Source organism: Schistocerca americana, chromosome 2, assembly GCF_021461395.2.
Source record: "Schistocerca americana isolate TAMUIC-IGC-003095 chromosome 2, iqSchAmer2.1, whole genome shotgun sequence".
NCBI classification, from domain to species: Eukaryota; Metazoa; Arthropoda; class Insecta; order Orthoptera; family Acrididae; genus Schistocerca; species Schistocerca americana.
This window is the reverse complement of record NC_060120.1, coordinates 610,773,260-611,061,617: the sequence shown is the minus strand read 5'-3', so window position 1 is coordinate 611,061,617 and position 288,358 is coordinate 610,773,260. Positions and strand designations below refer to the sequence as shown.

Genomic DNA, 288,358 nt, shown 5'->3' with positions numbered 1-288,358 from the left:
GCCGCAGTCGCAGCGGGTGTATCGATCGGCGGCGTACGCCGGCGGCAAGACGCGGGCCCGCCTGGCGCCGACACCATTAGCCCACCTGCCGCGAGGGACACCGCTCTGACTGCTTCGCCTCCCTGTCCGCAATGCAAACAAACTGGGCGGCGAGCTGCGGCTACAGCGGCAACGCGCTAGCTGCGCACAGACGTGAAGCGAGAGGGCTGCAATAACCAACAGAGCATCTCGCCACCTTTGAGTCGTCGAAGGCGGGGCACTAGCTCATCGAGGGAGTTTATACGGGGGAAGGTGCGGCGTGACCAGTTTCAAGTTACAAAGAAGGCTCCGTCTCGATCATTTTATATATTTATTTGGATTACCAGCTCCGTCGTTTGTTACAGCTCATCCTAATCTAATACAAGAAGAGAATGGGGACTACAGTACCAAGCTAGTCGTAATGTTATGCAGAGTGTCCGGAGATTCCCGTCACAAAGTACTAAGACTTGTAGACGGGAGACAGTACATAATTTTTTTGAATAGGAACCCGTGTCCAGAAGTGCACCGTTTCCGTTCTACAACGGGTTGAAGTAACATATTTAACGCATCCACTTTTGCTTGAGGAAATAAATTAGGCGTGACACAGTATAGTTACTGGTAACGAACCGAAAGGAAACGTAACGAAACATTCATTTATCGCTTAAGCACATTTGTTTGAATTAACACTTAATCATTACGTGTTTGCATTATTCCAAACCAAAGAAGGACCCACCTTACCGTACGTACAGAACAGTACTGACGCGTTACAACTGCGGATCGATGTGGCGACCCACAGACATTGTACCTTCGATTTATGTTCTGTTACATACTCTCCGTCCCACCTGGTGTCTCTTCAGTTTATAGTGCAGTGGCGAGAACTCGTGCCAACAGATCTTTGTCTGTCTCTACAGGAATCTCATAAATTAAACTTTGCAAGACAGACTTTGCAGGTGACCGACTGACGGAGTGCACGTCATCCCGTCTACTATATTGCATATCAGGACAAGCAACTCTGTGACTTTTATTTCCCTCAGCAGACGTGGAGTCGTTACACATCTGAATTGCAACCGTCGTAAAACGGAAACGGTACGTTTCGGACAAGGGTTCCTGTTCAAAATGTTATATACTCCCTCCCCCCTACAAGTCCTAGAAGTTTTTAACGGGAATTCCCAAACACCTTGTATAAAAATGCAAACGGTTTCAGCCTAGAAATAAAAGGTAAATAAAAAAAATGGTTCAAATGGCTCTGAGCACTATGGGACTTAACATCTGAGGTCGTAAGTCCCCTAGAACTTAGAACTACTTAAACCTAACTAACCTAAGGACATCACACACATCCATGCCCGAGGCGGGATTCGAACCTGCGACCGTAGCGGTCGCGCAGTTCCAGACTGTAGCGCCTAGAACCGCTCGGCCACCCCGGCCGGCGGTAAATATAACTTCCCGAAGCAGTTCATTCTTTCAAAAATGAATTTTAACACTGTAGCTGAGTGTACGCTGATCTGAGAGCTTTGGGCGCAAAACGCAACGTTCCCAGGTTCCTGTTTTTGTCCAACACGTAGTTTTAATTTACCAGGAATTTTAAAATCATTGCTAATTACTGAGAATCGCAGCTTGTCATCAAGGCGAAGCTTGCGATAAAATTATGGCAGTAGTGCGTATGGAGCTGTAACTAAAAGTATGGTTCAAAAACGTCTCTGACCACTATGGGACTTAACATCTGAGGTCATCAGTCCCCTAGACTTAGAACTACTTAAATATAACTAACCTAAGGACATCACACACATCCATGCCCGAGGCAGGATTCGAACCTGCGACCGTAGCGGTAGCTCGGGTCCAGGCTGAAGCGCCTAGAACCGCTCGGCCACACCAGCCGGCAGTAAAAGTATGGACACATTGTCACGCGGCTAACAACATAGTCTGTAAAAGTAAACACCTTCCACAGACCTCGGCGGGGAGGGATGGGGTGGGGGCGCTTCGGTACAGACCGACCATCGTGTCATCCTGTGCTAGCGGCGTAATTGGGTGCAGTATGGAGGGGCATGTGGTCAGCACACCACTCTCTCGGTCGTTGACAGTCTTCATGACTTGGAGCCACTACTAACCGCTCAAGTAGCTCCTCAACTGCCATCAGGAGGCTGAATGCATCTTGCTCTAATCCTCCCACCAAGGAAAAATCCCTGGCAGTACCCACAATCGTACCAACGTCTTCCGCATGGCTTTCAGACAGCATACTACAGCGCCCTCAGATAATAAAAGCCACCTTCATAAGAAGTAAGTATTGCTAAAGTAAAAGTATTGAACGTAAGTATGCTCACAATACCACAATTAATGCACGAATTATTACATGAAATGGTAAACTGTAGGAGTTTACGGGAGAAACAAATGAAAGAATTGACAACAGGGCACCACCTGTACTAGGTTGAGCGGTGAATGAGCTACTCGTGTGTGTTTATGACCGATGCAGTCTGCTGGCAGCGTAGACCACGTAACAGATAGGCATATGTGCAACCAACTTAGGGCTGGCACATTGTTTCGGCGAGATTTTTTTTTCTTTTTGGAAATTTACAAGTACTTGATTAAATTGCAGCTAGACATTTCTGAAAAAGTCCCAAAAAACCCTCAATCGAACAAAAAAGCCTACCATTTCCCTACCTGGGCTGTTCGCTACGACGTTGAGTTTATCTGTTGGTATAATGCTAGATTCGTATTCGAGAAGAAGACTGTTCGGTTTCTAAAATCACTTCTCACGAAAACTGCAAATAAGAAGCGCCTTAAATGAGGATACGGATCATTTCCCTTCCATCCCCAGCCATTTGGTCTGGTGTACCGCCTCTGATAACCTCAACTTCGATGAAGCGTTAAGCACTAAGCTTTATTTACCTGGAACCATGTCTGAGTCGAGAAAAACTGAAGTTCGAGGAAACTATGCGCTCCTGTCTCTCTTATGGATGAAAGTAATGGTTACTCGACTTTACTGGAAAAGTTCCCTCGATTTCTCGACCAAACAAAATTTATCGAAACGCTGCAGCAGCTATCGGTGCTCTACAAGCTGCTACCGTAGGTCGCATTTTCTCTTAATTTGCGTAGATTCAATTCTAATATTATCTAATTTTTGTTATTTAGAAATAAAGCATGTAGATGAAATCCCTATGTATGTAAAAAGCTGTGAAACATACAGTAAAGAAATAATTACAAGAATCGCTTTTGCATCTTCAACGCAAAACAGTATTGAATAAGCTCCTGGGACCAAATAGCCCCAAGCACTCACAATGCAAGAGCCTGACTGATCAATAAGCAAGAGACTGCCATGACAGAAATACTCCATCATTCTAAATGGAGGCATCAAAACGAAGAAATCGTATGCCACTGCTCGACTGTTAATAACCTTTCCAGATCTAAAATGTGATAAAGCATGAAGAAAACCGTTTGTTCCACGGAGCACGTGTGAGTGGAATAAGAGGGTGTCAACTGCGTTTAACGCTTGATACACTTCCTCCAAATATCTTGCCTAGCATAAACTTCGATACTCTACCGAAAGTAAACTGCCATTTTAGGTGTTGCGTTTGTTGAAATATCAGACAATGAACCTGGCGAAAGGAATATTATTACAGGTGAAAAAATGAATCTTCACATTCCAGATAACGCGATTGTGAAAGAAAAAATTAAACAGCACATCATATTCCAATCATGCATTACATTATATACTGTTCGTCTCCCATTCTGATACTCCATTGAGTTCTCGATTACCTGAAACTGTACAAGTATCTAACATGAGAAGGAAATTTGTATCGTGTCTTTTTGTAGTGTTAATCAATGTGTATGTATGCAGCTCATATTCCTCGTCTCCAATGTGATCTACGCGTTGATGATATGAGTAACAGCATTTAGGGTACCCCTATTTCCCCTTCATCTTTCCTCCGAGTCACCTATGGTCACTCACATGTTATAATTGCAAGAATATCTGTGCACATATTTTAGCTTTATTTCAAGTTTCCATACACTGCACTGTTCATGGATATCAAATTATTAGCAGCATCGTCTATACCACATTCTAGTTAAATGTAACATCGAAATACAGAAAATTAAAATGTTATACCACATCACGTCTGCAATGACCAGTCACATTTTTGCTAATAAAATTATGTTAATAACAATCTAGGGCTCAACCAAATAAAAGTTCATGATATGGTCGCAAGTCACATGACGCATTTCGACTGCAAGTTGTCATCTTCGGGTTAAAATATACAAGAGTCTTTAAAAAAGAGTTAATATTTTAAAAACGCAATAAAAGAAAAGCATTAAAACTGTCACATTAAACTGACGCCGCCTTACGTTACATGCAGTCCTCTTCATATTCTGCCGGAACCTGAACATAAGAGACTGCTCTCGAAACGTCTCGTAAGACTTGTGATGTTATCTTAAATTTTATGTGGTTGAGACTAAACTGTAATGATTTACAAATAGTCCACAACTACGATTTCGCCTCTACGTGAAAAGAACATTTCTTAAAGCTATTAGTATTGGTTTGGTGGTTTCCAGCAGCTGTTATTTTTATTATGTTAGCGAAAATTTCAAAGGAATGATCTGGAGCTACAAGTACATACAAAACAATGACAGATTTTGGAGGACTCGAGGTGATAGCTCAACCACCTGAATATCTTGCCAGTTAACTCTTACAGTAGGAAAAATACAGTATCAATCAAGTCAATATAGCCCCGATATAAATAAAAATAAAATTAGTCACGTGCTTCTGATAAAATAGCATACAGCTCCAGATAAAAAGCACGCACCCCATTGAAACATCTTGAGGTTTCGTTAGGTGACAATCGATTAAGCAGAGAGAAAGTTTGACACCAAAATCTAACGTTGGAACAAGTAAAAAACTGTAACTCTTAACACCACTTTGTAATGTCATCTTCTGCCAGAATTCGAAAAATTAAGGCGACGATTAGCTAGGAATTATTCTAGGGCAGAAATCTGCGTACAGCTCTCCGTACGGCTGTGCCAGTCGGTACACTGTGCCGTGGCTGCGTGTCTCGCACGAAACGCAGATAACGACATGCAAAGCCCCTCGTGCGTGGTACAGTCTGTGTTTAATGTTCTCGTGTCGACGACCAGGCTTGTAGTACAAATACTCGACAACCCTAATGTGTATTCACTGGGATAAAAGTCTGGTGTAACAAATATGTGTTTCATTATAGTGATGTGTGTTGGGGCAAGGGTGACGAGGACTGCATTCACGGTTTAGAACAAACGTCGTGGCATGTTTGACGAACAAACATGTAAAGGAACTGTAATGCGTTATTCGATCTGTTATTATATTAATAAGATCATAATAACGTATAAATAGGCGAGGACAACCATTTTTGTGCGAATACATTACTGGTGAAGCCTCACTGTAAACAGTAACAGCCGCGAAATACCTAGGACTAAGCGTCCGTATCGACCAAAAGAGAAAAGACCATATGAAGCTAATTGTAGGTAAAGCAATTGCCAGGTTCAGATACACTGAAAGAACCTCAAGAAAAGTTAATTAGTACACCGTAACAGTGACTCGTAAAACACTTGTTGGACAGATTCTTAAGTATTGTTCATCAGTCTGGTACCATAACCAAAAGACAGCGAACCAACGAAGAGAGGCACTTTGTGTCATGCTATCGTTTAGTAGGCGCGAAAGCGTTACAGAGATGTACGACAAACCGTGTCACGGAGAGGGTGCTGTTGAAATTCCGAGATTTCGAGAGCGTATATACATATTGCTTCCTCTCACATACGCCTCACGAAATGACCTCCACCATAAAAGTAGGGGAATCAGAGTTCAGACACTCATATTCCCACGCACCATTCGCAAATGGAGGAGAGAGTTTGTGGAGTGTGTGTGTGTACCACACTGTGTGTGTGTACCATACTTCGGAGTGGCTTGTCGTCTAGAGATATGGGAGAAACTAGTGGTGAGCAGTAGTTATGTACGCGACAACAGACACTTGTTAACAATCTTCTGAACATGACAATCATGCTGATACAGACGAGCGTTTGGAATAGCTATAGCAGGACGTCCCGATGAACTGCGTTTACTAACATCCGCTTGTATGTATTTTAGGTTTATCTGTTTGTTGATTTTAAGACATGTAAAGCAAATGTCGCTCACGGTTGTTACTGATTACAAATTGTTATCGTTTTACGTCATAAACTTTGCGCTTTTGTACAATGACCGCTTTACTTAATGTGAAACATTGTGATGATTTTGAAACCATACATTGTGTTTCCATTATCTGAATACTACTTGTAAAAAAATCGAAATATTACCATTCCCTTCGTTATTTCAGTAATCCTAGAGGTAGAAGCTATCTTTTAAAAAAATTAAGGCACTTGTTTTCGAACGAGATGCCATACACAAACATGCTCATTCGATTGCTAACCGATATTACTGTATAAAATAAATCATTGAAGATTGACCATAAATGCAAGTTCATAGTCATGATAGACCGGAATACATACAATCGTTCAGATAACTGTTCAGTCAGACTTTTATGCCCTATTATTAAGCAATTTTCTACTGGTTCCTTACTTCAAATAATGTCAACTCCGTACAATTTGTCTGTAGGGCCTATATAGTGGCTTATACTACAACACCTCAACTCCCGTAAAGTACGTTTAACACTGAGAGTGAGGGACAAGCTGTGAAGTTTACATTAGAATCGGTTTAAAGATATGGGCTGCTATGCAGGCGAGATAAATGAAGTTTACACAATGATATGCATGATGAAATCATGCAGATCTGAGAAAATTAATGTTCGAAGTACTGTAATAAAACGAATAACAGTAATTTCATGTGTCATTAACTGGTGTCAGTTCAGGATGTATAATGATGTAACTGTAGAAGTGCCTAGGTCCCAACATGATTCTGTTTGTAAATGAGAATTTAGGGAACAGTGAAAGTACATGGCAGTTCACCTCTCTCTCTCTCCGCTCCACCACCTTCCACATTCCTAAGTCGACATACACACAGATGTCTTGTTGAGACATTCTCCTGATAGTCTTTGCTCTCCCGCTCGGTTTTCCAGTACAATAATAAGATGTGAATGGATGCCTGCTATATTACGCTCTTGCAGCTATGACTGTAATGGCCAGTAGTTCTGCTATCTTAAGCATACTCTCTGAGACTCCTCGGCAACAGCTCATCGTCTGCATATAGTTGATCCTGTAGCTCCAAATTATAGTAATGAGGATCTAGGACACTACGCATACAAGACACCACGATTATTCCGAACCACTGTTTTATGTTCGCACAACGACTACACTCATTCGAAAAAAATATGTCAGACCCACTAAGAGCTGCTGATGAAATAAACCTTGTTAAATACCAGTTTCGATAAAACTATGATCATACGGTATCATCAAATTATTTACATCAATATGTATGACCGCTATATTACTATGGTGTTAGAAATAAAATAAAAAATCGTTCTGCGTTTCTGAAACTGCCAGTCAATACATGGTTGTTGTTAGAACGGAAAGGTGTTTTTCGGGTGTCCTACACTTTGTCCAGAAGTTCATTTTTCGTTACAACCTTATTTTGGCGATACCAGCGAAGAGTATTACGTTTAATTCCGTACCTGTCAGCGCACTAGTTTTCGAGGTGAACCCTTCGCCGCAACCGTATCGACATTACAAAATTCAATATGACAGATGTAACCACTGCGTAAAGTTCCTCTACTTTTTCCTTCGTCCATTTCAGAATAACACTGACAACATATCTCATAATATCCGTTCTCGTAGTTCTTCCCGATAAATTTCATCTGTGGTATCTCACGTTTTCCGTCTTGATTTCGAGTCATTCTTCGGAAATACCATTTTTCATTTTTAGCCACGTAAGACGTTATTTCTTTTAACAATATCCTTTGGAATGCCATTTTCTACTTTGACTGTCGTGTTACTCGGGGGCTTTCTGCTTGCATTATAATTAAAGTAGGGGCACTAGGTTCCGTTGGTTGCATTACACTAAAATAAAATTTCTTACTAACGTAAAATTCTGTTAATTACGCAGTAAATAAGTAACAACTGCACATCATAGCAGAATCATTTTAGGATTTATTAATTGCATTCGTCATTGTATAAAAAATTATCGATTTTTTTGTATACATGTTTTCTCTACCCACTAATAATTTATTTATTTTACTGTTATGTACTGGTGGAGATGTATGAAAACATTCAGTTTCTCAGGAAATACTATTAATTCCGTGCAGTGGGGAAAAATTAGGTGCTTCGAAACATAATCAAATTTTCGAAGTTCGAATAACAGGCAGTTCTCTCAAAGTATGGAAGATCTGGACATTTTATTGTGAAAAAAGCCAATTTGTCCATCATAAAGGGATAACAAGATTTAGGATGAAATTCGCCTTTCTTTAATTTCTCGGATGACTGGAAAAGTTGATGGAATTAAATCCGAATCGAGTAAAGTATTGCTTCGATATTTGGCTATTAATTTTAATAAGTATGTGCTGGCTCTTGTGGCCAGACAGTAGCATCATTTGTTCACTGAACAAGAGCGAAGACTGCTGATAATTTGAGAAATTAAAGGGTAATTTAATGGAACGGCAGAGAATAAGAGTTATTCGGCCTGTTTACGAATCCAGCGTGCCATCTGCATGAGTGTGCGCTATTCTGGCATTTTACACTTATTGTCACATAGAGACAAAACCACAAAAAGCTACATTATCGCTTAAGAACCATTATCTACGGGATTTCTGTCGGTAGCCGTATGCACTCGCGCATGCGGAAACTATTTGCTATAGCGGCACCAACGAAGAAAATACGGATATCATCTTCATGACACAGATCTGAATGTGCTCGCATGAGAGTAATGAAGACCAGTATAATATAAGACGCAGCCATATTTAATCTGAAGAGCGATCCTTCTTGTACATTTCTACATAAAATTAAGTAAAATTGAAGAAAAAAGGTGTTGGGGAGATAACCAGTGTCACACAAAAATGTGAGAACGAGAGAAGAAGGGCCAATACGAGACAACCGTCACTGTAGCAAGTTTGACTTTCTTGACGAAACCACTGCCTCAGCTCTGGCTGGACCCCTTCATCGCTACCTAAGGGAAGTCCTTGAATGTGTTCTTTAAGTTTCGGACACAAACAGAAACCGGATGGCGCCAAGTTGGGACTGTATGGAGGTTTGGAGGATGATGGATGACACTGAACGCAAGGTGTCGGATTGTTGCAGGTGTCGCAGCGTTCGTGTGTGGTCTGGGATTGTCATGCTGAATGAGAAGGTTCTCCATGTGTGGACAAACTCTTCGAATGCGAAACGCGATTACAGCACACTTCTTTTCAAGCACCGATGTAGGTGCGTTACACGCCACCAAGTTATACGTTACAATTCGGCGCCCTCTAGTGGCAGAGGACTGCAGGTATGTAGAGCCGGCCGGTGTGGCCGAGCGGTTCTAGGCGCTTCATTCTGGAGCTGCGCGACCGCTACGGTCGCACGTTCGAATCCTGCCTCGGGCATGGATGTGTGTGATGTCCTTAGGTTAATTAGGTTTAAGTAGTTGTAAGTTCCAGGGGACTGATGACCTCAGATGTTAAGTCCCATAGTGCTCAGAGCCATTTGAAACATTTTTTAGATATGTAGACAAGAAGAAAAAAGACGCAGAATGTTAATAACTCACGTTTTATTTAAACATCATTAGGAGTTCCCATATACAAAATTTGGAGGAATTACTTTTCAGCAAGCCTTCGTATAAGCAAGGAAATGAGCTGTTCTAGCGGCGTGTTCACTGCAAAATCTGACTGGACTTCCAAAAGGGCCTGGTGCTATGTTCGCTTTTACATTTGAGGTAAAGTATTGGCAACTCTCATGCAATACATCCATTCTGTCTTAGAGTACTCAACAAACGGGAAATGCTTGTATAATATCTTGTAACGATACATTTTGCATCAGCAAGAGGCGGCAATGTTCCCGACCGTAAACTGCTGCAGACAGGAACAATAGCAACTCAGTAACAAAGCTGTAAGAGATCCAAACGACCTATCGAATTAAGACGTAAAGGTAATGCCGGCTACGCTCTCGCGATTGCCCTTACAATCGCGTAGTCTTTGCGAAGCACGTTCCCACCAGAGTCAAGTCTTGACGTTTACGCCTTCCGCAGTCGAGAGCTCTTGCGAAATAACGCGCACTCGAGGCTCGCTCCGCTGCCCCCGCTCTACATGTGTGTGTGTGTGTGTGTGTGTGTGTCAGACAGAGAGCGCACGCATTGTGCGTGAACCCTTCATCAGTCTCACTAATTCAGGCCCCCGGCCGAGGGGCGGCTGTGCGGTGCGGCGAGGGGAAGGCATTTCACCCTCGGTCGAAGCGGAATAATCGATGGCCGAGCAGATGCTAAAAGTCAACTCGTATTACGTGCAAACGATTAATTGTATCTTATGGAAGAGCGGGCGCGGCCCAGCGCGGTAACAATGGCCGCCGGCCACTACATATTCATACGGGCGAGCGTTTAATGGGCGGCGTCCACCGCCGACGCCCTCTGTGTCCCCGCCAGACACCCGCACCCATCCCACAGCAAGTACAGTGGTTAGGCAAAATAAAGCGAAACACTGCTACAAACACCCCCGCATTTAGATCAGCGATGAAGAAATTGCGGAAAAATTTCTTGCACACAATACTGAAGACAGCAAAGGCGGGTAGGTGCGAGAACTACCTCACAACCAGCCTAACAGATCACGAATCCAAGTACGTGAGAAGAATAAAATACAGAAAAATGGAAGAGAAAATTAAGTATCTGGTAGGTGAGTATCAGTTTGGCGCTAAACGGGCCGACTTGGAGCAGGAGAGGCACCACAGGACATTTTATTTTCTACTGTCTATAATTTTACAAATAAATTCATAAAACTTTGACAGCAATAGCAGGAAGGATTCAGGATTCACACTCATAGCAGTGGAAGTGCAAAAACATAACAAAATAAATTTTTTTAGATATGAAATTCCATCATTTCTAACTTACTGTTGGCTGCATTTGTTGCTATAGGTACATTTTTCTTCACGAGTAAGAGAGATTCTTTGCTGAATTTTGCACTGCATACAAACCATACTTACAGGTGTATGAAACTCTAGAATTTTCCAAATCTATTAATAACTGTGGTAAAAATTGAGATAATTAACTACAAAATTTGATTTTTTTAAACGTAAAGTTTAAAACATAACAGCTCAATCATTTTTTCATAAATTAAATAGATTCTAGAGTTTCAGACACCTGTAAGTATTTGTTTGTATCCTGTGCAAAATTCATCGAACAGTCTCTCTTACTTATGAAGAAAAGTGTACCTATAGCAACAAATGCAGCCAATAGTAAGTGAAAAAATGATGAAATTTCACATTTAAAAAAAATTTTTGTTATGTTTTTGAACTTCCGCTGCTACAAGAGTGAATCCTGAATCCTTCCTGGTCATGCTGACAAAGTTTTATGAATTTACTTGTAAAAGTATAGACAGTGGAAATTAAAATGTCTTGTGGTGCCTCTCCTGCTCCAAATCGGCCCGTTTGACGTCCTACACCCCTTAAGAAAAATCAAGAAAGTTTTATAAGATTTATCGACGTAGAAAAAGCGTCCGACAATAGAAAATGGAGTAATGCATTCGAAATTCTCAGACAAAATAAGAGTAATATGTAGTAAAAGAGTGGTCCTACAATTCGCAATCGGTATTCCAAAGAGGCAAAACCTCCGTGAATGGTGAGGCAATCATCCCACTGACTCGCGGGTTGGAGATACCCGTTACATGCTGTGCTGTGGTGCGATCGATATGGTTGAAAATGAAAACACATCGTACGCCGCGTTCGCACTGTAGACATTTTTACTGCTCTAAGATGACCGTTTTCAACAGTCTTACGCTGCCGTCGTCTCACCTTGTCGAACTTATTACAAAACTGCCACGTAACATTGCTTTGACCTATGTAACAGGACAATTTTATAACAAGTTCCATAAGATCAGAAGACGGCAGCATAAGACTGTTGAAACCGGCCATCCTGGAACAATAAAAGTGTCTGCACTGCGATCGTGGTGTACGAAGTGTCTTCATTTTCAAAATACCCGTTTGGGAAAACATTGTCCACTGGTGCATAGAGTAGTCCGTAACTGCCTGCTGCACACCCTCGTCCGACAGGAGTCGTCGACCCTTCAAGGCCTTTCTCAAAGAACTGAAGGCGTGATAATCGTATGGAGAGAGACCAGGACTATAGGACCGGTGCTCGAGAGCCCCCCGAATTGGCCTAGCTTGTGGGTTACAACATTTGCGATATGGGATCGACCGACTTCCTGTGGCGAATCGTTACCAGCACGGAACCTGGTGCACCATTCCGCAACAACGGTTTTCGACAGACATGCTGCTCCATACACTTTCTTCATTCTCTGACCGATGTCTACCGGCGTTTGTCCTCGGCAGACAAGATAAGCATAACAGCAAGTTAGTTCCGGTCAGAAGCATTTGGTAATAACGTCGCCATATCTCACTTTTCCGCATTTAGCGTACGCACTTCGGAAAAACCTGAATGCCACATTAATCCCTCGCTTACATGTCGATGCTTATATACCGGCATCGGAGGCCTGCTACGTTGCATATACGCTGCAAAAACGCCCACTAAGGGAAAATTTTTGATCGCCCCTTATACAATATATACAAGAACCAAGAGGGCCCAATGATGATGGAAGATCGATAAATATGGGGATCAGGACTGGGACTAAAATTCAGGGTGTGAGGACATCAAAGGTAAGAAATGCTAGTAACACTGCTGTCCTCAGCGAAAGTGAACAATTACGAGGTCTATTGAACAGGGTGAACAGTCTAGTGGGCACACACTACTGTTAGGAGTAAACTGAAGAAGGATTCAAGTAATGGGGAGTAGCAGAAAAGAGATTAGCGATAAACTTCACCTCAAAATTGGCAGCCACGAAGTAAACGAACTGAAGGAACTCTACTGCGTTTAAGCAAAATAAGAAGTGACGGGCAAAGCAAGAAGGACATAAAAAGCAGATCAGCAAGGTAATGAGGGATTTCCAGAGTACAAGAAGTCTACTGATAATATCAAATATCTACATCTACATCCATACTCCGCAAGCCACCCGACGATGTGTGGCGGAGGGCACCTTGAGTACCTCTATCGGTTCTCCCTTCAATTCCAGTCTCGTACTGTTCGTGGAAAGAAGGATTGTCGGTATGCCTCTGTGTGGGCTCTAATCTCTCTGTTTTTATCCTCATGGTCTCTTCGCGAGATATACGTAGGAGGGAGCAATATACTGCTTGACTCTTCGGTGGAAGGTATGTTCTCGAAACTTCAACAAAAGCCCGTACCGAGTTACTAAGCGTCTCTCCTGCAGAGTCTTCCACTGGAGTTTATCTATCATCTCCGTAACGCTATCGCGATTACTAAATGATCCTGTAACGAAGCGCGCTGCTCTCCGTTGGATCTTCTCTATCTCTTCTATCAACCCTATCCGGTACGGATCTCACACTGCTGAGCAGTATTCAAGCAGTGGGCGAACAAGCGTACTGTAACCTACTTCCTTTGTTTTCGGATTGCATTTCCTTAGGATTCTTCCAATGAATCTCAGTCTGGCATCTACCTTACCGACGATCAACTTTATATGATCGTTCCATTTTAAATCACTCCTAATGCGTACTCCCAGATAATTTATGGAATTAACTGCTTCCAGTTGCTGACCTGCTATATTGTAGCTTAATTTGAGGAAGAAACCTATCAGAATGTACGTTCGGAGACAGCTATGTAAGGAAGTTAACCATGGACTGTGAGCAATTCGGAAAATATAATAATTGAAGCGTCTGAGATGTGGTGCTACAAAAGGATGTTCCAATTAGATGGACGTTGTCCACAGAATCGGCAAGGAAAGGAACATATGGAGGACACTGACAAGAAGAAGGGACAGGATGATAAACGTTAAGACATCCGAGAATGATCACCGCGGTACTAAAGGGAACTGTAGATGGCAAAACTGTAAGAGAAGCCAAGGACTGAAGTATTTTCAACAGATGATTGAGGAAATGCTGAGATTAAGAGACTGGACAGGATGGGAAGTCGTGTCGGACTGCAACAAACAGGTCAGAAACGTTCGATTGAAAAAAAAAAAAAAATAAAAGGTTCAAATGGCTCTGAGCAGTATGGGACTTAACATCTGAGGTCATCAGTCCTCGAGAACTTAGAACTACTTAAACCTAACTAACCTAAGGACATCACACACATCCGTGCCCGAGGCAGGTTTCGAACCTGCGACCGTAGCAGTCGCGTGGTTTTGGACTGAAGCGCCTAGAACCGCTCGGCCAACGCGGCCGGCTGTTAGATTGCAGACGGGCAGAACATCTCCCACAGAAATGCGTACGAAGGCTGCAGACATCATTTCGTTGTTTCTCCTTATTGACCAAGTAAAGTGGCGTTTATTATGTCCACAGTATTGTGTAATGTGACTTAATTTTTAACGATTTGCCATCGACATTTGTTAGGTAATGATAGTCTCCTATTACGTTTACGTTGACTTCTGCCACGCCACTGTAAGCGGGACATCATACAGGAAGAACGCAAACTCTTGCAATAAGATTTAGGACGTTATTCAGGGATATTTCTGAGCGTTATGCATCGATCATTGCAGAGGTACATGTTGGGAATCACTAGGGGAGGTAAAAAGCACCCTACTAGGTCACCAGTTTTCAAAGGAAAACATAACTTTAACAAAAATGGGTGGGATATTTAGCGAGGTGAGTCATGGTAGGTGAACCAGGGGAGTTCTTTTCTTGATTCCAAGACACAGGAAAAGAATGAGACAAGGAGTTATAGAAGGTATCTACATGATCGCGAAAAATGTTCTGGCGCAAAGTGAAAACATATCACTGAAGACCAAAGTATTATTTGCCACTCGTGTGTGTGTGTGAGTGTGTGTGTGTGTGTGTGTGTGTGTGTGTGTGTGTGTGGAATGTTAACATATGATGCCATATTGACGTGCTGCTTTTTGTGCATATTATTATGTTTTCATCCTCTTTACTGTAATGTGGGAGTCATAAAAAAACAGAAAAACAACAGCACTCTAATATATTCCTGGTGACACACACACATCTGCCTGGCGAGACTTCACCGAAAATAAACGTATGAAATACAAAGAACAGCAGAAAGAAACGACATTAGTGCTGCAGAAGTGGGTTGCTGCTGTCATTAATGACACAGCTGTTTAAACACTTGCCGTTATAACAGTGACAATAATGGAAAACTACACCACAGTTGCCAACGCTGCAACCATAGTTTGATTTCGTAATACAATTGCGAAGCTATAGTCTTTGTTCGCTTTACTTTGCTAAAAGCTGATTTCCAAAAACATTCATCTGGGTTGGAGAAGGTCATGTTTTAAATTAATGAATAAACGTTCAATCGTAGTTGCAAGTGTTTTTGATAAGGATATGTAATACATGTTGGTTCCTGTCCCTTACAAAATAAACTGTTATGATATTCCTAAGATATGCATTAATTGGATCCCAGCTCTCATTTATCTCTAACGAACATGAGGTCTTATACCACAAACTTCCAAGTGTAACTTGCGCTTTTCAGTTTTCTTTTCAGTTAGTAAAAATTAAATTTGTGGTTCTGTATGGAATGAAAGAGTCGCAACATGTCTCCACTCCTGAAAAAAACGCTTAGCTATAACGATCCATAAAAGAAAATCAACTTCTTCCAGCGCTAGAAAACTCTTTAATAAAGTGTGTGCAGTCAGACAGTGTAATAGCTGCTACTCTGCTGTTTCATAGGGATATGAGTACCAACACTCAGGTATTTTATCACCACACAATAAAGTAGATTAAAGATGTATAATAATTTAGGGGTTCTGTTTTCGCAGTCTTTAAAAAATATCTATCAGTGTTTCACTCTATTTCAAAATAATTATAAAATATTTTTAGAAATACTGAGCAAATAAAACTGTCAAAAATCACATTAGTTATCACATAACTGTCTACTGCAACTGACTACATTTATAAACATCTTTTCCAGGCACATGTCAGCAAATATATAATGCAGGAAATGCGTAACACAAATGTTGACGTTAATGCAATTAATTTATCGACCGGTTTCAGCTGAGAGCCATATTCGCGATAATTATAAAATCAACATTACACACCATACATTTTTTGAAGTCCAAGGTACATAACTGAAATCAGGCGGACCTATTATAAACGCAATAACTATGTGAAATGCAGGACAAAATCACTGCAAATGAAGATATTAAACCAGCTCCATAGAACATTTTGTTCAGAATTCTTCTCCTTGACTTTAATTATGTAATTTTTGTTTCGGAAAATGTATGATGTGTTATGCTGGTTTTATAATTCCATATTTGACTACCGTGAACAAATCCTGGACTAAAAGCACTCGGTAAATAAATTGCATTTGAGTCAGAATTTCTGTAACGTATGTCGTAAATGCCACTTTTTTGCTTAGACTAAAAGCAACTGAGCAGTGAAGTAACCTGTGTTGATGTGACGGTAAAGTACACAATTCATATGTTCGAAAAAAATGGATGCAAAGATGGAAAACCAATCAAGATTAGAATAGCAGCATACGCTACAAAGGTTAATGGTCTTCATAGCAGTATAATGTGAGAACAACTGGACGATCTAATTGCTATTACATTGTACCGCATTCAGTACCATTATAATTTATAGACAATAACACACATCGCTGTGTCCCCTCACTTGACAGGTCTTACAAATAATAGCAAGGAAAGAGATCAAAAGAGATATTGGAAATGAAATATCAATTCAGTGTAATCAAAATCAGGTATACTGATATTTTTTTCTCATCATTTTTGCTGTTACTAAACAAACAAATGCTGACGCACAATACAATAACACTCACAGCAGTAATTGCAAACGAAAAAGGAGGGATGAAAGAGACAATAATGTAAAAGAAGAGCTAATCCCTGTTATGTCTATTTATATCCGTCTGTATCAACATAAATGATTGATTACTAGTTTCGTACTGAACAGCACGTCATCCAAATTCAGTTGCTGCTCATATAGTGCGTACCAAGATTTCAGTTTCAAGAATATGAAGTCGATCTAATATACGATACGAAAATAGTAATCAATCAGCTATGGTGATCTAGTTGGAAATAAATTTACCCTATTACATGGCTCACGGTTCCTCCATGAGATTGGCTACTTCTGTGATACACTTAATTCATTTAACACCAACATACAGGCGGAATACACTTCACTACTATCTTTTATAGTTATAATATAGCCGGATCTAACTTTTTTGGTCAATCAATCAATCAAATATATTTGTATTAATGATGGCATTTCCAATACTTCATATGCAGGATGAATCACTTAAAACCTGAACAGCAAATATTTCCACAGAATGAATTGATAGTCAGAGGCTCAAATTGTTCGCCTATCAACGGAGTATAATAATTTGATTTTATCCATATTTTTCAGCTGAAAATGTGACTGTGTTCAATTCAGTATGAATTAAAAAACGCATTCAGTCACAAATTTTCATGTTTTATTAAATACACGATGCATTTCGGACGACACATGATTTATTTTTGCTCTTGAATGAGGTGAAATGTATGTTAGAGCCATGCAATGGTTTGAACCTAGGTTATGATATTTTCTTTAGTCAAATGCGGAAAATAAATGCGAAATAGTGGAAAAAATGAACAGTATAAACTTACCACATAATCCAATAAACGCGTTTTTAACTTTTTATCACCGTCATACATTGGTTCTCTCCAGCCTGTTCATGCATATCATTCACTAAAGACGAACATTTGCATACACATTTTTGTAAACACTTCACAGACGTTGTACATGGTGTGATCAAAGATGCATTTATTCGTACTGCCAGAGACGTAATTATTAAACAATTGACATATGCATGGAATAACTTTCGAAATTTTTTTAAATTCAGTGAAATAACCGTGGCTTGCGAAATCTGTCTGTTCATTTAACATAGGTTCTGGTTTTTTGATTTTAGGGACCGTAGCGGTCACGCGGTTCCAGACTGAAGCGCCTAGAACAGCTCGGCCACAGTGGCCGGCAATAAATCATGTGTTAAGACAACTTACACCTGAGCGTGGACCCACAAGGTCCGAAATACATCGTGTGTTCAATAAAACACGAAAATTTGGGACTGAAGGCGTTTTTTAATCCATACTTCGAGAGTTTGTTAATATTTAGAAAGTGCATTTTTCTGCGAACTTACACTTTTTTTTAAATGGAACAATGACTCTTGACATTAACAGACTAAAAGTGGGGTAAATTAGAATGTCAGTGCGTTTGTTACAGGATTCTAGTGTGAGTCGTTTACGAGGTATCGCATTTTGAAAAGTTCCCACACATACACTTATTTGTGCCATTCAGCCAGCTTAGTTGCTAGGTATGATGTTGTTATGTTTGCTTGCAGTGTGCTTGCATGTTCTTTGAGTGCACTGCGACTTGCTTGTCAATTAGCGTGCGACAATCAAACAAAGGTCGTGAGTGGACGATGCTCGCTCGAGAATTCCATGAGTCTGTCGTACTGCTTCCTTGGCTGCGATCAACCTGACCGCCGTCCGTGACAGTATCGGTCGGGGTCTCGTAAACCAGGCTTTTCACACGTCCCGAAGACGAAGAAATCTGTAGTGTTGCGTCTAGTGCCCAAGCCGGCCGTGGAACAGTACCACCACGAGCAACCCATTGCCGTCCAGACTGTATTCAGTTTTGTTCCTAACATCGAGTGCAAAGTGTACCGACGTCCCGTCGTGTTGAAACCATATAAGCAGACCAGTTCTCAGCGACACGTCGTCTAGGAACTTTGCGTGGACACGTTGAAGAAGTGTTTTGTAGGGGACACCATTCAGTGTATCAGGAAGTAGATAAGGTCCAAACACAAAATCGTTGACAATACCAGTCCATATGTTCATAGCAATCGACACACAAGTGCATAAAGATTTTCGTCTTCCAGTACATGGCAATTCCTACTGTTTAACATGCCATCTCTATAAACAGGACTCTTCTGCAAATGAAACGCAAGCAGAAAAATTCGGGTTTCCTGTTCACTGCTGTAAGAATCAATTTTTAAACGCTACACGAAACGGGAAGTCCACTGGCTGTAATGATACCACCCGTGGATGATACGAGTCCAAACTTGAGGTCAACGAGATAAAGAGGGCATTACTGCTGTCAACAGCTTGTATCTTGAGCGAATGGAGAGAAGACCCACAGCGCATACCTTCCTCGTTTGCTCTGTTGTCCACTGATTGCAGTACAATATAGATACAAAGGTAACTGGGGCAAGAAACCAAACGAAAGGCCATAAATCTGTAACGAGCTGTCCAATGTATTCAGATGTCCCAGAGTAGCCTCTGAAGTTTGTCGGTGGAGTTCATGTTCGCCATGTACATTTTGTACCAACCTCTACTATCTGTTTAGGAATTTACAAAAATTAATACTGAGTTCCCTCATAAGCTGGGTAGTAAAGATGCTTGATGCTCAGAATACAACGAAAACAATGCGGTATTAACACCTGGTATTACAGAAAATTGAAAATGGCTTGTCCTCGAAAGATGACAAAGACAAAAATGAACCAGTAGCTTGTTATTTTTATCAGAGAAATCAGATGTCTCACAAAATCACCGACGTGAGGAGTTTTAATTCTTGCCCGACAATGATAATAGCGGATGTGACACTGCTGGGCGAGTGGTTTTGGCGACCTTTTCTGGAACCACAAACAACAAAACGAAAGAGAAAAGACACAGAAGCAAATCACACAGCACTGCAAGATAATAGACAGATTTTTTGTTAAGCTCATTAACCGCAGCTTTAGATGTGCTCACGACTGAAATACGTTGGCGAATGAGACAAGTGAATTACGCTACGCTGTTAACGCAGAAGCTTTTGGTAGCATAACACTTCACTGTAGCAGACAAGAAAAATCTGCGGTTTATAGCCAGAGGAAAACACACCGCCTGGGAAGAGAAGATGAGTGGACTGGCGAGAATCTCCGCATTTATAGGCAAGGTGTCCGGCGTCCAACCGGTAGAAAGTTGTGTCACGCTCACGCATAAAACTAACGACAAAATAAACATGTAATGCCACCCCGGCCTCTGAGACTCAGACAGGACGAGGAGAAATATTTTGTGGCTCAGAAATATGGTGCTGTCGGAACACGAGGAGTCCGCAGTACGTGTCTCATTCTCTCCATTTTAGTGTTACCACTACATGTTTACTGCCTGCATGTATAAGTCTCACAGTAGCATCTCATTTTCCACGCTCGATCCTGTACCACATCATTATGTTAGCTAAACAGCGATCTTCACACTGGACGATCTTCGAGTGTCTGCTTAACATTCTGGTACAGCCGTAAGAAAAACAGACGAAATTACGATAGCTAAACTTATAAATTAGTTAAGATGTAAGACCTGCACAGAATAAAGATCCACAGTTTTTAAGATAGCGCAAGAGGCAAGACTCAGAACTTCACCCAGTCGTTCATACTTAGCTTTCTCGAGCTCATATAAGATCGGTGCCAAAACGATTCATTCACTAATTATATAGGCGCTGCCTTACACTAGCCTTCGCTTCAAACAGGCTAGTCCTCCGTACCTATGATGCAACGTAAAACAGTCGTTCATATTTTTACTGTTTTACAGCAGGTAGCTGAACAACCTTGTGAACATGGAGCAACGTTATTTCTACATCGCCAAGGAATTACTGTATCCTTTGATTTCTGTCTGTAGATGGACTCGTTTACCGACACTTCTTCCAGCCAGACTTCAAGTAGTGTCCTTTCTCACATTATTTATAGACAAGTTGCTAGTTTAGTTTCAAATACTTGTTTCCAATCGTATTTTCAGGCATTTTTTCCTCAACTCATCTGTATGAATTGTAAAAATTTTTTTGTCGGTCGATAAGACTCCATCCGTTTGATAAGTTCTGCTCACTGACCTTGTCTTTCATATTTAAGATAACCAACTATTACCTTGCCATTGTATTGTGGATATAGCTATTTACTACGAAACTGAAGCTGTTTTCCTTCTCCGCGTCGCGCTGTTTCTGGTAAGACGATGTTCATGTACAAAACTGGTGCAAGCATCAAATTGATTTTTGATTCTGCATCCGGTGCATGTAGGCAGTATTCTCCCCAAGAAAACAGACGTGTAGCTGGTAGACCCACTTTATGTGGCGACACTGCTTGTGCAATAAGGCAGTCACGGAACTGTCAACTCAGAGCGGCTAGGCGGCGGTCTGAACAACGCTGTTACATGACACCCAGTTTCTTAACCACTTAACCACCTCACTTTTAAATCCCCACATAAATTAGCCTTAACAGTCAACAGTCTAGGGCAGCCTCTCTTGCCATCTACTGTTGTGAGTGTGTCAGCATAGATATGTGTAGATGTGGACGAACGATAACTATTCAGAGAATGTATTGACTACAGCCACCTGTTGGCATTTAAATAGGGAACCCTCTGTCTCTAATCCAAATACTTAAAACCAAAGGCAAAAGAGCTTTATAAAACTGTTTTTACATTCCAATCTGACAAATAAAGTACTCCAAACGAGAAATAGTACATATTAGAGAATGGATTGCGAACTGAAGATTACTTTTAAATTACTTTTGTGATGTACACTTCATTGTGCTACACAACAAACTAAGCAATTTTTTTGGTGGCATTTGTTTAGGAGTAGGTAACTGCATAATGCTGCACGTGCAAAAGCGGTTATGAAATGTTATGTAGTTCCTCATTTCTCAATTAGAAAGACAGATTGTAAACCAGTGACTTGCAGTTCCGCTAGTAATTTGAATATACTTTTTCGACTGCCAATGAATCTTTTCAGGTCATCAGTCGAGTAACAGATTTGGTTCTCATCGTATCTTCTGTTACCATACTGGACATGTTCTGAAACTGCTGCACAGACTATTTTTCTTCTGATATTATACTAAAACTCAAGCATTCAGGGGTTTATCACAAGAAACAATTTATTCTGACATAGTAGTTGCTGTACGTAGTAGTGTCTCCGATTAAACTAAACTAAACTAAACTCCTCCCGAGCAGGCCATGGAGGCCCAAAGGTACCGACCGGCCGTCGTGTCATCCTCAGACCACAGGCGTCACCGGATGCGGATATGGAGGGGCATGTGGTCAGCACACCGCTCTCCCGGCCGTATGTCAGTTTACGAGACCGGAGCCGCTACTTCTCAATCAAGTAGCTCCTTAGTTTGCCTCACAAGGGCTGAGTGTACCCCGCTTGCCAACAGCGCTCAGCAGGCCGGATGGTCACCCATCCAAGTGTAGCCCGGCCCGACAATGCTTAACTTCGGTGATATGACGGGATCCGGTGTTACCACTGCGGCAAGGGCGTTGGTGTGTCTCCGATAAACACTTCTAATTTCTTTATTCTTTTCAATTTGTACATGAAATGATTTATTCCAGAGATGAATATTAGAAGATTAGAACTTTTTAAGACGTTATATCTGGACAAAGCCATTGATTGGCCTATTAAGTCGAGAGTCTTTTGTTAACGAAATTCTCCAAGAAGGCCTGCTGTAGTGTGTGTATTCTACTTTCTATACCACGCAACTAGCCTTTTTCGTGGAATACCTTAAGGTACCTTTGGTCTGGAAACAGTAATGACGTGACTCGTAGCAAAGAGAGGAAGTTGTTTGACGAAATGAAAGTTTGCTTGGCACTATCACCGTAGGAAAAAGAAGGAAGAATCATACGAAACTGTTCGCTGGGAGACGCCGTGGAGTCGGTCCAGCCGCCTAATAGGAATCGATATTCTTCCTCCATGTACAATGGTCATTTTCCTCGTGGCGTGTAGCCGTTTTGTCTAAAGTACAGCTGTTGAGTGTAGGTGAAATGTGTGCATAGTGTGCTGTAACGCCGGCCGTTGTGGCCGAGCGGTTCTAGGCGCTTCAGTCTGGAACCGCGCGACCGCTACGGTCGCAGGTTCGAATCCTGCCTCGGGCATGGATGTGTGTGATGTCCTTAGGTTAGTTATGTTTAAGTAGTTCTAAGTTCTAGGGGACTGATGACCTCAGAAGTTAAGTCCCATAGTGCTCAGAGCCATTTGAACTATATACTGACCAGAAACCTTTAACCCATTAGCACTCGTCTACCTGCCGGCCAAATACTGACGTTGAAAATTTCTTCCATGACTGGGATTCTAACCACGAACGATTCCCACTCAGTTTTCACCTAACACATAGTACTGAATGCTTGGGAGTCGATTCTCTGAGTAAGTCTCAATCAAATAATTTTAGTGGTTGATGAGTAATTCAATTAAAACTGAAATGAATTGTTGCAAAATTTCTTGTCTAATTAGCATCTGGTCAAAATCGGAATAGGGGTTCTTATATTAAGTATGTCAAATAAAATATTGAAAATCAAGTAGTTTCTATTGAGGGCGCTGACATGCGGCTGGCTTTGAAGAAGCCCAAGTTGAATAGTTGTGCTGGACTCCAGGAAATAAGAATAGGATCTATTTAAGAAATAACTGAACGTTTACTGACTGGTTAAATTATTCAAATCATAAAAGGCATCAAATGAAAATCATAATCGCAAGAGAATGCTAGTGCCTGGTACGCATAGCGAAATACAGCGCGCACTTCATGAGTTATATCACAGCACGTCGAAACTCTGTAGGATAAGTAGAAGCAAAGACTCGTCAAAGCACACCCACACGCACGTACATACAAAGACTCCACAAAGAGAGAAGAATATAATCTATAACGATATTTATAGATGCCAAACTTATATGCATTGGGCCAGAGAGTAACTAATTTTATCGGTCATCCGCGTGATTGGTAACGCACATACAAATTACAAACTTCGAGAGCACCGTAAATACAAGACATTTTGAACAGAAGCAGTTTGGCACACGATATAGAATTCAAATTGGACAACTAACTTGAATACACCAACAACTATACGATTCAAAATGGTTCAAATGGCTCTGAGCACTATGGGACTTAACATCTGTGGCCATCAGTCCCCTAGAACTTAGAACTACTTAAACCTAACTAACCTAAGGACATCATACACATCCATGCCCGAGGCAAGATTCCAACCTGCGACCGTAGCAGTCGCGCGGTTCCGGACTGCGCGCCTAGAACCGCTAGACCACCGCGGCCGGCAACTATACGATTGAACAATTGAAACTTCCCCTTTGAACAATTATACATGACTGTGCATAAACTGACACACAATATTTTGTTAGCGCAACGCAATCTGACTTTCAAAATTCCCTACAAAAGAATGGCCCTGACTAACATTAAACTATACCTTTCACAAATCACTTACCTCACAAAAATCTTCGCTGCTCAAGCTACTGCAATACAGCGAGCGCCACTACTGCTAGCTAAATAAAAGATTCAAACTATGGAAGGCACTAACTACTGATAGGGATAGTTAGCAAATCAAAGATATTAATAGAGAACAAACAATGTATTTACCTTGATATCATCATATATAAATATAGCAGTTCATGACAAATTTCAAAACTCCAACATCTCTCCCCCCACATCCATCACTGCTGGCGGCTCACCTCTAACTGCGCAACGCTACGCGCTGTTCACAGCCAGCTGCCTAACACTACAATGGCGAGTATTACAACAATGCAAAGCAGCCACAGACTGCACACAGCACAGCCAGTGATTTTCATACAGAGGTGGAGTTACCAATAAAAAAACCTAAACAGCCTACTTACACAATAAACAACATATTTCGTAAATGTGCGTAAAAATAATTGCTCTCTCGATAAACACTACCAGAAGGAAAACAGTATTACGGAGAAGATGATCTTAATATTCAGAACAAACAAGAAGCGATTTTATTGTTTCGAGAGCTCACCATGGTTCGAGAACACACATGGTTTAATTCGTATAAGATACACAATGGGAAAAGACTGAACTTGCGAAAGAAATTGCAAGTAAATGAAATCACATTCATACGGAAGATTATTAAAAAGTCTACAACAAAAGAAAATGGATTACCAGTACCGAGGGCTCAGTACAAGACATGCGACATACGTGGGTGCTATCGCACAATCTTGCAGGCTATATGAAACACAAAACTCGCGAAGTGAAGTGAAATCGAACGATAGAAAAAATATTTAGCATGATCGTATAGAACACACACAACGCATTCACAGATAAAAGACACAAAGTAACTGAATGTTGGCATAGATTGATTAAAATACTCTCCCGCCACTAGGACAAAGGATCAAGCGAAAGAAACGGAATACTGATAAACATGATACCACTCTATAACTGGAATAAATTGTACGGCATTATTAGCAGTGATTACACCTGGGAACGCATTAATAGCTCAAACTAAACTCTTTCACACTTCAGATGCCTAACATACACTACTAGGGATGACCTAAAACACGTCCTCATTTACCAAAGCCCCAGAGTGCAGTGAACCCGCATGCTACCGAACCGAACTCCACAGGTAGCACAGGAAATGGTAAGAAAAACTACGTGCCAGCTACCTCAAAATTCATCGACAATATACGCGCCAGCTTCCTGAAGCAACTTACACAACAGCTGCTGACCACTGAAGAATAATGTCTCTTTGATCCAGTATAAATCTATTTAAATTGCGCAAAAGTTGCCTAAACCGCCACTATGACCCAAAAAACATGTGCCCGTGAACAAAAGCATTTTGAAGCATCGCCCACTAAACTCACACACACTCTCGAGTAGGCGAGGGAACGAGTAGAAAAGGGAGCACAGAAACATAGCCTGGATACATAATAACATAGTTACAGGGGCATATAAACACTTAGTCGACATACAGGTGGGTGAAACATTAACATTAACATTAACAGAAAAATCACTGAAATGCCGCTGTGATTGGCGAACAGAGTAGACTGCTGTTCATATTTCTCCCCAGTTCAAAGCACGGATGAAGCGACATTTAGAGGTGCCAAGAAATATCGGGAAGTCGAAGTCAGCTCAACAGAACCAATCGAACGGCTCACCTGGAGACGTTTAAACCGGTTACCTCTGAGTCGAACGCCAGCGCGCAGGCGTCCATCAGCGACCTGGGCTGCGGCGGCGAACAACACCGGAAGGATTGACTTTTAGTTACCGATCGAAGGAATAACGCTCGTGCGGAAGTTTTTCAGCTCGCCCATTGTAAGGGGGCGTCCGCCCCTCTTCACAGTAATCGCTGTGGGGAGGCGCTGAGGGCCTCTCTGCAGCCTTCGGTAAACAGCGGCCCACGGCTCGGGACTGACCGCTACTGCCCTCGCCACACACTTCCACCACAAGCCGCTTTTAAGAAAAGCTGCTAACGCTGCCACGCACCACGTAAGCCAACTGTGGCGGTACCTTTGCGCAAGTCTTGCCAGAGGTCGGTAGAACGCATGTGAGTCAGCCACGGCATCTGATGCATCACTGCAGTAACTTTATATTGTTATTTGACATCTTTAATGAATTTTGACAGGAAGAATTTGCTATCTGTTTCGGGTGTATGACGTAAATTTCATTAAAAGAAGGCAACGACAAAGGTGTTCTGGCTCTGCTCTTAGAAATGGAGCCGGCCGGGGTGGTTCAAAAAATGGTTCAGATGGCTCTGAGCACTATGGGACTTAACATCTATGGTCATCAGTCCCCTAGAACTTAGAAATACTTAAACCTAACTAACCTAAGGACATCACACGACACCCAGTCATCACGAGGCAGAGAAAATCCCTGACCCCGCCGGGAAACGAACCGGGAACCCGGGCACGGGAAGCGAGAACGCTACCGCACGACCACGAGCTCCGGACCGGCCGGGGTGGCCGAGCGGTTCTAGGCACTACAGTCTGGAACCGAGCGACCGCTACGGTCGCAGTTTCGAATCCTGCCTCGGGCATGGATGTGTGTGGTGTCCTTAGGTTAGTTAGGTTTAAGTAGTTCTAAGTTCTAGGGGACTGATGACCTCAGAAGTTAAGTCCCATAGTGCTCGGAGCCATTTGAACCATTTTTAGAAATGGAAGGGAAAACATGAAAGGTGAGATAAATTTGTAACTGTTGTGGATCCTCAGAAATCATTCGAATCTGAGAAGTAGAATAAACTGTTCAAAATCTTTCGATACAGGGTGTTTCTGTAAGAGCGCGCAAAAATTTAACAGGACACAGACGAGGCTCCACTGAACAATTTGAGATAGGGAACCTAGGGTCGGAGAAGCCAGCTTAAGGAGATAATAGGATTACAATCACATCACTGTGTACTTTTTTATGTACGTTGGTTACAGTTTACTACAAATACCATCACTGACACAATGAACGTACTATCTGTACTGTATCTTACAAAACGTGTTGAAACTGACGGCCATTAACCTCAATGCAAGCATGACATCGGCGAAAAAGTTTCTGATGTACCCTCGCAAATATATCTGGTGTATTTCGAATCACATCATAGGCAGCTACAATTCTGGCAAATTCCATATCTGTATCGACTGGGGTCTCTCACATAACGGACTTTAGATATCCCCATAGGAAATAATGAAGGGAATTCAAGTCAGGTGACCTCACAGGCCATGGAACTGGAACTCCCCTTCCAATCCAGCGACCAGGAAATACAGCACCGAGATGGTTACGAACATCCACACTGAAGTGAGGCTGTGCACCGCTATGTTGTATCCACATCCTCTCACAAACAGCCAAGGGTACGATCCAACAACTCAGATAGAGCTTTTTGCACGAACCTGAAGTACAGGTGGCCAATCAGGCGGCATCATTACTTCCCAGTAATCAGGCTCGTCCTCCTTGTTTCCTTGCAGGATTTCAGAAGACTATTGCCAGAAGATCTACAGAAAAATGAGCATCTCCCCAAGTTTCGATTGGCAATACGGGCCGTGATGTAGTTCCAGAGTGTACCAGCAGGGGACTGACGTCCTAAAGCATACACACAAATCGTCCACTCCATATTGTCCCATCATTTTGGTCCACGCCTGCAGATGTAGGCAAGCCAATGAACAATTTCCAAAGTGGGCTGTTGTCTGTGTGTACCCCTTGGCAGCAGCAGCAGCAGTGGCTTCACTGAATTGCATGGGTGTGTTTGCTGCGACACAAAAAGTGTCCATATTGACCACCTGTAACGTGAGTTAAGGGCTTGGAGAGATATTCTATACGTTTTATAGATTTTGTGCAGTTATTTCATGAAATTCCAGAGACACTTATGAATAGCCACATGTGGAGATGTGGAGTACGGAGAAAGAAATATGGTTCAAATGGCTCTGAGCACTGTGCAACTTAACTTCTGAGGTCATCAGTCGCCTAGAACTTAGAACCAATTAAACCTAACTAACCTAAGGACATCACACACATCCATGCCCGAGGCAGGATTCGAACCTGCGACGGTAGCGGTCGCCCGGCTCCAGACTGTAGCGCCTAGAACAGCTCGGCCACCCCGGCGGGCTTCTGTAAGTATAAATAGGATTAACCCGTCTATTTCTTCATAGATCAAAAATCATTTGGTTTCATTGGTGACGTACATAAGTTTCACCAATCTTCCCTAGCTTACACACGTCTTCCGTCCCATTTTCTTTTATTTCAGACTTCCACCGCTAAATACAAATACATCAACAACGACATAACTAACAACACCTTTATGTTATTTTTTACCTTTACCCATATATTTGCTGCACAGCTAAAGAGCGTTCGATAGTAACATCGTCTATGTTAAACGGTTCAAGAAAGAACAAATCGTCTCCTACTAATACATAATGATATATTCGTGAACGCCCACAAAGAGAATAAAAGTAGAAGTACGCTTGACCACGAGGATTTTTGTCGAAATTCTCCTAACGTATTAAAAAAAAAGAAAGAAAAATAGGAAGAAAATCTACAGCTAACTCATTCTGTTAAGGAGAGCGCAAAACTAACTGTATCGTACAGTTTTCAAGTGCCAGCTATCATAAGTAAAATAATTCGTTGTCATGGACAGAGTGAAAAGTCGTGTGTGCCTCCTGGACAGAGTTGTAGGTGCTAAGCCGCTGTAATTTTTTCACGTCTCCCATTTCTGCTTAGCTCAATGTCTCACGATTGTCCTTGGAGGGACAGAGTACTTACCTCACTGCTATCTCTCTTTTTCTTGTGGCAGAACGAATTATCTGATTTGCTACATCACTGATATAGCCCTGTATCCATGCTCTTGTAGTGCAACTGCAAATATGCTACTTCTCTGTGAATCTAGATCAGGGACTGCTGTTTTCCCCGGTCCATCGATCCATCTCTTCCTCAGCTGTTCATCACTCCCACATCCAAGTGCCCTCCGCCAAGTGAGGGGGAGCTGTAGGAAGCGATGTTCTTCCAGTCGTAAAATGTTTTAGCACCATCCATGTCAATCGTCTTCAGTTTTACCATTCCGACAAAGGTTTGGATTGTGGTCATTTATTAAGCGCTTTCGACTCATACATTACTGAAGAACAACAATGAAATGCTCAAATGGAGGAAGTAAGCAACAATTCACCCGCGGTCCCCCACTCCACGATTTCTCACACAAATTCAACGCTTAGTAGCAACGCCTCTCTAACAGTCAGACTCTGATATAACCACGGATATTTCCGTGAACATATTCACAGGCTGCACATCAAAGAGGCAACTTCCTGCTCTTGCGGAGAAGGAGAAGACGCAAATCACCTTTTCTTTGGGTGCCCCAGACTGCATGGAAGTAGGTCTGCTACAATCGTTTTGCAAGAACTTCTGCAGCTGGGTCATCCGTCGCCAAATAAAGTACACACATAATTACAGAGCACTGATTACAGAACACGTTGGACGACGCAGAAGAAGCGAATCGGCTGTGATGTTGTCGAGGATGTCTTCTCATCTTTGCTTAATTTACTTCAACTGAACATTCAGTTGAAGTAAACTAAGGAAAGACGAGTTTTGTTATTAGGGCAGCAAAATAAGTGACGATGGCAGAAGTAGAGAGGACATAAAATTTATACAGGTAATAACAAGAAAGCACAGTTCAGTGAGCACAGGCGTTGTCTTCAGTGCACACAGCGACTGTTGAAAATTAAGTTTTTTTGGATAGCGACAGGCCGCACTCTATGGATTTTATTGATCGGCTTCGCTCTCTAGTATTACTAGAGCATCGTCAGAATTTCTGGAATTTTAGTTGAATGCGGTTTGTGGCTGTCCTGAAATATAAAAGAAGGCGCTGCTGAATAAGAAAAATTTGTTAACATCAAACGTAACTTTAAGCATTAGGATGCTAATTCTGAAGGTATTTCTATGGAGTGTAGCCTTCTATGGGAGTGAAACGGGGACAATAAGCTGTCCAGAATAGAAAAAAATAGAGGGTTTTGATATGTGGTGCTAGAGAAGAGTGCTGTAAATTACAAGGGTAAATCGGATGACAAAGGAAGAGGTAGTGAATGGAATTGGGGAAACAAGGAATTTGTCGCACAATATGAGTAAAAAAAGAAGTCGGTTTTTAGGACACACCCTGAGGAATCAAGGAATGGTCAGTTTGGTTATGGAGGTAATGGCATCCAAAACGGCAGAGGCTGACCCAGGCACGAACGCAACACCCAGGTTCAAATGACAGTAGGACGAAGCAGTTACGTGCAGATGGAGAGGATTACCGAGCATCGCTTGGGGTGGACTGCTGCATCATACCAGCCTTCAGACTGAAGACCACAACGGTGACAGCAGTTTAAGGATGCCAAGATAAGCATAAGCCCTGGAACAAGAATTACACACTGTATGCTGTGATGGATTTGTCCTGATTTCCATTTCACACGCGATACTTGTGCAGGACTTAAACAGTAACGCCGTGTTTGAAACTCTCGATGCCCTAGACCTCACTCGCGCTCGCGCCCTGCAGATTAAGAACTTCAGCTGGATTCACGAACGATGGCGGTCGATTTCAGGCTTCTTCAGCGAATCTATATGACGCATTTTCCGACTGACAACGAGTGTTCAGAGGTGTTCTTAACTCTCTGCTGTGAACGTTGTCGCCGGTGCGGAGAATTAAAGTGATCGCAGCGAGCTATTTAGTGAATTTGTATTCCATTTTATGCGAGTTATCGCCGCTAGTAATCGCGATAAGCGACAAATCGGCAAATTCTACACAAGCAAGCGACAGACGAGGTTTGCAGGACACGCTCTTTCCTGAAGCGTGAAGCCCGTGCAAGCGCGTGCGTAACTGTCGCCTGGAACCGGCAACACTGCAGTCCCCGTCTGTGCCTCGACCTGCGCGAACCGTCATCGTTCGTGAATCGGACTATAACGACGCTATCTGGTCCAGGTGTCACTCGGAGGTTGAGCCCACGTGTGGCCGGACCGGGGGAAGTGGTGCGCCGGTGTCTCCCAGTGTGGGCTGCCCGCTGCGCGCGCCGCCGCCCCGCCCACCCCTGGTGCGTGTGGCGCCCCCAGTGTGGCCCGGCGGCTAATGGCCTTCCGCCGGCGCCTGTTGATGGCTAATCTACGGCTTACCAGGCCGCGGTCAGCCTCCCGCGCCAAACTGCTCGCCACTCCCTCCCTCACCTGCTAGCCTCTACACTCTTGACGCTCCGCAATCACCTCACTGACAGAGTCCTTTTCCGTTACAGTGGGTACACACTAGGCCAACGAACGACAGCCAGCCGCTCGTTGGACGATATTTGCTTTAGTGTGTACGGGCGGCCTTGGTTGCGCTTCGGAATGCTGGCGGTAATATCAAAGCGTTGGCTGTTAGTTGGCTTTCGGACGCCGCTTCTAATATGGTCGCCGGGTCGAACGTTCGTTCGTTCAGTAGCGATTGGCCGTGTCCCTAGAACGAGTGTCTATTTAAGATTTTCTGGTTAGAAGTCGCAATATGTTTTATTTACCGGTTTCGCTCTTTAATTAACAAGAGCTTCATGAGAAACTCTGGAATTTACAGTTTAAAATACAGTAGATAGTTGTTAAATTAAAGAGCGAAACCATTCAATAAAAGATACTGAGCGTGACTTGTGGCTGTCCTGAATAACTTAATTGATTGCGGTTGAAAATTTTTCTGATGATCAGCTTCTTGCTGTAAAATACGAGGGCTATTCGAGAAGTAAGGGTCCGATCGGTCACGACATAGAACCCAATGTAAAAATAAAAAAAAATGTTTATGTGGAACAGTTGGCTAAACCTTCCAGCTACTTCTCTACATACTTGCCGCTCCAACTTAGACATTTGTCATACGGTTGTGGCAACTTTCTAATACCCTCGTCATAGATGACAGCCGCCTGTTCATTCCGCCACTTCTCTACACTTGTCTCTAGCTTTTTAGCTGTGCCAAAGTGTTGTCTTCATTGCCAGCCGTTCTTGTGAGCAGAGATGAACACTTCCCATCGAACATGCGGCAGGAGCATCTTCATTGCCCCTGCAGAGTGCGGCCGAGAACTGTTATGAAGGAGAAAACGCTTGGAAGTTATGTTGCGTGGGCTGCATAGCTTGAGGCCATATCTCCCAGCCGACCCTTATAGCTGGAGAGGGACACTGTTGTTCTAGGCGCCTTTATGTGCTCTCTGTGCGCTCAGAACTGAAAACAGCGACGTGATACGATCGATGAGCGTACAAGAGAATCTGCCCAACACATCCGTGCAAAGCTTTGTCGGATTTTTACAGTGGTTTCCATTCGCGCCAGATCGGACCTATATTTCGGAATTGCCCACGTAAATGCTGCACATTCGACGACTTCTAAATCCTCTTCTTCCCTAATAATATGGTTAGCTGAAATTGTAATTGAAACACTACTTTATAGCAATAACAAAATGGGAGCAATGTTGGTAAGTTATCAGAGCCAACGGCAATCCCACATGGCCGAAACCCTAGACTCCAAACCCTTCGTTTGGTGAAGACGAGAAGCCGAACGTCAAGGTATTGGCAACCAAGTCGAGTCCAGTGTCTGTCGTTCATTGCCTTTCATTGGCCTAGTATGTAGGCGTCTTTATGCCATGACAGTCTTAGGAAGAGTCTTAAGAAAATGACATTCACAGATGAAAGATATGGTTTGAAAATGACGTGTTCGATCAATTCTTGAATATTTTTGAGGAATCTGGAAGCCTTACAAGTACGATCAGCAGAAGAGACAGGGAAGATCCAATGAAGAGCGGCGCGTTTCGTTACGGGATCGTTCAGTAAGCACAAGAGCGCCACGGAGATGCTCAACGAACTCCAGTGACAGTGGTTACAAGAAAGACATCATGTATCACGGATTAGATTACTACTGAAATCCCCAGAGCGTACTTTCGAATAACAGATGGGCGCTATATTACTTCCGCCCCATACGTCTCGCGAAGTGATTATGACGAAAAATCAGAGTAATTTGAACTCTTTTTCTCCTTCTTCTTATGCCTGTTCCCGTTTCCCTTCCTGACTCACTCTCTCCTCCTCGCCGCTCCCCTCTCTGGAGCGGAATCTGTGCATCCCGCCTGCCTCAGTCAAAAGTAAATCTCTGAAGAAGTCTGAGAAGTTTTCTGTTTGTGTAGAGTGTATTTGAGGGGAGACGTGGTTACCAAATAGGTATTTGGGTAATTAGTTGTGGGAAATCGCCTAAAAAATTGCATCGGACCGGGGCATGCTTGCCTACCCGTATCCCGGAAGTGGAACTTTAACCCTCACGGCTATCCGAACGGCTCATGTGGAAGCTTATTGACTGTCGTTTCTTCCCACGCACTATTCGCGAATGGAAGGGGAGAAATCATAGGGAGACCACAGGCAACATCCGCCACACAGCGTAAGGTGACCTATGATGTACGTAGATGTAGATGTAGCTGTAGGCAGGAGCAAGGAAGGCAGCCTCCAATCCGAACTATTCGGGGAACATTGTTCCCAGTCTCGTCGGTATCCTAATTCGATTTTAAGTAGAAAATATTGTTGCCACGTACACGAAGACTTCCACTTACCTTTGTGCTTGCCAGAAAAGACAGAATATATACTATAAGACGCATCTCGAAAGAATTATGCAAATTGTTCACAAGTTGTTGTTCATACAGGTATCGAAGGAAAATGTAAAGCTGTAAACTTTAGCGGCCGATGGCTGAATCTGCGACGCTGCATACCAATTTTACCGCGCAGCTGGCAAGGAAGTGATCAAGGGACAGTGTTCCCAAATTTTATTCCGTGTACTCAGTTGTACAGTAACAATGCGTCGCAGACAGGCGTGTGAATCACTGTCCGTTGATGTCAGTAGTTCAGAGAGTCGACGATCTTGGCACGAACTGGTGAACCATGGCCGTACACATGAGGAAGGCAGTGGTCGACGTACAGAGACGACAGAACTAGAGGACCGAGCAATCGTCAGAGAAACACTCAGAGCCCCGGATTCATCATTATCATCAATTCGGCGTGCAACTGGTGCTTCAGTGACCACATTGACCATTAATAGGTGGCTCAGAGAAAGGAGAATGAGCTCACGGTGCCCCTTACGCCGATTACCATTGACCTCCGTACACCAGCAAGCCCGTCTGTAGTGATATCACTTTCGACCTAGAATCTCATTGACTGGAGAAGAACTGTGTTCAGTGATAATCACAGCTTCGAATTGAGCTCCAATGACCAGCGAAGAAGAGAATGGGGACGGACCGGACAGCCGTGGGATACCAACCTGTCACCCACTACACGGCCCGACCACCAGGAGTGATGGTATGGGACGCCATTTCTTTTCGTAGCAGGACCCCTTTGACTGTCATTCGCGGCAACCTTACAGCACAGCGGTACGTTGACTACTGTACGTCCCGTTCCGTTGCCCTCCAGAGCAATACATCCTGGGACTACATTTCAGCAAGATGATGCCTGCAAGCACGAGGCGAGAGTTTCTACTGCCTGCTTCCGTGCTCGCAAAACCTTACATTGGCCAGCAAGGTTGCGGGATATCTCCCCAACTGCGAACGGTTGGAGCATTATGGGCAGGGCTATCCAACCAGCTCGCTATTTTTGCTATCTAACTGAAAAATTGGACAGAATTTGGCACGCTGTTCCTCAGAAGGACTTGCAACAACTCTATCAATAAATGCCAAGCCGAATAACTGCTTGCATAAGGGTCAGAGGTAGACCAATGCATTATTGACTTGCTCAATTTGTGAAGCTCTTGCTCTTGTATGAATCATCCAATTTTTTTCTGAAATTGTAATCATTTCTTTGTACATGTGCATCACATCTACCGTTTTCCGTCCCATTCGGATAATTCAAATGGCTATGAGCACTATGGGACTTAACATCTGAGGTCATCAGTCCCCTAGAACTTAGAACTACTTAAACCTAACTATCCTAAGGACATCACACACATCCATGCTCGAGGCAGGATTCGAACCTGCGACCGCAGCAGTCGCGCGTTTCCGGACTGAAGCGCCTATAACCGCTCGGCCACCAGGGCCGGCTCGGGAAACGTAATCACTCGTTCTGCCGAACCTGCACAATTGGGATGTAATCTAATGCGGCGCGAGCACGAAAGCTCTTGACAATTTTAACAAGTCATGAATGAATTTTTGTAAGCTTCACACCTGCAGTACACAACCACTTGATCATGTCACGGCTCCAAACGCCCAGAAAGGACGGTTTCCGCTACACAGTCCGAGTAACTTCCATATCCGGGCTACTTCATCGGCTCCTCTGTGTGCATTCGCCCCTATATCCCATATCAGAGATCAAATATCTGTCATAATCGCAACACAACGTCACACTTAACTAGTGTCGCATCTGTGCCCATCCCTAAAACAAAAACTTTCCCAAACTCATTCTCTGTTACTGCTCTCCGTCTCTGGTACAGGCCACCCTGCACTCTGCATGGAATTCAATGGCCAGTTACATTGAAGATAAAGCTGGAGCACTTTCTCTTGTCAACCTCATAACTTTTCCCAAAAAAATCAACACTTGCGGCCAGTTTGTCTCTGCGAAATTGTAAAACGAGGTGCTTCCATCTACTCCCAGTTATTCTTCTTCCTCTTCTCATTTCCCCATCAACCGAGCCATTGTTTGTCCGTCTCTTCTTACTTTATTTCCACCGTGTTCTTTCCCTCCATCTCCCTCTACCTTCCTTCACCACCATCGCTGCCGCTGTCCTTATTTTATACATGGCACTGTTGGCTGGGAAACCTCGAGTGGTACGTTAACCCGCCTAGTCGGAGAGAACTTTCTTCCACCGTGCACAATTCCTCGTAACCTCCTGATGTATGACAGTTGTGCGCCATGTGTAACTGTTGAGTGAAGATGGCTGTAATTGATCTGTTTATGGTGTGGTATTGTGTAATGAGAGAAGGGAGGGAATCAAACCCAGTGGCGCCACATAGGCAACCCATTCCATACCAAACGATCGGATCGCCGAATTGAAAGTTTAAATCATCGACCCTCACTCAATGAGACACCTCTGAGACGTTTATAATTTAATGCAGGACGTTGGCGTAAAGCATTGTCTGGTAATCATGACCTTTACGCCATCGCCTCTCGCTTGCTGGTCTAACACCGGCAGTAAATTTTCCTCCACGAAATGTGAACGACAGCGCACATCACGAGTTAGCGATCTCGACCACGCAGACAATTGGAAATAAAGAAGAAATTCCTGCGTTTTTGGACCACTATTTCTATAAATGCGATAAGGGAGTTCATGAGGCTTGTATTCATTGTCGAGTGGTCACCCCTCTATGTTTGAGTTATTTGCCGATTTAACTCCTTCTCATAGTCATCAGTTGCTTCTACCATAAAAAAGTGATTACAAACTTTTAATTTCGGGCACAGCTAGGTGCTTACTTTTAAGTAACTCATTCAGTTTTCCAAATGAATTCTAGGCGCCCGCATCTCGTGGTCGTGCGGTAGCGTTCTCGCTTCCCACGCCCGGGTTCCCGGGTTCGATTCCCGGCGGGGTCAGGGATTTTCTCTGCCTCGTGATGGCTGGGTGTTGTGTGCTGTCCTTAGGTTAGTTAGGTTTAAGTAGTTCTAAGTTCTAGGGGACTGATGACCATAGATGTTAAGTCCCATAGTGCTCAGAGCCATTTGAACCATTTTTTTTTTTAATTCTAGGCCATTATATTTTCCTATTTACTTCCTCCAGTGTCAACATCTTGGCGTTTTCAGTTAACCTAAGGACTGGTTCAACAACATTTCTATTGGAGATGGATTTTCTTTAAGCGCATTTGTTAAACGTTATTCTCGTCTTAGAGTGCGTGATTTTCAGATTCACTGCCAGATCCGTTCTGATGTTCTTCAGTAAAAGTAAACAAGCCATTTTCAGGTCATGTACCCCAGGTGATTGAAAGAGGATTCATGGAACCTGTTCCTCCTAAAACCTACAGCAGTGATTTCAAAAGATGCGTTAGCAGTAAACCTCTCGTGGGAATGGAGACTCTTTGCCATATCCTGTTATAATGAGATTTTCTCTCTGTCGATGTAGCGGGAATGAAACTGCCGCCTCTTGTCGCGTGATAAATTCAATATAAAGGACTTTTTTCCTTGTTTAGTTGATAACGAGTTAAAACTCTGTCAGAGATTTATTAATCCCCCTCCTCGTCTTGCTTACAACTTGAAAATGTTCCAACAGTTTATAATTACTTTTCAATCCTGTTTATGTCTTGCTCTATTTAACACCTACTGCTTGCTCTGAATAGTTAGCGATAATTTTGATAAAAAGTAGTTTTGCAACTGACGTAAAATTAGAGAGACAATAGTTTAATACACCTTTTCGCCTTTGTCTTCATATGTAACCTGTCTGTTACAGCGCTGTTGCAAATAACGAGCAACCCCTTTCCGTGTGGAATTGATACTGGTTCGTAATGTACTAAGAGAGACTACTGGTAACCTTAAATTATTATAAATGTATTTCCTTTTAGTTCGGGCGGAGAAAAGAAGTACGTCATACAGTGTAGGCTTTCTTTTTGCGCAGTTCCTCCAGACTAACAATAACTGAAGAAAAAGTTGCGTTCCCAACTGTTCGATTTCGTAAGTTGTGAATGAATCCTATCAGCGTTCTGGACACTTGTAAGGTCAATCATCTTTCCTCATTTTACTTCGTGACTGCTAGGACAAGTTACTATTGTGTTTCTGGTGTCGTCGATGTTACTGGAGAAGAATTAGAGGATGGGTAAAGTCTTGGGCTGACAGACACCTCTCCTCTCGAATGATACCAAGCGAACCTGTGAGGCTGACGTCCCCACCTGATCGAACGGTCCCGTTCGTCACAATTTAATACGTCCTCACTGCAAGAGAATTTATTTTGGGAGCTTCGGCTGGTGGTGGGGATCTCTACTCACTCTCCGTAGCCGGCCGGAGTGGCCCAGCGGTTCTGGGCGCTACAGTCTGGAACCACGCGACCGCTACGGTCGCAGGTTCGAATCCTGCCTCGAGCATGGATGGGTGTCATGTCCCTAGGTTAGTTAGTTTTAAGTAGTTCTAAGTTTTAGGGGACTGATGACCTTAGGAGTCCCATAGTGCTCAGAGCCATTTGAACCATTTGAGCCACTCTGTCACATGTACCTGAACGGGCTGCTTCATGGGCGACCACAACTGCATAAAGTGTGGTTATAACGGTCACAGAAAGGAGGCATCAAAACATATAGAGAAAATATATAAGAATATGCAGCCTACAGTTGCAGGTTAACTTCATCGTTTACCTGGGTTTCAACGTTAGTAATAACGTCTTCTTCAGAACATAAAATATTATTTAAATGTTTGCCTAAAACAGGCTTGTTTTATAGAAGTGACAAAACCTTATGGTTATGCATCAAGTTGACTTAGGACATGGCCTGTTTTAGGCAAACATTTAAATAATATCTTACGTTCTGAAGAAGACGTTATTGCTAATGTTGAAACCTAGGTAAACGATAAAGTTAACCTGCAACTGTACGCTGTATATTCTTATATAAACAATATCAGTTGCTGTCGCTGCATAAAAATGTTAAAAATTATATATAGAGAAAATCAAATAATCAGACTAGGTATCGCAGACGTAGTCAAAGCTTTTTACTCGTTTTGCTGTCGTGTGGTCTTCACTCAGAAGACCAGCTGACATAGTGCAGACCTCCTTGGTAGTCTACCGTGTTCAAGCCTGTTCACCTCTGCGAAGTTAGTGCACCTTATATGCTTATGAAAACGTTAAGACATACCTAGTCCTGAACTAAAAATATGGTCAGAAATTGAAGAGCTGACATTGCGTAACAACGAACTTGCTCCATCATAATTGTTTTGAAAGTACGTGTAGTGGCCCTGTGGAATGAATCATTGAACTACGATTAAAAAACCGCGCGTTTTATTTCCTGTTAAAGAAAAGAAAAAAAGCTATCAGAGCAAAGTGGAACAATCATCTTATTGCTCGTACGTATGCTGTTTGTGGAGAGAAAATTATTTCACCCGTTATGTCACTCAACATCCAGCTGTTCATAGAACGTTTTAATTACAATAGTAGAGCTCCTTAGCACGTATGCAGATATCAGCCATGGAGAAGTGTGATAGACAGACGGGAGCACAAAGGCGTGAATAGTACCGTGGATAATAAGCGTCCACAAGAAACAAGCAAGCAATCGGCCTGTATTAAAACTTTCTGCTGTGTAAGCGTGCTGCGCACACCGTGCTACCGTTCACCATGTGGCAGGTTGTCTTTGGCGGAGTGTCCAGTTACTTGCAAATCGGCTACGAATACATACCAGAAATACCTGCACAGTCACGTTAGGCGTGCCATTACGTTATCCTTTCAAAGTTGTACATTCTTCTAAGTACAAGGCTAATCGTATTTGCCACGAACACAACCCTGTTCAGCATGCAGAAACAATAACATGTTAGCAATCCTTAGCGAAGTCTATCAGAGGCATTATCGGTAGAACAACCTCAGCAATCTGCTTCGCCATGCAACACGAAGAGCGCTATTCTGTAATTCGTAACAACGTAAAACGAAGAAACTGTAGTCTTCCACTATACGTGTTCCCAAGATATCAATTTAACTGTGATAGAGTTCTATCAGTTAGAGAACAGACAGTGCTTCAAATAAAATTTCCAACGCTAATGACCTCCTCGTCCACGGGAAGTAAAAATCTAATTTTCCTTAATCTCCTGTAATAAATGCAGTTCTTCGTTTGAATTTCCTTTCCAAAATACTGACGAGAAATGAAACAGAATTCAAACATATCAATTACATCATCAACTTGTCAACGAATAAACTACGGGCAGATGTTGCCAGCCTCGCTGACAATCATGTTTTGTTCTCTCTACAGAATCAACCCACTGGGACCGTGGAGAAAGGAATTAGCTTAGCGTCGTATTCACAAAGTGACTTCATGATAATATGCGAAAACTCTCTACATGTGGAATTTTTCTAGCGATAATTTACTTAAATGTAATTTTTTTCAGTTTCTCTGAAGCCCTTGTGCAATCAGTAATTATTCTTGTGTATTAAATATTAATGAGGGAGATGAAACTGATCTGCATTCTGTCAGTTATACATTCATTTGCATATCTGGTACGAAATTCAGGAAGTTAGACTAAACAAACGATGTTGGAAAAACTGCGCAGAAATTGAGATGACATAGGCCTTGATAAATAGTAATTACGTAAAACCGAAATAATGTTAGGTGCTTGGGTGGACACAAAATTCACTCACATTTTCGTACATCCAGGGAATCCTCAGTACATGAACAAAGAGAGATACGGAGTTTATGAATGGTAGCCCCTGCTGATTCCTTGAGGACATTGCAGTTGTTGGCACAAAATAACAGGAAGGCTCTCCGCAAACATGAGATATATACTTAGCGAACAATATTTCTTCGATATTTGGGGCTACAGTGTCTCTCGAGTTTGCATCGGCATTTGTCTCTTGTAATATTTCCGATTCCCATTACAAGAACTAGACTAAAAGAAGTCTTCTTCGACTGTGCTATTGCATCGAAGGAATCAGTCCAAGTTCAGGGAGAAACTCCCTTCCTGCGGCTACAGCAGCGTTACACAGTCCTTCGCTAGGAACAAACACAGGGATTAAAATGAGTTGGGCTGGGCTGGAATCCGGAGGAACAAAAGATTACATAAAGTAACTTTACATTTTGCATAGCTTCACGTGCAAGCACTGCGATAGCTCTACTCCCTCCTCGTAGAATTTTAATTATTGAAAATAATTCACGACTGGGCACTAAAGCAAGTAATTTACAGCTCTTTTCGCCTTCATAGGCAACTCTAATATGAACTCACATGTTTGCCAGCTGGTTAGCCACGAATTTCTTTTCGGTTGATGCACGAGCGCATTAGCATTACTATATCGCCACGCAGTTTATGAACCGTATGCCACTGTGGGAGACAAAGCCACATAGCATAGTAACTGATGTTTCGGGTCACATAAGAAAATTCGCATTGTTCACACCATTCTTTCAGAAGTTTGTTAAATGCAAGGTGGGCATGCGTTCTTCAGACTAAATTTTGTGCAAAAGATGTATTTCATGACTGCGTCACAGTCTGATGGTGTTGATCAATGAGGACTGACTAATCAAGGCTCCGTTGAAGTGTTTGTAAAAGATGATTTCTCCTAATTACCTTTTTCAGCGAGTTGAAAGTTTTGCAACGCAGCTGTTCAAGCTCAGAGGCCCTCAACAACTCCCCTCTCTTGCCCTAAATGTGTCTACGAAATTAATGAATTGCCGTGTCAGCGGCTATCTTATCAGAAAGAAAAATGTTGACTGCTTTTTCTCTTTCAGGTAACACGGCGAATATTTATGACGTGATTAACGAAATCTGAGAGACTATAAGTTTCAAACAGATTAACAAGAAACCTACCAGGAAGTGCTCTCCATCACGCTCGCTGACGTACGTTGAATACATAAAGAGAAAGTCGTCTTGTTGTACTCCAATTTCCATTTACGGACCGCCGGTGCGAATTAATCGCTCCATCCCGTTTGAAGCAGAAACTAGACAGCGAACATCTATTAATATCAAACTAACTGAATAATAGATGCCGTACTCTCTCTCTCTCTCTCTTTGTCTCTCTCCTTCCCTCACCCCCCCCCCCCCTCTCTCTCTCTCTCTCTCTCTCTCTCTCTCTCTCTCTCTCTCTGTATGTATGTATGTATGTATGTATTTCTAAAAGGGGAGAGCGAACCGATACCGCATGAAATGTTATCCACAGTGTAATTTTGGCGTTATTATGGCCAATGGGTGTTGTTCTCATTGGCTAAAGCTTCACTTAATGGTAGGAAAACACTCCCATGCACATGTGAGGAAACGTCTAAAATCAGTGGCTCCCAACCTTTCTGAGACCAGTATCCATGAGTGCAATCAAATATTAGCTTTTAACCCCCACTTCCACCCTCGTTTACGCTTCCCCAGATCAGCAACATTAATGCCTAACTAAACGTTAAAATGAAACAGATTTTTTAAAGACTTCTATTTTTCAAATAATTCAAAGAAAATGATTTATAGATTTGTAGGTGTTTTGTTAACCACGAACCAATGAGCTCATGAGACAATTGGTTCTGTTTATTTCGAACCATCTTTTTTAGTAGAATGATGAAACTATTCTCAGTGCCTCATGAGTGCTACGTACAAGTTCTTCTCAGATAGAAAGCTAAGTATAGACATTGAGGGCAGACACTTGTTACAAAACATTTCTCCTCTGTACCACTCATCTCGATAGCGACACTTCCTTCATCTACACTGTGTACCCCCATTTAAAATCACCCAATTTTATATGTGTAGACCACACTTAGTTCGAAAGTCATTTGATTGCTGCACCTCTCACTTCTGAACTGGCAGATATTGGAAGACTTCTGGCTGCCAACCCCTTGTATTTCACGATTGTCACTAATAAAAATAATGATCCTAAAAATTAATAATAATATAGCAATCTAGTAGCCATTTCATAGTTACCGTTATGTTGTGCTGTCATTTAGTTCCGTTTATATGTTGCGATGTGAATAATAAAGAAATCTCTGATCCAATGCGGAAACTATCTACAACTAGGAGAAGACATTTTCATTAGATATTCAAGCAAATATCTCTCAATTTTACTGCCATAGATACAGGGAGAAAGCTACAAAATACGCAGAGATAAGAAAATCGCGACAACAAGAAGAAGTTGTGAAATAAATGAAAGTTGGTAGTCGTGTTTCTACGTCTGAAAGATGACGTCAAATTTCGCTCCATTTGCATAAGAGTGGCGCTAGTAGCGCACTATGCCGATGCAAATCAAGTTTTCTTTAAAGACACGCTGTAGCGGTCATAAACGTTAGCAACCTTTGAGATAGCACTTGATGTGTAACCACTGTATATGATTGCTGGTAGCGGTAGTCAAGAGACTGTAAGGTCGCAAGAAGACCGGGTTCCGAGCGGCCACATGGCACTACCGAGAGGAAAGACCATCGTATTTGGCTTATGGCTGCGGCGCATCGTAGTGCGTCTGCAGCAGCAATTTGAGCAGCAGATGGCACCACAGTGACGCAAAGAACTGTTGCAAATCGCTTACCTGAAGGAAAGCTCCGACGCAGATACCCTGCAGCGTGCATTCCACTCACCCCAAACCACTGTCATTTGCGACATTAGTGGTATCAAGCGAGAGCTCATTGGGGGACAGGGTGTACGAATGTTGTGTTTTCTGATGAAAGCTGGTTCTAACTCGGTGTCAGGCAGGGACGTGAGTTAGACAGGAGGAGGCCAATTGAGGCCCTGCAACCAAACTGTCTGTGTGCAAGAGACACTGGACATACACCTGGAGCTATGGTCTAGGGTGCGATATCGTATGACAGCAGGAGCGCTCTTGAGTGTCTCCAAGCTCCCTGACTGCAATATTCTTGAACAGCACACCAGGTGGGGTTTTCCAACAGGATAACGCTTATCTACGCACCCCTTCTGTAAACCAACATGCTTTACAGAGTGTCGACATGTCGCCTTGGCCTACTGGATCATCACATATGTCTCCAATCGGGCACAAACGGGACATTATCGTACGATAACTCCAGTGTCGTCCACAATAAACATTAACCGTCCGTGTATTGACCGACTATGTGCAAGAGGCATGGAACTCCATGCCGCAATCTGACATTCGGTATTTGTACGACACAATACATGCGTGTTTGCATGCTTGCATTCAACATTCTGGCGGTTACACTGATTATTAATGTACCAGCATTTCACATTTGCAATGACGTATCTCGTGCTTACATTAACCTGTGATCTTGCAATGTTAATCACTTCAGTATGTTAACTAGACAAAGGTATTCCCGAAGTTTCATTACTCTACATTAACTATTTTTTGGTAACGTCTTTTTTCCCGTCAGTGTAATTTAGTTTCGTAACTGAAACACAGTCGAACCCTTTTGTTTTTACCCCTCAGAAAATTACATTTAACCCCTTTGGGGGTCATTACCTCCAGTTTGGGACCCATTGGTCCAGACAGTCCACCAGTTATCGATCGTAGTGACCACTGCCTGCCGTGTGGATGACATTTTGTTTGGCGGCCTGTTGAGCTGAGTAAATTAGTCGAATTCAGAGCGTCCTTTCCTGTACCCCCGTCATATGCACAGGCCTGCTTCTGCCGGTAGTAACTACGCTGCTCAACGTGTGGCCGCCAGCTCGCGGGCGCCGCCGAGCCCTTGCGCAATGGCCGCTGCTGAACACGCGTGTCCCGGAATGCGCGCGGCAAATAACACTCGGCGCGCGGCTCATTAACATCTGAGCACCATCTGTTTGCTTCCCGTGCCTCAATGCCTCCTGTTTGTGTTGCCAACAGCTGTCACCACTGTGGAAAATTCTCCTTCACAACAGATCAAGGCGCCGTTTCGCTTTTCAGCCTATGAGAACGTCCTGTGTACAACAACAGTAACGCAATTATTCGACACTAGTTACGAGGATCCGCCGAGAGATCCAGTTATATCCACCTTACACGAATATTTAATCAGTGGGAGTTTCACAACAGAACTAAACATTTATGGAAGTAAGGGTGGCTACGTTCAACGCCTTTCGAAGATCATTGGAGACTGTGAAATTGTTTCAGTGCGAGAGGAGGGTGGGAGAAGAGAGCTGTTGTCTGACGAGTATTCGAAGTACACTCCCAATTCCTTAGCAACGGTGATATCTGGTTGTCCGGGCAAGGAAAAGCATTGCGTTCTCACTTTTACTGTGGCATCGTACGAAGCGTAAAAGAAGATGGAAATGTGAATCATGCGGCTATTAGAGTTTGGACGAAAGCACAAACGACCCTGTAGATGTGAAAACGTTTTATGAAACTTGAAGCGAGAACCGCTGTATCCTTACAAGAAGAAGATTAGAAGTAGTAACGCAGATTAGTTGGAAATTCCATGACTATGAAATTATGTTTACAACAGCACTGCGCAACAAAATTAAAGGACCGCTTTTTTGAAATCCAGTAGCTCGCTTCCGTTCAGACGCATAAGTTTTAAATTTGGCTCAAACGTGCCTGCAACCTTCCTCTGTAACGGTGTAAAACATGGCACGTTGCGACGTCACTAGTGGGCTCGGCGGCGCTTCTCATTATATATTCTCCAACTGATGTTTTACACTTGAAAAGACGACATTGTTCGTTGAAACCGGTAATTTAACCCCCTTTTTCAAGGAAAAAAATTTACGTACTGTGACTATGGCTTCACTACTGTAGTGTCAAATAAGCATTTAAGTTACATTTTGGTCACACTCCTTATGACAATTATGTCAGAATATAGAAAGGTCAAGGTGTTGCGGAAAAGTCCACAGATCTGTTCGTGTGACGAGTAAGGTGGGTTAATGATGTCACATTTGCACCAAATTTTACCAACATTATGCCGAATGCCACCGTGGACTTGTCACACAACGGGAAAGTTGGTACACTCCCTCCCACCCACATTTCACCACTTCTTTTGACGCCTCTGCGATGGAGGTCAGAACCGAGACATCCAATGTTGAAATCACTCTGTTTTCTTATGCGTGGCCGGGGAAAACATTTCACACTTGCCACCATTCAAAATCGATAAGCGAGGGCCTCACGGAGTGGCAATGAAACCGCCCCTTCCCTCAGGGTGTAGTTTGCCACACATTTCGCGGTCGAAAACGACAATTCGCAGTGCAAACAAGAACAGGGCGACGTTCGTCACAAGGTTCGACACTCCTAATATTCGTAGGCGTTTCAGTCCTATTCTAAGGACAAGATGGGGATACAACACCCCTAAACGTGGTCTGACCCCTTTGGACCGGTATACGAGGTGGGACCGCTAGCATGCTTTCAGACCCATTCGATGAAATTTCAACGTGATCCCAAGCATAGAAGCGTTTCTATGCTTTTTCGTGCTTCCCTTTTCTGCTATGGCGTTATCGAGGGGGAGGGGAGTATAATAGTAACATGTGCGGGAATAACACGGCAAAGGGTTCCTGTGAGACCTCCCAGCTTGGCAACATCCTCGATGCCAAACACGCACCTTTGTTGAGCACACTACAAATACCTCTGTCAGAAACTTAGACACTCATTCAGCATCAGGTCTGCACCACCGCCTGAAGGCAGGCACGCTGCACCTCACTGGTGTCCTCTTCATCTGACTTCAACGTTTTCATTGGTTTCCAATGGCTCCTCTACCATTTGATCTAACGTTAAAATTTTCTTTTGTTGTTTTGCCTTCTCGCATTCGGTTCTCTCCACAAAACGCCACAAATCTATCCAGTCTCGTGCAGCCTTTCACGGAACACAGAAATGCCTTTTCTTCTTTAGTGATCGCTGTACTTAATTAAGATATTTACTATTCGTCGTCCACCTTTTTGAGCTGTGCAGCAAAACTGACGCAGCCATCACTTCATAAAATGTAATTTTCTTGTTTCATTCCTCGTTTACCTAGCTGATGTTTTCCGAAATGATCCACATATCGCCTGGTATTTGTTCCCTTTGTGATCGTTATCACGATTGGAGTAGTAAGTCATGTCATAGCCAAGATGCTGGAGATACATTTTTGTTGGAAATGGATATCTTATTCCGAAATTAGTAGTCTTGGCCCTCTGTGCAGAAAATTTTCATGTTATATCCCGAACAGATTTGTTAAAGGTAATACATAGATCTATGAAGGTCACCATCAGTTTCTTGAATAGTAGATTTATCATTCTCATTATACTCAGATGCATTCTTTCACCTCTTTCATTTTCTAAGCTTGCCACGCGCTTCCATTCTGTAATGACATTACCTATGCAAACATTAGCAGACAACCTTTACACCCGACGTTCACCATGGTTGATATGAATTCCTTTAGATGGCAGGTTTTTTGCTCTCACTGTTACTTGTGTGTCATGGTTTTTTGTATGATACCCCTTAGGTACAGAGGATATCCTCGTTTAGGCATAATGCTCCAAAGGAGCGATCTTGTGACTAACATTCAGTGAATACGAGGTGTGCCTGAAAGTTAAATTATGTCCTTCTTTCCATCGGTATTTTCAAGGAGAAGACATCATTTATACGTGGTCAACCATTCGTAAGCGCTGTTTGTCCTTCAAGCAACAAAATATTTGACGTAGAACGTAATTTTTCATTAATTATTTTTCCTTACGGTTCCTTTTGAAAAACAGGTTTCACCAGAGCTTTCGTCTCGTTACCAGGTGTTTTGTAACGTTACCAACACATATTAAATAGTAGCAACAATCTTTGTATCAGGTATTTACTGTCATGTTCTCCTGAATTTACAAATAAAACGAAGGAAAACGGATAGTTGACAGTGATATATAAAAGGGCTACACATAAGAGACGAACGTGAGGCCGATATCATACAACGAGAACAGGAAAATAAGATATGATACTGCGAGAAGAATATGACAGAACACTGATATACCTAAGTCAAATAATAGCCACTGTGTAAATTGTATTCTCTCAGAATTATTCAGATCCTTGGGGCAGCCAATCATGACAAACTTAACCCACCTTGTGTGCAAGTTATAAGAGACGGGAGAAATAACTGCAGACTTCAAGGTGAAAGTATAATTTCAATTCCAAAGACGAACATGAATGCCACAGCACCATCAGTTTAATAAGTCATGATAACAGAAGAATGAAAAACCTGTTTGAACCTGACCTCGGTGAAGATTAGCTTTGATTCTGGAGAAAAGTACGAACACGCGGGGCAATGGTGACGCTACGACTTTGAAACTAGGTTGAAGTAAGGCAAGCCAACGTTTATAGCACGTAAGATTTGTGGAAATCTTTTGACAGCCTTAACTAGAATACATTCTTTGAAATAAAGGTGACAGGGATAAAATACAGGGAGCGAAAGGTTATTTACAATTTGTACAGAAACCAGACTGCAGTTATGAGTCGAAGGACATGACAAGGAAGCTGTGATTGAGAAGGTACTGAGACAAGATTGTAGCCTATCCACGATGTTATTCAATCTGCACGTTGAGCAAGCAGTAAAGGAAACTAGAGAGAAGAAATAAAATCTAAAGTTTGGCAGTGACACTGTAATTCTGTCAGCCGGCGAAAGACTTGAAAATGATCAGTGTCTTGAAAAGAGGCTATAAGATTGAATACAGTGCTAGTAAAAGGAGGGTGATATAGCATAGGCGTATTAAATCAAACTATGCTGGGGGGTTATTATTATTTAAAAAAAAAACGAGAAATAAAATGTATTTAATCAGGTTTGTTATTTTGGCAGCAAACTAACTCCTGATCGTCGAAATAAAGAGGATATTGACTGTAGGAAGAAAAGTGTTGAGAAAGAGGAAGTGTTAACATCTAATATCAATGTAAGTATCCATCCTGAATAATTAACACTTCGATGCTCTTGTAAATAATTTCTTTGACGATCGGTTTCGTAGATTAGAAACCATATCATCAAGTTGGATCTGTTAAATCAGGAAAAGCGCACCAGACAGTTGTGGTCTATTATAGTTGAAATCAGTAGGAAGAAATGCAGTAAATTATCTACATGTTAAATCATGACATTAAACTTGCGACGTGGACGAGACGGCACATGTAAGTAGTTTGCTCCATTTCTCAACTTTTTTATTTTTTATTTTATTTTATTTTTTGTTTTAGTCATCAATCTTCTGACTGGTTTGATGCGGACCGCCACGAATTCCTCTCCTGTGCCAACCTCTTTCACCTCTGAGTCGCACTTGCAACCTACGTCCTCAATTATTTGCTGTATGTATTCCAATCTCTGTCTTCCTCTACAGTTTTTGCCCTCTACAGCTCCCTCTAGTACCATGGAAGTCATTCCTCATGTCTTAACAGATGTCCTATTATCCTGTCCCTTCTCCTTATCAGTGGTTTCCCAATATTCCTTTCCTCTCCGAATCTCCACAGAAAATACTCAATACTTACCTTGTCAGTCCACCTGATTTTCAGCAATCCTCTGTGCCACTACATCTCAAATGCTCTGATTCTCTTCAGGTCCGGTTATCCCACAGTCCATGTTTCACCACCATACAACGCTGTGCTTCAAACGTACATCCTCAGAAACTTCTTCCTCAATTTAACGTCAATGTTTCATACTAGTAGACTTCTCTTGGCCAGGAATGCCCTTTTTTCAATGCTAATCAGTTTTTTATGTCCTCCTTCCTTCGTCCGTCTGTCACTGGTTATTTTGCTGCCTAAGTAGCGGAATTCCTAAACTTGAACTACTTCGTGACCATCAATCCTGATATTAATTTTCTCGTTGTTCTCATTTCTACTACTTCTTGTTAATTTCGTCTTTCTACGATTTACTCTCAACCCATATTCTGTACTCATTAGATTGTTGATTCCAATCAGCAGCAGGCCGGGATGGCCGAGCGGTTCTAGGCGCTACAGTCTGGAACCGTGCGACCGCTACGGTCGCAGGTTAGAATCCTGCCTCGTGCATGGATGTGTGTGATGTCCTTAGGTTAGTTAGGTTTAAGTAGTTCTACGTTCTAGGGGACTGATGAACTCTGAAGATAAGTCCCATAGTGTTCAGAGCCATTTGAACCATTTTCTTTCCAATCAGCAGATCATGTAATTCTGCTTCACTTTCACTCAGGACAGCAATGTCATCAGCGAATCGTATCACTGAAATCCTTTCACCTTGAATTTTAATTCCACTCCTGAACCTTTCTTTAATTTCCATCATTGCGTCTTCGAAGTACAGATTGAACAGTACGGCTGAAAGACTACATCCCTGTCTTACAACCTTTTTAATCCGAGCACTTCGTTCTTGGTCGTCCACTCTTGTTATTCCCTCTTGGCTCTTGTGCTTATTGTATTTTTCTCACTATCGATTGTAACTATGAAAGACAATTGTAGCGAATGCTTTTCTAATTTAACAGATGTAACATGATGTTCATTCTAAGCTACGAAATCGGTCGTTAAATAAATTATTTAATAGAGCTGCCAAGCGGTTACTACCCAAAATGTGTCAATGTAAGGGTTCTGGAATATAGCCTTGTACGGTAGTGATACGTGACGATAAGCAGTTCGGACCCGAAGAGACTAGTAGTGGTGCTACGAAAGAACACTAAAGATTTGATGGATGGATCGAATAACTGATGAGGAAATACTGAACAGAACTGGCAAGATAGGAAAGTTGATGCGTAACTTGACTAAAAATAGGTTCAAATGGTTCAAATGGCTCTGAGCACTATGGGACTTAATTTCTGAGATCATCAGTTCCCTAGAACTTAGAACTAATTAAACCTAACTAACCTAAGGACACCACACACATCCATTCCCGAGGCAAGATTCGGACCTGCGACCGTAGCGGTCGCGCGGTTCCAGACTGTAGCGCCTAGAACCGCCAGGCCACTCCGGCCGGCCTAAAAATATGGATCGGTTGATAGTACACAACCTGAAGCAGCGAGGAGTCATCAGATTAGTATGAGGGGGGATTGGGGGGGATAAAAACCATACGGGGAGCGCAAGGGCTGAGTGCAGCAAGTAGCTTCAAATGGATGTATATTGCAGTAGTTATTCAGACGTGAAGAATCTTGCACAGCTTACACTGGCATGGTGAGCTGTATCATATCAGGCTATGACCTGATGGCCATAACAACGACAAGTGAATAAAAATAAAGCAGTGCTATAAAATCGCTAAGAGCACGGTAATGTGAAATCGTTGTCTGTAACTGGAACACATAAGAGAGAGGAGTGTCTCCGGCTGATCATGTACGGCGGAGGTGAGAGGAATCCTTCGAGGTCGCCGACCGCCGGCGAGCAGAGCAGAGCGGGGCAGGCTCTGATAGCATCTGCGCTCTCTGATTTATTTCCGCTCTGCTCCCTGCGCCCCCCTCCACCGCTGATTGCAACAGGACGGCGCGACGCCGTGATCGTGGATTTACCACACGAATCAGGCCCAAGCGGGAATATTTCTTGTCTCTGCTAGCAGCTCACTGTAGGAGTGGAGGGGAAGGCGGGAAAGAGAGCTGTTGAAACTGGGGCTGTAAGAAATCTTCCTACACGATCAGCGAATGTGCTTAGTACCCATTTCGCGCCTCGTTGCTTTCTTCCACCAGTCGCGTACTAAATGCTTTTATAAAGGAAGGGCTGTGCGTGCAAGTTAACTTTCTACACTTTACTGTTCACGCCATCATATTTATTTCTAGACATAGTCACCCTGGCGACGAAGACATTTCTCCCAACGAGAGACCAGTTTGTTGATACCGTCAGTATAGAATGTTTGACTTCGTTGACAGAGTCACAATCTCACCGCTACTTGCACCGCTTCATCACTGTCGTATTGAAGTCTTCGAAGCTGTTCTTTAAGTTTTGGAAATAGATGAAAATCGGATGAGACCAAGTCGGGACTGTATGGGGGATGATCGATGACAGTGAAGCCAAAGCGTCAGATTGCCGCAGACGTCACAGCGCTCGTTTTTGGTTTGACATTGTCCTGCCGAAAGAGAGACTGCGCCATGTGTGGATGAACTCTTCGAATTGGAAACTCGATTACAGCACGCTGTTTTTCACGCACAGACACTGTTCCGTTACCAACCGCCATGCTTACAACACAGAGACTGTAAATACGAGACCTATTCGGAAAGTAAGGTCCGATCGGACGCAAAACGGAAACCACTGTGAAAATTAAAAAGTGTTTTATTTGCAACAGTTAACTACACTTTCCAACTACTTCTCTATACAGGCGCCGCTCCGATTTCGGTATTTCTCGTAGCTTTGTACCAACTTTCCAATAGCCTCGTCATGGAAGTCACCCGTCTGTGCTTCCTGCAAATTCTCTGCGCTGGTCTACAGCTCGTTTCTGTGCCACAACATTGTCTTCATAGCCATCAGTTCATGTGAGCAGAGGTGAAACTCAGGGAGAGTCAATGACGGGCTCTGTTGTGAGTGATCAAACACTTCCCATAAAAAACGCTGCAGGAGCATCTTCATTGCCCCTGCAGAGTGCGGCCGAGAACCGTCATACAGAAGGAAACGCATGACAGCTGTGTTATGTGGGCTGCATGACATCAGGCGAAATCTCACAGCAGGTCCTCATACTTGACGGGAGACACTATTGTTCTAGGCATCTTTACGTGCTCACTGTGTGCTCAGAACTGAAAAGAGCGATGGTAGGCGATCGACGGGCGTACTACAGACACCGCCCAACGCATCTGTGCAAAGCTTCGTCGGATTTTCACACTGCTTTCCACTTCGCACCCCGTCGGACCTTACTTTCCGAATAGCCCTCGTTTGTAGACATGAAGGGTAAGGGTGTAGTATATTAACAACGTTTTTTTATTTAAAAACCTTTAAGAGTTTTAACATTAAAAATTCTGAGGCATTACTTTTTAGCACGTCCTCGTATGAGTTCAGTCCTACTTCTTTGAAATAGTTTTGTTTTACTTTGCTCTGAGACCACTTACGGACAGGATTTCTGATTTACAGTAGAACAGAATATAAATTAAGGTCCATGTTTAATATTAATAGACTTCTTTTGGGCAGGAACGCTCTTTTTGCCATTGCTAGTTTGCTTTTGATGGCCTCCTTGCTCCGCCCGTCATTGGTTATTTTTCTGCCTAGGTAGCAGAATTCCTTAACTTCTTCTACATCGTGACCATCAGTTCTGATGTTAAGTTTCCCATTTTCTCATTTCTATTACTCCTCATTACTTTCGTCTTTCTTCGATTTGTTCTCAGTCCATATTCTGTACTCATTACTGTCCATTCACTTCAATATATATTGTAATTTTTCTACACTTTTACTCAGGATAGTAATGTCATCAGCGAATCGTGATACCCTTTCACCATGAATTTTAATTCCACTCCTGAATCTTTCTTTTATTTCCATCATTGCTTCTTCTATGTACAGATTGAACAGTAGGGGCTAAAGACTACAATCATGTGTTACATCCTTTTTAGTCCGAGCATTGCGGTCTTGCTCGTCCGTTCTTTTTGTTCCCTTTTGGTTCTTGTACATATTCTATATTACCCGTCTCTCACTACAGCTTATTCCTATTTTTTTCAGAATTTCGAACATCTTGCACCATTTTAAATATTCGAACACTTTTTCTAGGTCGACAAATCTAGATATTTCTTTAGTCTTGCTTCCATTATCAACCGAAACGTCAGCATTGCCTCTCTTGTGCCTTTATCTTTTCTTAAGCTAAATTGATCGTCATGTAGCATATCCTCTGTTTTCTTCTTCATTCTTCTGTGTATTATTCTTGTCAGCAATTTGGATGCATGAACTGTTAAGCTGATTGTGCGGTAATTCTCGCACTTGTCAGCTTTTGCAGTCTTTGGAACAGTGTGGATGATATTGTTCGAAAGTTAGATGGTATGTCGCCAGATTTATACACTCTACATACTAACGTGAATAGTCGTTTTGTTGCCACTTCCTCCAACGATTTTAGAAATTCCGATGGTATATTATCTACCCTTTCTGCCTTATTTGATCTTAAGTCCTCCAAAGCTCTCTTAAATTCTGATTGTAATACTGGATACCCTTACTTACCCCTTGGCGCTATAGCCCATGCAGGGCTTTGGCCTCTCTGATGATCACAGCCCAACCATGGCGATTTTCTGCTCGTTTCCCCCATCTCCTGACTCCGATCTTTCTCAAATCATTTTCCACATCCTCCAGCCATCGTTTCCGGGGTCTCTCTTTGTTCCTTTCGCCACCTGGATTTCCTGTGTAAGCCTTTTTTGTCAGCTCGATCCTCCAACATTCGCTCAACATGGCTCAGCCATCTCAATCTATTACACTTAATTTCAGTCACCAAGTCACGATTTCTATACAGTTCTTCCAATTCCTTGTTCCTCCTTATCCTGCATTGTCCTGCCTCATACAATGCTCCAAAAATCTTTCTTAATACGAGGGCAATTCAATAAGTAATGCAACACATTTTTTTCTCGGCCAATTTTGGTTGAAAAAACCGGAAATTTCTTGTGGAATATTTTCAAACATTCCCGCTTCGTCTCGTATAGTTTCATTGACTTCCGACAGGTGGCAGCGCTGTACGGAGCTGTTAAAATGGCGTCTGTAACGGATGTGCGTTGCAATCAATGGGCAGTGATCGAGTTTCTTTTGGCGGAAAACCAGGGCATCTCAGATATTCATAGGCGCTTGCAGAATGTCTACGGTGATCTGGCAGTGGACAAAAGCACGGTGAGTCGTTGGGCAAAGCGTGTGTCATCATCGCCGCAAGGTCAAGCAAGACTGTCTGATCTCCCGCGTGCGGGCCGGCCGTGCACAGCTGTGACTCCTGCAATGGCGGAGCGTGCGAACACACTCGTTCGAGATGATCGACGGATCACCATCAAATAACTCAGTGCTCAACTTGACATCTCTGTTGGTAGTGCTGTCACAATTGTTCACTAGTTGGGATATTCAAAGGTTTGTTCCCGCTGGGTCCCGCATTGTCTAACCGAACACCATAAAGAGCAAAGGAGAACCATCTGTGCGGAATTGCTTGCTCGTCATGTGGCTGAGGGTGACAATTTCTTGTCAAAGATTGTTACAGGCGATGAAACACGGGTTCATCACTTCGAACCTGAAACAAAACGGCAATCAATGGAGTGGCGCCACACCCACTCCCCTACCAAGAAAAAGTTTAAAGCCATACCCTCAGCCGGTAAAGTCATGGTTACAGTCTTCTGGGACGCTGATGGGGTTATTCTGTTCGATGTCCTTCCCCATGGTCAAACGATCAACTCTGAAGTGTATTGTGCTACTCTTCAGAAATTGAAGAAACGACTTCAGCGTGTTCGTAGGCACAAAAATCTGAACGAACTTCTCCTTCTTCATGACAACGCAAGACCTCACACAAGTCTTCGCACCCGAGAGGAGCTCACAAAACTTCAGTGGACTGTTCTTCCTCATGCACCCTACAGCCCCGATCTCGCACCGTCGGATTTCCATATGTTTGGCCCAATGAAGGACGCAATCCGTGGGAGGCACTACGCGGATGATGAAGAAGTTATTGATGCAGTACGACGTTGGCTCCGACATCGACCAGTGGAATGGTACCGTGCAGGCATACAGGCCCTCATTTCAAGGTGGCGTAAGGCCGTAGCATTGAATGGAGATTACGTTGAAAAATAGCGTTGTGTAGCTAAAAGATTGGGGAATAACCTGGTGTATTTCAATGCTGAATAAAACAACCCCTGTTTCAGAAAAAAATGTGTTGCATTACTTATTGAACTGCCCTCGTATTTTCCTGTTCCATCTTCTCAAGAGCTTCTGCTACAGTCATTGTCCATGTTTCTGAGCCATACATAACCACCGGTCTAATGACTGTTCGATAGACAGTCACCTTCCATTTTCTGTTCAGGCTACGGGACTGAAGGATCTTGATCAGGGTCCAGTAAGCTCTATTTCCTGCAGAAATTCTAGATTTTATTTCATCTTTTATTCTGCTATCCTCCGTAACCAACACTCCCAGGTATTGGAACTTTTCTCATAATTGCCTTTGTTCAACTTAATAGCTATATTTCTCTTTAACAGCAGAATTTTAGCTGGAAGCAAAGAGATACTGTGTTTTTGTGTTGTTTACTGTAAGTCCCAACTGTTCTGCCTCCTTTTCCAGTCTGCCAAATCCTTCTTCCATTTCTTTCAAACTTCTAGACAGTATACACACATCATCGGTATAAGCTAGATTTTGGTGCATACAGTTAAACAGAGTGCCACTTCGGTTATCAGTCCCCATCCTTCGCACCACTCTGTCCAACACTGTGTAGAAGAGTAGCGTGGATAGTACATCACCCTGTCTTAAACCTTGGTTGACCTCAAATTCTTTAGAAAGTTTTCCTTCTACTTTTAGCTGGCATTTTGTTCTGGTTAGTTCATTTGGGAATTCCATCTCCATCCCCTATCTGTTGAAAATCGATTTCTGTTTCTTCTTCTATCACTTCATACAAATCTTCCCCCTCATAGAAGCGTTCAGTGTACTCTTTCCATCTATACGCTCTCTCCTCTGCATTTAACAACTCTTAATGTTACCACCCTTGCTTTTAATTTCACCAAACGTTGTTTTCACTTTCCTATCTGCTGAGTCAGTCTTTCCGACTATCATTTCTTTTCCGATTTCTTCACATTTTTCGTGCAGACATTTCGTCTTAGCTTCCCTGCAGCTCCTGTTTATTTCACCCCTCAGCGCCTTGTATTTATGTATTCCATAATTTCCCTGGATATTTTTGTACTTCCGTCTTTTATCGATCAGCCGAAGGAATTCTTCTGTTACCCATGGTTTCTTTGCAGTTGTCTTCTCTTTACCTACGTTTTTCTTTCCAGCTTCTGCGATTAACGGCAATGTATGGAAAGAAATCACAAGCGTATTAGATGTCGACAGTGTAGAGCACCAGTTCCGTAGCAAAAAATTTTCAAATGTGTGTGAATTCCTAAGGGACCAAACTGCTGAGGTCATCGCTCCCTAGACTTACATACAGTTCCGTAGCACCTACTTCTCGCTTCTACAGTGACATTATTATTTTTTTTTTTACTGCTAGGTGGAGCTCCTATCGTCATTCCAAGCGTCCGTATATAACGAAAGTGTATTTTGCTTTCGTTGCTTTGTTTATTAGGGCTCTCCATTGAATGGGAATGAAACATAAAAGAAAGTATGCGCTCATGTTGCAAACAATGCGACTTTGGGCTGCATTTTGCTCTGTGAACCATTATTCAAATTTGTGTCTTTTACTTCACTTTAAGGTCACGTTGATCTCATTTTACGAAAAAACGAAGTTTGACGTTAGCATTAATTGAAATTATGCTGTATTGCAATGTTTGTAATTAAGGAACAGATTTGTTATTTCAATAAAAAGCTGCCCAGCTTGCGATAGGTAATATATTTTTAAGTCGGGCAACAGATTTCGGTTTATACGAACATATTCAGACCAAGGGCTCCAGACGACGTGAGGGACCGATTCACGGAGCTGTTGTCAGTACCAACAGGTAGAGGTCTCCATATGCAATCGGAACTGGCAGCAGCTCCGTGAACCAGCTACTCACGTCATCTGAGGCCTTCGTCTGAAGATAGTCGTGTAGATCGAGACCGGGTAACGGACTTAAAGATAAATAACTTATTGCAATCTGGACCATTTTTTATTGAAATTTTAAGTAAGATAGCTGTGGTTCCTCAATGACGTCGAAAATTATTAAAAACAATTCCTCAATCATATGCAGAGGAACAAGAGTGTCATTTCCACATATCGTGGAAGCAATAGTCATTATACGGAAGCACAGTCAACAGCAATGTAGTGTAGCCAGAAACATCCGAGCATTACTGTTGTTATCTACGTAAGGAAGCTGTTTTCTGATGTAGTGTTAATATTGGGAATAATATCTAGATCACAAAGCACATAATCCGGGAAGAGGTAGTTCAACTAACAGCGATCTGACTGCACAAATTGGACACTGTGAATACGCAATCCAAATGTCGGAATACTCTGAGGTGCCAAAAGTCATGGGATACCTGCTAATTTCGTGTTGGACCTGTTTTTGTCCGGCGGAGTACAGCAACTCGACGTGGCGTGGGCTCAGCAAGTCACTGGAAATCCCATGGAGAAATACTGAGCCATGCTGCCTCTATAGCCGTCTATAATTGTGTAAGCGTTGCGGTGGTGGATTTTGTGCAGAAACTGATCTCTAGATTATGTGCAATAAATGTTCGATGGGATTCATGTCGGGCGATCTAGGTGGCCGAATCATTTGCCCACATTGTCCAGAATGTTCCTGAAATCAATCGCGAACAGTGGTGAGCTCGTGACATGGCACATTGCCATCCATAAAAATTCAATCGTTGTTTGCGAATATGGTGTCCATGAATAACTGGAATTGAAGTAGCAGAAAATAACAAATTTCAGTCGATTATAGGTTCAGTTGGATCAGAGGACCCAGTCCATTCCATGTAAACAGAACTCGCACCATTATGGGGCCACCACTAGCTTGCACAGGGCCTTGTTGACAACTTCGGTTGGGGATTGTTTGGGGAAGGAGACCAGACAGCGAGGTCATCGGTCTCATCGGATTAGGGAAGGACGGGGAAGGAAGTCGGCCGTGCCCTTTCAAAGGAACTATCCCAGCATTTGCCTGGAGCGATTTAGGGAAATCACGGAAAGCCTAAATCAGGATGGCCGGACGCGGGATTGAACCATCGTCCTCCAGAATGCGAGTCCAGTGTGACAACTTGGGTTCATTCCATATGAAGACAGTCCACGCCATTATGGAGCCACGATTAGCTTGCACATTGCCTCGTTAACAACTTGAGTTCATGGTTTCATGGGGTCTGCGCCACACTCGAACCCTACTATCAGCTACTACCAAATGAAATCGAGACTCACCTGATCAGGCCACGATTTTCAAGTCGTCCAGAGTCCAACTGATAAGGTCTCGAGCCCAGGAAAGGCGCCCGCAGGCGATGTCATGCTGTTAGCAAAGGCACCCGCGTCCGTCCTCTGCTGGTACAGCCAGTTAACACAATAATTCGCAGCCAGTGTCCTGACGGTATACTCACGTTGTACGTCCCACATAGACTTCCACGGTTATTTCATGCAGTGTTTCTTGTATGTTAGCACTGACAACTCTACTCGGTCGCTAAGGGCGTCAACTACTGCGATGTCCGTGGTGAGAAGTAATGAAATTTGATGTTCTCGGCTCACTCTTGACCCTGTGGATGTCGGTATATTGTATTACCTAAAGATTTCCGAAATGTAGTGTCTCGCGCGTCTAGCTCCAATTACCATTCCGAGTTCAGAGTCTCGGTAATTTCCGTCGTGCGCCCGCAAACACGTCGGAAACCCTTTCGCATGAGTCACCTGAACACAGGTGACAGCTCCGCCAATGCTCTGCCCTTTTATACCTTGTTTTTGCGATATTACTGCTTTCTGTATATGTGTGTATAGATATCCCATGGCTTTTGTCACCTCGCTGTATGTAGCAGCTTAACCCGGAGCTGCTGACCGTCCGTATGCTCTTGACAAAGAGAGGCTGTACCGCGGTAGCGGTGTGTTGCTGATTGTGGCGGATGACGAGCGCAACGCAGCGCGGGGCAGCGGCGGCCTCAGAAAAACCGGCGGCCAGGCTGACAGCGGCGACAAAGCCGGCGCGGCGCCGCGGCTGTCACGACGGTGGCGGCGGGGGCGGGGGCGGAGGCGATAGCCGCTGCGGCAGCGGCCTGGCGCCGCCGAGCTTTTTCTCCGGCCGTTGTCTCGCCGCCGTGGCCAATCCGCGGCAAATTGAAGCCGTGCCTCCTCTAGTTAGCGCTGTCATCCAGTCACACTCGTGCTGCCTGCCCACGCGGATTCCACTGCAGTCGGCTGAAGAATGTCCCCAAGCTGTGCTTGGCAACAGTCGGCACTGTGACCCAGGAGCACTGCACTACGCAGCAATTTCTGGCCACCACGCAACACATTTTTGTGTGTGTTCGTTTGCAAGGGAGATTATATGAATGGGTGGTGTCCGTGCTTTCGTTCACGTCCGAAAAAAACAGACACCACGCATTAGTCTAACTGATATTGATCGACGGGCTATGAATTCACAACCACCAGCGCAGATGCACATTTACGTTCGACCGTCAGGGGGAATCTAAAACTAGTTTTGACGGGGAAATGGATGGGGATTGCGGATAAGTGGAGGCGCTAGGTGGGAATGTGAGTTGGCCGAGGAGCATGCTGAGATAGCCTGCGCATTTGAGATTCACAATGTGTGCGGGGGCCCCAGTGGTTAATGCAACTGCCGAGTAAGATGGGGATCCCGCGTTCGAACCTCGGTCTGCCACGCAATTACTCCCATCCCTGTCGGTTCCGCATAAAGAGTCCAGATGCAGCTGATATCAACAGTTCCTTCCTTTTCCTCTCCCCACGTCTCCCACCCCCCGCATCCACCATCAATTTACATAGTACTCGGTCGAGTCATACCACTTGTTGGTTGTCACGCACACAGCACGCAACTCATAAAATACACTGCATGCCAAAGAAGAGGCAGGCACTCAGAATATATGGTCAAATTTCAATGAACTTCATAGACATACCCACCATTGGTCGGCATACAAATTCTGGCAGTTGAAATTCTCTGTGAAACGTAGAGCAGCCACCGTAGTGCATTAGTGCTGTTGCCAGGCGTGGTATGGTACATAATGAGAGTGAGCAGTGCCAAATATTGAGTGATCACGTCCGCAGCTCGTGGTCTCGCGGTAGCGTTCTCGCTTCCCGAGCGCGGGGTCCCGGTTTCGATTCCCGGCGGGGTCAGGGATTTTTCCTGCCTCGAGATGACTGGGTGTTGTTGTGTCGTCATCATCATCATTCATCCCCATTACGGTCGGAGGAAGGCAATGGCAAACCACCTCCACTAGGACCTTGCCTAGTAAGGCGGCGCGGGTCTCCCGCGTCGTTCCCCTACGCTCTGTAAAGAAGTATGGGACTCATCATCATCATCACTATAAAGACACGTAGATGCCGTTAACTCGTCTGAGACAGCGTTATCAGCAACTGACAGAGTTCGAAAGTTATTATAAGTCTCCATGTTGCCATCTGGTCGAATAGTGCAATATCCAGATTTATGTGGCGTTTGCATGTGACACTGGCCCGATGTTGGACTACACGGGAACGTGACGGCAGGAACTCTCCTCTTCAAGGTTCCGGTGTACAAGGCTGACCACCACGAGGAAGGATCGCCGTATTGCGCATCTAGCACATTGTGTCCGCTTCATATCTGCGTCTGACGTCCGAGAACAAGTAATGGTCTCTCTGTTACATTCTGGGTCATCCCGCACCATTGGTCGGAGATTAGCACCAGCCGGAGTATGGAATTACGGTTCCAAGCTTGTGCTTTGAGTGGCTTGTGTTTTGAGTGGCGATGTAACTGGGGAACAGGGACTCCTAATTAATGGCACTGTATTGGGTTAAGGGATGAATCGCGGTTATGCATTACCCCAGGTGATCATCGTCGACCAGTTGGCTCAAATCAAATGGCTCTGAGCACTATGGAACTTAACATCTGAGGTCATCAGTCCCCTAGACTTAGAACTACTTAAACCTAACTAACCTAAGGACGTCACACACATCCATGCCCGAGGCAGGGTTCGAACCTGCGAGCGTAGCAGCAGCGTGGTTCCGGACTAAAGCGCCTAGAACCACTCGGCCACAGCGGCCGGCGACCAGTTGGCGACGACCACCGAGAGGTCCCGTTCTTCCGCTGTTTTGGAGAGTCTTAACGGCGTTACCTATGGCGTGATGGTGTGGAGAGCCATCGGATATGACTTCAGGTCATGACTGTTCGTGATTATGGAAACTCTGACGGCACTGTCATATGTCGTGGACATCCTGCGTAGACATGTGTTATTCCAAATACGACATTATCTGGGTGCCATTTTCCAGCAGCACAACGCTCGTCCCCACGTGGCACGTGTGTCCATGAACTGCCTATGTGATGTTGAGGTACTTCCGTGGTCAGCAAGAACCCCAGATCTGTCACCGATACAACATGTAAAACCAGCTATAACACCAAATCCGTCCCACTGCGAGAATCCAGGACATAAAGGGTCAATTACAACAATTGTGGGTTCTCTTGTCACAAGTGAAGATACAACGGCTTTATGACACCCTTCCCAAGCGGAACAGGGCATGCATCCTGGCCATAGACGCTGCAACGTTATACTGATAATTGTGCTCATACTGCCAATTTCCTTGTACATTTGGCTCGATTTTGTAATTACCGAAATAACATCACACTCCCTCTGAACGCGTGAATTTTGTATTCGTTCTCCTCCTCTTCTCGGCCCGTGATTTTTATCTGGCAGTTGATATCGTGTTAGGTGAGATGCAGTAGTTATTTAAGGAGACGATTAGGTTGTAAATGTTTGGCTCACTGCTTTCATGAATATAGGATGTGATCCATCCATGTTTCAAAAAAAGAATGATTGGCTTGCTAATCCGACAATGAGGAGTGAGAATGAAGGACAAATCCCGTACTGTCGGCCTAGGATAATTGTCTATTCCTTGTACACTTTAAGCCTTGTTTAGTTTGTGCGTGCCTGAGTTGGGAGTGTGGGTCTACGACATAAAATTGGAGCATTACAATACGAAAAGGTTCCAGACGCATGTGGGAATAAACCTGTAGTATCCTTTTACTTTATATACTCCCGTCTGAAGAGGCCTCGAAAGACCCAGTGGTACAGAGCGACCGCCACATCATTCTCAACGTCACTGGGTGCGTATATGGAGGGGCATGTGGTCAGCACACCGGTCTTCCGACCGTTGTCGTGACCGGAGCCGCTACTTCTCAGTCAAGTAGCTCCTCAGTTGGTCTCACAAGGTCTGCGTGCACCCCGCTTTGCCAACAGCGCTCTGCAGACTAGTGCTAGCATCCTGCATCCTAGTGCTAGCAAGGTCCAACAGCGCTGACTTCTGTGAGCTGAAGGCAACCGGTGTTAACACTGCGCCAAGGGCGTTGTCTCTCTTTTACTTTATAGTCATTACATGTATCAATGACAAACTGTCTGAGCCGGCCGGGGTGGCCGAGCGGTTCTAGTCTCGTTCTACAGTCTGCAACCGCGCGGCCGCTACGGTCGCAGGTTCGAATCCTGCCTCGGGCATGGATGTGCGTGATGTCCTTAGGTTAGTTAGGTTTAAGTAGTTCTAAGCTCTAGGGGACTGATGACCTCAGAATTTAAGTCCCATAGTGCTCAGAGCCATTTGAACCAAACTTTCTGATGATGTTTCGTTACTTCCTTTTCCTTGTTTTAATGTGGTAACTGAAACTAACCGTACTGGATGTAGACCTTGTCCCGTAACGTGGCGTATGGTGCCATACGAGCGCAGACACAGAAGCACAGAAGAATACTAAATGGTACAGCTCTCCATCCTGATAAACATGGAAGCAACCATCACAATATTTAAGAAAATCATACATATGGAGATCTGTAGCGACAGGATCCGTCTGTACGCATCAGAGTGCGTTTGCGGAAAAGATGTGAATGCGATACACATGATACACAGCATCGTTATCAGACAAGATCCAATTACTGACGAGCAACATTCTTTGAGGATCGAAGGACTATGGCTATATGCGGAGAGAAATATCTGTGAACAAACTCATCAACAAATAAATCAATTTAAGCAAGGTAATTCTCACACCGAACTACGGCTTTATAATTAACGTTGTGGACGAAGATTTCTAGTTTTTCAATGGCACACATTTTCGTTTGCATTAACATGTGTCTTCAATCAGAATGAGTCAGAGGAAACAATGGAGAGCTTTCGGATGACGTATGTTCGCAGGAGTCTTCAAGTTTATGAATCCCACGAATGGGCTATCGTTTCCCACTCTGTTTTTCCATGTTTCCTTCCAGAAGCGAAGGTGTGAGGGTGGGTCATCAGTCCAGTCTTACAAGTCTGCAGTCATGGTACACAATTGTGTTCCCCGCCTCAGTACCGCAGCACGCCGCTAGAGACGAAAACAAAATGGGGTTTTCATTTCATAAAGTGGAGTATCTAGCGGTTGTTCTTTTTCTGTGTTTGAAGCGGAACAACGCTGCAACAATCCATGCTGAGTTGCTGGAAGTGTACAGCAATAATGCACCATCATGGGACAGTGATTAGGTGACGCAGACCTTTCCTGTATGGTCAAAAAAGTCTGATTGGTGAAGAACGAAGTGACAGACAATCTCTCTGTGAAGAGCCGGGAATTTCAAGATAATAAGAGGCTCTGATGCTTGAAGACCGGCGGGTCACAGTCGAGTGGGAAATGTGAAAATTAGTCTTGGATCAGTTTTCATCATTTTGCTCGATGTTTTGAACATAACGAAACTCCCCAACCGCTGTATTCCGCGTCTGATCAGGCACATTGAGAAAGCCCGCCAGCTGAACCGAGACAATGTTTCAGCCGTGTCAAGAAAATCCAGATGATTTCTTAGCAGTCTAATCACCTTTGAACGCGTCCTGGCCAGGGATAGGAAAAACGGACGGGTTAAAACTGATTCCCGTATTTTAGTTGTGAATAACGGGTGTTTGTTTAGTCTCGGTTACAACTGATGTTTTTTAATATTTTCCTACTAATAACCGAGTAAAAATCCCGAAATATCAATCAGTTATAACAATAATGGTAAAATTTTTGTTTTTCAATAAGCCTCTGTTTTAAAAAAAGTAATTTTTATTCGTAAAATTTAGATTGGTTTGAAACATTGAGCTGTTATAGTAAACATGGAAAAAGCTAACAGCGGTGTTTTGATAAGGCCGACAGAGATGACCAACAAACAAATGGCATAAGAATTGGTACAGCATTGCTGAGACAATAATGCCCCTGTAGCCATGTGTCGCGGCTTAAGGTACCGTGTACGCGTAGTGTTCAAGACTTACCCCGACCTAGGCCTACGGTAGTGTCTCGCTGTCGTCGCCGGACTTCCGTTCTATGGTACCAACACTAGTCTGGAAATATTTTTACCAAGTGACGTGGTAGTGAAGTACAGCGCTTTATTTCCTTTAAAAGACGACAGATTTGTCTGCCATTTCTATTAAATAATAGAAAACGAAGGAAATTGTGGTAAACTAACAAACTAATAACTTAAAATTTAATTCACACTATACAACAAAAATAGAAAGTAGCGGACCTGCCTGTGTCTGCGTAATATGCCTTTAGCTACGTGTAGCCCCTGAAGAGAGTTGTTCGACCTCAGTCTACACCCTGATTCGGCACTAACAGTTCGTAATGCCCAAATAGTGGTATGATCCCCGGTTACATGATTTTTGAGAAGAGTTTCAAAAAATTAGAATCAATAGGAAATGCTGGTAATTTTTTGTAGTATTCAACCACTTATCACTTTTCGAGAAAAGCAGTGAGCGGTGAACAGACCAAGTTTTATTTTATTCGCGTATTTAATTTAATATTTTGATTCTACGTATCTTGAAACTGAGGGAGTAAAAATTTTTCAACCTTTGTTCGATTTCTAAATTGGTTACAGGAAATAACAGGAAGAGAAAACAGAATCTCAGTTATTTCAGAAACAATTTTTGAGCTTTTTTAACAGTCAGGTTAAACTGCCGTGGAAAAAAAACGGTATAACCGAAAACGGTCGTTTTAGCGACATCACCGTCCCTAGCGCTGAGTGTGTCACTATGACCCGGAGAGAAAGGAGCAAAGCAAGTCATGGAAAATGTGGATTCCTCATCACTGAAAAAGGCGAAGACTCAGCAATCATACCGCAAGGTTATGCTGAGTGTTTTTTGGGGTTGCCATGATATGATACAAACAGATCATGCTGCGAAGGCCAAACTGTCACATGAGCACGCTGGTGAGAAACCTTGACAAGGTTACGGGAGGCTGTCAACTCAGAGCGAACGGGAAGCTCTCCAATGAGGCGTTTTTGCTCCACGTCAGCGCTGCAGGTCATTCTGCATTGCACAGAGCCACACATGTTGATTCATTTGGCTATAATACAAGGCATTCATAAAAGATAGTCTCCCACTATTTAATTTATATATACAACAAATCACACATCGCCGGCCGCTGTGGCCGAGCGGTTCTAGACGCTTCAGTCCGGAGCCGCGCTGCTGCTACGGTCGCAGGTTCGAATCCTGCCTCGGGCATGGATGTGTGTGATGTCCTTAGGTTAGTTAGGTTTAAGTAGTTCTAAGTCTAGGGAACTGATGACCTCAGATGTTAAGTCCCATAGTGTTCAGAGCAATTTGATCCATTTGAAATTACACATCATCAAACTGAGAGTAAACTAACATCGTTTACCCTACAAATGTTCAGTATACGCAGCTATGGTTGTATGGCACACATCCAGCCAAAAAAACAATTCTCTCTGCACCCTGTTTAAGAAGTTCCGGGTGATGGAGACAACAGCCTCTTCGGTTCCGTGACAAAACATTAGGTAGTGGCTGAACGTAGACACTATCTTCCTTATAAAGTCAGGTGAGGAGGCCAACGCGCTCTGTGATCAATCCATCGGTCAGGTACTTCCACGTTCAACCATTCTCGTGCAAAGAGATGCCAATGGATAAGAGCTCCGTTTTGTTGCCAAATAGTTTACATGTTCACCCTCTAATTGGGAAAGAGCCATTGTTACAATATATGCAGATGTCCGACTCGTCTTACGGTAGTTTCAGCGGGAAAAAAAGTCCACCGCGCACTCGACGTCGGGACACAGCGGAGAAAAGTTTAATTTTGGGGAATCTCTTTGATATTGTACAGGTTCATGAAGACGTTCTGACCCACAGATACGAACATCAGGGGTATCTATGTCTCCACGTAGCAGAAAAGTTGCACCATCGAACACCACATGGTCAGGAAAGTCATCTTCCCGTTGCAACACTTCACTTGTAGTACACCATAGCCATCTAGTTTTAAAGTGTGTACCAACTGTAGCCGGTATGGACGCATTTGTAAACGTTTTCCTAAAACCTTCCATATTGTCGTCTTTGGAAACTGAAGTTGAAGAACATTTTTTTCTGATAGGCTTCTTAGGACCACACATTCAACGTTCTCTTCAGACGCCTTTGGTCGTCCCGTGCCTTTCGCTTTACACACACATACGTTCGGCATATGTTTTTGCTGCATGGGGAAACACAAAGTTCAAACGAAACGCGTGTTGACCATAAATCACAAATTCATTCTTAGCAAACGACAGAACACAAAACTTATTGTGTAAATTGATCGCGGAGGGGGGCAGGAGGGAGAGACGGTGAGGGAAAGGGAAGTAGTTAATGGTATCGGCTGCATCGGGCCCAAATCAGCGGCAACCAGTGAAAGTGCGCGTCGGGCTAGGACTCGAACCCGGGATCTGCTACTTACTTTTTTTTCCGTGATTATGCTCATCATTTGCCCTGGGCGAACGTCACTTGGCAACCTTTCTAGTTCATAGCTAAATGTTTCACTCTCTCCCTCTCTCTAACTCTTTTTTTGTTATTACGGAGGGCAGCCAGTCCTCTGACCAAACACATTAAACTACTGTGCGTTGACCACTACATCATCCGGACACAGTGTTTATCACAAATGCCCGCACTGTATCGGCACGCTCACCGGTTGACTCACATTTCGCCTAACGTCACCTATCCGCAGTTCCAGTCCATGTATTCCATGGTCACTAATTTTTAGATTCCTGCTGGAGGTCGACCGATAAGTGCATCCGAACCGAAGGTTGTGGGTTCATAGCCTATCGAAGGGTATCAGTTGTATGAATGGCGGTGTGGGGACGTGAGTCAGCCGGGGTGTGTGGCGCGAGAGTCTACGCACTTTCCATAAACACTGTGCCCGAATGGCGCAGTGGTTAACGAAACTGCCTAGTAAACAGGAAATAACGGGTTCGAGGTCCAGTCCAGCAAACGCCTTCACTCGTCGCCGCTCATTCCGCATAAAGTCCCGGTGCAGCTGATACCTTTAGTTCCTTCTCTTTCCTTTGTCTCTGAGCACTATGGGACTTAACTTCTGAGGTCATCAGTCCCCTAGAACTTAGAACTACTTAAACCTAACTAAGCTAAGGACAGCACACACATCCATGCCTGAGGCAGGATTCTAACTTTAGCGGTCGTGCGGTTCCAGACTGCAGCGCCTAGAACAGCTCGGCCACTCCGGCCGGCCTCCCTTTCCTTTCTCGACCCTTAATTTACATAATATGTATCCCATCTGCGGATCCTGGACACGTCCGAACGAGCAGACGCGTCGTATGCGTACATAGAATACAGAAAGCTTTACGCTCAGGAGTCGCCATTTTGTGGCGCTGCAAGCGGAGAAATAAGAAAGCAGCATTCACGCATGCACTTATCTAGAAGTGAGTTTTTAATTCTGACCTAGAACCAACACTATACAACGCTTTCAGGCGATACTAGTAAAATTTATTAAATGCAACATTCTCTTAAGGACACCGGTAACTTACCCTCCCTCCCCCTCCTCCTCCCTCCTTATATGGCACCCAGTGAGTCCCACTTTTCTCGGTTGAAGAAACCATTCTATTGCAGAGATTTCCAGAATGAGAAGATTTTTCGTGAGGTCAAAATTTAAAATTCGTACCTCTGGAAGCAAACTCTCTGCCAAATCATCCATCCTCTGGATAAATAGTTTGCAGTGAAAGATGAAGACGCGTGGTAGAACGATCGACTCCAGCAAGTTTCATGGTAGATCCGCGCATTTTTTCGGGGTCATGATTAAAGCGCTGTGACAACCAGTCGCTATGTGTTACTGAAAGCGTTTGGCCACGCGGAGCAACCACACTGGTTTGAGCCGCGGCAGTGCTGTGAACGCTGGCCGCAGACCGGGGATGACGCAGCGGGAAGCGCGTGCCGCTCGCCGCCCCACGCGCCCGCCGGCCTCGCAGGAATGCGCTGGAGGGCCCTCCACGTCAAGAGCGGCCCCGCAGCGACACCGGTGCGCCGCGGCGCCAAATAAAAACAACGCGCCGGACTCCCACACAGGCGTTACTTCGCCGTTAGTCGTAGTTTACTGTTTTCGCCTCTGGGTGCGGCACGTCTACGCACTTCGTGAATCAACGCACCGTTGCGAAAGGCACGGCGGCAACGAACAGCTAGGAGAACACAGAACACAGCATGTTGTTCTCAATGGAGAGACGTCTACAGACGTTAAAGTAACCTCTGGCGTGCCACAGGGGAGTGTTATGGGACCATTGCTTTTCACAACATATATAAACGACCTAGTAGATAGTGTCGCAAGTTCCATGCGGTTTTTCGCGGATGATGCTGTAGTATACAGAGAAGTTGCAGCATTAGAAAATTGCAGCGAAATGCAGGAAAATCTGCAGCGGATAGGCACTTGGTGCAGGGAGTGGCAACTGACCCTTAACATGGACAAATGTAATGTATTGCGAATACATACAAAGAAGGATCCATTACTGTATAATTATATGATAGCGGAACAAACACTGGTAGCAGTTACTTCTGTAAAATATCTGGGAGTATGCGTACGGAACGATTTGAAGTGGAATGATCATATAAAATTAATTGTTGGTAAGGCGTGTGCCAGGTTGAGATTCGTTCGGAGAGTCCTTAGAAAATGTAGTCCATCAACAAAGGAAGTGGCTTACAAAACACTAGTTCGACCTATACTTGAGTATTGCTCATCGGTGTGGGATCCGTACCAGGTCGGGTTGACGGAGGAGATAGAGAAGATCCAAAGAAGAGCGGCGCGTTTCGTCACAGGGTTATTTGGTAAGCGTGATAGCGTCACGGAGATGTTTAGCAAACTCAAGTGGCAGACTCAGCAAGAGAGGCGCTCTGCATCGTGGTGTAGCTTGCTGTCCAGGTTTCGAGAGGGTGCGTTTCTGGATGATGTATCGAATATATTGCTCCCACCTACTTATACCTCCCGAGGGGATCACGAATGTAAAATTAGGCTTTCCGGCAGTCGTTCTTCCCGCGAACTATATGCGACTAGAACAGGAAAGGGAGGTAATGACAGTGGCACGTAAAGTGCCCTCCGTCACACACCGCTGGGTGGCTTGCGGAGTATAAATGTAGATGTAGATGTAGAACGTGAACGTCAGCGCAAATGGCCTACTCTGCCGGACGCGAGTCAACGACGGAATACCGGCTCCCTGGACGTGAAAATCCGAGTACGGAAAATTTGTCACGATCAAAGTCCCAACTACTTCTTGATGCCTTACGGACTTCAGATTTTCGCAACCAACTGATTGTGCCTGTTTCATTATGCCGCCGTTCTCTCTCCATTATGGTATCCGCTAGGTGTTTTATTTTTCATTTTTACGGTTCCGTAACTCAATTGGTAAAAACGGGACCCTTATAAGATCGCGTTGATTTCCGCCAGTCTATCTTTCTGCCCTTTTTCTTAGAAACGGATAGACGTATTAAGTTGGAATTTATGTTACATGCTAAGGTCTGTGGTCCCTTGACGGTATGAAACACTTAAGCTTCTAAGTTAGTGCAGTCAAAGGACACGGTCATTTATCTCACACATTTTAATACTCGCAGACTCAGCCATCAAAAAATACAGAGCACTTCCCGTCCACCTAGAACCGTGAAATTTCTGAAGAAGGATGCTATAAGGTAGGGAAAAAATCAGCAGTTGTTAATTTGCAAAAGAAAAACATTTTTTGTCATTTATTTTCTCACTGTCAAAGCATGCATCTGTAAGACCTCTTTTTCTCGGAAATTACAATGGCAAATGTGAAATTACGCAAAAAATTTAAACTTAAAACTTATAATTAAATCATTCTCGAAAGTCTAGGAATTCCAGAGATGAATATCTTGCCAGTATCGTTATCAACTAAAGCAAGAAATCGTGCAGGATGGATGAACTGTCTGCATACGTAACTAAGTTTGTACAGAACCCTCAGATTGCGAGTCCTATTCGCGATTGGCCAATTTTTTCTCCTTTTCCCACTCGGGATCCAGCACAGTCTACCGATCTCCATTTGGTCCCACTGTATGCCCAGCCACTGTCCATTTCAGCTTCAATCAGTTCTCACCTCCTGTATCCTTCTCTTATCCATTTCTTTAGTTGTTTATCCCTTCTTGTTATGTCCAAATTTATCTTCCCAAAGCTCGTTGAAAAGACACCAGCCTTATTACCTGTTTTCGCATTTAACATCCGTGTTTCCATTCCGCAAGATTGTTGTGGCAATTGTGGTGTACTTACCCTCAGAAAAATTCATGGGTTCGATCCAAAAGTAGTGGCAACACTGCCATAATGCGAAGTATGTACGTGACATTTGCGCTGCCTGTAACTGATAGTAGCAGTCAGTTGAAGTAGTGCACTGACCGGCGACAGCTGTGTTTGACTCAGTTGCTGTGTGAAGTGCCTGTAAGTGCGGGAGACCAGTTCCAGCGCCCTAGCAGCGTGTTACGGAAACACGCACAACATTCGTGGATCAAGTATGGAGTTTCACGTGGTCGGAGGAGACAATGGTGTTTCCTTCTGGTACTGGAGCCCGTCATCCAGCATGACAATGCACGATACCACACGGCGAAAGCAGTGCAAGAGCTCCTGGCTACATGGGGGTGGAAGATACCGGAATGTCCACCGTATTCACCCCATATAGTCCGTGCAATTACGACCTGTTCACCGAAATGAGGGAACCTCTTCGTCGCAGGTGAGAACACAAGAGAAGACATCATCAGTGCCATAGGGCGTTCTTTTTGCGAGACATCGACTGAGATGGGTGTGTACGATGCCTTCCGTGTCCGTGAGCTATGGTGATCGAGATGTGGAGCGATTATGTTAAGAACATGCAATACGGTGAACGGCTGTCATTAAAGTCTAGTATAAGCTATAACCGTGTTCCTACTACTTTTTATCCAACTAATGTAATACCTTCTTTCACTTCTTTCTGATTAAAAAGTCGTTAAGCCTAAATAATGTTAATTCGTGAACATTACTCGTATTCGAAAACTAAGAATAATAACAAATTCTTGAAGAACAGTTATAAATATAATGAAAAAAGAGAGTGATTTGACGTCTTTCCGACGTCAATGACATTACAGACAAAATCGACTACATAAGGCTTCGGAAAGAGAGGCATTGTCAAATACTCAGGGCTCACCATCGGCATTCACCTGCGGTGGAATGAGCTGTAACGGATTCATCGAAGTAGCGTTTATGGAATTCTTATAAGTTTGCTTTTCTTTTTCTAGCGACGTGTGGCGACTCATCTTCCAATCAGTTTCGTTCTAGCAACACAAAATAATTGGAAGAGGGTGTGCTCAAAAGTAGAGTAACTATGTCGGCGGCTGACAAACAGCTTGCTGTAATCGAGTTTCGAATTCGAAGAGTTCGTCCATACATCGTGCACGTGCACCTTCAGTATGATAATGCCAGATCACACTAGAGCGCTGCGACATCTGCAACAATAAGACGTTATGGATTCACTGTTATCGATCGTCTTCCACACAGTCTCGACTTGGCCCCATTCCATTTTCATCTACTTGCATAACTTAAAGAACACTTTCGAGGACTTCACTTTGATAGTTATAAAGCAGTGTAAGCGGAAGTGAGGTTGTGGCTCCGTCAACAAAGTCTAAAATTCCACACTGACATCAATAATAAAGGCGTAGAATTTTAATAACGTTTGTTTTGGTTAAAAAGCTTTGAGTTTTCAAGTCAAAAATTCGAAAGCCTTACTTTTCAGCACTTCCTCGTGTTTTGCGATTAATATCGCTCTGTAATTACAGCAGTACACATAACATCGCTCAAAAATGGGGCGATCTGATGATGCAATGACCAGTCTACTTATTATGAGAGTAAAAGGTCTCTTACTGAGTTACGAGGTTTCAGGCCAACGCCCGAATTCTGCACTGCCTCCTCGCCGGTAGTGGTTTGACTGAATTCCTCTGATCGTCTAGCTCGTGGTAAACGTGTAACTGCTGTTGTTCTTTCTGTTGTTGCCATTGTTGTCTTCAGTCTGAAGAGTGGTTTGATGCAGCTGTCCGTGCTACTCAATCCTGCCCAAACCTCTTCATTTCCGAATAGCTACTGCAACCTACAAAATTTGAAGTTCCTTGCTGTGTTCATCTATTGCTGTCCCTCTACAGGTTTTACCCTCACACTTCCCTCCAATACCAAATAAGTGATTCCTTGATGTCTCAGACTGTGTCCTACCAACCGAACTCTTGTTATAATCAAGTTATGCCACAAATTTCTTTTCCTCCGATTTTATCCAGTAGCTCCTCATTAGTTATATGCACTAACTATCTAGTCTTTTACATTCTTCTGTAGCACCACCTTTCAAAACCATCTATTCTCTTCTTGTCTGAACTGCTTATCGTCCACGTTTCACTGCCATACAAGGCTACACTCCTGACAAACACCTTCAGAAAAGACTCGCTAACGATTAAATTTGTATTCGACGTTAGCAAATTTCCCTTCTTCAGAAACGATTTTCTTTTCATTACCCATCTGTATTTTATATCCTCTTTACTTCGGCCATTATCAGTTACTTTACTCCCAATTAAGTTTAGCGTCTCACCCCGTAAACCAATCTCTTAGCGTCGTCATGTTCCCTAAAAGAAGGGATCATTTGACAGGGCACATCCTGAGGCACAAAGGAATCCAAAACTTCACCATCAAAATTTCGGATGTTGTTCAGATTTTCTGAGTTTTTCAAGGGAATATGGTGGTTAGGTACAGAATAATTGCACATCACTTGACATTTTATGCCTCATTTCATCTTTGTATCTGTATTGCACTGAAAATAACTGCATAACAGTGTGAATGTCGACCGTATGTACTGTGTGTCTTGCTTGAAAACATATTTGCTCCATTTTCTCACGATACTTGTTGGAGATAATAGTGGCGCCCACTTTATTCTTCGTCCTTAAGATGGCATTCAGTGCTCTTCGCTTCTGGTAACGATACTTGTGCGTTAAAAGTGATACACGGAGTGTAGCTCATGTTCACCCTATAGACGAATTCATTATATCTGTAAAAGATGTACGTCAGTCATTGGCGACAGTCTGGGTGTAAATTCCATGCAGTTATGTTCAAGTATATATTGGAATTACGACTAAAGTTATAACACCCGTTTAGTCGATCATAAGTGCAACTGTCACTTTGGGAAGATGAAAAGAAAAGAAAATTTCTGTATCAAGACAATGCACTACCTCGCATCCTGCGAGGAAAGCTTCTGTTAATTTTGGAAAGTAGGAGACGAGGTACTTGCAGAAATAAGGCTGTGAGGACGGGGCGTGAGTCGTGCTTGGGTAGCTCAGATGGTAGAGCACTTGCCCATGAAAGGCAAAGGTCCCGAGTTCGAGTCTCGGTCCGGCACACAGTTTTAATCTGCCAGGAAGTTTCATCTCCATAATGCTCTCCCAGAACGAAAAGCGAGCTCGCTGTTTGGTCTTCTCTGTCTCCTCCATTAATCCTACTTGGTAAGGGTCTCAGGCTCATGAATAACACCGATGAAACTGTCGAACAAGTGTTTTGTAATCCAATTCGTTCGTGTAGAGGTTATATTTTCTTAAGATTACTCCTATGAATTTCAGCCTGGCATCTGCTCTTCCTAAAATTCGCTTTTATAGGATTTCAATTAGCTCGGATGGTTCCTCCTAGTTCTTTTTTGATAGTTTCCCCTCCTTGGGATTTGTTGCCTAAGGTGTAACCGAACAGTAGTGGTTCTGTTTGCTTATTTATGCTCAATACATTACATTTCTTTACATTTAGGGTCAACTGCTAGTCTCTTCTTCAACAGTCCACAGTATCTCAGCACTTAGTTTCAAAATAATTAAACGAAGACCGTGGAAGACTTAAATGTGTTGTAGGAAGGTGTGTCCACAAGGCTCTGTTTGTGGACCAGTTTTAAATAATGAATTGCTTATTGTGTTTGCAGCCATGAAGTGACTGGAAGTTAACAGAGCTAAAAACGGCTAATGAAAGTCTTAATTGTGTTATAGGAGGGGGTGACCAGAGGGCTCTGTTTATGGACCAGTCGTGTGGAGAACGGTTTATCATGCTGCTGTCAACGAGGTTAACTGAGCAGAAGTAAATACCGACGATGACAATCTTAATTATATTATAATAGGGACTGTGAGAACCAAAGGAGAACAATAAGACTGGAAGACCAAGAAGGAAGTGCTCGAATTAAAAACTGTTTAAGACAGGGGCGTAGTCTTTCGGTCTGCTTGTTCAGTCTGTACATCTAAGAAACAACGACAGAATTAAAAGAAAGGTTCAGGAGGGGGATGAATACTCAGGGTGAGAGGATATCAGTGATAAGTTTCGCTGATGATATTGCTATCCTCAGTGATGGATAAGAAGATTTACAGAATCTGTTGAATGGAGTAGTCTATTGGGTGCAGAATATGGCCTGAGAGTAAACCAGGAAAAGACAGGAAGTAATGCGAAGCGGTGGATATGAGGATAGCAAGAAGTTTAACGTAAAAATTGATCGCGAACTAGACAAACGCAAGGAATTTTCTTAGCCTGGGAGGAAAATAACTAAAGACGGACGAAGCAGGGATTATATAAGGAAACAGACTAGGACAGGTTTAGAGGGCATTCATGACCAAAAGAAAAAAAATGGTGCAAATGGCTCTGAGCACTATGGGACTTAACTTCTGAGGTCATCAGTCCCCTTCACTTAGAACTACTTAAACCTAACTAACCTAAGGACATCACACACATCCATGCCCGAGGAAGGATACGAACCTGCGACCGTAGCGGGCGCGCGGTTCCAGACTGTAGCGCCTAGAACCACTCGGCCACAACGGCCGGCGAGCAAAAGAAGTCTAATGGTATCAAAGGTAGGTCTTAATTTGAGAATGTACATTTGGAGCACAGCATTGTATGAGTGTGAATCATGGACAGTGGTAAAACCGAAACACAAGAGTATCGAAGCATTTGGGTTTCGGTGCTGCAGAATAATGTTGAAAATTATGCGGTTTAATGAAGTAACGTATGAGGAAGTTCTCCGAAGAATTGGCGAAGAAGGATAAGTATAGATCACACAAGAAGAACAGGGAGGGTGATAGGAGACGTGTTAAGACATCAAGGAATAACTTAAATGGTGCCAGAGGAAGTTGAGATAGAAATACATCGAAGAGATAACTGAGACAATAGGGTGCAAATGCTACTGGGGAATGACGAGGTTAGCACTGGAGAAGAACTCGTTGAGGTCCGCATCAAACCCTTCATAAGACTGATTACTGAAAAAAAATATATATATATAAAATAAGAAGGTAGGGTGTACACAAAGCTCTGTCGGCGGACCAGTCTTGTGCGAAGACGGTTTTATAATCCTTATGACGACGAGACGAACTGAGCAGAAGTAAACAGTGACCAACACAGCCTTTTTTTTTTTTTTTAATCATCAGTCTACTGACTGGTCTGATGCGGCCCGCCACAAATTCCTTTCCTGTGCTAACCTCTTCATCTCAGAGTAGCAATTGCAACCTACGTCCTCAATTATTTGCTTGTCGTATTCCAATCTCTGTCTTCCTCTACAGTTTTTGCCCTCTACAGCTCCCTCTAGTACCATGGAAGTCATTCCCTCACGTCTTAGCAGATGTCCTGTCATTCTGTCCCTTCTCCTTATCAGTGTTTTCCACATATTCCTTTCCTCTCCGATTCTGCGTAGAACCTCCTCATTCCTTACCTTACCAGTCCACCTAATATTCAACATTCGTCTATAGCACCACATCTCAAATGCTTCGATTCTCTTCTGTTCCTGTTTTCCCACAGTCCACGTTTCACTACCATACAATGCTGTACTACAGACGTACATCCTCAGAAATTTCTTCCTCAAATTAAGGCCGGTATTTGATATTAGTATACTTGTCTTGGCCAGAAATGCCTTTTTTGCCGTAGCGAGTCTGCTTTTGATGTCCTCCTCGCTCCGTCCGTCATTGGTTATTTTACTGCCTAGGTAGCAGAATTCCTTAACTTGATTGACTTCGTGACCATCAATCCTGATGGGAAGTTTCTCGCTGTTCTCATTTCTACTACTTCTCATTACCTTCATTACCATATTATATTAAGAGGTGTACACAAGGTTCGGTTTCATTCTGAAGACGAGGTGACCTGAACAGAAGTAAACATTATCTACGACCACCTTAATTTTATTATAGTGTCCACGAGTCTCTCTTAGAGGGCTAGTTTTGGAAAAGCGTTTTATAATCCTACAGTCAACGAGCTGAACTGGGCAGAAGTAAACACCGCCCGCGAAAGCATTAATTGTATTATAAGAGACGGGGTGTCCTCAAGGCTCAATTTGTGGACCAGTCTTGTGCGAAGAGTGCTGCTGAGGACGACGTGAACTAAACAGAAGTAAAAACTGGCCGTGGTAGTATTAATTGTATTACAGTAAGGGGTGCCCACAAAGCTCCGTTTGCGGACCAGTGGTGTGGGAATAGTGGATTACAATGCTGACGACGGCTGGAGTGCGGTGCGCGACTGAGCGGCGGCGGCGCGTGTTGCAGGGCGGCCGGTGCGATGTGCGAGCCGGTGGGCTACGAGGCGCTGGGCGCGCGCCACGGGCCGGCGCTGCCCGCCGTGTCGGTGCCGGTGTCCGCGCCGCCCGCCGTCTCCGCCTCGGTGGCCGTGTCCGCGTCGGCCGCCGCCGCCGTCATGGCCGGCCTCGGCTCTGCGCAGCCGCACTCCGCCGCCGCCGCCGCCGCCGCCGCCAAGAAGGCGCAGGACGACCACATCAAGCGGCCCATGAACGCCTTCATGGTCTGGTCGCGCCTCCAGCGCCGCAAGATCGCCCAGGAGAACCCCAAGATGCACAACTCGGAGATCTCCAAGCGACTCGGTCAGTCTACTTTCATATATCGTCCCTTTAATCACGTATATATTCTACATCTACATGGATATAAGAACTTTCAGCATTGCAGCTCGTCAGCAATCGTAAGTATCGATATAATAATGAAAAATCCGCCTCGATTGCACAAACTACCTGGTGGTTACCTAGGTTTCAGCGTGGGTAACCACGCCTTCTTCAGAACAAACATAAAACAGCTTGCCTAAAAAGGCAAAGTCAAAGGCTAAAATCAACACCTAGCCTTTGACTATGCCTATTTAGGCAAGCTGTTTTATATTTGTTTTGAAGAAGGCGTAGTTACCCACGCTGAAACCTAGGTAAACACCAGGTAGTTTGTGCAATCGAGGCGGATTTTTCATAATTATTCCTACATGGATATTCTGCAAGTCACACAGAGGGTTCATCAGATCACCTTCACAATGCTCTATTATTTCAATCTCGTTAGCACGCGGAAGAAAAGAACGCCTATATCTTTCCGTGCGAGCTCTGAGTTCCCTTATTTTATTACGGTGATCGTTTCTCCGTATGTGGGTCGGCATCAATCAGATATTATAGCATTCGGAGGAGAGAGTTGGTGATTGACATTTCGTGAGAAGATTCCGCCACAACGAAAAACGCCTTTCTTTTAATGATGTCCACCCCAAATCCTGTGTCATTTCAGTGCCACTCTCTCTCCTCTTTTTCGATGTACCCCGTCAATCCTATCTGGTAAGGATCCCGCAACGTGCAGCAGTATTCTAAAAAGGACGGACAAGCTTAGTGTAGGCAGTCTCTTTTGTAGATCTGTTGCATATTCTAAGTGTTCAGCCAATAAAACACTGTCTTTCGTTCGCCTTCCCCACGACATTTCCTATGTGTTCCCTCCAGTTTAAGGTGTTCGTAATTGTAGTTCCTAGATATATAGTTGAATTTACAGCCTTTAGATTTGATTGATTTATCGTGTAACCGAAGTTTGATACCTTTTTCCACTCATGTGGATGACCTCACACTATTCGTTATTTAGGGTCAATTTCCAATTTTCGCATCATATAGATATCTTTCCTAAATCGCTTTGCAATTTGTTATGACCTTCTGGCGGCTTCACTAGTCGATAAACAACAGCATGCAAACAACCTAAGATGACTGCTCACGTTGTCTTCCAAATAGTTAATATAGATAAGGAACAGCAAAGAACATATCACATTACCTTGGGGAACACCAGAAACCACTTCTGTTTTACTCGACGACTTTCCGTCAATTACTATGAACTGCCATCTCTCTGACAGGAAGTCGCGAATCCAATCATATAATTGAGGCCATATTCCATAAGCACTACGAGCCGCTTGTGTAGTACAGTGTCAAAAGCCTTCAGGAAATCCAGAAATACGTAACCAATTTGAAATCCCTTGTCGATAGCACTCAACACTTCGTGCGATTAAAGAGCTAGTTCTGCTTCAGAAGAACAATGCTTTCTGAATCCGTGTTGACCGTGTGTCAATAGCCCGGTTTCTTCTAGGTAATTCATAAAGTTCGAACACAATATGTGTTCCAAAATCCTTCTGCATATCGACGTTAATGATATGGGCCTGTAATTTAGTGGTTTACTCCTACCACCTTTCTTGAATATTGGTTTGACCTGTGCAGCTTTCCAGTCTTTGGGTACGGATCTTTTGTCGACCGATCGGTTGTATATGCTTGTTAACCATGGAACTATTGTATCAACATACTCTGAAAGAACCTAACTGTTAGACAGTCTGGACCACAAGAGTTGCTTCTGTTAAGTGATTTAAGTTGCTTCACTACTCCGAGCATGTCTACTTCTATGTTACTCACGTTGGAAGCTGATCTCACATTGGCATAAAACATAGGCGAAAAAGAATACAGGATGAACATCAATAAAACCGACAAAATGCTGGCACCGATTCTTGACTGCAAAAGGAGGAAAAAAATGCTGCGACATGTCTCCGGAAATGCATCGTTACCACGGTAGATGCCACTGACAAACGAAAGTTCCTCTGACCACGTGCTGTGTGTTACTTGTATGATGAAAGCTGTGTGATTGACGTAGCATACTATAAGCAGACGGATGATCCGGTATTCATGTCGGAAACAACCCGAGATGGTTTTTGCGTATGGCCAAGCAGATGGAAACGGTCGAAAGGCAGCAGAGATATACCAAAAGAAGTACCCCCACAGACACCAACCACATCAGACAACATTTCAAGCCCTTTTCGGGCGTTTGTGTGATCATGGGTCCTTTCGTACAGAGGAAAGGAGACGACGGACTGTGTGTCCACCGGATTGGGAGGACCATATTCTACAGCATACTGAGACGAACCCTAGTACAATATCCAGCTAGTGGGGAGCCAACATAGTGCAAGCTAAAGCGCGATTATGCGTATCCTGCATGACAACGGCTACTATCCCTGTTACCTGCAACCAGTGCAAGAATTATTAGCAGTTGATTTCCCTCTACGGGAAACCTTTTTGTCGATGGTTTATGCACCAGACCATCACAGTACTCTTTACCGACGAACCGCTCTGCTGTTTACGGTACGTTGCGTCAATCATACGGCTTCCAACACACAACACGTGGTCAGAGGAACTGTCATTCGTGAGCGCCATCTACCGTGGCAAATATGCATTTCCGGAAACATAACATAACACCCAGTCCCCAAGGGGAGAAAATCTAAACCCCGTTCTGGAGTCGAACCCGGGCCCGCTTGCATGGGGGGCGAAAACGTTACCACCCAGCTAAGCAGACGGGCAGAAAGAAAAATAAGGTGCAGGAGTGCGATTAAAATTCAGGTGAATTGATACCAGTGATAAGATACATTAATGATGTTACTACCCTCGCTGGAAGTGAGTGAGAATAACGGGGATATGTTGAATGGAAAGAAGAAAGACGGGGGTAAATAAGGTGTAGCGGAAAAGAGGTTAGCGACAGACGTAATATGTAAACTGGGGAACGTGAGGTAGTAGAGGTACTTCTGCTACGTTGGAAGCAAAATGACGCGTGACAGATGAAGCTACGAGGATGTAAGAAGCAGAACAGCGCAGCCAAAGAGTGCTGCTAGTATCAACCATTGACATTCATTTGAGGAAAAAAAATTTGTGAATGCACGTTTAGAGCACGGCGTTCTATGGAACTGAAACAGGGACTTTAGGGAAACTCCAGAAGAAGAGAATCGAAGCGTTTGGGATGTGGTGCCATAAAATCGTGTTAAAAGTGTTAGGTGCGCTGGGAAGTTCATAAATATGGAGGAGAAGAAAGGAATATGTGGAAAATGTAGACAGGAAGAAGGGGCGCAATGGTAGGACATTTGTTAATATATAAAAGCATAATGTTCATGGCGCTAGAGGAAATTGCAGCAGGTAAAAATCGTTGGGGGTAGATTGGAACAAAGCGGACAAGTAACTGAGAAACTTCGATCCAAGTGCTGCTCTGCGTTGAAGAGCTTGGATCAGGAATGAAAATCTGAAAATTCTAGGACCCGGCAATGGAACACAGGTCCTTAGAGAATCACAGGGGACATACCGACAGTTAGGAAGTAATGCACAAATAAACCGCCACATGTCGCACTTTAAGACAATGGCGGTGCTGAGCAGAGTTTTAAATCCGTAACGTTTTGCCATCAGTTCAGTGATATCTGCTGATGCTCTCTTCTGTAGTGTAAAACTAGTAACAAAGTAAATAACACGCGACCTTTCGAGGTTTACATGTGCATTCCAGTTTCGTGGGTCAAATAGGCCTATGTGCTGATTCTTACTTAGTTCTTTTGTAGATCAATGCAATTTGTCTAGCTGTTCTGGAGTGAGTCGATTCCACAACAAAATTGAAATTTTACAATGCTTGAAAAATAGGAATTTTTTATTTTTTTTACAGATGCTTCAAATCTCTTCCTTTCCCGCTATCTTAGAGTACATGATTTATTGCCATAGGTTATTGTTATTATATTCCAAACGTACATTCTCAGAAATCTCTTCCTCAGTCTATGGTCTATGTCTGATAAGTTTTTTTGTTGCGAGGAATGTCCTCTTTGATTGCTTATCTTCTCCTTATGACGCCCCTTGTTTTGCTGCCAGAAAAGCAAAATTTCTTCAGTTCTTTTCTCATGTCATTCTATTAATAACGCTTAACATTACGTATAAGTGCAAGCAGAAAGCCGTAGAACCTGAGAGCGAAAGTTAATTTCTGATGTCAAAAACGCATTATTTTCAACACGGTCGCCTTTTAGGTCAGTACACTCCGACCAGTGATTTTACAGTAGGTTATAAGCGTGATCTTATAACAGATATAAAACACGTCTCCATAGCTGCGAACACCTCTTCGATGCGGCTAAGTGCGTCTACGGATATGGGAGCAACGGTAGGTCGGTAACCTCAGTGCCAAATCTGGAGATTGATGTGGATTTTCCAAAAAATTTGCACCTAATACCTTGAAACAGTAAGTATAATACAGTATACTGTCAATGCATCTATGTGAATAACTGCGTACTTCTGATGGAAGTTTTTTCTGTTCTCTCTCTCTTTCTTTCCAACCCCTTTCGTGCGTAGTTGTCCATCCCGTTAGTCCAGACGATTTAGTTTAAGGTATATGTAAATAACCGCCTCCTCCCTGCTAACAGAATGTTTTAACCTTCAGCAATGGTTAAGTTCATCGAATGTTATCGGGTGAGACCCGTCAGGACCTTGTGAAATGCTTTGGCAGGCTAGGTAAAGAGCTAATTTCTACTTCATCTGTTCGGGTAAGTGAAAAGTTCTCTACGCTGCCCCAGCGACTTGTCACCTGATGGCGTTTGATAAACATAATCGCCAGTGAAAATCAAAGCATTTTCTTACAGGATCTGTGGAGTTAATATTTATTTATTTATTTACACGTTTAGTTCCGTAGATCGAAATTGAGGAGAAAGTCTCCAAGGTCATGGAACGTGTCAGTACATGAAATTACAACATAAATGTAATAACAGATAAAATTAAATATTTATCAACCCTAAAAAGTCAAGCAATAGGTTTAAGTAAACGCAGTCAACAATATAACATATGAATCAGCTTAATTTTTCAAGGAACTCCTCGACAGAATAGCAGGAGTGACCCATGAGGAAGCTCTTCAGATTCGATATGAAAGCGCATGGATTACTGCTAAGATTTTTGAATTCTTATGATAGGTTATTGAAAATGGATGCAGCAGTATACTGCACAAGAATTAAGGAAGTGCGATCCAAATGCAGACCGCATTTGTGTCTAGTATTAACTAAGTGAAAGCTAATTCTTGGGAATAATCTGATATTGTTAACAAGAAATGGCGTATATATATATATCGAGAGAGAGAGAGAGAGGCCAATGTCAGCATACGCAGACTTGGAAACAGAGGTCGACAAGAGGTTCGCGAACTTACACCACTTATTGCCCGAGCTGCCCGTTTTTGAGCCAAAAACATCCTTTGAAAATTTACATACACCTTAAAGACATGCAAAAAAATCACTTACGTACGGAAACACCAGAGAAGAGACGGCTGACGACCCTTAGGTTACTTCACAAGTTTTTGCGTATCAGTGCTGCCTGTAAACCGTTTCCTCATGCCTATAGCGGAGCAGCATTGCCGAAGACAAATGCCACAGCTACAAAAAGCCAACGACAGAACGGTAGAAGTCTGCATGGGTGCTTATAACAGACTAGGAACGATTATGCGTGACCACCGACCAACATTATTCAGTCGATTATCTTTTAATTAGAACTGTTCAAATGGAATATACATACGTAAAAAGCCCTTAGTCCTTGTCGAAAGTGCTCATTAAAATCTCTACGAGAAAGCTCGTAATCTACTTGAGGTAAAAAGTTCACTACTCTTTATCGTATGTACTGGCTCAAAAGAGCTCAAACTGAGATCGTATATCAAATTTGAGTCTAATGACTCATGAGTCTTCGTAAAGGAGTTTTATGCGATTCTGCAGCACACGCAGAATCAAACTTCTGCAATTAATAATCGAAGAAGTGACCTGGTGTAAAAGGCGGTAAGTCTTTTTACTTACTATGGAATTTTTGGTCATCTCGTTCATTTGCTCCGGCCTCAACACGTACTAGATGTTGAACTTGACGTTGTAGTTAATCAAGATCAGCATATGGCGATCGTCTTCACCGAAACGATTTCTATCTTACAACAGCAAAGTGCGCCGTATGAAAGGACAGGAACCCTTCGGTGGACTGCTAGATTCCGTACACATGAACACATTAATCTATGAGCTGAAAAATATTAGTCTCCGTTTTCGACCTACGTATTCTTTGCCATACGATTTCCAACGATTGTGGAACGCCCAATAGTAAGCTATGGAACATCTCGCACACTCATCCTCAGAGAGTATGTCTGCTATGTAACAAACGGCAGTTGCTCTGGATCATAATAATGCTCTGTACTGGATAAAACAGGTCATTACATCGTACAATTTTCCTAAAAAAACTGCAGTAGACAAAAATGGAACGTGTAAATTGGTAACTCACTAAATAAATATCACTGTCTTTCAGTGCACTCCCGAAATAGCAACGACTCTACTGTTTTGTTCTCGACAAGTGGAACTAGAAACGCGTAATCATTATTGAATCCTACAACCTTTCTTTAAAAATAAATTTCCTGTCACGCTGCGTACTTGTAGAGAAATAAGTGCAACTTATAGCTCCCAGCTTTTCCAAGCATGATCTTTAAGCTGATGCGTGAGTGGACGTCTACATGAAATACGGTTTGATTCATAACGACTGTTAGCAATTACACAGCTCCTCGCATAGAGTATAATTTATAGAGAAGACACATATACACTGCTCGAGAAAATATCTCAAGGCTTTATTTGTTTATGATCAGATGAGAGCAGCAGTAATTGCGCTTGTATTTGTATGTTCTGAGCATAGATGATGTTGAGGACGCATTTTATTTCCTTCGTGAATGCGGACCATTGCACTTGCTGGACAAAACAATTCCATTTTAAAGCGATATAGATGTTTATGTGGGAGAGAGAACAGGTAAAAAGGATAACCGCCAACAAACCCTCTATACCTGAATAACTAATGGACCTAGTTGGATAAAATCATTAAAATTCCTCTGCTGTAAGAGAGGCAAGAGATGTGGGATATCCGTAACAAAACATCTAATGCCCGAATGCAGTTACAAAAAACTACATCGTATTGTGCTACGTGCACTGAGTAAGGACGAAAATGTTTTCAAAACGCATGCAGTAGTGCAAGGTAATTATTTTATTATTTTGATGTAATAAGTTAATAATTTACTGTCAATGGTTTTCAAAACGCATGCAGTAGTGCAAGGTAATTATTTTATTATTTTGATGTAATAAGTTAATAATTTACTGTCAATGTTTTGTGTATTCAAGGGCTTCAAATTGTCACTGAAATAAAGATTATTCCCATAGAAGCCATTTGCAACCTGTCGAAACCTACTTTAAACTTTTCAGATGTAAGTACAATTGCTGTAGCTTCGGGTGAATAAGTGTATCCTCCATCGGCAGGTTGAGTATGATGACAGTAATAATTACAAGTCAAATGACTGACATACTCTTTATTTAAACAAAACCTGCTATAGTACAATATATGCAAGCTTCAATCAAAAGAAAGAAAGGAACTGTCTCTGCTTGTATCTTACTTCCATTACAATCCTCGGTTTTCATTCATGCCGGAGAGACACTACAAAGAATCTTTTACATATACGTTTAAGGTGTGCAACAAAGTCAAATGTAGTCAAAATTCTGCAGTTACGAGACATGTTTAATCCAGTCAAAAGTTCGGATCCAGTAGACGTGATGTATTTTTGTAGAGTCGCTGAAATACAGAGAAATGTTTATTTTCCTTTCGGAAGCTTTGTGGGTTTCTATGCCACGAGGATGACTTCGATAACTGGCTGTGCGGTGTAGTGTTACGTTTCTATTGTTACGGGTGAGTATGGAAATGACAGGAAGCGAGAGGGTGAAAGCTGGTGCCGGCACGTGTTCTCTTCCCTATGAATAGCACCGAGGAAAGAGCCGAGTTCAACGACCCACCAGTTGAGCAGATCGCCGTTGAATGCGTCGTGTGGTGTCACATCGTGAGAGAGAATCTCCGTCTTTTGAGGCTATCATGGTGGTCAGCTGTACGCCGCAACAGATTGTCCCTTCATCGCTCAAATGCTTGTTTATGGAAGTCTTTCGCTACCGGGATACGAATCGGGTACACCCGAGCCTTGCGTCGCTGCACTAAATAGAGTCAGTGACCTTGGCAGCGGAGAGAGGTACCCGCAGAACTACATGTCACCGATGTTAACTTCTTCCAAGCCTAGTTTGTCTATTTTGGAGCCGCGCGGGGTAGCCGCGCACTCGAGGGCGCCTTCTCACGGTTCGTGCGGCTCCCCCCGTCGGAGGTTTGAACCCTCTCTCGGGCATGGGCAAGTGTGTTGTCCTTAGCGTCACTTAGTTTAAGTTAGATTAAGTAGTGCGTAAGCTTAGGGACCGATGACCTCAGCAGTTTGGTACCATAAGACCTTAGCACAAATTTCCAAAATTTTCTATTTTGGATATAACCATCTCATATTCCAGAAAGAGTACACCATCATGGCTTAGTAACCTTGTACGAATGAAGAGGAATAGAAAGATGCGATTCTACAGCTGTCAACGGTGGCCTTATTACAGGTCACCTGCTGGAATTTTAAAAGGACGGGGAAGGAAATTAGCTATCGACGTTTTTATGAAACCATTCCCGTCACAATATTACTTACCTTCACCATCACCCATAAAGAGCCGAAGATGAGTAGGTTTTCGTAATAGCGAAATTTATAAAATGTTGCAGAGCGAAGTATCGCATTGGTTAACACAATAGACACATTAAAGTAGACAACGGTTCAAATCCTTGTCCCGCCATCCAGATTTAGGTTTTCTGCGATTTCCCTAAATCGCTCCACGCAAATGCTGGGACGGTTCCTTCGAAATGGGTGCGACTTGTTTCTTTCCCCAGCCATCTGTAATCCTGGATTGTGCTCCGTCTCCAATGACCTCGTCGTCCACGGAATGTAAAACACTAATCTTCTTGTCTCGTTTTAAATAAAATGTTTGAAATAATAACAACAATAATAATTTGCTTACCGCAGTGATTTTTACATTAATGTAACGTAACTTCAAAACCACTAGGTAAAAGTATAAACATCTTTTTTTTATGGGGGAGGGAGACTTAATGAGAAATATGACGACGAAATTCCACCCCCGTTTTGGATCCATGGATAACTGTAACTGTACTTAAATAAGTAACCACTAATACTATCCACAGTCTTCGCGTGTGCTTTTTGGAAGATACTACAGACACTTATATCTTATCCTAACTTGGCTCATCCCAAACATAGATCTTCCACGGTCGGGGATGACATTCGTACTAGCCACGCTATGACCTACGACTACATCCAGATTTTGGCATCTCTATCACCCTTCTGGGATTCGAATTTTAGGGAAGCCATTGAATCAAGTATCAATAGTGATTTATTTAACGTTAATGAAAGTTTCAACCTTTATAAAATGTGGACTCCGGCACTGGCGATAGTGAACTGCTCCCTTGCCGACAAGAATCTGTGACACAACATTCTTATAGTGCGCGTCACGACAGCATACATCAAGGGCGCCTGTGTGATACTTCTTCCACTATCATCTATTAATGTACATGCATGCCCAATTGGCTTACCCTACGAGCATATAAGACGCACAGAAGCGCCTTACATCATCACACACGACACAGGTACAATGCACATGTCGAAGAAGTCATCAAATTTATTCTATGTACACATAGATAAGTAGCCGATACATAAACACTGATAGCCAAAACATTATGAGCACTGCCAACCGCGACGTTGGATGCCGTATGGTGGCGTTGCGGCCACGTGATGCGGTGACAAAATTATGAGCAGACACGGACGGATGATCACTCTAGCAAAGATACGGACTGCAAAAAAGATATGGACTACAACAGGCGAAATCCTCTGAGATAAGCGACTTTGACAAAGGGCAGATTATTATCACGTGGACCCTGTGAACGAGTGTCTCTAAAACGGCGAAACTGGTGGAATCTTCAAGTGCGACTGTCATGAACATCTACGAAGGTAGAAGGACTGTGAAACAACCACTAGCCGTTAAATGATTGGGCCTCCACGACTCTTCACACAACGTGGGGTTCGGAGGATTGTCCGCTCTGTAAAGTAGGATAGATGGCGATCTGAGGCATCTCCTCCTAAAGAGCACGATGTTGGTGCACGCACAAGTGTTTTGGAGTACGTTTATCCTACAATGTTGGAATATGGAGCTCTGCAGCAGATCACTCCTACGTGTTCATATGTGGACCGAACGACATCGTCAATTACGATTGCAGTGGGCATGGGACCATCCAGATTTGACCGTCGATCAATGAAAACGAGTCGGCTCTTCGGGTGGATCAAATATTTGCTACACTAGGTCGATGGTCGTCTCTCAAACGCCGTGAACGGCGGCTCGAAACGTGCAGCACGCGCAGGCTGGTGGAAACAGTATTAAGGGGGTATCGACACTGATTCTGACAATGGCTATCGATGTGATCGAGTCAAAGAGATTACGAGGCGTGGAAGCTCAGCATAGAGATCGCTCTGGGGTCTCAGGTGGTCCCCTCATCTACAGGCCAGAATAGCTTTATAAGCGGTAGCCAGGAGCTCCACTGCCACACCGTTCAGTGAGAAAAGGATGTTGACATTTTCCTCGTGACGCGTTACCGGAACCTAGCTGCTCTCTGCAGGACTGGACTACGGTTTGCTATATGGATAATTAATTGTTGTGCTGATAACAACATTGCAACAACTTAAGAGCTCTCAAGTATTATTCTTCGATCATCAAGTTTATTCGCACATTCCAACCACACTCGTTGAAGTTTTGGGCGCGTTGGTACACAGAAACCAAAGAAGCGTCTATAAAACTGATCATTTTCTACCAAATATTAATAACTGGAATTCTCATAGTCCCACTACCAGATAGCCTTTCGGTCGCCAAGTCTTGGGCTCTCCAGTGGGTCATTATTCGAGCAGACAGGCTTTTGGAGCTCAAAATAAAGAGTGTAAAGCAAATCCTTACCGTAGATCCTTACAGCTCGCTCCAAAAATGGTTAAACGACTGAAATCTCAAAGTTTTCTAGATCAATTAGTATGCCGTGAGAACATCAAAAACTTGCATAGGAATATTATCTTGCACATCGCGCCATTTTGCTCTTTACTAATGAGAAAGGGAAAAGAACAGAACGAAAGAGAATTCCTGCAGAATTCTTAAACACATTGTGAGTTCAAATATAATAAATTTCCTTGAGGCAGAAAAGCTTCTGTCAACAAACCAGCACGGATTTAGAAAGCATCGCTCGTGCAAAACTCACCTTGACCTTGTTTCACGTGACATCCTACAAACCATATATAGAGGACAACAGGGAGTTTCCATATTCCTAGAGTTGCGGAAAGCGTTTGACACGGTGCACACTGCAGACTGTTAAGGAAGGTACGAGTGTCGGTTAAGGTTCCTATATACGTTAGTCACTCGAAGACTTTAAGTAACTGAATACAGTACGTTGTCCTCGACGGCTAGTGTTCATCAGCGACAAGGGTATCGTCAGGAGTAACCTATGGGCGTGTAATAGGACCGTTCTTAATCTCTATAGCCGGCCGTGGTGGCCGAGCGGTTCTAGGCGCTACAGTCTGGGACCACGTGACCGCTACGGTCGCAGGTTCGAATCCTGCCTCGCGCATGGATGTATGTGATGTCCTTAGGTTAGTTAGGTTTAAGTAGTTCTAAGTTCTAGGGGACTGATGACCTTAGAAGTTAAGTCCCATAGTGCTCAGAGCCATTTCAACCTTTTTTAACCACTATATACATAAATGATCTGGCGGACATGGTGAGCAGCAACCGGAGGCTGTTTGCTGACGACTTTGTCTTGTACAGGAAGGTGTCGTCCTTAACTGACTGTTGAGTGATGCAAGGTGACTTACAATTTCTGACTGGTATGGTGGGTTCACCACCAGCTTGCTCTAGGTGTAGAAAAATGTAAATGAATCCAGGTGAGTAGGAAAAACAATCCTGCAGCGTTTGAGTACAGCATTAGTAATGTGCAACTAGACACAGTCACACCTATTAAATATCTAGGCGTTTCAAAGCGGTATGAAATAGAATGAACAGGTGAGGCTGATAGTCGGAAAGGCGAATTATGGATTTCGTTTTATGGGCAGAATATTGGGGAAGTGTAGACCTGTGAGCCAACGGCCTTACCACAATGGTAACACCGGTTCCCATCAGATAGCCGAAAATAAGGGCTGTTGTGCTTGGCTAGCACTTCTATGGGTCACCATCCGCGTCCGCCGAGCGCTGTTAGCAAGCAGGTTGCACTCAGCTCGCGTGACGCCAATTGAGGAATTACTTGACTGAGAAGTGGTGGCTCTGGCCACGAAAACTGAAAACAGCCGGAAGAGTGTGGTGCTGAACGCATGCCCCTCCATATCCGCATCCGGTAACGCCTGTCGGCAGAGGATGACATGGCGGTCGGTCGGCACCATTGGGCCTCACGAGGTCTTTTTGGACAGAGTTTCGTTTACAAGATGTATCAAGCGGACGACATATGCAGCAGTAGTGTGTTCTTGAGTACTGCTCGAGTATAACCAGAACGCCCGCCCTGTTGGCCGTGCGGTCTAGCGCACGGCTTTCCGAGCGGGAAGGAGCGCCGGTCCCCGGCATGAATCCACCCGGCGGGCTTGTGTCGAGGTCCGGTGAACCGGCCAGTCTGTGGATGGTTTTTAGGCGGTTTTCCATCTGACTCGGCGAATGCGGGCTGGTTTCCCTTATCCCGCCTCAGCTACACTATGTCGGCGATTGCTGCGCTAACAAGTTCTCCACGTACGCGTACACCACCATTACTCTATCACGCAAACATAGGGGCTACACTCGTCTGGTGTAAGACGTTCCCTGGGGTGTCCACCGGGGGCCGAACCGCACAATAACCCTGGGTTCGGTGTGGGGCGGCAGAGGGGTGAAGTGGACTGTAGTAGTCGTCGTGGTTGCGGACCACTGCGACTGCGGCGGGGACGGAGCCTCTCCGTCGTTTCTAGGTCCCCGGTTAACATCACCAGATCGGATTAAAGGAAGACATCGAAACAATTCAGAGCTGTACTGCTAGATTTGATACTGGTATGTTCGAAAAGCTCACAAGTATTATAGAGATACCACGTGAACTCAAACGGGAATTCCTGTAGGGATGACAACGCCCTTTTTACGAGGCACTACAGCGGAAATTCATAGAACCGGCATTCGACGCCGATTGCAGATCCACTGCCCTGACGCCAACGGATGTTTCGCGTAACGACCACGAAGATGAGACAAGTTAGGAATCGACGGAGGCTTACAGACAGTCGTTTTTCCCTCTTTTTATTTGCGAGTAGAACAGGAAAGGAAATAACTAGTACTGGTACAGGATACTCTCTGCCACGCACCGTACAGTGGCTTGTGGAGTAATGTGGATGTAAATCTTCGCACAGTAATGCCACGCTAACCCACTGGTTCCACAGTTTTCCTTCACAGCGCCGTCCCCCCAGCCTGAAATCTCACTCTCTCCTTCTTTCTGCCTGCAAACGAACAGTGAAGTATCCTCGTGGAACAGCACGGAGAATTAAACACGAGGCAAAAATTCGGCGCGAGTGCGAGGCGGCCTCGGAGAGCGGCGAGGTGTCGGCTGGCGACACGGGGTCGCCCGCCCCCTCTCTATTATGACAGTGGCTTTGGAGGGCGCGAAACAACACGGCCAAGTTGTCGGCACAATCTCATTCCGGCGCCTGGCGTCGCGGCGCCGTCATTAAGGCGGCCGGGTCGGAGAGCGCGCCATTGTGCTCCGCATTACGGCGCGGACAATGCGCCGCTGAAAAGGACATCGCGGAACAAGAAGCCGGCAGACACACTGCATTACAAAGTCCCGCCGGCGGGGCTGCTCCACCGCGATAAGAATTAATTAGCGGCGCCTTTTGTGCGCAATTCTGGCGACGCGGGAGAAAACACGCGTCCTTATGGCAGCAGACACGTGCCGGACACTGCGCGCTCATCCTCGCCACGAAAACACCTTTTCAATGGGCTAAGCTTCATCTCCGAGGGGAAACGGCGATGATGCTGTGAATTCTATTCTGCCGACTGAATGCGGCTCGATGTCTCCAGTACCGTCTCCCTTCACTACCATTCTTCTCGTTAATTTTGCTTGGACAGAAACTTCCAGTACCTTTACAACAGCTAAACTCTGTAAACAGTTTCTTGCGTCATACCTCCGGCGCCTTGATTAACTGATATTTTCCATCGATGATTCGCTAAATCCATTCTCTTCCTTTCTTCGTGATACCTGGGAAGAAACCTCACTCACCCATTATTCTTTTTTTTTTCTTTTACTAACGACGCACGTTTCTGAGCCGTACCCACCACTTCGAAGTTGCATTATTTTCACCTCATGGCCCGTCTTCACTTACGTGAGAGTACTTTCTTTACAGTGACATATGTTCTGCGAGCCGTAGTGTTCACCTAAACAGCTGGAGGCTGTGATTCCGAGGCCTCGAAAAGCGGAGGGTACATAGTTAAGTCTCCAGTCGAGTATGGTCTGGATTTCCAGTGCGTTTACAGTGCGAAGAAAGATGGAATAAAAAATGACAGAAATAAATAGATACAAGGAGTGTCAAAGTCTTTGCTACAAGCGTCTTGGGTTTACAGATTACGGCGTCGTGAGGAACTAGGTTCTAGATTTCGCCCAACTGGCTAGATGGGCAGCATACTACACCCCACTAAAATGATAGACTGATTTATAACAAGAAAACTATAAGAATAAGTATCTGTAATCGGATATAGAAATCTTAGAACCGAATCATGAATTTAAGCTTTTGCTCCGTGTAATGCCTATCACTCGGAACAGCTGAATGGATTATAGGCGACACACGTTGTATATGAACGCTACAAAGTGTCTACATCCTCACGTATCTGAGGCATATAACCAGTCCGAATCGACACCTAGCGTTGCCGGAACAGTCAGCGAACATTTTACCTGCAAAAAAAACTTGGTCCCCATGATGTGATCAATCACCCCAAGACCAACATGTTGAGTCGTTCAGCGTCAAACAGTAAGCGCCCCTTAATGTAGATTGTAGAATATTAATAACGTTTGTTTTATTTATAAAACCTTGCGAGTTTCCACATAAAAAATTCGGAGGCATTACTGTTCGGCACGCCCTCGTAGTATATTCAGCACAGTGAAGGAGGCAGATGAAAGAGTTGTTGTTTTGCGTTAAACATATGTATTAAACACACATCAAAAAAAGTTTTGCATCACCTCGGTTCCGAGAGTTCCGAAACCTGTACAGATAATAGGAATAGAGATCAACATAAACATCTTTTCTGCCCTTTTTATTGCTCATGAAAGCCACACATTGCATGTTGCACCACCATACAGCGAGACCTTCAGAGGTGGTGGTCCAGATCGCTGTACACACCGGTACCTCTAATACCCAGTAGCACGTCCTCGTACATTGATGGATGCCTGTATTCGTCGTGGCATACTATCCACAAGTTCATCAAGGCACTGTTGGTCCAGATTGTCCCAATCTTCAACGGCGATAAGGCGTAGATCACTCAGAGTGGTTGGTAGGTCACGTCGTCCATAAACAGATCTTTTCAATCTATTCCAGGGTTCATGTCTGGAGAACATACTGGCCACTCTAGTCGAGCGATGTCGTTATCCTGAAGGAAGTCGTTCACAAGATGTGCACGATGGGGACGGGAACGGTTGTCCATGAAGACGAATGCCTTGCCAGTATGCCGTCGATATGATTGCACTATCGGTCCGAGGATGGCATTCACGTATCGTGTAGCCGTCACGGCGCCTCCATGACTACCAGGCGGCTTACGTCGGTCCACATAATGCCACCCCAAAATAGCAGGGAACCTCCACCTTGCTGCCGGGTTTCCTCCAAAGACGTCTCCAACGATTGTCTGGTTGAAGGCATATGCGACACTCATCGTTGAAGAGATCATTATTCCAATCCTGAGCGGTCCATTCGGCATATTGTTGGGCCCCTGTGTACCGCGCTGCATGGTGTCGCGGTTGAAAAGATGGATCTCGCCATGGACGTCGTGAGTGAAGTTTCGCATCATGCTGCTTATTGCGCACAGTTTGAGTACTAACACGACGTAGTGTGACTGCACGAAAAGCATTATTCAAGATGGTGGCGTTGCTGTCAGGGTTCCTCCGAGCCATAATCCGTAGGTAGCGGTGATCCACTGCAGTAGTAGCCCCTGGGCGGCCTGAGCGAGGCATGTCATCGACAGTTCCTGCCTCTCTGTATCTCCTCCATGCCCGAACAACATCGCTTTGGTTCACTCCCAAACGCCTGGACACTTCCCTTGAAGAGAGCCCTTCCTGGAACAAAGTAACAATGCAGACGCGGACGAACCGCGGTATTGACCGTCTAAGCATGGTTGAACTACTGAAAACACGAGCCCTGTACCTCCTTCCTGGTGGAATGACTGGAACTGATTGGCTGTCTGACCCTCTCCGTCTAATGAGCGCAGCTCATGCATGGTTGTTAACATCTTTGGGCGGGTTTAGCGACATATCTGAACAGTCAAAGGAACTGTGTCTGTGATCCAATATCCACAGTCAACGTCTATCTTCCGGAGTTCTGGCAACAGAGGTGATGAAAAACATTTTTTGATGTGTGTAGATAGTCTATGAGTATACGGATGTCTGCAGTTATAGCTACTTTGTGGATTAAAGTCTGGTCCGATGCGGATGTCTGCGAGTTTTGTGTTAGAAGGCAGTGTCATATTACGATTTCCGTCTATTTGGCTTGTGCAGACATAAGTACTGTTTTGTATGAAGTCAGTGAATTTATCAACATTGTTCTTAAACATATTTACGAGAACAAAACGCAATGCTTGTTATATCGACAAGTGCAGCACGATAAAAAATTTCAAGGCCGTAGTGATATGATCTGTATTTTATAAATGACATATGTGACTTACATTTAACAGTATGCAAGATACGACTTCATCTGACTTCCCAGTGCTGAAGAAGTGTTTCAAAACAAATTCACAAAAAGTTGTAATTTACGTATAAAAATCTGACAGGCTGTGTTATATTAAATTGTGGTCGTGATCATCGACTATTTCCTTACTCTATGGAACGTAAATCTTGAGGGAAACTTCAGAAGAAGGAAAATTAGGCCACTTGAGACCCTACCGTCAGAGGTCCGGTGTATATTATCAATTAAATTAGTTTGCATAATTACAATATCAGCAAACAGTATACGGTTGAAGAACTTGCTGTGGCACAGAAGTATAAAAGACTTCAGGATGCGGTGTTTCTGCGGACATACGAAAGCGTGCAGAAAAGTAATGCCTCAGAATTTCTTATGCGAAAATTTTTAAAATCTGTTAAAAAAAACAGAAGTTACTGACATTCTATTTCTGTATTCTTACGTTTGCATATTTACTTCTCAACGTAGTGACCCTGGCGACGAACACATTTCTGCCAACGAGGGACCATACTAATGATATAGTCTCAACCTCATCTCCGCTTGCACCGCTCCATCACAGTCAAAGTAAAGTCCTAAAAGGTTGAAATAAATGAGAATCGGATGGGGTCAAGTTGGGACTGTATGGAGGATGATCTGTGGCAGTGAACACAAGGCGTCGGATTTTCGCACCGCTCGTGTGTGGTCAGCATTGTCGTGTTGAAGGAGAGGGTGCTCCATGTGTGGAAAAACTCTTCGAATTCGACACTCGATTAGAGCACGTTGTTTTTGACGCACCGACGTAGTGACGCTACACACCATCATGCTACACGCTGTAATTCGGAGCCCTTTAGCGGCAGAGGGCTGCAAATCTGTAGACATGAAGAATAAATATGTAGAATGTCAAAAAGCTTTGAGTTTTCGCACAAACAATTAGAAGGCACTACTTTTCAGCATACCCTTTTATGAGGGTTGTTCAATAGGTAAAGCTGCACATCGGCCAATTTCGGTTGAAAAAATGCGTAATTTGTTATCGGACATTGTGGAATATTCTTGCTTCAGCCCTTATAGTTTCACGAAATTCCGATAGGTAGCGGATCTGTACATAGCTTTCAAAGTGGCATTTGTAATGGAAGGGTACCGTAAGCAGAGAGTCGTCACTGAATTGGTTTTGGAGAAAAACCAAAGTATAGCAGATGTTCATAAACTTTTGCGGAAAGTCTACGACGACCTGGCAGTGAATAAAAACACGGTGAATCTTTGGCTGCTGCATCTGTCACACCTCAAGAAGGTCGCGCAAGACTGTCCGATCTTCGCATGCCGGCCAACCTCATCCTACTGTGACTCCTGCCATGTTGGAACGTACGGACACTCTCATTACAGGTGTTGGACGGATCACAATCAAGCACCTCTCTGCTCAACTGGACGTCTCTGTTAGTAGCGCTGACACACTCGTCTACTAGTTGGGGTAATCAATGGCGTGTGATCGAGCGGGGTGGCGAAGTGGTTAGCACACTGGGCTTGCATTCAGGAGGACGACGGTTCAAACCCGTGTGCGGCCACCCAGATTTAGGTTTTCCTCGATTCTCTAAATCGCTCCATGCAAATGCTGAGACGGTTCCTTGGAAAGAGCACAGTCGATTTCTTTCCCCAACCTTAACACAATTCGAAATTGGGCTCTGTCTCCAAAGACATCGATGTCGATGTGACGTTAAATCGAATCTCCCCGCCTTCATTTTTCAAATGAGTGTGTCTGTTGGGTTCCTCGCCTGGTAACAGAAGACCACAAAGAGCAACGAAGAACCATCTGTGCGGAACTGCATGCGCGTTACGAGTCTGATAAGGAGGTTATTGATGTAGTAAGACTCTGGCTCCGCCGTCGACTAGTGGAGTGACATCATGCGGGTATACAGGCTCTCCCAGCAAGGCGGCATAAGGCCGTTGCATTGAACAGAGGTTACGTTGGAAAACAGGGTTTTGTAGCCAGAAGAGTAGTGAATGATCTGGTGTTTTGGAATCCTGAATAAAACCAATCCGCTTTCAGAAAAAGAAGCATTGCTTCACTTGTTGAACGTCCCTCGCATTTCCTCTTATGCGCTAAAACCGAGCAGGGAGATGGCTACTGTGGGCTGCGTTACGTGACGATCTTGTTGTTGATACATGTTGATTCCCAGACGGGTTCTTTCCGCAAGTGCACGGTTAGCCGTCCTGTTTGTGGAGCGGCGGCGGCGGCGTATTAGCTGCGTTCTGCCGGCGACAGGCGTGATGGCTGGCGTACACGCGCAGCTGGCGCGCAGGCCTGCTGAAACAAAGCACCACATCTGCGCGGAGAACGTGCGCTCAGCTCCGAAGCCGTTTCTATCACGAGCAGCCTTTGTCCCGCTCTCACGCCCCGGCTAACAGTTGTTCTTCGAAGAAAGCCATTGTGCGTATGAGTTGTTAATGCCTTTTCTGAGTCCAGAATAGTCCACAGGCCGTTATTGTGCTCGGCGTTTGTTGCAGCTTACTAGGTCGCATATTTATGCTACACATATTAAGCCTGACAAAGCTGGAGTTTATGTTTGGCATAGTAAGCTGGCAGTCAAAGGAACCAATTGCTGGTGTTCCAACGCCTCTCACCATGCTCCTCAGACAGCGCTTTACTCAGCGTTCTATCGTGCCACGAAAACTGGTTTGAAACAATGGTGAAGAAATTATGAAGGGTCAGTTTATACTGGTGTAATTGGCGTACACTTCTCAAGCGGTAACTTGTATGGTGAATGAGCACGTACAGCAGTAAAAAGGCTCCATGTCTTATCTGTTTTGTCTGTCGCCACAAATATGGCGCAGGAAACAGTGGGACCGAAAAGTTGCTGGGGCAGTGGGACCGGAATGTTGCTGGGGACTGTATAGGCGTAAATACTTAATGAGCTTTAAATATATTTATTAACAATAAAACTAATCAGACCGTATGAACAGCGTCATCGTCATCAAATGTCTTCTGCTCAAAGGCAGGTTTTCACGTGGTAATCCTCCATGCTCTCCTGTCATCCTCTTGAGGTCGGCATAATCTTCGCTTCCCTTTATGACGTCTATCATCTTGTATCTCCTCGTTCCTATCAATCTCGTTCCACAAACTAGACCTTAAAAAAGCTTGTTATCAAGCACTCCCATCGCATCGAATATCCTATCCAGTTCGTCTTCAGTTCTCTTATAATCTGCAGCAATCTTCTCCTCTCACCAACCGTTTCTACATCTATATCTACATGGTTACTCTGCAATTCCTGTCATGCTCTTGACGTCGACATAATTTTTGCTTCCCTTTATGGCGTCTATCATCTTGTATCTCCTCGTTCCTGTCAATCTCGTTCGACAAACTGGACCTTCAAAAAGCTTGTTATCAAGCAGTCCCATCGCATCGAATATCCTATCCAGTTCGTCTTCAGTTCTCTTATAATCTGCAGCAATTTTCTCCTCTCACCAACCGTTTCTACATCTACATCTACGTGGTTACTCTGCAATTCACACTTAAGTGCCTGGTAGAGGGTTCATCGAACCATTTCATACTACTTCTCTACCAATCCACTCACGAACGGCGGATGGGAAAAAGGAACAAGTAAATCATTCCGTTCGAACTCTGATTTCTCTTATTTTATTATGATAAGCATTTCTCCCTACGTAGATGGGGGTCAACAAAATATTTTTGCATTCGGAAGAGAAAGTTGGTGATTGAAATTTCGTAAATAGATCGCGCCGCAAACAAAACCGCCTTTGTTTCAGTGACTGCCACCCCAACTCGCGTATCATATCAGTGACACTCTCGCCCCTATTGCGCGATAACATGATGTCCTCCGTCAATCCTATCTGGTAAGGATCCCATACCGCGCAGCAATATTCCAGCAGAGGACGCACAAGCGTAATGTAGGCTGTCTCTTCAGTGGGTTTGTCGCATCTTCTAACAAGGGAACCTCCCCATCGCACCCCCCTCAGATTTAGTTATAAGTTGGAACAGTGGATAGGCCTTGAAAAACTGAACACAAATCAATCGAGAAAACAGGAAGAAGTTGTGTGGAACTATGAAAAAAATAAGCAAAATATACAAACTGAGTAGTCCATGTGGAAGATAGGCAACAACAAGGACAGCAGGAGTTCAGGAGCTCCGTGGTCCCGTGGTTAGCGTGAGCAGCTGCAGAATGAGAGGTCCTTGGTTCAAGTCCTCCGTCGAGTGAAAAATTTCCTTTCTTTATTTTCGCAAAGTTATGATCTGTCCGTTCGTTCATTGACGTCTCTGTTCACTGTAATAAGTTTAGTGTCTGTTTTACGACCGCACCGCAAATCCGTGCGATTAGTAGACGAAAGGACGTGCCTCTCCAATGGGAAGCGAAACATTTGATCGCAAGGTCATAGGTCAACCGATTCCTCCACAGGAAAACACGTCTGATATTTTCTATACGATACTGGTGACGGCATGTGCGTCACATGACAGTAATATGTTGTCGACCCACCTAACTTGTACACGTGGCGAGTGGATAAAAAGATTCTTCTACCTTGCCCGATTTAGGTTTTCTTGTGAATGTGATTATCAGTCCCAAAAAAGTGATCGCATCGGACGGACAATAATAATTGTCTCAAAACAAAAAATTAAAATTTTCACTCGAGGAAAGACGTGAACCCAAGACCTCTCGTTCCGCAGCTGCACACGCTAACCACAGGACCACGGCACTCCGGCAACCTTATTACCCTTGAAGTTGCATATCTTGCAAATGGACTACTCAGTTTGCATATTTTGCTTATTTTTTTCATAGTTCCACACAACTTCTTCCTGTTTTCTCGATTGATCTGTGTTCAGTTTTTCAAGGCCTATCCACTCTGCCAACTTATAACTAAATCTGAGGGGGGTGCGATGGGGAGGTTCCCTTGTAAGTGTTCCGCCAACAAAGCGCAGTCTTTGTTTCGCCTTCCCCACAATATTATCTATGCAATCTTTCCAATTTAAGTTGCTCGTAATTGTAATTCGTAGGTATTTAGTCGAATTCACAGCCCTTAAATTTGTGCGATTTGTCGTATACCCAAATTTTATCGGATTTATTTTAGTACCCATGTGGATGACCTTGCACTTTTCTTTGTTTAGTGCCAATACTCTTTCGTTACTCACTCTTTCCATCCAACGTATTCTCTCCATTCGCCTCGACATCCACATTTCGAATACTTCTAACCTTTTTTCACCCTCATCCCAGTGTCCACGCTCCTTCACCGTAGAGTGCCACACTCCAGACAAAACACTGGCCAAGCCTTTTCCTCAGACCTTTATCTAGTTTGCCACATAATCTCCTCGTTCTATCGAATGCCTCCTTCGCTATAGCAATGCGAATTTCTACCTGCTCCTTCAGTGATCGTGCTTCCTCGATATGTAAATCCTTTTACCTGGCCAGTAATAACTTGTCGTATTTTAACATTTGGCACCATCCCCCTTTTGCCGATCAACATACTAGTCGTTTTTGCTGTATTAATTCTCTTCTCATATCCCATACAAGTTTCATTCAGATCTTTTAGGATTTGAATACAGTTTGGTCATTTTCTGCCACTATTATCATGTTATCAGCAAATGCCATACATTCTATTCTCTTTCCACCAATACATACTCCTCGTTTTTCATCTAAGCCTTTCGCAATAATCTCTTTCAGTTATAAGTTGAACAATGAAGGGGAGAGGCAACAACCTTATATTACGCCCCTTCCAAAGCTGCTTCCTTCCGACGTTTCATTTCCAGTCCTTATCCTTACTTCCTGTTTCAAATAAAGATTCTGTACGAGTCGTCTCTCCTGCCAATCTACAGGCACAGCTAGCACCCCGTTCACAAGTATGCAATTTAATATTAGTACGACAAAGCAAACAGTAAAATTCTCCAACCCTCAGAATACTATAAGCTTTCCAATAAAAAGCAGAGTACAAACAAAAATACTAATATATCAAATATAATAAACAAGAAAGAAATAAAATAATCAAATGCCCCAGCAGAAACAAAAACGCCAAAACCGCGAACTATTACAGTCAACTACCAAAAGGAAAAGTAGTTATATACTAGAAACACCCTGAACCAGCCTATGCCATTTTGACCACAGGTCATAATATATGAAATCAATAATGCAACCAATGTTAGCACTAAAAGACTGAATAGAAAATTCGTTGAGAACAATTAACAGTAATATAAACGTTATTTTAGGCTTATCGTACTAGGCCCTTCAGCGATCCCGTCGCTATAGCAACTTGCACAACTGAAACTGAAACCCAACCAGGCACAGAGATTTCCTTAACCGAAATTTTGCACCACACTGAACCAATACAACTTCTCCTAACACCGTTGTGGCCGATCCCACACAATGTGCGCATCGAGCACAAGCCCCCGCAAGACCAGACCCGAGAGTCTACCAGACTGCCTCTTCCTTAAAGCTCGAACTTCGTGCTCTGCTTTTGAGTTAGTTACTTGGTGTACTGCCTTCTTACTGGCTGTCTTCATCCTGCCGAGTCTCTGCTGAGGCTTGGCGAAGCTTCCCTGACGACAGCAGTCACCCTGTCCTCCAGATAAATGAGCCTCAAACACCAGCCGCCAGCAGCTAGGCGCCACCCGTTCTGTTCAGTCGTATTATCCCCATACACGGAGCCCATGTTTATGGCAGACTCCTATGTTGTCAGCCCTCCACTGAACTCAAACAGAAGAATATGTCGGAAATGTTCCGATTTCGCCACTTGGCACTCCATCATTTTCTAACGTTTACAACTCCAGTCACTATTTCCAGATGACAAAACGACAATACGTAAACTCAAATAACGACAGTGAACTGCAAATGAAAAATGAAAATCGGTAGATAAACCCACGGCAACCGGAATATCAACGTGCAAAACAAAAGCGTTACGAGCGAGGTGGTACAGAGATGCACAGTGGACTTGCATTTTGAGGGGCGACGTTTCAAACCCACGTCCGATCATTCAGATTTATGTTTTGCGTGATTTCCCTAAATCGCTCCAGACAAATTACGCGATGTTTCCTTCGAAAAGGGCACGGCTGGTTTCCTACCCCATCCTTGAAACAACCCGATCCGTCTCAAGTGGCCTCGGGACATTAAACCCTAATATTCCTTCCTTCCCATATTGTTTCAACCAGTCTAAAGCAGTTTTCATACTTGACTTGTTTGCTACCATACATGTGTCCCTGATGTACAACATAATTTTGTTTTTAATGCTTAGACTTTACATGGAAAGTAAATTCACTGAATATACAGGTATCGATTCTCTAACGGTGACATGCTCTACGTATCCTGCTATAATCGATCAAATTTGTGTCGTTTTGCAGTAATTCGTTCCGTCTATATTGACAGTACATCTGATCAGTCGTTCCATCAAAATGGACTTTTCCTTCACTTTTAATTATATGGCTGTCCAGGGATGTTGATGCACTAAAGAAAGTGCGGAAAGCTGAAGGACGTGAAAATTCCGTGTGTTAACGATTTCCTTCACAAGCGCGCTACCAATGTGCCCACTCCTTTTAGTTTCGTTGGCCGCTGACGTTCACCACCCACACCAGACCAGCATCTGAACCTCCTTACAGCGACGCCTCGTGTCGTGATGAAACTGCTGTGAGGTGGGTAGCAGCACATCGCACTCATTCTTCAATCTTTCTGGTGTCCACCTGGCCTGCCTTCCCACAGTCCCTTTACAAAGAGGCCGGTAACCCCAGAGGCAAGCAACACCTTAAGAACCGGTCTAACGGGGAATCGACGCCGGGGCATTTCCTGACAAACCCTGTTTGTAATCCTCTAAACTGCCTCGGCCCCACGTTCCCAGAGGATGATGACACTCGCTCTTCCTCCAGGGAAGTACAAAGCCCATAGGACCTTACAACTAGTACCAGTAGGTAACAATCACAAATGCTCATGAACAGCTGCTCTCAGCAAGTGAAAGAAGGCTGAAAACGTACTTTCTGGGCACGAAGATGTATTTATTAAACGCGTATTCGATGAAAACGAGACAGATAGATTAACTGGAGTTATCGATTTTCCCAGAAATGGTGATTCATTTTCTATTAATGACAGATATTTTGTCTATGTAAACAGCCAGCAAATACTTGTTTCTGAATGTGAAGTGATGAACATCAGACTTATTTGACATATTTTCTCTAGATAACTTACGGTATAATATCTAGTTACTACGCACTTACCTTTTCAATGACGACCTAAATTAGCATCCAGTGAGTCTTGTCGTAATCATTTTACCAAAATCAAACAGAGATCCCTATAAATGGCTTCAATGTCCATGAAATTCTTGTTCAACACTAGTTCAATACAAGATCTCTTAAGAAAAAAGTACTAACAACGGCTGGCCGGAGTGACCGAGTGGTTCTAGGCGCTACAGTCTGGAACCGCGCGACCGCTACGGTCGCAGGTTCGAATCATGCCTCGGGCATGGATGTGTGTGATGTCCTTAGGTTAGTTAGGTTTAAGTAGTTCTAAGTTCTAGAGGACTGATGACCTCAGAAGTTAAGTCCCATAGTGCTCAGAGCCATTTGAAACATTTTTTACTAACAACCCTCAGCGGTAGATAGGCGAAGTTTTCATTGCTGGAATGGACATAGAATGTTATATCCAGTGTAAGAGAGTCATCTAATTGTTTAGTAGCCTCTATAAGTGATACGTTAAATACACGAATGAAGCGAGTGCGTCATTCACCATTGTAACATCTGAAGTAATTCCCATCTAAACGTCAATTTTTATACACTGAAGCCCCAAAGAAACTGGTATAGGCATGCGAATTTAAAGATATGTAAGCAGGCAGAATACGGCGCTGCGGTCGGCAACGCCTGTATAAGACAGCAGGTGTCTGTCTTAGATCGATTACTTCTGCTATGATGCCAGGTTATCAAGATTCAAGTATGTTTGAACGTTTTGTTATAGTCGGCATACGAGCGATGGGACACAGCTTCTCCAAGGTAGAGATGAAACTGGAGTTTTCCGGTACGACCATTTCACGAGTGTACCGTGAATATCAGGAATCCGGTAAAACATCAAATCTCCGACGCTGCTGCGGCCGGAAAAAGGTCCTGCAAGAACGGGCCCAACGATGACTGAAGAGAATCGTTCATCATGATAGAAGTGCAACCCTTCCGCAAAATGCTGCAGATTTCAATGCTGGGTGTGACAAGTGTCAGCATGCGAACCATTCGACGAAACAACATCGATATGGGCTTTCGAAGCCTGCATTTCAGCAGGGGCTGTTCAAGCTGGTGGAGGCTCCTTAATGGTGTGGGGCTTATGCAGTTGGAGTGATATGGGACCCTAGGTACGACTCTGACTGATGACACGCACGCAATCATCCCGTCTGATCACCTGCATCGACTCACGTCTATTGTGCATGCCAGACTGGGTCAATTCCAGCAGGACAATGCGACAGCCCACACTTGCAGAATTGCTACAGTGTTGCTCTAGGAACACTCTTCTGAGTTTAAACACGTCCGCCAGTCACAAAACTCCCCAGACACGAGCGTTATTGAGTATTTCTGGGATGCCTTGCAAAGTGCTGTTGAGAAGAGATCTCCATCCCTCATACTACTACGGATTTCTGGACAGCCCTGCAGGATACATGGCGTCACTTCCCTCCAATACTACTTCAGACATTAGTCGAGTCCACGCCACGTCGTGTTACGGCGCTTCTGCTTGCTCGAGGGGCCCTGCGCAACATTAGGCTTGTATACCAGTTTCTCTGGGTCTTCAGTGTATACACCTGAGACATGAATGTGTGGAGAGTACCTTTCTACGCATTAGCAGTCCTTCCAAGAACTGTGCTTTTGTTTTTTTGATCTTGTTTACATTTTAATGAAGAAGTCGTCCTATTTTAGTTCTATTGCAGACACATAGCATTGTTCACAGGTCCACAATTTAATCAAGCGTTGATTCGTTAAATTTTGCATTGCATCTTAAAGCACAGCATTCAAATGCCAAAACACTAGCCGAAAATATTGGTGGCTCCCAGTACGCGTAACAGTCTACATCCTAGAATGAAAGATACGCTGACCTGCACCAGACACATAAGGTAACATAACATATATGAAAATAAATGAAAAGACGGGAGCATGTTGTTGGGCGGCACATTGCACGACGTCAGCGTGGCTCTAGTGCAAAAAGGGGCTGGCCCCGCAACACGGGGCTTCTGAAGTAACGGGAAAAGGCAATATTTGGCCGGGAGGTAACTTATGGATGAAGTAACTTCTGGATGAGAACGGGGAAAAAAATGGCTCTGAGCACTATGGGACTTAACAGCTATGGTCATCAGTTCCCTAGAACTACTTAAACCTAACTAACCTAAGAACAACACACAACACCCAGTCATCACGTGAACGGGGAAGAATCATCGGGAAAATGGAAGGACGACGAAATGTGCCGACGAGTGTAGCCAGGGATCTTAGTACTGCCCGCAGAATAGTTTCACCTTAATCGGGAGGAGGGGGGGGGGCTTCCAAACTACAGGGACCGCTGCCCGAGAGAGAGGAGGTGGTCGACCACGGTGAGGAGGCGTTCGGCCATTGTGAACAACAGCAGTAGATGACCGCTACGTAATACAACAGACATCAAGGAACCAACGTCAGAGAGCGGGTGCAACTGCAAACACATTTCACAGTTCTGCAAGATTCGCAATTTCACGCTCCACAGTGACACGGTGGCTGCATGGGGGTGGCTCCTTTATCCGACGATCAGTGCGTTGTGTTCCATTGACAACCTCACGTCGGTGGCACCGTTTGCGATGGGGCCTTAGTAGGTCGCTGGAGGGAGTTGGCACCACATCTGCACACGCGCGTCATCTAATTCCCGCAAATTTCGGGGAGGAGGGCGATGAGCTCTGACGCCACATTAAATCACATCCGGGATCTGTTCGATCGGGCTCAGATTTGGCGGGTTGGCTGGATAGCACATCAATTGGAACTCATCACAGTGTTCCTCGAACCACTCCGTCACGCTCCTGGCCTTGTGACACGGCGCATTATCTTGCTGAAAAATGCCACAGCCGTCGGAAAACATGATCGTCATAAACGGGTGTACGTCGTCTGAAATCAGTGTACGATACTCTTTGACCGCCGTGTTGCCTTCCGCGAGCTCTACTGGAGTCACGGATGCCCACGTGAATGTTCCTCACAGCATAATGGAGCCGCCACCAGTTTGTCTCTGACCCGCAGAACAGGTGTCAAGGAGCTGTTCCTCTGGAAGACGACGGATCTACATCTACATCTACATCTACATTTATACTCCGCAAGCCACCCAACGGTGTGTGGGGGAGGGCACTTTACGTGCCACCGTCATTACCTCCCTTTCCTGTTCCAGTAGCATATGGTTCGCGGGAAAAACGACTACCGGAAAGCCTCCGTGCGCGCTCGAATCTCTCTAATTTTACATTCGTGATGTATTCGGGAGGGATAAGTAGGGGGGAAGCAATATATTCGATACCTCATCCAGAAACGCACTCTCTCGAAACCTGGACAGTAGGCTACACCGCGATGCAGAGCGCCTCTCTTGCAGAGTCTGCCACTTGAGTTTGCTAAACATCTCCGTAACGCTATCACGCTTACCAAATATAACCCTGTGACGAAACGCGCCGCTCTTCTTTGGATCTTCTCTACCTCTTCCGTCAACCCGACCTGGTACGGATCCCACAATGATGAGCAATACTCAAGTATCGGTAGAACAAGAGTTTTATAAGCCACCTCCTTTGTTGATGGACTACATTTTCTAAGGACTCTCCCAATGAATCTCAACCTGGTACCCGCCTTACCAACAATTAATTTTATATGATCATTCCACTTCAAATGGTTCCGGACGCATACTCCCAGATATTTTACAGAAGTAACTGCTACCAGTGTTTGTTCCGCTATCATACAGTTATACAGTAAAGGATCCTTCTTTGTATGTATTCGCAATACATTACATTTGTCTATGTTAAGGGTCAGTTGCCACTCCCTGCACAAAGTGCCTATCCGCTACAAGAACGTATCAGAATTCATCAGACCATGCAACGTTCTGCCACTGCGCCAACATCCAGTGCCGATGGTCGCATGCCCATTTCAGTCGCAGTTGCGGATGTCGTGTTGGTAACATTGGCACATACATGGATCGTCGGCTGCGAAGGCCGGTCGTTAGGAGTGTTCGATGCACTGTGTGTTCACACACACTTGTACTCTGCCCAGCATTAAAGTCTGATGTTAGTTCCTTCACTTCGCCGGCTGTCCTGTTCTACCAGTCTGCTCAGCCTACGACCGCCGACATTCGTAATGAGGGGTGGCCGCCCAACCCCAAGACTTCTGATCGTAGTTTCACCATGGTTTCGCCATGTGTTGAAGACACTCACCACAGCACTCCTCGAACACGCGACAAGTCGTGCAGTTCCCGAAATGCTCGTGCCGAGTATCCGGCCCATCACAACCTGCCCTCGGTCAAACTCAGATTACGCGCCTTCCCCATTCTACGGACGGACAGCACGCTTGCTGATCCTACGTGCATCTTAAGCGTGTCCGACTAGCAATTATTCCTCTTCAAGTGACGTTGCTATCCCCTGGACGGGTTTATATCGATAGTAGGTCGCTGGTCACAATGTTCTGGCTGATCGATGTATATCGTAATGCATCTAACTTATTCTATTTGACATAAAAAATGAAAGCTAATGAAAATCTAAAAGAAAAGGTAATTACGCTAAAAATTTTGAGAGAAAAAAGAAACCAAGTTTGTCACTTTTCCATTTATAGGGGAGATATTCGATAAAACTGAATACATTTTTCGTAATATTAATGTTGCAGCAGTCTTTCATACCAACAACAAATAGTATAGCGCACATCATCGATAAGACAAGCCAGTTTTATCAGTCCGGAGCATATAGCTGCAGTGCTTGTGATTAAGTTTAATTAGGCCAAGAGCCGGCCGCGGTGGCCGTGCGGTTCTAGACTCTGCAGTCCGGAACCGCGGGACTGCTACGGTCGCAGGTTCGAATCCTGCCTCGGGCATGGATGTTTGTGATGCCCTTAGGTTAGTTAGGTTTAAGTAGTTCTAAGTTCTAGGGGACTGATGACCTAAGATGTTAAGTCCCATAGTGCTCAGAGCCATTTGAACCATTTTTGAATTAGGCCAAACTGGACGAATGACGCGTATCAGACACAACAAACATATTTGTAGAAGTGAGAACAATCAGTCCACATTCTCTCTACATCTGAAAAACGAAACCATTCCGTGTCAAATGTTGAGTACAATTTACAGTTGTTGCACACAAGTGACAAAGGCCGCCAAATGGGTATTTTAATAGAGCTCGAAATTCACACACGTTTGGAGAAAAGTAGCGCTGTTTAAAATAAGAAACTGGTCTGAAAAATATGTTAATTTCATTCATAGTTTCAAAGACATGCTACAGACTATGAAATTGTTGGAATAGGGATATCAGTACATCTGGTCTAAATTTTACATTAGCACCTCATTACCCAACCTTTATTCCAGGTGGTCTATCCAGTTACTTGTTTTAAGCGTAATGTGTCTTCTTATTTTATTTATTTTAAGATGTCTGCAAATAGCTGAAGTATTGATTTCATTCATTTTCAGACTTCCGTAAAAGTAGCTGCAGTACATGTATTGACATGTTACCTCACTATAAACGCTGAATGTGGGTAAGCTTAGTCGCTCATTGTGTCTGAAGTTTTGTTGATATGGTTCATTCTGGCTCCGTCTGTTTACATAAGAATTCAACTTATATTCGTTATAACTTAGAACATTTAGCACACTACATACAGCATGATTTTAATTCAGCATGCGGCTCTATTACGGTTAAAATTGTAATTGGTTGTACATTATCCTCAACTACTGCTTTAGTTTGGTTATGTGAGATGTTGATAGAACTGTATTTTATGAAATCTAACTTGTTAAATGTGTTACACTGTAATATATTCAGACAAATCGTGTAGGCATACTTTTTATATATGTGTAAGGACTGTCCGTTAAAAGTTACTGTACGACAAAAGCGGTGCACATGTGGAATGTGGCTGTAGCTTCTTTCACATTAGCGTCTATGTGTGTCTGAAAGTCGTTACTTTTATGCATTTATTTCTGTCACCGCCAGTATGACTGTAACACTCTTAAGTAGCTTATATCTCGTAGATGTAACATACAGACTACGTGTTTTTACTTATCATAGCATATGTCACACAACTTGTATAGTCGTAAGACAGTAGTGACTATCGATGTGTAATAGCTCTGTGACTGCCTTTGGTCCTATCACTGATCAGTGATCAGCTGTGCAGTCGGCTGTATGTGCTATGCATCCCTTCACGGCGTTACCGCCGGTTACTGATGTAGCGTGAAGGAGTGCACATACAATTTTGCGAATCTTTTAGGTAATCTACCTATTTATTTTTTCTATTCTTATATCCATTCCAGTCTTATACGCGTTTTCTATTCCTGTGTGTCTTTTGATTGTTCTTTACTTCTTTCTACTTAGATCGCTTGAACATTTAGATGGCGCCTATACGAAATTCTGTATATAGTTTTCGCATGGCATCTTTTTCCACTTGCACTCGGGTGTTCCTTTACTGTGAGAGAAAAACAGCCATCTGTTTTGGTTATTTATAATTATCTTAACTAATTTTACATCAATCTTTATACTTTGTGCTATTAATACTGCTATCGTATACTACTACCACAGTACATAACAAACAATACAAAAGTAACATGTATAAAAAGTCCATATTACTACCATCACCACTATGATTTTTCTACAGAAACTACTACTACTACAGAAAATTACGCTACTAATACCAACACTGACACTAATATTTCTTCTGTGATTGTTTATGGTAAAGCTAGGGCCGCTGATCCCTGCAGAATACTTAAGCAGCATGTTGTCTTGTGTGCCTCCACTATTTCTCTTAATATAATCTGAGATGGACACACAAACACACACACACACACACACACAATTATTACTGTCGGGAAGTATCAAGCGTCCCTGTACGTTCCGTACCAAGTCGGACGTCCCTTTGGATACGGCAACATCCTATTGCGTCCATACAGCATGGCGAAGAATCACAGCGCATCACTTATCTTTCACTGATTCTTCTCGTACTTCTTATGTTTGCTTGTGACCGCTTCCCCACTCTCTACCGTTACTGGGCCAAGAGATCGTAGAACTATCGGGCTTCGTTCTCGTGTCCTATGGTTGTATGTAAGCCTTATTCGTCTCCGCTATGGTAGCTGTTGGTTGTAGTTAAGCCTTGCTTTTTCTGAGACAGTATCAGGTATCAAAATTCTGTTTTACTGTAATGATATAGTAAACTGTTTTATGTCTCAAAGGAACAGTTCTTTTATCTTCAACTAGGGGACATTCACATAGGAGATAACCTGTTATGCCAATGTCTCCACAGTCAGAGCTTGCTCTACCTCTTAGCAATACTGTTCAGATATGTAGGATACGGCCCATGTCCGGAAAGGTAATAGACCAGTCGCCTATTTGACTTAAAATGTCGAACAGACGCAGACCACGTAATCCTTCTCATGTCCGAGCTGTCATTTATCTGTCATACAAAGGACGCAAGTTCGATTCCCGATGCCACCAAGCAATTCTCGTTGTTGAAATGAATGCAACAGGCCCCTCTCCGCCGGCTAAGGAACGCTGAGCAGCGATTTATAGAAGCAGCGGCTCTGGTATCGAAAAGAGGCATTAGTGACTGGCAACCCCAAGTGCTGGAGGTGGGCTTCTATGAAATCGCTGCCACAGCATATGATGGCCATCGGTCACAGGTAAATGGACAGCAAAATTCGGGAAACCAAATTCCCGGAAAGAGTAATTCAGCGTATTGCTCCCTTACAAATACAACTCGCTAAATGACCATCTCGTAAAAAATGAGAAATTTCATCTAATATAGAGGCTTGCCTACAGTCGTTCCTTTCCCACATCATTTGAAATTGGAAAAGGAAAAGGCGGAAACGACAACATTATGTAATGTAACTTCTGGCACACGCCATAAGGTAGCTTCCGATGCAAATGTAGACATCAGGAATTAATGAAGTACTAGGAGGTCTCGCACAGTATTAATTGCCATTGAAGCTGCATTCACTGTGGTGAAATGCGATCAACTAACATAAATAAGGAAAATGTTCTCACTTTCATTGTTGAGGATTTGTGGAAAAGGCTTTTGTGTTAATGTTTCTTTCCCGCTGAAATCAGAACCGTCCAAAAGTAAAGTGCATTGCTGCTCCTCACGATCGTCTTGAAACGCAAAAGTAGCGTTGAAGTCGAATACTTGGATAACAATATGCTGTGCATTCATTTATCTGCTGACAAATCGTGGGTCTTTTTCGTCTACATGTAGAAAGAAGAGCGCAGACAGAGGCACTGTAGGACCAAATGTGGAAACGGTGTTCACGGCTTTTTATGCCTTTCGGAGAACGATTCAAGTCATTTCTGAAAAAGCAACAATAAATCATTCTACGTGGATGAAACGGATCGTATGTAGCACTGCATTGTGTTTGCTCGTTCTGACATGAGTACAAAAATATACTAGCACGAAGAAAAGGCAGCGGGACTTCTCATGACCCTCAGGGGCTAACTGTTATGGCATATCAATGCGCGACTGTGTCCTTGTACTGCGTCAAGCATCATCGAAATCGATCAGTTCAGAGGAAATGGGGAAAAATTATATTCAGCTGTCGACAGCTGCTAAGAAATACGAGGGCGCGCTGAAAAGTAACGCCACCATTTTTTTTTTTTTTTCATTCTGTTCTCAGTATCTGTTGAGATATTACGCGTCATCCCTGCGCCGCTTGAGGGCTCCGACTTGTAGCGTGTTACACGGCGGTGTGTAACGTAACTATGTCTCTGCGTGAGAATCAGCGTGTTGTAATCGAGTTTCTAAGCGCAGAAAACTGACAGCATGTATTCGGAGAATTCTTCCAAACATGGATCACCACCTCCTGCAGTATTACAATACCAGACCAGACAGGAGCGCAGCGACATCTGCAGAAGTCCGACGCCATAGGTTCGCTATCATCGATTATCGTCCACACAGTCTCAACATGACCCCGTCTGATTTCCATCTGCATCCGAAACTTAAAGGACACTCTGGAGGACTTCGCTGTGATAGTGATAAAGAGGTGCGAGCAGAGACGGAGAATAAAGATGTAGACTGTTCAAGTGTGTTATGTTAAAAAAGCTGTAAGAGTTTTCAGTTTAAAAATTCGGAGGCATCACTTTCCAAGGCGTCCTCGTATTTCATTATTACTACCATTTTCGATTATAGCTAAGAAACTGCTACAAGAATTTTTTTCAATTGCATTGTGTGGCTTACGGTAATGTCTGTGAAAAATAAGACTTGAATTTCGAGTGTGCTCGGCAGTCGCTTTAAAGTAATGAAGTATTTGCAGGGTTCATCATTGGTGACAATTAGAACTACGCTGCACCGGTTTTCGAGCACATACTCTGAAAGTTTACCGTCTACCTCCTTGCCTAGGGACGCCAAATGAAAGTCGATGTCGTCAAGCCCTGAATCAAAATTGCGCAACGGATAATTGGGGAGGGGAGCTTGAGAGCGCTACCCAGAGAGCGTGCCCTTTCTGTACGATACTAGGCAAGGTGCTGGAGGGCTCCCACGCTGATGTGTGGGTCCCTGCATTCTATGTCTTTTATTTTAAATGAATTCCTTTAACTTGACTTCTTTGTGATTTTTAAGGTATGTTAAAGATTGATGACAATTGATTACGTATTTATTTTAAATATTATCACTCGATTTTACAGCGATTGCAGCAATTGTTCCAGTTTACAGATATTACAATTTTACAACTTATAGCTCGGGTATATTATATACCAATCTGCACGCACTTTTCTACGGGCAAGACGGAATTGCGTTGGCCAAATGTATACCACCAAAGCCTCTCAATATTTTACATAGGACATCCACTACGTGAGGAGGATAACAGGCAAACTGGGGACCAGATACATTAACACAGGGGGTCAAATTTCCGAAATTAAACGAGATCATTCATTTCCTTACACAATCCGAACAAAAGAATTAGTACAAATATTCAAATACCTCTCTTCAATGCGTGAACATTGAGACAGACGCACTGAGGGCACGTCTGCTCACTTAACCGTCTTCTGTAACACCTCCGCGAATATGGAGGGCACCCGGAGGTCTTCCTGGACCCCGTTGGAGGGGGTGGTTGAACCACTTGGCCGTGACCAACCTCTCCACCCCAAATCTTGTGACACTGGAAAGTCTTTGACTTTTACCTGCCTGTGCTGTCTCTCTGATCCCCTACCCAGGAGTAAGGTTGGCACTACTATACTACAGAACTACTTCCCAACGAAGATTTGGCCACGCTTTACGGAAAGGTGTGAGGAGGATTACGAAAGTTCATGTGCAGATTCACATTCACGTACAAGAAATGCATAATACACGACACACATAAATACGTATTATGAAGCCTGACACATTTCTTTCCAACCGTCCACATGGGTTCTGTTGCACCCGCGGCCGGCCGCGTCGTGTAATAAAATTGGCTGCGGAGCAGCCTCTGTTTCTATTTACCGGTGCGAGCGAGCAGCGAAGCCTGCTGCTTATAGAGAGGAAACTACTGTACCGTTTCAACTCTTCAAACTGTGGATTTCGAAGACACAGAAAAGACAGACAAGGAACTTATCACACTTTCTTATCCGTACATTTCAAACAAGATAAATAGTCTCCTGTGGAGTTTGATGGAAATGGAGAAGTGGCTATGATTCTTGAAACAGTATCTTAATATCGAGGCAGTGTTTCATTTCCTGTCATGTCTGTACATCAATTTATGACCCTGTTGTAGAAAACAGTGTGCGTCGGCGCAGTTTTCTTGGGAAGTGAGCTAATGGAAACGGCTTTCTACTTGCAGGCGCGGAGTGGAAGCTCCTGTCGGAGGACGAGAAGCGGCCCTTCATCGACGAGGCGAAGCGGCTGCGCGCCATGCACATGAAGGAGCACCCCGACTACAAGTACCGGCCGCGGCGGAAGCCCAAGACGCTGCGCAAGGAGGGCTACCCCTACTCCATTCCCTACCCCTCCGTGCCCATGGACGCCCTCAGAGCTGGTACGTACCTCGTGTTCGTCTATGTACATAAATGCTACGCTTACGCACATGAGCCAAAATATCGTGACGACTGTCCATCGCAAGATTGGTTTGGAGTAGAAGACGAGGTTAAGAAAGTGTATAAGCGGAGCACACACGAATGAGGCAATTCTATCCACCGTACAGGCGGGAAATGGAATATCCATTGACATTAGCGACTGTAATAAAGAACTTATTATTATGGCTGGTGGCTCAGATTGAGCATGGTTGAAAGACAGTGAAACCACGAGTACCCGAAGAGATATTGGGCGACCGAGCCACATGGCAGATGGCGCAGGCTGGAGGGTTGCCTACTCTGTAGCAGCGATCTATGGCTAAAGAGTTCATGCACGACTGTTTTTAAGCACACCCGTCAGTGCCACGTTGTTGGACTCCTACGTGTTCCGATATTGGCCCAACAGCTCTGTAAATTAGGATTGCAGTGGTTGTGGCATCATCGAGATAGAACGCGGATCAATAGAGACAATATACGTGGTCGGATGTATCACATCTCACGCTACACCAGGCGAATAAACGCTTGCGGAGATGCCTTCATCCACGTGAACGCTGCTCGAAACAGGGGTTGTGCCGTGGTTCCAGGTCAGTAGGAGCGGATGTTTCGTCTTCCACTGTACATAGGTGGAAGCAATTGGAGCCACAATGACAGTTGTGGACAGCGTGAGCATTATTACGAACCACGTGCATCCCTTCCTGTTCGATGTCTTTCCCAAATGCGATGGCATCTTCCAGCAGGATAAATGCCTGTGTCACGATGCCAGAATCGTGCTGCAGTCCTTTGAGGAGCTCGTTGAGTCATCGCCCCAAATTTCGTCTGGTCTGAACCCGACGGCCCACATCTCGGACACAATCGGGTGCCACCTCTAGCCTATAAACCAACAGCCCGTGATTTATAGGCATTGCGTGACGTGTGACGTGCCACACAAGGCCGGAAACTTACCAAGCACTTGTCAAATCCATGCCACACATTTGGTTTTCCTTCCAAAGGTCGACTAACATGCTATTTATCATGTATTCATAGTGTTTTACCTCGTCAGTGTACTTTTCTATAGAAAAGGAGCTCTTTTCACAACAGGTTTTCCTCAGTTTTTACACTCTTTCTAGTAAGTCGCTCATCTTTTAAAAAAAACGACACTATTTTATTATACTGTTCTTTCGAAGATGAAAGTAATTAGGACCGAAGTTCAATGATCACGTTGCTGATGTCGTACATGTCGGTGTTGTTGTACAACATTGCACAAGACTTTCTTGAGAATGGACTGACAGGAGAACGATTCACAACTGGGCACCCTGGCACACAGTTGAATGATGATACATATTATTAAGATACTATAACGTAATATCGTATAAAATAAACATTCCCGTAATCGAGTGGTTATCGCGTGTGACACATATGCAGAGAACCACATTCAATTCCCGGTACTGTTACTCACATTTCTCGCAGTAGAGCATTATCTTTCTCCTTCTAGCTGAGAACACCTAGTACAGATTACGTGCGGCAGGTTAGCGAGCTCGGCAGAGATTGGGACAAAAAAATGGTTCAAATGGCTCTGAGCACTATGGGACTCAACTGCTGTGGTCATCAGTCCCCTATAACTTAGAACTACTTAAACCTAACTAACCTAAGGACATCACACACATCCATGCCCGAGGCAGGATTCGAACCTGCGACCGTAGCAGTCGCACGGTTCCGGACTGCGCGCCCAGAACCGCGGCCGGCAGAGATTGGGACAGGAAAGATGTCCCACACAGACAGTGCTTTACCAGTGGAGCCACCTCGAGCGTCTATTGCGAATCGAATCGTGATCCCTTAGCAGCGTAGGGAATTTGAAAAGAATGGAGACAAACGAAAAGTGAATCTTTCAGTCAATCTGTGTCACCTGTTTGGATGTTACAATTGCTAGGGTACTACCTTCGAAACGCAGTATTCCTAGCCGGCCGCGGTGGTCTCGCGGTTCTAGGCGCGCAGTCCGGAACCGTGCGACTGCTACGGTCGCAGGTTCGAATCCTGCCTCGGGCATGGATGTGTGTGATGTCCTTAGGTTAGTTAGGTTTAAGTAGTTCTAAGTTCTAGGGGACTGATGACCACAGCTGTTAAGTCCCATAGTGCTCAGAGCCATTTTTTTTAGAGCAGTATTCCTCAATGAAATTTACACTCTGCAGCGGAGTGTGCGCTGATATGAAACTTGCTGGCAGATTAAAACTGTGTATCGGACAGGGACTCGAAATCGGGTCCTTTGCCTTTCGCGGGCAAATGCTCTGCCAACATTTTTTTTTGTTTTCTTTAAGAATCTCATTTTGTTCGTTGTCGTTCGATGTATTTGTTCGGGGCAGACGTCCCATGACATCCGTGCAATTTCATCGCTGATCTATTCACTTAGTTTTTTATTGGAGAGAGCAGCGAACCCTCCGACCGAACACGTTCAGCTACCGTGGCGGCATCCGACTGAGCTACCGAAGCACGACTTACAATCCGTCCTCACAGCTTCAATTCTGCCAGTGTCCCGTCTCCTACCTTCCAGATTTGAATACACTCTCCTGCGAGGCAAAGGTCTCGAGTTCGACAGTTTTAATCCGCAGTTTTCCTGTTTCCAATACACCTCATCACCCCAATTCCGGTTGGACATAGTATCATATTCCTTATATTAGTCGTGACCCGACGACCCGTGTAGGGTGGTAAATATCGTGTTTACGCCTGAGAAACACGAGGGGGGGGGGGGGCAGTGAGGAAACAAAAGCGTACGCTCCAGTATTATTACAAGCGGCGCGCCATCACAGGCGACACCTCTACATGCCAACGCTCAGCGTAGCACAACAAGTAAACACTGACGGGCACTTCCGTTCCACAATACCTCTCGCACAGTATAATCGCAAAAATATGCGTGATAATCCGCGTTTCGTCTAAATAAATTACCAGTCGCTTTTATTCTGGTGCTTTATTTTCTCGTAAAAATTCAATGCTTTTCAAATTACTTTGTTTCGTTCGCAACGAATGACACGTTCATTGACACGTTTATTCCGGCATCTTTCAGAATCAAGTCCCATGCTGAGAACTTTCTTCTTTTTTTTGTAAAATTTCTTTGCTAGCCTTGTCGACCACTTCTGTGTAACAATAGCTATTGATCATCATATGGCAGGTATTGCTGTGGAGATATAGTTAATGAAATATTTATTTTTGTATTCTGCTTCTGGATATTTGTGGTAGCTACTCCATTCTCAGTCCGCTCAGCATAGTGCACCTCATGTCGTACTTTGTACACCTTCTACAGCTTTAGCAATCTGCTCATCTGTTTCGTCGCCTTATCAATCAGTACTGCCACTAATTTCTCCTTCTCATCACCAATAATTTAATGAGATCAACAGTAAGCCGTTGCGGATGCTCGTGAAGTCATTTTCCCCGATGGTCTACCGCGTTTGCACTGCACTTGTACCTAATCACACGACCACGTCACTTTCCTGTACGGCATAGCCTCCTGTTCGCTTTGTGAAGTAACGTATCATTAAGACTGTGAATCATGGGGCCAGTACATAGCGTGCTTGCATATGTTTGACATCAGTGCCTGACAACGAAGACATTCGTGGCAGTAAGACTTTGGGATCAATGTGTCTCTCAAGAAAATGCTGCCTGGATATCTTTCACAGGTATTCCGTTCTCAGCATCATCTAATTTCCTGTAAGACTCGGGCCGAGTTCTACGTCTTTCTTTGACAGCTTCTCAAATCTCTGAGATACAGTATTTGCAAGTGGTTTCTAACATAATTAGATTATAGTCGTTTTGAGCATATTTTTTAAACTACGACATGAAATTTCAATCGCGGACGGCGGATTAACGACGGTGGACTGGTACCCTGGCTAGCCGTGTGATTTTTAAGCTGTTTTCACGCTCTTTTCAGTAAATGTTGGGCAGATCCCCAAATTCCGCCTCAGGGAATACCATACACAAACAATTAAAATACAACAAGTAGAACAAATAATACACGACTCACAGACGGCAAACACAACTTCTCGCACTTGGGTTACTTGACGACTGTCGTGTGAGGATGGGCAAAAGGCCACACTGTTAAATAATAAAATTAACTTTGCCAAATTCTGGAAACGTGAACCCGGTACAAGATGGGATACACAGTAGGGGAAATAATGAAGAAAAGAAAGTAAGAATTCAGCGTCATGTACAGAATCTCATTCAGAAAGTGAACGGTGTGGCGTATGTTTTCGAGAACATTTTGGACCCCCGGCAAGTGCAGAAACGTGAACAAGCAGGATCGATCATAATCACAGTATCTTACCCTGAAGACTAAAGTTAAATTCATCTTCTTCATTACTGATTATAAACACCCTACTTTAGCATTCGGCAAACCGCATTTTCACATCTAACAGCTTCGTAACACTCTTCTACCAAGAGGAGCGCATGGTAAATAAAAATTTTTCTACCGGCATCAGTGAGCGATATTAAAATGTTAGTACGATTAATAGCTGCATGAATCGCAGTAAACCACATCTTATATTCATGTTGCAATGAAACATCGAAACGCATTCTGCATAGAATATACGTCATTCGCGCTAGTGATGCTATCGGCTCCTGCCGCATATACGAAGTGTAAATATTTTGTAGGTAGTAGTTTAAGACTAATTCGAATAAAACATTCCATGTAACGTGTACCCAATTTTTATTCGTTACAGATGTATAGCTACTTACGGAACTAAGTAGATGGAGATATAGATAAACATTACAGCCCGTTATCTAGACTTCTTGAAAATGAGCTTCCAAAATTAACGGAAGAGGTTTCTCTGGCTACAAAGATATGCGTGTTCTACTTTCATGACTGGACCCCTACACATTCTAGTCATCACGTTACACGCCATCTAAGCTTAACATCTCCGGAAGATAGATCGCCAGAAACGGTCACGTTTCTTAGCTAACCCTTTAGTTTTTTGCCTGTGGAGATGACTGAAAGGCGAAAACTACAAAGAACGCCAAGACGATCTCAGAAGATCTACACGTAGCGTTTTCAAGAGAATTAGAAAGGACCTTGAGGTCGGAGGTGGAGTTAATGAAAATCGGCTTTGAACTTATAGCATTTCCCTTTGCTTAGCGCTTCGAGTGGTCGTTTGAGTTACATTCTAACAACCATACCTAACCAATTAAACTGGATACATATCACATGGAATATTTTATTAAAATTAATTTGTGCTACTGCTATCTGGAATATTTACTATTCCTCCTGCAAAACCCAGAAAACTCCATAAGCACAGGACACGTGCTCATTAAACTGTTAGGTTTATCTCTCGAATGTTGGTGGCTGTAATGGATATGTGTATTGTCTGTTGTAATGTTTGTGTTATGTTATGAGGGAATGGACAAGGTGAAATCTGATGTTGGCACGTTGCCTGATCCTCTTGAATAACTCTGTAGTTATTACCAGAAAAGAAAGAAGAACAGTTTTAATGTTGAACGAATGTGACAGCTGGCAGTTAACGGCTATGGCTTTCTTTACTAGAGGGAGATAAAGAAACAGAGTGTCATGTGCACGGCGATTTCTGTTAGAAAGTCAGCCCTTGAAGGTGACCCGTTTAGTTCCAGCCGACTGAGTTCTCGGCAATCAGTCTTTGTCTTTTCTGTGAGGCGCGTGAAAAGTTTGCGCTACAGTGGGCACCACGCTTGAGTAAAACGTAATACGGGGGTCACGTTCCCGTGACAGCTCGATGTCGTGGATGAAGAAGTCTTTCTTTCACGGGGTGACCAGATGTCAACGGAAATTATTTCCCGTAGTTTTCAGAATAAAAATGTACGATATGCGGAAGCCCATCATCGCAGCTGCTGAATCACCTACAGCCAAAGTTTTTGCATTCTACCCACAAAAAGAGTGTACTGACGCCTTATCTATATCTACACGCGTACTCCGATGTGTTACGAAAGTACTTGTGCGCCTGTGTTATTTCCGCTCTTTTCCTGTTCCGGTCACGTACGGTTCGCAAGAAGAGCGATTGCTGGTAAGCCTCCGTTTCGGGTCGAGTCTGACTAATTTCATCTTCATGGTCTTATCGCGGGACACACGTAGGAGGAAGCAATATATTGGTTGACTCTCCCAACTTTAAAAGAAGACCTTAAGGTGATGCAGAACGCCTCTCTTTCAGCGTCTGCCACTGGACTTGACTGAGCATCTCCGTGACGGTTTCGCGCTTACTTCCTTTGTCGATAGACTACATGTCCTGAAGATCTCCCAATGAATCCCAGTCTGGCATCTGCTTTACTCGCTATTAACTTTATCAGGTGGTTCCATTTTAAATCGCTCCGTACGCATACTCCTAGATATTTTATCGAACTTCCTGCTTCCAACGATTGATTTGCAATTTTGTAGTCATACAATGAAGAGTCTTTCTGTCTATGTATTTTGTTTATGACGAGGGTCAATTGTCACTCCCTGCACACAAAGTCTATCCCATGCAAGTCTTCCTGCACTTCGCTACAATTTCCTAGCGTCGTGGCTTCTCTGTATACAACAGCATCATCAGCGAAAAGTCTCGTGGAAATCTCCGACGTTATTTACTAGGACATATATATTGTGATAAGTAATGGACTTACAGTTCGCTCCTGGGGCACACACCAAGTTACGTTCACGTCTGAATACTTCTCTCCTTTCAAAATGACATTATATGTAACGTTTGCTAGAAACTCTTCAGTCCAGTAACACAGTTGGTCTGGTATTCCATACACTCGTATTTTGTTCATTAGACGGCAGTGTCTAACTGTATCGAATGCCTTTCGGAAGGCAAGGAACACGGTATCCATCTGGGCGTCTATATCCACTGTTCTCTGTGTCTCGAGGACGAACAGAGAGAGCTAGATTTCAAACGATATTTGTTCTTGGAACTCATGCTGGTTGCTGTGGAGGTGATGTTCGTTCTTATAATGCAGTCAGCAAGGTGGCGCTGTAGTTTAGGCGATAGACTCACATTTGAGAGATTGAGATCTTCTCTGGTTTCCATATGTAACTCAAGACGAATACTGGAACAATACCTTCTTCAGCGTTACAGACAACTTTCCATACAACTCTCGTCCAGTACAGCCTGGTGCTCACCTTCTATGGCATGCATTAAGTAACTTATTGGCTGACCGATTTCAGAGACAGGGACAATGTTGCTGGCATGCAGCCAACCACACTTGACAAAGCTTTTAACGTTCCCACAAAAGCAGCACCACAGAGAGCGTGTGAAGCACGAGAAAGAGTTACTATTTGCCGGCGACGTCCCCTACCACTCGATTCGCTATAGCATTTATGGCACATTCTCGCAGTCGGGAAGGAAAAACACAGATGAACACCCAGCAAGCCTTTAGGCTGCACCAGGGAACCCCTAGCGCCCACCACATTAACGGGCAACTAACAACTGACACCAAGAAACATTTTTAGTTTCGATGCGTTAGTTAAAATACACCCCTAGTTACATCCTTATTCATGTAGAACACAGTCTTCCGAAACCAGATGAGTCTTCCTCAGACATTCTTTACTTTGGGGAAAAACGACATTTCGTTCGCGGAGACGGCGATTGACTTGTTGTAAGGTATTATTTTTTGTTTTTGCCTCAGTCACTTTTTTATGATACAATCATCCTTTATTGACACAACTGACAGTGGCATAGTTATCCATTCTCCTATAATGCTGCGTAACTGTCACCAAGCTTTCGTCAAAAAGTTAACAGTTCAGGTTTAACAGACCCTGGTTTCGGATGTTGTGTACACGGAGACCAAGAAAATTGTGTTAGAACCGAGATAATTATTTGCTAGATGATTTTCGAAAACAAGAAAGTTGATAATACAGTTTGTCACCGTCTCAAACGGGAAATCTTACGATCAGTGCGTACTGCCAGTTTTTCTTATGGCAGTGAGACATAGCAGGGCTTACAATTTAAATGTGGAAGCCGAGAGTTAGCAAGCGAGCACAGGAAAATTCATAATTGTTGGAGTCACTACGACATATAGAAAAACAAATCAAAAACTTAGAGAAAGGGACTGACGTGTAAGTCGTAATTATTAGAGCGAAGAAAATAAAACAAAGGCGTGTGGGAGCTGTAGCCGGGCGAGTGGATGGTGTATGAACCAATGACGTTCTTCGTTCGATTCTAAAAGATAAGACAACACCGAACAACGACGTAACATATGCATGATTACTCTGCAATTCACAACTGAATGCTTGGCAGAGAGTTCATCGAATCACCTTCAAGCAATTTCTCTACAGTTTCATCTCCAAGAGAGCGCGGGGAAAACGAACACTTAAACCTTTTCGTGCGAGCTCTGATTCCCCTTATTTTACTTTGATGGTCACTTCGCTCTAAGTAGGTGGGCGCCAACAAAATATTTTGCTCTCGGAAGAGAAAGCAGGTGACTGAAATTTCGTGAAAGTATCCTACTGCAACAAGAAACGCCTTTGTTTTAATGATTATCACCCGAATTCGCTTATCACATCCGTGACACTCTCCCCCTTACTTCGCGATAATACAAAATATTAAAATGATATTCGGGTTTAAACTAAAACCAACTGACGGTCAAAGATGCATTTTATACAATGCAAAACGAGCTGGCCTTCTTTGAACTTTTTCGATGTCCTCCGTCAGTCCTATCTCATGCGGATCCCACACCACGCAGAAATATTCCAGAAGAGGGTATACAAGCGTAGTGTAAGCAGTCTCTTTAGTATGCCTACAGCATTTTCTAAATGTTCAACCAATAAATCGCAGTCTTTGGTTCGCTTTCTCCACAACGTTATCTACGTGATCTTTCCAATTTAAGTTATTCATAATTTTAAATTCCTAAGTATTTAATAGAATTTTGTACGATTTATTGTGCGTCCTATACTTTACGGATTCCTTTCGGTACTCATGTGGATGATTTCACACTTTTTATTATAAAGAGTCAGTTGGTGAAAATCATTTTGTTATTGGTTTTGATCATCTGATGGCTTTACAGGACGGTAAATTTCAACATCATCTGCAAGCAATCTTAGATGGTGGCTCAGATTGTCTCCTAAATTCTTTATGTGGATCAGGACTTCCGTAATGCCGCTGGTGCAGTTACCATGTTCACTGCACTTACTTCGTTTAATGTCAGTAGAACGAAAACTCGAACCTAGTTATATACATGTGATTGTATTCCGTATTTACTTTCTCTCAGAATAGTATCCCTTTTACATGGATGGTGAAACATGACCTTCTTCTAGAACCGAGATTTTTTGCTGTAAGTCGGGATTTAACCTTTAAACTGCTTGTTTTACATTAAAAATATTAAAGTTTAAAGTCCCGTCGACAGCATGGCCGTTAGAGATGCAGCACATGTTCGGATTACGAAAGGACGGGGAAGGAAATCGGTCGCATCCTTTTCAAAGGAACTATCCCGGTATTCAGCGTATTTGTCGTATGGACAAAACAGATATCGCACTAGACTAATTCGGAACCGCTCAACCGAACTGGCACGCAAAATTCCATTTTAAATATCATTTTGGTAGTGTCGGAAATATAGCGAGTAAAATAAATCACGGAAAAAAATGTGAGCGGCTGGATAGAGATTTGAACCATCGTGCTTCCGAATGCGAGTCAAGTATGCTAACCACAGCGCCAGCTGGCTCAGTCTCTTTTGTATTGTAACACTGCATTCTATGGGAATGGCGATATGATGTGTTGAATTTTTGTGTCAGTTTATGTGTGCCTATAGAGGAAAATATTGGATGAGGAGGAAGCAGTTGTTCAAAAGCCAAGAAAGCCGAAGCTGTGTCTTGTTTCTGTACCTTTCGTATTTGAGATGATAAACGTTCATATTAACGACGACATATTTTCACCGTTAGCGATTACATCAGGAACAAGTAGACGACAGTAGCACGGAAATATAGCTCTCATTTACATAACGTAAGAGATCTGCTCCTTGGTTGCTGGTGCCTATTATTTCCAGGAAGTAATAAAATTTGATGTATTTCTCAACGATTCGCTATATAGCATTAGTTGACGCTCCCATTTGGAACATCCAGTCGCAGTGTCTCGTAACATTCCCTTGACTTTCTGGGATGAAATTCTGATCGATATTAAGTTATGTGCACTAAGAAGATTACTTCCATTAGTTGAGAATTATTGAGTTACTGTAATCCTTTTTATGTTTTCTCCATCCGCCACAATTTTAACCGTCCATTTGGAAGAGACACCTTACCGTACATTTATGTGCTTGCTTTTTCATGTCGACTGTCAACAATTACAGTCCCTGAAATTTCATGGCAGATCAAGAGTAGGCACTTAGCGGAACCTAAAAAGTTCTCTTTCAGAGGCAATGGTCTTCCAGTTGAGCCATTTGAACATGAGTTACTAAGTGCTTCAAAGGTCCTAATTTTCACTGTCTCTCTACTACTTTACCCAAAATTCAAAGAGCTGACTCCTTCGGAATAAATAACATGCCGGAGAAAATTGTTTAGCTACAGCAAAATGTACCTATTTACACATTAACATTGCTATCAGTTGGTAACGAAATATCGGTAGTGCCTTTCCTGTTTTCCGTCATTTCGTGAGGTCACAGTCAGTTCATGCTCTGGACACATGTAGCTGAAGCATGCTCTGTGAACTAACAGTTGCTGGAACAAGAATATAGAAAAACCCGTTACCAACCCAGCGGCAGATTTAAGCGTTTATAGTTGAAATAAATTACTCGACCAGGAAGGCGTGGTGTCCCCTTCACCAACGACGCTGTTGATTACTTCTCAGTCTTTTACCGACAGTCTTTATTCTTCGGACGGGATTACTTAGCCGTCGGTCAGATCGAAATAGCTAACAACAGAAATAAAAGCACTGGCTGATTCAGTCCTACTGAACTGAGGTACAGAAATTGCGTCTGTACTATGGCTTCTCTGTAGAGAACATTGAAAATGTTAGAAAAAGGAAATGTCTGAAAAGAGGCCAGTAGCGCGATCTGCATTTAGAACTTTAAATTTGGAAAGATCGTATTGAATATATAGGTTGTCTCCTAAGAAGCGTCAAGCTCAGTTTTTCTTTAAAATTTGTTTTTGCAATGTGTAGCTAGAGCCGACCCAAACAAATATATCTCAAGTCTTTCATGCGACACTCAGTGACGACACAAAACGTTAAGAGGAAAAGATTGTTAATGTGGAATTTTACGTGCCCAAATGATTGAGCAGTCACAGATTAGTCTAGTGTGATATTTGTTTTATGGATATATATTAACAGGGATTGTAAAACACGGAGAATAACTCGTAATCCAGCAGCGATTGAACAGCGTTGCTGCATGGAAGTCAGCGCGGGCCTGGGCGGTGCCGAGATGCTGGAGTGCAGGTTATTCCTCGTGTTTTAACTTCCTTATTTATACGTATGGACAAAACAAATATCGCACTAGACTAATTCGGAACCGCTCAACCGAACTGGCACGTAAAATTCCATTTTAAATATCATTTTCGTAGTGTCGGAAAACTGGCCGACGCTTTCCAGCAACACATCGAAAAAACTCAATTGCAGATATCTGCCGAAGCACCAGATAAAATGTGTCTGACGACCGATAGGAGACACACCCTGTATTACAGTTGCGTATTTACTCTGTTCGATCGCGTGGTGCTTTCAGATTCGTTTTCGTCATTTATCTGCTTCTCTTTCTCTCTCACCGTCGGATTTCTTCTGTCTACTTGGTTCCTGTTTTATAACCTCATTCCCTAATTGTACTGACCGTCAGATAGCACCACGTACTTGGATCATAAAATGATCTATATGTAACGTTTTTTAATGTTACCTTTATTATTTCATTAAAATAGCTCATTCCATTGTACAGTTCAATGTGCACTGGTGTATCTCTTTTAATTTTGCCATTTTATGTAATTTATTGTCATAGTATATGTGACATGGTGCCACCATGTTTACCTTGCTGACACTTACTGGCAATTTTGCCTTCCTTTTAGTCCGCCATCTCAAGTTACATACTCAGCCGGTTGATATCTTATCCATGTGCTTGCTACCTTTGCGTTTGCGTTGGTAGGAATGGCCTGAGTATGCACTTTTTTTAATGTTGGTTAGTTATTACAAACTTAAAACGTTATTGTAACATATTTTTATACCAACTCATTTGTAATATTTCTGTTTTAGATTTATGAACATGGAAATAATTTCGACATACGTTATGCACATTTTGTGATCAGTAAAGCAGTTCTTCATCTGCTGTATGAGTTTTTATGCGACCTAGCCAGCTTAGCTACAGATCTACGCGTATTTACTAGAATGGTCGCTAGCCTTCTAAGTGACTTTGTCACACCTTTATTTGTTTACCCTCGACTACACATATTCCTGTGTACTCGTTCCATTGTTTGTATGTGGTATGTTCTTTAATTTTCCTGTATATTTTAAAATTTTGTGTGTAAGCCTCATTGTCAGGAGTCTTTGAACATGTCCATAAAATTTTAGTCACTTTTTCTAATGTCTGCTGCCATGCTTATAATTTCTCTGTTGTTGTACGGGATGTCAGCCTGTATCCGTTTTTTGTCAGGCCAAAAATTTTCCTCATAATCTGTCGTAAAATGTATTCGTCATTTCGTTATTTCTTCCCACAAATGTTTCCTGCGAGCTAGCCATGATGACTCTAATGCCATTGGTTTCAAGCGACATTCATTCTTTCATAATGATTGTGAAAACAGATATTATGTTTTAGTTCAGGAAGCTTTTAAATATTTTGTTCAATAACAGGTTTCTTTTGTTTGAATCTTCCTTTCAGACATTATACTTCTCTTTCAGTTTCATGTCGAATTGATCATATGTTCTGTCATGCTGACTGTTACACTCTAAACGTTCAAACAAGTGCCAAGGCGTCAATCAGACATTACACAGCAAAACAACTGTTGGCTTGTTGTACAGATCTTGTGGTAAGTTCTCGGTCAGCAGTTAGTGCTGACGCATAGCTGTCTAGATCGCAAACAGCCATGCGGCTGATGTGACAAGATAACTCTGATGTCTATTTACAGTTTCTTTACACGTGGCAGTAACAACAGAAAATATGAAAATACTTTTACAATGGAGCAGACAGCTGAATAGACTGGCATCATGAATCACATCTTTGGCTACTCTGAAAATATGTGTAAATATACAAGAAGAAGAAAAGGTGAAAACCTTGATCCAATGTGTGAAATCAGAAAAATTGTAAATATAAAGGCGCATGGAGAATTCTGACGTGGAAGATGAAAGCCTCTAATCTGTGTACCACATCAAACGTCTGTCGTAACTGATCCAAGGTAAAGCAGCCAGCACTTGGAATCAGTACTGTGAACAAATGCGTCACAATTTATTTCAGGGAAGTTGATATCTATTCATTCGCTTGTCTTGTAATGTGACAGAGCAAAATTTTCTCTCCGTAGAAACATGGACTTTCTAAACGCTTTGCGTGGACGAAGACGCCATCCTCTTGATGAACCGACAATGAACGCTTGAAGAAAGAATTTTAACAGGACATATTCTCTGTAAACAGTACAAAAATTATTTTAAACAAATATAGGCTATAAGCAGTGTCCGTCGTAAATAATTTATATTCCCTTAAAATTATTTCAGTCCTTTACATGGAACAGTGAATGGCAAATGGCTAGTTACGATGATGATGACGACGTGCACAGTTTTGTCGTTAGACAGTCCTTTTTCGAACTTACTTCGCTGTTAATAAGAAGAAAATCTGTGACGCACTTTTCTCCGAAATGGTCCTGAAATTCCGGCTCGTGCGAAAAAAGAGTGAGCAATTAGACGAAGTACGTTCTGTATACCGATTGGCAGTATGCCATGGTGGTCAGAAATGTGATTGAAAACTGTCCAGATGTGACCTCAGACACTACGAGGAAAATGCAAATCAAGGATCTGCGGATTGAGGCGACAAGAAACACGAGAAGATTTTAAAACATAATGAGAAAAGTTACCTTTAAGTTGTTAGTTGTGGATGCTGAAAAAAAGGTGGAAAGTACATTTCAAATGCTGATTTACGCACTTCATTAACGGTGATACTGGCATATCTGTTCAGTGCGGCTATCAATGCATAACCCACATACAATCGTGGAGAGCGTTGCATCGATTAGCACAGAAACTCATTTAGCGTTCGCAAACTCAATCGATTAAAGAGCAAATTTATTAAAAAGAAACTACTGCTTATATCATGAAGTTATGTGTGTGTTGTTAAGTAATAGTGACTTACACGTCAAATCTCGATGTTTGTAATAAAAAGTGCATCAGAGATGTAACACAGATACTATTTACTGGAACAAAGGTTAAGACTTACTACCTATGTTATACTACAGAGAAGTATTCACATAATCAGATTATCTAAACGATTTATTTGTTGTTCTGCAGACGATCAACTGTATTACAGGAACACAGGGAACTGTCTAACACAGTTAATTCTTCTGGAAATTTCGATTAGTTGCCAACATGATAGGGCCTATTGCAGAACAATTGTAATCTTCGCAGTTCCGGATTTCAATACAGAATTTTTGTGGCTCTGTAGTTGCAGAGTGTAGGATCTGGAAAAATGTATTACCCACGGCCTAAATCAAAACCGATAATAAACTTTCATAAGGAATCCTTTGTGATTCGCGTATAGAAAAACAGAAATTTAACATTCGCATTGAACGGCGATTTTCAGCAAATTTTCGTGATCGTAGTTCAAGCGCAATGTAACACATAAAGCCGCAACACGCATGCTCATTTTCGTTATACACTGCGACAGCAGCAAGACAAGCAGAGAGTAAGCTACATTGTTAGCCCGCCCAGTTAGCCGTGCGGTCTGACACACTGCTTTCCGGGCGGAAAGGCTTCGCCCGGCGGATTAGTGTCGAGGTCCGGTGTGCCGGCCAGTCTGTGGATGGTTTTTAAGGCAGTTTTCCATCTGCCACGGCGAATGCGGGCCGGTTCCCCTTATTCTGCCTCAGTTACACTATGTTGGCGACTGCTGCGCAAACACTTTCTCAACGTACTCGTACACCACAATTACTCTACCACGCAAACATTGGGATTACACTCGTCTAGTCTGAGACGTTCCCAGGGGGGGGGGGGGGGGGAGGGGTCCCCTGGGGGCCGATCCGCACAATAACCTTGGGTTCGGTGTGGGGCGGCGGTGGGGTGAGTGGACTGCTGTAGCCTGTTGTGGGGTTGTGTACCATTGAGGCTACGGCGGGGACGAAGCCTCTCCGTCGTTTCTAGATCTCCAGTTCAATACAATACAATACAATACAAGCTACATAGTTGACTTATGGCAGTGTTTGCAGAAAACGGATTGTATATACCACAGAAAATTGTAGGAACAGCATAAAAGAAGACAAAAAATTGCTCATTCTATAGGTTGTTTGGTAAATAGAGTAACCAGCCAATTTCGACTTCTTCAGGTAATTTAATTCGAAACTTTTTCTCACAAATATTCATCTGAAAGTGACGTCTTAAAAGATCAAACAGAGCTAATAAACAAAATTTTTCTAAGAAATGTTCATAATTTGCTCATTGGTCCACGCACTAAGCACAGCCATGAAGAAACGTAATCCGTTGTGCACCCATCCAATGCATAAAATAATTCTATACAATTTCTGTTCTTTTTACTCATACGGAAACTGTAACCAAAATATAGCGTTGACCATAGCAGAACCTGTAACCAAATGTAATCTTCGACCATAGATGTGTTTTCGGATGTAAACGAAAGTTTCAGGCGGCAACATGGCGGATACTGCGATGTTGTACAAAACAGAAGTAAAATACCGTTTGCACCACATCCATAAACGCGAAAATCAGAATAACAATTAGCAAAGTAGAAAATAAGTACACTTAAACAGTAGTACGTCGTAAATATACAATGCGCGAAGGGTAGTAGCTAAACAAAATTGTTATTTCGCACAGGGCAGCTGAAGGCTCAAATATGTTTTACCGGTACGCTAATGATGGGAGAAAGCTAGAAACGCGAGTCAGCTTACACATAAATACATAACAAAGTGGTTCGTTCCTGTATTTAATAAATAATATAATAGCCAGTCACGGAGCTCAACAGTCAGAAAAATGGATAAATTATTCTACAGGTTCACTAAAGACTACGGAGGTATGAAACAGTATATTACAGGAATGTTTAGTGACGATTTTCTTGTAGCCTTTTGATATTTATTGAAGATTAACGTTTTTTTAGGAGAAGAAGTAGATAGTAGACAACACAAGACGTGGCGAATTGCGAAAAGACAACGTACATGCACGCAAGACCGATAAGTTTGTCTACTACACTTAGAAATAAATCAGTTTACGAACGCGTATAATAGTAAACTGGTGTGGAACGCCTCACTAATTACATAGCAGTGCATTATTTAACGTAACAAATAATTAACCGTAACCGCTGCTGAAGAGAATCACGCTGGCGTAATGATAAAACGCCAAAAACAATAGAACTGTTTCCCTGAGTCAACGAAAACAATTTCGCAGCTGTTGCAACATCAGAGCCACAAACGTCAGATTTTTTTCAGCATGTCGTTTTTTAAAGAAGAAGTAATTCTATTAAACAAATATTCGTGAACTGGAAATCCATTTGAAGAACAAGAACGCCCAAATTTTTAGACTTCGTACCAGAACTATGGCTTCTCAAAGACCGTACCAGACATTAGAAAAATCAGCAACATATGTATATGGTTATCATGTATCAAATACTATGTTTACATTCCCTTGTTTTCAGTGCGATGAACAGTTACATGCAACTGAAAGAATATACTTTCGACCGTACTCCTCAGACGTAAGCCACTCTGACTTCGTCTAGATTCCAAAGATGTAAGAAGCACTTCGTGACATTCACTTCACAACTATACAGAGATTCGTCCGACGATAAACAGATCCATTTGAGGGATCAACACAGCTGCCACAGTCAAAGGTGTCTTACAACATCATGTAGGTTATGGTCAATACTGGTTCCTACTTTGAAGGATAGCAGAACTTCGAAACACGTATATATTTTATATCAGTTGAAAATAAATAATTGTCGTTATTAAAATTCCAACCCTTGTAACATTAGTGAAGCCTGACATTGTCATGAAGGAGACAGCGATGTTAATTTAATTTACTAAAGAAATAAAATTATATTTTAAAACATTTTTTATGCGTATACCGCAGTTCTCAGTATACAACTAGAGCACGAAGACTAGTTTCGGTTGTTTTCAACAACTATTTGCAGGCCGTTCAAATCGTAACAAAATGGTGAAGGTCCATTGAAATACACCACCATTAACCGTAGTCATGCAATGAAACGCATCGTATTGTTGGCCACCAACGTCACCATACGCAGTTATAAACTTCTTCATGAGCAAGCCAGGTTGTAAGCCATAATCTTACAAGATGACGGTAATAAAGAAGGAAATTGCCAGTTGCGTTAGTAAAACTTGCATCACATGCCCGTGATTTGCAATAATTGAGCAGGTTTTATATAGTGAGAACACCCGCTGTGCAACTGCAAATCATTTATTACCGTCGTCTGGCTATATTATGGTCTACAACGTGGCTTGCTAATAACGAAGTTTTTAGCTACTGTCATAGTCTTGTTAGCCACAATATGAATGCATTTCATTACATGACTACGGTTAATAATGGTGTTTTTCAGTGCATGTTCACCACGTTTTTACGATTTGAACGCTCTGAAGAGGGATGTAGAAAATAACTGAAACTGGTTCAAAAAAATGTGTGTGAAATCTTATGGGACTTAACTGCTAAGGTCTTCAGCCTCTAAGCTTACACACTACTTAACCTAAATTATCCTAAGGACAAACACACAAATCCATGCCAAAGGGAGGACTCGAACCTCCACCAGGATCAGCCGCACAGTCCATGACTGCAGCGCCCCAGTCCGCTCGGCTAATCCCGCGCAGCAACTGAAACTGGTCCTCGTGCTGTAATTGTATAGTGAAAATTTATTTAATAAACCTCATAGTATTATCAGAGTATGCCAATTAGGCAGGTATGTTTTGCAGGTGCTTAATGCTGACGATATACGATGAGAATGTTTCGCCACAATCAGAAGCTGACGACATTAGCAAAACTTTTTGTGAGTAAATAATGGCATACTGGAGCGATCATTTCTCTGCAAAAATGGTTTAAATGGCTCTAAGCACTATGGGAGTTAACATCTGAGGTCATCAGTCCCCTAGACTTAAGAACTACTTAAACCTAACTAACCTAAGGACATCACACACGATCATTTCTCTTATTTTCAAACATATCGACACTAGTTTCGTTATCTTTCTCTTTCAGTTAATATCACAATGAAAGCTGACGTTGACGTCATGTAGTGGCATCTTCTAAAATGGTACCTTGTACAACACTAGGATAGTGCACAGAAAGAATAATGTTGGCGAGTGCACGGAGTTCCATCATTTTAATCGCAGGAGATACCGTGCAATAATTTTCCCCGAGAACTCAAAAGCAGGTGACTGCTTCATCCCGGTGTTGAAAAGGAGCTGCGATGTAGTCTGGGGCGAGATAATGTGGGGCTCTAAACGCGCAAGCATATATCGTCCTCCGTGCGCGTGAGCTCCCGCGGCGAGCAGCCTTGTCGCTTCTTCGGGCGGGCGACGCGCGCCTGCGGGCAGGCAGCCCGCTACGCACGGTAATCCGGACGGCGAGGTGAGGTGAGGTGAGGTGAGGTGTCTCCGCACGTGCGCAGCGCGCGGCGCGCACTTGGGCACCTGGCCGCGCCGGCGCGCCAGTATCGCGGAGACAATGCGGCCCATCTGGCGCGCACAATGGTCAATTTGAGCGGCCGCCCGCCTTATCTGGCCCGGCCTCACGCAGCCGGTAGCTCCCTGCTGCGGCGCTCCGCGAAACGAACGCAGCTGCGTCAGCTGGGAGCCCCTTCTTACAACACCGGCGTTATCTCATCTACACCGACGCTACCGGGGGTAATCTACGCGTCTCCTCGTACTTACGGTTCCTCCTAGACTGCCATTAAAAATATTCAACACTGAAGATGAAATAAAACAGTCAATCATTATACGGGAAAGGAATGGTATACAGAGCGAATCACATAACACTTGCATTGCAAATATTTCAGACATGGAAGGCACTGGAGATGGGCAAACTGAAACACGTAACTGTTTCAAAACAAATGAAGCAGTACAATGTAATGTTTCGATACGATGTTTTGAAACAGTGAAACAGTTTCTGTTTTGTAATCTAATAAACCTACACATTTTATCATCTTGAATGTCTAGTGTGTAAGTATGTCCATATAAACACAAATAAGGCGCGAGAGCGCTAATCATATCGCACTATCACTTAGGCGTCTTGGCAGTTTTGTATTTCCTGCAGCAAATGCGCTGCTTTCGTGTCGTGTGACTTTCATACTTTTCAATTGGCTGAGGACAACCATAGCTGAAGACAGAAGAACCACCACGAACGGAACTGGAGATGGGAGCAAACTGCAGAAACAACGGATATGCTACTGGGATTCCCACATTCCGTTAATATGGGTAATATACCCATCCTGCTAATTTCCATGCACACAAAGGGAATCATCGTGGATAAAAGGCACAGTGGCTATAGACTCACAAATAACCCCAAATAATTCGAACAAATAACAAAATACAACAGAAAAAAATTTTGTCTTTCAAGGTGTTTCGAACCGTTACTATAAATTCACCATGCTTCCCAGCCCTTCCCGTTCACCATTACGCTATCAGTGATATGTCAAACAGATTGCTTCCAATTATACCTACATAAAATTTATGTATATTGTTCAAATGGCTCTGAGCACTATGCGACTTAACTTCTGAGGTCATAAGTCCCGTAGAACTTACAACTACTTAAACCTAACTAACCTAAGGACATCACACACATCCATGCCCGAGGCAGGATTCGAACCTGCGACCGTAGCGGTCGCTCGGCTCCAGACTGTAGCGCCTAGAACCGCACGGCCATTCCGGCCGGCTTATGTATATGTCTAATAAGTGTCACTCTACGCCTTTTTTTATTCAAAATGTTGTAGGCTTACTTGCGTTTCTTAATATTATTACTGTACATGAACAGAGAAGCGTATGTTGTAAAAAAGTGTAATTTAACTGAATGATTTTCACATATTTATTACTTTGAATGTGAATAGTATGCGTTGTTTTATTGTTCGGTTAGTGTTTATAAAGCAGATGTTACGCCATTTCGGAATAGGGCAGGGAGCTGGAAACGAAGCTTTCTTTTCGGATATCTTAAGCTTCACGCTATTGCTTGTCAAAAAGATTTCGACACTCTTGAAAGTGTTTCATGAAGTGGTATGTTGTGTTTCAGTTCCTGTGCCGAGCCCGAATCTCGTCCGACACAGAGCGGAATGAAACATCACTGTTTCAATACTATTAGTCCGTTCCAAGCACAGGTGGACTGAAACAGCCTTATTTTGAAACAACGATACAGTTTCTGTGTCTGGCTCGAGATCGAATCGGGTCCGGTTACCCGAGACAGGGGCGGAATGAAACACCACTGTTTCGAAACAGTGAACCACAGCCGTTCCGAAACACTGAAACAGTTCCACGTATCGATACACTGTATCGAGACATAGAAACAGTGGCCAAGTCTAGAAGGCACTATCGAAACGTGGTTTTCACAGAATTGAATCGTAGGCAAAGGCGCTATTTGCAGCTAATAGCCGGCCGTTGTGGCCGAGCGGTTCTAGGCGCTTCAGTCTGGAACAGCGCGACCGCTGCGGTCGCAGGTTCGAATCCTGCCTCGGGCATGGATGTGTGTGATGTCCTTAGGTTAGTTAGGTTTAAGTAGTTCTAAGTTCTAGGCGACTGATGACCTCAGATGTTAAGTCCCATAGTGCTCAGAGCCATTTGAACCATTTTGAGCACCCAATACACATATTTTCAAGATGGTGACGAAGTATAGTTTTTACAACAGTTACAAATGTTCAAATGGGATAATGTCTATTGACAGCAAAATCATAAAAGTAGCGCAAATGAGAATGTCAGTGGAGTTTATTGCAGGAAGGTAGTGCAAGTAGTTTACCGAGTTATCGTACTGTGAACATTGTAACCACCGACCACTGTTTGTTCCACTCTATTGCTTAGATGCTAGGCGACGATGTTACGTTTGTTTTCATTGTGTTGCGATTACACTGCGACGGTTCTGTCACTCACTGTGTGGTTGAGGACGTAGAAGGACCTCCTTGGAAGATGTTATTTCCCAACGTGTAAAAAAGTGGACATGCTCATGCCGTACGGAGAATGTAGGAAGTATGCCGTTCTCGTGCACAGTATACGACGGAAGGTCTGACTGAGCGAGGTGACGCTGTGGTTAGCACACTGGACTCGTAATAGGGAGGACGACGGTTCTATCCCGCGTCCCGACATCCTGATTTAGGTTGAAACATCCCCTTAGAAAAATTATGAATGACAATGCTGGTAAACCTCTTACGCTATTTGATTTTCAAACAGCTGAGCAAAACTGAACGTACTCAGACACTTCTCTCTATACTTATTCTGATCATCACTAAACTAACACACTTTTTTTTAATTTAGTTTTTTTTTAGCGCAACGCAATTTGACTTTCAATAACCCCTACAAAAGAATGGCCCTGACTAACAATAACCTATACCTTTCATGAATCACTTACCTCACAAAAATCTTCGTTACTCAAACTACTGCAATACAGCTAGCGCCAATACTGCCAGCTAAATAAAAGATTCTAACTACTTAAGGCACTAGCTACTGATGGGTATAGTTAGATTTTGATAGTGAACAAATAATGTATTTACCTTAATAGTGTTCAAAAGTAATAATATATATATCAGTTCATGACATCCAGTCATACAAATATCCTTTTTCTGACGGACACACGTCCAGATCGTCCGCCCTCAAAATTCTGCCATCTCTCACCCCACATCCACCACTGCCGGCTGCTAACCTCGAACTGCGCAACGCTACGCGCTGTTCACATCAAACTGCCCAACACTACAACAGTAAATATTCCAACAATGCCAACCAGCCACAGACTGCACACAGCACAGTCAGTGATTTTCATACAGAGCGCTACGTGGCATTACCAACATAAAAACCTAAACAGCCTACTTACAAGGTTTTCGGTGATTTCCCAAATTCGCTTCAGGCAATGGTTCCTTTGAAAGGGCACGGCCGACTTCCTTCCAAATCCTTTCCTAATCCGATGAGACCAATGACCTCACTGTTTGGTCTCTTCCACCAAATCAACCAATCAACCGGAAGGTATCCCATCATACATCAACCTTTTCAACTTCTTCAAACAATTATAGATGATAGGAAACGGCGTATTACTGCTGTCTGTACTGCAAATTCCGCTGAAACGTGTGCAGCAATAGTTGCATGGCATACTGCAAGCTTGTATTGACGCTGGCGGTGGTCATTCTGCCCACAGGTTTTGAGGGTACATTGGTTGTTTCCCACAGAGGTATTGATTGCTATTCACCTTTGTCTCTCGTGTCCCGCAGGCACTGCCCATTTAACAACACGACACCTATGTAGACATATAAACATCTGAGTAGGGCTGCACATACGCACACAAAAGAAGCTCACAGCGTTTGTTCTACAACACGGAACAAACAACTGTCGGTCTTAACAACGTTTAAACTAGGATATCTCGTAAATTACTTGCGCTAGACTCCTGCAATAAACACCACTGACGTTCTGATTTAGTCTACTTTGATTGCGATACTGTCAACTGGCACTGTTCCTCTACAATATTTGTGCCTTTTTTTAAATTGATACACAATTTAAGCTCATAATTGTGGAGGGGGTGCATAGGCGGGCGCCTGCTTGCCACTCCAATTTGTGAAGTCTGCGTATCAGCGGCACCTTCCACTATCGAAATATTTGCGGTGCAAGTTTTACGTGATTCACCTCGTATGTTGAAGGATATGACAAGAACGGTCATTCGAAGGAACAAAGTACAGTAAATATGGGCTCTAAAATGCATACCTTAATAACTATGAGCAATTGTTCATCTTCGCTACTGTGAAACACCTCTTCCACTGAAGAAGTGTCCATAGCTTTTCAGATATGTATTTTAGAGCTCATGTTCACTAGATAATTTTTCTTGTTTTGGCCCGCCCTATCTCGTCTCAAAATATGGAAAGTAAAGAGCTCGCAATAGAAGAGGTTTCACAGTCTCGGAGATAAAAAAAAGTGCTCTTAGCTATTGAGCTATGCATTTTGTAGCCCAGGTTTACTCGATTTTGTTCCTTCGAATTAACATTCCTGTCAAACCCCTGAATACTGGACGTTCCTCCTGGGACGCCTGGCCTACCTGTAGGAATTTCTACACCAAAATGACGTCTGTAGCGGAGCTGCGCTCCAAGCAAAGAGCGGTCATTCAGTTTCTTTTGGCGGAAAACCAGGGCACTACCGATATTCATAAGCGCTTGAAGAATGTCTACGGAGACATGGCAGTGAACAAAATAACGGTGAGTCGTTGGGGGAGGCATCTGTCGCCATCGCAACGGAGTCGCGCAAACCTATCCCATCCCCGGCATACACCCTCAGGAAATTGAAGAAACGACTTCAGCGTGTTTGTCACCACTAAAATGCTGACTTTCTCCTTCCCCATGACAGCGGAGGGCCTCACACAAGTCTGCCCATGCTAGAGGAGCTGATAAAACTTTATTGGACTGTTCTTCCTCATCCGCCCTACAGTCCGGATCTCGCACCTTCCGACTTCCGTCTGTGTGGCCCAATAAAAGAAAGATGCACTCCGCGGGGAGCAATACGCGGATGACGAGGAAGCTATTGATTCAGCAAGACGCTGGATGCGGCGTCTACCAGTAGAGTGTTACCAAACGGGCATACAGGTCCTCCCAGTAAGGTGGAGTAAGGCCGTCGCATTGAACGGAGGTTATGTTGAAAAATGAGGTTTTGTAGCCAAAAGAGTGGGAGATAACGATGTATTGGAACTCTGACTAAAACCAACCTGGTTTCAGAAAAAAAAAAATTGTGTTGTAGCACTTATTGAACAGAAGAGAATCGAAGCATTTAAGATGTGGTGATACAGATGAATGTTGAAAATTAGGTGGACTGATAAAGTAAGGGCCAACGGCCTTGCCGCAGTGGTAGCACCGGTTCCCGTCAGATCACCAAATCTGTCGGGCTGGGCTAGCACTTGGATGGATGACCATCTGGTCTGCCGAGCGCTGTTGGCAAGCGAGGTGCACTCAGCCCTTGTGAGGCAAACTGAGGAGCGACTTGATTGAGAAGTATCGGCTCCGGTCTCGGAAATTGACATACGGCCGGGAGAGCGGTGTGCTGACCAGATGCCCCTCCAAATCCGCATCCAGTGACGTCTGTGGACTGAGGATGACACGGCGGCCGGTCGGTACCTGTGGACCTTCATGACCTGTTCCGGAGGAGTTTAGTTTCGTTTCGTTTCGATAAAGTAAGGAATGAGGAGGTTCTGCGCAGAATCGGAGAGGAAAGGAATATGTGGAAAACACTTATAAGGAGAAGGGACAGAATGATATGACATCTGTTAAACATGGTATTAGAGGGGGCTGAAGAGGGCTAAAACCTTAGAGGAAGACAGAGACTCGAATACATCCAAAAATAATTGAGGACGTAGGTTGCAAGTGCTACTCTGAGATTGAGAGGTTGGCACAGGAGAGGAATTCATCCGAAGACTGATGACCTAAAAAGAAAAAAAAACATTGAACGCCGCTCGTATGTTCGCAGTAAATGGAGCGGGTGGACAATCCAAATGCTGTGGACGCATTCACACGTTGGCATCCACTGCAATGAGGAGGTTAATGTATTAACGAACCATGAAGCATTTATAGGAACTATCCTCGACCTAAAGTTGCCGTATTCGGACTACTTACGTGTGGTCATCAAACACGGAAATTTTAAATGACAAAGGGTGTGGACCGTGACTCAACAGAGGAAGAGTGCATGTTGCGTGACACTTCAAACTCAATTTCCAAATTACGAGGAAACATGTGGATCGATCAACGATTTACACCAGGATTTGCCACCACTTTAACCACACCTCTTTTCCTGCATATTTACATAGAATCAACATTTACGGATGTCGTGCATGAGAGAGAGATTCTGAGTTAGCATGTGATGTGAACCACACCTCGTTTTCGTGCCCCAAATGTGACTGTGAAAGATCGGAAGTCTTGAAGGTGTTGATAGGTGTAGGATATCTGCCTCAATCAACTTACATTTTACAAAATACTAGCGGAGAAATCCGGCGTTGTCCGGGTGTTTATTCATAGCCGAGCGTCCATGTCCGTATTATGCAGCGACTGGCCTTGTGCTTAGCTTTTATGACGTCATCACTCCTGAAATACATGTCGTACAACGCCGTAATTTTGTAGGTAAATTCAGTGGACTATGTGGATACCATCTGCATACTGTATTGCGAATGAAGTTGGTAGCAACGAAGTAATAAATTTAAAGGTCATGCACGGTGCGGCAATTTTTCACGCATCTCACTGCTGTGACATCACATCTGCTGAACTATACGTCTTACAATGATACAATATTGTAGGTACATTCAGTGGTATATGTGGACACTGTCTGCGAAATTTATTGCAAATAGAATAAGTAGCAGAGAAGTAATAAATTTAAACGTCAAGCATGATGCAAAACTTTTTCACACATCTCACTGTTTATGATGTCATATCTCCCGCACTACTAGTCGTAAAATAATATAATTTTGGGCTTTCGTTCAGCGGTATATTTGCACATTGTCTGTAACATGAGTCACGAATACAGTTTTTAGTAAAGAAGTAATGAATTATAAAAGTAATAAATTGTGAAGTCATGCCTCACGCGGCACTTTTACAAGATGAACAACGGAAAAATGGTACGCGATAAACATTTTTCCTTCCACCATTTTTAGGGGTTGTCAGCGAGAATCCATTTTTTAAGGATTTGAAATTATGAGTTTGTTGCTAGTCACTAAGTGCTCTCGTTCTCAAATACTGGATGAATAAATTCTGGGAATTCACGCTTGTTTTTCACTCCTACCCCTTTCAAGGGTAGATGGTTCTTATCACCACAGCGATTGTCGCTTGTCAGCCTGTCAATAACATACGTCTGTACCAGGTTTGGGTGAAATCGCTTCATTGGTTAGGAAGAGATATGAAACATACACACACACACACACACACATATATATATATATATATATATATATATATATATATATATATATATATACGTGTGTGTGTGTGTGTGTGTGTGTGTGTGTGTGTTTGTGTGTGGATCTGATAAGCGAACGTCCGCAACTGCGAACATATTAAAATCATGTCTTTAGTAAACCAAATATAAGAATTAATAGAATGAAAAATCCGTTTCAGTTGCCCGCAATTTCTCTTCTAAGGCACGACCAGTGTCCAAAAATAAAGCTTCATCTTCAGGTTCCACCCTATAATTATGGAAAGAGAAATATGTGGTGGTATGTTTATTATGTTCCCGTAACTACTTGGTGGCATATGAAAATGAAGCTTTATTATTCGAAACCAGTCTTGCAATAAATAAGAAATTGATGGGAAATGAAGTGGATTTTTTTATTCTATTAATTCTTCTACTTGGTTTAGTAAAGACATTCGTCTTTATGAAGTGACTATTAATTGTGTCTAAGAGTATAGAGAAAAATCTGTAGAAGGTAACAGTATTCTTATTTGATGTATCGCTCTAAGCTTTTAAATCTGTAAATCCACGTTTATGTATTTTTCACCCCACAGTTAAGTATGTAACTTAAATTTGTATTTTAGTTGGCTAAATAGAGCACAAACTCTTGAGGCCGCATAAAAAACTTACATTTCCAAATAGCTACTACTCATTTACATTGGGAGGTTTCTAATTGTTCACACATTACGATCTACTCCTGCACTCCGCCACTTATCTTGCGGTCTGTGGCTGAGGCTACCTCGTGCTGATCAATCGCTTCTTTCCTCTGATGTTCCAGTCACGTATGGTGCTTGAGAAGAACGACTGCTCCAAAGCGTCCGTATAATCTAACATCCCTGGTTTTATCAGCATGACCTTTCTCGCGAGATATTTGGGCGGGAGAGGGAGAGCAAATTGTCGCTTTAGTCTTCAAGGAAATTATTCTCTTCGAATACTGAATTAACAGTAAAAAACACCGTGATGCACAGCGCCTTTCGTGCAAGTTCTACCAGTGAAGGTGAATCACCATCTCCGTGACGCTTACTAAACCAATCTGTCAAGAAAGGATCTCCTCTTGTTTTGATTTTCTCCTTTTTCTTATCCGCGTATCTGATAAGGGTCTTCAAGTGAGTAGCAATACTTAGTTATCTGTCGAACATGGGTTTTTTAAGCTACCCACTCTGTAGGTGAAGGGCACTTCCTGAGGATTCCTCAAATGATTCTCAATGTGATGTCTGCCTTCCCTACGATCAATTTTACGTCGCTCCTTACGTATATTCCCGGATATCTAATAGATTTGATTATTTTCTGTGATTGTTCAGCAATCGTGTTTCCAAACAGCAAAGAGTCATTCCATCTACATTTCCAGTATCTTACATTCATTTTGTGTTAGTTGTGAACTCCCGTTAATTGTACCAAATGGCGATCTTCTGGAGGTCTTTCTGGACTTCGCTACAATTTTCTTACTTTGCGACTGCTCTATATACAACGACAGCCACGAACAGCCTCATGGACCCTCCGACTTTGTTCACTAGGTCATTTATAAATACATTGTGGACATTAATGGTTGTAAAACATTCTCTTGCGGTACGGCTGGAGCTACCACTTTAAGAAGATCGTATTGTGTTTTCTGTGCTGGAACCTCTTGATTCCAGTCATAAAGCAAGTCTGGTATTCCAAACGGTCGTTTGATGACGGAGGAGAATTCTATCGAACATCTTACGGACGTCAAGGAAGACTGCGAAACTAGAGCAGCGGTATTACTGCTCTGTGGATTTCGCTCACAGAAAATGTAGTGTAGTGGAACCGATCTGTCTTCCACTACTTCGCGACTTAACTGGATTGCAGCTAACCGCCGGCGTGGCACAACTTCACATGTAACTAGCTAGCCAAAGCCGGTAGTTTTTCCACTAAACGGTAAATCTTCTGCTTTGTATAAAATTTATAGTCTCCACGGTTAAACTCTTTTCTTAATTCATGTCTATGAATTAAAAAACGTGCAAAATACCAATTTTTTCCGTCTTTAGGTCACACAGACATATTTTTGCTCTTAAATGCCTTTTTCCCTACGTCTCATTCCACTTCTTTGAAAGTGCTCAACAGTTTCAAATGGTTTTAAACTTAATCTATAACGTTTACGGCTTTTTCGATATGTGCTATTTTCTTCTCAAATTCAGTAGCGTGAAATTGTTGCTGCTGTGATCGTCAGTCAAAATACCGCTCTGTCACAGCTCTCGTCGTCAATCTGTGGTGTTTAAATTTCCTCATCGTTGCGTAAGTAACTACTGCACACCACATCCTCTTCAACTCGCTTACGGTAATAAAGCATCGTTTCCTTTTTGCCTCAGGACATGTTCCATAAAGTTATCCTTCCTTCTACCCAAATTACTTTTCTCCCCTATTCCGTTCATTACTTCTCTATTGCATATCAGATCTATGCATCTAACCTTTAGCATTCTCCTATAGAATCGCATTTGATAAGCTGTTATACCATTTTTTCCATATTTTATCGCACACGTTTCACTTACTCCTTCATTTATATCAATTGTTAACCTACTTTTTTTTTTTTAAAAAAAGGCGTCAGTTTCCTGTGTGCATTTCATGTCTTTTTTGCTTCTATTATAGTCGGTTTACTTTGCTACCTAAGCAGCAAAACTCGTCCACCACTTTTAGTATCTCACTTCCTAACCTAACTCCCTCAGCATCACCTGATATAATCCGGCTATACTGTCTTACTATTTCATAAACGTATTGAACGACAGCATGTCGTATGCAGATTAGCGGCAGACAATATAATACTATTAAACAAAACCCTGCGAACGAGATCCTTAACTACAGGCGTGGGATTCTACAGGACCTTAATTTAAAAACATGGTGGCGTCACGACAATATCGAGAGAAGCTCGTTTGACGTCCGATGTCATGTTAAAATGCACACAAGAGATGCATGTAATGGAGGTCCCAAGAAAGTAGGGCGCCTGTCTTAAGAGTGGGAAAATCAGCACGGCGACCCTGAGAAACCTATGGCCAGCGTCTGCAGGACATGAGGCAGCATCTCGCTGTGTCACTCAGCTGACTCACCGCTCTTCTCCGTGGAGACACGACAGGCATAGACCTCCTCCATACAACGCTTCATTATTTAGTATTTTTCGTAGGTGACATTTCTTTAAATGATACCAAACAAATGTTAACAAATTTTTCTTTTTCACGAACACGGTCTTTGTTATTGCAGCTGCATTTTACCACCTCTCTAGTTCGGCGCTCGTCAGTTATTTTCTTGCTCAAATAAAAAGAAAACTCGTCGTTTAGTGTCTTATTATATGTAATTCCCCAACAGCTGGGGTTCTGATTCCACTGCACTCCATTAGTGTCATTTTACTTTTGTTTACGTCCATCTTATAAACATTTTCCTACACACTATCTTGTCCTTAACTGCTCTTCCAAGTCCTTTGTCGTCTCTGTCAGAATTACAATGGCAGCGGCATCAACAATTCTGTTGCGAATGATTAATTGTGTCCTTATGAGCAAAGTACAGGGGATATTACCTACTTTGTGATATTATTTTGTGGTGTCAAGGGAGTTGTGCTCTTAGCTCTTAAGGTGTGGATTTTAGAGTACACGTTATGAAACGTCCCCTTTGAACAATTTATATATGGCTGTGCTTAACCTGACACACAATATTTTGTTAGCGCAACGCAATCTGACTTTCAAAATTCCCTGCAAAAGAATGGCCCTGACTAACATTAAACTATACCTTTCACAAATCACTTACCTCACAAAAATCTTCGCTGCTCAAGCTACTGCAATACAGCGAGCGCCACTACTGCCAGCTAAATAAAAGATTCAAACTATGGAAGGCACTAACTACTGATAGGGATAGTTAGCAAATGAAAGATATTAATAGAGAACAAACAATGTATTTACCTTGATATCATCATATATAAATATAGCAGTTCATGACAAATTACAAAACTCCGCCATCTCTCTCCCCACATCCACCACTGCTGGCGGCTCACCTCCAACTGCGCAACGCTACGCGTTGTTCACAGCCAGCTGCCTAACACTACAATGGCGAGTATTACAACAATGCAAAGCAGCCACAGACTGCACACAGCACAGCCAGTGATTTTCATATTGAGCGCTACGTAACGTTGCCAATAAGAAAACATAAACAGCCTACTTACATAGAGAAAACATAAACAGCCTACTTACAACGTTTACTAGACATTTTTGCTTCAATGATCGTTCGTGTCATATCTCTGAATGTTGGCCATTTCTCCTGGAACACTCAGTATGATGTTCATTGGGTATATGCGACTCACCAACTTCGATTACAGTTTATTCGGAACCCTTTACTTTAAGATTTAGTTACGTACACTGATCAGCGAAAACATTATGACCATTTCCCACAGCGAAAATGAGTCCCGCCCGGTGGCTTTGTGGGCACGGGACGAGGTAAGGGAAGCAAATAAATCGAGCAGAATTGAATGGGGAATCATTCAAGCGACGATATGGATCGCATATGATGAAATCCACTGATAGAAGCTACTTCGACATAGGGTGGGTTGCTGTGATCCAGCGCCAGAAACGAGCGTCTCGCAAACAACGAAGCAGGTATTCTATTCGTGTGCTGCTGTCGTGAGCATCTATGGAAAATGATGGACGGACTGTGGAACTGAGAGTAGGCGGACGTCTACGTGCCATCACAGAAAGTGGAGGTCGGAATCTTACCCGCTCTGTAAAGCAAGATAGGTGGCGATCTGTGGCAGATCTGCTGGCGCAGGGCCAAGTGCTTTATAGCACGCCGTTCCCCGCACAGTGTTGAACATTGGACACCATAGCAGACTATTTGCGTGTATTCCCATGTTCAATTTCATTTGCAGCAACCAGAGGATAATCGAAAATGGACCATGGTTCGACGGAAACGTGTCACTTAGTAGGATTAAGAGCATTACTTACTGCACCAGGTCGCTGGTCGCAACCAGGTGTTCCGTCATCCAGGTGAATGGCTACCCCAAATCAGTACTGCGCCACGAACGTACGTCGACGAGGGCGGTATTGTGCCACGAGAGACGTCTACCCAGGTAGACAGCTGTGAACTATAACGAATATTACTGCGGACCAGCTGCATTCCCTCATCGCTCACACGGCGATGGTATCTTCCAGGAGTATAACTGTTCGTGCCACAAGGTCAGATCGAGCTACCGTCGTTTGACGTTCACGTTGATGTCTTGCAATCAAATTCTCCTGATCTGAACCGAATGGGACATCTTAGAGACGCTATCGGACGCCAGATCCGTGTCCAGGAATACCGGTCCGTAATTTATGGGAACTACGTGATCTGTATGTAGACATCTAGTGACCCATACAACCGGAAAACTTCCGAGGACTTGTCGAATCCATTCCAAGTAGAACAGTTGTTTCGCTGTGTTCCAAAGGCGGACCAACATGTTCTTAAGCGAGTGGTCACACCAAGACGAACATGACGCGGTGTAAGTACCTAAAAGATTGTATCTTCGAGTAATCTTAATGTTTTCGCTCACCAATTTATACTACCGCAGTTACTGAAGATATTTAATTTTAGACAGTTGTTTATAAAATCAAGCTACATTCTGCTAATTTAACAGGTTGAGCTAAATTAGCAATAGGTATTTTGAAGAAAAGTACACTAACTGATTTCGTTTTCAAGTTATTCTACATACGAATCCGGAGTTACGTCCTAGCATTCAATAGTTTCAAAGGCAAGTTCAGCACTGCTGCTCCATGGGATGTTGCAGTTAACGTCTCAAGATTATTAGCGAGTATCTGCTTCATAGATGAATCAATTGAACAAAATTAAACACATTTAATTTGTTTTTTTCTGTCAATAAATAGAAACGTACCTACAAGACGATTCCATTTTACACATTAGAGGTAATTCCGAAGGTACGAGGTGCATTCAAGTTCTAAAGCCTCCGATTTTTTTCTCCGGACTGGAAAGAGATAGAAACATGCGCATTGTTTTAAAATGAGGCCGCGTTCATTGTCAATACGTTCCAGAGATGGCAGCACCGTACGGCAGATGGAATTTTACCGCCAGCGGCGAGAATGAGAACTGTTTTAAATACTTAAAATGGCGACGTTTTCCTTACTTGAACAGCGTGCAATCATTCGTTTTCTGAATTTTCGTCGTGTGAAACCAACTGAAATTCATCGACAGTTGAAGGAGACATGTGGTGATGGAGTTATGGATGTGTCGAAAGTGCGTTCGTGGGTGCAACAGTTTAATGAAGGCAGAACATCATGTGACAACAAACCGAAACAACCTCGGGCTCGCACAAGCCAGTCTGACGACATGATCGAGAAAGTGGAGAGAATTGTTTTGGGGGATCGCCGAATGATTGTTGAACAGATCGCCTCCAGAGTTGGCATTTCTGTGGGTTCTGTGCACACAATCCTGCATGACGACCTGAAAATGCGAAAAGTTTCATCCAGGTGGGTGCCACGAATGCTGACGGACGACCACATGGCTGCCCGTGTGGCATGTTGCCAAGCAATATTGACGCACAACGACAGCATGAATGGGACTTTCTTTTCGTCGGTTGTGACAATGGATGAGACGTGGATGCCATTATTCAATCCAGAAACAAAGCACCAGTCAGTTCAATGGAAGCACACAGATTCACTGCCACCAAAAAAAATTCAGGTAACCGGCAGTGCTGAAAAAATTATGGTGTCCATGTTCTGGGACAGCGAGGGCGTAATCCTTACCCATTGCGTTCCAAAGGGCACTACGGTAACAGGTGCATCCTACGAAAATGTTTTGAAGAACAAATTCCTTCCTGCACTGCAACAAAAACGTCCGGGAAGGGCTGCGCGTGTGCTGTTTCACCAAGACAACGCACTCGCACATCGAGCTAACGTTACGCAACAATTTCTTCGTGATAACAACTTTGAAGTGATTCCTCGTGCTCCCTACTCACCTGACCTGGCTCCTAGTGACTTTTGGCTTTTTCCAACAACGAAAGACACTCTCCGTGGCCGCACATTCACCAGCCGTGCTGCCTCAGCGATTTTCCAGTGGTCGAAACAGGCTCCTAAAGAAGCCTTCGCCGCTGCCATGGAATCATGGCGTCAGCGTTGTGAAAAATGTGTACGTCTGCAGGGCGATAACGTCGAGAAGTAACGCCAGTTTCATCGATTTCGGTGAGTAGTTAATTAGAAAAAAAATCGGAGGCCTTAGAACTTGAATGCACCTCGTATATCCTTCTGTAGAGATTTCAGAATTGTATTAGAAACGGAAATGCCTGCAGAAATGAACTTCATGTCCGGAACATGATCCAACTGCGTAATACAGTATCAAACATATAGGGTCAACGCCCATCACTAGCGTATATAACAGCATTACTCAACACTTACTCACTGAATATTGCATACATTAGTTGAGCTCCATGATCTATAAAATAATGATGTTGACAGGCACTGTACTGAACATTCTCGCGACATTCTTGCACAAAATGCGCATACAAAAAATTAATTTCGCTGCGTCAAATGTAGAAACCGCACGAATTTCTGAGTGCGTAATCCACTGGACTTTTTATGATCTGTGATGCATCCCGCATCAACATATGCAATTAGTAAGCTACTGTACAGTGCGCAGTAGAGAGTACTTCATAGCAATATCAGCTACTTTCTCTCCCATGGGAGTCATCTTTGTGGTTGGGGGTAAACAGAAACTGCCGGCCGGGATGGCCGAGCTGTTCTAGGCGCTTCAGTCAGGGCCCGCGCGACCGCTACGGTCACAGGTTCGAATCCTGCCTGGCGCATGGATGTATGTGATGTCCTTAGGTTAGTTAGGTTTAAGTAGTTCTATGTTCTAGGGGACTGATGACCTCAGATGTTAAGTCCCATAGTGCTCAGAGCCATTTGAACCATTTGAAAACAGAAACTGTTTGTACGCTTCCCTAATCTCTCATATCTTAATGTCGTGATTCAGGTGAATTTTACGACGGTGGCATTATGATTGTTACGGGGTCTACCTCGAATAACGGTCATCTACATTTACCCAGCACCGATCCATCATCAGCTCCAACGACATTCGCCTCGAGCTCCCTGACATATTTTCTTACAGGTTACAACTACTGTGTTAACAACCTTCCAAGGAGCTTCTGAAGGCCTCTTACATCTGGTCCATCAGTTAATGACCCTAAACACTTGGGCAGCAGTCTATACGTGCACACTAGAGCCTGTTACGTGTTTTCCCACAAGATTGCCAACAAATGTAGGATTTCTATTCGCCGCTTCTACTAATGATTTCGTACTACTTCTTAGTATTAACTCAAGATATATATTTGATTGTGAAGGCAGCAGCAGTAAAATTCAGGGAGTGAAATCTGACATACAGCATTTAGAGTAACAACACTGTATTTATGGGAGTCGAAGGACATGAAACGGAAGCACTAGTGGAAGGGAGTGGTACAGTGTTGCAGCCTGTCTCCGATGTTATTCAGTTTGTTCACTGAGAAAACAATGAAGTAAACCAAAGAGAAACTTGGATGAGATATTAATGTTCAAGGAGGAAATAAAAACCTTGCCGTTTGCCGACGACGTTGCAATTCTGTTAGAGACAACAAATGACTTGGAAGAGTACTTGAACGGAATGGATAGTGTCTTGAAAAGAAGCTATCAGCTGGATGACGACAAAAGTAGAACAAGGTTCATGGAATGTAGTGGAATTAAATAAGGCGACGTTGATGGAACTAGGTTAGGAAATGAGACATTAGATGTAGTCGATGAGTAATGCTATTTGGGCAGCAAAACAACGGACGACGGCCTAAGTAGAGAAGATGCAGGGTATCCGCGAGGAATGGTCAATATTCAGGAATTTGACATGAATAATCATACGAAGCAAAAAGATGTAGTAAACGCTGGCTCTTAAATGCGTACTTTAAGAAGTATGTGCACTTCTTCATCTTCGATATTATGAAACAAATCTCTTCTATTGCAAGCCCTTTGCTCCTCATGTTTCGGGAGTTGGTAACATGGACGAAAATAAGAAAAAAATTCCATAAAACAAAGGCTCCAAACTGCATTTCTTAAAGTGCTATGAGCATTTGTTCCTCTTCACTACTATGAAACACACATATTCTACTAAACAAGTGCTGATTGCTTTTTTGAGGTATGCATTTTAGAACCCATGTGTACTGGACTTCTTTGTTCCAAATGGTTGTTCCTGTCACACACCTTAATACTGACCATTCCTCTTGGGACACGTGGCAAAGCAAGAAATCGTTCCGGAAAAAAGGGAAATTTGTTTAAATGTAATATAAACTTGAGTGTTGGTATGGAGTGTGGCTTTGTATCGAAGCGAAACGTCGGCGATTACCAATTCGAACTAGAAGAGAACAGAAGTTTTAGAAATCTTTTGCAACAGAAGAATGTTGAAAATTTGATGTGTAGGTCGAACAAAATCAATTCATATGATTGGCTAGTAGATGCGAGGAGCAGGTTCGTGCAACTGGCGCTTCCTCTTCAGAGTGAGAGATTTGTGTGTTAAGTGTATTTGATACATGTGGATGACGGTAGTCGGTGTTTGCATAGTGTCGTCATGTTTGCTTTGTGAGATGAGAGAAGGGAGAGGTTGAAGCCCGATACCAGCACATAGCCTGCTTCTTTCGAATAGCACCGAGGGGCCACCGAACTTAACGTTCCCATCCGACTGACGGATCACCTTCAAGAGCGTCACATGTCGTCACTCCATCAGACATTGGGGAGAGCTTTGGAATTTAGGCAGGACATTAACGGAAACATTGTCGATAGTGAACTTAACGCCACCACCCCTCTTCGCCTTTCCGCTAAGGGAAAATTGACAAGAGCGTATGATTTACTCGGCCGATTATGGGTCCAAGTAATAGCTACGCCCAGCGTTTCTTAAATTCGGTGATGTGACCGAAATTAATATATTCGATAACGCAATACCGTTGACTCGGTTCATCAGATAGATACTGGGGAGGTACTGAAACGAATCGGGGAAAAAATAAGCTGTTGCACAATTTGATTAAAAGAAGGGTTCGGTTGAGAGGACACATCTGGAAGCATCAAAGAATCGTCAATTTGGGAATGGAAGGAAGTGTGCGTGAGGCGGCGGGATTAAATTTTACACTACTGGCCATTAAAATTGCTACACCACGAAGATGACGTGCTACAGACGTGAAATTTAACCGACAGGAAGAATATGCTGTGATATGCAAATGATTAGCTTTTCAGAGCATTCACACAAGGTTAGGGCCGGTGGAGACACCTACAACGTGCTGACATGAGGAAAGTCTATCGCGGTTGCGGTTTATCGTATCGCGACATTGCTGCTCGCGTTGTCGAGATCCAATTACTGTTAACAGAATATGGAATCGGTGGGTTCAGGAGGGTAATACGGAACGCCGTACTCGATCCCAACGGCCTCGTATCACTAGCAGTCGAGATGACAGGCATCTTATCTGCATGGCTGTAACGGATCGTGCAGCCACGTCTCGATCCCTGAGTCAACGGATGGGGACGTTTGCAAGACAACAACCATCTGCACCAACAGTTCGACGACGTTTGCAGCAGCATGGTCTATCAGCTCGGAGACCATGGCTGCGGTTACCCTTGACGCTGCATCACAGACAGGAGCGCCTATGATGTACTCAACAACGAACCCGGGTGCACGAATGGCAAAACGTCATTTTTTCGGATGAATCCAGGTTGTTTACAGCATCATGATGGTTGCATCCGTGTTTGGCGACATCGTGGTGAACGCACATTGGAAGCGTGTATTCGTCATCGCCATACTGGCGTATCACCCGGCGTGATGGTATGGGGTGCCGTTGGTTACACGTCTCGGTCACCTCTTGTTCGCATTGACGGCACTTTGAACAGTGGACGCTACATTTCAGTTGTGTTACGACCCGTGGCTTTACCCTTCATTCGATCCCTGCGAAACTCTACGTTTCAGCAGGATAACTCACGACCGCACGTGCAGGTCCTGTAGGGGCCTTTCTGGATACAGAAAATGTTCGACTGCTGCCCTGGCCAGCACATTCTCCAGATCTCTCACCAATTGAAAACGTCTGGTCAATGGTGGCCGAGCAACTGGCTCGTCACAATACGTCAGTCACTACTTATGATGTACTGTGGTATCGTATTGAAGCTGCATGGGGAGCTGTACCTGTACACGCCATCCAAGCTCTGTTTGACTCGATGCCCAGGCGTTTCAAGGCCGTTATTACGGCGAGAGGTGGTTGTTCTGGGTATTGATTTCTCAGGATCTATGCACCTAAATTGCGTGAAAATGTAATCACATGTCAGTTCTAGTATAATGTATTTGTCCAATGAATACCCGTTTATCATCTGCATTTCTTCCTGTTGTAGTAATTTTAATGGCCAGTAGTGTAAATTCGCAGAGGCATACCAAACTTGAATATGGTGAGCAAACCGGTATAGGATGCGGTAGTTATTCAGAGATGAAGAGTTTTGCACAGGATAGACTAGATCAGAGAGCAACATCAATCTAGTATTCAGAGTGAAGGCCAAAACATTTAGTCGATGAGACTGGTTCCATAAGTCCAACGCTGAAGTAAGGTGCCAGTGTTCCGGCAGGTGCAGCTTAATGGGCCGCACCAAATAGCCGTAGCAGACACTGCTCTGATGACCAGCGAGGCTGTAGCGATGACGAGCGGCGAACTGTGTCTGCCTGCAGTTTCCCACGACCGTCCACTCCAACTGGCGCGCCAGTCACGCTGGCTAATCACTCCTCCAAGCTGCTTCCTGCCGCTAACACTGGCGGATCATCGATCCCAGCGAGAAGGTGTAGGCGGAAGCACGATAACCGCCGACTCGGAGATTGCTGCTGCGTATATATTCGGCAGTGAGTTCAGCAGCCACATTATCCGTTTAGTGTATAGCAAACACGACGTATGCTCGCTATAATGATGTCATTTTAACGGCATGAGATGCGGTTTGACGGTGAGCACGACTTCATCGAGTTCAACTTATTGGTGGACAGAAATTCTCAGGAAATGCTTCCCCTTCTCCTCTCCTACCCCATCCAAGCCTTCTCCCGCTGTAACCAACGTTTTCCACTGGCTGAAGTAGCCGACTCAGTCTGACTTGGTGCTTCATTCTTGGTCTCTTCGACAAGGAAATCTCGTCTGCCACTGTCAATATGGAACGGACCATTACGTGACCGTAAAAGGTGGTGGGGGCGGGGGGGGGGGGGGGAGGCAAAAAGCTCATTTAAAGAGGGCTGGTGGTCAATATCTTAATTCGTAGAATACACATTATTATAACGGAAACACAGTGCTGACCGGTGTTTATGGTCTCACTGAACTGAATGCCCTACACATGTGCATGCTTGAGTCCCCCGATTTGAAACAAGTGCCACACAAGTGTCAAATTTCATTCTGCGAGTTCTTTACCGCACCGATCGCAATCATTACATGTCAGTCAGTGAGTCAGTCGTGATATTCTACAAAGCATATAAAGCCAATACTACTGTGTTCAACATCAATTTGTATCAAAGCTTTTACAAAGCGTATGTTAAGCCGCATGCCGACAAGTCGAAACACAAGTCCGAGCAAAAAGATAATTGTTTTTGGAAGGCTGTTAAGCTGAAGTTCACCAACAAGAATTTTTTTTAGTAAATTCGTGAGTTGTGCGTGGATAGCTCAGTCGGTAACGGTATTGCCCGAGAAAGACAGATTCGAGACCTGGTCCGGTACCCAGTTTCAATTTGCCAGGAAATTTCAGTAACCATTGCATCATTTAAACGAGAATTTGTTCAGTTATTAACACTAACTCGACTCTTTTGCTGGTCTTTATAAAATTCAAGAGACTGAAAACCTACGTAACCATAGGGTTCAGTGGAAGGTACATACAATGTTGTCTCACCTGCAAAGCAAGAAAGAGTTGAAAATATATAACGTATATAATATACCAATGAAAGGTCATTTTTAGGGATCCGTCTAAACGGTTAATACTATTTTCTATCACCCTTTCTGTCCCCCTGTCACTGCTTGTCTGTCCGTGCGAATACTACTCAGGGGGTATGTTTAAAATAGCGTGTTAATCATATGTTATTACTCTGTTTCGCACACTTCCTAAATAAAACACAGTTTTATTATAGTGTTTTAATCAGTGTATAAAATAAATTTTTTTTTTTCATTTTTACGTATTTCTACCTATCTACGGGTAAACCTCACGTGAGGGGAGGTGGACCACCGCATCTAAACAAGCGGAGAGAGAGTTCCAAATTTTAAAGAAAACCCCTCACTTAATTAATGGACGTCCTCTTACAAGGTGATACGCAGAAAGGCGGACAGATCTGATGTTTAGTCTTACTCGGTTCAGTGACTGTGATTTAGAGTACAGGTGGATTAGAAGACAGCTACTGTTATTGCTTATTTTTTTCTTTTCCTAAAAAATCTATACGATACTTCACGTACTGTAGCAAGGTAGCAAATGTACTTCTGCGAAGTCGTTCCTACACTCAGACAACAACCATTTGCTGAATGACTCTTTCATTCTGTGCCGTAGCATACGTTGCTTACAATCCACAGCTCTGTAAAAGAATTATTCTGCAACAATTCCTTAGTCTATGACTTCGGTGAGTGTTAGTCCCGCAAGCTATGCAGGGAACTTCCGTCAGGTTCTGAAAGTTGGAGAGAGGTATTGACTGAGGTAAAACTGAGGGTGATTCGACTATTTTGCTGGTGTTTGTAGGATTGCGTACCTCAGTCTGTAGAAACGAAATAGTTATACGATCACTTTGTTGTGCGTCTGTCCGTCTGTCCGTCTATCCGGCTCTAAAAACCCTTTTCCTCGTAAACAGGCAGACGTAAAAAGCTGAGTATTATATCATATACCTGAGTCTGTGGTCCCTTGGCGGTATAAAATACTTAAACTTCTAAGTAAATGCAATCAGAAGATACGGCCATTTAAGTCACTCGTTTTGATACTCGCAAACTCACTCATCAGAATTTGCAGGCAACTTCCTGTTAACCTAGAATCATTAAATTTGGCAAGAGCAAGGCTTCACAGTACAAATACAAGAAAAAAGATCAGAAAATGATTAATCTGTAATTGTATAAAACATAAAACTTAAAACGTTCTCGAAAGCCTAGGAATTCTCGGGGCCGCTATGTTGCCAGCAGCAGTGTCGATAGGCAATTATCGCAAACATCCCCAGTTCCCGAGATGGATGAGCTGTGTGCATATACAATTAAGTTTGTACGGAACCTTCAGAGCGTGAATTCTATTCGCACCTGCCCAATCTTTGATATTTTGTCTCCACTTATCTGTTTTCCCGCTGCGTAAGTAGATTGATTAAAATATGCTCTAAACATTCATAATACTTTTGTGAAGATTGAACGCAAAGAACGGAAGACCAGTTACGATGTCAGTTTCATTCCGCGCATCCACAAAAGACTGGAGCAATATAATAACCACTAGTTGCCGCTGTAGAATTTAATTTCATGTTTTCTTCTTCGGTGTACAGGGACGGATCTTCATACAACAAATCTTAATCTACTTCGGATAAAGGATTTTGTAACGGTTTGCACTGAAAGAAGAATTTACATCTGTCAGTGAAGACGTTAGTGCTGACTAAAAAAAATCGATTCATTGTATTATGCAGGGAGACGCTGGAAATGTCATTTATAACCAGGACACTATTCGCACTATCGTTTAATTTCCTGTAACGCGTAAAAGGAAAGGTCTGTGTTTTTTTGGAAATGAAATGGCGGCTAACGGCGTTTCAAATGTTCTTCTTTCCTACTGCTGCCATCTTCATTCCAAAGTAATTATACTGTTAGTTAGCATATTTATGTGCTACAAAATATTTGCTTTGTTTGTATTACTCTTTTCTCCATTTCGTGTTTCCTATGTTCGTAACTATAAGCAAACATATCGAAGCAAGATTTAAATCTAATTTAAAATCATGTCTCCTGGACTACCCGTTCTCTTCCATTGACTAATTTCTACTTAAAAACTGGTAGTTAGTTGAAAAATAAAACAAAATAAAATTTAAGAAAATTAAATGTAGTATCATGATTAGGACTAAAATAATAATGTGTTTGCTAATATTAACACTAATCATGTATACGTATATTATAAACTTATTCATTCCACATCATTTCGATAAAAGAATCGTCCAGGTGATCTATGGAGCGTGTAACTAACTAACTAACCAATGTAACGAAACATTGGGCCACTTACTGTCAGGCCTCATTCTATTCAGAGAGTGAAATCCTCTCCACTATCACAGAAATCGTTGCTGGATAGATATAAATCATGTAATGACCTTCGTTTTTGTGATCGTCCAATTAAATAGTTCGAACATCAAGTTGAAAAATGATGCAAAAGAGGTCAGCGAGTACTTGGTTTTTACTTGATCTACAATACGTCTGGGAACCATCGCCTTAGTCGTTTGAGTGATACGAGTAGGGAATGTCATTATTACAAGATTTTCAAAGCTGGCTCTTAATGATGTTCCTGTGCGGTAGACTATAATGAAAGTATATATTCTACGTGTCCTTAACCTCTGAAGTCAAGCGGTAAGCACTGTTCGCTAATGTGAAGTAGGGATCTATCTCGATCGCTTAGGTACATTTTCTTAGATCTATTTAGTGAGGCCAAATGAGAAGACATTTCAAATAAATATGAAACGAGTTTGGCGGACAAGCACCAGAAGTGGTATGAAGTGGGTGGGACTTAAAAAAGAACGGGTGCTACCGAGAAGTCTTCTGATAAAACGACTAATGCGAAAGTTTAGTTGAGTGGTAGAAAGTTCGCTATCTCCGTAACATACTGATTTTTTTCTGAAATTATGTTCCAAAAATAATATTTTTTGCTAACAAAAAAACATTTAATGAATGGTATCACGTATAGATATATAAAGGTACATCTGAACGCTCAAATTAACGAGCTATAACATTTTGAAGACCACCAATAATAAAATGTCGAGTATTCTCATGTGCTGGACGTTGACTAAAATATTGTGAAACTTGAAGTCCTTTTTTAGTTTCCATGTAGGTACGAAGTCTAATCATTTATTTCACAATGGTTTCCTGTGAACATCAATCTTAGAGAAGCTAGCTGGAGCACGGTGGGCGTATTTAGCTCTAGCGAGCACTTGCCGCTCAGCTGATGAACTGTCGTCTCTTTTTAGTCTCTAATGACATAACATAACGCTCTTCTTCACTTTCTGAGCTACAAAATTAAGTTTCAGTCTCAGGATCCCTACAGACATCCTTTTTTTGAAAGAGTTGCCTAAACAACAATACAGGAGAGAGGCTGAAAGGGTGCGTTTTGTTGTCGGGTATCCAAAGCTGTACACAGCAAAAACGATATCTAGTGGCAACCACCTCAACTAAAACACTTCTCAGGCTACAAATGTATGACCATATGCTTTTCAGCGGTCGAATACTTAACTATCAGTGCAGAAACTTATATAAGCAGGGCTTTATTTTTTTCTTAGGTCTGTTGTTAGGCTTTAAATTTCTATCAGAATAATAAAAAACGAGATAACTCGGGATTTTATGTTATATTGTCCTCTCTTTAGTTTTAATTACCCAACCAGTTCCCGTCAGCGTAACTATGTATAAGTCCCACATATTAAGTCTGCTCTATCATGGAGTCTTAATGAAAGTTTCATTCTGCGTCCTATTAGACAGTTTTAAGACTTCAGAATAGCAAACACAGCGTGACATGGTTCAAATGGTTCAAATGGCTCTGAGCGCTATGGGACTTAACATCTTAGGTCATCAGTCCCCTAGAACTTAGAACTACTTAAACCTAACTAACCTAAGGACATCACACACATTCATGCCCGAGGCAGGATTCGAACCTGCGACCGTAGCACTCCAGCGGTTCCGGACTGAAGCGCCTAGAACCGCACGACCACCGCGGCCGGCAGCGTGACATGCAGTATGTTTTCTTAGGCAACGAGTTTGTCGGTAACTAACACTCGTCACCGCGCGCGATAATGGACCCTCGGGGCGTCTGGTAGGTCCGTACAGACATTCACGTCACCTCCTCAACAGCATCCGCGCTAAGTAAACCAAATGACTTCTTCGTGAGGTCTGTTTTGCGTTTCCTTTGGTGTCTCGTTTATACCTACCGCGGAAGAACATATTTCACAACACATTTCTGCGGGTATTATAGCCGCATCTGTTTTACAATACGTACTTCGGCAACGTCTCTTAATATCCGGGCAGCGAAGTGGCAATTCACGCTAGCGGGTGGGCCGTGAGCTTTCGCCGTGCTGTCCGGCGTTGGCAGGTTTACGGCACTCAGATTCAGCGCATCGGAGATTCGCTGCGCCACGCTGGTGATTATGACTCTGCGAAAGACACAATGGAGCCGTTGCAGACGCCACAACGGGAGAAGAAGTAACTGTGACTTCTACGTGGGAGCCAACGACCAGCTACAGCCTGCCGATGGAGACAACAAAGGCTCCACGTGTGAGGCCTCACCGAACTGGAAATCGGTTACCTTACGGGCAACAGGAAGCGACATTCGATCTTTTGATGGGATACAATTGTGAAGGATATGTTTTAATCGCATTACTTCCTCGTTGTCGAAATGATGTCACAGAGAGGTGGGTGTGAAACTCAGTATTTAAAGTTTCAGTTAAAGAACTGAGCTGAATATGCTACATGCTGCTGGCAAGTTTTCAAAAAGGATGGAAGGACAAGAATTACAGTTTCACATCTAGTCGACATCATCGTTATTATGAACTGCTGAACAAGGATGTGAGAGGAACGACTGTGACTTTGTTGAAGAATCACTTCGATGCATCGAAATAGGCGGCAGCGAGATAGAAAATCAGCTAAAATCGCTGATTAAAGGAAAGGCTACTCGACTTGATGAAATATTTGTAAGACTGTGCACAGTGTATGCGAAAGGATTTGGTCGTATCCTAATAGTTCCCTTCCGTAGGTCGCTGTAGGAACAGCGTTCCAAGTGGTTGGTAAAATCTGCGGAACACTCCCATCCAGTATAAAAAAAGGCAAATGAGCAGCATAACCAATCGCAGTTTAAAGCATAAATTTCATTCATGGCGTTCTGAAAGTCAACAACTAATATTCAGTTTCACTTCTTCTCAGTCTTCAACTTCCATTCTGTATGTGTGACGGAAGTGTTGTGTTTCAAGAAAAACTACTAAAACTACGAAAACAAATACAGAGAAATATCATCGCAGACATATTAATATTTCAGTCAAAAAGCAACGTGAAGACCTGCACCCGATAACGAATACCGCCTCGGCAGTACACGTTCGAGTCACGTTACTGCGACCACCGCCTGTGTTCGACGTCAACGTGCAGTAACCACTCACATACGGCAGGCGGCAGCACTAGCAGTGGAGGGTATCTAAAGCGTGTCGGGGGGAGGGAGCGGCAAACAATGCAGTTGTTGTCGTAATGCGGAACCGGTGCGATTTGTCTGCCGTATAAAAGGGCATGATCATTGGTTTCGGACCAAGGATGGAAGCATTTCCGAAACGGCTAAGTTTGTGAACCTTTCGTGTGCCGTCCTGGTTAAAGTATACTGTGCATGGCAAACTGGCGCTATCCAAAACCGGCGCCGGGGCAACTGTGATACACCACGGGCCATAAACAGCAGTGAATAACGGCTGCGGAAATGAATGCGGCGAATAGACGTGCAAGTCTTGAGTAACTGATCGCCGAGATGAACCAAAGGACTACCAACTGTGTATCCACAGCGACTATTCAGCGTACGTTGCTGTCCATGGGCCTTCGCAGCAGCCGGCCGGTGTGGCCAAGCGGTTAAAGGCGTTACAGTCTGGAACCACGCGGCCGCTACGGTCGCAGGTTCGAATCCTGCCTCGGGCATGGATGTGTGTGATGTACTTAGGTTGGTTAGGTTTAAGTAGTTCTAAGTTCTAGGGGACTGATGACCTTAGAAGCTAAGTCCCATAGTGGTCAGAGCCATTTGAACTTTCGCAGCAGGCTGCAGAATCACGCACCCATGCTCACTGACGTTCATCGGCGACGAAAGCTGGAATTTGCATCTCAATAACGCAACTGGACTACAACTGTGTGGCAGCAAGTAGCCTTTTCTAGTGAATCAAGTTTTATACTCCATCTGACAGATGGCCGTTGGTGTGCACAGCGTGAGACGTCTGAAAGCAAACACCCTGCAACCAGGAGCGAGGGAAGTGGTCTGTGGAATGTTTACGTGGCATTCGCTAGATGATCTCGTCATTGTGGAAGGTACATTGGATTAACATATGTATGCATCTATCCTTGGAGACCATGTTCACCTCGGATGCTGTTTGTTTTTTCTTGGCACGATGGCATCTACCAAAAAGAGAATACAGCGTGTCACACAGCTCACAGTGAACTTGCGTGGTTCGATGAACACCAGGATGTGTTTACTGTGAAACGTCCCCTTTAAACAATTTATACACGACTGTCCTTAAACTGACACACAATATTTTTAGCGCAACGCAATCTGACTTTCAAAAATCCCTACAAAAGAATGGCCCTGACTAACATTAAACTATACCTTTCAGAAATCACTTACCTCACAAAAATCTTCATTACTCGAACTACTGCAATACAGCGAGAGCCACTACTGCCAGCTAAATAAAAGATTCAAACTACGGAAGGCACTAACTACTGATAGGGATAGTTAGCAAATGAAAGATATTAATAGAGAACAAACAATGTATTTACCTTAATAGTCATAATATATATAGCAGTTCATGACAAATTACAAAACTCCGCCATCTCTCTCCCCACATCCACCACTGCTGGCGGCTCACCTCCAACTGCGCAACGCTACGCGCTGTTCACAGCCAGCTGCCTAACACTACAATGGGGAGAATTACAACAATGCAAAGCAGCCACAGACTGCACACAGCACAGCCAGTGATTTTCATACAGAGGTGGCGTTACCAGTAAAAAAACCTAAACAGCCTACTTATAACTGTACTACTCTAATCATCAAACTCTCCGGACTTAAACACAGTCGAGAATTTATGGGACCACCTCGATGGGGCTGTTCACACCATATTTTGATGCTCGCAGACCCACTCATCAAAACCTATTGGGTACTTACCGCTGCTCTAGAATCATAACATTTTACAATAAGCAAGTTTTCACAGCGCAAGGAACATTTTTAATTTGTATTACAAAATTTGGCCAGCTATGGACGGCATACAACTTAAAGACTAAAGGTGTTTCTTTCTCTTCATTTCTTCAGTTTCTCTCCAACCGCTCGTCCCTGATCATCTGTTCACATTCACTTGGCCGTATCTTCTTCATAGGATGCGTTTTATATCAGTAGCTGGAAGTGATCCCTGTCACGTATTATTTCTTCTGAAGCACATATTTTGTTATTCTGCTGCGGCTTGATAATCTTTTATTTTTTTCTGTTGTAGGTGGCTCCGTTGCTGGGTTTTTATGTTTTGGTTTTTTTAACCTGTCAATAAGTTTTTTACAGTTGAATCAGTTTTCAAAGTATTCAGCTAAAAGTTGGCAGCTCTCTTTATTGCTTAAAACCATGTTTCCATTTTTATCTTGAAAATGTAAACTTGCTGACTGGAAACCTGTTAAAACTTCTTTGAAAGTTGTATGGAAGTCCTTAGTATTGTTCCTTTTACAGTCTAAACCCATTGCCTCTAGTCTGTCTTTGTTGTAATTTCTATACACTGATCTGACGATTTTTGCCGTTTCTTCATTTCTTCTTTAAATTCTTCCCAATATTCACGTTTCTTATTATTGTACCACTTTTTCATGCCTTTAGTCGACTGTCAATTGCTTCGTCATGTTACTCCTTACAACATCGTGTCTTGGTATTTTTTGTGGTTGCCCGATTTTTTAACAAACTCTGTTTCTTTAGTTTCTTCCCCATCTTCCATTTTCCGCGTGTTTAATACATCACAGAATTTATCCCGGTTTTGGGTGAGAAATTTAGTGTTTACTCTTGGAAATCTTTTTGGTTTCGGCTTGTGTTTTTTCGGTTGAAATTTGGTCTTTGCTTCTGTTAGGTAATGGTCTGAGTCTATGTTAAGGCCCTTCCTCACTCAGACATCCAAGATTTCTTTATGATTACGAAGAGTTAGTGCCACATGATCTATATGATATTCAACTTGATTTGAGTTAATTGATACCAACTTTTTTTTTCTTTCTTGCAAGTTTCTTGAAAAAGTCGTTAATTTTAGGTTTAATTGTTTACAAAAGTCTATGAATCTTTCCCCATTTCTGTTTATTCTTTCACGTGCTGGATAGTCTTCAACTACTGATTTAAATTTTCTTTCCTTACAAACTTGTGCATTAAAATCTTCAAAAATATGTTCTTTTGGTAGTTTGGATGTTTCGTATTCTAGCACTTCCCATTATTTCACTTTTTCAACGTTTGTTCTAGTATATTGTTTGATACTGCATGTTCATTTATAATAGTTTATTGCCTGACTTAAAATTCAGAAATGAAATTCGTTATGACGGGGAGCTAAAATTATAAGTTGTTATTGATTCAGTAAGTTTCTGTCTGACATAGTCATATTATTCAATTTCTAATGGCTGGTTTTCCTTTGTAAATTATTTGTCCACCTGACTCAATTGGATTTTCAACCAGAAAACTTGTTTCTTGAAGTACTAATATAAGTATGATGCTTTATGGAGGGTATCAGTTAGGCATTTTAGTTTTCCAGCTTTCATAAGCATGTTGCTGTTCAGAGTGTTCAGTAGGTCTCTTTTCTTGTGCCTCATCTTTCAAAAAGTTCTAGGAAGCTCCGAATCTTCCTTACATGATATTGTAGGCTCTCCAGGATTCAAAGGCCTAGTTGCATCGCGATGACTAGCGATGGAAGATTTATTACTTCCTGGAATAGTTTTCCTTTTGAAATATGCCATCATGCCTTAGGTTAAAGTTCAGTATGGGGAATGATAGTTCAAACTTTCCATTATTAAAATTCAGGCATTTGGCTTAGAATTATAAATGGGGCTGCCACTGAAGTGTGGAACAGACGCCTATTGCACCCGCTCACTGTGCACTGTGAGAACATACGCTACAGTCTTATGCTTTTATGTAAAAGCCTGTTCTGCTGTTATGATGATCTTCGTCTTAGCTTTCACTGCCACTGAGGTCTTCACCGTCATCCTGGCAAGGAACCCTTACAAGGTACCGTCATCCGGGTCAGGTGAACCAAGGTTTTTTAACGAAGTGTTACTTCTCCCCTTCTTCCTTTTTCAAGTGCGCTTAGGACCGGCTTGGACGGATATATAATCATGGAAGTAAGTTCGACGAGTTTATTTCATAGTAATTTCTAAAGGTTAGCAGTTTACAACGAATGTTCAAATGTGTGTGAAATCTTATGGGATTTAACTGCTAAGGTCATCAGTCCCTAAGCTTACACGCTACTTAACCTAAATTATCCTAAGGACAAACACACACATCCATGCCCGAGGGAGGACTCGAACCTCTGCCGGGACCAGCCGCACAGTCCATGACTGCAGCGCCTTAGACCGCTCGGCTGATCCCACGCGGCTCCAATGAATGTAAACAAACGTAACGTATTCCGCATAAATAGGCTAAGAGATCCGCTACTGTTAGCTTACACTGTTGGCGTCAATTCTCTGGAAACAGTAACTGCCGTAAGGTAAAGAGGAGTAACTATCCGGAGCAGTCTAAAACATAATGATCAGGTAAAGCAAGTAACCGGAAAAGCAGATACCAGATGGAAATTCACTGAGAAAATCTTAAGGAAATGCAATTGATCAACGAAGAAAATGACTTAAAAACTTTTGACTGTTCTTAAGTATCATTTATCATGCTAGGGCCCTTTCCAGATAGAATTGATAGATGGAACAGAGAAAATGCTACGACGAGCGGCGCGTTCCGTCACTACAGCATTACGATAATTCTCAAGAAAATCCAGAGGCAGATGCTACAAGAGAGGCGTTTTGGATCACGGAGAGGTTTTCTGTTGAAATCCCAAGAGCGTATGCACGAAAAAGAGCCAAAAAAAGTACTGTTTCCTCCCACGTACCTCTCGCGAAGTGTTCACGACGAGAAAATCACAGAAATTAAATATCATACGGAGCTTTGATGGGTCATTCTGCCCAAGCGCGTTTCGTGGTTGGAACCTGAAAGGGGGAAATATGGTGGTATGAGAAGCACCCTCCGCCACGCGCCATGGGATGGTCTGTAGAGTACAGATATAGAAGTAGATGTAGAACGTAATGTAAAATACATAGAATGGCTGATTAGATGGAAACAGTGCTGTCATGTTCCTAATTTTGCTGGGTCACATTTACTATCTCTTCAAAAGTATCCGCACAGCCCAATGTAATTCGGTATTGACGACTAGATGTCACAAGAGACGGATCTGCCATTAGAAAACGAGGCTAGGAGTATTGTGCTGCCAGTAGAGCAGCAGTAAAAGCAGAGCGAATCGGTCAGGAGAGCTGAGGGACTTCGAACAAGGACTAATCACTGGACGTCACCTGAGGAACAAGGCTCCCTCTAAAACCGCCCAAGTCGACTGCTGGGTAATGTGATGATCGTGAAGTGGAAACGCGAAGAATCAATCACATCTAAACCAATACCAGGCAGAGTACACGTACTGAGGGATAGGGACCGTCAAGGACTGTGAATTGTGGTTGTAAGAAATCGCATGAAACTAGCGGATGGAATCACTCGTGAGTTCCACGGTACTACCAGCACTTCATGTAGTACAATGACTGTGTGTTGGGAGTTAAGATGAATGGGGTACCACGGCCGAGAAGTTCCTCACATTTCTGTAGTCAGTAGTAAGAAGCCAGTGAGCAGGTGTAAAGAGCAACGCCACTGGTCAGTGGATGACTGGAAACGAGTGATTTGGAGTATGAATCACCCTACACCCTGTGGCAATTCGGTTGAAGGGTTTTGGTTTGGCGAATGGCTGGAGAATGTTACATACCATCACTTGTAGAGTCGACACTGAACTACGGAGGAGGTCGTGTTATCCTGCAGCGATGTTTTCCGTAGAAGAGCACGCTCCCCTTATTGCGCTTAAGAAAACGCGTACTGCTGAAGGAGGCGAACACATTTTACAGCATTCTACACTGCGTACAGTAGAGTAGCAGTTCGGAAACTATGACCAAAGCACCCTGTCATAAAGCAGCATCTTCCAGTTGTCGTTGAAAATCATGGGAAAACCTTCAACTGCCTTTTTATTCAGTACATTGCTACTAGTTTCGATCACAGACCATTTTCAAGCTTGGCCTAAACTAAGAAATACAAGAAGTCAGAGATTCTACAACTTGACCAGGTAGTGTAAGCACTCAGTTCAGTTGAACATACTTTATAGCCATTATAAATTTATTGCCAAACATTTCGGTCAGTTTCACTTTCTTGGTTTCTGTGTTGTGCACTAGATGTTCAAAAATATGTGTGAAATCTTATGGGAGTTAACAGCTAAGGTCATTAGTCCCTAAGCTGACACACTACTTAACCTAAATTATCCTAAGGACAAACACACACACCCATGCCCGAAGGAGGACTCGAACCTCCACCGGGGCCAGCCGCACGGTCCGTGACTGCAGCGCCTTAGACCGCTCGGTGCACCAGACGTTACGATCTACTTCATAGGCATAAGATGTTTGCTTTCAACGAAAGAATACATTGTATCACTTTGTTAGGTTAAAGCTTCACTTGTTATTATATGCTATACCTTTTTTGTCTTTAACATGGTATTATCTTTGCCTATTTTCCATGTACTGCTTGACCTATTCCGGTCTGTTAGATTGTTATTGACTTTCGAGGTGAATAAATCTTCTGGTGATATTTGCTCTGTACAGTTATTATACTGCTGACAATTTTACTGACTTCGGTTGGCCTGCAATGGCAACTTGTAGTCGCTTACATCATTCTACAGCATTCCTGCCATTTATACCTGTAAGTACGATGTTGATCTTACTACCTTGTCTATTTGTACAATCTCTAAGGCTTTGCATTTCCTCGTTTAGGCTAAGCTTGAAACTGGTCTATGACCAAAACTAGTAGCACTGCGCGAAATAAGACGGCTGATGATTTCTGCCATGAATTTCAACGATTATTTAGCAGCTTGTTTTCCCCACATACGCATACATAAATTTGTTACAGTGTTTTTTTGATTTTAACATTTTTGCCCAAAGCCCCGGCGTGAGTCCAAGAAACACCTTCTGGGTGACTTAGAACGTCGACTTCGTTCCACAGCAAAGCGTCCAACATCATCTTCTCTGGTTTAGACTCTTGAGGAGCAATGGGCTGGCAATCCTCCACACACGTTGAAAGTGTCCCCAGCAGAGCTCACGCCGTCATAAAGACGAAGGGTGGACACGGCCCATTATTAATGTCCGGATTCTTTTGGTGAGATAGTGTAAATCAGTACAAGAAAAAAAAAATAACTGAAATAAGGAAAACATGATTCGTCGTAGTATCAATATTCACTGAAGTGCCAAAGAAACTGGTACAGACATGCGTATTCAAATACAGAGATATGTAAACAGGGAGAATATGGCGCTGCAGTCGGCAAAGCCTATATAAGACAACAAGTGTCTGGCGCAGTTCTTAGATCGGTTACTGCTTCTGCAATGGTAGCTTATCAAGATTTAGGTGAGTCTGAACGTGGTGTTATAGTTGGAGGACGAGCGATGGGACATAGAATCTCCAAAGTAGCTATGAATTGGACATTTTCCCGTACGAACACTTCACGAGTGTACCGTGAATATCACGAATCCGGTAAAACATCAAATCCCCAACATCGCTGCGGCCGAAAAAAGATCCTGCAAGAACGGGACCAACGACGACTGAAGAGAATCGATAGACCTTCAAATGGCTCTGAGCACAATGGCACTTAACATCTGAGGTCATCAGTCCCCTAGAATTTAGAACTACTTAAACCTAACTAACCTAAGGACACCAAACACCTGTCCGAGGCAGGATTCGAACCTTCGACCGTAGCAGTCGCGCGGTTCCGCACTGAAGCGCCTAGAAACGCTCGGCCACCGCGGCCGGGAATCGATAGACGTGACAGCAGTGCATCCCTTCCACAAATTCCTGCAGATTTCAGTGCTGGGCCATCAACAAGTATCAGCGTGCAAACCATTGAATAAAACATCATCGATATGGGCTTTCTGAGCCTAAGGCCCTCACGTGTACCCTTGATAACTGCACGATACAAAGCTTTACGCATCACTTGTGCACGTGAACACCGACATTGGACTGTTGATGATTGGAAACACGTTGCCTGGTCGGACGAGTCTCGTTTCAAATTGAATCGGGCAGATTGACGTGTACGGATATGGACACAACCTCATGAATCCGTTGACCCTGTATGTCAGGAGGGAAATGTTCAAGCTGGTGGATGCTCTGTAAGGGTGTGAGGGGTGTACAATATGGTTGATATGCAACCCCTGATACGTCTAGATACTACCCTGACAGACGACAAGTACGTACGCAACCTGTTTGACCGCCTGCATTCATTCATGTCCATGTGCATTCCGATGGACATGGGCAATTCCAACAGGAAAATGTGACGCCTCACTCGTCCAGAATTGCTACAGAGCGGCTTCAGGAAAACTCTTCTGAGTTGAAACTCTTCCGCAGATCACCAAACCCCTAAGACATGAATATTATTGAGCATATCTGGGATGTCTTGCAACTTGCTGTTCAGAAGAGATCTCCACCCCGTCGTACTGTTACGGCTTTATAGACAGCCGTGCGGGATTCATGGTGTCAGTTCCCTCCAGCACTATTTTAGACATTATTCGAGTCCGGTCATGTTGCGGCACTTCTGCGCGCTCGCGGGGGCGGTAGACGGAATTAGGCAGGTCTACCAATTTCTTTGGATCTTAAGTGTTAATTGTCCAATATTAACTATAAGTTTCTAGTCTACAGAACAAGCCATTAACTACTGATTACGCAACTGTATGTTGTAATTCTCCATACGGACGTTGCCGGAGATGAAAGCGCACCGACGACAGTAGTTACAATGGCAATGAGGCTGTGTGAATGACGGCTGAAGAGCCGGCCGCCTGCAGGGGCGCGGGTGCTACCTCATCTCGCCCCGATGAGGCTGCGCAACTGTGAGGAAGCGATGTAAATCAGGGAGAAGGCGCAGGTGTGCCGGTGTTGTCGCAAGGCGTGAGAACTGTGGCGGCCCACATTCCTGCGGCCAGGTAGGCGGCGGCGGCATTCCTGGGGGAGGCCCGGGTCCGTGGCCCGCACCGCCTCGCCAGACCTGCCGGCACCGCAGTCGGCAGCCGCCAGACGCCGCGGCTCCACCCCCACCCGCTGTCACTGCCCCCGTCTCGAGGGACGCCCGGGCTGCGATACCACCTCCCGATAACATTCACTGCGCCCACCAACTTGCTTTATTTGTAAACTCCCTCTAAACGGACAAAAATGAAGAATGGTCCACCGTAGTGCTGCAGCAACCGAGTAGGACCACGATCCAATACGATCTCGTATCGATTACATCGAGGTCTGTACGTAACGTGCAACTGAATAGAGATAGGTGTCGTGCCGGTCAGAAGGTGCTCCTGTCTGCCTCGTGAAGCCAACAGTCGGAGCTGCACATGGCATCACAGCCACGCCTAGTGCAGTCATGCACAAATGGACAAGATACGAAATCTCTGTGCTTCCGATCGTGGTGTTGCCAGATTGTTCCCCAACATTGGTAATTACGTTATTTCTCTCTTTAGCGATATGCGGGTAGATGTATATGTCTGAGTTTCTCATTTGGTAACTGAGCTGATGTATTTATGACAAAATACACCTGACGCGAAAAATCAAATGGTTTGGATAGCAAGCAGTGCAATCTAATGTGTTGTAACTACACAGCACACACTCACATAGATCACATCATTTAATGCTGAGAAAATTATAAATGAAATATCCGAATATTTCGACTGTTGAATCTGTAGTTCACTAAATGGTATTGCCAATTAACAGATTAAAGTAGCTCTTGAGTATGAATTTGACTTTCGAATGATAGCAGTCATTGCCACGAATCACGAATAATTGCATTGAATGACAAAAGGTAAACTTCTGAACGGGCATAAAGATGCGATTGCCATGCGGGATTAGCTGAGCGGTCTAGGGCGCTGCAGTCACGGACTGTGCGGCTGGTCCCGGCTGAGATTCGAGTCCTCCCTCGGACCTGGGTGTGTGTGCGTTTGTCCTTAGGATAATTTAGGTTAAGTAGTGTGTAAGCCTAGGGTCTGATGACCTTAGCAGTTAAGTCCCATAAGATTTCACACACTTTTTTTTTTTTTTTAGAAATATGCGGTTATCGAATTTAATTCTAAACGAAAGAATTATTTAACTCCATGATCTGTCAGTATAGCTTCAACTCTTGATCACTCACACCACACACACAGTTTTCACTTTCGTAATGAAGTTCAGTCACTTTTTATGTTGATCTCAGGAAACAACTGCTCCCTCCGAAATTCTTTAGTGCTACACACACAAAAACAGTTCCGACGTCGTGCAGATAGATCACGGACTGACCTGGGGGCAACGGTGAATTGTCACATATAAATTCGGAGTTCGTGGAGCGAAGTGAAATCAGTTTGCAAGTTAAATGATCCACTGATAACAAGAGGAATATAACGATCGTGTAGAAACTCACGCAACCGAATTATATGCAACTCCAGTTTATAGTGTAGTAGTCAGACAATGTTAACAGTTCTTGGTAACACAATCATTATATTTGATAGCGCACCTTAATTTTATACACATATTGAGTAAACTTCTTACAGTAGTCTTCATAAATTTGACATAATATTTTCATTTCCATTTGACTTCAAATATAAAATTTCTCTCATGTTCCTAACATGGTCCACGACAATTAACAATAAATACTCCAGTGTAGAACACGTCTACCTTCATGTACGATTAAAGCCAGAGTTATATAAAAAATTAAGAATATTGAAGTCAGCGAAAGTATTTCATCGAGCGGTGCCTGCGTAAATATGTCGTCTCTGGTGTTTGTGGTTCAACCTTTCGCATTCAATTGTTCAGGCGCGCGTTAGATAAGAGCACGAAAACCACAACTCAGTGCCGACAGATCGCACCTCAACACAGCGTTATTTGCATTACTATGAGCTTACACATGAAATAAAAGGAGATTGTCCAAAGCTGTAGCAAAAGTCTATAGTGATTGTGTAATTGTGGCCAAAACCGAGCGGCCTGCATTAACTGACGAGGTCAACTTTTGATATCCCCCTTCGTTTCCCTGCCAGACAATGCTGACCTCTGTGACCGGCATTGACATACACTATCCGTCGAAAAAGTTCCGAGATTGGTTTTATTCCTGGCGTACAAGCGACATCAGTGCAGTAACTATGGTGGCAGTTTGAACAAACAAGAGTAGACAGTAAATGTACCGTTGACCAGTCAGTTGTGTTGCGAAGTGGACGTGCGGCCTTAGTGTATCAACGTTGTTATCACACAAATCGCAATGGAGCAACATATCTGAAGGAGGTATACAATACATTGTCCAGAATGTTTTGAAGAAGAGAAAAAAAATCTGCAAAGATTTTCCAACACACCTTGACTCCCGAATGAAAATATAATGAGCAGAGGCCTGGTGCAGATTATTTCTAGCGAAAGTGTTCGCATCTGATGAGAACTGGTCTTAGCAGTACGAATCTACCACAAAACGACAAGGAGCAGGAATTCACGTGAGGACTCAACGTTTTGACGACATAACCAACGTTGAAGCTAATGTAATGCGCGAGTTTAATAACATCTCAAAGCAGGAATTTTCTTGCAGTTTCACATCGTTGTACGAAAGTTCTGTGCGGTGTACTCAAATGGGACGAGACAATGTAGAACACTTGAATCGCTAAAACCACCATCTTAATTTTTCTCTATTTGTTACTAACCCTGTCTCCAACCTTTTTAGAGTGACGAGGTATTTACATGACACATGTCGAGCAACTCATCGACTTTATTCCGTTATAGACATGAACAAACAGGGCACTCCAGACTTTCATATTTTTGTCTTTGACATATTGCCCAGAATTAGGATAAAAATAGATTCCGTCCACCGAGTCTGACCAGTGTATCTAGTAGGTTTCCTTTGGTTGCAGATGCGAATGCTGGAACTTGAAATCCGCTTCCAAATATTCCCAACTGGGACTACCACACCTCCATTACCAACTCGTCCGGTATATGGCCGCAAAGAACCTCACTTTTCAGTGTATGTCGTGAATGATGTCAGTATCTTCTCGGATACCCACAACGGACTGCTCTTACGTTCATTATTTATGATTGGAACTTACGTTACGTACTGCTTTTGTTAGGAACGTCCATACACCAGACTTCTCTTTTAGGCTATGAGGATTGTGGTATTCTAGGTTTGTCATTGTTTATATCTGGATTAATTCCTACGTATCTATGCTATGGTGATGAACTTCTGTTTTGATAAACATAAAAAACCATAACAAGAGTCAACATGGGATACTTTGCCCTGTAACAGCGGATATATTTCTCACATTACAGCAAGTCACACTCGGTTTAATTACTAGATTTCACCAAAATACGCATAACCTGAAATGTGCCTTAAATCAGCTTGTTCGTCATTGCCGTGTAATCGTCTGAGAGCACCATTTCACTATAAACGTATGTCAGTCAATGCTCAGAAAATTGTTTAGTATCTACACCAGTTTCGACTGTATAGACATTGTCATTAGTCAATAAATATTTTTTGGTCACTGCTGCTTCAAAACATGCAAGAAATCAACACTTAACTGAGGCTCCTATGTCGATCAATGCTTATGGGCTATTAATAGCTACTAGATAGTCGAAACCGTTGCAACCACCAGTCAGTTTTGTGAGTGTTGACTGGAACGCACACACACACACACACACACACACACACACACACACACACACACACATCCGCACTGTAGATGAATTAAGCCTTAGTCGTGTTCCGACTGGCCAACTGCTGCCTACAAACCAGTACGAGGACTGATTCCTGACCGTGGGATGTGTGATCAACATGCCGCCGATCCCTCCAGCGGTCATTGACAGTAGATGAATTCTGGTGATGTCGATGCTTCTTTATTCAAGGAGTTCCACAGGTGACTTAACTACACTGAGTGGACCCCGTTTCAGATGCCCCAAACCGCAGAAAAATCCGAGAAGATACCTGGAGTCCAACTCGGATCCATTTGCACAAATGGCAGCAACGCTAACCCGCCATCTACGGTGGCCGTCAACGACTGGCATAAACTTTATAGTAAAATCTGCTTTGTCATACAAGACCTGCTCACCACAGTCGTCCACCTTTCCCGATTGCGCTACGTGGCGTAATCCCCCCATTGTCTTCAAAGAACGTGTTTATTACACGGTCTTCGATTTGTCTCTTCCACATTGACTTGTTAGGACAAAACTCCCCTACCTCAAATGGGCACATGATCCTAGTTAATGAGTTTTCCCCCAGTGACCTCATGGCATTAAACGAGATGTTCTTGAATTCTCTGTGGAGGAAAGTGTGGTGTCACCGCCAGACACCACACTTGCTAGGTGGTAGCCTTTAAATCGGCCGCGGTCCATTAGTATACGTCGGACCCGCGTGTCGCCACTGTTAGTGATTGCAGACCGAGCGCCACCACACGGCAGGTCTAGAGAGACGTCCTTGCACTCGCCCCAGTTGTACAGCCGACTTTGCTAGGAAAGGTTCACTGACAAATACGCTCTCATTAGCCGAGACGATAGTTAGCATAGCCTTCAGCTACGTCATTTGCTACGACCTAGCAAGGCGCCATAATCCTTTGCTATATACATTGTGATGCCTGTACCGTCAGACCAATGTTCTCCAATTGTGGATTAAAGTTAAGTATTCCAAGAACGACGTTCTTTTCTTTATAGGATAATTACTTTACCTTGTTCCAGACCTCACGCCAATCTGCGTGAGCTTAACAGCGTGCATTTCGGCCTCCTCTAGCTACACGGTGTTGGCTCTTATGCCAACTCTTCAGAAAGCTTCCCGATAGAAGTTTAAAAGGATTTCAAGATTTCACGTGTTTCACTAATAGATTGGCTCGATGAGTAATGTTTCACCTCCAGTGTAGTGAATGTTATTTCCTGTAGGATTATTTAACGCAATTTGGAAATCTTAAAGGATTATTGGTTTTCAAGTGTTACCTTTTACGCCACTTCGTGTATAAAATTTCTCTTTTACCCAACATACACTGAGGAAAATAAAAGAGTCCCACACCAAGAAGGAGTTGAGCAATATAAACGAAAGTTGAAAGGATTATTTCCACGTCTGAAAGATGTTTATTCAAATTTCACTCCAGTCGCGTAAGTGCGGCGTTAATAGCGCCACTATAAGGATTCAAATCAAATTTGTTATTAATACGTTGTAACGGTCGTGAACATTAGATACCTTTGAGACTTGACGTGGTGAGCTGATGTTAGTCAAGAATGCTTTTAAGACGCCATTATCAACATCTCACTGAGTTTGAATAGGGTCCTGTAACAGAGCTACGAGAAACTGGATGATCCTTCTGCAATACTGAAAAAAGACTAGGCAAGAATGGAGCGCTACACATGATTGGCGGCAGCGGTGATCATGCGAATGTGCTGCCTCAAGAAGACTGTCATGTGGAACTACCGAAAGAGAAGTCCATCCTGTTCGGCGTTTGGCTGTTGCGCAACGTAACTGCATCTGCAACAGCAATTTGAGCAGCAGTAGGCACCATAGTGACGCAACAATCGGTTACGGCAGGGACAGCTCCGAACAAGGCGCCGTGCAGCGTGTAATCCACTGACCCTAAACCACCGCCATATGCGACTTCAGTGGTGTTATGCGAGAGCTCATTGGAGGGCAGCGTGGTTTTCTGATGAGAGTAGTTCCACCTCGGTGCCAGTGATGACCATGTGTCTTTTGCAAGAGGGCCAGTTGTGGGCCTGCAACCAACCTACACCTGGAGTTATGGTCTGGGGTGCGATTTCGTATGACAGAAGGAGCAATCTCGTGGTTATCCTAAACACCTTGACTGTAAAACTGTACGTCAGTCTGGTGATACGACCTGTTGTGCTGCCACTCACGAGCAGGGTTTACAAGGGGGAAGGGGCGGGTTCTGACAGGATATCGCTCGCCCACATACCACTGTTGTAGCCCAACACGCTCTATGGAGTGTCGACATGTTGCCTTGACCAGGTCAATTAACGTATCTGTCTCCAATCGAGCACGAATCTGAGATCATCGAACGAGAAGTCCAGCGTCATCCACAAACAGCATTAACTGTCCCTGTATTGACCGACCAAGTGCAACAGGCATGGAACTCCATCCCGCAAACTGACATCCAGCACCTTCACGACACAATGCATGGTTACATCCGACATTATGGCTGTTACAACGGTTATCAACGTACTAGCATAAGACATTTGTAATAGCTTACCCAGCCCTTACATTAATCTATGATCATGCATTGTTAATCACTTAAGAATCTTACCTATACAAATGTGTTCCCGAAATTTTATTACTCTACAGCAGGGCTTCCCAACCTTTTCAGCTGGCGAACCCCTTCTTCAGTCGAAAATCCATGGCGGACCCCTAGTCATTCAAAAGCACAGTAACTTTAAATTTCAGAGCGAAACCCATGGGAACTGGAAGCTTCTTAATGGAGGTGCCATGTTCCCAATGACCCCCCCCTCCCCCTCCCCCCCCCCCCCCCGAAGTATCAATAGTCTTTGGTTTAGAGATGAATGAAAACAACTTGAAATTAACGGCCCAATTTGAATTCCCACTGTGTCCGGACACTTACTAGTGGATTTACTCCATTTGTTCAACACACTATAGACTGATTAAAATTACTTGGTAATTGAAATTTCACACGATGGAGCTGTCTTCCTCCAAGAGCAATCAACGTCACGTCCAAACTGTTCGTTGTTGACAAGCTGCCGCTTATGGTCTGTTCAGTTCCACTATTTGGCTACTGTTGTGTAAGGAGCATGCATATTTCGTAAGAGTCGTGTGTGTGTGTGTGTGTGTGTGTGTGTGTGTGTGTGTGTGTGTGTGTGTGTGGTTTTTCGTGAAATCCGAAGAAAAATGTTCAAATGTATGTAAAGTCTTCCTTTGGTCGTCCTCCCTCCTCATTCATTTCAACTGGAAACTTCCCTTGTTGTGAAGGCGATGGAGAAACTGCACCCTTCTTCAATGATCCTGACCTCAGCCACCGATCCATGTTAGAAGTAATAAAGTGATCAAAAATCGACTTATGAAATAGGTAGTGCACTGACAAAGCAAGTTTAACATTTAATGATGCCTGGGGCCGCATACGTGCCAGCGAGCGCTGTGATTGGTCGACAAAGCTCGCTCCGCGCATGCGTAAAAGGTTTCAGCGCATCTAGTGCCGTGAGCAGGGGCTAAACAGTCGATCAGAGAAGCCGCATTCTCCGGCACTAAACTGCGTATACGTTCTCACTGAGGAACCGCAAAGGCTGCTTGGGGATACGACTTGAAGTAAAAGTACACATGTTTTTCACACGAAAAAAAACAGTGATTAATTAGATTTTCACATTTTTATTCAATAATTTTAGTCATTATTTTACACGATTTGGTGAAAGGTGGCCGCGGACCCCCTAGAAAGGTCCGGCGGACCCCTAAGGGGTCCGCGGACCACAGGTTGGGAAGCCCTGCTCTACAGTAACTATATGTTGGTGTTGCGACTATTTTTGCGTCAGTTCATATCCATTTCACTGAATTAAATCTTCTCCCTTAACAACGTGTGAAGATATTATACATCGTTGCCAGGGATAGTGAATGGATAGAGACGACAGGCCTATCTAACACAGCAATGAAGCTAAGCGCCCGTAATAATTTTTCTGCCCCTTAACAGTAAAGATGGCGCTACAAAATTTCAGGTAGTCTCTGCGTTAACGTTGTTTAAAGTAGTAACACGCAAAGAAGGGAACATCAAACAGTTACAGCAGATGGCGACGGTGAAAAGGTAGGTGTAAGGACGGTAGTGGTGGGGAGGGTGGGTTGCGAGGGAGAAAAGGAGGGAAGGTGTTGTGGATGGGTCGCGCAGCAGTCTCGCCAATTACGGAGCCGGCGCTTGTTATCTCCAGCACACGCCCATTATAGCCACAAGCCGGCTTAACACTCTCTCTCTGCCTGGCCTATCCCAGGCTCCCGTATTTTACAACGGAATAAGAGATTCTTCTGTCAAATGTAACGCCATTCACACACTAGTGTCAACTCCTGGCAACTGTAAGTTAAGAAAACCCAATGCACAAGTATTAAGGATTGTTGACATAAAGCATTATCCATTCTTTCTGCTATATGCGATAGTGGGACAGAAATGGTTTCCTCTTTCAGTTCACGAAAAAACGAAGTGACATATACGTAGCTTAAAGTCACAAACACTGCCAGTAATTGTTTGTTTGACAGTAACATTTCAGTTCCTTTAAGAGTGGTTTTGTTTTCACCTTTCAACGCGAGTGTTGCTTTTCCCTTCGTTTAAGTCACTAAACTATTACGTGGGCCAGTGGTTGAGAGTTCGTTGCTGCGGATCTACAGACTGTCGACACCAGACCTTCAGTGGGCCGAATTGATAGTCATTTGGTGTTTTGTCCAGACAATGAGAGGAATGGAAAACGTCTGCGCACAAGGTTCAAATCGCTCTGACCACTATGGGACTTAACATCTATGGTCATCAGTCCCCTAGAACTTAGAACTACTTAAACCTAACTAACCTAAGGACATCACACACATCCATGCCCGAGGCAGGATTCGAACCTGCGACCGGAGCGGTCGCGCGGTTCCAGACTGTAGCGCCTAGAACCGCTCGGCCATCCCGGCCGGCGAATAAAGGGAAGAGCCATGGGTCGCATCACATCTGAAATGAAACGTCCACTGTTCAAAGTGCCGTCAATGCGAACAAGAGGTGACCGAGACGTGTAACCAGTGGCACCCCATACCATCACGCCGGGTGATACGCCAGTATGGCGATGACGAATACACGCTTCCAATGTGCGTTCACCGCGATGTCGCCAAACACGGATGCGACCATCATGATGCTGTAAACAACCTGGATTCATCCGAAAAAATGACGTTTTGCCATTCGTGCACCCAGGTTCGTCGTTGAGTACACCATCGCAGGTGCTCCTGTCTGTGATGCACCGTGAAGGGTAACCGCAGCCATGGTCTACGAGCTGATAGTCTATGCTGCAGCGAGTGGACCAGGCATAACAACGTTTCACCAGGCAACGCCGGTCAACTGCTGTTGGGGTATGAGAAATCGGTTGGAAACTTTCCTCGTGTCAGCACGTTGTAGGTGTCGCCACCGGGGCCAACCTTGTGTGAATGCTCTGAAAAGCTAATCATTTGCATATCACAGCATCTTCTTCCTGTCGGTTAAATTTCGCGTCTGTAGCACGTCATCTTCGTGGTGTAGCAATTTTAATGGCTAGTAGTGTAAAATCTATTGTCCTGCTAGTTGCCACATTTTGTTAGTATACTTCGATTTTTCGTAGAAAGTATAGTCCCTCGCATCGCTACGGTCACTGGCCAGATGTCAAACTGCTCAGCAGGCAGTCTCACAACACACGCATTTTCGGTTCTGGCGTGTAGACGAAAATGACCACTCGGAACAGACGAGACTCGGTACAGGAATAAAACGCGCTGCACTAGACTCACTTGTCTCGAGTAGGCGAGACAAGAAAGTCGATCGTGTAAAAGTGTCTCACTGTGAAGCTTCCGTGAGATGCCACAGTCGAAACCAAGCCCCTACCACGCCGTAGCGGAGAAGCGAAGCAACTGCCCCCAATTGAAGCAGCTGACGCCGCCAGTTGCAGGGATGAATCCTAGTACTGAGGTTGTGATTTGAAGTATATGAGACGCAACAAGAGCAAATTGAAGCACAAATTAAACACATGTTTGTTTAAAAAAATACAGAGTATTCGAGTCTATTTTAAAAGTCTACTTAAATGAATAAAGTATCCTAGTTTCCGAAATACGTCTGCATAGAGACGCGAAATTTAAGGATGTAAGGCTTTTTCCTGACAAGGTGGAGCGAGCTTACATCGAGTTATTTGCATTAGATATTTACGTGAAACTTTTAAAGTAGGAGACAGTACGATTATATTTGCTCCTAACTCCTTTGCCATTGCAATATTAGTGGAAAGTCCATCACAAGTAACAGCTAACACATTGACATTTACATCATACAACACTGTAATGGCCATCTCCAATAACATGTCACTGTGAGTAGCATTAATAAGCGAGATTACTTTAACGTTTACTAAGTTTTTAGCTTTTAGTTCTTCTAAAATATTTGCTAATTTGCAAATCTTCTGCGTCTGTCTTTTGCACTTTTTGCTCACTGTATTTAACTTAGTCTTATATTGCACAATTTTTGCTTTCCTCGATTTTTTCGAAGTTATCCTTGAGCTTACTTGGACTTGATGGAAATGAATAATTGTGGTCTCCAGTGTAATCAGAAACGTGCACATCCACACACACGTTTTCTGCTGTCTCAACATTTCTTGGTCTTGGCTTTGGAGGTTTCCTTGCCTTGGTAACTTGGAAAAGGAACGTTCAAAATTATACACACTGACAGTATTTCCACACTATTTAACCTAAACTATATTTCACGATTTCCAGGACACTATACCTTTTTCAAATGAGTTGGAAATCCAAATACTGTCGGTATAGCATCGTTCTTCAGTTGACGTCTATTCACATAATTTTCCATGTAACAATTCTCTTCAAAATGAAGAGAGCACAGCAAATGATTTGCTGTCGGTTGGAAGTTCTCTCTCCGAGTAGCAACTATCCATTTCCGATTTAGAAAATCATTTGTAAGGGGAAACATAAACAAAAGCAAACGGTCATGATGTATCATTTCTCCATGAAAATACTACATGCAAGTAATAGAATGTAACAAACAACCAGAAATGACTGACTTGTGAAATGTAACATTGTTTCCGTCTTTGTCTTTGCTTCCATTCTTACTGTTACGATTAAAAGCAGCACACGAACGAACCATGTTAAGCACTGTTTCCCTGCAAATGGCGGCTTCTATCACGTTCAACGTGGGGACGCGACACTAGCGCCAATGCGCGGTCTAGTTTTTAATTACTAAGTCTATGGTCGAAACACAAAGCTCGATTACGGACATCAGCCAATCGGGAACTCAGCCGCCCCTTCCGATCCTCACGCCTACGGAACCCGCGGAAGTGTCGGCGTCGTCCGCGCGCCGCACCACCCAGGGAGGAGGCTAATGGTGGTTACGCGGGAGCCGTGAAACCTGTCGCGTGCCCCCCGACGCGGCTCGGCACGGGCGAACGCGCCAACCGGCCGCAGCCGCTGCCGAGGCGCTCACAGGTCGTGGCATTCCTGCTGGGCCCCCCGCGCAGCGCGCGCCCAGGAATGCGCAGTCACCGCCGCTGGACGCAGCCGCGAGCCGAGACCGCGCATCGCCACAGCCGCTCCCCACCCGCTCCTAAAACGGAGGCCAGCTCACCGATCCCACTCTACACTACTGGCCAATAAAACTGCTACACTACGAGGATGACGTGCTACAGACGCGAAATTTAACCGACAGGAAGAAGATGCTGTGGTATGCAAATCATTAGCTTTTCAGAGCCTTCACATAAGGTTGGCACCGGTGGCGACACCTACAACGTGCTGACATGAGCAAAGTTTCCAAACGATTTCTCATACACAAACAGCAGTTGACCGGCATTGCCTGGTGAAACGTTGTTGTGATGCCCCGTGTAAGGAGGAGAAACGCGTACCATCACGTTTCCGACTTTGATAAAAGTCACCTCGGAGGATGGACTATCACCTCGGAGACCATGGCTGCGGTTACCCTTGACAGATAGGAGCGCCTGGGATGGTGTACTCAACGCCGAACCTGGGTGCACGAATGGCAAAACGTTTTTTTTTTCGGATGAATCCAGGTTCTGTGTACAGCATCACGATGGTCACATCCGTGTTTGGCGACATCGTGGTGAACGCACATTGAAAGCGTGTATTCGTCATCGCCATACTGGTGTATCACCCAGCGTTTGATGGTATGGGGTGCCATTGGTTACATGTCTCGGTCACCTACTGTTCGCATTGACGGCACTTTGAACAGTGGACGTTACATTTCAGATGTGTTACGACCCGTGGCTCTACCCTTCATTCTATTCCTGCGAAAACCTACATTTCAGCAGGATAATACACGACCGCATGTTGCAGGTCCTGTACGGGACTTCCTGGATACAGAAAATGTTCGACTGCTGCCCTGGCCAGAACATTCTCCAGATCTCTCACCAATTGAAAACGTATGGTCAATGGTGGCCGAGCAACTGGCTCGTCACAATACGCCAGTCACTACTCTTGATGAACTGTGGTATCGTGTTGAAGTTGCATGGGTAGCTGTACCTGTACACGCCATCCAAGCTTTGTTTGACTCAATGCCCAGGCGTATCAAGGCCGTTATTACGGCCAGAGGTGGTTGTTCTGGATACTGATTTATCGGGATATATGCACCAAAATTGCTTGAATATGTAATCACATGTCAGTTCTAGTATAATATATTTGTCCAATGAATACACGTTTATCATCTGTATTTCTTCTTGGTGTAGCAATTGTAATGGACACTAGTGTATAACTGAAATCCTGCAGAAAAGTCACGCGTAACATTTTTTTATCAGTCTTCAGACTGGTTTGATGCAGCCCACTACGAATTTTTTTCCTGAGACATCCACTTCATCGCAGAGCAGCACTTGCATCCAGCATCTTTAATCGTTTGTTGATTATATTCCAGTGTCTGTCGCCCCCTGGTTTTTCATCCTCTGTAGCTCTAGTACCATGAAATTTTTCCCTGACGTCTTAACACATGTCCTGTCATCATGTACTTTCTTCATGTCAGTGTTTTCCGCATGTTCCTCTCCTCGCATAATTCCATCTAATTTTAAGCATGCTTCCACAGCATTCTTAAAATGGTAGCAGAATTGCTTCACTTTGTCTACCGGGTGATCGAAAAGTAAGTATAAATTTGAAAACTGAATAAATCACGGAATAATGTAGATAGAGAGGTACAAAGTGACACAAATGCTTGGAATGACGTGGGGTTTTATTAGAACCAAAAAAATACAAAAATTCAAAAAATGTCCGACAGATTGCGCTTCATCTGATCAGAACAGCAGTAGTGAGCATAACAAAGTAAGACAAAGCAAAGATTATGTTCTTTACAGGAAATGCTCAATGTGTCCACCATTATTCCTCAACAATAGCTGTAGTCGAGGAATAATGTTGTGAACAGCACTGTAAAGCAGATCCGGAGTTATGGTGAGGCATTGGCGTCGGATGTTGTCTTTCAGCATCCCTACAGATGTCGGTCGATAACGATACACTTGCGACTTCAGGTAACCCCAAAGCCAATAATTTGACGGACTGAGGTCTGGGGACGTGGGAGGCCAAGCATGACGAAAGTGGTGGCTGAGCACACGATCATCACCAAACGACACGCGCATGATATCTGTCGGACATTTTGTGAACTTTGCTTGATTTTTTGGTTCTAATAAAACCCCATGTCATTCCAAGCATGTGTGTCAATTTTTACATCTCTATCTACATTATTCCGTGGTTTATTAAGTTTTCAAATTTATACTGACTTTTTGATCACCCAGTATTTCGAAGTTAAGTTTATCGCTAATGTCATTTCTGTTACTCCTCTTTAAATTTCGTCTTTCAGCGGTTTACTCTCAATCCATACTGTATGAGCATTAGTGTGTCGTTGCATTCTACAGGCCCTGTGATGCTTTTTCACATTGACTAAGGATGGCATTGCCTTCAGTGAATCGTATTATTGACAAGCGGCCCACGTATTTACCTTTAGCCGGACTACTTGTTTATATTATGAAGTGAGAAGCGAGATAATTTATGACGCTCTCGTTCAGAGTTACGACACACTTTGCTTTCGGAAGGAGCTTCCAAAGAGCGAGTTAATGCCTAATGCTATCGAGCTGCAACAAGTCTAGCCTCACGATCTTCATCTGATTCTTGATACAGTATAGTTCTCTTTCAGCCGTTCTAGCTCAAATGGCTCAAATGGCTCTGAGCACTATGGGACTTAACTGCTGAGGTCATCGGTCCCCTAGAACTTAGAGCTACATAAACCTAACTAACCTAAGGACATCACACACATCCATACCCGAGGCAGGATTCGCATCTGCGACCGTAGCGGTCGCGTGGTTCCAGACTGTACCGTTCTAGCCTATTGAGGAAGATTCCACGGTTTTCTATGCATTTCTGTTCGTAAACAAAATGAAATCAAAATGTAATAAGTAGGCACACAATAACACAATTATAAGTAAAACCTACTGAAGGAAGCGAAGAAATTCCATTAAGTTTGTAATATACAAGCATAATCAGTGAGTCCACGTATCCTAACAAAGTAAATTCGATGTCAGTTTGCATTCGTAAAGATAAGATTGCGGCGGTTAATTATGTCACTGTCGTGAACTTCCGAAAACATTTCTGTCAATCAGGAAATAAACTTACAGTGCCATTTATTGGTTCTTCGATGAACTACTGAACTAACAGCGCCACCTGTTGTTTCTTTTGGTGTACTGCGCCGCGATGATCGTGTTGTTGAGATAAACATCCGAACTACTAAACTGAAGAGACTCCAAAAACTTTAAGTATCTTTCTGGCGTGATCAGAAGTTGATGACATAAAGCCTATATGCTGCCCCAAGTTACCCTCAATTGTCTGTGAAAACTCCATGAAAGTTCGTGTAATAGTTTTGGAGATTAGCGTGTTCAAACAAACAGGCAGACAATTTTTTTTTAAAAAAAATAGTGGTATTATATTCTCTACATCATCTCAAATCAGTTTTTGACAAATATTTTCAGTGTACGGTCACGGCAAACTTACAGTTTAATTGTTGGTAGAAGTATCATTTCACTCTGAATTTGAATTCCACTCTCCAACCTTGCGTTTGTTTCCGTCATTGTTTCTTTGATGTACATTGGGGGCGAAAGACGACATCCTTGTCTCAGACTCTTTTTAGACTCAGCACTTCTTTTTGTCCTCCATCCTTAACTGGAAGGACCTTAAGGAAATAAAGTTTGCCTAGGAAAGAACTGCCTTAAAAAACACTTGCAAGGCCGAGTCAAGTATTGCTGATAGGTCTTGGACTTTAGCCAGGCTGGACCAATAGAAGAGGTAAGATCCAACGAAGAACGGTACTTTTCGTGACGACATACATCTTGTAGTAAGTGCGTGAGCCTTATGAAGATGTGTAACAAATTCGAATGGGAGACGCTACAAAATAGGCACTGCGCATCACAGAGAGGTTTGCTGTTTGAATTCCGAGACTGTACAGTCGAAGAAGATCCGTGCATCATGGTACTACCTCCCACATATGTCTCGTGAAACGTTCACGACGAGAATATCGGAGGAATTAGTGTTCCCAGGGAGTTTGATCTGCAATCGCGAATTAATCAGGGATGGGGGAAATATTAGTTGTGCAAGAAGTACCGTTCACGACACACCCAAACTTTGTTTGCTGAGTGTACTCGTAGATTTAACGTAGTCCTGATAAACACAGTACTCGCCCACATAGTACCATTAAGTAACAAAAAACAATGTTGGTTTGCAAATTAAGTCCTGTAGACAACATCCTCCTCTGTTATACCCACACTCTAATAAAATACTCAGCACACCCTCTGCGGGGAGCAGCTGAATCGATAATAATCGATATATATTGACCGGTTTTGGATGCTTTCCAGTTGCTACCAGCTGTAGCCTGCAGACAGCTCAGTTATTAATGCGGTTAACATGGCAGTAAAATTATGTCAGACTCAATTACAAACAACATTCCCATGATTGTCAAAATAGCGTGCCACTTCTGCTTTGGTTCACTGAACACAGTGTTGCCTGCCACGTTGCAATGACCTGTGGTATCATTCGAGTTTTATCGTTTCAGTGACTTTCATAAATCATCAAATCGCTGAGAGTTCGCATAGTGTGTATGTGTTCAATCCAGTGTGATGTTTAAGTTCCATCTCGCTCGGTGCAAGCACACAGTTAAGGTATAACGAACTTCGTCACGAAAGCGTTATTTCATTTGATGCAGTGTTTTGGGTTATAATGATTATCAGACACGATGCACATTGTGCATGTAGCGCAATTTAGACGTGGTTTACAAATGACATAAGCGAGATTTCTGACAAGCGATAGTACGTAACAGAGCAAGTATTTTCTGTCGGATATACTAACTCTTACGTACCACGATATTGACGAAAATATTGCTTTTTTTTTTTTTAAAGGAATTATGTGCGATTTGCACAGACTTCATTAGCTCTTTAAAGGAGGTGTGCAATAATGAATAACATGCCAGTCCTCCAAAAGAAATTGTTCAAAAATAGCTGAGAATCCAGAACACTCAGACGGTACTCAAGAATGAGTCGCACGAGGGTTCTACACGCGGTCTCCTTTACTGATGAGCTACATTTTTCTAGCTCTCAATAAACCGATATCGACCATTCGCCTTCTATAAAACAGACATTACGCGCTCGTTCCACTTAATTTCGTTTTATAACATTGCGCCTACGTATTTAATTGACGTGAGTGTGTCAAGGAGCACGGCACTAATACCATATTGGAACATTACAGCACTGTTTTTTTTTCCTACTAATCTCCATTAACTTACATTTTTCCACATTTACAGATAGCTATCATTCATCACACCAAACAGAAATTCTATCAAAGTGATCCTATGTCCTCCTGCAGTCACCCAACACCGACCCTTTCCAATACACTATAGTGTCATCGGCAAACAGTCACAGATTGCTGATCACAGTATCCGTCAGATCGTTTACATGAGGACTATATTTTTAAGGTCGGACCGGTCGTGAAATGGAAGCAAAACTGAAAATCAAATGTTTTATTTGCAACATGCAAAACACTATCCAAATAGTCAACAGTTCACGTGAGCAAACAGGTGAAAGTTAGAGGGGGACAAATCCGGGCCTTACGGCGGGTGATCAAATACTTACCATTGAAACCTTTGCAGGAACGTTTCTTATTTTAGCTGCGGTGTGCGACGGAATGGCAACATTCCTCTTCACTTGTTCCGAGCTGCCCTTCGGTGACTATTTTCTCGAAGCGCCTGGTCCACTCGCTGAACAAAGTCATCGGCGACACTGGCTTCTTTCCATAATGAACGTCATCATGAACGTCTGTACGTCCTGCTTCGAAGTTGTTCCAATATTACTGCACCTCGCCGTCACTCTTAAGAGTTAAGTTATGTGGCCCGCATGAAACCAGGCGTAATCCGTCAGCATGAAGAAATCGAATGACTGCGCGCACCTCATACTTGGTGGAAAACTATTCTTCGAGGCATCTTTACGTGCTCACTGTGCGCTCGGAATTGAAAACTACAACGTGATGCGACCAAAAGCGCACACTAAAGATACTGTGCAACACATCTGCACAAAGTTTGGCCGAATTTTTACATTAGTTTTAATTTGGCGACCGATCGGACCTCGAAAGGACAAAGAAAGGAGCCCTAATATACTTTTCTGGAGCAGTCACGGCGATAACTTTGTCTCTGAAGAATGTTCGCCGCCCACGATAACGTGCTGGGTTGTAATACTTAAAAAGTCTTTGAGCTACTCACTTGTCTGAGAAGCTTCTCCGTGTGCTCGGACCTTCGTTAACAGTCTGCAGTCAGACGCTTGCTAGAAGTACTGTAATATGGAATCTGCATGTTGCCCTTCATCCAAAGTTCGCAGGACATCGTGCGAGAAAAAGGCAAACTGAGTTTCACACGGGCGATGCTTTCTAAAATCCGTGTCCTTTCTCCATCCGGTCATCGAGGGTTAGGTTTTCTGTGGTGTACTACGTCCATTACAGCTAAGTACGGATGGCTCCTTATGAACGTTGTTGTTGTTGTGGTCTTCAGTCCAGAGACTGGTTTGATGCAGCTCACCATGCTACTCTATCCTGTGCAAGCTTCTTCATCTCTCAGCACTTACTGCAACCTACATCCTTCTGAATCTGCTTAGTGTATTCATCTCTTGGTCTCCCTCTATGATTTTTACCTTCCACACTGCCCTCCAATGCTAAATTTGTGATCCCTTAATGCCTCAGAACGTGTCCTACCAACCGATTTCTTCTTCTAGTCAAGTTGTGCCACAAACACCTCTTCTCCCCAATTCTGTTCAGTACCTCCTTATTAGTTATGTGATCTACCCATCTAATTTTCAGCATTCTTCTGTAGCACCGCATTTCGAAAGATTCTATTCTATTCTTGTCCACACTGTTTATCGTCCACGTTTCACTTGCATACGTAGCTACACTCCATACAAATGCTTTCAGAAACAACTTCCTGACACTTAAACCTATACTCGATGCTAAGAAATTCCTCTTCTTTAGAAACGCTTTCCTTGCCATTGCCAGTCTACATTTTATATCTTCCCTACTTCGACCATCATCAGTTATTTTGCTCCCCAAATAGCAAAACTCCTTTACTACTTTAAGAGTCTCATTTCTTAATCTAATTCCCTCAGCATCAGCCGACTTAATTCGACTACATTCCATTATCCTCGTTTTGCTTTTGTTGATGTTCATCTTATATCCTCCTTTCAAGACACTGTCTATTCCGTTCAACTGCTCTTCCAAGTTCTTTGCTGTCTCTGACAGAATTACAATGTCATCGGCGAACGACAAAGTTTTTATTTCTTCTCCATGGATTTTAATACCTACTCCGAATATTTCTTTTGTTTCCTTTACTGCTTGCTCAATATACAGATTGAATAACATCGGGGAGAGGCTACAATCCTGTCTCACTCCCTTCCCAACCACTGCTTCCCTTTCATGTCCCTCGACTCTTATAACTGCCATCTGGTTTCTGTACAAATTGTAAATAGCCTTTCGCTCCCTATATTTTACCCCTGCTACCTTCAGAATTTGAAAGAGAGTATTCCAGTCAACATTGTCAAAAGCTTTCTCTAAGTCTACAAATGCTAGAAACATAGGTTTGCCTTTCCTTAATCTTTCTTCTAAGATAAGTCGTAGGGTCAGTATTGCCTCACGTGTTCCAATATTTCTACGGAATCCAAACTGATCTTCCCCGAGGTCGGCTTCTACTAGTTTTTCCATTCGTCTGTAAAGAATTCGCGTTAGTATTTTGCATCTGTGACTTATTAAACTAATAGTTCGGTAATTTTTACATCTGTCAACACCTGCTTTCTTTGGGATTGCAATTATTATATTCTTCTTGAAGTCTGAGGGTATTTCGCCTGTCTCATACATCCTGCTCACCAGATGGTAGAGTTTTGTCAGGACTGGCTCTCCCAAGGCTGTCAGTAGTTCTAATGGAATGTTGTCTACTTCCGGGGCCTTGTTTCGACTTAGGTCTTTCAGTACTCTGTCAAACTCTTCACATAGTATCATATCTCCCATTTCATCTCCATCTACTTCCTCTTCCATTTCCATAATATTGTCCTCAAGAACATCGCCCCTGTATAGACCCTGTATATACTCCTTCCACCTTTCTGCTTTCCCTTCTTTGCTTAGAACTGGGTTTCCATCTGAGCTCTTGATATTCATACAGTGGTTCTCTTTTCTCCAAGGTCTCTTTAATTTTCCTGTAGGCAGTATCATCTTACCCCTCATGAGATAAGCCTCTACATCCTTACATTTGTCCTCTAGCCATACCTGCTTAGCTATTTTGCACTCCCTGTCGATCTCATTTTTGAGACATTTGTATTCCTTTTTGCCTGCTCCACTTGCTGCATTTTTGTATTTTCTCCTTTCATCAATAATTCAGTATCTCTTCTGTTACCCAAGGATTTCTACTAGCCCTCGTCTTTTTACCTACTTGATCCTCTGTTGCCTTCACTATTTCATTCCTCAAAGCTACCCATTCTTCTTCTACTGTATTTCTTTCCCCCATTCCTGTCAATTGTTCCCTTGTGATCCGAGTATAGTGACCTCGTAATCGCCGGGACGCTGCATCCTAATCATCCTTCCTTCCTTCCTCCGGCATAAACACAACGCGAGGCAGCAGTAAGGACAGTTAAAGTGTCAACAGCCCTCGCGGTGAGCGGCATATGGGGCGGTGCGAGGGGCGGTTTAGGGTGGCGGCCCTCGAGGACAGCGCGTGGCGCGCACCCCAGGCCGACCGCGGGGCGCCCCGCGGCGCACTCCGAGCCGTGAGCCGTGAGCCGTGCCCCACGGGCTTGCGTTCCGTTTCAACTGCTTCTTTGCCGCCCGCGAGTTATGACCGCCGGCCCACAAAGCGGGCCAGCAGAACAATGGCGAATATGCCCATTCAACAGCCCCGTAACTCATTCGCCATAAAGACCCCATTATTTGTAAAATACTGTAAAGGGATATTTCAGGATGATGCATATTAATAAGAGGAATTTATTGAACGGGGCCCCGAAAGAATGAGAACCGTCGCAGGCGTATGAAACGGAAATAATCGTCGACAATAGCGACACAATTAATGGTCGTAGCCGGCGCGCGTTAATTCATCGGCCCGCCGGCCTTATCTATTGTCGGGCCGGTTAATGCAGTTTTCCGCCTTTTAGCCGGTGCCACTTGTAGGGGCGGACACTCGCATTGTCTACGAGCGCCGCGCGACAGAACGGGAACGCTGATATACGGCTTCTTGCCGCACCGGTCCCCACTGACAACAATTAGTGGCCATTACGCTGCGTGTGCCGTTCCTATAAATGTCACCAGATCGAGCGAGCGGTCGGTCGCAACACAACAGGTCCAAATTCTGCCCCCGAGCGCCCCTTTGTCCCGCGCTGCAAGTCGTCACCCGACACATCACACTCGAATCGGACAGCCAGCTCCAATTTGTAAGTCTGGCCAGGCACACACGTGAATAAGCGAATACAAAAAGCACCTACAGCATAACATGACACTTGTCCGATTGTATACGTAGAAATTATACTTCATTGTTGCCAGGCTTGTCACCATACAGTCCCAAATTCATGGAGGTCAGAAACATTCTGATACGCTTGTAAGGGTGTTGCAGGGTAGGTAGTGCTGAGAAACAATTGCTAAGAAAGAATTTTCTTCCTATATAATTAGCACTGGAGATAGCCAATCAAGCAGTAGCGCACGCAAATGCAAGTGGCCCAACAGAGACGGTGTCGCCAAACGTGTTCGTTTGGTTTACTAAAACTGAACAAAAGAACGATACAAAAATAAGATGTGAGACGGTAGTAAGAATCGAACCCAAGCCAAATGCTGAGCAGTGCACTATGATCTACGCAGTGAGAACAATTGACACTAACTGAATCATTAGCCGGATATCCTCTGTGTTCCCTCTTTCGGGAAACTGTTTAAAATTAACCATCGAGTTACGTAGAATATTTTACCAAGCTTACGTTTATCTTAATGCTAGAGCTCAGGTTAGCATTTTCGTGATGTGTGTGCGCTCAGCACTTCTCACTGAGTTTAATGTAGCGAGTGGTTATATGCAAGTTTGCTTACTTGTAGCGTCGGCAGTTGGTTCAGTACTAGGCTGACTAATATACAAAGGTCCATAAACATCATTCCGATTTTGGAAATGGACATATAGTAATGGAGCATTGAAAAAACTGAGAATATCAACAGTGGCGTTTAATCAAGTGAAGCCAGAGAAAGGAAAGAATGTCAGGGGTTTATTCAAGTACATGGATTATGAAAGTAGTTCATGGTTACATTAGATGCTTGGAGATAAACATTAGCAACCAGATGTTATTTGCAAAATAGACATCCATACAGGATAGGAAGAAGAAGAAGAAGAAGAAGAGAGACAAAAGGCCCTTCAGTAACTAGAAACTTTACCAGAGAAACTGTACACCATACTGTATGGAATACAGGCTAAAACAGTGGCATTTTATTTGCATAGCTGTGATTTGTTATTAATTTATTCCGTGTTGTTTTATTTTTGTACCTTTAAAGAGGTTTCCTGAGAGAGAGCGTCACGGATATGATACGTGAATTGGGGTGGCAATCATTAAAACAAAGGCGTTTTTCGTTGCCGCGGGATCGCCTCATGAAATTTCAATCAGCAACTTTCTCTTCAGAATGACACTATATTTTGTTGGTGCCCACCTACATAAAGAGGATTGATCATCATAATAAAATATGAGAAATCAGAGCTAGCGCAGAAACTTGTATCTGCTCGTATTTAGTTAGCGCGGCTCGTGAGTGGAACGGTAGACAAATAGCTTGAAGATTTTTCGATGAACCCTCTGCCAGCCACTTAATTTTGCAGCGCGGAGTAATCATGCACATATAATTGTAGATAGAGATTATTATTGTTTTGCTTTAATTATTAAGAGGTTTAAAATAGCATTGGATGGAAATAATGTTTGCTCATTATAACCTAATGACACTGATTTATGAGGAAAGGACTATAAATGTTTATCAGGAGTATTATTTTCCACATTAAGAACTTAGATTGAAATATCTGGTTTTAAGGAAAGATTAGTAATAGCAGTACACATCCTATCAATTATACTTGTGTATGAAAATCAGGTTGTTATTCAAATATATTAAACGTAAGTATTTGAACGCGCCTGTTTCAAATTACCATTTTGTCCAACGAGTCTTTCTTCTGGAAAACTCGTCAGTTGCATCTGGCGGGCAGCTTGAATTTGCGCACGCAACGGCCTGATTGCCTAACTTCATTGCGAATAACTTGCAAACAGCTCGGCGTAGCGAATTTTTTCTTAACAATTGTTTATCTAGACTGCTCCTGACTGGAAAAATGTAGCAAATCAGAAGTAGCAACACAGATTCGAGACAAAGGCTACTCTGTGAGGAGAGCCTTGAAATTTTGCAGAAAATCTGAAAAAGTAAAAGAATGAATACTATCGATAAAATGGAAATTCTCGTTCATAATAAAAAAAAAAATTGAGATGATGTTCTTGATGAGATAACTGAAGTAAAACACTCAAAACTCATCAGTAACCTAAAGCCAGTTCCGATGCAATAGGCCGGGCTTTGTGACCGAGCGGTTCTAGGCGCTTCAGCCTAGGACCGCGCGACCGCTACGGTCGCAGGTTCGAATCCTGCATCGGGCATGGATGTGTGTGTTGTCCTTAGGTTAGTTAGGTTTAAGTAGTTCTAAGTTCTAGGGACTGATGACCTCTGAAGTTAAGTCCCATGGTGCTCAGAGCCGTTTGAACCCTTTGATGCAATAGCTTATTGATGTGCCAGTGCTAATCAAACGATCACCACACTGTCAGTATAGCGAATATCGCTGTAAAGAAGCGATAGTCGATGGCCGAACACGTATTTGCAGACCGCCATTTTGTGTTTTGCTATCCACGTAGAAATTTTTGTGCAGAGAATTATGTCCAAAGCATAGAAGATGCAGAAGTGCAGTAGTGTTCTGTTACACAATAGCTCCATCACTGTATCAGATGATAAAAATTAAGTTTTGGGACGCCAAAAAAGTAAGTGAAGAACTGAAATGAAACACTGTATAAAAAGTGTGACACGCGATTATTGCAAAGTAAAAGTGTTCAAATATGTGTGAATTCCTAAGGGACAAAACTGCTGAGGTCATCGGTCCCTAGGCGTGCATACTACTTAAACTAACTTATGCTAAGAACAACACACACCCACGCCCGAGGGAGGACTCGAACCTCCGGCGGAAGGGGCCACGCAATCCGTGACGTGGCGCCTAAAACCGCACAGCCATTCCGCGCGGCCGAATATCGCACCACAACAACTGATGAAAAACTGACACATTCCACACAGGCTGTGACGTCAATCACAATAATAGTCGAGTAGCGACCAAAGACAACAGTTCTATGTTAATTTAGATCAAAACTATTTGTTTTCAAGCAACATTCTTGTGTATGCGTATACACCCGATGATGAGCAAAACATACTTGAAATACTTTGGAATATGTTAAACATAAAATAAATAAATCCGACTGGTAACAGAAATGACAAATAATGATTAATGGATATTATAGTTCATCAAAACAGTTTTCTCATTAGACACCTTTATTTTCAGTATTAACGGAACAAGAAACCTGAGAACAAATATAATGAAACGACAGAAATTGTTAGAATGTAACAGGAACTTCCCGTTTGTAGCAGACATAGTAGGCAACCTACAAGAGGAAGATCCCAGTCCTGCAGATTTATTGGACATGGAGGTGTTTTTTTTTTTTTCTTCCGAATAACCCATTTGAAGGGTACGATGAATCAACTTTGGCTACTCTTCATTGTATTAGATTTCTTCAGTTTCCAAATTTCCTTCATCCTTTTAGAGTGTTGTTCCCTTTCTTCTTGAGTCCACTTTCGTCTAGTTATTTTCTTTCTCTCCTGAAATTCTGCCTTTTGAACTGCCTTTCTGAAATGTGTTCTGTTTTCTATTGTGTCTATTGTAACTCCAGCATTTTCAATGTCCTTTTCAGTCTCTATGAACCATGCTGGCTTGGATTTGTAGCTATTGAGTAATGTGAATATCCGCTTGGTTAGTCTGTTGTTATCCATTCTGAATATATGTCCAAAAAACTGTAGTCTCCTCTTCCTCATTACATCAGTTAGTTTCTCCGTTTTCAGACATAGCTCTCTGTTTGGTCTTAACCTGTATTCAGCATTATCGTTTCTTTTAGCTCCCAGTATTTTCCTTAAAATTCTTCTTTCGACCTTCTCTAGTTTCTCAAGATCTCCATTTCTTGTTAGTTTAAGTGTTTCTGCCACATAGAGAGCTTCAGATCTGGCCACTGTTTGGTAGTGTCTTAATTTCGTGTTTCAGGACAAGGATTTTTTATTATAAACGTTTTTGGTCATATGAAACACTCTTTCCATTTTGTGCACTCTAGTTTCTATAGCTATATTTTCTTTGGCATTGTATGTTATCCACTCTCCTAGGTATCTAAGGGAATCTGTTTTGTGTATTGTGTTGTTGTCAACTGCAATATTTTGAGGAGCATCACAGATGTTTGTCATAAACTTTGTTTTTTCATGGGATATTTGTAGTCTTACTTTGGCTGCTTGTTTTTGTAGTTCTCTTATTTGTTCTTGGGCATTGTCTAGTGAATCTGTAATCAATGCCATGTCATCTGCGAAGGGTAAACAGTCGACAGTGATCTTGTTTGGATTTCTCCCTAGTTGAATCTCTTTAGTATTGATGGCCTTCCTCCATTCTCGAACTACCTTCTCCAAGACACAATTGAAAAGCAGAGGTGACAGACCATCTCCCTGTCGAACACCTGACTTTATTTCAAACGATTTTGAGAGTTCTCCCCTAAATTTTTCTTTCGATTTTGTATTTGTCAAAGTACCTTTAATTATTGCAGTTGTTTTAGCATCGAGTCCCAATTCTTTTAAGATATCAAGCAGTGTACTTCTGTCAATTGAATCACAGGCTTTTTTAAAATCCACGAAAGTAATTACATATTTTAAGTTCCTGATTTTCCTCATTTCTGTTATGTTCTGTAAATTTAGTATTTGTTCTGCACATGACCTTCCCTTCCTAAATCCAGCCTGATACTCTCCTAGCTGTTTGTCAAGTATCTCTTCTGCTTTTTTTAAAAGCGCCTTAGACAAGATCTTATAGGTCACTGGTAAGAGGGAGATTCCCCTATAATTGCTAGGATCTGGTTTCTTCCCTTTTTTATGTAGTGGATGTATTAATGCAGATGTCCAGTCTGGTGGTAATCTGTGTGTTGTCCAGATTTCTTTTAGTATTTCTGATAGACACTGTATCATGTTGTCACTAGAGTACTTCCATAGTTCAGCAACTATATTATCCTCTCCAGGGGCTTTATTACTTTTAAGCTCTTTTATGATTTCTTTTATTTCTTCTGTGGTTGGCGGCTTGGAGTCTGGTGGTGTTGGGTTTACAATATTGAAATTAAATTTTTCTTTCGGTGGATAACAGTTATGTAGTTCTTCAAAATATTCAGCAAGTATTCTACAGTTCTCTATGCTATTGTATGCAGTTTTCTGCGTTTTTGGGTCCGTGAAAAATAGACTAGGAGGAGAGTATTTCTTTAAGTTACTTTAGAAGGTTTTGTAAAAGTCCCTAGCATTGTTCTGTTTGAAGTTGGAGTCTATTGATGCTAGTTGGTCTTTTATGTATTGAACTTGGATCTTTTTAAGGCCTTTTGAAGCTTGCTTCCGGGCTTCTTTTAGGGAGTTCCTATTTTTATCATTTTTGTTGGCATTCCAAATGTTCCAAGCTCGTTGTCTTGTTAGGATTAGTTTGTCACACTCATCATTCCACCAGGCATGTTTCCATTTTTTGGTAAGGAGAATGGTTTCTTCTGCTCTCTGTACTATATCTTTTTGAAGTTGTTCCCATGTTTTAGGTGTTTTCTTTTCCAAAAGTGTCCTGAAATTGCGTTCCTCGGTTAATTTCTGAGTGTCAAACCTTTTAGGTTGATATTCGCTCTTTCTTTTATATATTGGTCTAATTTTGAATTTAACGACAGATGGATAGTGATCTGAATCTAAACTTGTACTCTTAGCAACTTTTACACTGAGTATCTCTGATGCAGACAGTCTGCTTATAGCAACATGGTCAAGTTGTTTCTCCCCACAGACTGGATTCGGGGATACCCATGTAGTTTATTTTCTAGGGAGTTTTTTGAAATATGTAGACTTTAGAACTATGTCATGTTCTCTGCATAAACTAATAAGTCTTTCTCCATTTGCATTGGTTCTTTTATGTGCAGGGAATTTGTCTACTATGGATTGGTGATGACGTTCTTTGCCGATTTGAGCATTAAAGTCTCCCAACAATATTACTGTGTTTTTGGATGAAATCTGGTCTAACGTGTTTGACAGTTCCTGCCAAAAAATTTCTGTTTGTTCTTTTTGTGTTCTGTTTTTCTCATTTGTTGGTGCATGTGAGTTTACAATGGTATACAGTTTGTTTACTGATTTGAAGGTTAATGTTGAAAGCCTTTCATTGACAGATTTAAATTCTACTATAGAGTTTAATATATTTTGGTTTACAGTGAATCCTCTTCCAAATTGGGGTACATTCTTCATAACTCTTTTTCCTGGCTTCCCTTTGAAGGTTCTGAATCCCTCTGAATCAAATGAATGTTCATCAGTATACCTTGTTTCTTGGAGTGCAGTTATCATTATATTTTTCTGTTTTATAAAATTTATTAACGTTTTAACTTTTCCTGTTTTTAGAAGTGAGTTTACGTTGAACGTTGCCAAGTAGTTTATATTTTTGTGTTTAATTTTATTTGTTGCTTGCTTAAGGCAGGTTTCAGGATGCTCCGACTCATCCTTCGCACATTGCTGTAGGCCCCCAGAATCCGAATGCCTACTTTTAATTTCCTTAGAAATTGGAGATTGGTTACTCCCTGGGGTAAAATCTCTTACAAGGTGCGTATCCATTGTTGATTGTTTGTTGGGTTAGGGGAACAAGTCCCCTAAGGATTCTACTCGAGGTTATCAGCTCCGAGGAATGGTTTTCAGCCGCACCACTGGTGGACAGACGCTGAACACTCAGCCGCTTGTTTCAAGACAGACGCCAAGTGGGTTTTTTTCTTTGGTTGCCTCTTCCGCTAGTTCCGCGTACCGAGAACTATTCCCTCCACCTTCACTACCGTTGAGATCTTCACTGTAGTCCTAGCAAGGAGCCCTTACAAGGTGCTATCACCCGGGCCAGGTGAACCTTGGTTTTTTAACGAGGTTGTTACTCCTCCCCCTCCTCCTTCGTCACCTCTTGTATGGTGAGGCCCCGGGCTTGGGACCGGCGTAGCGGAGTTCATGGAGGTGTTTAAGAACATCTTATCCTAACTCACGAACGGAGAAAAAACTACTGGGTTAGATTGACACCAATGAACCTCCGATTTTCTAAAGGATCTAAAGCACCGGTTTGGAAATGAGTTAATGTCGTACGTATTTGACCTTAAGCAGGTAATCGAGTATAAGTTTAGGAATGGCTTGAGATTATTCTGAATGTTTGTTAAATGTCGACAACTGCTGTCGTGATCTAACACTGGATGAGATGGCCTATAGTCTTGATAATTCGCTCTCCACTGCAAGCAAAAGCTAGTTTTCCATGCATCTCAATGTTTATGATGTCACATCACCCGAACTTTGTGTCGTACAATGATTAAGTTAGTAGTAAAAAAGAAATAAATTGAAACCCCATGCCTGATGATGAAGTTTTACTGGAAGACATCGAAAATGTAGTAGGCGATAAACTTTTTTCCTGTTATTATTTTGTGCGCGATGTCGAGGGAAAAAGTTTGGTAAAAGTTTGAAATTATGACAATTTTGTTCGAAGTTGCTAAATACTCTCATTCTGAAATACTTGATGAATATAGTATGGCTGATCTGCTTGCCATGAATTCCGCTGCCTCAAGACGTATAGACAGTTTCTGTCTGTAATATTTGAAGTACTATGTTAACACAAGACTGTACATTTTAATGAGCAGGCAATAACAGTATTTTAAATTTTATATTTTGTCAAAAATTATATTAGATATTGAAAAAATTTTGTTGCCCCTAGAAGCCGTTAGAAAGGCTACCGGCAAATGCTACCGTGCACCATGTCCGCCACTGGTAGCTGAGTGGTTGCCGACAGGGTAGCTCATCGTGTTCGGTCAGAGGGCCAATTGTCCTCTGTAATATAAAAAACTGAGTGAAGGAATCAACGACCAACTTGAACAGACGTCATGTGACGTCCACCCAGACCAAACGAAACGAACAATGCTGAACAAAATTAAAGAAAAAGAAAAAACGTGGTCAGAACGACGGAATGTCATACTTAACGGCCCGTGTTCGATTCCCGGCTGGGTCGGCGATTTTCTCCGCTCAGGGACTAGGTGTTGTGTTGTCCTTATCATCATCATTTCATCCTCACCGACAGGCAAGTCGCCGAAGTGGCGTCAACTCGAAAGAATTGCACCAGGCGAACGGTCTACCCGACGGGAGGCCCTAGCCACACGGCATTTCCATTTTACCATGCACCATGAATCATAGGCCGGGTTAGCCGTTTAGTAACTTCTAGTTGCTACTGCACTACTGGAATACGATGATCTGAACTTTAAACAAAGGTCACTTACATGGTACAACTGATTTTGGAACACTAGACACAACTGTACGTGAGTTATCAAAAAGTAACTTTCGTTTGTTATTAGAAATGGGACGAAAGGGCTTTGACAAGTACGCAGTCATAACCATTTTCCATGCAAACATAAAATATTCGAAAATAAAGGGTCAGAAAAAAATAGAGGTTGAAGTCTATCGCCAAAATCTTTATTTATTATTGAAATATACAGTTTAGGAATTTACTTCTTAAAAATAATCTCTTTTAAATGCCACCCAGCGTGTCTACGGCTCTCATTTAAACGGTGAACAAAATATTGCATGGCGGCTCTGCATGTGGACACTGAGATGGTTGCCACTTCGCTACGGATATTTTCTTTCAGTTGCTCCATAGAAGTCGGATTATTGACATACACCTTAGATTTGACATATCCCCATAGTAAAAAAGTCCTTGGTGTTCAGATCTGGACTGCGTGTGAGCCAATTTATGCCACCCTACCTGGAGATCAATTTGTCATGGAAAATTTCACGAACTCACAGTACAGATGTACTGGACGTGCATGCTGTGGCTCTGTCTGTGGTTACAACCAGGAATATTTTGCAAATTCAGACACCAAAAAATCAATTAACATCATCCCATAGCGTTCTGAACTCAATGTAACTGCGCGGCCGCTTTCGCCCTCGAAAAAGTACGTGCCAGTTACTCCTCGAGCCGACATCGCATCCCATACAGCAACTTTTGTTGAATGAAGAGGTTTCTCAGGCTTCTGTTTACCATTCGTTGCACTCCAGTAGCGGCAGTTTTGTCTACTGACATGACCGTTCAGGTGAAAATGAGCCTCCTCAGAAAACAAGATGATGTTAAATAAAGGACACTCAGTGACACCATTAACAGTTGCAGTCTGTGTTTGCTTTAATTCTTGCATCAACTGTATTTAGTAATACAGTTTAAGATCTTTTTGCAGAATTCGGTGCAGTGTTGATCTGTGCACAATTAAAGAACTTTTGCGCTTATGAATGGAGAGGTTAGGATCGTCACGAACAGACCGATTTACACGCTCCACGGATTCACCAGTTCTTGAAGATTTTGGTCGCTCGGATTTCGGTTTGGCCAGCGCTGAAGAGGTCTCAAACGTTTTGATCCATTTCCGGATAAGGGGAACACTGGGAGTATCGTTTATATTATGCAATCCACGATCACTGCAGAATTTCCTCCATGTTACAGTCGCCGAATCACATTTTTTGTAAAATTCTCGCACACAGAAAGCGCAGTCCACTTCCGAGAAGAGGTCCATATCGACTGAATTCCAAAAGGCCAAGGAAGCGATGAATATACCCACCACTCTCTTTATATTTGTTGGGCACGTGCAGGGAGCTCTTCAGATACAAAGATACCCTGCTTGATTAAACCAATTACAGAAACAAGGAGGGGGGAAGAGAAGACCGGATGTAGGCCGACAAGATTGTCTGTGGACGACCACGAAGCAAATTAGTGAAAAATGTCCTAAACATAATAAATGAAGCACGTAGAAACTTTCTTGTTGTTTTTAATGTTGTGATCTTCATTGCGAAGACTGATTTGGCGCAGATCTTAATACCAGTCTGTCCTGCTTGCCTAGCTGCTGCAACCTACACCCACCTGAACTTTCATAACTTCAGCCACCTACACCCATTTGAACCGGTTTACTAGAACTGACGATTCCATGATGCAACAAATTATTCCCTATCAACAGATCAATAGATATCAGAACCCTCAGCTTAGAAGGATACAGCATTCCTGAAAAACTAAAGCATCCTAATGCTTGTTACACACACGTCTAGTGCTTAGGCCAAGAGTGAGGTACAAATTGTGATAAATTTGCTTAACGTATATAAGTTCAAAAATGAATAAAATTCTGTCATTGGCTTGTACTATATGAAATGTAAGAAAGGTTTGTAGCTCAGTACGCAGCAAGATTGCTTTCCAGAATATGTCTGGGAAACATACTCTTCACATCAACTGAGGCAATAGAGGGGCTCACAGCTTGAATACCAGATGCAGCAGGAACTCCTACTATGTTATTGTTTCTGCACAAGCTTATATAGTCTACATTGTAACGACATTATCGTCTGTCCACATGTTTTGCTGCGTGATGGAGCTGACAGGAACTAAATTTTAAACACGAGAATGTGCCCCGACAGCCTCGACATATGTCACTTGTTATCGGAAAAGCTGCTATCTTTTTATTCATTTGTTTACTATATGTATGTGTGAAACGAGGCTAAATACATGCATTCATGAGCGTTGTCATTTGTTGGAAAGCCTATTATTGCATCCAGAATGCTATTAGGATAATCATTTTGTAAGGTACCTTCTTGATTGTTCTTAGTAAGTGTCGTCCCCAAATGATGAAATGAATTCTTATAAGTGCATAGTAACTATTCTGGTGTAACACGATTGTGTTGAATATTTCCTGAATTTCAAAATTTGTGACACAAGTTTCTGTGCATCTATACAACAATAACACAAATGTTCTGAGGTAGTAGCTAGCCAAACAAATATTTCCTATGAGCAGGAATTACTAAAGCTTCAAGTAGTTTATTATTCTTTCTCCTTGCATCTTAAAACAGATTAATTACAGCAACGCAAAGCACTCCTCTACGTTTAAGAATACGTACTCTAGAAAATGTAAAGGCATCCATGCTTCCATGAAAGGCACTATGTTTCGATAGTTTAATAAGTTGGCTACCATCTGTTAATTAAAGTACTCAGCTATTTCTTTTAAATAACAAACAGCACATACTTCTATACTGACAATCACTTCTGGCGGAAGGCAAGCGGTCTGCAAATGGCAACAACTCAGTTTGGCGAAATATCACACGATTTGGACGACACCATTTAGCTGACTATTTCAAAATATAAATACACCGGGAGGGTCTAAATGTCATACACAGTTTACCGCTTATCGAGAAATGCTGTCGTATAGTCCCACCCCGGGTTCGATTCCCGGCTGGGTCTGGGAATTTTCAGCCGCCCACGGACTGGGTGTTGTGCTGTCCTCATCATCATCCTATCATCCTCATCGACTGCAGGTCGCCGAAGTGGCGTGAAATTGAAAGACTGGCTCCCGGCGAACGGTCTGCCCGACAGGGGGCCCTAGCCATACGATTAAGTAAATAATAAAATTCTTCTCAAGCAGCGATACAACTTCATAAAGTGAAAAGTTTTGCTACGCTCTCTCGGGGCACCGTTAGCACTTCCACCGAACTCGCAAGAACTTATTTCGTGGACTGCCCGTTGCATTATTTGTTTTTCTCAATTCCTTAAAAGTTTCGTTGATATAAATGTCGTGTGTCAGTAACTACATTGTACAGACTGGCTGTCGCAGATTTTTTATCGCATGAAATTTATTTTTCAAATGTGAAGCGTGTCCCATGTCTGTGACGTGTGACAACGCAGCTTAAATTATAATTTTTCCTGCGGTATATTAAGTGCTAAGAAATTATGTTTGGCCTTATGACTAATATCAGAGTAGTTTTTGCATTAAACGTGCCGTTTAGATTCGTATTATGACACAGGTGTCGTTACAGGGACGACACCTGAGTCTGAGATAACTGCTTCCTCTCTTATTCCATCTGTTTGAATTTACGTAACATACAGCCACAGAGTATATTCTCGTATTCTGCATGTTAATAAAGTGAAAGGTAACATAACAATGTGTTATCGGAGAGTGTAGATTTTCTACAAGAAGTCTCAGAATTAAATGTATGAACAGAAGCCCTGGATTTCTGCTCCAGTTTCACCAAAACATGGAAATGATGTTGATTTCTGGAATCGGCTAATATGTTCCTCTTTTCCACACGATAATCTTCAAAAATAAAAACAACCTACTGTTCGTTACAGACTAAATATGCAGTGCTGAACCCAATACAGCTTTGAAGAAGGAGTAACGATGTTCGATAAAATTTCTCTATGGGTTAAAATAGAGAAGAATGACATCCTGCCAATCGTTTACGGGGCAGTGTATTTAGATAAAAACAGATACTAGTAAATTAATACACAAATCTACGTTACAAAGTATAATGTTATTAAGGAAATGTTGTCCTCACAGAAGTTAGTATTTCCTAATGGACATTGGTTTTACGCTAGATGCAATATAATGTTGGTAATTTGACTTACATTATTGTTTTCACCTACCTTGAAAAGTCTGGACTGCAGTGACATCTCTAAAATCGTAAATACGTCTACGGTGCTGGAAGTTTCCTCCGCGTTACATAAACTCATATTCAGATGATTGCAAATAACTCCGTTTCGACTTCCATTTTAGGCCTCTTGATGTGATTGTCCAAATAACATTCGTTCTGTTGCTGTGAATAGACGGCGAACGCTACGTCACGACGCACGGTACACTATTTTGACCTCTGATGTCAACCACGTTTGCTAGCCAGTGCAATTTTTTCACCTGCGTTATGTATTCAGTTATTTGGTTATCGTTATCTTGTATATACTGTTGAATTATGTTACTAACGAGCACTGACAACGCCACATATTTCAAAACCGCAGATTCAACGTTACATCGCTGAAATTTAGAGGGGGGAAAAAAAAAATGGAGCTGTCATTACGTCACAAACTTGAAGCCGACATCCACCATCTTGTGTAGCCCAAAGCATTAGGTTCAACGCATTAATACCTCCATTATTCACCGCGGTGATACTCCCCCCTGATGTCACTCTGAAGCGTCCCTGGTTTGTTTTGACCTTTAGGGATATCTATCGACTTTGTTGGTCACCTCCCAAATAGCATCTGGTGCTCTGATTGTGCGGAGACGTAGTTGCTTCATCAAAACTCCCAGTTTTCCGTGTTTATGAGTGTACTAACCAATCTGATGGTCTTCTAAAGTTGAAAGGAATCAAATTTCATTTGTAAGTGGACCCATTCAAGCAATATTTTCTTTTGTATATATGAATTATTTTTGCACTGTTTACGCTTATGGTTACGGTTTTATTTCTGTCATTTGACTTTAGATTTGCATTACTTTACTCAGTGTCGTTTCTTCTCTTCTTTCCGGTTTTTTTCATTGGCCTCCAAATCGCAAACGCTCCGCCATGCGAGCCACGTTGTATCAACCGTCTCGTCCCCGCACAGCGCTCGGCTACGTAACCGTGCTGATTGTTGGAGCAGAATCTCGTGCCCTAAATTCCTCCTGCCGATAATTATTCTCTATTTAAATTTCCTCTCCCTTTAAAAAAAGATTCTGCCAGGAACCACCGGGAACAGCGGTCATGTGTATGTGAGTTTTGTGTGTTTGATTGTATGAATATGCGTATGTGCTTTGCTCCCTTTCTGAAGAAGGCTTTGGCTGAAATATGCGAACGCTCTTTCGTCGTGCCTGCCTACTGTTCGGTGTCTGAAGAGCAGTCTATCCCTTGCACAGTATAGTCATTCCCCCATGCAGTCTGTTATAAGTAATCCTACTGGACTTCAGCATGAACAGTGATGTACACAAACACAATACCAGAGGAAGGCAATGATATTCATTACGCTGCCGGCCGGTGTGGCCGAGCGGTTCTAGGGGCTTCAGTCTGGAACCGCGCAGCCGCGAAGGTCGCAGGTTCGAATCCTGCCTCGGGCATGGATGTGTGTGATGCCCTTAGGTTAGTTAGGTTTAAGTAGTTCTAAGTTCTAGGGGACTGATGACCTCAGAAGTTAAGTCCCATAGTGCTCAGAGCCATTTTTTTTCATTACGCTACATTAAGGTTTTCTGTAGACAAACAGGGGTTCACAATGCTGCAGCGAAAAGTTTTGATCACTTAGCCATTGATATATAATGCCTGACAGACAGCAAAGTAAAATTTGAAACTAAACTGAGACAATGCGTCCTATTCCTCAGAAGACTGTGTAGTTCTGTAATGTGTGAATCATGATGACGAGGAATTACTAACATCTATCTTTTTTTAATTAGAAAAAAACTAATAAATTAGTAGCAGGGACGCATAGTTACCAAAAACTGGTATCAATATATAATGACTCGTTCCACACCATTACGATGTGTCGTGCAAATGATACATGGAACATGAATCTAACTAAGTAACTAACCGTTTGTATATCACAAGGCATGGCGTAGGCTTGTATTCTTTGAAAACCTCAAAATCAAATTCAGAAGTAAAACCAAGCAGATGATCAAAGTACACGTACATTACAATTGTGCTATGTTTGGTTCTGACAGAGCTACCGGCGAGAAATATTCAGGGAAAAGAAGCGGGTAGTCTACTCTTGGAAAGGTAGGCCTACGTCTTACACAGGTTAGGCTATAATTACTAAAAGAATACTAATTTTCATATTAAAGCAAAATATCCATTTTACGGGGTCTTAAGTATTCGAGACCATTCCCTTAATCACATTTATAGCATTCCCCAATGCTGGAAGATGTTTCATAACTTATATAGCTGCAAATTGCTATTATTTGCTAGACACTGAATGACGCATCATAGTTAAGATTTCGAACTAAGAATAAGTGTAAACTACAGTGAGACTAACGCACTGACAAGCTAATAAAACGAGAACTCTATTCTGCATGGAGGTATATCTCTATGCAGTCTTTTTTTCGTTGATATTTCGTTAATCGCTCGCGTTGCTGACATGCACAAGACGCGATAGCATGCCTTGATTCTTTCCCCATTGCACACGTTTATTGGCTAACAAATAGAATGCAAACGTGAACATTAAAATGTTGTGCATTCGAGTTGAAAGCAAAATTTGTGATGAACAAGAAGCAATACCAATAACCGAACAAGCACCGATTATCGAAATTCAAGCTTTATTTGCTATCGATACAAATATAGTAAAAGTGGAATAAAACGCATAACGAAAGCATCTTTTTCACATCCCATCCTTCTCTTCTTGGTTGCTCAAAATTTATCACCAAAACCAAGCTAGATTATCGAAGCGAAATGTGTCGTACTTATACAGCAAATGCGCATTCGCAATTCGAAATTGCTTTCCTTACACTAGGTTATTCGTGTAAGCAACGTAATTTTTAGTTTTAAAATTTGCGTGCACGCTACAAAAATAAATAACACGAGGCAATCGGAAACAGTTGTCTGCAAGTGTTTTGGGCTGTTTAAGACGGCAACACTCTGGCTTCGAAAGAACGCACAGCGTAAGTCTATAGCGCCATCTCCTTTCTTTCTTTCTTTCTTTTTCCCTCCATGCTGAAGTGCGATCCGCCATACTCTTTTGTTTAGTCGTCCATCTTCCAAAGATCTTCACTTGTAAGCGGAGGCAAAACATATTCTACTACACCATCACAGCGTTGACCATTATAAACATTTAGTACTGCTTGTAGTAAGAAGTGTGTAAGTCAAATACAAGTCATGAAAAGCATTTTTCACAGCTAATAACTTTATCGTATTAAGCTCAATTGTAATAACAATAAAGCTTAAGAGAATCCAGAGATATAACTCAATATCGTCAGTATGTAAGACAACGATGTTCATTATTTATTGGAATAAAATAATACAGCAGGAAAAAACACTTCTGGGGACAAGGAAATGCTTCAAATGTCTTGCGACTGTAAACAAAAATATTTAGCGTGTTTTCGCAAACGTTGCTGACTTTTCTTTTTTTTTTCCTTCAACGAGGTGTGCTGGCTGCCAGTAGCAAACAAAGAGAATCGTTAAGATCGCGATGCGGCTTGGTTACCCTTAGCTATCGAGACTAGGCCCTCAGTAATTGGTGGATTACGCAGCAAACATCGACGTTTGCGTAACAGAGGATTTCCATGGCGACGTTCCCCGTTACACAACATAATAAGGCAACGACTTCTCTTTATTGTTATATTTTGTTCGCGGAATAATCCAGATATGGTGAGGTACGGCAGGACAAAGGACGTGATGCAAACAAGATATATTTTCTGCAGAGATCAGACATAACGGCTAGGAGAGCTATTCTCACACAATGAATGATGTACTTGAAAGAACGATCAAGTATAGCGTGAAACTTACGCCTTACTATTTAGAAAAAACACTGCTTGAAGAGCTGTGAGTGTTTTGTAGTCATCACCATGAAGAGTGGGTTGATCATCACCGGCGTTTTTTAGGAGCGGTAGTTTCAATGGGAACATGCATTTATTGTGGTAATTAGACCGAAATCCGCTGCATGTACCGGCTTGAAAGGAAGTTAGATCTGTTCATTCATACACTGTGGAAGAAAAGCATATTAGGCGTGTCAAAAAAGGAGGAAAAGTTCTATACCGGAGAAGGCAACGTAATACTTTCCGACTACTAAGCTGATATTTACTTAGCCATCCTTTCTACCTATTCATTCCGTAACATAAAGATAATAATTGCCTATATGCCTTGACAGATGCATTTTTAATTAAATATTCTTTGGCATCCGTAAACACCCTACGCTTTCAGTCACCAACATAAGAGACGGAATCTAAATGCCGGTTTTCCTAAGCAAAGAAGGAAAACTATTTCGAGAAACTTAATCCTGGGTGGACGGGCGGAGATTTAAGCCACAGCCCTCCCGAAAACGAATCCAGTTTCTTTTAATGCTCCACCTCGCCGGTGCTGTTCCACACTTAGGTTGAGAACAGATTTCTCTGTATACAGAGAGTTCCAGCTAACACCAATTCCTCCGTGTACCCGTTGGTAAGTTCGAGGTTTTGAGGGTTTCCATCCAACAAAACAGCCACAGCATGCTCAAGAATAACCGGCGGGTTTCCGTGACCTTATTAACCTTATACATAAAGACATCTTAATTTATGTAAATGGAAAAACGACACTCGACTTTGCTCCAGAATAGCGCTTATCATTGTCGCTACGTCGCAGGACTGGCGAGAAATGTCGGACGCAAAATTCATTTATAATGTTCATTTCTGTTTATTTCTTTTTACTGCAGCCAACAGAATGACGTCCAGTCCACGGAGAAGAGTATGCCATGCTTAACGCTAAAAAACTTGATCAGTCATGTATTGCCCTTCGAATAATCAAGTCCAGTGGAATGAATATGTAATACAGATCAATGATGTTAAAACAAAGTTCATTTCGACTTGTATTTGACGAAAACAAGCAAAGACATTTATTTACTCGTATTCCATCAGCTTCATAGTACCATTCGTATTCTGGACGCGTTTTCTCGGAGCAAAACTTTCAATAACTTGAAGACTATCAGCAAAAATGTTGAATAGACAGATGTGACAATTCCTACGCAGAAACAGATTTGCATTTATTTCTGCCTCACCTGATGCACCTTGGTGACACTCTCTATACGTTAATAGCATGTCAATCATTTCTTCATTACTAAATATTTCGCGGGCCTTGAAACTACCAACGATTTAATAACATTTAGAAAAGTAATTTTTTACGATTAGCATCGTCTAAACGAAATTCGGCCTATCTTTTAATAAACCTGATATATGAAAACATTAGATCCCGTGTACTTCATTGAAATCCCAAGGAAGTCAGTATACAACTGATCAGTTATACAAAATGTCGACGAAGCTGTTTAGCATTGTGATTGGCTCGGACTTCAGGTAGTCGGCTTTTCAAGCAGCAACAAGAGAAACAACAAACCAGAATTTTAAATGCATTCTTCCTCTGTAGTTACTTATCAGACTACGAACTTGTCTCGCAGAGGTATCTTACTTTCGAGCGAAACAATAACATAACTCTGTGGTTAATAAGGCTACAAAAAAAAGAGGTGCTCACTATTTTCTAAACCTCTTATAATTACTCGTCTAACCTGAATCTTCCATTAAAATGTTTTTAAAAACAGTTATTAGTGAATATTTCATTGAATAAGATTGACTGACAAATCATCTGATAATATCATGACTGTGCCATCTCTTATTTCAGGCCAACATATTCATGGAACACATAGAACCAGTGGATGCTGTCAGATTCGTCAATGGAATAAAGTGTACAGACTCATAAGTGTGTTGCCGTTGGACCGTAATCACAGAATCGCATCTCATTATTTCACAGCGTGCAACATGTCATTCTTTCAAAGATGACGGGCGGACGTATATTTTGCTTTATATCCAATACGTTTTCCCAAACGTTTATTTAATATTCTACAAATTATCTGACTTCGACAATGAATGTAATATAGCAGTGAACTTGCGGCTTCCTAGAGCTGAAAACGTCATCTAGATTAAATAGACGATTTACTAACTTTGTATCGTTTCTTCTCCACTTACGTTTATTAATTTTTAAATAGACTTTTTGTACACACGTTTGGTAACCCGAAAAAGTGAAATGAACGTATTCATTCATAATTTCGAGGAGTTTTGCATGCTTCATGTTTGACATGTATGCTCTTAAAATTCCATTACGCCTCTCTGAAATAATTTTCTGTTTTGTGTGTACCAGCCATAACACTATAAAATTACCAGCACTTGTGAAAACTTCTACCTGTCGATTACAAAGACGCTTAACAAATACTATCAGTAAATTATTACGTACGTTAGGTCTGTTTCCTTCACGTATTTCGTCGTGAGTTAACTTACGCCCGACGAATTCTTCTCTAATATCACTGTGGCTCAGTTCCTACTGCCATTTACTAAAATGTTCAGCAGTGAATTCCTGAGTCTTTAACGTTTTACACCTTTTTATACTAGCGCCCACTCTTTTCCCCATTGCAGTGAGATTGTCTTGTGACGTTTTGAGAATATTAAACTCCTAAATTTTCAGGAACTTCAGTTAGCCAAACAGATAAATTTGCACGTAGTGGTTTCTTGTTGCCTTTCTTTACGACTACGGACGTAACTGCTATGCAGACAAATATTTATCATGTCTGTATCCTGGTGAATGTATGTGCTTTTTCAGGCTGGTATTAAGACTGGTTTCGTAATGACCTAGGTTTTTGAAGGAAGCCGTAAGATATTTTCCTGTCGCGATCAATGGCACGTTACTCTGTGAGGAGAAGTGAATATCAGACAGGGAATACTACGTCTTTTTCATATTTGTTCATTTATTTATTCCGATGTTTGGTGATGTTTACCATACAGTAACGCAAGTACAGGATGAGGTGGCTAAGACAAGGCCACACAAAATAGATCTATGATGAATATATCGAGGTACGGCTTTAGCCAAGTTATAGTGGACAATACGGCGAATTTTCCGACATTCGCAAATAACTTTTATCGTTTGTAGTAGCCGAATTACGGCACAGAGTTTTTTTCTGGTGGAACTATATTATTTTTTCTTTGGCATTTGAGTGTAGCTTCTTAGACAACTTCAACGTCGTTAAATGTATAGGACATGATCAAATAGTACAAAGATAATAGCGCCGCAAATCACTGTCCCGCCGTCGGGAGAAGAGCATTCCACAAAAGTCTGCCCTGTTGTACCAAATATAAACACGTAACTCGGGTACGATTAGTGTATTTATTATCAGGGCTGTCGTACCAAGTGCTCAAATATTGACCTGGAGCAGTGCTACACTCTACATTAAGTGATTCTGGAGAAACACTACTGCACGGTGAACTACATCTGGAGTTATCGACAGCACAAGGCCGTATCATAAAGCATATTATACCTCCGAGAGTCGTCAGTGTTTCCTACTAGACCTCTTGTTTTAGTTTTCAGCACAGATGGAAGTACGGACGTGTTAAGTCCGGTGAGTGTGCAGACAGTTTTGCGTTTCCTGAACGACAGCTCCAGTGCTCTCCAAATGTTCTCTTAAGAGGCTCTGCCATGACATGCGCAGAATGGGAGGATATCCGTCATTTTTGTAACACACTAATTGTGCTATGTCCAGTGGGGTGTCTTCCAATAACTGCGGCAGGAGCATATCTTAGGAAATCGAGAGACCTGACTGTGTTTAGATTCCCACAAATAAAACTGGGACCAGTGGTGCAGGTCGTGAAAAACAAGCATTGCCCGTGATTTGTAAACAATGCTTCTCTATTAATCATAATTTTGTTTAGGTACACCGCATGACTCTCCACTTTTCGTAGATAACATTCGGAGAACTGAAATCAGTTTTGGGAGTCATTGCCACGAAGCTATAGATGCAGCGAAATGTGAAGAGGATAAATGGGATGGACTGTAGTGTTCGCAGAACACTCGTTCGGTTGAGCCCTCTCGTACTTCCGAGACGCCTCTTAGTGATATTTGCATCGTGTGATATTGCTGCTGAAATGTTAGTTTCATTTCTTTCAGCAGTTGTTCTTCTTTTTCCTTAACGTGTTTTGGTCTCCACACTTGCCGTTTCTAAACAACTTTTTTTATAATGTTTGCAAAGACTGATCGTAAGTGCTTGGCACGGTCTGGATACTCTTCAGCGTAGATCAGCATCGCTGCTCTAATAGTGTGGCGACATTCGCCATTAACGGTATTCACTTTTACTACACTCGTATACATTGTGAATGTCTCAATACCTTTACGAGCAAGTTATCTGAATGCTACAACAGCAGAACCGAGACTGACAGGCTTCAAGTGCATAGGAAAATACAAGAACCAAATCTGAATTAACGTGCTTGCTTACGTTCTGTATAATAGGGCAGACGTTTGTGGAATCTCTTCTCCTGACGGCGAGATAGTAGTTTGCAGCTCCGTTATCTTGGTACTATTTCATTAAGTCCCCTCCATGTTACGTCGCTGGCCGTGCGGAGTGGCCACGCGATTAGAGGCGCCATATCGCGACTCGGGCGGCCACTCCCGCCGGAGGTTCGAGTCCTCGCTCGGGCGCGTGTGTGTGTGTGTGTGTGTGTGTGTGTGTGTGTGTGTGTGTGTGTGTTGTCTTTCGCGTAAGTTAGTTTAAGTAGTGTGTAAGTCTGGGGACCGATGAACTCAGGTGTTTGGTTTCATAGGAATTCGCACACATCTGAACATTTTTCGTTATGTAGTTGTAGTTCTTTTAGAAGCTGCTTTCAAATGTCACAGAAAAAAGTATATGGTTCCATTAGAAAAAAATACTCTAAATGATAAGTTACTTGCGAACGTTAGGAAATACGCCATATTGTCCTCTGTAACTTGAAGAAACTGCATCCCGATATATTTATTCTTGATGTACAGGGCGTTTCAAAATCAATATACAGGTTTTAAAGATTTGTAGCATTTATTATATTCAACTTACAGTTATAAATAATACAGTAAATGAAAGAGGAACTCTAACAGTTTTTTTACAAGTGTTCAATGTGAGCACGATTCGCCCCACATCGAATCGATAGGAGGGTTCTTCCCAAACCTTGATCAGTGCGTCTGGAGTAACAGTTGCAACAACGTTGTTTCTAAAGTGGAGTAGATCAGCTGGACGTGGAGTCACATACACCAAAAGGTAAAAATTGTATGGCGTCAGATCGTGTGTGAACGTGGAGGTGTGCAAAACAAGCTGTGTCATCCAGCTCCTTGCGACCAATCCAGCGGTCGGGCACAACGGCGTTTAACCAATTGCATACTGAGTTAAGCCAGTGAGGATGCGCACCATATTGCTGCCAATAAAGTTTTGTGGTAGTGCTTCTTCCAATTGAGGGAAGACCCACAGTTCTAGTGCATCAAGGTAAGAAACACCAATTGCAGTTACTTCACTAAAAACAAAGGCCCATAAGCGTCCCACCGCGATATGGCACAAAAAGAAATCAGTTTTGGGAAGTCTCGTCGCTGTCATACAATCTCGTGGGGACTTGTTGACCCCCAGGCACACACATCACGGGTGTTCACGTTTCCACTTAGGTGAAATGTCAATTCACCATCACGGAAGACTATACGATCCAGATAATCTCCATCGTCATGCAGCAACATTTCGTTTTCAAAGTTGGCAAGTAAGTCGTAGTCTGTTGGCTTTAACGCTCGTAACAACTGCAAAGTTGGACGTCATTTTAAGCGTCTCCTTAAAAGTCTTTAAACAGACGTTGCTGGAACTGCTAATTCACGACTTGCCTTCCGAAGTTCTTGGGACTACGCGTGGAAGACTCTCACTCGTTCACGTTCTTCTGTCACTCTTGGACCTTGCATACTCTTCCCTTTGAGTACAAGTATACAAACAAAACTGTTTGAGTTGCTCTTTCATTTGATGTATTATTTATAATCGTAAGTTGAATCAATAAATGTTACAAAACCTTAAAACCCGTATAGTCATTTTGAAACACTCTGTATTTGGGGTGCCCTGTCTTAGCTACCTCGCCCCTTATATGACATTTTCTCTTCTAACAGTACTGCAGTTTTCTTTAAATATCTGCTACAAATCGGTGTACTTCCTGACAACACAAAACGAACTATAAATTTTTGTTCTCTGGACATTCACAAATGTTCTGCAACACGTTCATGCTAAACAAATCCGCCACAGCTGTAAAACTCTTTTATTGACCGAAGTCTTACAGGACACCAAAGTTGTAAAATGCTTTTATTGACAGAAGTCTTACACGACAGAACTGTGGTAAATTTGCTTACCATGAACAAAAGCAAGTGCTTCTATTACGAGTTAGAAGTTCCGTCAGTGTCGTACTGGTGACAGACTGGGCATTAGCTCAGATGAAAGGTGTGGAAAAGGGATTTGAATCCATCTGCTGTAGGAACGATTCCCGCTTGCGCCTAAAGTGAGACCATTACAGGTATTTTTAACACAAAGTAGCTGAGTTTTGTGAGAGTCTGTAGTCTGAAAGGTGATTATCACCTAGAGGTTGACACTTGTGTTCGCGTTTGCTTACAAATAGATTTGTCTTGGAGAGAATCCGCCTTGAGCAAAATAAAAATTAGGCTTTTCTCCAGACCCTCTCAAAAATGTGATGGGTGTCATGCGTACTTTTCTTACTGAAATATTATTCATCCTTACAGTCATTTTATAGTGGATAAAATTTCAGTGATAAGCTATAATGAACCAGACCATGTTAACTAGTGTGTTAGTTTTTTTTTTATTAAGGGTTTCAGTGTTTTACTAAGATAAAGCGTTGGTGGAAGTGTATCTGTGCAGTGAATAGATGTCATGCCTGAAGTTTTTTCTGGCGTTATATACTGGATGTGTGTGCAGCAGAGTTGAGAACACCAAGCTCCTACACATTCTGACTTCTTAGCTAGTTTTCAATGTGGCCCATGCGCTTATAAACATATCTTTGTTTCTACATCGGTTTTGCAGATTTATTTCCGATCATTACATGAAACATGAAATGACTACTTACTTTTAAAAACTCTAAGAGAGGAACTTACACAGATTAACCTTGGGAAGAGATTAATTCACTGAGTGGCCTAAGAACAACAGAGTCGCGGAATTTGAGTCTCGGAATTACGAGTTTCCCAGAAATTCGAGTCTCGTCGATCCATTTCCCCACCGACTCGTATCACAACACCGTCGAACCACTCACTCGTCTTAGTTGCGTCGGTGGCAATGGCTCCAAGCATATACTTCTCTAGGTTCTTCATTATTTACACTGGCAAACTTTTTGTTGAAAACTGTGTTTTTGGTTTGTTGCTGTCGGTAGAGTGCAGTGTTAGGTTGCGTTTTCTTTGTTGACTGCTTTTGTTTGTACACCTACAAAATGGATTCTGTAATAAACGAAACAAAATTTGTGACTGAACATTAATTTAGAAGCACTGAAACGACCTGAGAAAGGAGAAACATCAACAAACTTGCTCTGGAATAGGGTGTCCGCAATGTTACCGTCGGTGACTGGCAAAGAAGTAGGCTGAAAGTGGAACAGTTTTCTTTAAAGAAAAATTATAAAGAAGTCGTGTCCGAGAGGTTCTAGGCGCTACAGTCTGGAACCGCGCGACCGCTACGGTCGCAGGTTCAAATCCTGCCTCGAGCATGGATGTGTGTGATGTCTTTAGGTTAGTTAGGTTTAAGGAGCCCAAAGTTATAGGGGACTAATGACCTCAGCAGTTAAATCCCATAATGCTCAGAGCCATTTGAACCATTTTTATAAAGAAGTCGGAGTTTGAAGGAAAAAGTGAGGCGCTGTGCATGTGGTATATTCTTTTCAACATCCTTTTATTTCTTTTGCCCCCACATAAATTTCTATATTTCTGTTTTTCAGTAGTTCGAGATTGTCCTGGTCCCTTTCATTTCGATGTGTTGAGACTCTACTGCATTGCGACTGCTACAGGAAAAGACAAAATTCATGATAAATATCGAAAGTGCCGCAAACTTCCAACAGATACGGGATAATAGAAACGGTAAGAAAATTTGCCAGTGTTTCAAAACGCATATAAGGAAAAGAGTTAGATAGATCGCAGTAGAAGGAAGAACCGTTACAACGAAAATCATGTGATTTAACCAGGACATCCTCGAGACAAATGACGTAGTATAAGAAATATAATGCATCTAACACAGTCAAAATTTGGACTGAAAATTAGAAACTGAGATGCAACGCGTAAAGTTACCAAGACTTAAAAAGGGAGAAGGGGGAGAGAGAGAAAGATAACTTAGATGAACTCTTTTTGGAATTGAGTACTAAATGTAGACCAATCTCTATAGAGAAACGGCAAATTTAGAACTGTATGGACAGAATTGTGGAAGTGGGAATACAGGAAAGAATAAAAGAAAACGAATTTTGTTTAGATATATGTATTTCGTTGGTCAATATGGAGCGTAGGTGAGGTAAGACGCAGCAGAGTACGTGTTGTACGCATCCCGGTATGCGGGCAGCGGCCGTAACGAGGAATCGCCAGCCTGCACGGGCACGCGGCCGTATCGTTTCATCACCCGCGGCACAAAACGCTTTTAAGCCGCCGTCAATGGCAGCCGCAAAAACACGCATAATTATAACTCGCACTCGCCGATCAAAACACGCCAATAAATTATGAATAAATGAATAGGTAAAACACGCGTTTTATCACCCTCTACGGCCGGGCGTAATTGTAAAATGCAGGAAAAATTAGGAGAGATAGAGAGAGAGGGAGGTAGGACAAGGGAGAGAGAGAGAGAGATGTCGGTGATTGACACGATTGTGTGTTTAAACTGTAGGGGCCAGTGCGCTGAATGCGGCAGGGTCGTCCGGTAAATAAGCGCAGTGGGTGGCGGTGAATGGCCGTGCTAATGAGAGCGCAGAGTGCCCGCACTCCATCACGGCGCGCCCACAATGCCCGGCCCGGGGCTCGAACCCGGCGCTCGTCAGCGCCGCGCCAAACACTCGACTCGACGCTATTGTCGCCGAGTCTGCTGACGACACCGAGGTCGCTCTCGGTCCGGCCTCACGCACCTGCTCAAGCCCGACAGCGGAAAACCCGATGGCACAAGGTATTCAAGAAACCTGTGGAGGTTATTCACACTCATACAGAAGCATGCACACGCACTGATGAGCTAAAACATGACCACTACCCACCGCGCTGTTGATTGCCGCCTGATGACGTTGCGGGCACGTAATGCGGAAACAAAAGCATGTAACCGGAGTAGAAACCGACGTGGGATCACACTAACGAAGATCCATTGAGATAAGCGACGTTGACAGAGGTCAGATTATTACACAGAGGCTGTGAACGAGTATCTCGAAAACGGTGAAGCTTGACGAATGTTCACGTGCTACGGTCGTGAGCATCTACGGAAAGAGGCAGAAGGACAGTGAAATATCACCAGGTTGATGGACGTCCACAACTCTCCACAGAATGTGGGGTTCGGAGGCTTATCTGCCCTGTAAAGAAGGACAGACAGTGATCTGTGGCGTCTCTGCCGAAGTAGCACAATGCTGGTGCAAGCACAAGTGTTACGGAGCACATTTATTTATTTATTTACACGTCTAGTTCCGTAGGATAAAATTTGAGGAGCAAATCTCCAAGGTCATCGAACGTGACAGTACATAAAATTACAACATAAAAGTAATAACAGACAAAAATAAAATGTTTATGAACCGAAAAATGTCAAGCCATAAGTTTAAGTAAACGCAGTCAACTATACAACATAAGAACCAGCTTAATTTTAGAAGGAACTCCTCAACAGAATAGAAGGAGTGACCCATGAGAAAACTCCTCAGTTTCGATTTGAAAGTGCGTGGATTACTGCTAAGATTTTTGAATTCGAGAGGTAGCTTATTGAAAATGGATGCAGCAGTATACTGCACACCTGTCTGGAAAAGAGTTCAGGAAGTAAGATCCAAATGCAGATTGAATTTCTGCTGAGTATTAACTGAGTGAAAGCTGCTAATTCTTGGAAATAAGATAATATTGTTAGCTAGAAATGACAGTAAGGAATATATATATTCAGAGGCCAGTGTCATAACACCCAGGCTACTTAACAACGGCTGACAAGAGGTTCGCGAACTTACACCACTTATAGTCCGAACTGACAGTTTCTGAGGCAAAAATTTCCATCCGGAATGGCAAGAGTTACTCCAAAATATAACACCATACGGCACAAGCGAATGAAAATAAGCAAAGTAGACAAATTTCCGTGTCGAACGATCACTTACTTCAGATACCGTTCGAATAGTAAAAATGACAGTATTAAGTCCTTGAACAAGATCCTGAAAATGGGCTTTCCACGACAGTTTACTATCTGGACACCGAGAAATTTGAACTGTTCAGTTTCACTGAAGATGTGCCCATTCTGTGAAATTAAAACGTCAGGTTTTGTTGAATTGTGTGTTAGAAACTGTAAAAACTGAGCCTTACTGTGATTTAGCATTGGTTTTTCTTTCTACATGCCATGAACTTATGTCATGAACTGCACTATTTAAAATCTTGCACATAACGTCCTTTACTACCAAGCCAGTGTCATCAGCAACCAGAAATATTTTAGAATTACCCGTAATGCTGGAGGACATATCATTTATATAATTAAGGAACTGGAGTGGCCCCAAAACTGATCCCTGGGGCACCCCCCTCCCAGATTGGCCGTACCCCTCCACATCGTTCATTGTACAGTGTTGAACATGTAACCCAGCAACAGACCACCCCTACGTCTTCGCCTTCTGAGCTAACGACATCGCCAGTTACGATTCCAGTGGGTACGAGACCATCGGGATTCGACAGTCGATCAATGGAAATGTGTCGGCTCTCCGGATGAATCACATTTTTGTTACACTAGGTCGATGGTCGTCTCCACACACGCCGTCATCGTGATGAACGGCGCCTCGAAACGAGCAGTGCGCCTAGGACTCAGGCTGGTGGGAGCAGTATTATGCTATGGGAGACGTTCTCCTGCGCTTGAATACGACCTGTGGTAGTAACTGAAGACACGCTGATGGCTTCGAACCATAAAACTGAAACACTGCAGAGACAGATTCCTGACTGGAAAAGGAGGAAGATAGGTCCTATGAACATCTGTCAGGAAATAAACCATTGCTACCGTAGAGGGCGCTGACGAGTGACAGTTCCCCTGACTACGTGCTCTGTGACCCTTGAGCGTTGCAGGCTGTGTGATTGACGCAGCACACTGCAAGCAGACGAATGATCCGGTATTCATATCGGGAACAAACCGAGATGGTGTTTGTGTACGGCCAAGCAGATGAAAACGGTCAAGGGACATAAAAACTATGCCAAAACAAGTGGCCTCACAGTCACTAACCCATTACACAACATTTCAAGTCCTTTTTTGGGCGTTTCTGTGATAATGAGTCCTTTCAGACAGACGAACGTGCAGGGAGGCGCGGACTGTGCGTACACCAGATTTGGAAGACCAGGTTCTACAGGATATTAAGACGAACACTAGTGCAAGCTCCATGCAAGTGGCTCGCCAACATGGTGTAGGGCAAAGTACGATTACGTCTATCCTGCATGTTAACCGATACTGTTATCTTGATGTATGATGTTTTCTACTTAACGACTATGGATCATCTATTTTTAGTCAATAATATGTATTGTTCCTTTCTGTCTATTTGCTAGAGTCCTTGGACGATGGCTGAAAACCGAAATCGGTCTGAATAAATGTGTATAATTTAATACAGTAAAGATAGCATGCATTTTTTAAATATATTCATGCTGTAGATTTTCGCCTAAATATATGCTTTGCTTTCTTCCTTTCTGCTTCAGCAGACGTCGCTTAGCACGCTGGCCAAGAAACAAAACTCATCAACTACTTTCAGTGTCTCATTTCCTAATATAATTCCCTCTTCATCGCCTGATTTCATTCAACTATTACTGCTGTTATCGATGTTCACCCTATAACCATTTTTGAAGACACTTTCCGGTTCGTTCAACTGCTCTTCCATGTCCTTCTTCTGTCTCTGACACAATTGTAATGTCGTCGGCAAACCTCAAAGCGGTGTTTGTGACTGTTATGGATATCTCTTCAGTCGTGTGTGTCCTTCAGATGTGCTGTGATGTGAGGATTAATTGTAAATATGCTGTCTTCGCAAACAGAATACTTTACGTCTCCTACAGTTGCTCATTTATTTCACAAGGGGCCTTCTGGGCAGGCCCTGTTCGATTTTCTTCATACTTGTATTATTTGAAGGTTACCGACCGGTCGTGAATTTCTAAACCTCGCAAAAGCTGCCATTGAAAATTTGAGGAGGTTCGAAAACTGTTAAATACATTCAAATCTACATTACTAGTCTGCAATTCAATTTAAGATATTGGGTGAGGTTTTCTCGAACTAAGTTCTGACTATTTATCTCGGTTTCACTTTGGAGAAGCACGTTTGTAGAGTGATTTATCTTATTTTACTACATGATTATTTCTCCCTGTGTAGGTGGGAGTCAACAATATATTTTCACATGCAGAGGAGAAAATTGATGATCAAAATTTCGTAAAAGATACCGACGCAAAGGAAAATGTCTTTGTTTTAATGACTGCCACCCCTAATCGCGCATCGGGTCTGTGACATTCTGTCACCTTTTCCGTAATAATAGAAAAGAATTGTCTTTCTTTGAAATTTTTCGATGTCCTCCGTCAATCCTATCTGGCAAGGAAACCATGTCTCACAGTCTCACAGAAGTACTGCAGAAGAGAACGGACAAGTGGAGTGTATGCATTCTTTTACTTGATTTGTTGCATCTTCTAAGTGTTTTGCCAATAAAACGCAGTATTTCATTGACATTCCCAATAACATTGCTGTATGATCTTCCCAGTTTAAGTTCTACGTGTTTGGAATCCGTAGGTATTTAGCTGAATCAACAATCATTAAATTGGTGTAATTTATCGTGTGGAAGACATCACAATACGTCGGGACACACGGCAGAAAACGATCTCCTACAGGATGAGGAGCAGGAAGTCGTCATACGGATATAAGGCCAGAAAAGTGTTGCAAGGGTGATATATCCACTAAAAGGTGAAAATAAAAGATGTTTGACAGTGTTTCAGTAATTTAAAGCACACATGAGAACATACAAAGCAAGTGGGAGCGTTCTGTCTGTAGTTAAGGGGGCAGTAAGTTAGAGCACCATCATGTAGTAGCCACATTACCCTTCGTACAACCTTCAGGGAAGGCAGGGTCACTCGTAAGAGCCGCTACGTAAGGGTGATTGGTCCCACGAGGCGGTCGTCAGTACTTTCCGCCTACACATTGAGGCAGAACCGGTGCTGACTGTTAGCTGCTGCCATACCATGGGTTTACTCTGTAGCCCACAGGTGGGTATTGTCACGGTTGAGGATACCGTCTCATCCTGAAAGCAGCCTCAACTGTGAACAGTATGAGGATGTATGACTGAAATCCTAGCACTGCTGTGGCCTGTGCGACGAAGCAGCGACGAAACCACCGCTGCAGAGGCTAGTCCGTAGTTAACAAGGTGTGGATAAGTGATATGAATAGTGGTGGTTGTGATGGAGATGTTCCTCGCGGACGTCTTGCTTTATCCAATGCCGACGGGCTCCCTCTCTCGTGCTGATCTTTTATCTGCATCTTAAAGTGGGTAACCTCCTTGGGAGGGCGTTTCTGGCCTTATACCCATATGCCATATTTTGCTTCTTGACCTCTCAGGCATCGTTTCCTGCAGTGCGTCGCAATTTAGCCAAATTGCCCTGTAGAGAGACATACACAGGAAAAGTTTCTAATGACATTACAGTAAACCAGGGGGCCCGCGAGAAGCTTTCACACTTTTATAGGTTTAAATAACGAGAGTATTTGGAATAAGTGTAGTCCTTGGAGTAAGGATAGTTGTGGGAAAGAAGAGAAAACATCTTTAAAAATAAACCTGACGCCGTGAAATAATAGTCATTAATTTATGATACATCCTTTTACGTGTATTTCAGTGCACAGAATTTTGAACAAAATTAAATGACAGAAAGCTCTTTAGGCCGTAACAGCAACAAGTACATCACAATTCAAGGCGAGAATGACATAAATGTTTGTCGTTTCGGAAAGCATACTCCTTTAGAGAAGTCAGTTTGTACAACTGGCACAGATTATGGAATACAGCAGTGGTCACGGTTACTATCTATGACAATCCTGTATACAGGCTGTTCAATTAAAAAGTATTTTAAAATATATAAAATGGCATTTGTAATAAGATAACATGAAAAGGGGGCCTCTGATTAATAAGTTAGCTTCACAAAATATAGGTATGAAGGTGGGCATCCATGATGCCCTTTTGCGTATGACAATTAAAAGTCTCTTTTATGTTAATATCTTGCACGAATAGTACGTTTTTGAGTAAAGTCGGTATATTTTGTGAGAAGCCGGTCAAAAATCGTTCTAACGACACCCCATAAATCCCTGCAGGATTAGTGTGTGTTGAGGGAAAGGGATGTTGAGTAATATTGTGCTGATAACTTTGAAATCACTGGTTCTAATACACATATAACTTAAAATGATATGCATTTTTGTACAATGAACGTGCTTAAAGATGGCCTGCTTAACAAGAAATACGTTGTATAATTTATACATACAAATCGTAAATTCATAATGGACGAGAATCAACTTGAATTTAGGCTGATTTCGTATATTGTCACGACAGTAATAAACGACCAACATGAACTTAAATAGAATCACCAAATGTGGCGGCACTGCAGTTACGAGGGCTGTTCAGAAAGTAAGGTCCGATTGGCCGTGAAATAGAAACCACAGTGAAAACCGCATTTTTTTTAATCGCAACAGTTAGCCCCAACTTCCAGCTACATCTCTAAATACTCGCCGCTCCAACTTAGACATTTGTTGTGGCGTTGCACAAACTTTCCAGTACACTCGTCTTAGAAAACAGCCGCCTGGGGTTTCCACCAACTCTCTACGCTGGTCTGCCTTTCATTATCTGTACCAAAATGTTGTCTTCATAACCAGCGGTTCTTGTGAGTAGAGATGAACAATGGAGGGAGCCAATTAAGGGCTGTACTGTGGGTGATCAAACACTTCCCATCGAAAACGCTGCATGAGCGACTTCATTGCCCTTACAGAATGCGGCTGAAAATTATCTTTAAGAAAGAGACGCATGACATTTATGCTATGTGGGCTGCCAAGCTTCAGTCGAAACTTCTCTCCAGAACCATATACTTGGCGGGAGACACTGTTGTTTTCGGGTCTACGTGGTCGCTTTGCCCTCTGAACTGAAAAGAGCGACGGGAAACGATCAACAGGCACACTAAAGACACTGTCCAAAACATCTCTGCAAATTTCCATCGGATTTTGACAATGGTTTTTATTTCGCGCCTAATCGGACCTTCCTTTTCGAATACACCTCCTAGAACACAGCACTCGCAGCCAACGGTTTGAAGATCGAATGTCCGTCCGGACGTCAAGAGGGATTCTCTGCCGCTTAAGGGGAATCACGGGGTAGTTTCTTTTAAAAAGGCACAACCGAAATAGCTCCTCATCATTAACTAATTCTATATGACGTTCCAAGTGTAGCGACACGCATGTTAAACTCTAAGCTTCCATCATACGTTTTCGCAATAAATATCGACAGATGAGTGTGTAGTGTGTGGATGTTGTTGCTGTCAGCAGACATTCCCCGCAGCGATTGTACTTTTCCACTGCAAGCCACAGAAAGCTAAGGAATAGAATCCGATTCCAACAGAATTTAGGATGCAATCTGAGATGGAACGCATGTTAGACGATAATACAGAACATCGTTTGCTACATATAAATTCGTACGTTTTATTACTGTTTTGTTCTGCAAAAAGTTGCACCAAAACGATCGAAACAATTGAACGAACTATGTCAGCTCCAGATCGGGAACATTCTGAAGCTGATAACAGAGAAGGAATGCGATAGAAAGTCACATCTGTGGGAGATTAAGATTGGTTTAAACTGAGGACTGCGGAAACAACTTAATTCAGTAAGAACATATGGGGATATTTCATTATAAGTGAATGAAATGCCAATTCCTCGATTATCAAATTCCAATGTAGTGTTTATCTCAATTGAAGTGTTTGTAATGAATAATATGAATCAAGAAAAATTCTCCTTCGCGGTGTCATACACAAATCAAAAGTTGAAATGTTCTCTGTATGTTATGATTCAATTTCTGTATATTTCTCTGCTAAAATTCACCTTTACATTTAGCAGAAACGTATTCTGACAGAGGTGAAACCTCGGTGATAATTTCTCAGCAGTGAATTGCTAAATGAGAAATTGCTTGAAAATACGAAATGCGACACTAGAGGCCGATGCAGTGTCTAATACAGTTATTGCAGATCCTGCACTGAAGTCCGGGCGATGAATTCGTGATATAATATCTCCATTCACGATGAATAAATGAATCTGGGTTTAAGACAGCACACGAAATAAAACACGTAACATGTCATTCAGTAAAAAATAGATAAATAAATAAAAATAAACGCATTTTAAAAGCCCTATCTGCCCAGATAGGCGCAGAGAAAATTAACACACACTTCGAGCAAAACCCTCCAGTGCAGCGATCGTAAATCATTCCGCGTAGCAAAGCAAGCAACATTAAACCAAGACAGATTTCAGTTTTAATTTGGTTGTAGTAAACGGTCATGTCACAATTTTATCAGATACGCCGACGTACAATCAGGAACATTATGCTTCATGCAAATATATTGTACTTTATTATGTGAAACTAACGACTGTGCCTTGCGATAAGTTGATGGACATCATATTTTCATCCATTCTGTTTTGCAGAAGGCCATTAGTCAGCGCCATACACTTTACCCCCTTTTTTTACGTTTACTGCGAGTCCTTTATGGTCGAGAATACGTCGATTTTCCGAAACATGAATCTCGTGTTTCAGATAGAATCAAGGTGAAATATAAGCACAGAGGAGAGCAAATTTCGCTGGCAGGCACGAACAAACGCGAGCTGGGAGGTCATGTGGCAGCAGCAGCAGCAGCAGGCACATGAGAGGGCGCAATCCATTAGGCGGAGACAAGGCGAGCGCCGCGCCGCCCCCGGGTTTTGTAAGGAGCTGTGCCGCGGCCGCGCGGGCACGCCGCTTCGCTTCCCGTCCGGCCGCTGGCGGAATATTCTGGTCGCGGCGTAATTTATTGGCGCATCCATTTATCAGGCTGATGTCGCATGAATTAGTCCCAACAAAGATAGATGCTGTATTTTAAAAATTTATGTAGATTGCCGGCGTGATAAAGAGCCGGCGAGGGAATTTCTCAGCGGCCAGCGACAGCCGGCTCACGCACGAGTCGTGCGCGCTTTCTTCACGCAGATTTTATGGACAAAGTGCCTCAGCCACGCACTTCATGCGAGCAGTCCTGATCTTCATAAAGCGTTTGTCTCAGGTGCGTGTAGGTCGCCGGCTCCGTCATCTTTTCCTACCTCCATAGATCACAAGAACAGGCTCTGGAAAATGTCTTAAGTGAAACACTTTAAATTTCAGACCAGTTCAGTGACCTGTTTCTTCGTCTCACTTTCTCTTCGTGTGTCTGTGTACGATTAGTCTCGCTCTGACTCGATCATTCAAAGTTTTATTTACGTCGACTGTTTTTTAAAAGAAATTAATATACATATAAACAAGCACTAGTAGGAAAAGTCGAGGATTAAAAAAGCAGTTTTTCTCTTAAGACTTCTAGCGATGTACTAGCGCTATACTAGCGACTATTTCTGACTGCAGTTTTTGTTAATGGTTTTAAACGATTACCGACAGGTAGCTAATCTCCAATGTTATCTTGCATGTCTCAAAAATTCGTTGGAGGCTTTTATTTTTATAATATGATGTCCGTTGCTGTTTTAAGTTTAACTGGTAACTGCAGAGCCTTCGAAACACTTATGCCTTTTTTTTTGTTAGGCTGAATTTCAGTTTGTTCAAGTCATCATAAACTTTCCCATGACTGCAACCACATCCTAGAAAGTCATGCAGGTAACGCTCACTTATGTCTTTGGAAGTCGTTGGACACTGTCAACGTGTACAACTTAGTTTATTTGTATTCAGAGCTATAAAACATCATTTTACATTAAACTATGACGACAAATTTCAGGTTGAAATTAATCAGTCTTTAGACCCAATATCTACATATATAAAGCAGAGTGTATAACTGTATGTTTGTATGTCCAGGATCTCTTCCCAAACAGCTGGAAAGACTTGGAACAAATTTGACGCAGAAAGAGCAGGCTTATCGAGTATCAGCACTGTTTGCTTTTGTAACCTCCTCGCTCAAACAGAGTGTGGAGCAATGGGCAAGTAGGTGCTTTTCCCAGACACTAGAATACAGGCTGCCCTGCATGACAGGCTCGAGGAAGCTGATTCGTGGCGGCTCCGAGGGCTTGATATTTAATTATTCACTAAAGGAAAACGTATCAAAATGTAAAGACCTATAGGAGAATCAATGCAGGGCTTCATACATAAAGATGAGAAGAGGAAAAGTGAAGCACGTTGTGTTACATACATCCTACAGAGGGCAAATACTAAAATGGCAGCGGCCTCACCGCTTTGGCAGAAGAAAATATTAGAAGTGAACCTAAATAGTGCGTGCAATGCAGTAAAAACGACAGACGAAGACCATCAAACCGACGGGAAGTCTGTAGGCTGTAGTTACCTGTCAGAAAACACACCAGATGGCACTAGATGAATAATGCTTCTAAAAGCATATTTGAAGGCCCGACTTGAAGAGACCACGCTAGTTATGATTGAAATAGTCAGGCCTGGTCGTCTAGAGGTAAAGCAAGTACCTGTAAACAGAATGGTTGTGTGATCGAATCCTGGTGGCGAAAAATTTGTCTGGCTTTAACCTAGCGCCCACTTTTCAATTATTTGAAGATTCGTCAGAAACAACACGTGGTTCGGATTCTAAATTAAACTATAGGACCCCTTTCCCCAGTCGGATTAGTTCAAAAAGGGTTCAAATGGCTCTGAGCACTATGGGACTTGACTTCGGAGGTCGTCAGTCCCCTAGAACTTAGAACTACTTAAACCCTAACTAACCTAAGGACATCACACACATCCATGACCGAGGCAGGATTCGAACCTGCGACCGTAGCGGTCGCGCGGTTCCAGACCGAAGCGCCTAGAACCGCTCAGCCACCCCGGGCGGTCGGATTAGTGGGGTAGGTTAGGGACTCTTAAGTGGCTCAAGTAGCGTCCAATTTAATGACTTGCACCAGGCTATTGAGCCACATAAGATCGTGATTATTACTGAAATAATTGATAATCGTATTGTTGTCTTGATTACTTCGCACTATTTCAGTGCCACTACTGTTCTTTCTGCTTACTCGCATGCTGCGCTTTTCTGACCAGCTACCCTTCATATTTAGCGCAGAACTGTTTTAAAGCTAAAAGGCAGGCAATATGATATTTAGTAAATAGAGTTACAAATGCCCACACAAATGTCATGCTTCCATTAGCAGCCTTTTTACCGCAACTACTGGTAACAGACAAATTAAAAGAGAAAAAATAACTTCGTTAATATCACCATAGGAAAAGTAACGCATTAAAAATGATTCCGAAGCAAGTGAGGCGTATTACGGTGAGGTCTAGCACATTTCTTAAAGTGTGAAACAATTTTCCTGGGAAGCTTTTGCTTCATAATACGAAAACAAGCATATTAACAAAATCCAACTGGGGCGATAACAACATTAAAAAGATAAAGGAAATTTCGGTAAAGGGGAACTGGTAATTCGAACCTTCGGAAAGACTCCAGTTTAACGTACTCGTACTTGAACGATCTTCCAGTGTTACTCACAAATATCACTCAGGAGAATTCACAAACTGATTTTCCCAGCTGGATGCTATGATAGTATATGCAGACATTTATGTAGAAAAGTGAATGGCTGTGAATTTCACTGCAGTAGCACCTGCTCATGTTATTTTTGTGTAGTGGATTTTGCGTCGGTAACCGTACAGAAAAAAAATGAGAGCTATTACATGGAACGGTGGTTAACTTACAAAATCAATTTATTTTCTGCCGTAAAGGTTACGCAGTAAAAATGTATCTCGGAAAAATTATTGGAGTTAACCGAATTCAGTGCACACTAGCTTATGCTATGTAACAGATAGATGGCAACTTAACGGTCCCAGGGTTCAAATACTGGGTGCGAATATTTGCACAACAGTGATAAAGGTGCGAATTTCCAAAGCACGGAGAAACATTACTGTACGTCGAGCACACTCATTGTATTAGCTATGGAGTAACACTTCTGGCAGTATTCAGTATTGTAGAATGAAAGCTCACTCTACAGCATAGTATACGCTCATGTGAAACTTCCTGGCAGATTAAAACTGTGTGCCGAACGGAGACTCGAACTCGAGACCTTCGCTTTTCAAGAGCAAGTGCTCTACCATCTGAGCTACCCAAGAACGGATCACTACCCGTCCTCACAGCTTTCATTCGTCCAATACCTCGTCTCCTACCTTCCAGACTTCACAGAATCTCTTCCGCGAACGTTACAGAACTAGCACTTCTGAAAGTAAGGATATTGCGGAGACATGGCTTAGCCACAGAATGGAGCCGACAATGAGACACAGTCTTCAGTTCACCTTCCCTTCAACATGTTCTGTGCGATTGTCCCAATTTACATTGTTTGTAATTGTACTCCCTAGGTATTTAATAGAATCGACATTCATTATATTTGTATGATTTATCATGTAACCGAAATTAGTTATGTGGAGGATGTAGCACTTTCGATTGTTTGGGATCAACTGCGCTCTTTTTACACCTTGCAGATGGCTTCTTTAAGTCATTTTTGAATTCATTTTGATCTTCTAATGACATTAGTAAACGATAAAGGATAACATTTGCAAATATTCTAAGAAGGGTGCCCAGATATCATTTCGATTTCACTAGACGACTGCCCGTCAGTTACTACGAACTGTAACTTATGTGAAAGGAATTCACGAATCCCGTCGCACAACTGGGGCGATACTTTTTAGGTACAAAATTTAATTCAAAGTCGCTTGTGACGAACCGTTTCGTAGGCCTTCTGAAAATCTAGAAACAGGAAATCAACTTGAGATCCCCTGCTGACAGCACTTCATACTAATAGAGACCAGTTGTGTAACACAAGGATATATTTCCTGAATGTATAAGGAAATAGATCAAGAATTCAAACGTGCTAATAGCAACAGATTTGCTCCTCAATTTGGTCCTACGGAACTTGAGGTGTAAATAAAAAAAATAACCAAGTGTTGACTGCACGATCTACGGCATGTTATGGACTAGCCACGTATTTTCAATAGTGCATGCCTAAGTGAATGGGCCGGGTGGAAGGGGGTATGGGAGAAGGATTCGTATAATTCAGTACTGCAATACTCCTCTTCATGCCCTCATAAAAGATGCAGTAATAATCTGCGCAAAATCTTTGAAGAACTGTTATGTTCTTAACTCATGATTTTGCATAAGAAATGATCGAACTTAGGCTAGCCATTTCGTAAATCACATTGCTTTAAGCTAAACTCTGCTGCGCAAAACATATCCATGCAACCAATAAAAGATGGAAAAAACTGCACAGTGAAAGAATCTGGAGTTATTTGTAGTTGAACAAACAACTACTAAAAGTGCCATTTTATTTTAATAAGCTGTGGAAGTGTAATTTTTTTCACTTATTGCTGTTCTGCCTGTTTCCTGCTTACATCCAGAACTGCCGTCTGCATGTACATTTTTCAGAGATCCTAGTCTTTGGCACTTGCTCTACCATCAATTTTCTGATGCAACACACGATTAAACATTGCACCAATACTGTAATAATTTGTTTACGTGATTCTGCTTAAACGTGCGTCTGTGTACTTACACGTATGTGAGTATTGCCGATTCATTTTATCTGAATAAGTGAAGAATATAATACAGCAAACATAGTGGAAAAGACCCGAAAGTATATAAAGAAATGGTATTAACTCGTACTATGTATGGATCAAAGCCGGATGACAAGGAAAACATGTAACTACAGACATAAAGTTAGAACAAGGAAGGGACGACCACGAATAAGACAGTGTCATCAGCTTTATTGCTGCTTGGTTTCGGAACAGCAAATATCTATATCGTGAAAATGTACATGATGACGGAATTGATTTCTAAATAGCCAATGAATGAGCTGTCTTTACTGTTTTTCAGAATAAATTCGCAAACTTCGCGACACGTATAAATTCTTTTTAAATGCTTTTTTGATAACACGTTGCATTAAATAAAATAAGAAATTGTACTTCGACTGGTGTTCTTTGATCATAAAAACATGCTAAAACTCTGAAACAGGATTTCTCGATTACATTTGGAGCCTAATTTCGTCACGAGAAAAGTGACATCATCATATTTATAAGGCGTGATTAACTTGCCCGCCATCAAACGGGGTGGTAGAGGGGATTTGATTTGGCAAACACAACGCCATTACTTTGTTTCACGGAGTGCGACGGATTGGCACATTGCTACCAGGGGATACTTTTGCCCGGATCGCAGACGAAGACTGTTTTGCTCTCATTGGTAGCAAACCGCGCCTGCCTGGTACACCTCCACCGCGGCGCTCGGGGAAACAGCACAGTTGCGACACCTGAGGATGGGCTTATGAGAGCACGAAACCGGTCATAATAAAAGAAATTTACAACCTCTAGAATTAAGTGAAACTTAATTCATGTCTGGAATTCGCAAAAGGCCTTCTGATGCTCTAGACGATACTGTCGTTTACCGTCTGCTAAAGTCGATGCAATATGAGAATGAAATGCAAAACGATTCAGACAAGATATCTGCAAGGCGCGAGAGGTGTAAATTGACTCTGAACAATTAAACTTGCAAGGTACATTTGGGGCCTAAAAAAAATTGTTAAATTTCGGTTACACTTTAAACCACAGAAATATAAACTCTCTTACTTCCATTAAATATGCACGTACGGATTATAATTACGAGCGACTTAAATTTGAACAATGAAAATTTTCTCACTGCTTTATCCAGACTGGCTGAGCCAAGAATGATGTGCCTTTTCTCTATAACTGTTTATCGCAGTATATGCGAGTTAAGGGAAATTTGTAGGTAAGTGACCTACGGAAGGAAGAGGGAAACACACTCATTCATTTTGCCTTATCACTTATTATTTTTCGCTGTTATATTACGACACTAATGTTACTGTACTCTTTTTGAGGGTAATCTATTCAACCACATGTTTTCCCTGTGTTGCAACTTGTTAGAGTAGTTTTATATGCAGTATTCAACCATATATTCCACCCTCATTATTCTGTCTCAGAGCGGTTAGTTATCTCCGTGTCCCTCCACATGATTTGAGTTCACTCACCACAGTTCACTCACCACGTCCATTCCCATCTTTTTCTTTTATCCAACTGCCTTCTGGTCCCCTGCTTGGCGTCACTAGCTACGGGTTAAATCTGCTGACTTGAATTGATGGCGTCCTTACGTCGTTTTCGGTAACGATGAATGCAATTCTCTTTACATAATTTCGTATTCTGAGTGGTGTTTTCCTCTAATCAAACCGCTGCATGCTCTGGGGTTTGAGTTCAGGATTCATTGACACGTTAGTTTGGATAAACAAAGTTTAATTGTTTTTCATCTTATGAAATGGAAGGTGATATCGGAGGTTTTCTCAGATATCATCACGTTACGTTGCCACATATTGGCAGAAAACTTCGAAGATGCAAAAACTCCAGCAGCCTCCTTCGTCTTCTGTAGCATTACTACATAGTATGAGGTTCCTCAGGAGATATCAGTGGGGTAGGATGTCGAAACTGGGGAGAAAATGTGATGGATATAATCAAGCTGGGGTAAGGGGAGGAATTCATTAAAACAAAGGCCTCTTCCGTTGCGGCGAGGTCTTTTCACGAAATTTCAATCACAAATTTTTACCTCCGACGGAAAATGGGAGCATCTGTTCGCCTCCGCAATGCGGGCGTCTACAAAACGATGTGTGAGTGTGTCAAAGTGTATACGGATGAAGCGGGAAACAAAGTTTGAAATCTGCTGTAGTGGAACAGCACGAGAACTGTGGCCTTCACATCGATTTCAATAATGTACGGTGCTGACTAAGAAAACAAACCTTTGTATGAGAAAAGTCCGAGAAGCAATTGAAATTTCTAAGAACGCATGCAACTTCCGTAGAAAGGACGGCTAAAGGCTTCCGGCACCTTGGCTCCCTGCCATCAAAGAAGTGAATACGCGGCCGCGGCGTGCGAGCAATACAAACAACGCCATGGAAGCCACCTCTGCGGACAGTAATATTTTGCATAAAAATTTCCCCTCTCACGCTCTGCACTTCCATGAGATATAAAGCTGGTATGTGCTGATTTAAGGTGGGGAGGTACGACCAGGTTTGAAAGACCACTGGAGCACCAATTGACAAGAAACGCCAACTAAAAAATTGGATGATGGATACCTGGTAAGGTGAGTGGGATGCAAGTGATAAGGGTCGCATGCTACACCAGTTCTTTCCCGATGCAAGGGAGAGACTAAAAATGAAACCTATCGATCCCAGCCGCGGTATGGTCCACTTGTTAACAGGACATGGATGGCCCTTATCCCACGCACTTAAACCGCGTAAGTCTGAGATACACATGTGGGGAAGAAGGTTCTCGAGAACACACCGTCTTTTTCTGCGGACAATATACCAACCTCAGACACACAAGACACTTAAATCTCAACGATATCCAAGACACCATACACGCAATGCTCAGAGACGAAGACCACTGGACCGTGTTAAACACACTCACTGACGAAATAGCCACAGGTTGGAAAACAATAATGATTCCGTCATAGAATCAGGTGATGACATTGATCTGAGCTGTGATTGGCGGTCGGTGGCTTGATAGGCAATTCCAAGACACTCACCGTCATACACACTTGGTGAAGGGACATTCTTCCACTGATATCTTTCCTATCTTCTCTTTTTATTCTTCCAAAATATGGTTATGGTTTATAATTCTATTTCCCAAAATTTTGTTTATTTCATAATTTTTTTGCATCCTTTATCTATCCATCTTAGACATAAGAATCTTGTTTATCTTAGAAAAATTTTTCCAAATTCATAATACGTTTGAAAGTTATGATACGTCATAACTTCTTCTCTGTCTTCATAAATTCCTATATTCCATTCATAAACCGCTAATTTTAAGATTTTCGTTTCTTAATTACTTTTACGTTTATGAATATTTAAAGCTGCAATATTATTAATCCTTTTTAAAATAGGAAATAACAATTAAGTGTCATGTTCTGTACATGTAAAATTTCGTATTGTGAAAGTACGACCTGTCTTAGTAGCAAGGTGGCAGGTCATTTGTAAATGGCAGCAAATAAATAAATCAAATAAAATAATAAATCTGAGCGTTTCACTTCTAGCTAATGATGTGGGCCCACCAATAGCAGCAGGAGGAATTTTAACCAATAACTATTCTCCAAATTAAGTGTGGGAAAAGTCCCATTCTAACCATTGACGTAGTTTAAGCCGGTAACCCGCTCCTTCGGGTTTAGAGCAGGAAAACTTCTCTTACTATCCAAGGACGATGGCCCATCAATGGTTCCTGAAGATTTTTTACCCAGTAATCCCACTCGTCTTGCACAGGTGCTCCTTTGTAAGAGAAGGCGACAATGGTCTCTGACAGTGCCAAATTTACAGTGGACATCACAAGATCCTGAAGAATATCCCAGAAGAGGGGTCGAAATGTCGATTTTTTGAAGAAATATGACGCGGCGTAGCAACCCAAAAAATATTAACTTCGCTAAGAAATGCTATTGACTCCCAAGTACCTACGAAGGAATGACCAACGTAATGAAACAAATGAAATCACGGGGAAATATTTAAGTTTTCCTTTATCCCATGTGTCATTCGAGAATAGTCTAAAAGTGGTGGTATGAAGCCTCTGTCAAACATTTACGTGTAAGTTACAAAGCAGACATGTTGATGTCTGTGAAGTTAGTGTGGCGCGCTACGTCCCCGTTTCCCGTTCGCAGGCATGGCGGCGAGCCAGATGGGCCAGGTGGGCTCCTACTACTCGCCGGCGGCCGCCTACGGGTCGCTGAGCGCCGCCTCCATGGCCGCCGCCGCTGCCGCTGCCGCCGCGCAGCAGTCCGCCATCTCCGGGCTCTCGGCGCCTGCACAGGTACTGTGAACCACCCTCCTCACACTCGCTGCACCTCTCACCCTAGCCTTCCCTTATACTCGCCATCTTGTATATGGGGTGACGGTCATGTGTGTCACCTTACGTTCAACTGCATGAAGATACACTGAAGAGCCAAAGAAACTCGTACACCTGCCTAATATCGTGTAGCGCCCCCGTGAGCACGCAAAAGTGCCGCGACAAGATGTGGCATGAACTCGACTAATGTCTGAAGTAGTGCTGGAGGGAACTGACACCATTAATCCTGCAGGACTGTCTATAAATCAATAAGAGTACGAAGGGGTGGAGATCTCTACTGAAAAGCAAGTTGCAAGGCATCCCAGATATGCTCAATAATATTGATATCTTGGGAGTTTGGTGGCCAGCGGAGGTGTTTAAACTCAGAAGAGTATTCTTGAAGCCACTGTGTAGCAATTCTGGATGTGTCGGATGTCGCATTGTCCTGCTGGAAGTGTCCAAGTCCGTCGGAACGCACAATGGACATGAATGGGTGCAGGTGATCAGACAAGATGCTTACGTAAGTGTCACCTGTCAGAGTCGTATCTAGACGCACCAGGAGTCCCGTATCACTCCAACTGTACACGCCTCGCATCATTACAGAGCGTCAACCAGCTTGAACAGTCCCCTGCTGACATGCAGTGCCCATGTATTCATGAGGTTGTCTCCATACAACTTACAGGTCCATACGCTAGATACAGTTTGAAACGAGACACGTGCGACCAGGCAACATGTTTACAGTCATCAACAGTCCAGTGCCGGTGTTGACGGACCCAGGCGAGGCTAAAAGCTTTGTGTGCAGTTATCAAGTGTACACGACTGGCCCTTCGGCCCCGAAAGCCCATATCGATGATGTTTCGTTGAATATTTCGCACTCTTGCTGATAGTCCAGTACTGAAATCCCCAGCAATTTGAGGAAGGGTTGAATTTCTGTTACGTTGAACGGTTCTCTTCAGTCGTCGTCGGCCCCGTTCGTGTAGGATCTTTTTCCAGCCGCAGCGATGTTGGAGATTTGATGTTTTACTGGATTCCTGATATTCACGGTACACTTGTGAAATAGTCGTACGGGAAAATCCCCAACTGTTTGATATGTCAGAGATGCTGTGTCCCATCGTTCGTGCATCGATTGTAACACCACGTTCAAACTCACCCAGATCTTGATAACCTGCCATTGTAGCAGCAGTAACCGATCTAACAACTACGCCAGACGCTTGTTGTCTTACATAGTCGTTTCCGACCGGAGCGTCATATTGTGGCTGTTTATATATGTCTGTATTTGAATACGCATGCCTATACCAGTTACTTTCGTGCCATTCACTAGTTTTATTTTCAATGTATTTGACCGCCACTAAACATATGAAGAACAGATTCACATAACCAGTTATCTTTAACGTTAAGCTTGATATCCTGTTTCACAGCGCTATACAGCGTGATTCAGTTGTCCCTGCCTACAGGTTTTATGGAACCCGCAATGTGTTCAAAAACAACGCGCGAGATTTGCCTTCAAAAACCACAATGATATTACACTGCAAGTTTCGACTTTTTCAATGTCGTTCAGATCTGCACATAATGACGAGCGGATGGTGCGCAAATCGACACGTCATGAAACTGATCTCCTTCCAGCGTAATTAAACAAAACGTAATAAAACTCCAAATGTCATTAGTAAGCGGTAGTAGTATTATACTTGATAAATAAAACATATACTAAATCAGAAATTTCAGTTATTATTTCAATATACTACAAGCAAATACAAGAGATGCTTTCACTTTGAAAGACAGAAAAAGATAGACAGCAGATAGGAGGCGATTGTGCCTTTCTTGTGAATGAACTTAGAAATAAACGGTAACAATGCCTGGAGAAATATGGAAGTTGTATTATACAATTTTATCTTTGCAGTGTGAAATAGTTAATTACGTAACTGTAAACTATATCACATCGATCACAGAGCTCAAGTATGTGAAGATGACAACGCCAGTTTTTTCTTTCTTGAAATCGTTAGTAATAAAATCTAAAACAAAGCTGATTCGAGAAAAAACTTGGGAGAGAATAACATTTACAACGATGTGAAAAAAGTCACGGGATAACTATCACATCGTGTCGGACATCATTTTGCCCAGCGAAGTGCAGCAACTCGACGTAGGACGGACTCCACAAGTCATTGGAAGTTCCCTGAAGAAATACTGAGACATGCTGCTTCTGTAGCCGTCAATAATTGCGAAAGTGTTACCGATGCAACTAACCTCTTCATTATGTCCACAAATGTTCGATGGGTTTTATGTCGGGCGATCTGAGTGGCCAAATCATTCGCTCGAATTGTCTAGAATGTCTCTCAGACGAATTGCGAACAGTTGTGGCCTGGTGACATGGTGCATTGTTATCCATAAAGTTCCATCGCACTTGGGTGAAGTTAAAGTACATAAATGGCTAAACATGCTATCCAAGTAGCAGAATATTACGATTTGCAGTCAAAGATCGTTTCCATGTTAACATAGCCAATACTATTAAGGAGCTACCGCCTGTGCCTTGTGGACAACCTGTGTCCATGGATTCGTGGGATCCGTGCCACACTCGAACCATACCGCAGCTATTCCCGCTGACATCGGGACTCAGCTCACCAGGCCACGGTTTTTCAGTCGTCTTGGGGCCAACCAATATTGTCACCAGCCAGGAGAGACGTTCAGGGCGATGTGATGTTAGCAGAGACATTCGCGTCACTGGCCTGCTGCCACAGCCCATTAACACCACATTTCGCCTCACTATCCTAACGGACACGTCCGACGTAAGTTATTTCACGCAGTGTTGCTTGTTTGGTAGTGGTGACAATTCTACACAAACGTTCGTTAAGTGAAGACCATCGGCCACTGCGTTTTCCATCGTGAGAGGTAGTGCCTGAAATTTGACACTCTCGTCACACTCTTGACACTGTGGATCTTGGAATACGGAATTCTCCAACGGTTTCCGAAATAGAATGTCCAATGTGTCTTGTTCCAACTGCCTACCATTCCACGTTCCCGTGGTGCGGCGATCAAGTCGGACACCTTTTCACATGAATTACCAGAGTGCAGGGATAGCTCCATCAATGTAATACTCTTTTATAGTATGTGTACGTGACACTACCGCCATTTGTATCTGTGCATATTTCTATTTTGTGACTTTTGTCACCTTAGCGTATTCTCCATAATACGAGGGCTATTCGGAAAGTAAGGAACGATAGGTCGTGAAATGGAAACCACAGTGAAAATCAAAACTGCTTTATTTGCAACGGTTAGATACACCTTCCAGCTACTTCTCTGCACAGTCGCCGATCAGAGTTATACGTCTGTCGTGGCGTTGTACCAACGTTCAATTCCCTCGTTATAGAAGACAGCCGCCAATGCTTTTCGACAATTTTCTAGTCTGGGCTGCAGCTCGTTGTCTGTGTCAAAATATTGTCTTCATAGCCAGCGGTTCATTTGAGCAGAGATGAACCTCAGGGGTAGCCAATTACAGGCTGTATTGTGGGTGATCAAACACTTCCCATCGAAAACGCTGCAGGAGCATCTTCATTGTCCCTGCAGAGTTTGGCCGAGAATTGTCGTGTAGAACGAACAGCACGACAGTTATGTTTTGTGGATTGCATAGCTTCAGGCGAAATCTTTCACCAGGCCCTCATGATTGGCGGGAGACGCTAATTTTTAGCCTTCTTTACGTTCTCACTATGAGTTCAGAACTGAAAAGAGCGACGTCATGTGATCGACGGCCGTACTAGACACAGTGCCCAACGCATCTGTGCAAAGCTTCATCAGATTTTCACTGTATTTTCCATTTCGCGACCGATAGTTCCTTACTTTCCGAATAACCCTCGTACAACATTTAACTCCTGACGTTCGCAACTTCCGGCAGTGTGGGGGAAGCAAGACAATTACCTAATAAATAAATAATTACTCATATTGTTGTCTTTAATTTCGGTTTGAGACTACTGTATTTTCCAACGGCTGTAACAGCATTTCTCAGGAGGACCGTAATTCGGCTTGTGCAGGTGGTGAGCTCGATGGACGCGATGAAGTACTCGATGGAAGCGGACAAATACCGGTCGGCGTACATGCCGCCCATCTCGATGTATTCCGCGGACCCCAAGTCGTACATGGAGCGTGGCGGCGGCTATTTGGACCACACGTCGGCGCTCACCAAGGCCTACTTCGAGTCTTCCAAGATGTACGTCGAGACCGGCCGCTACGACGCTGAGGCGGCCGCAGCCGCTGCAGCTGCGCATCAGCGGTGAGTCCCAGTCAGCTGTCGTGAAAAGTGGAAGATAGTCTCTGAGAAAAAATCACGGAACGTGGGTAATGGTATGGGACGTATTTCAGAAGCGCTGCTTATGACCAAATTGCTTATCCATTGATGTCTCAGGAAGTGTCTCAGCACCATAACCCCTAATTTGGTCAAGTTGTGGCATATATTTCTTTAATTCCCGATTCCATTCAGTGGTTTTCGATAGTTATCCGACCCACCTATCTAATTTTTAGATTATTCTACAGCACGACATTTGAATTGCTTCACTTCATATCTAAAGTGTTTGTCGTCAAAGTTTCACTTTCGTACACAACAGACAAATATCAGAAAACTGTTTCTAAGACTTGAATTTTTATTCTGTTTTAGCAAATTTCTCTCTTTAAGATGATTGACAGTCTCTGTTTTATATCAGCTCTACTTCTGCCATTGCAAGTTCATTGCTGCTCAAACAGCTAAACTCATCTACTACTCTTAGTGTCTCATTTCCTAATATAACTCCCTCAGCACTGCCTAATTTAATTCGATTACTCTCCATTACATTTTTTTTTCTCTGTGAATACACCGTCGATTCCGCTGAACTGATCTTCCCAGTCTTATGCTGTTTTTGAGACAAGTATAATGTCGTGGCAAAGATCTACATTTCGATTTATTATTACTCAACTTTAAAATTCTTTCTAGTTTTCTCGTTGCTTCCCTTTTTCGTCTGTTCTCTGTACAGACTGAAAACGTCACAGATAGTCTTCTACTAAAGACCTTTAACTCTCATATTAGTAACATGGTTTCTCGTTGCAGGTATCCTTTTGGCTCCTGTATTTTTTCGGTGAAAGTGACCCTATTTTGAAACTATGCCATCTCTTCCTCACGTGATGAGTTCTTTATTCCAGAACCCTTTGAAACCAAATCGCATAGAAAGAACAACTTTTCTAAGAATTTCCTTGCTAACCTTGACATCGAGTTCCCAGGAATAAGAGCAGTGAAGCTTATACGAGGTTTGTGTTCCTTTGCATTGTTCGTAATGCTTCAAAAATTGCTTCCTAGCCACAAATTTGTCCATGTAGCCAATGGGACGTTCATTGTAGGCACTTTTCTTCTTCTTTTTTGGAGCTGATACTTGCCTATGTCAGGAACCGACTAATTAAGATTCAACATTTTGCTTGTCTTTCTTTTTTCTCTTTCTCATCGTCAGTTAATTTAATGACGATGACAGCCTGCCTGTGAAGGCATCGTTCGCAGTCACTTGTCATGCTTACATTGCGAGGCGACAACGCGCGACACATCGAAATAGGACGTTTTCCGTACCTAATCACATATCTTAGTTTCCACTATGGCTGGCACTATAGTTCGCTTTATCGAAATGTGTAGTAGTATTAGTAGTAGTAGTAGTAGTAGTACTAGTACTAGGGTTTGCTGTTGTTTTATTCATTCTTGGACAACGTTTACAAATGTGCTTGTTATGTGATGGTGTCACAGTTTCAGAATAAAGAAGTAACATAATATGTACAGTAATTAGTTGTAAATATAGTTGGACAAGCGTCGCTTTTGTAAAGCATCCGGATGTTGCTAACTGTGGCTAAATTTGTGATCTGGTGTAAAATCAACGTCACTGAAAAACATACGTTATGTTTTCCAAAACAATGTGTGCACCAAGAACAAGCCAACAGATACTAATAACTCTTCACGACAACCACAGAGCTACAAACATGCGACAAACGTGTATCATCAAACGATGAATTGCTAGACGATTCGAAACTGGTAACGAAAAAAAATTGAAGAATAAAACAAAAGGCGACTGCTTGCTGTAATTTGTGGTTAATTTAACAGTATCTGTGTCCCACATGCATAATGGGTAGAAGTTTAAAATAAACAACGTTGCGCAGGTACGACGTGTCGAAAATGTACGGCACGGCCCCCGAGAGTCACCCCTCGCCGCGGACGCCGACCGAGTCTCCGACAGAGAGCAAGGTGGGCGCTGCAGGCGGCCTGCTGTCGGGGGCGGTCGACCGCCAAGACGGGGGCGGGGCACCCGCCTCCTCGTCCTCGGGCTCCTCGGCGGCGTCGCCGGGTCTGGGCTACTACCACCACGGCGGGGGCGGCATGCCCGGCCTGCTGCCCATGGCGCAGTACAGCGGTCACTACCACCAGGCGGCGGCGGCGGCTGCGGCGGCCGCGGCCGCGGCGGCCTCCGGGGGCGGCTCCACGGGGGCCGGGGGCAGCGCGGGAGGCGGCGCGGGCTCCGTGGCCGGGGGCGGCGCAGAGTTCCGGCGGCCCCTCACCGTCATCTTCTGACCGGGCGGCGGCAGGGGCTAGCCCGGCGCAGACTCGGCCGAGCTCGCGGCCTCTTGGCTGTGAGCCGTGAGCGGAGGGGCGGAAGAGCTGTCGTGCTCGTCCTGTCGCCCACACCCGACACCAGCACCGTGACCTGCAGCCGTCTGGAGCCTCCGAATGCGCGTCGATGCAGCACGTGGCCCGGCTCTCGAACGGCAGTTGCGGATCGCCGCTGTTTTGTGACGACCGTTATTCTGAATACTGATTTCGCGTAAAGTGGAACAATAATGACCCTCCTGCAAATGGATTGTCCCTCTCTATCGAAAGTACTTAAAGCTTGAGCTTACGTCGTTTAAAGTGCCATTTGAACATAAAGTGAAAAGGGAAGCTGGCCTTTCATTTATTTACAATTTGTAGATCACTGTGATTTTTCTTTGAGAGAAATTACGAGGAATCAAAGATTAAATCAGATTCCCGTTTCGGACAGTATTAAGGTTTGGCAATTAAGCGTGTGTCACACGAAAAAAAAATTAATGGTTCACGGTTCAACCGATGACCATTTCTTACATTTCTTTTTGTCACTTATCATCACTTTCACCTGTGATAATATTATGAGTCTGCGAAAAATACTAAACTGGTTCATGGTATGACTTTCAAATAAAAGCATAGGCCCTCCATCTAAATATATAGGCATCTAATTCGCAGAGAAAGGGACCGCCCCTAGTTTTGAGCGAGCCTGGGAGTTGATTATTAATTAATTTCGCAACAAAAATGAGATGCAAACTCACACGTATGCTACGCTGTTTCAAGCCTTTGTCGGCTATTTGTCCACCCCAAAACCGACCACAAGAGGAGGAGAAAAGCATTAAAGGTGTTTCATCCTTACCGAAAATTTGTACTGTGATAGTGATGGATGGAAAACGTAGCCACATTCGATAAGGAAATGTCAAATACCTGAGATAAATGCGGTATCTAACACGGAATCGCTTGCCGTTACTGTTAATCGTGTGATTTTCTCTGCACAGAAAATATTTTTACCGTACTCAGAATTAGCAGAAAAACCGAATGATAGCCGGTCAAGGAATTTGTACAACTTATAAAAGATTACAGTGTAACAGGTCGGCGCTAGCCTGCAGTATCACACTCAGTTCATCACACCAACCCTGGATCTTACGAGGAGTGCGAGAAAAGTAATGAGACTGATTTTTTATCTATCAAAGCTTTTATTTTTTTAAAACAACAATACTGTCCCTTTCAACGTAGTTTCCTACGCCAGCTATACACTGGTGGAGCCGTTGGCGCCGCTCTTCGTAGCATCGCTGAAAGGGCTCAACTGGTAGTGTATTTAACATGTCTTTCACATTCTTTTTAATGATCTCTAGAGTCCCATAATGGCATCCTATTAAGACATTTTTCAATTTCGGGAAAACAGATAAGTTACAAGGACTCAGAACAGGTGAACAGCGGCGCTGTGGAACAACATGAATGTCTTTTGAGATCAAAAATTCCTCAAAGGAAGTGGACGGGTGACATCGGGCGTTGCTCTGAGGCAGCTTCCATGTTTCTGCAACGTCCGGTCTTACTCGGTTCATCCTTTTACTGAGCCTTTCAGGGACATCTCTGTGAAACACTTGGTTGACGGTTTGTCCTCCAAGAACAATATCACAAGTGCACACAACCGTTCGAAGTTTTCGTTGGTTTTTAAAGTCGACGTTCTTCCCGAGCGGTGTTGTCGATCTTCAAGGTGTTCTTGACTTCCAAAAATTATTTGTCGCAGCGAAAAACTTGTGCTCTTTATAAGGAATATTCTCCATAGGCCCGTTTGAAATTTTCAATGGTCATACTCACTGATTCCCTAAGTTTAACACAAAATTTTGTCGAGGACGGGGTCCGCGGCCGTGGTAAAGCGCTGAAAGTTGTCATTTCGCTTAGGCTTTACAAAGAAGCTTTACTATTTATATACCACGACTGCAATTTCAATATTTTGTTCCAGACTACCTGATGATAACAAAATGTCGAAATTACAATCCTGATATGTAAACAATAAAAGTTTTTATTACAGTCTAAGTGAAATGATAGGTTCCAGTTCAACACGAAACTTGATTGCATAAAGTTGCTCTAAATTCCGCTCTTCCATTTTCCTAACACACAATAATAACAAAACATCATTGATAGCGCTGTCAGAAATCATGTGATCGCTGTACTGAAGTGAATCTTCGACTGAGCATCTGGAAAAGATGAACACATCGGTGTACACAAGCGGAATAAGGCGGCGTTGCCAGATCGCTCACAGCGTTGTCAGTCTCATTACTATTCTTACATGCTTTTCCTCCACGAATGCTTCAGTAGGCCTAGGAGATTCATCGTCACTCTATCACATTACAAGCCAACTGAAGCTAATGTGCCGATATCGGAGCTTTTTATTGACATTTTTCCAATTGCAATCGTACTTCTGAAGACTGTCCCGCACAGCAAATAATACGGGAGCCTTGAACGTCTGCAAGGACTTCGGCGGCATAAGCCCCATAGACAGTTTTATGGAAAATTAGGACTTTTCTTCTTTCACCAGTAATTGAGTTACGTAAGAAAGTCTGGTACGTGGACAAGAGACCGTCGCGTCTAGTATTTCATGCTCACCCTCTTTAAACAAATCCAGTTGTTTAACCTACACATCTCATCCATACGCCGATCGCTCTTCACGCACAACCGTTCGGCAAAAGGCGTAGATTCGACGTACTGTAGACATCAGGCCTATCAGCTTCTGTTAATGCTTGCGATTTTAGACTGTTTTGCACAGTGAAACAAAATTCTACAAAGAAGCTAAGCTTTTTCTCTGATTTCTCATTTTCTATGTTTCCTTACAAAATGGCTTTGCGTCAATAGTTTTGCTCAGTAAGAAATCCGCTGCTGAAAGTAACGATATTCGTTTTTACCATATGCAACCAGATATAAATTATCTTAAATGTCATACTCATAAAATAGCTACGATATATACGTTTGCATTACCTTATTTCTCGTTCTTACCTAATAATTTAGTAAATTCTCATGTTTTGTTTACGAGTAACATTTTTTACTCTTTACGAGTAAAAACAAGGCCGTGATGACTTCCAATCAAGCGAACGCACTTGACGTGTTCTTCCTTCCGTATTAGGTATACAGGCCAGCACCTAACTGCCTGTCATTGTCTGCGGGATACAGAACACTCTTTTCTGGACGAAGTGTGGGCGACTAGGAAATAAAAGCAGTCTTACATTATAATCTTACTTAGAATTGTTGAGTCAGACTCGTTTTATTCGGACTCCACTGTGTCGGTTGTCGATTGTAAATATTTGTTTATAGGTGTAAAATGAATGTTGCAGAATTTATATAAAATGTAATTTATCCTTTATATTATCTTTTTATTTCTAAATGTTCCTATGTCACTAATGCTCTGCTCATGGAAATAGATGTACATGGTAAGACACAGTTATGATCCCTGTATCGATGGTATTTACTGCAAATCAATAAACTGCATACATTGCTATTGTTAGAAGTACACAGATCATACTGAATACTGTATCATGGAATACACCATTACAGCAGAACCGTTCCTTTTCCTGGCCTCTCTTTTCTAAATTATTGAATGTTCAATGTGCCACAGTGCCAACTAACACTTTTTCTTATACAAAATCTCATGTGAAGGAAAACTTCAACGACGTTTAATGCAGGTAAGGCAAACGCCCTGAGAGGACGTTCATCTGCGCCATCTGCTGAAGACCTTCACTGAATTTACTGACACATTTACGTCCACAGGTCTCCTAAGTGTAAGAAGATAGTATTTTGTGTGATATTTTCAACTACACGAATCGCTGTGTCAGGTACTGCAGTGGTTAAGAGGTTAAGACAATGCACGCATGTTCAGAATGAATGACGTTTTGGAGGGGGGGGGGGGGGGGAGGAGAGATTCTCATTTGGTTACCGCGAATCGCGGCGGATTTATTAGTTTGGTGCAAGACGTCATTTCTTCGCAAAAACTGATTTTCTTCCTCATAGATGATCTCTGCTGTTCTAAAAGAGTTCCTTCTCGAGATCCAGTTTTTGTATTCCTGCACTAAACTCACAAACTACTCAGAGGATCGGGCATCTACAGCTAAAATAATACATGATTGATGAAATAAGGACTTTTATGATATTGCGCAAGATGTTATTAGCAAATTAAAATTAAAATGAATGAACGTTCATATGACGGCTTTATCCTGTTTACTGTAGTCTTTTCAAAGACCCATGACCGGTTTTGTATCTTAACGGTGCATCCTCAGGTGTACCTTGGAACATCGTAATTCTCATCAACCACAAAGTGATTACTTAATCACACCTAAGGATTCACTTTAAGGTGTGAAACCGGTCGTGGGTCTTTGAACGAATTACAATAAACAGCTATTGCTGTTTTATGGACTTCCATTCATTTTAATTGTAATTTGCTAGTAACATGATTCGTGATATTATGGTATGAAAGAACCAATTCTACCCATAGCACTCGTGTATAGTGCAGAAAATCTCTTTATTCGCCCAAATTTTCCTCCTCCAAACCCATATATATCACGAGGCAGAATGTTTCGCAAGGACCACGTCTGAGCGATATTGAAGCCCGTATAGAGCACTACCGCCGTCGCATTGGTCCAAGAGTGACCAGGTGAAAAGTCCGTATTCGTTAGCTAGACTTCTTCTCTTTGCCTTCAACTTAATATGCAGTCGGCCGAGAGATTTAACATCTTTTAAGTCAGACATTGTTTTGTTCTTACGCAGAGTCTTACTGTGACGCTCCTCTATCTCACAGTTACGCCAGACCAGAGGTATATTCAGTTATCCAGTAATAAACATTCCTCCTTGCTGGTGATTATTTCTTATGAAATTCCTGCAACTGTTTTCTAATGTGGACCGCAATTCCTAAAAGTTGAACAAAAAGTTCTTGTCGACGCATAATACTCGCCTTTTTGTATCTATATCAAAGGTGAGGCTCTGACCATTTACAACAGCTGGCAAACAAACACTTCTATACGGTATACGGAAGTTCGAACAAAACTGTTTCAAGAAACCACTTGCCAACACGTTTGGCACTTTACAAAATTTCCCAGTATCTCGCAGAAATTTACCACATTTATTAAGTTGCCTTGTGATATTGCTTTGTTGTTTTACTTAGTTTTTCTATTTATCTTTTTCAATTTTGACTGGATATCGATGATAGGCTCGTAATGCAGGATAAATAATTTCTAGTTATTGAAAGAATAAGAAAATCCTACAACTGACTGGCAACAATGGTCTATAGAGGACCAGTAGTAGAGCTACCAGCGTCGGTAACACTCCGAGTGAGCCGGCCGCTGTGGCCGAGTGGTTCTAGGCGCTTCAGTCCGGAACCGCGTTGCTGCTACGGTTGCAGGTTCGAATCCTGCCTCGGGCATGGGTGTGTGTGATGTCCTTAGGTTCAAGTAGTTATAAGTTCCAGGGGACTGATGACCTCAGAAGTTAAGTCCCATACTGCTTGGAGCCATATGAACAATTTTGAACTCCGAGTGAGCGACGGTGTTGTGTAGGAGACGAGAAAAGTCGTACGAGCATGCAGATCCGATCACTGTTAATATCTAATCGCAGTACGAGAATACCGGATTGCACTATTAAGAAGTGTCAGAAACAAGCATGCGATCTAGAATTATTGTGTAAAATAATATTTGTGGCTTCTCGTAGGGCACATTCTAATAGGATTTATTGTCACTCTTTCTTGGGATGATGAACGAATTGAAATAACTTTTGAGACCCTAAAAAGAATTTTGGAAATCCTGAATCATGGACTAGTTATGTTAGAATCTTCACTGTTCAAGTCATTCTGGAATGTTGAAACAGCACAAGTAACTGATTGTACCGTGCATTGATATGGACTCTTGCTGGCTTCTCGCAATTTCCGCTAGAAGTAAATACGAAGGTTAAAATGTGAGCAACTTAGAAACAAATTTAGCGGTCGTGTATGTCAAGATACGGTTTTGTGTAATTGGAATAATCATGTTATTTGTTTATCCAAGTTATGACTCTTCGAAACACAAGTGAAATAACTGAGCGACCGGCTGCAGTGATAAACACTGGACTGGCATTTGGAAAGAGTCGTGGAATAGCAATAGGCATATATACAGATGGCGGTAGTACCTCGTACACAGGGTATAAAAGGACATAGCATAGGTGGAGCTGTCATTTGTGTTCATGTGATATATGTGAAAAGGTCTCCGTCGTGATTGTGGCCGCACGACTTGAATTAACGAAGCGGAGTGGTAGCTGGAGGTAGACACTTGGGACTTTCCATTCCAAAAATCGTTAACGAATTCAGTATTCCCAGACCCACAGTGTCAAGAGTGTGTCGGGAATACCAAATTTCAGGCATTACATTACATGTCGCCACGGACAACACAGTGACCGACGGCCTTCACTTAACGAGCGAGAGCAGCGACGTTCGCATAGAGTTGTCAGTGTTAACTAATTACACACTGCGTTAAATAATCGCAGAAAACAATGTGGGACATGCGACGATAGTATCGGTTAGGACAGTAAGGCGAAATCTGGCGTTAATGGGCTATGTTAGCAGACGACCGACGTGAGTGCCTTTGCTAATAGCACGACATAGGCTGCAGCGCCTCTCCTAGGCTCGTGACCATATCGACTGGACCCCAGACGACCGGAAAACCGTCGCCTGGTCAGATGAGTCCAAATTTCAGTTCTTAAGAGCTAATGGTACGTTTTCGAGTGTGGCGCAGACCCCACGAAGTCATGGACCCAGGTTGACAACAAGGCACTGCCCAAACTGGTGGTAGCTCCATAATAGTACAGACTATGTTTACACGGAATGGGTTGGGTCTTCTAGTCCAAGTGAAGCGATCCTTGACTGGAATTAGTTATGTCCAGGCACTTTGAGACCATTTTCGGTCATTAATGGAACTTATGTACCCAAATAAAGATTACATATCACTAGGCCCCAGTTGTTCGCAATTGATTTTAAGAACGTTCTGGATACCGAGATCGCTCGACATGAATCCCACCGAGGGACGTAATCGAGAGGTCAGTTCGTGCACAACATCCTGCACCCGCAATACTTTCGAAATTATGGACGGCTATAGATGCAGCATGACTCAATATTTCTGCAGGAGACTTTCAATGACTTGATGCTGTGTCGTGTTTCTGTACTACGCCAGATAAAAGGAGCTCCGTCACGATATTAGGAGCTATACAGCGACTTTTGCCCCTCAGTGCATTCAAGGCTTAGCGCACTTTCTATAAGCCACATCAGGTGAAGGTTTGGTAGGATGGTTTGAACAGGACACAATAGCTTTCCTTCCTTTCGTCTGTGGCTGTAGTGACTACACTTACGAGCCGATACACTGTGCCCAGTTGTTTAATAGCATTTTCAACGCATACAACAGCGATTCTGGGTGGCATGGATTAGACAAGTTCTTGGTAGGTTTCTGGAGCTAAGTGATGCCAGAAGTTGAAGTACAAGTCACGCAACTCTCGTAAATTATGGAGTGGCGCTCAGCTGCTTCCCCAATATGTTCTATCAGATCGAGCACATGTGAATTTAACGAACAAAGACATTAACGAAAGTTCGCTAATATGCTCCTCAAACTAATGAATCATCATCCTGGGCTTGTGACAGGGACACTTGAGCTGCTGGAGGACGCCATCACCGTCGGGGATGACAAGTATGCAGTGAAGTGGTCCACAATAAGCTTCAGCTGTCCACAGCCTTCACGGTCCCTTCGATTACTACCGCAGGCCCGCCGGGATTATGACTTATCTGAAAACGACCATCGGCCTGTTTGTTATTGTAGACGTCTAGTTCCGTAGGACCAAATTGAGGAGCTAATATCCATGGTCATGATCACGAAATAGCAGAGTTAAAATAATATGTAGACCAGTATTATGCAGATCACAAGCTACGAATATACATTACCACAACAAACAATGTAACACAGGAATTAGCTTAATTTTTTTTCCGAGAGCCCCGCAACAGAGAAGGAGTGATCCATCAGGAAATTCCTCAGTTTGGACTTGAATGTGAAAGGTTTACTACTAAGATTTTCCAATTTGGTGGTGGATTACTTAATATGCATACAACAGAATATTTCACGTCTTTGTGCACAATAGTCAAGGAGGTGCTATCCAAATGCATATTGGATATCTGCCATGTGTCAACTGCGTGAAAGTTCCTAATTCTTGGGAATAAGCTCATACTGTTAACAATAAGCAATATTAAAGAAATCCACTACGGTGACAAGAGTCTTGGGATACCTCCTAGTACCGTGTCGCACTTACTTTTGCCCGGCGTAATGCAGCGACTCGACGTGTCGCGGACTGACTCAACAAATAGTTAGATGTCCCCTGTAGAAATACTGGGCCATGCTGCCTCTGCTGTGGTCCATAATCGCGAAAGTGTTGACGGCGCAGGATCTTTTGCGCCAGCTGACCTCACGATTATGTCCCATATATGTTCGATCTGGGTGGCCAAATCATTGGTTCAACTTGTCCAGAATGTTCTCCATACCAGTTACGAACAACTGCGGTCCGGTGACATGGCTCATTGTCATCCATAAAGATTATATCGTTGTTTGCGAACATGAAGACCATGAATGGTTGCAAATGCTCTCCAAGTCCCGAACATAGCCATATCCAACCAACTACCGATTCAGTTGGATCAGAGGATCAATCGATTCCATTTAAGCACAGTCCATGCCACTTTCGAGCTACCACCAACTAGCACAGTGCCTTCTGGGCAACTTGGGCCCATGACTTCGTAAGGTTTGCGCCACTCTGGAACCCTAGCATGAGTTCTTATCAACTGATATCGGGACTCATCTGACAAGATCATGGTTTTCCAGTCATGAAGAGTCCAATTTATATGGTGACGAGCCCAGGAGAGGCGCTCACGACGATGTCGTGCTGTTAGCAAAGGCATTCGCTTTGTTCGTCTGCTGCCATAGTCCGTTAACGCCAGATTTCGCCGCACTGCGCTAACAGATTCGTTCGTCGTACATCCCACATTGATTGCTGCGATTATTTCCGATAATTTTGGGTATCTTCTAGCAATGATAATGCTACGCAAACGCAGCTGTTATTGGTCGTTAAGTGGAGGCCGTCGGCCACAGCGTTGTCCATGGTGAGAGGTAATGCTTGAAATTTGGTACTCTCGGCACACTCTTGACACTGTGGATCTAGGAATAAGGCAGGCCCTGACGATTTTCGAAATGGAATGACCCATGCGTCTACCTCCAACTACCATACGTGTTGAACGTCCATTAGTCCCTGTCATGCGGCCATAATCATGTCGGAAACCTTTTCGCAAGAACCACCAGAGTACAAATGACAGATCCGGCAATGCACTGTCCTTTCATACCTTGGGTACGCGATACCAATATCATCTGTATATGTATGTGTGGCTATCCCATGACTTTTGTCACCTTGGTGACCATTTCAGATAAGTGTCAATATTCCCAGACTCCTGAACAAAGATCGACAACAGTTTCGTGAATTTACACCATATATTGCTCTAACTGCCCGCTTCTCTGCCAGAACTACCCTTTGTGAACGGGAAGAGATATCCCAGAATACTTTACGATAAGAGAATGAAAATAGCTAAAGCGGACTAATTTTCGTGGTGGACACTCAGTTATTGCGCATACTTTTCTAAAGGTAAATACAGGAACATTCTATTTTTGAACAAGGTCCTGAAAGTGGGATTTCCACGACGGTGTACTGTCCATCTCAACAACTAGAAATTTTAATTGTTCAGGCCCACTAATCTTATGTCCATTCTGTATAATTAAAATGGCAGTTTTAGTTGATTTATGTGTTAGAAACTGTAAGAACTGAGGCGTACCGTAATTTAGCTTCAACTTATTTTCTATAACCCATCAACCTACGTCTTGAACTAAAGTATATGGTACATTACCTATGCTCCACTGAAAATCTTTCACTCACAACCAAGTGTCAGCAGCAAAAAGAAATATTTTTGAATCACCTGTCATATTAGAAGCCATATCGTACACACACACACACACACACACACACACACACACACACACACACACACACACGTAAAATTTGCGCTCGAAGGAGGTACATTACAAAATCAGCACGCCAATTAGGCCAAATCGAGTGAGCATTGAGGCGATCATTCCACAGGCGCACCGGGTTCAAGATACCAGTTCGGTAAAACACCGTATCCTACAAGGCGAAGAATTCGGTGACTGCCAGCTGCAGGTCCTCGTAATACAGGGATCGTTGGCGTTTCTAAGAGGCAGAATACATGATAATAGCACGGGGAGAGGTCAGGACTATAGGGCAGACGTTAGAGTGTCTTCCACTTGAGTTGGTCCATGATGGATGAAGCTGGCCTTCCTGATCGACCGGCGTCTTACGTCTAATCGTGACCAGCACCGAACTTGGTGCACCATTCCATAGCGGTGGTTTTCGGTAGACATGCTCTCCCATTCACAGTCTTCATTCTCCGATAAGTGTCTAGTGGTCCTTCGACGGCAAAGAAAAGGATAACAGCATGTTGGTTATATTGTAGCCATAGTTCACATTTCAGGGGAGGTTGTGGTGAGATATAAGTGTTAAGGAAAAACCGGACATGTTGTGGTGTTTCCCACTTACATAACTTTGAAGATAGCCTGTCGGGTCGTCGTGCACGCAAATTCAAGCAGCCAGTGAAAGGTATTCTGCGTTTGGTTTCCTCAAACTCAATAAACTTTCCTTCTGCTCACCTAGCTTAAATTTACCATTTCACATAAAGCCATATTTTTCACTGGTGCCAGCCGCTGTAGCCGAGCGGTTCTAGGCGCTTCAATGTGGAACCGTGCTGCTGCTACGGTCGTAGGTTCGCATCCTGCCTCGGTCATGGATGTGTGTGATGTCCTTACGTTAGTTAGGTTTAAGTAGTTCTGATTCTAGGGGACTGACGATCTCAGATGTTAAAACCCATAGTGCTTAAAGCTATTTGAACTGGTGATGAGCTTTTCAACAAGTGGTGACTCGCGGATCAGGAGATGTCTGTACCTTACCGGATTTTAGGGTGTGCAAGTGCTTGAATTTGAGTGCGCAACGACCTGATTGGTTAATTTCAATGCTAAATAACTCGTAAACGGAGCACTGTATAGAATTTTTTTCACAACAGTTATTTCTCAACACTACCTCCCCTACAACACACCTTCACAAGCTGTTCAGCCTATTTCCGACCACTCTGTATATCGTCATCGGTATCGGACTACATTGCGTATAAACCGCAGCTACTGCCCCAAACGGAAAAGTTTTGGTTGCCCCTTATATAAGAAACAGTAGCGGTCGTAGCGGTCCCTGCGCTGTGCCCTGGGTCACCCCATACTTAACCGTGCTCTAATCGGGCCCAATTCATGTGCGTTCTCATTGCTATGTAGAGGAATCTTTCGCTGTCTCTGATTAAAGTATGACAGGAACCAATTGTGAGCTGCTCCTCTTGTTCCATAATGCTCATTTCTGCAGTAATATTTTGTGATCCACACAATCAAATGTCTTAACCAAATCAAAGTAAGCCCCTAGAGTTTTCTATTTTTTATTTAAAGTGTCCATTGTCTCACGGAGAAAAGAGAACATAGCGTTTTCAGTTGCTAAGCCTCTTCTAAAACCAAGCTGTGCGTTTGACAGCAAGTTATTTAACTGAAATTGTCAGTTACCCTCTAAATACAGCCTTTTCAATAATTTTTGCAAGCAGTGGTGGCATGTAAATGGTTTAAAACTGTCTACACTATCCCTTTCTCCTTATTTATAAAGTGACTTTAACCGTTCAGCGAAATTAACATTCTAGAGGGAAAAATTACAAATATGGTTAAGTAGTGCTGTAACATATGCAGCACAGTGCTTTAGTAGCCTACTCGATACCCAATCGTACTCTTGAATAGTCCTTAGTTTCTAGCGACTTAATTATTTACGAAGTCTCCCACTTCTCAGTATCACGGAAATGTGTCTCAGGCGGAAATCTTTAGAAAACCATTTTACAAGAGAGTTATACGATTCCCTGTAGAAACTAAGTTTTTATTTAATTCACTTGCTATATTCATCAAATGTTTGTTAGTTACTTTACGTATATCTGGCATATCGATAACAAAAACATATTTACTATGTAATGACTTTATATCCTCGAACTTGTGATATGGGCCAGGCACTTCCTTCTGGACTGACCGAATGGTTTTAGATTTATTCTGAGGATTAGATATTTAGTTGGCGTATGAGATGCATTTAGCCTTTCTAATGACACTTTGAAACACCTGTCAATTCTATTTGTAATGGGCTTTGCGGCTCGTTTGTTGCTATCCCTAGCATTTGATATAATTCTCGCTTTGGTCTACATGACAACATTATCCCGCTAGTCAGCCATCCAGGTTGCATGTTAGTGCCAGTAACCTGTTTTAAACGTCGTAATGGAAAGCAATTTTCAAAGATCACGGAAAATGTGTTGAGGAAAGCATTATAATTATCTATACTATCAAATTCATGCCACTCTTGTTCTTTAATGATATTTTAAAAACTCGATTTTGTCACTGGATTAACATTTCTAAATAGTTTATACATTTAAAGCGCGCGCGTGTCTGTGTGTGTGTTTGTGTGTGTGTGTGTGTGTGTGAGTGTGTGCAGAAATTCCTTTTAGTGTTACGATTTATGCATCATGGTCTGAAAGGGCATTTAACCTTTTACTAACAGAATGTCCCACTAGCAACGAAGAACGAACAAAAATGTTGTCTATAGTTATGCTACTGTTCCCCTTCATTCTGGCTGGAAAGAATACAGTCTGGATCAAATGATATGAATTTAGTTCTTTCAACATTCTTTCGCTTGCATAATCACTTTTAAAATCTATATTAATGTCACCACACACAAATAATTACTGGTACTTTCTGTAAGGTGAAACGAGAAATCTCTATAGCTTGAACAGTAACTTGCTGCAATCAGAGTTAGAGGAGCTACAGGTAAGTATAGTTAAAAGTGTAGTTTCACTGAATTCAGTAGTCTCTGTACAATATTCAGTGACGTGTTTCGCTATAAGGCACGAAAGAGCTGAGTTCATAAGCGCTCGCAGCCTATAACGTCGCTAGAATGATACGGCATTTCTTTTAAAGTGTTATTTCATCTCCCTCGACCCATATGGTCAGGGGGTAGGTTGTCAGTGAACCATCCTCCGCTCTTCAGCCAAGCGAATCAAAAAAATTATAATGATATAGGAACAAAGTTTAGGGTTGCTTTCCGTTTTAAATTAAAAATCAGTGACGGACAGTTAAAAAATAAAAAAATGTACATTTTAGAAACACATCGCAGGAAGTTGAAATTCTTCTGATAAAAGCACTGAAGCGCTGCACTTTCACTTAAAATCTGAAGGACCTGCACTACGACGAAAGGTATTGCTTGAGGAGAGGGTGTGTCCCACAGGGTTGAGTGGTGTGAGTAGAAGGATAAAGGTCTGTTAGAATGCAAAACTACGGAGATGAGAGGTAGGAGCTGAGATCGATAGTGGGAAATACGGTTGGTGGGAAAGACAGAGGGTGAGGAGTGGTGTGTTGTATGGGTAGGGTACTGCTCGCAAGAGGAAAACGATGGCTATGGATGGAGATGAAAAAGGAGAGAGAGGCCCTGATGTGGAGTGGGATAGGTGGGGAAAAGTTAAAAGTTGGTAGGAGTAATAACTGTCGGGGTTGATCAAGGATACTGCATTCGTCTTTGCTTGTCTTATGTAATTTCCTTACTATCCAGGGCCGCGTGATCCAGAGACAGCAACCCTGACCACTAGACCAAGAGATCCGGACACAGATTTATAGTCAGGGTGCGTGGGATAACCACGTGAGTGCTCCTGGTATCGTACGATATCGCACTATAGACCATAACTCCAGGTGTAGATCCAGTGTGTCTAGCAAGCAGACAGGCTGGTTGCACGCCCTGAATTGGCCTCCTTCTAGCTGATACACGAGCATCACTGGCCCCGAGGCAGAACTTGCTTTCATCAGAAAACAAACAGACCTCCACCCTCCCCTCCAAAGAGCTGTCGCTTGACGCCACTGAAGTCGCAAATGATGGTGGCTTGGAGTCAGTGGAATGCACGCTACAGGAGGTTTGGCTCGAAATTGTCCTTGAAGTAAACGATTTGTAACAGTTTTTTGTGTCACTGTGGTGCTAACTGCTGCTCACATTGCTGCTGCAGATTCAGTACTATGCGCCAGAGCCATATGCAGAATACGATGGCCTCCCCTCTCAGTACAGCCACGTGACCGTCCGGTGTCCGATCTTCTTGCGAACGTACACTCTGGTCACCGATACTGCCAGTAATGATGTACAGCGGGTTCCTGCCAAGTCTTTCTGCAATATCGCAGAAGGAAAAACGAGCTTTTCGTAGCCGTATTACACAACATATTTCAAACTCAGTGAGGTGTTGATTATGGCGTCTTTTCGCCTTAAAGACATTCTTGACCAACATCTACTCACCACGTCCAATATCAAAAGTAATTAACACGCACAACCGCTACTGCGTGTATTTATAGCAAACCTGATTTTCATCCTCATAGTGGGACTACTAGCACTAATCATGCGACTGGAGTGCGATTTAAATAGACACTATCTTGCAGATGTAGAAACATGTATAGCAACTTTCGCTTATGTCGTTCAACTTCTCCTTGATGTTTCCATTTTTTTCCGTCAGTGTATGTTGTGTGTCTCTTTTTACAGTTTACTACCTTGCAGCGTCTGCTACAGCAATTCGATGAATATTTCCGTAACGGTCTCTTACTGCCTAACCGAATTCGTCTATAAATACACCGCTCTTCTTTGGATTTTCTTCAACTTCTCTATTTATTCTATATAGCGAAGCTTCCAAACTCAGGCGTAATACTCGAAAACCGGCCAAATAAGAATTGAGAGATTCGTAAATCACATCTTCTGCCAATGAATTAAATTTTCTAACTTCAAAATGGTTCAAATGGCTCTGAGCACTATGGGATTCAACATCTGAGGTCATCAGTCCCCTAGAACTTAGAACTACTTAAACATAACTAACCTAAAGATCACCCACATCCATGCCCGAGGCAGGATTCGAACCTGCGACCGTAGCGGCCGCGCGGTTCCAGACTGAAGCGCCTAGAACCGCTCGGCCACAACGGCCGGTAAATTTCCTAACTGCTCTTTCAGTTAGTTTCTGCCAGTATTTGCTTTTTCTAGAACTACTTTCATGTGGCTGTTCTACTTTACATTTCTCTGCAGAGATATTTGTAGGTACACACCTGTGTCCTCATCACCTTCTCCACTCCCATGTGATTCGTTAGATTTCGTTGAGAAACAGTGGAGATCTTCGTCCCTGAGATACAGGGTGTCACAGGAGGAATGGTCAGTGTTCAGGGACACGACAGGAATGCTAACCTGAAACGAAAAACTTCAGGTGGACATATGTCCACTTTCCGAATGGTATCTAGCCGGCCGGAGTGGCCGAGCGCTTCTAGCCGCTACAGTCTGGAACCGCGCGACCGCTACGGTCGCAGGTTCGAATCCTGGCTCGGGCATGGATGTGTGTGATGTCCTTAGGTTAGTTAGGTTTAAGTAGTTCTAAGTTCTAGGGGACTGATGGCTGAGAAGTTAAGTCCCATAGTGCTCAGAGCCATTTGAACCATTTGAACCGAATGGTATCTGAGACAGAAAATATTTGATGTTCATTTGTCTTTGGATGTGTATTACCCACCCAACCCCTTTGATGTTTCATTCTAGCCCAACCTACCGCGTTGCTTTCAACTTCTTTGATCGGGATGCTTTTTTGCCATTAAACTAGCCCGCTGAACGCGCGGTTGTCCATAGGGTGTTGTGAGTGAAGCAATGGGGGGGGGGGGGGGGGGGGAGGGACTGAGAGTATATCAGTATAATAATAGCGTGTGGTTAGGGCCTCCCGTCGGGTAGACCGTTCGCCTGGTGCAAGTCTTTCGATTTGACGCCACTTCGGCGACTTGTGCGTCGATGGGGATGAAATGATGATGATTATAACAACACAACACCCAGTCCCTGAGCGGAGAAAATCTCCGACCCAGCCGGGAATCGAACCCGGGTCATTAGGAGTGACATTCTGTCGCGCTGAACATTCAGCTACCGGGGGCGGACAGTATATCAGTGAGAAGCACCAGTTAACGGTGTCTGTACAAGTGCCGGCAAAAATGTCACGCTGTGAACCAGAGAATGTGTTGGATAATGCGCAAAATAAATAAAATGTACATTAAATATTCTCCATCTCGGAAACCATTTGGAATCGGGCGCGTGTCGTTATGACGTCTTTTGCTTGATGCGATCGTTCCTGTCACATCCCTGAATTTAGACCATTCCCCCTCGGGCGCCTTGCATAATGCAGGAACTAGCTCTAGGATTCCATTATACCAAGATGATTGCGAGAGTAGAGCAATACAAAATATGAAATGTCTTGTAAACGGTTAATGACGGAAAACATACTGACCTTTCCTTCGATTGGAAATAATCATTGAGTTACAGGTTGTAATTAGGTTAGCGAAAGCTACAAGTAGTTTTTAAAGGGTTTGAAGACATCGAACTCTGTGAGGCCGCTATGGCAGTATCTGAAAGTTAAAGAATAGTTCCAAAAGCCAGTAAGTATATAAAATTAAAAAACCTTAAGATCTTTGGAAAAATCTACGTGTTGACAGTGTTTGGACGGTACACCACAGTACTCACAGAACATAATGTTCTACGGACCTGGCGGCGGCTCCACAGACGTTATGCTAATCCCGTTGTTTCCCCGACTGCAGAGTGCAGGGCAGCACCAAGAGGGCGCATTTCGCGGTCCCCCCAGAGCCGTTACTGTCGCCTTTGTGGCAGTGAAAGCGTCGGTTATCGAACGCGCGTTGTTTATTCGCTGCTGCCGCGGCGCCGCCGTATACCTGGACACTGCATTTCCGTTCCGTCGCTTTCCTCCGCTTTACGCGGGCGCTGTCCGGCGCGGGCCTTTCAATTCGAAAGTAAGATTTATCACGCGCGCGCCGACAATGGGCCGGCTGACTTGCACGCTGCCGGCCGCCCCGCCTGCAACAATCGATCCGTTATGTCATGTTTGCGTTGTGACATCGATCGGCGATCTCGACCCTCCGCATTGTTACCGATCGAGTGGCACGTCTGCTCCCCCTGGCCACGGAACGGCGCGCCGCCGGCCTCCTCCGCCGCCCCCGTACTTTAATAATGGCGGCATTGTGCGGCTAAAAAGGAAATATCAATACAATGGAGGAAGAAAAACCTATTTACGCATACGGAGGTGTTTGGCCCGCGTGAATAGGCTCTAGTTAAGGCTGCTGTCACTCAGGCGGCCGGCGAACACCACCTGCGGGAGCCGATAGCGGTTCTGATATCGACGTGAGGCGAGGCGAGGCGAGCCGCGCTGAGGCGCCGTCTTTGTGGCCTGCATTGCGCTGTCGAGCCGGCGCGGCCTGTAGTCAACGCAGAAGCCCCCGACACGGCGCCGCGGTAATTACACACGAGCGGCGAGCCGGAGACTCAGCGTGCGCTCAGTTCTGGAAACGTCCGAAAGGCTCATTAATTGGGCGTACCTTCCTCATTCACATCAGTAGCACACATTTATTTTATGGTTTCGTGCCTGAACCGGTAGAAACGGCCGCTTACTGGATCACTTTGTTGTATATCTATCTGTCCGACTGCTAAGACCTCTTTTTCGAAGGAACGGGTAGAGGCATCAAGTTGAAATGAATCTCACATACTAAGTGCCACTGTCCCTTGGTGGTGTAAAAAAAGGTTAAGCTTTTAAGTCTGTCCAATACAAATTTCGGCCATTTATACCACGTATTTTAACACTCGCAAACTCAATGATCAAAATCTGTAAGGTACTTCTCGTTGACCTATAATCATGAAATTTTTCTGCAAGCAAGGTTTAACAGTACTAGTAAATGAAATGATCAGAAAATTACTAATTTGTTACTATATCACATAACAGACAATTTTTTGCCATTCGTTGTCAGTCTGTCTGTCCCTTGAGACTCAGTTTTCTCAGGAACGGGTAGAGTTATTAGAATTATACATTAGTACCTTCAGCTGCTGACGGGCGTTGATATGTATCAACGGGGACAGGTGAAAATGGGTGCCCCGACCCGGACTCGAACCCGGGATCTCCTGCTTACATGGCCGTCACTCTATTCATCTGAGCCACCGAGGGCATACAGGATAGTGCGACTGCAGGGACTATCTCGCGTACGCTTGCAGCGAGACCCACATTCTCACCTTATATGTCCACACACGGCATTTGTAGTGTTCCTACCCAATATACTCATTACTCGTGGAAGACATTCTTACCAAGTCCCGTAAAAGTTTGGCTAATATGTGTGCATGAGCACAGAAGAAGAAGGTCATGGCCGGTATTGCCAGAACGATATACTTGCATGGATATGGTGTCTGTTCTTTCGGACATGTCCGAAGAACAGACACCGTGTTATCAAGTTGGACTTCGTCAAAAACTAAACTCTACGGCCCTTTGGCAGCGAAAAAAATGTAAGCTTCTAAGTCAATGCATTTTAAGGATACCGCCATTTATTTCACATATTTTGTTATTCGGAAACTCACTCATCAAAACTTATAGCTGAACTATCTGCACACATAATTAAGTTTGCGCAGAACCCTCAGAGTGCGAATCCTACTCACAGCAGAGATGTGTTGCGCAAGCCGGCCATTGTGGCCGAGCGGTTCTAGGCGCCTCAGTCCGGATCCGCGCTGCTGCTACGGTCGCTGGTTCGAATCCTGCCTCGGGCATGGATTTGTGTGATGTCCTTAGGTTAGTTAGGTTTACGTAGTTCAAAGTCTAGGGGACTGATGACCTTAAATGTTTAGTCGCGTAGTGCTTAGAGCCACTTGAACCATTTTTGTGTCGGGCAGTGTCTGTAGTACGGCTGCCGATCGCGTCACGTCGCTATTTTCTGTTCTGAGAGCACAATGAGCACGTAAATATCCCTAGAAAATAGCGTCTCCCATCAGGTACCAGGCGTATTCGGAAAGTAAGGACCGATTAGGCGCGAAATAGAAACTATTGTGAAAATCCGATGGAACATTGCACAGATGTGTTGGGCAGTGTCTTCAGTGTGCCTGTCGATCACTCCACGTTGCTTTTTTCAGTTCAGAGCGCAAAGTGGTCACGTAGAAATTCTTAATACAACAGTGTCTCCCACCAAGTATGTGGTTCCGGTGAGAGATTTAGCCTGAACCTATGCAGCCCACATAACATAAATGTCATGCGTTTCTTTCTTCAAGACAATTTTCAGCTGCATTCTGCAGGGGCAATGTGGACGCTCCTGCAGCGTTTTCGACGGCGTTTGATCACCCACAACACAGCCCCTAATTGGTTCCCTCCGTTTATCAGCCATAAACCACTGGCTACGAAGACAACATTTTGGCACAAACAACGAAAGGCAGACCACTGTAGAGAATTGGAGGAAAGCTCAGGCGGCTGTTTTCTTGGACGAGGGTACTGGAAAGTTGTACAACGCCACAACAAATGTCTTAGTTGGAGCGGCGACTATTTAGAGAGGTAACTGGAAGGTGTGGCTTCACTGTGGTTTTCATTTTGCGACCGATCGGACATTACTTTCCGAACAGCCCTCGTATGAGGGCCTGGTGAGAGATTTCGCCTGACGTCATACAGCCCATATAATGTAACTGTCATGCGTTTCCTTCTTCATGACAATTCTCGACATCACTCTGCAGGGGCAATGAAGATACTCCTGCGGCCTTTTCGATGCGAAGTGTTTGATCACCCACAATACAGCCCGTAACTGGCTGTCCCTAAGTCTCTTTTCTGTTAACATGGACCGCTGGCTATGAAGACAACATTTTGCCACACGCAACGACCTCTAGACAAGCATAGAGGACTGGAAAAAAGTATAGACAGCTGCCTTCTATGACGAGGGTGTAGGATAGTTGGTAGAACGTCACAACAAATGTCTAAATCGGGCAACGACTGTGTAGAAAAGTAGCTGGAAGATGTAGCTAACTGTGACAAATACAGAAAATAAAACATTTGTGATTTTTACAATGGTTTCCATTTCGGCAGCGATCCGATATTACTTTCGTAATAGGCCTTCTATATTACTAAACGAGTAATCCGGAACCCAATGGTAGTTGCAGGTTGCCTATGTAACCTGTTCCAGGGGTACAAATAATTTTTAATATTTTATAGAACTGCTGAGCAAATTTAGTGTTTTAAAAAGGTGTCCTAATCTAATCATTAAGAGGAATAAACCTACGTTAAAGGTTTAACAACGTAAGACAAAAAATACAACTAGAAAGAGTGTTAATGTATCAAGAGGCAGCGTAACTGACAGCGTGCAAATCGCCCAGACATTATTCATTCAGTATTTGAGGCTCCGAGTGCTTAGCAACCTCCAACAAACTTAAAGCTTTTGCGGAAGTTTTTCTGGCTGGCACCTCCCATAAAATGACGAAAGCGAATAGCTCAGGCGCTTACTAGATTTTCACTATCCATGTAGTAAAAATGCAACATCAGGACAGTATCTGCGTATACCACTGAATAGACCTGCAACATTATGCCACTGTTAGACAGACAGTTCAAGAGGTACGACGTGATAAACCTTGAGATCCATCAAAACTACATTTTGTTTTAAAATGAGCACCAACTGCCCAGACTAAACTCAGCCACTATTTCATAATCAGAGCTTTTAGCGACTTCGAACAAACTTTAAAACTGATTTCAAACCTTTTCTAAATGTCTTTCGTTTACATGCATAATATCAAATAGCTGAAACGTTAACTTATTTGTAAAGTAATCAGACGTTTCAAGCTCTTTTAAACATAGGAACTGATTTCTTTCAATAACCGTGTGAGGGTTTCACTGGATATATAAAACAGGAGTTTACAGACATTTTAGCATAAAAATCATATAAAGAAGCATTTGAAGTTTGTTATTTGATAGTATAAAAGTTTATACTACAATTCCAACTAATGATTGAGTTAATTGATGAAAATAAGAATTTTCATTTCGCTTTTACACTTTTCTTTTTATACCGATTAGTTCGTATTTTATGGCAGCCCTTTATTACAGTTTGCGGAGAAAATAAGACTTATTACACTGTTAGTGTTACATTGTTGCTATGCACCCACATAATGACATTTAATGACGTAGTATCCACAATGACAGTTTTAGAGTTCTTGCCAATTGGTAGTAGTAAATACACTAACAAAAAAAATATCGCAACACCATGAAAGAGTTGTGCGACGTAAACGAAAGCTGGTAGGGGTATTTCTCATACAATGGATAATCTACATTCAAATTTAGCTCCAGTCGCATAAGAGTAGCACTGCAGCGTCACTATGAGTATGAAAATCAGGTTCGCTTTAAATACACGCTGTAACAGTCGTGAGCTTTACTTACCTTTGGAACTGGACATGGTGAGGTAATGTTAGTGAAGAATGCCTTTAAAGTGACGAAGAAGCCATTACCAACACCTCACTGAGTTTGAACGAGGTCGTGTAATATGGCTTGTTTTTCCTCCTGCGGCACTGCAGAAAGACTTGGCACGAAAGGATCCGCTGTACATGATTGCTGCCAGTGGTGGTGACAAGAATGTACGTTCGTAAGAAGACCAAATTCCGGATGATCACGTGGCAATGCCGAGAGGGAAGAGAATCGTCTTCGGCGTACTGCTCTGTCCCATCTTACTGCATCTGCAGCAGCAATCCGAGCAGCAGTTCGTGCCATTGTGACACAATGAACTGTTACTTCAAGGACAGCTCCGAGTCAAACGTCGTGTTGCGTGCATTCCACTGACCCCACTGACACTACATTTGCCGACCAAGTGCAACAGGCAAGGAACTCCATCTCGGAAACTGACATCCGGCACCTATACGGCACAATGCATGCCCGTTGGCATTCAGCATTCAGACGGTTACACCGGCTGTTAATGTACCAGCATTTCACATTATCTCGCACTTACATTAACATGTGATCTTCCAATGTTTGTCTCTTGTTACCTAGTCAAACGTATTCCCGATGTTTCACTGCTTTACATTAATTATTTTTTGTGATGCCTTTTTTCCCGTCAGTGAAATTATTTCGACTAAATATTTTTAATAAAATACGATAGTGTTATCCATTGAAACGTTCACGGCACATGCGTCACATTGCAGTGACGTCACGACTTAGTAAGCTACTTGTCGGACGCTTTGAGCAATATCTGGATTAATGAGAAAATGGTTTTCCCCAGCTTCGCGAGCTTCAGAATCCGACGTGGAGGAGAAAAAATGTGTGGCTCCTGATCTGCATGAAATCTGATTTCCCCGAACTAACTAGACTGCCAAAATTCCTCTATCTGTTCTTTTAAAAATCTCGGCAACTTAGCCAATTGAGATGCCACGTTTAATTACTTACACATTTTTAGGGTTATATGGAGGCCCAGAACACAGCATTTAAACAAAGACTTTTTTTGAGCGGACGTCTATGCTGCTGTCTAGATAGTCTGACTGTAATACAGCGCTATTCCTTTCCTTCCCGTATTCTTCCATCATTCCATTACTATTTCTTCTCGACAGTTCTTTTGACCATTATTTATTGACCATTTGATGACCACATTTGTTAGGATCAGTTTCATTTCTGTCGGTCTGTATCCTTCTTCACTATATATTATATGTTTATTTTCGTTCTTATATTTTCCAGCATTCATCGTTCTTCTGTCAGTGATACGTTTCTCGTGCATGTACACTGAGGTGACAAAAAGTTATGGGATAGTGATATGTACATATAGATGGAGGCAGTATCGCGTACACGAAATACTGTATAAAAGAGTAGTGCATTGTTGGAACTGTCATTTGTACTCAGGTGATTTACGTGAAAAGGTGTCCGACGTTATTATGGCAGCACGACGCGAATTGACAGACTTCGAGCGCGGAATGGTAGTTGGAGCTAGAAGCGTGGGACATTGCGTTTCCGAAATCGTTAGGGCCTTTAATACTCGGAGGTCCACAGTATCAAGAGAATACCGTATTTCAGCAGTTACCTCTTACCACGGACAACGCAATGACCGACAGCCTTCACTTAACGACCGAGAGCAGCTACGTATGCATACAGCTGTCGGTCCTAACAGACAAGCAATGCTGCGTGAAGTAACCAGAAAAATCAACGTGGGACGTATGACTAACGTATCCGCTAGGACAGTGTGCTGAAATCTGGCAGTAATAGAATATGGCAGCAGACGACCAAAGCGAGAGCCTTTGCTAACAGCCAAGCATCGCATGCAGCACCTGACCTGCGCTCGTGACCATGACGGTTGCACGCTAGACGACTGGAGAATCGTGGCCTGGTCCCATTAGTCCCGATTTCAGTTGGTAAGAGCTGATGGTAGGGTTCGAATGCGGCGTAGACCACACGAAGTCCTGGACCCAGGTTGTCCAGGAGGCACTGTGCAAGCTACTGTGTAACCTCCCTCTTACTAATCGGCCTATCCTGCTTGCGATATAAAACATGACCGTGGATCGCGTGTATGCCTAATGGAGTTTTTCTAATTGTATAAGGCTATCTTTCCCGAAGAAGTGATACCGATAAGTAGGAGGAAAGTGTACAACCGACATTTCTGGTGGAAAGTCTAATAAAAATAAAGCGTAATTAAACCGAACAGGGCTACAATTTGGAAAATGAAAGTTATTTTGTGCATTCACTCACGAACAACACTGGACAGAAAAGGAGTACCACTGATCATGAATCCAAAAGTTACAATAATGAACGAAAAGAAAATAATTAACAGTCGCCAGCCCACTAGGGCAATTTACATCCAAAATCCTGCACAAGATGATAGGAAAGAAGAACATGTATTATTAAACACTGTCGTCGCAACTGAAGGTTGTCACGTTTTTTGACACTAATTTCAAGTGAGTATGTAATGATAAAGGAAACTGAGAAGTGACTCTTACGTTATGTTTGGCATTAAATTTTGAAAAAGACAATCGAGTAATGATTTGAAAATATGCAATTAAACTGTATGTTAGTATCGAACTTCGTTACACGAACAATGACTTTCAGTGACCTCAACATAACGTCACCAAAGAAATTAAAAAAAAAAGAACACTTCTTACGTTGCCATTACTTATTTTGCAAATTGGATATCATATTATTGTCTGAACAACTGAGCCTTTTTTTACTGACTTGAACAGAATTAATCACTAGAATACATGTAAAACCAAACAGCCATGTGCTCCGAGCTATATGTAAAATGAATAAAACTTCCACACTCTTAATTTGTGCATTACTTTAAATTTGGATTTTTTCCAGTGATTGATACTCAATCTTTAAAAATGAAATTGCTTTACTTTAGTAATATACTGAAACCTCTGTTGTACAACAGTTAATTGAAAGTAGACTGAGGCTAAAATACTTAAAAGTGAAATTATTCGTTAATGAATTGGCTGTAACCATTCAGTTTGTTTCTTATGACACTCAGTTAGCATATAGGAAACAAGGAACAAGGATCCTTCTTGGTAACAATGTCTGTGGGCAATGAGGACACAATCGCCCTGAGTTTAACTGATTATTATTTAAATAAATTTTATCAATCAAATCACATTCAGATGTGCTGCTGGGTTAGCCGTTAATACTTTCTACCAATGAACAGTCTTACTTTAGTACTGTGCATACGACGAAACTCGGAGCCGACGACGAATCTGCGTTGCTGGAACTGCTGCTGTTGCTGAATACGGTAGCATCTTGCGGAGTCACGTCAAAAAAAATTATAGGAACGGGCAATTGTAATTAATACAGCCTCTTCCGCCCGTACACTGTCCGTACTCCTGCTACTAGACAATTGGCCGGCGTGAGTACGTGATGCCGCCGAAAATGGTACTCTCTGCTGCGAGAGCGTTGACATCACACTTGCGCACACTACAAGCGCTGGAACCCGTCTCCCTCCCCCCCCCCCCCCTCTCTCTCTCTCTCTCTCTCTCTCACCGAGCGAGGTGGCGCAGTGGTTAGCACACTGGACTCGCATTCGGGAGGACGACGGTTCAAATCCGCGTCCGCCTTCCTGATTTAGGTTTTCACTGTCTTATTTTCCTAAATCACTTCAGGAAAATGTCGGGATAGTTCCTTAGAAATGAAGCCCTAATCCGAGATTGTGCTCCGTCTCTAATGACTTTGTTGTCGACGGGACATTAAACAATAATCTCCTCCTACTCCTCTCTCACTCACCGCGCGTTGATTTCACAACGCACAAGCACTGCTATTATTGTTGCTAGTTGATGCAAATAACAATTCCTTTGCCTTTTTCCCAGAGCTTCTAAGTTTCACAGTAAGACACAGATAAATACAATTAATACAATGAAACTTCAACAGACTTCTACCTAAATTTACACATACGGTGAAGCAATGTCCTTGCTTATTAAAAGAAAGCAATTAAATTACATGTATTTACATACAGTTCAGAAAAAATTACATATCGGTAGCAGGTGTCATGCATCCTGCATTTTCGGTGTTACAAGTGGAGGCTCCATAATGGTAGGGGCTGTGTTTACATGGAATGGACTAGGTCTAGTTGTCCAACTGAACAGCTCATTAACTGTAAATGGTTATGTTTGGCTACCTCGAGACCTTTTGTAGCCATTTGCGATGAAATCTTCATGAATGACAATGCACCATGTCACCGGGTCACAGCTGTTTGCGATTGGTTTAAAGAACATTGTGGGCAGTTCGAGCGAATGGTTTGGCCACCAAGATCGTGTGACGTGAATCCCATGGAACATTTGTGGGACATAATTGAGCAGTAAGTTCATGCACAAAATCTTGTACCGGCAACAGTTTTTCAATCATCAACGTATATAGAGACAACATGGTTCAATATTTCTGCAGAGCACTTCCTACAATTTGATGAGTTCGTACCACGCCGAGATGCTGCACTACGCCGGGAAAAAGGAGAAATAACACGATATTACGATATATTCCACGACATTTGCCACCTTAGTGTAATTCTTCCTTAAAATTTATGACAGACAGAACTTTTTATTTGAAAATTACTCTGTTGCAAACCTCTATTAGCTGTATTCCTCTTTCTTCAAAATTCCTTTGAGTCTTTTGGATCCAGCGTACCATGACTGTCATGTTTACAAGAACCTGTCATGTTTACAAGAACCAGCTTGCCGTGGGTTATTCTAAGAATATGTTCAAAATCGTTGGCTTTGTTTTCTTCATGGCGTCTGAAATCTTCTGTATCTAGTTGTATATTTCTTCATTTGCTCTTCTTCAGTCCTTCGAAGTCGCAATATGCTCCCAAAAATCCTTTGTTCCTCCAGTTCTAACCACATGAATAAATCTCTTTGTACAAGGTTCAGACTTTCTGCTGCATATAGCGCTTCAGAGGGCATAAGTACCTGATAACACCGTAATTTTTTATTGATCGAAAGATACTTCTTATTGTAGATGTGCAGAGTGAAAGTGTACGTTAAATTCATGTTATTTATTCGGCTTCTATATCTCTCTTTCCTGCCAGACCATTTTCTGTCCATTCTTTTATTAAACTGTCTTTAGATGATAAATTTTAGATCCTTGAATGGCTATCCATGTAGGAGCTCTCTCAATGTTCGACATACACGATGAATGAAATTATAACTAAACCCAGACTTCAATGGCTCAGTCGGATAGAGGGTCTGCCATGTAAGCAGGACGTCCTGGGATCGAGTACCGGTCGGGGCACACATTTTTCAACTGTCCCCGTTGATATTTATCACCGCCTGTAAGCAGCGAAAGGTCTAGATTTCATTATGACTTCATTCCTCGAGAGCTGCAAGATCACCAATGATACAATTGAAATTCCACCCACCTCTCCTGCTAAAATTAGGAAGATAATAAACTCTCTCAAGAATAAAAGCTCACATGGAATTGATGGCATTTGCAGCAGGATAATAAAAGCTTGTTCCCAAGAAATAAGTGGGATTCTTAGCCACATATGTAATAGCTCTCTTAAGTAGGGCATTTTCCCCGATAGACTGAAGATGCCATTGTTAAACCACTGCATAAAAAAGGGGATACGTCTGATGTCAACAACTACCGCCCAATCTCTCTTCTGACTGCCTTATCCAAAATTCTTGAAAAAGTAATGTATTGTAGAGTAGCTTCACACCTTTGTAAAAATAAAGTTTTAACTAAATGTCAGTTAGGTTTCCCGAAGGGTTTCTCAACGGAAAATGCTATATATACTTTCAATAATGAAATGTTAAATGCTCTCAGTAACCGGAAGTCATCCGTTGGGATTTTTTTGTGATCTATCAAAGGCTTTTGATTGTGTAAATCATGGAATACTTCTAGATAAGCTGAAGTACTGTGGTATGAATGGGACAGTGATCAATTGGTTTAAATCATACCTAACTGGAAGTGTGCAGAAAGTTGAAATAAACAGTTAACACAATATGCAAAAAACTGGTGATTTCTCAAACTGGGGAACAATCAAGAATGGGGTGCCGCAAGGTTCGGTCTTGGGTCCTCTGCTGTTCTTAATATATATTAATGACTTGTCATTCTATATTCAAGAAGATACAAAGATGGTACTTTTTGCCGATGATACAAGTATAGCTATCACACCCGACAGGCAAGAATTAACTGGTGAAATTGTAAACGATGTTTTTCAGAAAAATCAGTAAGTGGTTCTCTGCAAAATGGGCTCTCATTAAACTTTGACAAAACACAGTATATACAGTTCCACACAGTAAATGGAATGACCCCATTAATAAATATAGACTTCGATCAGAAATCGGTAACTAAGATAGAATATTCAAAATTTCTAGGTGTATGCATTGATGAGGGGTTGAACTGGAAAAAGCGCACTGAGGATCTGCTGAAACGTTTGAGTTCAGCTACTTATGCTATTAGGGTCATTGCAAATTTTGGCGATATACATCTGAGTAAATTAGCTTACCATGCCTATTTTCATTCTCTGCTTTCGTATGGTATCATATTCTGGGGTAACTCATCATGGAGTAAAAGAGTGTTCATTGCCCAAAAGCGTGTAATCAGAATAATTGCTGGAGCTCATCCAAGATCATCCTGCAGAGACTTATTTAAAGAGCTAGAAATCTTCACTGTAGCCTCACAATATATATATTCACTTATGAAATTTGTTATTAACAAGCGGAACGAATTCAAAAGTAATAGCAGTGTACAAGGCTACAACACTAGGAGAAAGGATGATCTTCACTACTCAAGGTTAAATCTTACTTTGGCTCAGAAGGGGGTAAATTATGCTGCCACAAAAGTCTTTGGTCACATACCTAATAGCATCAAAAGTCTGACAGATAGCCATATAGCATTTAAAAGTAAATTAAAAGAATTTCTTAATGGCAACTCCTTCTACTCATTAGATGAATTTTTGGATATCGTAAGTGGGTAATTTCCAACCCCACAAAAAAAAAAGTATAAAAAATTAAAAATATTGAGTGTCATATAATAGTTTGTCTAATGTAATATCTTGTATAGACACCTTTTATTAACCTGACGCGTTCCACATCATTACGAAGTGTCGTATTCATGATCTATGTAACAAATACTAATCTAATCTAATCTGTACAGATACCAGCTTCATACACAATATCTTGCCGATAGAGATCTGGTTTATCCTCTTGTCTCTGTAGCTGGATGGTTTGGTTAGTTTCTTCTTGTAATGGTTCACACAATATCAAAATACTATTTGCGACTGCCAGACTATCTACATGTATTCCATTTTCTCGCATGCCAGTCGTATTCTATCCAATTCTTTCATTGCTCGTCACCATTCCCTGATCACATTATCTTTTTCCTTTTTTTGTCTCTTCTCACTGATCTTTAATGTCCTTTCTAAATTTCTCTGTGTTTTCCTTCACATCTTGCTCATTGTGCAGATTGAATAACATATGGCACAGACTGTCTTCAGAATTTCAAAAACTGTGTTCCAGGCAACACTGCCATAAGCGTTCTCAGTATTTTCAAATGCTGTAAATATAGGTTTACCTACATCTTCAATCAATTTTATGAAACAGGTATTCACGTCAAACAAAAATAATAGTGAAAGAAAGAGAATGGAAAAGGATATCGCTATTAGAGAATGCGACTGTTTCTATGACGGTTGGTAAGAAATAGTAAATAATTTCGGATGATGGAGTATCTACGTCAAATATATTTTTCGCTCTACAGTCCATACGGCTAGTGGGCGTGTCGTGGCTGTTTCGTGCGTCTGCCACAACCAATCACGTAACGTAATACTGTACGCATCTCGCTGTAGCCGCTGCTCCTTAGATGAATTGAGAATCGCCAACAGGCTATTGCGCTTCCCAGTTGAAAGCTGACAGTGGTGCTGTCAGCTATTCTCTTGCCATACGTACTACACACTGATGGATACCGCCTAGTCGCGTTGCGGGCACGTGACGCGGAAACAAAGATATGTAAGCGGAGCAGACACGGACGGAGATCACCCTAGAGAAGATATGGGCTGCAAATGGGGAAATCCATTGAGATAAGCGACTGTGACAAAGGGCAGATTATTATTATGCGGTGCCTATCAACGAGAGTCTCGAAAACGGCGAGGCTGGTCGAATGTTCACGTGCTACTGTCGTGAGCATCTAAAGAAAGAGGTAGAAGGACCCTGAAACTACAACTGGGCACTAAATGGTTGGACGTCCAGGTCTCTTCACGTAACGTGGCGTTAAGAGGATTGTCTGATCTGTAAAGTAGAACAGATGATGATCTATGGCATCTCTGCCGAAAGAGCACAATACTGGTGCACGCAGAAGTGTTTCGGAGCACACCCTCTATCGTACATTGTTGAACATGGAGCTTCGCAGTAGACCACCGCTACGTGTTCACATGTTGACCCAGCGACATCGTCAATTACGATTGCAGTTATCACGGGACCATCAGGACTCGACCATCGATCAATGGAAATGTGTCGGCTCTTCGCGTGAATCAGAGTTTTGCTACAGTAGGTCTATGGGTCGTCTCCACGAACGCCGTCATTGAGGTGAACGGTGGCTCGAAACGTGCAGAGAACCTCGGACACTGGCTGGTGGGAGCAGTATTACGGTATGGGAGACATTTCCTTGCTCTTGCGTGGGACCTGTGGTAGTGATCGAAGGCGTGTTGACAACTGCGAACAACCTGCATATTTTCATGCTTGATATCTTCCCCAACGGTGATGTCATATTTCAGTTGTATAACTATCCGTGTCTCGAAGCGAGAACCGTGCCACGGTTGGTTTTTCTTTCTTTTTTTTTTTGTTTTTTTGTTTTTTGTTTGAGTCATCTATTTTCTGACTGGTTTGAAGCGGCCCGCCACGAATTCCTCTCCTGTGCCAACCTCTTCATCTCAGAGTAGTACTTGCAACCTACGTCCTAAAATATTTGTTGGATGTATTCCAGTCTCTGTCTTGCCCTACAGTTTCTACCCTCTACAGTTCCCTCTAGTACCATGGAGTCATTCCATATGGTTTAACACATATCCTACAATTCTGTCCGTTCTCCTTGTCAGTGTTTTCCAAATACTCCTTTCCTCTACGTTTCTGTGGGTAACCTCCTCGTTCCTTACCTTATCAGTCCACCTAATTTTCAACATTCGCCTGCAGCATCATATCTCAAATGCTTCTATTATCATCTGTTCTGGTTTTCCCATAGTCCACGTTTCGCTACCATATGATGCTATGCTCCAGACGTACATTCTTAAAAATTTCTTCCTCAAATGATGGCCTATGTTTGATACTAGTAGACTTCTCTTGGCCAGGAATGCCTTTTTTGACAGTGACAGTTTGCTTGATGTCTTCCTTGCTCCGTCCGTCATTGCTCATTTAGCTGTCTAGGTGGTCGAATTCCCTAACTTCATCTACTTTGTGAACATCAATCCCGATATTAATTTTCACACTGTTCTCATTTCTGCTACTTCTCATTACTTTAGTCTTTCTTTGGTTACTCTCAATCCGTTTCTGTAATTTAATTCTTCTACAGTTTCACTCAGGATAGCAACGTCATCAGCAAATCGTATCACTGGGATCCATTCACTTTGAATTTTAATTGCATTCCTGAACCTTTCTTTTATTTCCATCATTACTTCTTCGATGTACGGATTGAGCAGTAGGGGCGAAAGACTGCATCCCTGTCCTTACACCTTTTTCAATCCGAGCACTTCGTTCTTGGTCGTCATCTCTTATTATTCCCTTTTGGTTCTTGTACATGCTGCATATTACCCGTCTCTTCCTATAGCTTAACCCTGTTTTTCTCAGAATTTCGAATGTCTTGCTCATTTTTACAATGTCGAACGTTTGTTGCAGGTCAACAAATCCTATGAACGTGTCTTGATTTGTCTTTAGTCATGCTTCCATTATCAACCACAACATCACAATTCTCTCTCTCTGGCAGTTTTACCTTTCCTAAAGCCAAACTGACCGTCATCTAACACAGCTTCAGTTTTCTTTTCCATTCATCTGTATATTATTCTTGTCAGAAGCTTTGATGCATGAGCTGTTAAGCTGACTGTGCGATAATTCTCGCACATGTCAGCTCCAGCGATCTTCGGAATTGTGTGGATGATATTTTTCCGAAAGTCAGACGGTATACTGCGACACTCATACGTTCTATACACCAAGGTTAATAGTTTGTTCGTTGCCTTAATGATTTTAGAAATTCTGATGGAAAGTTATCGATAACTTCTGCCTTATTTGATCTTAAGTCTTCCAAAGATATTTTAAATTCTGATTCTAATTATGAATCCCCTATCTCTTCTAAATCGACTCCTGTTTCTTCTTCTGTCATATCAATCTTTCTCCTCATAGAAGACTTCAGTGGACTCTTTTCACCTATCTGCCACCTCGTTTGAATTTAAGAGTGGAGTTACCATTGTACTCTTAATGTTAGCACCCTTGCTTTTAATTTCACCAAAGGTTGTTTTAACATTCCTATATACTGAGTCAGTCCTTCCGACAGTCATTTCTCTTTCGATTCCTTCACATATTTCGTAGAGCTATTTCGTCTTAGTTTCCCTCCACTTCCTATTTATTTCATTCCTCAGTGGCTTGTGTTTCTGTATTCCCGAATTTCCCTGAACATTTTTCTACTTCCTTCTTTCATCGACCAACTGAATTATTTCTTCCGTTACCCACGGGTTCTTCGCAGTTACCGTAATGTACATATATTTTGGCACAGAGGATGAAGTGACAAACCTTTTTAACAAATTCAATAGCCTACATAAAAATATTCAATTCACCCTTGAACAGGAAGAAGACAACACCACACCTTTTCTTGACATAAAAATATCAAAACAGAACCAAAATGTAGCTTTCAGTGTTTACAGAAAACCTACTGGCACTGACACCACTATACAAAACTCCTCAACACATCCCTCCTCCCACAAAAATGCTGCTTATAGATCAATGCTGTACAGAGCACACAAATTTCCACTTCAACATACAGAACTCCAACAAGAAATAGAAACCATAACACATACTGCAATAAACAATGGATAAGACCCTTCTCTAATTAAGACCATGTCACAACAGATAAAAAATAAATTGAACAAACAACATCCACCTGACAGTGCCCCAGCAGTCAAATATGTAAAAATGCCATATCTTGGAATAGTATCGCTACGGTCGCAGGTTCGAATCCTGCCTCGGGCATGGATGTGTGTGATGTCCTTAGGTTATTTAGGTTTAACTAGTTCTAAGTTCTAGGGGACTAATGACCTCAGAAGTTGAGTCCCATAGTGCTCAGAGCCATTTGAACCATTTTTGGAATAGTATCCGACAAATTAGCAAGACTATTCAAAATCACAGAAGTAAAAATTAGCTTCTGCCCCAACAACAACCTAAGTAGGAAGCTTATTCACAATATAAAACCACCAGATACAAGTCTTGATGCATCTGGCGTTTACAAAGTTACGTGCAGCCAATGTAATAAATATTATATCGGCCAAACAGGCAGAAATTTCAGAACCTGATTCAAAGAACATTTAGACTGCTACAGGCAGTCTAGTTTTTCATAACCACGTCCTTTGATATAAGGACAGTTTTTTTAATCTACTGTTCATTTTTATTTTCTTCGGGATCCATTTAGTCTTGCAATAAGATGATGTATCGCGTCTTCATTTATTAGATTATTAGATGGTGCCTTAGCAAAATATAGGTGGGTTGGGGGGGAGGGGGGATAGGGGCAGGGGCGATTATGATATTTATCTTTTGCATCTCTTGAGCGTACTTTGAAACCAGTTTATGGTAAACAGCAGCCGATAATTACATTAGCACCCAGTTGCTGTTTAACTGGATGGATCCCTCCCGAAAGACCATGTATCACTAATTTGTGTTCTGAGAGAAAACCGTCGTGATTTTCTCTCTCGCTTCATGCCTGCGACCCAAGGAGAATCACCCACGCAACCGTAGTGTCCACGTAAGAACTTAGAATCTGGCTCAAACACATATCTTTGTAAATTTGAGAACTGTTACATCAGGTTTGAATCTCACCATACAGTTCGTTGCTTAAGTGATCAAGGTCACAATGTGTACGTATATAATGCAGAAACTGAAATTTGGAGTAACTTCGGCGATTCAGTATTTTTTTACGTAGAACCTACACGTGCTACCCTTTAACCACAACCGTTAATTGTTATGCGTTAGCAATTTGTTATATAAACAAGCACATTTACGAGCTGTCATACTCACCTAGGTGAGTTAAAAGCTGTGGCTGGTAACGCTCAGAAATGGCCACCCTATGGCCAGTCTTACTTGTGATGGGCCAGTACCCAATTCAGGGATTCAGTAAACGTACTTATAGAACTCAGTACAGTCTCGGAAACAGGTTAAGACACGGGCAAGAAATAGGAGTAGGAGAAGATGATTTAATGAAGCTTGGAAATAAGCCACCTAGAAAGTTGGATGAAGTGAAGGAAGATAAAACAGCTCTGCTTCTTCTTTTTCTTGTTTTAGAAAAGTAACAGATTTTGCAGCAGTTATAGAAACAAAAAAAGATCTGGGAATAAATACGTAGATGACAATGTGATGATCTATCCTGGAGTAAATCACGAACGAAGAGCAAGTAAGTACAGGTGTTGCCAATGTGCATTCACGGAAAAGTGAAAAATAAAATACCTAGCTATGAATATGTAAATGGAAGCATTGTGATAGTAGGAATTAAATCTGCAACAGAGATCCAAAGAATGAAACTTGTGCCCCGGAAGACGGAAAAGGTAACGAGTCTAAGGCATTTTACAAACAATGACCAATACAAACAAACAAAAAAAAGAAATTACTTGTCGGAGACATCAGTGCCAGAACTGATAATACACCAATTCCAAACTTAGAAGGAACACCTGAAGAAAACCTAGGAAAAGAAACTGTCGAAAAGACTGTGGTACTTCTAATCATCTGAAAATTGCCAATAGATTCTTTAGGAAGAAAGACTTTTACAACATTACCTGGTCAGCAAGAGGATATTCAACGACTGTAAATTGTATATTAACAAATCAGGGTTTTCCTCGACGGGTTTGAGAAACCATAGTCTATCGAGGAATGGGTAGTCGATGAGGCCACTTCTTACTGGTGCCAATAATTGACGTCTGTGTAAATAGAAGAATGCCAAAGAAACCATTTAAGGAACAAAAGGAAGAACAGATATTTAAGGTGTATCTTTTAGAAAGCAGCTGCACCATATCTCTACCAACCTAGGATGACAATAACGTTAAGAAATTTCGGAACGGTAGAAGACTTGGAAAACCAATGAGAAACCTTAAACACGGCTGTTATAGAACAGAAAATACAAGAGACGTACAGGGCTAAGGTTTTTGGCACCCAAATATAAATTTGTATCAAAGAAAAGCAAGAAACTTTCAAAATGTAAATAAGCCCATAAATGAGAAATATAGCTATTATAACGAAAAAGGAAATAATTAAAAACACATAACTCTTGGGGCACATGCAGGATTAAGGGAACCGTTTACACAACAGACAAACATTCACTTATAAAGTGCAAACAATCAACAGAGTAGAAGAGGCTAATGTATGTGTCATTACCATAGCAGAGAAGATATAGATAGATCATTATAAAAATTATGATATGTTGATCATGTAAGTCAGTAATTGCCTGAACTAAATGACATAAAAGGCCTGGATGAAGTTGATATGAGAGAACTGAGGGAAGCTCTAAACCTAAAATGGTTAGAAGTTTAGATGGTATAAATAGATAAGTGTGGAAATATGGAGGGTTATTCCTACAACTAAAGCTTCTTCATGTTTTTTATAAGTGTTGTAGAGGTAAGAAGATAGCAAAAGTCTGGCTAAAAGCCAAAGTAATGTGTTTCTTTAAAAAGGGTGATGAAATTAAATTTATTAACTACAGAGATGTAAACCTCCTGGAGTCAGCCTATAAATTACAAGTTGGAATCCTGAATACAAGATTAAAAAATATCGTGAAAAAACTTGTATTTGAAGAACAATCAGGTTTTAAAAATGGACGATCAGTCATTAACAATGTTTTTAACCTACAACAAAAGACATAAAAGAGACTGGAATTCAATTGGAAATCCCATCTCGCTCTTACAGACTTAAAAAAATGCTATAGAATATAATGGCTAAAAGAGGTCAACCTCTCATCTTAAAATTGCTGTTACGAGTTTGCACGCAAACACCGAAATTGTCATAGATATGGGAAACACAATAATAAAGCCAACGAACACAAACATGGGATTGAGACAAGGATGCTTTTTTCCACGAAATCCTACAATATATACATTAGTGATCAGTAAATGGAATGGGGTGAGTAAAATAGGAGTAATTTTAGGTCGTGAGACTATACTAAACATATCTCAAATACAGATTACCTTACACTAATTACAAAGAATGAATGTCCTCTCCAGCTGGAGTCTATAAGTTGCAGCAGATAGCCTCAGCATACAGCCTAAAATTGTCTGTCGATAAAATGAAAGCGATAACATTTCAGGGCATACTACCATTAAGATAAAAATTAGTCTCGAATAATAAAATTCTGGAGCAAGTTAAACATTTTACATATGTAGGATGCGACATTACATACGAATACAACCACAATGAGGACCAAAAAAATTAAATAAATTTCATAAGTGGTGCAGTTGTAAAACATTTTTTGAAACTGAGAGGAAATTTATTTACAAACTGGAGCGTGCTTCTGAACTGGAACACGGAACGTGTATAAAATAATAGCACTACGGTTACTCAGGAGCACCCTGTAATAACATTTATGATTAAGCGAGGGTTTGTTAGATGAGGGAGCACAACATGGACTCACATTGACAGACACGCGAAGTTTCTTATATTTACAGAACTGTCGAAGATAATATTCAAAATTTTCTCGCCATTGTTGAGTCGTCAAAACCGGATTGCGCGTCGCAGCGGATGGAAAACACGACATATGAAGTGAATCGTGGCCGGGTAAAGAGCAAGTTCTACCCCATTAGAACTGAGCCGAAATATAGCAAAATTTTCATTTGCGCTTATAACAAATGATTTTAAGGCTACACTAAGTTTCGTACTCGAAAACTCCGAAATAATTCTCATCCAAAATCACCAGTTCAGTACACGCAGAAGCGACACATCACATGCACCAGCAGAGTGACTCGTCTGAAACTCGAGTCATCCACTAATATGTGCCAAAATCTAACCTGCCTCGCCTTCGAACAGAGACCGAAAAATCTGGAAGAGGCCAACTGACAATCAGCAAACTAAGTTCTTTCGTAGTATCAGGCACCTCCTCCAATCAGTGAGAAGACAGCTTCTGTTTACTAGAGCTCAAAAATTTACCATCTATTCAACTTCTGAAATTTGAACGACTGCTTACCTAAAGCTGTCGGCACACGGACCGTGCTGTCGAACGTCAACGTTGAGCGTGCCAAGTTCAACGTGCTGCTGAACGCTCAGGAACGATGCGACTTGTGCATACGGTACGTGGGCCCCAACGTGGTATACGCGATCGCAACGCACTCCTGCGGCAGTTGAGGGATACTTCTAGTTCGTAAATCACGCTGTTTACGCAACGGGCGCGCGTAAAATTCCCACGTTAGCCTTATTAAAATGCACATTTCCTTCATCGTCCACGAAAAGGAAAGTACCATGTCCAATCAATAAGGACACAGGCTTATAAAAGTTCTATTACAAAAATTGCGGTAAAAATTTGGAATACTTCTCCGCATAAGATAAACATCATTTCATCATTCCCACATTTCAGTAAAACCCCAAGGTCAGTCTTACTTGATCACTGTTCCTACCCAGTAGCAGAATCTTTGCAACATGTGAATTACGAAGCGTAAAAGATAAAGGAGCAAAATATCTTTATACAAGTAGCGCAAGCTGTCCTGTAGATTAAGCCAATCGAACAAAGTAACCCCTCAAAAAAAGGTGAGCTTATATTTAAATAACATCAAATAATATAACATATACTTATATTAAACTAATAATAAAGTATCCGAACCTAATAAAAGCGCGAATGTTTGGAGAAAAAAATTGAGAATCTGCAGACGCGAACCACCGCCTCTACAGAAACTCGTCATTGAACTGAAACGCTACTCATTACGCTAAACCAACAGCACTGTCTTTATAGTTCGCCTAATTGTGTTACGCAATACAAAAAACGTTAAACGTAGATAACTGTTACTAACTGAAATTTAATTATAACACATTGTAGAAAGAACAATGTGTTTAGGGTGGATCTTCGGTGTGTCGCTGCCTTCAAATAGCCTACTCTTATAATATGCAAGTTACAATAATTCTTTTGCTACGAATGTAATGTTTCTCATTATTTATTAGAACGAATCACACAACTAACAGCGGTGTTTCCAGGGTTTCTCAATTTGCTGGTGCTAAGAAACCGCATATATACATATAGGTTTGAAATGAATGTCAACAAGGCGCCTCACGACTCTGTACTGAAGGGAGACGGCGTGCGTGTGACGTAGGTGGCGTTGTGCCATCTCATTGGTCAACGACCAGACGCACGCTCAGAATATCTGACATGCCAGATATTGCTCTGCACGTTCGGAAAGACCCCCGAACGTGCTATTCGACGCTATAACGTCAGAAACTCGGCACGCTCAACGTTCGGATGCACGGTCCGTGTGCCGACGGCTTAACACGTGGCTCTAACAGAGCCAATCGCACGGGTGTGCTTTACGAAAACCCGTGCACATGACACATCGACACGCTGCCTGAGTGACGTGAAAAAAAAAAAAGGTCGTGAGCCGCAAGTATGTTATGCCATCCGCCTAGCCTGGCTGCGTCCTGCCCCTTGGAGCCCGTGTCGTCTGCTGCTTGTGCCTGCAGGACAGGCAACACAGCGAACAAGTGCAGCCAAAAGAAACAGGCGCGACTGGCTGACCTCTAGCTTCTCCCAAAACACTCACTGAAACGTCGATCACAAGGTTGTTTTGATAACAATTTAAACAATGCAATGAGAACTAAAGGGAACTGTGAATTGTTTTCAACAAGATAATAATGATTATTTTTAACTTACCCGACACACAGTTACACTTGTGTCGGAGTACCGACACATTTCAGATTCGCCACTGGTTGCTAAGCCTTTGGCAGTGGCTTTTAGAGAGGGCACGGTGGGCTCGGGCGGCACCAAACAACCCAGCGCTGCGCGACGACAACCAGCAGAAAAATAAATTGCATTTTAAATCACAGGCATCTCATAATTTAATATTTATGCATTTGACTATGAACTGATATTGTTTTCTCTATGTGGCAAGTGGTCTCCCGCTAGCAACAAAAGACAAGCGCAAGGCTGTTCAACAACCGTTTTGTGCATATGCTACCGTGGGGAACCCTACTTCACTCTGTCCAGCAGAGCACAGGGTGACCATAAATTATCTTTGCAACTTAAGATTTTAATACCTTTGAATCTAAACTAGACATTAACAAATGGTTTCCAACATGCGATAAGGTAACTCATAAAGTTTAGTTTACCCACTCATACACATTAATGTGCACGCCCTTGATGGCACGGATAACCTCCAGTCGGGATTACATTTCTCTCCACATACGATTCATTTCCAAGATTACATGATCAAATGCATTTCGAATGCGTGCCTTCAAATCGTATAGGTCTCTAATCTTGCTTCGTTGCACTAGATCCTTTACAAAACGCCACAGGGAGATGTTTACTGGTGTGAGGTCTTGGGATATTGGCGGCAATCGAAATGAACCATTTCGTCCAATCCACCTATCCAGAAACTTTCCATCTAGAAACAGACTGACGTTTAGGGACCAGTGGAGAGGTGTCCCGTTCTTCTGGAATATAAAATCATGTTGCAGATGTTCCAGTTGTGGCAGAGCAAACTCTTGTAACGTGTCCAGGTAAGCACTTGGCGGTAGAATCGATTAAAAACAATGGACAATTGATTGAATTGGATATTAGTACGCATCAGACATTGACCCTGACACTGCCTCTCTCCATTTCACGTGTAACATGAGGAGACTGTGAACCCCATATACGAACGTTATGACGATTCAGTTTGCCGGATACACGACACGTTTTCTCATAGAAACAAATCTTTCCCAAAAAGTCTTGTTTGTGTCAATCTTGTGTAGCAAAACCACTACAATCTGTTAGTGCTGAGGTTTGTCCGAGGGCTTTAATGCCTTAAGCAGTTGCGTCTTATTGGGCTATAGCTGTAACCTCTTATGCAAGACATCGTGCATTAATGATCACCTCATTTCCAACTCTCTGGCCGCCGAACGCACCTTGAAAACGCCTGCCGTACACGTTGGCTTATTAATACAGATAGGTGACCCGCCCCCTTTTTATCTATCTATATCCATTATTGATGTATGCTAAGCCCGTTGTTGGTGGAGACGACGGTTGCACTTGGGTATCGGACGTCGTCTGTATGAACCAGGCCACACACTGAGCTTTCTCCTGTGGCGTCCAGATTACATTAAGTTTTCTAGTGAGTTTTGCGCCAAAAATTGCGTCACGTGGAAGGTCAAATCTGAATGGGTTATCTTAACTAATGTTGGAAACCATTTGTTAATATCTAGTCAAGTTTTAAAGATATTCAAGTATTATTTTGTAAAAAAAGTGTTTAAGTAATTTATAAACAAGGGAAGTTACATTTATAATGATACCGGGTTATCAAAAAGTCAGTATAAATTTGAAAACTTAATAAACCACGGAATAATGTAGATAGAGAGGTAAAAATTGACACACATGCTTGGAATGACATGGGGTTTTATTAGAACCAAATAAAAAACACCTCATATTCACCTCATATTGCTAGACGCGTGAAAGATCACTTGCGCGCGTCATTTGGTGATGACCGTGTGCTCAGCCGCCACTTTCTTCATGCTTGGCCTCCCAGGTCCCCAGACCTCACTCCGTGCGATTATTGGCTTTGGGGTTACCTGAAGTCGCAAGTGTATCGTGAGCGACCGACATCTCTAGGGATGCTGAAAGACAACATCCGACGCCAATGCCTCACCATAACTCCGGACATGCTTTACAGTGCTGTTCACAACATTATTCCTCGACTACAGCAATTGCTGAGGAATAATGGTGGACATATTGAGCATTTTCTGTAAAGAACATCATCTTTGCTTTGTCTTACTTTGTTATGTTACTTATTGCTATTCTGATCAGATGAAGCGCCATCTGTCGGACATTTTCTGAAAGTTTGTATTTTTTTGGTTCTAATAAAACCCCTATGTCATTCCAAGCATGTGTGCCTATTTGTACCTCTCTATCTACATTAGTTCGTGATTTATTCAGTTTTCAAATTTATACTGACTTTTTGATCACCCGGTATATGAAAGTTTAAGCTCACAGAAAGGTGTCGGAGGCTCATAAATACTCGTGCAGCTATCTCACTTGGATCATCTAGACACGTCTTCTAGGCTCTCTAATGCGAAGATAAAAGTTAATTGTATTCGACCGTCAATTGGACACAATTTTCGGTGTGCTGTAAGACGGCTAAGAATATGTACGATGCGTGTACACAGTCCGCCGAGTAGTGGATAATAGCTGTCAAAAGTTGTGATGTATTTAAATAAAAGTTCAAAGCAGATTTATCGTTTAAACAAGAGATAAATAAGCGATGTCAGCTGCTATCAGTCAACCAACCGTCGATGGTAGCAAACTCAACACAAGCCGAAGTAGGTAATACAGAGATAATAACTACACAATAAACTGATAAACACATGTTCTCAGTGAATAGAATCACTTGTCCTTGATGCTTCTGACGTAACTTCAGTGATAATTCTGACCACATACGGACAGTTTTATATTTCCACAAATTCATACAATATGGCGCGCATTCAAAAATGCATTGTGTTAACGCTTATGACGCCTCCACCTACTTCGTTAAACCTGAAATTAAAATCATTTTGTCATTCGTTTTATGTATAACGTACGATTTCAAGGAATAACTATTACAAGCAGCATGGGGCGCTACGCGCTCGCAGTTACATTACAGTACAGTTGGTATAATAGTTGGCTTACCTTGCATCTGTGTAAGACGGATGAGGTTTGTACTACTCATGCGAGACTTGTATTAATTTGTGTAAATAATTAGTATCACTTTATTAGGTTGTAAATTGGTGAAGATTGTGATACTGATAAGCAATTATTGTGCTTCCCAATTGAGGCTTGTATTAATTTGAGACCCCATGTCTCATGTGAGACTTGTATTAATTTGTGTAAATAATTAGTATCGCTTTATTAGGTTGTAAATTGGTGAAGATTATGTTACTGATAAGCAATTATTGTGGTTCCCAAATGAGGCTCGTATTAATTTGAGGATTGTACTACTCATGTGAGACTTGTATTAATTTGTGTAAATAATTAGGTATCGTTTTATTAGGTAGTAAATTGGTGAAGATTGTGTTACTGATAAGCAATGATTGTGCTTCCCAAATTGAGGCTTGTATTAATTTGAGGATTATACTACTCATGTGAGACTTGTATTAATTTGTGTAAATAATAAGGTATCGTATTATTAGGTAGTAAATTGGTGAAGATTGTGTTACTGATCAGCAATTATTGTACTTCCCAAATGAGGCTTGTATTAATTTCTGTCAATAATAAGGTATCGTTTTATTAGGTAGTAAATTGGTGGAGATTGTGTTACTAATAAGCAATGATTGTACTTCCCAAATGAGGATTGTATTACAGTGTAGTAAAGCTACTGGTTCATCACGCGTTTAATTAACAGGCAGAGAGATGAAGACCGGCCCATATTAGTTAATTACACGTATGCAAAAACTACTTCTTCTCACCACAATCTGTTCATTGCACAGGAGCACGGGTGAAGACTAACCCATCTGATTTAATTACATGAATAACAACGTGGTCACCTAGGAACATTTTTCGACTTAAATTTAAAAGTGATGCTATGTAGAAAATCTTGTAAATACAGTACTTAATTAGGTAGTAAATTGGTGAAGATTGTGTTACTGATAAGCAATTATTGTGCTTCCCAAATGAGGCTTGTATTAATTTGAGGATTGTACTACTCATGTGAGACTTGTATTAATTTGTGTAAATAATTAGGTATCGTCTTATTAGGTAGTAAATTGGTGAAGATTGTGTTACTGATAAGCAATGATTGTGCTTCCCAAATGAGGCTTGTGTTAATTTGAGGATTATACTACTCATGTGAGACTTGTATTAATTTGTGTAAATAATAAGGTATCGTATTATTAGGTAGTAAATTGGTGAAGATTGTGTTACTGATCAGCAATTATTGTACTTCCCAAATGAGGCTTGTATTAATTTCTGTCAATAATAAGGTATCGTTTTATTAGGTAGTAAATTGGTGGAGATTGTGTTACTAATAAGCAATGATTGTACTTCCCAAATGAGGATTGTATTACAGTGTAGTAAAGCTACTGGTTCATCACGCGTTTAATTAACAGGCAGAGAGATGAAGACCGGCCCATATTAGTTAATTACACGTATGCAAAAACTACTTCTTCTCACCACAATCTGTTCATTGCACAGGAGCACGGGTGAAGACTAACCCATCTGATTTAATTACATGAATAACAACGTGGTCACCTAGGAACATTTTTCGACTTAAATTTAAAAGTGATGCTATGTAGAAAATCTTGTAAATACAGTACTTAATTAGGTAGTAAATTGGTGAAGATTGTGTTACTGATAAGCAATTGTTGTGCTTCCCAAATGAGGCTTGTATTAATTTGAGGATTGTACTACTCATGTGAGACTTGTATTAATTTGTGTAAATAATTAGGTATCGTTTTATTAGGTAGTAAATTGGTGAAGATTGTGTTACTGATAAGCAATGATTGTGCTTCCCAAATTGAGGCTCGTATTAATTTGAGGATTATACTACTCATGTGAGACTTGTATTAATTTGTGTAAATAATAAGGTATCGTATTATTAGGTAGTAAATTGGTGAAGATTGTGTTACTGATCAGCAATTATTGTACTTCCCAAATGAGGCTTGTATTAATTTCTGTCAATAATAAGGTATCGTTTTATTAGGTAGTAAATTGGTGGAGATTGTGTTACTAATAAGCAATGATTGTACTTCCCAAATGAGGATTGTATTACAGTGTAGTAAAGCTACTGGTTCATCACGCGTTTAATTAACAGGCAGAGAGATGAAGACCGGCCCATATTAGTTAATTACACGTATGCGAAAACTACTTCTTCTCACCACAATCTGTTCATTGCACAGGAGCACGGGCGAAGACTAACCCATCTGATTTAATTACATGAATAACAACGTGGTCACCTAGGAACATTTTTCGACTTAAATTTAAAAGTGATGCTATGTAGAAAATCTTGTAAATACAGTACTTAATTAGGTAGTAAATTGGTGAAGATTGTGTTACTGATAAGCAATTATTGTGCTTCCCAAATGAGGCTTGTATTAATTTGAGGATTGTACTACTCATGTGAGACTTGTATTAATTTGTGTAAATAATTAGGTATCGTCTTATTAGGTAGTAAATTGGTGAAGGTTGTGTTACTGATAAGCAATGATTGTGCTTCCCAAATGAGGCTTGTGTTAATTTGAGGATTATACTACTCATGTGAGACTTGTATTAATTTGTGTAAATAATAAGGTATCGTATTATTAGGTAGTAAATTGGTGAAGATTGTGTTACTGATCAGCAATTATTGTACTTCCCAAATGAGGCTTGTATTAATTTCTGTCAATAATAAGGTATCGTTTTATTAGGTAGTAAATTGGTGGAGATTGTGTTACTAATAAGCAATGATTGTACTTCCCAAATGAGGATTGTATTACAGTGTAGTAAAGCTACTGGTTCATCACGCGTTTAATTAACGGGCAGAGAGATGAAGACCGGCCCATATTAGTTAATTACACGTATGCGAAAACTACTTCTTCTCACCACAATCTGTTCATTGCACAGGAGCACGGGTGAAGACTAACCCATCTGATTTAATTACATGAATAACAACGTGGTCACCTAGGAACATTTTTCGACTTAAATTTAAAAGTGATGCCATGTAGAAAATCTTGTAAATACAGTACTTAATAGTTTATCTGTCCGACCATAACTTATTGGTTATCAACTGCAGATTAAAAGCAAATAAATTTCAGAATAGTAGGAAATTAAGTAATTGTGACCTAGATAAATGCAATAAACTAGACGATATCGTGTGTTTCAAAGGGAAGATTAGCTAACTACTGACTCAGACAGGGGAAAGGAATACAATAGTAGCTGAATGAGTGTCTTTGAGAGATGAAATAGTGAAGGCAACGGAGGATCAAACTGGCATAAAGATAAGTCTAGATAACACAAGATATATTGAATTTAACTGACGAAAGGAGGTAATATAAAAATTGAGCAAGTGGATCAGGAAAAAGGAAATACAGGCATCTAAAAGTAAGAAAGGTAGTGCAGTTTGTTTAAGCAGGAATCTTTACAAATGAAAGTCTGCTGAAGGATGCATGGCTATGGAAATGATAGAAGCCACCTTCGGAGAAAAAAGAAGAGCCTGTACAAATGTTAAATTATAATGGTCAGCCAGTACTAAGAAAAGAACGGAAGGCTGAAACTTAAAAGAAACATATACTCGTAGAATAAGATAGTGCAGTGTCTACGTTTTTCTGAATTACGATGAAATGTTCCTTTGGCCATGCATGCATGTCCACAGGAATATTGCATCGTATTTCAGAATAACACAGGGACTGCAATGTCATTTATTTGTCGACACCAAGCAAGCGACTTTCAAGTAAAATTCCTCCTAGAGAATACACATAAAGGATGCACGAGTGCAGGCAGATAGATGTCAATGGTTTACGACATATGGAAATTTGGATGTGGCCGTGAATCGTTCTCGGATAGCCTAAAGGTACGACGACAACTCGCGATAAGCAGGAAATCCGGGTTCGAGTCTCGATCCGGCACAAAGTTTCATTGTCGTCATTCCACTTTACAGCTGACGATTGTCTATATTCGAAACTGAGAACATATTTCATGTAAACATGCAGACCAGACAGTTTCTGTACGCAGCATGCCGTGTCTGCTCGCCATACTTTCGTCAAGCGGACGGCAGAATGTTTGTGGTCATTTTTTCTGTATTTGGTCTTTAACATTACATACGACAGTCTGACCACTTACATCACAACTCGGCAACCATAAAATGTTCCAAGAACGAAACTGGTCGTAGCACAGGAGCAATTTTGACACTTAGAGTGTCAAGTACTTCTCGCCCGGTGGTGCTCTCGACTTTTCGGCCGCAGAAGACAAAGAGCTCCGTACACGCTATTACTAGCATTTACAGTAAACACGGAAAACGCGCGCGCCCGTGCGGTAGATAGCATCGCGTAATTACAGCTTATCTCGCCGGGGAGGCCACCTAATGAATGACGGACAAGTTTCTGTCGTTTACAAAGTAGCAAATACGTAATTACACAGTACGTTACAAAAGGCGTGTTCCTGGGCGCCGGCGTCTATTAAGGAGGCGCGCCCACAATGGAAGCTGCTTCGTAATGCTTTGTAAGGGCGGGCAGCGGATAATTAGCTGTGGTGTTCCCGCGAGAAGTGGCGGATTGTCCTAACGCCGACAGCGAGCCCCATTGTGCGCCTCTTCCGTTTCTTTGCGCCTCTGGTTCCCCAATACGTTTCAGCAATCCCCGCGCACTGCTGTGGAAAATCTGATTCCTGTCTGGACTATCAAACCCAGAGTTATTTCGCTGTTTACTCCCAGGTGCAAATCATGTTTATGCTGAGCTACACTACGCTCTAGTAGCTTACGTATAACAAGAAAGAAGGACCGAGATACCTCAAAGTTTCACGGCATATTAGATTAGTGGAGGAAGGACTGGTGGTAGAAGCTGTCATTGGAAGGAAGAGCCGAAGGCTACTTTCAAAAACGCTCAAGGTATTCATCTGGGCAAACCACATAAATCATAAATCAGGTAGACAACTGTGACTCAGCCATTTGGGAAATATATGACAGGTGCCGCTAATACTTGGCTAAAATCTAGACTGCAAGTTCTTAGGTTTACAGAGATCCGTTACGAAAACGGTTGTGGAGAACTCTCGAAAATGAAACAGATTCTGAAAACAGTGAGGACCTCCGGATACGTAATGAGTTCGGAAACAAAGAACAGGGCATGGTGTGAGAGCACACTGTCTGCAGCTCGTGGTCGTGCGGTAGCGTTCTCGCTTCCCGGGCACGGGTTCCCGGGTTCGATTCCCGGCGGGGTCAGGGATTTTCTCTGCCTCGTGATGACTGGGTGTCGTGTGATGTCCTTAGGTTAGTTAGGTTTAACTAGTTCTAAGTTCTAGGCGACCGATGACCATAGGTGTTAAGTCCCATAGTGCTCAGAGCCATTTGAACCATTTTTTTGAAAGCAGACGTATTTTTTAATTTTAATACATCCACAACCTATTATGTATCTTATTTATTATCATTTTCTAAAGTCATCAACAAATTTAAACAAACTTGTGTATATGCATTTGTAGTTCATATACATATAACTTGTTGCTAATTTAGTTGATTTAAAATGTCATAGTCATCTGGACCAGGCGCAAGGGCTCGGTAAAACTTCGAGCCTTCGCACATGATGCAGCGAAAGAAGAAGAAATGTCACATCTTCAGGTAGTGTTACAAGCTATGAAATATTTTGACAAACAGCTACGTGGATAGTTACATATTCGTATTGATTCGATTTAATGTTGTAAACCTTCGTTCACTTTTGCTATGTGTGTATGTATGTTTATATCGTATTCACTTCTTGTGTGTGATACAGCATCCGATTTCGTGTCTGTGTCTGTGTCGTTTACTATGCACTGCTGATCTGTCCGATGTGGAGCCCGTCTTATTCTAGCGTATGGTCTCTCCTGTTTGTATGCCGCTTATAGTGCTCGTGATACTTCGTCTGCGATGTTGTTTATAGAGTTTCAGTTATATTGTCTGCGTATTAACTGTCCTATGTTCTGGTTTCCTAAACTCGGTCTTACGTGTCATAGAGCATTGCAGATGAGCACTGTGTGTTCACATGTCCCATTCTCACCACAGGCACAAGTTTTAGTCTGTTTTAGGCCAAACCTGTGAAGATGCATAGGATACGGGTCATGAAACGTGAGAAACTACACCTGTTGGATTTATGTACTTCAAATTTATCCGCTCTCATATATTGGGGAAGATAGAGCAGACGCGTCTTCCCTTATCAGTTGTGTTCCATTTTGTCTGCCATGTATTAATTCTCCGTTCGTCGGTTATGTCTTGTCCAGTTATTTCTCTTACTTCGTCGCGTCTTCCCTTCTTCAGCCAGTAGACAGATGCTCTGTGGCGAATTGTAATATCTACAGGGAAAACTCCCAGTACCAAGCACAGGGCCTCAATCGAGGTCGTGCCGAAAGCTCCCGAGATTCTGATAGAAAACTCCTCCGGCAGCGCCTCACAGTGGTTTTATGCTTACCTAAGCATAATTGATGCACCCAAGTACTAGCCACAAAACAAGTTATTGACTCAAAGAGTGCTGTCCAGTATGTCCTCATTGTCTGAAGGGGTAGTCTGCATCTTATAGCGTTTGGTATTGAATGTTTATGCATGAGTTTCGTCGCTTCGTTAATTGTCAGTCTGTGATGTTCGTTGATGTGTAGGTGTTCGTCTATATAAATGCCAAGGAATCTTTTTATAGCTTTCATTCCCGGCTGGGTTGGGGACTTTCTCTACCCGGAGACTGGGTGTTTGTGTTTCCCTCATCATTTCATCATCATCACCATCATTCATGACAGTTGCTGTATTGGATTGTGTAAAAATTGGACTGTTTAACAACTGGAACTTTGTATGGGCGCTGATGACTGCGCAGTTGAGCGCCCCACAAACCAAGCATCATCGTCATAGCTTTCCTTTTTATAGAAATGTTGTTTAACCAATTAAATTTCTTTCCAGTGTACCTCTTATAAGTAGGTAAACAGTTTTCTTTGTTGCTATTGTGACTGTTGTTCATCCACCATTCACCAATGAACGCGAGTATTCTCTAGTTGGGAGCTGGGGTTTGCAGATACCATGACCATAAGGTCATCAGCGTAAGCAACCATCCCGAACACAAGAATGTGAGGTAATACACAGCCCACTTACAGTAATGTGACCACATCTGTCAGAAGCCTGAAAAGCCACCTTCGGTAGTGCTGATATGCCTAAATGAACCCGTGGTGTTCTGGAATGTACCGACAGGAATATGGAACCATGCCGACTCCAGTTTCGTGATCGCCTGCCCTTGATTTCTCGGTTGAGAACAGCTCCATCGAGACGGTCCCACAAATTCTCGACAGGGCTTAAATCTGCAGAGTTTGGTAGCCAGGGGGAGTACGGTAAACTCATCCTGGTGCTGCCTGAAACATGCACATACACTATGAGCTCTGTGACACGTTGCAGTGTCCTGCTGGTGGATGCCGAGGAGAAACAAACGCCATGTAGGGGTGGACATTGTCCCCAAGGATAGATGCTTTCTTGTGTTGATCCATTCTGCCTTCCAGACTGACGAGGTCACCAAGGGAATGCCAGAAAACATTCCCCAGACTATAAGGCTCACTCCTTCGGCGATTGTTGCAAGACCGCACACGCCATCATCCGTATGTCCGGTGGAACATGAAACGGCAGGCAGTTGCCTCTCAGTGGACGCCGAGTTTCGATATTGGCGTGCAAATTCCAGCCTTCATCGCCCATGAACTGTCAGCATCCGTGCATGGACCAGGCGCCTGCTACACAGCCCCTTGTGCAGCATTCGGTGAATGGTTCTCGAGGAGACATGGTTTGTTTGCTCTTGGGTCATCTATGCGTCTGTTCGCTCGTGTACAACTCCGCAGCCGTCTTTGGCCTTTGTCATCTACAGCCCGTGGTACACAACAGTTATCTCGACACTGCCTTTGGATAGAGCAGTTTTACCATGCACAGTATACTTTAAGCACGGTGACAAACGAACAGTTCACAAACTCAGCCGTTTCGGAAATGCTTCCACCCTTGGCCCGAAAGCCAATGATCACGTCCTTTAGGACATTAGATAAATTTCTCTGTTATCCCATTACGACAACGACTGCACTGTTTTCTGCATCGTGACACACTTTATATACTCTCAAATGCTAGTGTTATCACCTGTCATCTGTAAGTGGTTGCTGCACTTTAACGTGGAACATAGGCGGTGTTCAAGTTAATCTGACTGGACCGTGTTGTTTACAAAGGGAATTGGGCAAATATATTCATATTTTCTCCATTAACGTTTGAACCGGCCGATGTGGCCGAGCGGTTCTAGGGGTTTCAGTTCGGAACTGCGCGACCGCTACGGTCGCAGGTTCGAATCCTGCCTCGGGCATGGATGTGTGTGATGTCCTTAGTTAGGTTTAAGTAGTTCTAAGTTCTAGGGAACTGATGACCTCCCATAGTGCTCAGAGCCGTTTATTAACGTTTGAGCCGTTAACTGCACCGTTTATTTTTCCTATACCTCATACATGACGTTTGTCATACGCAGATAAGTACCAGGAAGAGTGTAGTCACATAGTGATCTGAACATACTCCTCCAGAGAGGAGTGAGACATATCTCTTGATAGGTATACAAAAGAGATGTTGAAAAAAAAATTAAAAAAAGATAATACTCAATACACGCCCATTTTTCCACGAACAACAATTCTGTTAACGCGTAGATGCTCCTCGTTAAAACACATTGGCGTACATATTGTTGACGAAAGATATCAAGTAACGGTCATGGCGCAACGCCTTCAAACACATCGAAAGCAAGAGAATGAACATACTCGAAGATACGGATGTGCGTTCTTACAAATGCATATCTCCAAATGACATCCCAAGTGATCAACGGTTTACCAATTAAATATTTTTCATAAATTAGTCATACAACCTGGCAAAAGTGTAATAATAAAATGAATAAATGACCGTAATATTCTGTTCTGCTTCCCAATGCGACAGTTCAGTAACTGCATACTGGCCGTTTGGCTATTAGAGACGATGACACAAGCAAATAATCCCAATAGGCATAGGTCCGGAAACCAGTGGTTTCCGCGATATGATCTACTATGATTGAGTACATGAACAATTATAAAAGAGTTCACGAGAATCCAAACTGCAGACCTGCACTCGAGGGCGAACGTATTACAACAAGTTTTTCACATGGCCACCCTTCAGTGAAGGCGGGCAGCAGCACGTCTCCTCATTGGTGCCCGTACACGTTCAAAAATCCCAGGCATATTCTGACAATCATCCAGCACGTACTCCCGGAGTTCACCGAAACTATCAACAGATCTGGTATACCAAGAGATTTTAAATACCCTACATAAGAAAAAGTCCAATGGGTTCAAGTCGAGTGACTTGGAATGCCATGGTATTGACGAATCACGGCCGATACACTTGTAGAAATGCTGTTTACCAGTACTTAGGTATCTGGAATGGTGATACAAACAAACGACGGCAGCTTACCACATTGTAATTTCGGCGCACTAGTGGTGTTTCGAAATAAATGTAGCGTTAGACACAAAATGTGTTGAAACATTGGTGTGGCTGCACTTCCGCATAGTATCAGGGAAGCCACCAGTTTCCTGACCTACGTTCGTTAGTATTATTTGTTTGTTTAACTGTCCTCTACTCGCCCATTTCTTTCGTACCTTTAATAGTGAAACACCCGATATAGAGTAGTCCATTTTACTTGTTGCTGTATTTGTTCTATAGTATGTTACTCCTATATGGCCTTCTTTTAACTGTACCTAATGTGTAGTCGTTATATACGTCGTATTATTTTTGTAACAGACGTTTACTTTTAAAGACATACATTTTATTTAATAACTGTAATATAATTACAAACTATGTGGTGAGGCATGGCGCCTTATATCGCTCCTGTCTAGAGCCTGTGTATCGAGAGAATGACTAATGCGTGTACAGGTGACAGATGGTCTGAAGCGGGTTCAGTCGTGTACGTAGTTCAAATTTTCATCTGCTGGAGGACAGTAGCGGACAGGACTAAACAGAAAAAAACTATAATGTAGTTAAGAATTCTGATTACCAGAGTCCAGTAGCGCAAAGAGATGTTCAAGGAATGGGTCAAGAGACTGATTTTTTGAATTGTTCTGTTTATTTCTTGAAGGTAGTTTTGCATATGCCTTTAGTAGTGTGAATGAAGCACGAATGTGGTCTAAAGTAAATATGTAGATCATTGTT

The 288,358-nt window shown here is 42.7% G+C and overlaps 1 protein-coding gene across 1 annotated transcript; it reads left to right on the top strand.

The window, feature by feature from the left end:
* Positions 1-77,375: 77,375 nt before the first annotated feature.
* On the top strand, positions 77,376-236,672 carry LOC124594246 (transcription factor Sox-21-B). The gene is made up of 5 exons (XM_047132609.1): positions 77,376-77,544; positions 113,491-113,685; positions 229,950-230,098; positions 234,133-234,371; positions 236,264-236,672. Exons 1-5 carry the CDS (start codon positions 77,451-77,453, stop codon positions 236,670-236,672), a joined length of 1,086 nt encoding a protein of 361 aa, XP_046988565.1. The 5' UTR covers positions 77,376-77,450.
* The last annotated feature ends 51,686 nt before the right edge of the window (positions 236,673-288,358 follow it).

Bases quoted from the DNA above. Each gene is read 5' to 3' on its own strand.
- LOC124594246 (XM_047132609.1), top strand. From the start codon at position 77,451: ATGAACGCCTTCATGGTCTGGTCGCGCCTCCAGCGCCGCAAGATCGCC. The intron at 113,686-229,949 runs GTACGTACCTCG...TCCCGTTCGCAG, and splicing joins CATGGACGCCCTCAGAGCTG to GCATGGCGGCGAGCCAGATG. The intron at 230,099-234,132 runs GTACTGTGAACC...CGGCTTGTGCAG, and splicing joins GGCTCTCGGCGCCTGCACAG to GTGGTGAGCTCGATGGACGC.